Consider the following 288,358-nt stretch of genomic DNA (forward strand, 5'->3'; position numbering starts at 1 on the left):
GGGGTGTCATACAGGGGGTGTCATACAGGGGGGTGTCATACAAGGGGTGTCATACAGGGGGGTGTCATGCAGGGGGTGTCATGCAGGGGGTGTCATACAGGAGGTGTCATACAGGGGTTGTCATACAGGGGGTGTCATACAGGAGGAGTCATACAGGAGGTGTCATACAGGGGGTGTCATACGGGGGGGTGTCATACAGGGGGTGTCATACAGGGAGTGTCATACAGGGGATGTCATACGGGGGGGTGTCATACAGGAGGTGTCATACAGGGGGTGTCATACAGGGGGGTGTCATACAGGGGGGTGTCATGCACGAGGAGTCATACAGGAGGTGTCATACAGGGGGTGTCATACAGGGAGGTGTCATACAGGAGGTGTCATACAGGACATGTCATACAGGGGTGTCATACAGGGGATGTCATACAGGGGGTGTCGTACAGGTGGTGTCGTACAGGGGGAGTCATACAGGGAGGTGTCATACAGGGGGTGCCAAACAGGGGGTGTCATACAGGGGATGTCATACAGGGGATGTCATACAGGGGGTGTCATACAGGAGGTGTTATATAGGGGGTGTCATACAGGGGATGTCATACAGGAGGTGTTATATAGGAGGTGTCATACAGGGGGTGTCATACAGGAGATGTCATACAGGGATGTCATACAGGGGATGTCATACAGGGGGTGTCATACAGGAGGTGTCATACAGGGGATGTCATACAGGAGGTGTTATATAGGAGATGTCATACAGGTGGTGTCATACAGGGGGAGTCATACAGGGGGGTGTCATACACCTCCTGCTACATTTGCATTATTGCATGGATCGCAATTGTAAAGCTGCCTGCGTGCAATTTTGCTTTTACGATCCTAGCTGAATCAGGAGCACAGGTGAGGATCGCTCTTCTCATGTGAATGTACAATCTAGAGTATTTATTCACATGATTAAAGTGTGACGCGGGATTTCCAGTATTACTCATTGGTTGATATGGTGGATCAATGAAGTGCCACAAGACATATGCGAGGCAGCAATGCTTGCCACTGTTCCACCCATCATTAATGGAATGTATGGCAGAGAGAGGGGGATATGCAGGGGAGAAAGGGAGGGGTGGCCTATTATCATGTTATATATTAACTGCTGCACCTACCAGATACTGCTGCCTGCTATTTCTATTGCACAGCCTTTAAAAAATGATCACTAAATAACTATACAGTATTTCATCTCAATCATGGCAGGAAATCCCTCTGTATCGGTTATTGTATCCTGTCCTCTCACCATGGGCCCCATTTATTAATGATTGCATCCGGATATGTCAGTATGTCAGTACCGTCTATGATCGTAGCGCAGTGACACTTTCCCTGCGATGTACTCGGAGAGCTGCTGGTCATCTTCACATGGCGTTAACTGCAAGGGGCAAATATTGGGAATGTATCGCATTCCGCATATTGGTAAATCTGGCCGCAGTGCTATGGGGGCAGTGGCTGCCAGCGGGAATGGAGGGATCACAGCAGGTATCGGTACCTGCTGTGATCCCTCCTTAATACAACCGGGGGATACTTAATATTTGAGGTAAACCCCCGAAAATGGGTGTTTTCGGGATTATACCTCAAATATACTTTGATAAATGGGCCCCCATGTGTTTCCTTGATTGCTGACCTGTTGTTATGTGAGGAGGGTGTTAGGGGTGGGGGGGAATGAGTGTGGACCCCTGGTTGTAGCCATACTTATGTGGTACCCCAGATACTAGGAGTACCACTTATAGTAGTCTGCCCTTGTATAGATGTTAAAACATATTAGAATTGTATATACTGTAAGTAAGGTACTATGGCTGTTATAATATGTCCTTGTTTATATTGTTCTTTATTTACTATGTTGGGGCTCTGGACTCCACAAGGGTAACCCAGAGCCAATAGGGAAAGAGAGGAGTGAATAAAGCAGTGGGGAGACAGCAGCAGGTCACATGACAGAACCGGCTGGAGACAGCAGCTGGTGGCTGAGGTGGACAGTTAGGGCAGATACAGGGGGTCCTGAGGAGGCTGACAGATGGAGAGAGGTCTGCCTTAACAGGACCCGGGACGCGCGGCAAGTGCGCAGTTGTCCCTGACAGAACGGAGCGGGAGGTAGCCCCTGTCGCGCTGCTTATTACCTGAGGTGATCGGAGAGCTGTCCCGACGGCGAGGGTGCTGCTGCTGTTGATCCGGAGCCATTTCAGCAGCCGGAGGAAGCGTCAAGCAAGAGAAGGAGGAAGAAGTCATCAGGAGGGGGCGCGGCTGCGGCGGAGTCCCGGAGGCCGGTGCTGCAGCAAAGGAGAGGCTGGTCCAAGCAGCTGGGGGACAAGCGTTGACTCTGCAGAAAGAAAGAAGAGACGGAGCTGAGTAACGGGTGAGCTGGTGAGAGAGGCTGCATGGCACACATCGTACCCACAGTAGTCAGCACAGCTAGCGGCAGACAGTGAGATTAAGCTGCGCCAGTGACTTTACCATAGCTTTCCTAAAAGACCAGCCTAGTAGCCAGCCTGCAGAACAGTATGCCCTCCCACTCCCCTGTTACAGTAAATACAGCTAGCGGCAGGCAGTGAGACCTCATCATAGGTTTCCCAGAAACCAGCCCCATACCAAGCCTACATAGCAGTTATGTCCTATCACTGCCACGTCCCTGTAGATACCTGTCAGCCTAGGAAAGGCTAAGGATACAGCTGAGGGGAAAAGATAGTTCATGGGACTATTATTTCACCGTTCTCAGGGACAATACAGTAATACAGCCGTTTAAAGAGAGCCCTGTAATTACAATTGTTGTAAGCCCACAAGCCAGCTGCCCGCAGGAACATTTAACTAGGGCTGTCTGCAGCAACAAACTGTTACAAAGTAGCTGCGACTGCCAGCCTGCCCTACACAGCCAGAAAAAGATACTACATAGACTGTAACAGTTGCAAAGTAGCCGAGATTGCAAGGCAGCACCGTAGTGTGAGTCAGTGGAGTCCAGGGGAAAAGAGACAGTCAGCACGCAGAAAGAATAAAGTCTACCCGTAGGAGCTAATCGGTGTTAAAAAACCACTAATAGGGTAATTTGCATCCTCATTGACTTCTGGAAGTGTAACAGAACATTGCTTCTTCAACTAGAGTTATATAGATGTTAGTCGCAATACTGGGCAGGATTACTAAGGAGAGACGGATCTCACAGCAGCAAGTTCCCTTTAACTAATCTAAGTCACTGTAAGAGAAGCAACAGTATAAAGGACAACTTCAGTCAATGATAGCATAAAAGTGAACTAGCACCCGGGCAACATTGTGTACACCAACGGGATTTATGTGTAAACGAGCTCATGAACTTGTAGTTTTCTGGCCAGAAAAGTGTAGAAAATAGGCTAATTTACTGTCTAAATTAACTGTGTAAGGTAATGCTTATTGTTATCGCTGTATATTTAGGGTCGTTTAAGTAAATCTGCTCTAGGAAAAGTACTGTGTGTAGTAATGTTTGGAATCAGCAGGAGGAGAGGATTCGTGGCCGCTAACCAGGAGGCTGTGTTCCAGCACAATAAAATTCAAACTGTTGGTTATTTTTATTGTGTATTGCAAATAAGAAGAGTTATTCTGATTGTAATTGACCCATTAAAGTGTAGACATTGTAATTCACTTGCTTCTACGCTAATAATATATTTACCTCTTGACCTCTCTGTAATCACTTGAGAAAGTACATAGGAACCCCATTCCTCACCTGTACCCAGATAGGGGGGTATCACATTTGTAAGTGACTATTACGCTGCCTCTTCAGTTTCCATAGATGTGATACTGCTGTCAGCCTTGTACTAATACTGCCATTTGTGCCTCTGTATTCAGCCTTTTCTTTTTCCCACATGGATGTTATACTTCTACAAGCTGCAGATCCTGCCAGACGCAGTGCGCACAAGATGGCTGCCTCGGATGGTGCGGTCATGGGTAGGATGAGCAACGTGTGGATCTATTCATGCAGCGAATATCACACCACACGTGTTTCAGTGACCTGTATTTGTTCCTAGTATGGAATCTCACACACTGTAACCTTTGTAGTGCGCCTAAGATGGCCGCCTCACCTGGTACACCCATGGGTGGGATGAGAAATATATATGGATCTGCTGGCTATGTAACGTCTCTGCTCTTAGATTTAGTACACTGTAACTTTCCCATTTTGTGTTATCTCTCCTAAGTGTTACCTCTCCCACCCAGGGTAACCTATGTAGTGCACCCAATATGGCTGCCTCGCCTGGTACCCTTCATGAGTGGGATATATAACCCATGGAAGTTATTACCCAAAATGCCTCCGCTAACCCTGCATTATGTCCAATGAAACCACTATATTGACTGTTTTTGGTTGGGTATCTTCTTTCTGTTTTACTAAACCCCTGTTCTTAGTTTCTGATGCTGTAAAGCGACTTTGAGTCCTGATGGAGAAAAACGCTTTATAAATAAAAGTATTATCATTTTTGTTATTATATTTCAATAATGTAAATAATAATCAATGTAACATTAATATTATATATATTATCGATAGATAGGTATATAATATACTATCCAGGGTCAAGGTGTCATGGCGCCCTAGGCAAAATTTTAGGCTTACCACCCCTCTTCCCTCAAATTCCCTGACAAGTGACTTTAAGAAAAAAAAAAAAATGACCTGTTCCTGGCCGGAGAGGCTGCAGTCTAGATACATGGATGTCTGATGCCAAACGCCGTCCATGCGGCCTAGGTGAAGGTAGGGTGGGGAGACTACATGTTAGGACAAAGTGGTAGTAAGAAGACACTTAGCACATCACTGGGTCACACAGGCAGAGGGCACTGGAAGCACCAGACAGGGCATTGTATTCCTACCTGACTCATCTTGGTAGTGTTTCCTAATATCTATCTATCAATCACAGGTATTGCAAAGGTGTAGTCAATGTGATACTTCCACTCTTACCAAATCAGGATGATGCTTTTTGGTTCTTCTTGGTATAGCAGAGAGGTGAGGAGGATCATACAGGCCTAGAAAGTTATCACAAGAGTTTAATTTTGTTTTTCGAACAAATCTAATGAAAGCTAAATGACATAAATACAAGGTTACCTTAATCACGTTCAATAATAATACACAGTTAGCACAAAAAAATATTTTATTTTTCTGGAACTTGATGGTGAGGAACTCTCATCCAATGGAGTTAAATTCTGGGATCAATGATACCGACTTACTTATTATCACCTGTGTCAGCATGGAATATTTTCACGGAACAGTAAATAAAGCAGCAATATACAGTATACTCTAAATCACATTAAGGGGCATATTCAATATGGGAGCGAAAAGTCAGTGCTGGACTTTTCGCTCCACATCGGAGCTTTTCTGGGGATAAAGTATCCCTGCGCGCGCCCGCTTTATCCTTGTATTCAATATGGGGCTGGCGAAAATGTGAGCCTGCGGAAAGGTATCGGGAATAATAGGGGAATTTTCGGGAATTCATCCTGGGACCCCCCTAATGATGTCCATACATGGAAGATCACTGTCGGTACTCCCATTTTTCCCTGCTGAAGGTAATTAGGGTTTTTAAATAGCCGCGACAGGTGTTTTTTTGCAGCTATGAAGAAGTGGTGAAGAATAGCACTTAGGTTTTTTTTTTTAAATAGCTATTCCTATCAAATTTGGGGTACATGAAAATGGGGTAAGCATATTTTTAAGTCCCTAAAGTTGATTTAAAAAATTCTGCAAAAATGCACCTGCCGCTTGTCCCTGCAATGAAGAAAACACCTGCCGCATACATGGGGACCCGAACTGAATTAATTTAGATAGTTTGACACTTTGCTCCCCTAATTTTTTTTTTAACCCCAAAAATTAAACTAAATTTTTTTGGAGTGTCCCGATTGTTTGAAAAACTTTTTTCGACGCAGTTTTTTTTTAAATGACACTCCCAGGGGTGCAGGCTATTTTTTGAAAGTCTGCACCCCTAAACCCCAATTCTGCACTTTTTTTCGCCATGTTAAACATGGTGAAAACTTATCCCCGTTTTTTTACAAAGACTTTTCACACCGGCGAAAAGTCTTTGTAATTGAATATGGGGACAAGTGAAAGTGGCGATTCCGACTTTTCTCAGCCTAATTGAATACGGCCCTAAATGTTAAACCATCAGAGCAAGGTTAACACAATTACAACAAATCACAAAACAGTACCTTCAATTTATGTCCCTAAATAGGGTTCCCTTCTACTAAGCTATATCTTATGTTGCTTGCATGCAAATTATTGTCAGACATGAGGTCCAGCACTTTCTTGGTGGTGCACTTGTAGAAATAGCCTTTATATTGCAATGTCACCAACAAAGATAATAAAAAGCACTGGTCCAAGTACAGATCCCTGAGGTGCTCTGCTGGTAACCTTTCGCTCCCAAAACTGCACTCCATTTACTACAACTCACTGGCTTAACTACGGTAGGTGCAGGGAGTGCGGCTGCTATGGGGCCTGGGCTGCCTCCGGGGCCTGGCCCTCCCCATGCATCCATGGTGCCAGGGCAGCTATGGTCGCATCCTCCTTCAGCAGCAGTGTGCTGGACTCTCCCCACTGACTTATACTGGGAGGAGGCATGGCCGTGATCCGGAGATGTCCCAGCAGGCTCAGCATGGGTCCTCCCAGCATCAGTGAGGAGAGATGGAGCTGAGTGGGAGAGGAGATGAGCCCGCCCTGCGCAGTATCCTGCTGAAGGAGGATGCAACCATCAAGCAGAGGTAAGTTGCGGAGGGGGGGGAGAGTCTGTGGGGGAGGGGGTGTGGAGAGGGGGGCAATTGTCTTGGGGGGACCTGTGAAAATGTTGCTATGGGGTCAATCTATGTCTAGTTACACCCTGCTCAATGTAAACTCTCTATTTCCTATCCTGCAACTAAGTTCTTATCCATTCAACCATCTTAGAACCCAATCCCACACTTTCTTAATCAGCCTGTGATGTGGGACCATGTGAAAAGCCTGATTAAAGTGTAGGTAAGCTACATCTATGGCCCCCCATGATCTAGTACTTCAGTCACACAGTCATAAAAGTCAATAAGATTTGTTTGACATGATCTCCCCCTGGTAAACCAATGCTGTCTGGAATCCTACAAATTGTTTTATTTGAGATGTTCCACAACTCTGTCTTTTAATAGTGTTTCCATTACTTTCCCTATTACTGATGTCAGGTGACTGGTCGGTAGTCACTGGCCTCTTCCTGGCTTCCAGTGCAGTGGGATTACATTAGCTCTTTTCCAGTCCTCTGGAATTACTCCTGATACTAGAAACTGGTTGAATAATTCTGTTAATGGTGTTACCAGGACCTCTTTAAGCTCTTTTAGTATCCTTGGATGTATCCCATCTGGCCCCATTGATTTATCCACTTTCAGTTTCGAGAGTTCTCTTAGAGCCTTCGCCTCTGTACATATACTTGCATCTACCTCATGTATATCCTTGTATCTACCTCATGTATATCCTTGTATCTACCTCATGTATATCCTTGTATCTACCTCATGTATATCCTTGTATCTACCACATGTATATCCTTGTATCTACCTCATGTATATTCTTGTATCTACCTCATGTATATTCTTGTATCTACCTTATGTATATCTTGTATCTACCTCATGTATATCCTTGTATCCACCTCATGTATATTCTGGTATCTACCTCATGTATATCCTTGTATCTACCTCATGTATATTCTTGTATCTACCTCATGTATATCCTTGTATCTACCTCATGTATATTCTTGTATCTACCTCATGTATATTCTTGTATCTACCTCATGTATATCCTTGTATCTACCTCATGTATATCCTTGTATCTACCTCATGTATATTCTTGTATCTACCTCATGTATATTCTTTGTATCTACCTCATGTATATCCTTGTGTTTATTCTTGTATCTACCTCATGTATATTCTTGTATCTACCTCATATATATCCTTGTATCTACCTCATGTATATCCTTGTATCTACCTCATGTATATTCTTGTATCTACCTCATGTATATCCTTGTATCTACCTCATGTATATTCTTGTATCTACCTCATGTATATCCTTGTGTATATTCTTGTATCTACCTCATGTATATCCTTGTGTCTACCTCATGTATATCTTTGTATCTACCTCATGTATATCCTTGTATCTACCTCATGTATATCCTTGTACCTACCTCATGTATATTCTTGTATCTACCTCATATATATCCTTGTATCTACCTCATGTATATCCTTGTATCTACCTCATGTATATTCTTGTATCTACCTCATGTATATCCTTGTATCTACCTCATGTATATTCTTGTATCTACCTCATGTATATCCTTGTATCTACCTCATGTATATCCTTGTACCTACCTCATGTTTATCCTTGTATCTACCTCATGTATATCCTTGTATCTACCTCATGTATATTCTTGTATCTACCTCATGTATATCCCTGTATCTACCTCATGTATATCCTTGTATCTACCTCATGTATATCCTTGTATCTACCTCATGTATATCCTTGTGTATATCCTTGTATCTACCTCATATATATTCTTGTATCTACCTCATGTATATTCTTGTATCTACCTCATGTATATCCTTGTATCTACCTCATGTATATCCTTGTATCTACCTCATATATATCCTTGTATCTACCTCATGTATATCCTTGTATCTACCTCATGTATATTCTTGTATCTACCTCATGTATATCCTTGTATCTACCTCATGTATATCCTTGTATCTACCTCATGTTTATCCCTGTATCTAACTCATGTTTATCCCTGTATCTAACTCATGTATATTCTTGTCTCTACCTCATGTATATCCTTGTATCTACCTCATGTATATTCTTGTATCTACCTCATGTATATTCTTCCAACTTAACTGTGGCCCCTTCCCCTCTCTTTCTGTAGTGAATACTGAGCAATATAATAATTTAGATGATATACTATGGCCTTGTCTCCCTCCACCAGGATGTAGTTAGTTTGCCGACGTACCTGGGACTAAACATAAGCACCTAAATCCCGACAGCCGCCATCCCAGACACAAGTATAGCAGGGTGGCTTAGGTGTTAGCCGCACAGAGAGGGAGGGTTAGGTTTAGGCACCATGGGGGGGTATGGTTAGGGTTAGACCCCGAAGGGGGTGAGGTTAGGGATTGGCTGCGGACAGGTGGTGTTAGGACTCTGTGCAGGTGGGTTGACTGACCTCACTGACACCAAGATGAGAGGGGCCCCATCCACATAACATTGTAATCCTCCATTCTGTATCAAATAACTTAAATATACCCTGATACCAAATTAGTACACAACCGCATAATGGTAATATACCCCCACCCCACACAATATTATCATATAACCCCCCCTCAAGTAAACATTAATAGACTCCCAGATAATATTAATATATACCCAATCCCCCAAATGACACTAAGAAGCCCCCAACCCCCACAGATACTTAACTTTCATTGCAGGAGGTTCTGTGGTCTCTTCTTCATATTCCCCGACTCACCCCACGGAGATGGCTGGGGAGGAATCGGCACAGGAGCATGAATGGGCGGAGCAGGGGGAGGAGCCTTAGGAGCGCTGGAAGAAGGGACTCACTGAGTGGCTGGCCCCAGGGGAGAGAACAGCCACCATGCAGCGAGGGAAAGGGGCGGGAACTGCTGCTGCTGACTGCGCTGCGATCCGTGGCCTTCACCAATGTTAAGTAGAATAAGGATACCTCTTATTGCTGTGCCAGCAGCCTCAGTGCTGCCCCCTCAGGTGCCAGCGTCCTAGGCAGCTGCCTAAAGCTACACAATGGTAGCACCAGCCCTGATACTATCATCAGTAATATATTACATAGAATTCAAATCAAATAGTTTGAGTAATATTTTAAATAATTGCAATAGACGAGCATTTAACGTATTACAGTTCTAGTGATCACTGTAACATACATCTTTAGCGTGCAGTGCTGTTCCCCAATAGAGGTCCATGATTAGTAAATAAATGGAAACCCAGCTGGGTCACTGAGCTGATTGGAGGGAGACCGACCAGCTTGCACCTGCCTGCCCCATACCTCCTATAGGGGAATAATATTGGGGTGAGAAGCATTGTCATGCACCAACACTTGTAACTGACACAATGTGTCTCTGATGTTATTATCATATGTAAAATGAATCACTTTGCTTTTCCTGTCTGTGCAGCACAATTGTACAGAGCGGTATGTACAAAGGGGGAGGCTGTGATAACCAGTCAGTTATTACACATCCTGTTCTCATTTCTCAGTGTGTTATCACCTTGATGCCCATACAGTATAATACAGGTTTTGTTCAGTGAAGTTATGATTATTTGGCTTTATGGTCAGTCTATCTTGAAGCTGAATGTGAGGTGTAATTTCCTGTCCTGTGAAGTCTGTAGCAACCACTGCCCCCGAGCTGCAGAATATCACATACTCCTATCTCTCCGGGCACCATGGAACGTGTCCTTCTACTGCTGGGGATCATCACAGGTACCGTACAGTGTGACAGTATATGATATAATGGGACACTGGGCTTCACATACAGGATACAGGAGAGTGACACTGTGACGTGCGTAGGATCAGTCTACCTCATATCCAGTAGCGGCTCCAGGCACAGGCAAACCGGTCCGTCGCCCGAAGCGCTACTGTGTCCGGAGGGCGCAGGAAATGCCCGCCTCCCTCCCAGTGCTATGGGCTATATTTAAGCTCAGCAGGGAGGGAGCGGAGGAGGGAAGGGGCGGCAACACAGGACGGCGATGGGCGCAGCACAGCCTAGCGCCCTGGCCCTGCTCATATTGTAAAAGCATTTCAGGGAGATTGTTAAAGCAGCACCTACTGTATGTGCGCGGCACTGAGGCGGCGTATCATAAAACTGGCTGACATCCAACTGTAAATGAGCCCCACAGCAGTGATACAGCATATTACACACTTATATAAGGCAGCTCCAGGGTCGGACTGGGGCAAGAGGGGCCTAGCAGGGGAATGCAGGAGCCTATGCTGAAGGGATGTGCCCAGTTACCACAGGGGCTTGGCTAATCATTAGCGAGTGCACGGTCTGCAGATAACATGGGTACTACAGGGCATGGTCTGGGCCCCTCTATAAATATACTGTATATCAGGGGTTCCCAACCACGGTCCTCAAGGCACACTAACAGTCCAGGTTTTAAGGCTAGCCAAACGTGAGTACAGGTGACTTAATTAGTATTCAGTTATTTTGATTTAACATCTGTGCTCAACCACGGCTATCACTAAAACCAGGACTGTTAGTATGCCTTGAGGACCGAGGTTGGGAAACACTGCTGTATATAGTATATACTGATAGCGTATGCAGTATAATCGACAAAATTGTGCGCTATAGTGATGCACCATATTCTTGGGAATGCAGAATAATGTATCATATGTACTATAATAAAGCACATGATGGTGATCCTGTCTAAATAGTAAAGGTTCATACACACGTAACGATTTTTTGAACGATTTAACTATAACGACGTCGTTATCGTTCAATCGTTGAAAAAATCGTTCAGTTTCTGAGTTATAACGATGGACGATTATCATTCATGCGCGTTCCCGTTTGCAGTTTGTAGTTCATTCTGACTGACCCACTGAACGATTTTCATTAAGGGAAGTTACAAAAATCGCTTGTAGTTCAAAAAATTATTCATTGCACTTTAAAAAATCTGACAGATAATCGTTAAAATCGTTCATAAAATCGTTGGTAACGAAATCGTTGTGTGTGTGTGTGTGTGTGTGTGTGTGTGCTACTTTATACATTTAGTTTACTTTGTTTACATATTCCAAACCAATTTAGTAATCAGAAGAAAAAAAGTGTGTGCTAATATAGGCACAAATACACAGGTAATCTCAGAAGGCCACAGGGTCTATAATCGGTGCACGATGAGGACATTTAAAAAGTAACTTTTTATAGGAGATTTAGGCAAAAGGAAAATGAGAAAACCGCAAAATAAAACAAAGAATAGGCGCGTGTGTAGAGGATGTAGGTGTGTATTACGGAATCGGTATGAAATACCGCCGGTCTACATTTAGACGCCCGGCATTTCATCCCTCGCCGGGATATGACAGTCGGGAAGCCGGCTGCTGGTATTAAGGTTGTAAACCGTGTATTACCTGTGTGGATTTATTGTTAATAAACTTAATGAGAAAATCCTGGAATTATTTAGTATTAGTTGCATTGATAATATATGTTTTTTATGTAGCTCTTTAGATAGTTGAAAACAGAGTCTGATTAAGGTCAACTAACAAAAAAAAAATTAAATTGTACCCAGGATAGTAACTACGCTGTAAGCAGCAGAACTTTTATTTTCCTTATACCCCTTTTACACCAGAGCAAAAACCTGGGTTTTTGCTGGGTCTACCCGGGTCGCAGCTCAGTGTAAAAGGGTCCCTGAAAAATAACCTGGGTCAAGTGACCCTGCAATCTAACCCAGGTAGCTACCAGGGTTGGACCCAGGATGGACCCAGGTAATGGTGCAGTGTAAACGGTGCAACCCGGGTTATCTGACCTGGATCATGCCTAAAATGAGTGGATTGGTGGTTGTGGAGCAGTCACCTCCCACTTTTTCTGACCTCACAGGTTTAGCAGGGCAGACCTGCGTTCAGTGTGAACAGGGCTGACCTGGGAGTAACCCAGATCAAAGGTGCAGTGTAAATGGGTCTGACCTGGGTCTGATCAGGGTTGGAACCATGTCCAAAAACCCAGGTCGGACCTGGGTTTTTGGTGGAAAAGAGGTATCAGTTAGAGCGATAGAACACACTGTCATGGCTATTATATGGCTATTATATTTATATTTATATAAGCAGTACTCGTATATTACATGGTAGTGGTTTGTTATTAATCACTACATAAAATAAAGAATATTATTATATCGCCCACTGACCAGAAATATGGTACATCGGAGGCCCTTTCTTATTATAGTTCACCATAATTATGATATATAATATAATTGTCCAATATATATATTTATAGTTGGTTCCAATCCAATGGTGTAGATCGCATAGGAAACCAAACAGAAATTCAGTATAATGTAGATAAAACTGATCAGCAATCTCTGCTTTAGGTAAAATATACAGTATATACTGTACACAAGTCTAATCTGCAGTTACATGTTCTTATTGCTTTTGTGTGATCATTATTAGCTGTTTAAACATTTTCCTTTCATACAGTACGTACCCGTGTTGTAGTATCAGAATGATACATATTGCTGTATATGGTAATGATTTCTAAATATTATTGAAGCCATTCACAGTAGTATCTTTATATTTCATATTAATAATAATACTAATAATCCCTCACAGGAGTAACCTGCTTTTGTGTATCAAAAACTAGGAGTTTCCATTCATTGCATTCTATTCATTTTATAAACACACACAGAGGCGACACTGCCGACACGCACACAGGCGACACTGCCGACACGCATTTCACTGACTAAGAGCTTTCCAGGGACGTACATATGAAAGCCAAATGGTGGTTGAACTTAATAAGACCCATTTTTCAAGTAACTAAAGAGGTACATTCAAAGCGTATATTATTAATTCAATAAATTCTAAATAATTAATATTATTATTTTTTTATTATTATTATTATTTCCATGTTCTATAACACCGAGACATTAGGGGGGTCTGGTGAAAATGTCATAGGTGGCTGTGCTTTGAACCAATTATGACACCATCACCATGTTGCACTCGCTGCCCAAGCTGCCTGGCATCGGGGAGATTGCTGCACTCTCTCCAGGGAGTCAGGGAGATCACCACTAATTCAGGGAGAGTCAGCAAGTACAGTGTGCATCACTCCAATACAATAAGTACTGGTCTCACCATCCACGGGCCTACTGCTGTACCCACCCTGACAACAGAGGGGATAATATAGTGCACACTTCTAAAATGAGTGCAGGTGTAAACTCAAAATTTGAGTAGATTTAAGAACACCTTGTTCATACCCCCCAAACATCCCACCCTTTGGACACATGAGGCCACGCCCTCTTGTTGCAATGCCATGCCCCTTCTTTCTAGATGCGCGCCTATGGCATGTGCAGAGAGTTCCTCGTCCCGTCTCTCATGTGTCAGGCGGTTGCCTTGTTTACACTAACGGGGTAATTCTTCTCTCCAATCAGGGCTCAACACAGACTTATCTAACTCTTGATGCTCATCCGGTCAATAGAGGCTCAACAGCCAGGACGATAATGAATGGGTGGGCAAGCCATGCCACCACCTAAAGAGCATAGCCTAGGGGACAGTACTGTTGCTGTCCTGTGGTACCTGTATTCGGCATGCAGGGTGCCTGGAATAACACCCTACATCCTCAGGACACTACAGGTGCTCAAGTTATCCCTGGTACTGGCAGCAAGCCACTGCAGTACCAACAAGAGCGTCCTTGGCAGGAGCCAGCTGGCAACTTTCAGCCTGCTGAGCAAACACAAGCAAGTGGCCCTGGCTTTTCTACCAACAGACTGCAATGTGGGGTTTATCTGGAATGGGTATGTAATGCTGGCTGTCGGGATGCCTCCTGTCAGAATCTAGAATGTTGGTATCCCGACAGGGGCCAGGTAAGTATATTTACCCTTCCCCTTCTACCCCTAACCCTCCCCACCCCGCACCCTAACCCTCCCCATTAGTGCCTAAACCTAACCCTCCCCCCTTCATGCTTAAACCTAACCCTCCCCCCTTCATGCCTAAATCTAACCCTCCCCCCTTAGTGCCTAACCCTAACCCCCCCCAGTGGTGCCTAAACCTAACCTTCCCCCGTAGGAGTGCCTAACCCTAACCTCACCCCCAAAACCTAACCCTCTCCCGCTACGCTCTCTAAACCAACACCCACCCACGCGCGGCTAACGCTAAAGGCGACCCGGACTTACCTCGTTCGGGCTGGCGTCCTTCGGCGTTCCGGCATCGGGGTTAAGATAGGCATAGGTATTTTGACGCCTATCTTAAGTCCCTTGTCAGGATTCCCCTGTCGTTATTGAGATCGGCGGCATCTCATAACTATGTCCCATTTATCTAACATGGGTGCGGTTTAAATAGCAATAACGCAATATAAAAAAATTGTTATAAACAAATACATAACTTACCAGCCCCTGCTGACAAGCAAGAATTAGAGCATTACATTAATTTCTATACAATACAGAATGCTTTGTAGTGATTAATATACAATACAGGGACCATTCTAGTGACTGATATACAATACAGGAAGCATCCCAGTGATTGTCACACATAGGGCTCTATTTATTAATATTATTTTTACTAAAATAAAGTGAAAAGGGGTGTTTTGTGTTTTCACACCCTTTTCACATTATTTTAGTTTCACCTATAGTTATTACAGGGCAATTGGAGTAAAATTCGTAAAATTCTACTCCAACCCCTAAGTATCACTTATATTTAGTAAAACAGATCGCATTTCCCATAACTGTAATGGGAAATGTGATCCGACCATAGTTACTAAAAATAAATGTGAAAAAAATATCGGGGAAAGCCCTGTGATAATAACGCCACCTGGAGGTCGCGTTATCCAGGGTCTCCCCTGGTTACCGGCCTCCTGCCCTGCTCTAACGGGATGAGCAGAGCCGGGAGTCGGTCCCAGTAATCAGCTGTGTGGTCTAAACAGACCGCAAGCTGATTACTGTAAGAAAAAGAAAAAAAAAATTGTAAAAAAAAAAAATTACTTACCTGACTCCAGGGACCGGTGGTCATGCCTCCAGTGATGACTCCCTTCTGGTCAGCTGGTCTCCCATAGTGCACTGCTGCCTGGTCTTCAGGTGATCGGGCCACAGTGCAGTATGGGAGATCACCTGACCGGAGGAATGGAGAACATCACCGGAGGCCTGGAGCATGCAGTTAAGTGTAAGTAAGGGAGGGGGGGTTGCGGGGGGGAGGGGCTTAGCACCAGGGTGGGGCTTAGCGCCGGTGGGGGGGTAGCATGCGCGGGCACTTAATCACGGTATTTTTTGCGAAAATACCGTGATAAGGCTCCGGAGGGGATTCGCAGGGGCAGAGCTTTATCACAAGCTCTGTCTCTGTAAGGGATTTGTAGTAAATCCCTGTGATATTGCCTGAATTCGCAATGCGAATTCACTCGGTAATATCACACTACAATCTGCATTACAAATGCGGATTGTAGTAAATAGAGCCATAAGCATCACAGTAAAATAGAACAAGTAGTGGGATACATTTAACAAGCCATGCCATTGGTGTGGGTTATTGGCAGTGTTAACCATTGCTGGAGCTCTAGATACACCTGTCCTCCTATGCCATCACCATCTAAGGATGGGGAAAGTAGAGGCAATACACAGGAAAAATATATAAAATAAAGCATTTTATCCTTTGCAATTTTTATTCAATAATAATTTGTTTCCTTTATTATTTTTATTTTACTTTTCTCTTTATGATAATAATTTTTTTTTTTTTACCAAAACTGCAACAGCCCAAATTCAGGCTTCCAGTACAGTGCGCATGGGTGGCCCTGAGATACTGGTTCACATGTGTGCACATTCTCCCTGCACTGTGGCTGAGGGTTTTGCTATAAGACCAGGGGATGTGGCTGCTAGAACACGGCGGGTGCTTTGCACATTTCTGTCTTGGTTAGAGCATTATATTAGGGGAAGAGTATTGAGAGATTTTAGAGTAATAATTTGTTCTCTACAGAATACCACCCCTCTCCCCTCTCCTTCCCTCCCTTTTCTCCTAACGGCAATTAATTCCACCAACCACCCTGACCCCCCTCCACCAGGGGCACTGAGAGGGGGAGGGAGCAGGTGCAGGAGCCTGGCAGGGGCTGGGACCAACGCCGCCCCCCCCCTTCCTCTTACCCATCAGCAGCCCAGCTCATGCTGCTTAGATTTGTGCCGGGCTGAGTGGCTCACAGCGAGCCCCTCCCCAGTGCTCAGCGGTGCTTCAAATAGGGTTTTAATTCTTTCTAAAGGGGTATGACCATGCCTCCCATGATTAGGCCACACCCTGATAGTAATGGGGCCCGGGTCTGCTCTCTACAGCCCTGCCTTCCACCAGCCACCAGTTCTCATGAAAGTCTGTTCTCATGATTGAACTATAAAACAACCTCCTGATTTTGAGACACGCAAAGCATTACCTGGGAGGAGTGACGGACAGCAGGACTTGGCATGTCCTTCACTAAAAGTGCATGTTTTCCAGATCTGCTAGTTGGTGCACAAGTACACAGTGCATCCGGAATGTATTCACAACGCTTCACTTTTTCCACATTTTGTTATGTTACAGCCTTATTCCAAAATGGAATAAATTCATTTTTGTTCTCAAAATTCTACACACAATACCCCATAATGACGAGTAAAAAGTTTATTTGAGATTTTTGCAAATTTAATTAAATAAAAAAGAAATCACATGTACATAAGTATTCACAGCCTTTGCCATGAAGCTCAAAATTGAGCTCAGGTGCATCCTGTTTCCACTGATCATCCTTGATATGTTCCTAAATCTTAAGTGGAGTCCACCTGTGGTAAATTCAGTTGATTGGACATGATTTTGAAAGGCATACACCTGTCTATATTAGGTCCCACACTTGACAGAGCATGTCAGAGCACAAACCAAGCATGAAGTTCAAGGGGTTTGTCTGTAGACCTTCGAGACAGGATTGTCTTGAGGCACAAATCTGGGGAAGGGTACAGAAATATATCTGCTGCTTTGAAGGTCCCAATGAGCACAGTGGCCTCCATCATCCGTAAATGGAAGAAATTCGGAACCACCAGGACTCTTCCTAGAGTTGGCCGGCCATCTAAACTAAGCGATCGGGGGAGAAGGGCCCTAGTCAGGGAGGTGACCAAGAACCTGATGGTCACTCTGTCAGAGCTACAGCATTCCTCTGTGGAGAGAGGAGTACCTTCCAGAAGGATAACCATCTCTGCAGCAATCCACCAATCAGGCCTGTATGGTAGAGTGGCCAGACGGAAGCCACTCCTTAGTAAAAAGCACATGGTAGCTCGCCTGGAGTTTGCCAAAATGCACCTGAAGAACTCTCAGACCACGAGAAACAAACTTCTCTGGTCTCATGAGACAAGGAGTGAACTCTTTGCCGTGAATGTCAGGCGTTTTGTTTGGAGGAAACCAGGCACCGCTCATCACCAGGCCAATACCATCCATACAGTGAAGCATAGTGGTGGCAGCATCATGCTGTGGGGATGTTTTTCAGCAGCAGGAACTGGGAGACTAGTCAGGATAGAGGGAAAGATGAATGCAGCAATGTACAGAAACATCCTGGATGAAAACCTGCTCCAGAGCGCTCTTCACCTCAGACTGATGCAACAGTTTATCTTTCAGCAGGACAAGGACTCAAAGCACATAGCCAAGATATCAATGGAGTGGCTTCAGGATAACTCTGTGAATGTCCTTTAGTGGCCCAGCCAGAGCCCAGACTTGAATCAGATTGAACATCTCTGGAGAGCTCTGAAAATGGCTGTGCACCAACGCTTCTTGAGAGTTGCTGCAAAGAGGAATGGGCGAAACTGGCCAAAGATAGGTGTGCCAAGCTTGTGGCATCATATTCAAAAAGACTTGAGGCTGTAATTGCTGCCAAAGGTGCATCAACAAAGTATTGAGCAAAGGCTGTGAATACTTATGTACATGTGATTTCTTAGTTTTTTTCCTTTATTAAATTCGCAATAATCTCCAAAAAACTTTTTACATGTTACATGGGGTATTGTGTGTAGAATTTTGAGGACAAAACTGGTGCTGTGGCTATTTGTTTTTATTTTTTGACTGGTGGTGTGGCTAACACGCACACACAAGAAAATGTTTTTTTATTTTTTTTCTAGTGGTGTGGCTAACACGCATACATAAAAAAATATTTTTATTTTCACACTGTTGGTGTGTCTAACACACACACAAAATTGTTTTTATTTTTACACTGGTGGTGTGGCTAACACACACACACAAATTGTTCTTATTTTTTCACTGGTGGTGTGGCAAACACGCACACACAAAAAAATTGTTTTTATTTTCACACTGGTGGTGTGGCAGACTAACACGCACACACAAAAAAAATATTTTTATTTTTACACTGGTGGTGTCGCTAACATGCACACACAAAAAATTTTTACTTTCACAATGGTGGTGTGGTAAGCTAACACACACACACACACAAAAAAAATTGTTTTTATTTTCACACTGGTGGTGTGGCAGGATAACACGCACACACAAAGAAAAAAAAATATTTTCACACTGGTGGTGTGGCTGACATGCACACACAAAAAATTGTTTTTATTTTCACACTGGTGGTGTGGCAGGATAACATGCACGCACAAAGAAAAAAATATATTTTTACACTGGTGGTGTGGCTAACATGCACACACTAAAAATAGTTTTTATTTTCACACTGGTGGTGTGGCAAGCTAACACGCACACACAAAAAATAGTTTTTATTTTCACACTGGTGGTGTGGCAGGCTAACACGCACACACAAAAATAGTTTTGATATTTTGACACTGGTGGTGTGGCTAACACGCACACAAAAAAAATTGTTTTTATTTTTTGACTGGTGGTGTGACTAACACACACACACAAATTGTTTTTATTTTTACACTGGTGATGCGGCTAACACGCACACACAAATTGTTTTTATTTTTTCACTGGTGGTGTGGCTAACACGCACACACAAATTGTTTTTATTTTTTCACTGGTGGTGTGGCTAACACACACACACACATTTTTTTTTTATTTTCACACTTGTGGTGTGGCAGGCTAACATGCACCCACAACATTTTTATTTTTATTTTTACACTGGTGGTGTGGCTAACATGCACACACAAAAAAAAATGTTTTTATTTTCACACTGGTGGTGTGGCAGGCTAACACGCACATGCAAAAATAGTTTTTATAGTTTGACACTGGTAGTGTGGCTAACACGCACACACAAAAAATTGTTTTTATTTTTTGACTGGTGGTGTGGTTAACACACACACAAATAATTGTTTTTATTTTCACACTGGTGGTGTGGCTAACACGCACCCCCAAAAAATGTTTTTATTTTTAGACTGGTGGTGTGGCTAACACGCACACACAAATTGTTTTTATTTTTTGACTGGTGGTGCGACTATCACGCACACACAAATATTTAATTTTTATTTTTACGCTGGTGGTGTGGCTAACATGCACACACAAATTGTTTTTATCTTTTCACTAGTGGTGTGGCTAACTCGCACACACTCAAAAAATAGTTTTTATTTTCACATGCACACACAAAAAAATTGTTTTTATTTTCGCACTGGTGGTGTGGCAGGTTAACACGTACACACAAAAATAGTTTTCATTTTTTGACTGGTGGTGTGGCTAACACGCACACACAAAATATTTTTATTTTTTCACTATTGGTGTGGCTAACACGCACACACAAAATGTTTTTATGTTTTCACTATTGGTGTGGCTTACACGCACACACAAAAATTGTTTTTATTTTCACACTGGTGGTATGGCAGGCTAACACGCACATACAAAAAAATTGTTTTTGTTTTCACACTGGTTGTGTGGCAGGCTAACACGCACACACAAAATGTTTTTATGTTTTCACTATTGGTGTGGCTTACACGCACACACAAAAAAATAGTTTTTATTTTCACAATGGTGATGTATTTATTTATTTATTAACAGTTTCTTATATAGCGCAGCAAATTCCGTCGCGCTTTACAAATTTAATCAACATTAACATTATACTGGGTTGTAAAAGACATACATACATACACATACATTGCACAGAATGCAGCTTGAGAATTTCAATGGAATAAACCTCAAACAATATCATACAGATATAATAGGCACAGGAATGGAAGACATATTGTCTTATCTCAGTGAGAAGTAGGAGTTTGTGTATAACTGGGATATCTACTGTATTTCCACAGGTGCCTTCACAGTTACCATTGTTCAACATCCTCCATCCCTTGTCCTGATGGTTGGTCAAACCGCTTACATGTCCTGTAAGATGAAAGATCCTGAGAATGTACAGATTAAGTATTTCTACTGGCGTGTGACTAGAGACCAAGAATCCATCTTGTTGATGAACAGTTCAAGAGTCAAAGCCACATTGAACTCCCTCAACATCTCCTCGGTTACCCCCAGGGACTCTGGGCTTTACCTCTGCCAATTATTAAACTCAAACTTAGATGCCTACCATGGAGGAGGGACGAATCTTCTAGTCACAGGTGAGAGTCTGCCCAAGAACATTACTGGCACTATGGGAAGGATAATGATGTATTCCGGACCACGTATAGATTAGCTGGATCACCGAACACATTCAGCATTCATGTCACGATGTACGGTTATTTTACATGTATGTCCTGTTACATGTACAGTATTTGATGTAACTATTTTATATTGTAAATTTGACCCAACTGGTCCATTGTTTTAAATAGGGATCTCATAATCTTTCTAGGAGACGATACTGTCCATGATCCGCAAACATACAAAATAGATTGTCTCATAAAATCTGAAATATATATATTCAAGCAAGTCTGCTAGTGTGATGGGTTAGGGCCGGACTTTGCAAGTAGAATATCTGTGAGGTAGGCAATCACCGTGCTTGTGAATAATGTAGAGATGTACCCTGTGAGGCAATATCATATCCAATGTCATGGACTCTTTGATGGATGCACTATGCAGACTTCAGAACTCTGGTGGCTTTATATAGTAAAAAGAAAAAAGGAAGCCCAGTGCGGATATGTAAATTTAATGCTATTAATATCAATTAAACTGTCAGACCCAGCAGCAAAGAGGGAAAAATGAGCTTGTGGTTGCACATAAAATAACCTTATAAACGGGTATAACACAAATTTAGAAAAAGACCTGCGCTTGATAATATATAATGGGCTCTATTTATTAACATTATTTTTACTAAAATAAAGTGATAAAGGCTGTTTTGTGTTTTCACACCCATTTCACATTATTTTAGTTTCACCTGTAGTTATTACAGGGCAATTGGAGTAGAATTAGTAAAATTCTACTCCAACCCCCAGTATCACTTATTTTTAGTAAAGCAGATCGCATTTCCCATAATTGTAATGGGAAATGTGATCCGACCATAGTTACTAAAAATAAATTGTAAAAAAATACCGGGGGAAGCCCTGTGATAATAACGCCACCTGGAGGTGGCGTTATCCAGGGTCTCCCCCGGTTACCGGGCTCCCACTCTGCTCTAACGGGGAGAGCAGAGCCAGGAGCCGGTACCAGTAATCAGCTGTGTGGTCTAAGCAGACCGCAAGCTGATTACTGTAAAAAAAAGAAAAAAAAATTAAACATTTTTTTTTACTTACCTTAATCCAGGGACCGGTGATCGGGCCTCCGATGATGGCTCCTCTCTGGTCAGCTGGTCTCCCATAGTACACTGGGGCCCGGTCATCAGGTGATCGGGTCCCAGTGCAGTATGGGAGATCACCTGATCGGGGAGCCCGGAGAAAATCACCGGAGGCCAGGAGGATGCAGGTAAGTGTAATGAAGGGAGGGGGGGTCACGGGGGTCCGCGATCACGGGGGCGGGGCTTAGCGCCAGGGGGCGGGGCTTAGCGTCAGTGGGGGGGTAGTTGCGGTGGTCGGTCGGCGCATGTGCGGGCTCTTAGTCGCGGTATTTTTTCCAAAAATACCGCTACTAGAGTGCGGATGGGATCCGCAGGGACAGAGCTTTATCGCAAGCTCTGTCCCTGCAAGGGATGTATAGTAAATCCCTGTGATATTGCCTGAATTTGCAATGCAAATTCACTCGGTAATATCACACTACAATCCGCATTCAATATGCGGATTGTAGTAAATAGAGCCCAAAGAGAGAAGAGCGACATGAAATGATTCATACACTTCACAAATTGGCTATAAACAGTTTTAATAACGAATAAAATAAATTATAGTGCATTGACCGTTCAAATAAAATCACAATAACAACCTATAATACATACACAAATATATAGAGAGAGCAACATTGCAAATGTTATATTAATAAAAACATTTATCTTAAATAGCAGCACTTTATTTAAATAGGATTGGTTAAAGGAGGTGGATCATAAACCATCCAAAAAGATTTTTCAAAGTCCAAAGGAGGGGGAGACACAACCTCCTTAGGAGAGATATTGGGCCAAATGTAATGTAGTCAGTTTTGGTAACAGTACATACTTGCACTTTCTTGCACTTTTAAAAAGTGCGAGTTTGTACTGCAACTCGCAAGTGTAATAGCCTGAGAACTTTTCAGCTCGAGGAAACTTCATATGCAAGTTTAGGACTATGTAAACTGACTCCTTTTACTGCGAGTAACATTAAAAGGTGCGAGTTTTAGAGAAGCCATCACAGATCAGCGAGATCCGTGACGGCTTCTGTCTGTATTTTTAATAAAAAAGACATGCAGCCCCCTCCCAAAGCGTAACCAGCCCTGGGCTTTCTAAAGCCTGTCCTGGTTCAAAAAATACAGGGGACAAATGCGTAGGGGTCCTCTGTATATTAAAAACCAGCACAGGGCTTTCCTGAGCCGGTCCTGGTTTTGGAAAATCAGGGGACAAAACGAGTAGGGGATCCCCTGAAAATTCCAAAACCAACACTCTTTCACCGGTTTCCCCGGCCTAAGCATTACCTCTGACCACTAGTCAGCCAAGGTCAGGGATCCCTGGGGAGTTGGGGACCCCCCCAATAAAGGGTCCCCCACTCCAGGGCACCCCAGGCCTTGACTGATAGCCGGGGGCTATCCCCGGCACCCCAGGGCGGTGTGTGCTGGGTTGATAGTGTAATTGTGTATAGTGTAAATTAAAGGGTTCAATATTGTATTTAGTTGTGGAACTACACGTACCAGCAAGCCTCCCACGCATGCTGGTATTTGTAGAACCACAAATACCAGCATGTGGGGCATTACGGGCCTGCTGGCACTTGTAGTTCCACAACTAAAGAAATAGGTAAAAAAACACAAACACACACCATGATAGTAAAACTTTTTACTCACCTAGGATCCAAAGTAATCCATAGGGGTACCTGGAAAAAAAGCCATACTCACCTCTCCTATGCGTAGATCTTGTCCAAGTAGGCATCCAAAGGGTTAAAATAACAAACCTGAAAAACCCGTACCATGCCGGACTGAGTAAAGGTATGTGTGTGTACACATACTTTTACTCCGCGTAAATGACCAGGGCACACGTGTGCCCCGTCATTGAAGGAGCCGCCAGCCATTCAGCGGGTATCTCCATTGGAGCAGCTCGCTGATTGGCTGAATGCGGTCAGCCTGTCTTCCCCATAGACTTCAATGGGGAGAATTCTCCATTGAAGTCTATGATGGGAACCGCTACATCGTAACCACAAGGTTAATTGAGATTAACCTTGTGGTTACATCATTGATACAATATCGCTATCAGTCTAGGCCTGAGGTACCCTGGAGAAGGAGACAGCTTTATGGGGGGGTCCCCAACTCCCCAGGAATCCCCGGCCTGGGCTGACTAGCGGTCAGGGGTAATGCTTTGGCTGGGGAAACCGGTGAAACGTTTTCCCTGGCTGTGGCATTACCCCCCCTCTAGAAAGAGTCCGGTACTGGTTATGGAATTAACAAGGGACCTCTACTCATTTTGTCCCCCTGTAGTGTGAAAGTCCAAAACTAGCTATCCAAGGCGTGCCATGTAATTTGCGCCATGCGTCTCGCACCATATAATGCCAAAACACTTGCTGAATAAGGACACATCTGTGCTTTTGCCACCTTGTGAATCCAGTGGAATAGGAACATGATGGAAACCAAAGATTAACCTACTGTGGTTGTAGAAGGTGCAGCTAATATGGTGCCCATGGCTGGCGGCGAGCCTGTAGCCACTGCACCCCCTTCAACTATGGTATTTTCATCTTTTAAGAAGTGCCATATGAAACATCGACCCCTAATATCCTGCTAAGCAATCCGGCTAGACAAAGAGGCCAGGAAATCTCCTTCAGCCCATGGAGATCCCGGCCTCTTTCTTCTCCCCCAATGGCAGTGACACAACTACTGTACTTGTCGGAAACTGGAGGCTGTCGTCTACTCCTCCCGCCCCCAAACGGCAGGAGACTGTCAATCACTGACATTATGTTGTCCGAATGCCCAGTACAGGTCGGGTGCCTGCGCAGATTCCCGACCATCAGGAATCTCTGTTCGACAGTACACGATGAATCAGGCTCTGTGTGTGTCTCTGCATCAGGCCTAGTGTCTCTCGGGCACCTCTATGAGGCATACTGATTATTGCAGCATTAATGGCTTGTTTCTTTCATAGCCACCCCTGTAATGACCCTGAGAGTGAACAAGAAGAATCTCCTGATCTGTCAGGCTAAGAGGTTTCACCCACAGGAGCTGGAACTTTCCTGGAATATCCCAACAGAGGGCCACAAGGCTTCACAGAACCTGACTGAGAACGAGGACGGTACCTACACCATGAGGTCCATCCTGGAGGTCACAGAGGAGATGCTGGGCCAGGATGTTACTTGTCATCTCCGGCACATCACACGCAATATGACCCTGTCCCATGGTGAGTGATGTCTCATGGTGAGTGATGTCTCATGGTGAGTGATGGGAATGGGCAGAGACATAAGTGACGGGTCATGTACTCCTGGTATAGAAAGCACCAGGTGACTACAGGGTTTATAGCTGTACTTATAATGGAGGAAGGTAAGTTCCACAATGCACAGAGTGAGAGCCAGGCACCATCACCAGCTATAACATTAATAATACAGGGGACATCATATATGTGATGTAGCCTTTCCACCAGAACAGTGTACATCTATTATATCAGGTTTTTTAACATACAAACAACAAACAAAAATTAACTTATCACGTCTAAACTGTGAACGGGCGATGCTTTTAGTAGCAATACTCCTCATGTTACAAGCATTGCCCTTTAAGAGGGCTGAAATGTGCCATAAAGCCTTAGGGCTCTGTTTAGTTATCATAAAAAACTGCGAACAATTATTAGGGAAAGTAATGCTTATAAACTGATGTTGCCCCTCAGGGGTGGCTGGAGTAACCAACCACACCATCCTACCTGATGACAGAGATCAATAAGCCTGGCAACACCTACCTGATGGCAGAGATCAGTAAGCCTGGCACCACCTACCTGATGACAGAGATCAATAAGCCTGGCAACACTTACCTGATGGCAGAGATCAGTAAGCCTGGCACCACCTACTGTGCCTGATGTCAGAGATCAGTAAGCCTGGCACCACCTACCTGATGACAGAGATCAGTAAGCCTGGCACCATCTACCTGATGACAGAGATCAGTAAGCCTGGCACCACCTACCTGATGACAGAGATCAGTAAGCCTGGCACCACCTACCTGATGGCAGAGATTAGTAAGCCTGGCACCACCTACCTGATGGCAGAGATCAGTAAGCCTGGCACCACCTACCTGATGGCAGAGATCAGTAAGCCTGGCACCACCTACCTGATGACAGACATTAGTGTGCCTGAGGGGTCCTTGTTTTGCTGATTTGTCCTCTGTATGCAGACATCACAGCTCTCCCAGACTCCTCACTCACAGACACAACACTGACACAGCACTACTATGCAGCTGCGGGAACACATGCAGCCAATAGTGCACCCCTGTACATACAATAATAACAACCAGCATCGGGAGAGGAAGAGGACGGTTACCTATGTGCTGCCGGGAGTTGCAGTTTGGTGTAGGCTTAGGAGGTTATCACTACAATGCACTGTGCTTCACAAGAATAGCGAGCAGTTCATACGCTGTTCGATGTACTCGATTAATCTAATAAATAGCGGACAGGATGTATGGTGCGAGCAGCAAGGGGGTGTATTTTTCAAAATTTCGACCGCAAGTTTTGCTCGCTCGTTCAGACTTAGAGGCGTGAACAGACCGCAAAGTGCGAGCCAGCCCTTTTTTTAAAACGAACGACCGCATATAGCGAGCGGCTCTGAATGAGGTACACAGTGTGTCTGTACAGAGAGGATACAAACGGCCGTACAGAAGAAGACACAGTAGAACTGGAAGAATGCTAACGTTTAGGGCAAGATAGGGTAAGTTACCTGTGTCTGTATACGGACAAGCAGGCACTACTTACCCGCTACTTACCCGCTGAAATATCTTTAAACATTAAGGATCTGGGGGTTTTCATTACACAGTTGCTTTTTACTGTTATTTTTTACATTGTTGCTGTTATATATTACTACTCTTTTGCTGCTTTAGAGACTTTTTTTTTAAATATATTCTGTTTTTATTGAAATTTGGCAGAAACAAAAAGAAACATTTTTTCACAAATGGATCAATATAATATTGAATCTGTTAGAGTGTATACACATACAGTGTACAGTACATATCTGATATAAATTTAATAGAAAGCAAACTAAACAGTGCAATGAACAGAAAGAAGAAAGAGAGAAAGAAAAATAAAAAGGGGGGAGAGGAGAAAGTGGGAGAACGGAAGTTAGAGTGAGAAGGGATCTTTCCAAAGTAAGAATAATAATGAGCCCTGTCTACAGGTCGCAGATTAGGTGGTATGTTGTGATAATGCCATATACAGTCAGTAGAAGACTTATTCTAACCTGAGAAACCAAATATTAGTGAAGTCTGAAGATTTGTCTAATGCAGAGCTTAAAATATCTTCCATAGCCATAAAGTAATCGATCCTATGGAACCAATCTCTACGAGAAGGGGATTTATCAGAATTCCATAGAATTGGAATCATGGACTGCGCCGCGCTACTTAGGTGGCGAAGTAAAGATTTTTTGTATTCGGGGACCGGATTTGGGGAATGATTTAGTAGCCAAAAGCAGGGTCTGTAGGCACAGGGCAGCCGATAATAAGTTGAGAAATAGAAATCACCTCAGAGCAAAAAAACGATAGTCGAAAACAATCCCATCAAATGTGTTTCAAAGACCCTAAGGCCGAGGAGCTTCTCCAGCAAGTATTAGGGATAGCAGGAAACATAGCATGGAGTAGGGAGGGGGGGTCTGTACCATCGCATTAGAATCTTATATTGTGTTTAATAAGAATAGTGAGACCTAATTCCAGGGTTGCCTACCCTCCCGATTCGGGTGGGAGCCTCCCGATAAACGGATGCAGCTCACACCCCCCCGGAAAGGCAGGCAAGCCTCCCGCCTGCCGCCGGTCCCCCGAACCCCCCTCCCCATTACCTGATAAACCCCCGCAGCGGGGGGGGGCTCTGACGCAATTCGCGTCATTTTGGCCCCGCCCCCTGCTTTGCAATGCCTTTTTTCCTGCATTGTGTAGCGGGGGCGGGGCTAAAATGATGCAATCGCGTGGCCCCGCCCCTAGCACGCCCGCAAACCGACCTCAGCTCATTTGGACCGCCCCCTTTTGCCGGCCAAGCCCCCTGTTCTGCCGATCTGGCTGCTCCCTCCCGGAAGGAGCAGCCAGATTGTCGGCAAGTATGCCTAATTCCTTTTCCCATGGCTTAGTCCAGGGAGGAAGGGGGGGCGCCTGTTCTGATAATAGTATTTGGTAAAGAACAGATATCATGTGGGAGACGGGGTGGGGGGGACACAGAGTTTCTCATAAGAAGTCATTTCCCTTTTATTGTACCACTATCATACATTTACACAGATATATTACTACACATTGCATTTATAGGAGTATCCCTCCTTTCTAGGATTCTGATTATTATTTTTATACCACAGTTCCTTGTAAATATATTGGCATTTAGCGCTTTCTTTTATGCATCGATCATGTTAGTTATGAGGAGACCCCAGATTTTGGATCCCCAGTCAGTCTGCTCACCTCTTGATGCCAGTGTAAAAAAACCCACAGGGATGTCACTGGGCTCGGAGGGTCTGTCTGTGGCAAGGGTCACTCATGCTCCCTCATACAGCGTATCTCTGCTCCCTCATACAGCGTATCTCTGCTCCCCTATACAGCGTATCTCTGCTCCCTCATACAGCGTATCTCTGCTCCCCTATACAGCGTATCTCTGCTCCCCTATACAGCGTATCTGTGCTCCCCTATACAGCGTATCTCTGCTCCCTCATACTGCGTATCTCTGCTCCCTCATACAGCGTATCTCTGCTCCTTCATACAGCGTATCTCAGCTCCCTTATAGAGCGTATCTCTGCTCCCTCATACACCGTATTTCTGCTATCTCTGCTCCCTCATACAGCGTATCTCTACTCCCTTATAGAGCGTATCTCTGCTCCCCTATACAGCGTATCTCTGCTCCCTCATACAGCGTATCTCTGCTCCCCTATACAGCGTATCTCTTCTCCTTCATACAGCGTATCTCTGCTCCCTCATACAGCGTATCTCTGCTCCCTCATACAGCGTATCTCTGCTCCCTCATACAGCGTATCTCTGCTCCCTCATACAGCCTGTCTCTGCTCCCTCATACAGCGTATCTCTGCTCCTTCATACAGCGTATCTGTGCTCCCTCATACAGCGTATCTCTGCTCCCTCATACAGCGTATCTCTGCTCCCTCATACAGCGTATCTCTGCTCCCTCATACAGCGTATCTCTGCTCCCTCATACAGCCTGTCTCTGCTCCCTCATACAGCGTATCTCTGCTCCTTCATACAGCGTATCTCAGCTCCCTTATAGAGCGTATCTCTGCTCCCTCATACACCGTATTTCTGCTATCTCTGCTCCCTCATACAGCGTATCTCTACTCCCTTATAGAGCGTATCTCTGCTCCCCTATACAGCGTATCTCTGCTCCCTCATACAGCGTATCTCTGCTCCCCTATACAGCGTATCTCTTCTCCTTCATACAGCGTATCTCTGCTCCCTCATACAGCGTATCTCTGCTCCCTCATACAGCGTATCTCTGCTCCCTCATACAGCGTATCTCTGCTCCCTCATACAGCCTGTCTCTGCTCCCTCATACAGCGTATCTCTGCTCCTTCATACAGCGTATCTGTGCTCCCTCATACAGCGTATCTCTGCTCCCTCATACAGCGTATCTCTGCTCCCTCATACAGCGTATCTCTGCTCCCTCATACAGCGTATCTCTGCTCCCTCATACAGCCTGTCTCTGCTCCCTCATACAGAGTATCTCTGCTCCCTCATACAGCGTATCTCTGCTCCCTCATACAGCGTATCTCTGCTCCCTCATACAGAGTATCTCTGCTCCCTGATACAGCGTTTCTCTGCTCCCTCATACAGCGTATCTGTGCTCCCTCATACAGCGTATCTCTGCTCCCTCATACAGAGTATCTCTGCTCCCTCATACAGCGTATCTCTGCTCCCCTATACAGCGTATCTCTGCTCCCTCATACAGCGTATCTCTGCTCCCTCATACAGCGTATCTCTGCTCCCTCATACAGCGTATCTCTGCTCCCTCATACAGCGTATCTCTGCTCCCCTATACAGCGTATCTCTGCTCCCTCATACAGCGTATCTCTGCTCCCTGATACAGCGTATCTCTGCTCCCTCATACCGCGTGTCTCTGCTCTCTCATACAGCGTATCTCTGCTCCCTCATACACCGTATCTCTGCTCCCTCATACAGCGTATCTCTGCTCCCTCATACAGAGTATCTCTGCTCCCTCATACAGCGTATCTCTGCTCCCTCATACAGCGTATCTCTGCTCCCTCATACAGAGTATCTCTGCTCCCTGATACAGCGTTTCTCTGCTCCCTCATACAGCGTATCTGTGCTCCCTCATACAGCGTATCTCTGCTCCCTCATACAGAGTATCTCTGCTCCCTCATACAGCGTATCTCTGCTCCCTCATACAGCGTATCTCTGCTCCCCTATACAGCGTATCTCTGCTCCCTCATACAGCGTATCTCTGCTCCCTCATACAGCGTATCTCTGCTCCCTCATACAGCGTATCTCTGCTCCCTCATACAGCGTATCTCTGCTCCCTCATACAGCGTATCTCTGCTCCCCTATACAGCGTGTCTCTGCTCTCTCATACAGCGTATCTCTGCTCCCTCATACACCGTATCTCTGCTCCCTCATACAGCGTATCTCTGCTCCCTCATACAGAGTATCTCTGCTCCCTCATACAGCGTATCTCTGCTCCCTCATACAGCGTATCTCTGCTCCCTCATACAGAGTATCTCTGCTCCCTGATACAGCGTTTCTCTGCTCCCTCATACAGCGTATCTGTGCTCCCTCATACAGCGTATCTCTGCTCCCTCATACAGAGTATCTCTGCTCCCTCATACAGCGTATCTCTGCTCCCTCATACAGCGTATCTCTGCTCCCCTATACAGCGTATCTCTGCTCCCTCATACAGCGTATCTCTGCTCCCTGATACAGCGTATCTCTGCTCCCTCATACCGCGTGTCTCTGCTCTCTCATACAGCGTATCTCTGCTCCCTCATACACCGTATCTCTGCTCCCTCATACAGCGTATCTCTGCTCCCTCATACAGAGTATCTCTGCTCCCTCATACAGCGTATCTCTGCTCCCTCATACAGCGTATCTCTGCTCCCTCATACAGAGTATCTCTGCTCCCTGATACAGCGTTTTTCTGCTCCCTCATACAGCGTATCTGTGCTCCCTCATACAGCGTATCTCTGCTCCCTCATACAGAGTATCTCTGCTCCCTCATACAGCGTATCTCTGCTCCCTCATACAGCGTATCTCTGCTCCCCTATACAGCGTATCTCTGCTCCCTCATACAGCGTATCTCTGCTCCCTCATACAGCGTATCTCTGCTCCCTCATACAGCGTATCTCTGCTCCCTCATACAGCGTATCTCTGCTCCCTCATACAGCGTATCTCTGCTCCCCTATACAGCGTATCTCTGCTCCCTCATACAGCGTATCTCTGCTCCCTCATACAGCGTATCTCTGCTCCCTCATACAGCGTATCTCTGCTCCCTCATACAGCGTATCTCTGCTCCCTCATACAGCGTATCTCTGCTCCCTCATACAGCCTGTCTCTGCTCCCTCATACAGCGTATCTCTGCTCCCTCATACAGCGTATCTCTGCTCCCTCATACAGCGTATCTCTGCTCCCTGATACAGCGTATCTCTGCTCCCTCATACCGCGTGTCTCTGCTCTCTCATACAGCGTATCTCTGCTCCCTCATACACCGTATCTCTGCTCCCTCATACAGCGTATCTCTGCTCCCTCATACAGAGTATCTCTGCTCCCTCATACAGCGTATCTCTGCTCCCTCATACAGCGTATCTCTGCTCCCTCATACAGAGTATCTCTGCTCCCTGATACAGCGTTTCTCTGCTCCCTCATACAGCGTATCTGTGCTCCCTCATACAGCGTATCTCTGCTCCCTCATACAGAGTATCTCTGCTCCCTCATACAGCGTATCTCTGCTCCCTCATACAGCGTATCTCTGCTCCCCTATACAGCGTATCTCTGCTCCCTCATACAGCGTATCTCTGCTCCCTCATACAGCGTATCTCTGCTCCCTCATACAGCGTATCTCTGCTCCCTCATACAGCGTATCTCTGCTCCCTCATACAGCGTATCTCTGCTCCCCTATACAGCGTATCTCTGCTCCCTCATACAGCGTATCTCTGCTCCCTCATACAGCCTGTCTCTGCTCCCTCATACAGCGTATCTCTGCTCCCTCATACAGCGTATCTCTGCTCCCTCATACAGCGTATCTCTGCTCCCTGATACAGCGTATCTCTGCTCCCTCATACCGCGTGTCTCTGCTCTCTCATACAGCGTATCTCTGCTCCCTCATACACCGTATCTCTGCTCCCTCATACAGCGTATCTCTGCTCCCTCATACAGAGTATCTCTGCTCCCTCATACAGCGTATCTCTGCTCCCTCATACAGCGTATCTCTGCTCCCTCATACAGAGTATCTCTGCTCCCTGATACAGCGTTTCTCTGCTCCCTCATACAGCGTATCTGTGCTCCCTCATACAGCGTATCTCTGCTCCCTCATACAGAGTATCTCTGCTCCCTCATACAGCGTATCTCTGCTCCCCTATACAGCGTATCTGTGCTCCCTCATACAGCTTATCTCTGCTCCCCTATACAGCGTATCTCTGCTCCTTCATACAGCGTATCTCTGCTCCCTCATACAGCGTATCTCTGCTCCCTCATACAGCGTATCTCTGCTCCCCTATACAGCGTATCTGTGCTCCCTCATACAGCGTATCTGTGCTCCCTCATACAGCGTATCTCTGCTCCCTCATACAGCGTATCTCTGCTCCCTCATACAGCGTATCTGTGCTCCCTCATACAGCGTATCTCTGCTCCTTCATACAGCGTATCTCTGCTCCCTCATACAGCGTATCTCTGCTCCCTCATACAGCGTATCTCTGCTCCCTGATACAGCGTATCTCTGCTCCCTCATACAGCGTATCTCTGCTCCCTGATACAGCGTATCTCTGCTCCCTCATACAGCGTGTCTCTGCTCCCTCATACAGCGTATCTCTGCTCCCTCATACAGCGTATCTCTGCTCCCTCATACAGTGTATCTCTGCTCCCTCATACAGCGTATCTCTGCTCCCTCATACAGCGTATCTCTGCTCCCTCATACAGCGTATCTCTGCTCCCCTATACAGCGTATCTGTGCTCCCTCATACAGCGTATCTGTGCTCCCTCATACAGCGTATCTCTGCTCCCTCATACAGCGTGTCTCTGCTCCCCTATACAGCGTATCTCTGCTCCTTCATACAGCGTATCTCTGCTCCCTCATACAGTGTATCTCTGCTCCCTCATACAGCGTATCTCTGCTCCCTCATACAGCGTATCTCTGCTCCCTCATACAGCGTATCTCTGCTCCCTCATACAGCGTATCTCTGCTCCCCTATACAGCGTATCTGTGCTCCCTCATACAGCGTATCTGTGCTCCCTCATACAGCGTATCTCTGCTCCCTCATACAGCGTATCTCTGCTCCCCTATACAGCGTATCTCTGCTCCTTCATACAGCGTATCTCTGCTCCCTCATACAGCGTATCTCTGCTCCCTCATACAGCGTATCTCTGCTCCCTCATACAGCGTATCTCTGCTCCCTCATACAGAGTATCTCTGCTCCCTCATACAGCGTATCTCTGCTCCCCTATACAGCGTATCTGTGCTCCCTCATACAGCTTATCTCTGCTCCCCTATACAGCGTATCTCTGCTCCTTCATACAGCGTATCTCTGCTCCCTCATACAGCGTATCTCTGCTCCCTCATACAGCGTATCTCTGCTCCCTCATACAGCGTATCTCTGCTCCCTCATACAGCGTATCTCTGCTCCCCTATACAGCGTATCTGTGCTCCCTCATACAGCGTATCTGTGCTCCCTCATACAGCGTATCTCTGCTCCCTCATACAGCGTATCTCTGCTCCCTCATACAGCGTATCTCTGCTCCCTCATACAGCCTGTCTCTGCTCCCTCATACAGCGTATCTCTGCTCCCTCATACAGCGTATCTCTGCTCCCTCATACAGCGTATCTCTGCTCCCTGATACAGCGTATCTCTGCTCCCTCATACCGCGTGTCTCTGCTCTCTCATACAGCGTATCTCTGCTCCCTCATACACCGTATCTCTGCTCCCTCATACAGCGTATCTCTGCTCCCTCATACAGCGTATCTCTGCTCCCTCATACAGCGTATCTCTGCTCCCTCATACAGCGTATCTCTGCTCCCCTATACAGCGTATCTCTGCTCCCTCATACAGCGTATCTCTGCTCCCTCATACAGCGTATCTCTGCTCCCTCATACAGCGTATCTCTGCTCCCTCATACAGCGTATCTCTGCTCCCTCATACAGCGTATCTCTGCTCCCCTATACAGCGTATCTCTGCTCCCTCATACAGCGTATCTCTGCTCCCTCATACAGCGTATCTCTGCTCCCTCATACAGCGTATCTCTGCTCCCTCATACAGCGTATCTCTGCTCCCTCATACAGCGTATCTCTGCTCCCTCATACAGCCTGTCTCTGCTCCCTCATACAGCGTATCTCTGCTCCCTCATACAGCGTATCTCTGCTCCCTCATACAGCGTATCTCTGCTCCCTGATACAGCGTATCTCTGCTCCCTCATACCGCGTGTCTCTGCTCTCTCATACAGCGTATCTCTGCTCCCTCATACACCGTATCTCTGCTCCCTCATACAGCGTATCTCTGCTCCCTCATACAGAGTATCTCTGCTCCCTCATACAGCGTATCTCTGCTCCCTCATACAGCGTATCTCTGCTCCCTCATACAGAGTATCTCTGCTCCCTGACACAGCGTTTCTCTGCTCCCTCATACAGCGTATCTGTGCTCCCTCATACAGCGTATCTCTGCTCCCTCATACAGAGTATCTCTGCTCCCTCATACAGCGTATCTCTGCTCCCTCATACAGCGTATCTCTGCTCCCCTATACAGCGTATCTCTGCTCCCTCATACAGCGTATCTCTGCTCCCTCATACAGCGTATCTCTGCTCCCTCATACAGCGTATCTCTGCTCCCTCATACAGCGTATCTCTGCTCCCTCATACAGCGTATCTCTGCTCCCCTATACAGCGTATCTCTGCTCCCTCATACAGCGTATCTCTGCTCCCTCATACAGCCTGTCTCTGCTCCCTCATACAGCGTATCTCTGCTCCCTCATACAGCGTATCTCTGCTCCCTCATACAGCGTATCTCTGCTCCCTGATACAGCGTATCTCTGCTCCCTCATACCGCGTGTCTCTGCTCTCTCATACAGCGTATCTCTGCTCCCTCATACACCGTATCTCTGCTCCCTCATACAGCGTATCTCTGCTCCCTCATACAGAGTATCTCTGCTCCCTCATACAGCGTATCTCTGCTCCCTCATACAGCGTATCTCTGCTCCCTCATACAGAGTATCTCTGCTCCCTGATACAGCGTTTCTCTGCTCCCTCATACAGCGTATCTGTGCTCCCTCATACAGCGTATCTCTGCTCCCTCATACAGAGTATCTCTGCTCCCTCATACAGCGTATCTCTGCTCCCCTATACAGCGTATCTGTGCTCCCTCATACAGCTTATCTCTGCTCCCCTATACAGCGTATCTCTGCTCCTTCATACAGCGTATCTCTGCTCCCTCATACAGCGTATCTCTGCTCCCTCATACAGCGTATCTCTGCTCCCCTATACAGCGTATCTGTGCTCCCTCATACAGCGTATCTGTGCTCCCTCATACAGCGTATCTCTGCTCCCTCATACAGCGTATCTCTGCTCCCTCATACAGCGTATCTGTGCTCCCTCATACAGCGTATCTCTGCTCCTTCATACAGCGTATCTCTGCTCCCTCATACAGCGTATCTCTGCTCCCTCATACAGCGTATCTCTGCTCCCTGATACAGCGTATCTCTGCTCCCTCATACAGCGTATCTCTGCTCCCTGATACAGCGTATCTCTGCTCCCTCATACAGCGTGTCTCTGCTCCCTCATACAGCGTATCTCTGCTCCCTCATACAGCGTATCTCTGCTCCCTCATACAGTGTATCTCTGCTCCCTCATACAGCGTATCTCTGCTCCCTCATACAGCGTATCTCTGCTCCCTCATACAGCGTATCTCTGCTCCCCTATACAGCGTATCTGTGCTCCCTCATACAGCGTATCTGTGCTCCCTCATACAGCGTATCTCTGCTCCCTCATACAGCGTGTCTCTGCTCCCCTATACAGCGTATCTCTGCTCCTTCATACAGCGTATCTCTGCTCCCTCATACAGTGTATCTCTGCTCCCTCATACAGCGTATCTCTGCTCCCTCATACAGCGTATCTCTGCTCCCTCATACAGCGTATCTCTGCTCCCTCATACAGCGTATCTCTGCTCCCCTATACAGCGTATCTGTGCTCCCTCATACAGCGTATCTGTGCTCCCTCATACAGCGTATCTCTGCTCCCTCATACAGCGTATCTCTGCTCCCCTATACAGCGTATCTCTGCTCCTTCATACAGCGTATCTCTGCTCCCTCATACAGCGTATCTCTGCTCCCTCATACAGCGTATCTCTGCTCCCTCATACAGCGTATCTCTGCTCCCTCATACAGAGTATCTCTGCTCCCTCATACAGCGTATCTCTGCTCCCCTATACAGCGTATCTGTGCTCCCTCATACAGCTTATCTCTGCTCCCCTATACAGCGTATCTCTGCTCCTTCATACAGCGTATCTCTGCTCCCTCATACAGCGTATCTCTGCTCCCTCATACAGCGTATCTCTGCTCCCTCATACAGCGTATCTCTGCTCCCTCATACAGCGTATCTCTGCTCCCCTATACAGCGTATCTGTGCTCCCTCATACAGCGTATCTGTGCTCCCTCATACAGCGTATCTCTGCTCCCTCATACAGCGTATCTCTGCTCCCTCATACAGCGTATCTGTGCTCCCTCATACAGCGTATCTCTGCTCCTTCATACAGCGTATCTCTGCTCCCTCATACAGCGTATCTCTGCTCCCTCATACAGCGTATCTCTGCTCCCTGATACAGCGTATCTCTGCTCCCTCATACAGCGTATCTCTGCTCCCTGATACAGCGTATCTCTGCTCCCTCATACAGCGTGTCTCTGCTCCCTCATACAGCGTATCTCTGCTCCCTCATACAGCGTATCTCTGCTCCCTCATACAGTGTATCTCTGCTCCCTCATACAGCGTATCTCTGCTCCCTCATACAGCGTATCTCTGCTCCCTCATACAGCGTATCTCTGCTCCCCTATACAGCGTATCTGTGCTCCCTCATACAGCGTATCTGTGCTCCCTCATACAGCGTATCTCTGCTCCCTCATACAGCGTGTCTCTGCTCCCCTATACAGCGTATCTCTGCTCCTTCATACAGCGTATCTCTGCTCCCTCATACAGTGTATCTCTGCTCCCTCATACAGCGTATCTCTGCTCCCTCATACAGCGTATCTCTGCTCCCTCATACAGCGTATCTCTGCTCCCTCATACAGCGTATCTCTGCTCCCCTATACAGCGTATCTGTGCTCCCTCATACAGCGTATCTGTGCTCCCTCATACAGCGTATCTCTGCTCCCTCATACAGCGTATCTCTGCTCCCCTATACAGCGTATCTCTGCTCCTTCATACAGCGTATCTCTGCTCCCTCATACAGCGTATCTCTGCTCCCTCATACAGCGTATCTCTGCTCCCTGATACAGCGTATCTCTGCTCCCTCATACAGCGTATCTCTGCTCCCTCATACAGCGTATCTCTGCTCCCCTATACAGCGTATCTCTGCTCCCTCATACAGCGTATCTCTGCTCCCTGATACAGCGTATCTCTGCTCCCTCATACAGCGTATCTCTGCTCCCTCATACAGCGTATCTCTGCTCCCTCATACAGCGTATCTCTGCTCCCTCATACAGCGTATCTCTGCTCCCCTATACAGCGTATCTCTGCTCCCTCATACAGCGTATCTCTGCTCCCTGATACAGCGTATCTCTGCTCCCTCATACAGCGTATCTCTGCTCCCCTATACAGCGTATCTCTGCTCCCTCATACAGCGTATCTCTGCTCCCTGATACAGCGTATCTCTGCTCCCTCATACAGCGTATCTCTGCTCCCTCATACAGCGTATCTCTGCTCCCTCATACAGCGTATCTCTGCTCCCCTATACAGCGTATCTCTGCTCCCTCATACAGCGTATCTCTGCTCCCTGATACAGCGTATCTCTGCTCCCTCATACAGCGTATCTCTGCTCCCTCATACAGCGTATCTCTGCTCCCTCATACAGCGTATCTCTGCTCCCTCATACAGCGTATCTCTGCTCCCCTATACAGCGTATCTCTGCTCCCTCATACAGCGTATCTCTGCTCCCTGATACAGCGTATCTCTGCTCCCTCATACAGCGTATCTCTGCTCCCTCATACAGCGTATCTCTGCTCCCTCATACAGCGTATCTCTGCTCCCCTATACAGCGTATCTGTGCTCCCTCATACAGCGTATCTCTGCTCCCTCATACAGCGTATCTCTGCTCCCTCATACAGCGTATCTCTGCTCCCTCATACAGCGTATCTCTGCTCCGTCATACAGCGTATCTCTGCTCCCTCATACAGAGTATCTCTGCTCCCTCATACAGCGTATCTCTGCTCCCTCATACAGCGTATCTCTGCTCCCTCATACAGCGTATCTCTGCTCCCTCATACAGCGTATCTCTGCTCCCTCATACAGCGTATCTCTGCTCCCTCATACAGCGTATCTCTGCTCCCTCATACAGCTTATCTCTGCCTCCTCATACAGCGTATCTCTGCTCCCTCATACAGCGTATCTCTGCTCCCCTATACAGCGTATCTCTAGTCCCTCATACAGCGTATCTCTGCTCCCTTATACAGCGTATCTCTGCTCCCCTATACAGCGTATCTCTGCTCCCTCATACAGCGTATCTCTGCTCCCTCATACAGCGTATCTCTGCTCCCTCATACAGCGTATCTGTGCTCCCTCATACAGCGTATCTCTGCTCCCTCATACAGCGTATCTCTGCTCCCCTGTACAGCGTATCTCTGCTCCCTCATACAGTGTATCTCTGCTCCCTCATACAGCGTATCTCTGCTCCCTCATACAGCGTATCTCTGCTCCCTCATACAGCGTATCTCTGCTCCCTCATACAGCGTATCTCTGCTCCCTCATACAGCGTATCTCTGCTCCCTCATACAGCGTATCTCTGCTCCCTCATACAGCGTATCTCTGCTCCCTCATACAGCGTATCTCTGCTCCCCTATACAGCGTATCTGTGCTCCCTCATACAGCGTATCTGTGCTCCCTCATACAGCGTATCTCTGCTCCCTCATACAGCGTATCTCTGCTCCCTCATACAGCGTATCTCTGCTCCCTCATACAGCGTATCTCTGCTCCGTCATACAGCGTATCTCTGCTCCCTCATACAGAGTATCTCTGCTCCCTCATACAGCGTATCTCTGCTCCCTCATACAGCGTATCTCTGCTCCCTCATACAGCGTATCTCTGCTCCCTCATACAGCGTATCTCTGCTCCCTCATACAGCGTATCTCTGCTCCCTCATACAGCGTATCTCTGCTCCCTCATACAGCTTATCTCTGCCTCCTCATACAGCGTATCTCTGCTCCCTCATACAGCGTATCTCTGCTCCCCTATACAGCGTATCTCTAGTCCCTCATACAGCGTATCTCTGCTCCCTTATACAGCGTATCTCTGCTCCCCTATACAGCGTATCTCTGCTCCCTCATACAGCGTATCTCTGCTCCCTCATACAGCGTATCTGTGCTCCCTCATACAGCGTATCTCTGCTCCCTCATACAGCGTATCTCTGCTCCCCTGTACAGCGTATCTCTGCTCCCTCATACAGTGTATCTCTGCTCCCTCATACAGCGTATCTCTGCTCCCTCATACAGCGTATCTCTGCTCCCTCATACAGCGTATCTCTGCTCCCTCATACAGCGTATCTCTGCTCCCTCATACAGCGTATCTCTGCTCCCTCATACAGCGTATCTCTGCTCCCTGATACAGCGTATCTCTGCTCCCTCATACAGCGTATCTCTGCTCCCTCATACAGCGTATCTCTGCTCCCTCATACAGCGTATCTCTGCTCCCCTATACAGCGTATCTGTGCTCCCTCATACAGCGTATCTGTGCTCCCTCATACAGCGTATCTCTGCTCCCTCATACAGCGTATCTCTGCTCCCTCATACAGCGTATCTCTGCTCCGTCATACAGCGTATCTCTGCTCCCTCATACAGAGTATCTCTGCTCCCTCATACAGCGTATCTCTGCTCCCTCATACAGCGTATCTCTGCTCCCTCATACAGCGTATCTCTGCTCCCTCATACAGCGTATCTCTGCTCCCTCATACAGCGTATCTCTGCTCCCTCATACAGCGTATCTCTGCTCCCTCATACAGCTTATCTCTGCCTCCTCATACAGCGTATCTCTGCTCCCTCATACAGCGTATCTCTGCTCCCCTATACAGCGTATCTCTAGTCCCTCATACAGCGTATCTCTGCTCCCTTATACAGCGTATCTCTGCTCCCCTATACAGCGTATCTCTGCTCCCTCATACAGCGTATCTCTGCTCCCTCATACAGCGTATCTCTGCTCCCTCATACAGCGTATCTGTGCTCCCTCATACAGCGTATCTCTGCTCCCTCATACAGCGTATCTCTGCTCCCCTGTACAGCGTATCTCTGCTCCCTCATACAGTGTATCTCTGCTCCCTCATACAGCGTATCTCTGCTCCCTCATACAGCGTATCTCTGCTCCCTCATACAGCGTATCTCTGCTCCCTCATACAGCGTATCTCTGCTCCCTCATACAGCGTATCTCTGCTCCCTCATACAGCGTATCTCTGCTCGCTCATACAGCGTGTCTGTGCTCCCTCATACAGCGTATCTCTGCTCCCTCATACACCGTATCTCTGCTCCCTCATACAGCATATCTCTGCTCCCTCAAACAGCGTATCTCTGCTCCCTCATACAGCGTATCTCTGCTCCCTCATACAGCGTATCTCTGCTCCCTCATACAGCGTATCTCTGCTCCGTCATACAGCGTATCTCTGCTCCCTCATACAGCGTATCTCTGCTCCCTCATACAGCGTATCTCTGCTCTCTCATACAGCGTATCTCTGCTCCCTCATACAGCGTATCTCTGCTCCCTTATACCTCATACAGCGTATCTCTGCTCCCTTATACCTCATACAGCGTATCTCTGCTCCCTGATACAGCGTATCTCTGCTCCCTGATACAGCGTATCTCTGCTCCCTCATACAGCGTATCTCTGCTCCCTCATACAGCGTATCTCTGCTCCCTCATACAGCGTATCTCTGCTCCCTCATACAGCGTATCTCTGCTTCCTTATACCTCATACAGCGTATCTCTGCTCCCTTATACCTCATACAGCGTATCTCTGCTCCCTTATACCTCATACAGCGTATCTCTGCTCCCTTATACCTCATACAGCGTATCTCTGCTCCCTTATACCTCATACAGCGTATCTCTGCTCCCTTATACAGCATATCTCTGCTCTCTCATGCAGCGTATCTCTGCTCCCTCATACGGCGTATCTCTGCTCCCTTATACCTCATACAGCGTATCTCTGCTCCCTCATACAGCATATCTCTGCTCCCTCATACAGCGTATCTCTGCTGCCTCATACAGTGTATCTCTGCTCCCTCATACAGCATATCTCTGCTCTCTCATACAGCGTATCTCTGCTCTCTCATACAGCGTATCTCTGCTCCCTCATACAGCGTATCTCTGCTCCCTCATACAGCGTATCTCTGCTCCCTCATACAGCGTATCTCAGATCCCTCATACAGCGTATCTCTGCTCCCTTATACAGCGTATCTCTGCTCTCTCATACAGCGTATCTCTGCTCTCTCATACAGCGTATCTCTGCTCCCTTATACCTCATACAGCGTATCTCTGCTCCCTTATACCTCATACAGCGTATCTCTGCTCCCTCATACAGCGTATCTCTGCTCTCTTAAACAGCGTATCTCTGCTCCCTCACACAGCGTATCTCTGCTCCCTCATACAGCGTATCTCTGCTCCCTCATACAGTGTATCTCTGCTCCCTCATACATCGTATCTCTGCTCCCTCATACAGCGTATCTCTGCTCCCTCATACAGCGTATCTCTGCTCCCTCATACAGCGTATCTCTGCTCCCTCATACACCGTGTCTCTGCTCCCTCATACGGCGTATCTGTGCTCCCTCATACGGCGTATCTCTGCTCCCTCATACGGCGTATCTCTGCTCCCTTATACGGCCTATCTCTGCTCCCTCATACGGCGTATCTCTGCTCCCTGATACGGCGTGTCTCTGCTCCCTCATACGGCGTATCTCTGCTCCCTTATACCTCATACAGCGTATCTCTGCTCCCTCATACAGCGTATGTCTGCTCCCTCATACAGCGTATCTCTGCTCCCTCATACAGCGTATCTCTGCTCCCTCATACAGCGTATCTCTGCTCCCTCACACAGCTTTTCTCTGCTCCCTGATACAGCGTATCTCTGCTCCATGATACAGCGTATCTCTGCTAACTCACACAGCGTATCTCTGCTCCCTCACACAGCGTATCTCTGCTCCCTCACACAGCGTGTCTCTGCTCCCTCACACAGCGTGTCTTTGCTCCCTCATACAGCGTATCTCTGCTCCCTCATACAGCGTATCTCTGCTCCCTCACACAGCTTATCTCTGCTCCCTGATACAGCGTATCTCTGCTCCATGATACAGCGTATCTCTGCTAACTCACACAGCGTATCTCTGCTCCCTCACACAGCGTGTCTCTGCTCCCTCACACAGCGTGTCTCTGCTCCTTCATACAGCGTATCTCTGCTCCCTCACACAGCGTATCTCTGCTCCCTCACACAGCGTATCTCTGCTCCCTCACACAGCGTATCTCTGCTCCCTGATACAGCGTATCTCTGCTCCATGATACAGCGTGTCTCTGCTCCCTCATACGGCGTATCTGTGCTCCCTCATACGGAGTATCTCTGCTCCCTCTTACGGCGTATCTCTGCTCCCTCAAACGGCGTATCTCTGCACCCCTATACGGCGTATCTCTGCTCCCTCAGACGGCGTATCTCTAATCCCCTATACAGCGTATCTCTTCTCCCCTATACAGCGTATCTCTGCTCCCCTATACAGCGTATCTGTGCTCCCCTATACAGCGTATCTCTGCTCCTCTATACAGCGTATCTCTGCTCCCTCATACAGCGTGTCTCTGCTCCCCTATACAGCGTATCTGTGCTCCCCTATACAGCGTATCTCTGCTCCTCTATACAGCGTATCTCTAGTCCCTCATACAGCGTATCTCTGCTCCCTTATACAGCGTATCTCTGCTCCCTCATAGAGCGTATCTCTGCTCCCTCATACAGCGTATCTCTGCTCCCTCATACAGCGTATCTCTGCTCCCTCATACAGCGTATCTCTGCTCTCTCATACAGCGTATCTCTGCTCCCTTATACAACGTATCTCTGCTCCCCTATACAGCGTGTCTCTGCTCCCCTATACAGCGTATCTCTGCTCACCTATACAGCGTATCTCTGCTCCCCTATACAGCGTTTCTCTGCTCCTCTATACAGCGTATCTCTGCTCCCCTATACAGCGTGTCTCTGCTCCCCTATACAGCGTGTCTCTGCTCCCCTATACAGCGTGTCTCTGCTCCCTTATACAGCGTGTCTCTGCTCCCCTATACAGCTTATCTCTGCTCCCCTATACAGCGTATCTGTGCTCCCCTATACAGCTTATCTCTGCTCCCCTATACAGCGTATCTCTGCTCCCCTATACAGCGTATCTCTGCTCCCTCATACAGCGTATCTCTGCTCCCTCATACAGCGTATCTCTGCTCCCTCATACAGCGTGTCTCTGCTCCCCTATACAGCGTATCTCTGCTCCTCTATACAGCGTATCTCTAGTCCCTCATACAGCGTATCTCTGCTCCCTTATACAGCGTATCTCTGCTCCCTCATAGAGCGTATCTCTGCTCCCTCATACAGCGTATCTCTGCTCCCTCATACAGCGTATCTCTGCTCCCTCATACAGCGTATCTCTGCTCTCTCATACAGCGTATCTCTGCTCCCTTATACAACGTATCTCTGCTCCCCTATACAGCGTGTCTCTGCTCCCCTATACAGCGTATCTCTGCTCACCTATACAGCGTATCTCTGCTCCCCTATACAGCGTTTCTCTGCTCCTCTATACAGCTTATCTCTGCTCCCCTATACAGCGTGTCTCTGCTCCCCTATACAGCGTGTCTCTGCTCCCCTATACAGCGTGTCTCTGCTCCCTTATACAGCGTGTCTCTGCTCCCTTATACAGCTTATCTCTGCTCCCCTATACAGCGTATCTGTGCTCCCCTATACAGCTTATCTCTGCTCCCCTATACAGCGTATCTCTGCTCCCCTATACAGCGTATCTCTGCTCCCTCATACAGCGTATCTCTGCTCCCTCATACAGCGTATCTCTGCTCCCTCATACAGCGTGTCTCTGCTCCCCTATACAGCGTATCTCTGCTCCCTCATACAGAGTATCTCTGCTCCCTCATACAGCGTATCTCTGCTCCCTCATACAGCGTATCTCTGCTCCCTCATAGAGCGTATCTCTGCTCCCTCATACAGCGTATTTCTGCTATCTCTGCTCCCATATACAGGGTATGTCTGCACCCTCATACAGCGTGTCTCTGCTCCCTCATACAGCGTGTCTCTGCTCCCTCATACAGCGTGTCTCTGCTCCCTCATACAGCGTGTCTCTGCTCCCTCATACAGCGTGTCTGTGCTCCCTCATACAGCGTGTCTCTGCTTCCTCATACAGCATATCTCTGCTCCCTTATACAGCGTGTCTCTGCTATCTCTGCTCCCTTATACAGCGTATCTCTGCTCTGTCATACAGCGTATCTCTGCTCCCTCATACAGCGTGTCTGTGCTCCCTCATACAGCGTATCTGTGCTCCCTTATACAGCGTGTCTCTGCTCCCTTATACAGCGTGTCTCTGCTCCCTTATACAGCGTGTCTCTGCTCCCTTATACAGCGTGTCTGTGCTCCCCTATACAGCGTGTCTGTGCTACCCTATACAGCGTGTCTGTGCTCCCCTATACAGCGTATCTCTGCTCCCCTATACAGCGTATCTCTGCTCACCTATACAGCGTATCTGTGCTCCCCTATACAGCGTATCTGTGCTCCCCTATACAGCGTATCTCTGCTCCTCTATACAGCGTATCTCTGCTCCCTCATACAGCCTGTCTCTGCTCCCTCATACAGCGTGTCTCTGCTCCCCTATACAGCGTATCTCTGCTCCCTCATACAGCGTATCTCTGCTCCCTCATACAGCGTATCTGTGCTCTCTCATACAGCGAATCTCTGCTCCCTCATACAGCGTATCACTGCTCCCTCATACAGCGTATCTCTGCTCCCTTATACAGCGTGTCTCTGCTCACTTATACAGCGTGTCTCTGCTTCCTTATACAGCGTGTCTGTGCTCCCCTATACAGCGTGTCTGTGCTCCCCTATACAGCGTGTCTGTGCTCCCCTATACAGCGTGTCTGTGCTCCCTCATACGGTGTATCTGTGCTCCCTCATATGGCGTATCTCTGCTCCCTCATACGGCGTATCTCTGCTCCCTCATACGGCGTATCTCTGCTCCCTCATACAGCGTATCTCTGCTCCCCTATACTATCTGTGCTCCCTCACACAGCGTATCTCTGCTCCCTCATACAGCGTATCTCTGCTCCCTCATACAGCGTATCTCTGCTCCCTCATACAGCGTATCTCTGCTCCCTCATACAGCGTATCTGTGCTCTCTCATACAGCGTATCTCTGCTCCCTCATACAGCGTATCTGTGCTCCCTCATACAGCGTATCTGTGCTCCCTCATACAGCGTATCTCTGCTCCCTCATACAGCGTATCTGTGCTCCCTCATACAGCGTATCTGTGCTCCCTCATACAGCGTGTCTCTGCTTCCTCATACAGCGTGTCTCTGCTATCTCTGCTCCCTTATACAGCGTATCTCTGCTCTGTCATACAGCGTATCTCTGCTCCCTCATACAGCGTGTCTCTGCTCCCTCATACAGCGTGTCTCTGCTCCCTCATACAGCGTGTCTGTGCTCCCTCATACAGCGTATCTCTGCTCCCTCATACAGCGTATCTCTGCTCCCTCATACAGCGTATCTGTGCTCCCTCATACAGCGAATCTCTGCTCCCTCATACAGCGTATCTCTGCTCCCTCATACAGCGTATCTCTGCTCCCTCATACAGCGTATCTCTGCTCCCTCATACAGCGTATCTCTGCTCCCCTATACAGCGTATCTGTGCTCCCTCATACAGCGTATCTGTGCTCCCTCATACAGCGTATCTCTGCTCCCTCATACAGCGTATCTCTGCTCCCTCATACAGCGTATCTCTGCTCCCTCATACAGCGTATCTCTGCTCCCTGATACAGCGTATCTCTGCTCCCTGATACAGCGTATCTCTGCTCCCTCATACAGCGTATCTCTGCTCCCTCATACAGCGTATCTCTGCTCCCTCATACAGCGTATCTCTGCTCCCCTATACAGCGTATCTGTGCTCCCTCATACAGCGTATCTGTGCTCCTTCATACAGCGTATCTCTGCTCCCTCATACAGCGTATCTCTGCTCCCTCATACAGCGTATCTCTGCTCCCTCATACAGCGTATCTCTGCTCCGTCATACAGCGTATCTCTGCTCCCTCATACAGAGTATCTCTGCTCCCTCATACAGCGTATCTCTGCTCCCTCATACAGCGTATCTCTGCTCCCTCATACAGCGTATCTCTGCTCCCTCATACAGCGTATCTCTGCTCCCTCATACAGCGTATCTCTGCTCCCTTATACAGCGTATCTCTGCTCCCTCATACAGCTTATCTCTGCCTCCTCATACAGCGTATCTCCGCTCCCTCATACAGCGTATCTCTGCTCCCCTATACAGCGTATCTCTAGTCCCTCATACAGCGTATCTCTGCTCCCTTATACAGCGTATCTCTGCTCCCCTATACAGCGTATCTCTGCTCCCTCATACAGCGTATCTCTGCTCCCTCATACAGCGTATCTCTGCTCCCTCATACAGCGTATCTGTGCTCCCTCATACAGCGTATCTCTGCTCCCTCATACAGCGTATCTCTGCTCCCCTGTACAGCGTATCTCTGCTCCCTCATACAGTGTATCTCTGCTCCCTCATACAGCGTATCTCTGCTCCCTCATACAGCGTATCTCTGCTCCCTCATACAGCGTATCTCTGCTCCCTCATACAGCGTATCTCTGCTCCCTCATACAGCGTATCTCTGCTCCCTCATACAGCGTATCTCTGCTCGCTCATACAGCGTGTCTGTGCTCCCTCATACAGCGTATCTCTGCTCCCTCATACACCGTATCTCTGCTCCCTCATACAGCATATCTCTGCTCCCTCAAACAGCGTATCTCTGCTCCCTCATACAGCGTATCTCTGCTCCCTCATACAGCGTATCTCTGCTCCCTCATACAGCGTATCTCTGCTCCGTCATACAGCGTATCTCTGCTCCCTCATACAGTGTATCTCTGCTCCCTCATACAGCGTATCTCTGCTCTCTCATACAGCGTATCTCTGCTCCCTCATACAGCGTATCTCTGCTCCCTTATACCTCATACAGCGTATCTCTGCTCCCTTATACCTCATACAGCGTATCTCTGCTCCCTGATACAGCGTATCTCTGCTCCCTGATACAGCGTATCTCTGCTCCCTCATACAGCGTATCTCTGCTCCCTCATACAGCGTATCTCTGCTCCCTCATACAGCGTATCTCTGCTTCCTTATACCTCATACAGCGTATCTCTGCTCCCTTATACCTCATACAGCGTATCTCTGCTCCCTTATACCTCATACAGCGTATCTCTGCTCCCTTATACCTCATACAGCGTATCTCTGCTCCCTTATACCTCATACAGCGTATCTCTGCTCCCTTATACAGCATATCTCTGCTCTCTCATGCAGCGTATCTCTGCTCCCTCATACGGCGTATCTCTGCTCCCTTATACCTCATACAGCGTATCTCTGCTCCCTCATACAGCATATCTCTGCTCCCTCATACAGCGTATCTCTGCTGCCTCATACAGCATATCTCTGCTCTCTCATACAGCGTATCTCTGCTCTCTCATACAGCGTATCTCTGCTCCCTCATACAGCGTATCTCTGCTCCCTCATACAGCGTATCTCTGCTCCCTCATACAGCGTATCTCAGATCCCTCATACAGCGTATCTCTGCTCCTTATACAGCGTATCTCTGCTCTCTCATACAGCGTATCTCTGCTCTCTCATACAGCGTATCTCTGCTCCCTTATACCTCATACAGCGTATCTCTGCTCCCTTATACCTCATACAGCGTATCTCTGCTCCCTCATACAGCGTATCTCTGCTCTCTTAAACAGCGTATCTCTGCTCCCTCACACAGCGTATCTCTGCTCCCTCATACAGCGTATCTCTGCTCCCTCATACAGTGTATCTCTGCTCCCTCATACATCGTATCTCTGCTCCCTCATACAGCGTATCTCTGCTCCCTCATACAGCGTATCTCTGCTCCCTCATACAGCGTATCTCTGCTCCCTCATACACCGTGTCTCTGCTCCCTCATACGGCGTATCTGTGCTCCCTCATACGGCGTATCTCTGCTCCCTCATACGGCGTATCTCTGCTCCCTTATACGGCCTATCTCTGCTCCCTCATACGGCGTATCTCTGCTCCCTGATACGGCGTGTCTCTGCTCCCTCATACGGCGTATCTCTGCTCCCTTATACCTCATACAGCGTATCTCTGCTCCCTCATACAGCGTATGTCTGCTCCCTCATACAGCGTATCTCTGCTCCCTCATACAGCGTATCTCTGCTCCCTCATACAGCGTATCTCTGCTCCCTCACACAGCTTTTCTCTGCTCCCTGATACAGCGTATCTCTGCTCCATGATACAGCGTATCTCTGCTAACTCACACAGCGTATCTCTGCTCCCTCACACAGCGTATCTCTGCTCCCTCACACAGCGTGTCTCTGCTCCCTCACACAGCGTGTCTTTGCTCCCTCATACAGCGTATCTCTGCTCCCTCATACAGCGTATCTCTGCTCCCTCACACAGCTTATCTCTGCTCCCTGATACAGCGTATCTCTGCTCCATGATACAGCGTATCTCTGCTAACTCACACAGCGTATCTCTGCTCCCTCACACAGCGTGTCTCTGCTCCCTCACACAGCGTGTCTCTGCTCCCTCATACAGCGTATCTCTGCTCCCTCACACAGCGTATCTCTGCTCCCTCACACAGCGTATCTCTGCTCCCTCACACAGCGTATCTCTGCTCCCTGATACAGCGTATCTCTGCTCCATGATACAGCGTGTCTCTGCTCCCTCATACGGCGTATCTGTGCTCCCTCATACGGAGTATCTCTGCTCCCTCTTACGGCGTATCTCTGCTCCCTCAAACGGCGTATCTCTGCACCCCTATACGGCGTATCTCTGCTCCCTCAGACGGCGTATCTCTAATCCCCTATACAGCGTATCTCTTCTCCCCTATACAGCGTATCTCTGCTCCCCTATACAGCGTATCTGTGCTCCCCTATACAGCGTATCTCTGCTCCTCTATACAGCGTATCTCTGCTCCCTCATACAGCGTGTCTCTGCTCCCCTATACAGCGTATCTGTGCTCCCCTATACAGCGTATCTCTGCTCCTCTATACAGCGTATCTCTAGTCCCTCATACAGCGTATCTCTGCTCCCTTATACAGCGTATCTCTGCTCCCTCATAGAGCGTATCTCTGCTCCCTCATACAGCGTATCTCTGCTCCCTCATACAGCGTATCTCTGCTCCCTCATACAGCGTATCTCTGCTCTCTCATACAGCGTATCTCTGCTCCCTTATACAACGTATCTCTGCTCCCCTATACAGCGTGTCTCTGCTCCCCTATACAGCGTATCTCTGCTCCCCTATACAGCGTATCTCTGCTCCCCTATACAGCGTTTCTCTGCTCCTCTATACAGCGTATCTCTGCTCCCCTATACAGCGTGTCTCTGCTCCCCTATACAGCGTGTCTCTGCTCCCCTATACAGCGTGTCTCTGCTCCCTTATACAGCGTGTCTCTGCTCCCCTATACAGCTTATCTCTGCTCCCCTATACAGCGTATCTGTGCTCCCCTATACAGCTTATCTCTGCTCCCCTATACAGCGTATCTCTGCTCCCCTATACAGCGTATCTCTGCTCCCTCATACAGCGTATCTCTGCTCCCTCATACAGCGTATCTCTGCTCCCTCATACAGCGTGTCTCTGCTCCCCTATACAGCGTATCTCTGCTCCTCTATACAGCGTATCTCTAGTCCCTCATACAGCGTATCTCTGCTCCCTTATACAGCGTATCTCTGCTCCCTCATAGAGCGTATCTCTGCTCCCTCATACAGCGTATCTCTGCTCCCTCATACAGCGTATCTCTGCTCCCTCATACAGCGTATCTCTGCTCTCTCATACAGCGTATCTCTGCTCCCTTATACAACGTATCTCTGCTCCCCTATACAGCGTGTCTCTGCTCCCCTATACAGCGTATCTCTGCTCACCTATACAGCGTATCTCTGCTCCCCTATACAGCGTTTCTCTGCTCCTCTATACAGCGTATCTCTGCTCCCCTATACAGCGTGTCTCTGCTCCCCTATACAGCGTGTCTCTGCTCCCCTATACAGCGTGTCTCTGCTCCCTTATACAGCGTGTCTCTGCTCCCCTATACAGCTTATCTCTGCTCCCCTATACAGCGTATCTGTGCTCCCCTATACAGCTTATCTCTGCTCCCCTATACAGCGTATCTCTGCTCCCCTATACAGCGTATCTCTGCTCCCTCATACAGCGTATCTCTGCTCCCTCATACAGCGTATCTCTGCTCCCTCATACAGCGTGTCTCTGCTCCCCTATACAGCGTATCTCTGCTCCCTCATACAGCGTATCTCTGCTCCCTCATACAGCGTATCTCTGCTCCCTCATACAGCGTATCTCTGCTCCCTCATAGAGCGTATCTCTGCTCCCTCATACAGCGTATTTCTGCTATCTCTGCTCCCATATACAGGGTATGTCTGCACCCTCATACAGCGTGTCTCTGCTCCCTCATACAGCGTGTCTCTGCTCCCTCATACAGCGTGTCTCTGCTCCCTCATACAGCGTGTCTCTGCTCCCTCATACAGCGTGTCTGTGCTCCCTCATACAGCGTGTCTCTGCTTCCTCATACAGCATATCTCTGCTCCCTTATACAGCGTGTCTCTGCTATCTCTGCTCCCTTATACAGCGTATCTCTGCTCTGTCATACAGCGTATCTCTGCTCCCTCATACAGCGTGTCTGTGCTCCCTCATACAGCGTATCTGTGCTCCCTTATACAGCGTGTCTCTGCTCCCTTATACAGCGTGTCTCTGCTCCCTTATACAGCGTGTCTCTGCTCCCTTATACAGCGTGTCTGTGCTCCCCTATACAGCGTGTCTGTGCTACCCTATACAGCGTGTCTGTGCTCCCCTATACAGCGTATCTCTGCTCCCCTATACAGCGTATCTCTGCTCACCTATACAGCGTATCTCTGCTCCCCTATACAGCGTATCTGTGCTCCCCTATACAGCGTATCTCTGCTCCTCTATACAGCGTATCTCTGCTCCCTCATACAGCCTGTCTCTGCTCCCTCATACAGCGTGTCTCTGCTCCCCTATACAGCGTATCTCTGCTCCCTCATACAGCGTATCTCTGCTCCCTCATACAGCGTATCTGTGCTCTCTCATACAGCGAATCTCTGCTCCCTCATACAGCGTATCACTGCTCCCTCATACAGCGTATCTCTGCTCCCTTATACAGCGTGTCTCTGCTCACTTATACAGCGTGTCTCTGCTTCCTTATACAGCGTGTCTGTGCTCCCCTATACAGCGTGTCTGTGCTCCCCTATACAGCGTGTCTGTGCTCCCCTATACAGCGTGTCTGTGCTCCCTCATACGGTGTATCTGTGCTCCCTCATATGGCGTATCTCTGCTCCCTCATACGGCGTATCTCTGCTCCCTCATACGGCGTATCTCTGCTCCCTCATACAGCGTATCTCTGCTCCCCTATACTATCTGTGCTCCCTCACACAGCGTATCTCTGCTCCCTCATACAGCGTATCTCTGCTCCCTCATACAGCGTATCTCTGCTCCCTCATACAGCGTATCTCTGCTCCCTCATACAGCGTATCTGTGCTCTCTCATACAGCGTATCTCTGCTCCCTCATACAGCGTATCTGTGCTCCCTCATACAGCGTATCTGTGCTCCCTCATACAGCGTATCTCTGCTCCCTCATACAGCGTATCTGTGCTCCCTCATACAGCGTATCTGTGCTCCCTCATACAGCGTGTCTCTGCTTCCTCATACAGCGTGTCTCTGCTATCTCTGCTCCCTTATACAGCGTATCTCTGCTCTGTCATACAGCGTATCTCTGCTCCCTCATACAGCGTGTCTCTGCTCCCTCATACAGCGTGTCTCTGCTCCCTCATACAGCGTGTCTGTGCTCCCTCATACAGCGTATCTCTGCTCCCTCATACAGCGTATCTCTGCTCCCTCATACAGCGTATCTGTGCTCCCTCATACAGCGAATCTCTGCTCCCTCATACAGCGTATCTCTGCTCCCTCATACAGCGTATCTCTGCTCCCTCATACAGCGTATCTCTGCTCCCTCATACAGCGTATCTCTGCTCCCCTATACAGCGTATCTGTGCTCCCTCATACAGCGTATCTGTGCTCCCTCATACAGCGTATCTCTGCTCCCTCATACAGCGTATCTCTGCTCCCTCATACAGCGTATCTCTGCTCCCTCATACAGCGTATCTCTGCTCCCTCATACAGAGTATCTCTGCTCCCTCATACAGCGTATCTCTGCTCCCTTATACAGCGTATCTCTGCTCCCTCATACAGCGTATCTCTGCTCCCTCATACAGCGTATCTCTGCTCCCTCATACAGCGTATCTCTGCTCCCTCATACAGCGTATCTCTGCTCCCTCATACAGCGTATCTCTGCTCCCTCATACAGCTTATCTCTGCCTCCTCATACAGCGTATCTCTGCTCCCTCATACAGCGTATCTCTGCTCCCCTATACAGCGTATCTCTAGTCCCTCATACAGCGTATCTCTGCTCCCTTATACAGCGTATCTCTGCTCCCCTATACAGCGTATCTCTGCTCCCTCATACAGCGTATCTCTGCTCCCTCATACAGCGTATCTCTGCTCCCTCATACAGCGTATCTGTGCTCCCTCATACAGCGTATCTCTGCTCCCTCATACAGCGTATCTCTGCTCCCCTGTACAGCGTATCTCTGCTCCCTCATACAGTGTATCTCTGCTCCCTCATACAGCGTATCTCTGCTCCCTCATACAGCGTATCTCTGCTCCCTCATACAGCGTATCTCTGCTCCCTCATACAGCGTATCTCTGCTCCCTCATACAGCGTATCTCTGCTCCCTCATACAGCGTATCTCTGCTCCCTCATACAGCGTATCTCTGCTCCCTCATACAGCGTATCTCTGCTCCCTCATACAGCGTATCTCTGCTCCCCTATACAGCGTATCTCTGCTCCCTCATACAGCGTATCTGTGCTCCCTCATACAGCGTATCTCTGCTCCCTCATACAGCGTATCTCTGCTCCCTCATACAGCGTATCTCTGCTCCCTCATACAGCGTATCTCTGCTCCGTCATACAGCGTATCTCTGCTCCCTCATACAGAGTATCTCTGCTCCCTCATACAGCGTATCTCTGCTCCCTTATACAGCGTATCTCTGCTCCCTCATACAGCGTATCTCTGCTCCCTCATACAGCGTATCTCTGCTCCCTCATACAGCGTATCTCTGCTCCCTCATACAGCGTATCTCTGCTCCCTCATACAGCTTATCTCTGCTCCCTCATACAGCGTATCTCTGCTCCCCTATACAGCGTATCTCTAGTCCCTCATACAGCGTATCTCTGCTCCCTTATACAGCGTATCTCTGCTCCCCTATACAGCGTATCTCTGCTCCCTCATACAGCGTATCTCTGCTCCCTCATACAGCGTATCTCTGCTCCCTCATACAGCGTATCTGTGCTCCCTCATACAGCGTATCTCTGCTCCCTCATACAGCGTATCTCTGCTCCCCTGTACAGCGTATCTCTGCTCCCTCATACAGTGTATCTCTGCTCCCTCATACAGCGTATCTCTGCTCCCTCATACAGCGTATCTCTGCTCCCTCATACAGCGTATCTCTGCTCCCTCATACAGCGTATCTCTGCTCCCTCATACAGCGTATCTCTGCTCCCTCATACAGCGTATCTCTGCTCGCTCATACAGCGTGTCTGTGCTCCCTCATACAGCGTATCTCTGCTCCCTCATACACCGTATCTCTGCTCCCTCATACAGCATATCTCTGCTCCCTCAAACAGCGTATCTCTGCTCCCTCATACAGCGTATCTCTGCTCCCTCATACAGCGTATCTCTGCTCCCTCATACAGCGTATCTCTGCTCCGTCATACAGCGTATCTCTGCTCCCTCATACAGTGTATCTCTGCTCCCTCATACAGCGTATCTCTGCTCTCTCATACAGCGTATCTCTGCTCCCTCATACAGCGTATCTCTGCTCCCTTATACCTCATACAGCGTATCTCTGCTCCCTTATACCTCATACAGCGTATCTCTGCTCCCTGATACAGCGTATCTCTGCTCCCTGATACAGCGTATCTCTGCTCCCTCATACAGCGTATCTCTGCTCCCTCATACAGCGTATCTCTGCTCCCTCATACAGCGTATCTCTGCTTCCTTATACCTCATACAGCGTATCTCTGCTCCCTTATACCTCATACAGCGTATCTCTGCTCCCTTATACCTCATACAGCGTATCTCTGCTCCCTTATACCTCATACAGCGTATCTCTGCTCCCTTATACCTCATACAGCGTATCTCTGCTCCCTTATACAGCATATCTCTGCTCTCTCATGCAGCGTATCTCTGCTCCCTCATACGGCGTATCTCTGCTCCCTTATACCTCATACAGCGTATCTCTGCTCCCTCATACAGCATATCTCTGCTCCCTCATACAGCGTATCTCTGCTGCCTCATACAGTGTATCTCTGCTCCCTCATACAGCATATCTCTGCTCTCTCATACAGCGTATCTCTGCTCTCTCATACAGCGTATCTCTGCTCCCTCATACAGCGTATCTCTGCTCCCTCATACAGCGTATCTCTGCTCCCTCATACAGCGTATCTCAGATCCCTCATACAGCGTATCTCTGCTCCCTTATACAGCGTATCTCTGCTCTCTCATACAGCGTATCTCTGCTCTCTCATACAGCGTATCTCTGCTCCCTTATACCTCATACAGCGTATCTCTGCTCCCTTATACCTCATACAGCGTATCTCTGCTCCCTCATACAGCGTATCTCTGCTCTCTTAAACAGCGTATCTCTGCTCCCTCACACAGCGTATCTCTGCTCCCTCATACAGCGTATCTCTGCTCCCTCATACAGTGTATCTCTGCTCCCTCATACATCGTATCTCTGCTCCCTCATACAGCGTATCTCTGCTCCCTCATACAGCGTATCTCTGCTCCCTCATACAGCGTATCTCTGCTCCCTCATACACCGTGTCTCTGCTCCCTCATACGGCGTATCTGTGCTCCCTCATACGGCGTATCTCTGCTCCCTCATACGGCGTATCTCTGCTCCCTTATACGGCCTATCTCTGCTCCCTCATACGGCGTATCTCTGCTCCCTGATACGGCGTGTCTCTGCTCCCTCATACGGCGTATCTCTGCTCCCTTATACCTCATACAGCGTATCTCTGCTCCCTCATACAGCGTATGTCTGCTCCCTCATACAGCGTATCTCTGCTCCCTCATACAGCGTATCTCTGCTCCCTCATACAGCGTATCTCTGCTCCCTCACACAGCTTTTCTCTGCTCCCTGATACAGCGTATCTCTGCTCCATGATACAGCGTATCTCTGCTAACTCACACAGCGTATCTCTGCTCCCTCACACAGCGTATCTCTGCTCCCTCACACAGCGTGTCTCTGCTCCCTCACACAGCGTGTCTTTGCTCCCTCATACAGCGTATCTCTGCTCCCTCATACAGCGTATCTCTGCTCCCTCACACAGCTTATCTCTGCTCCCTGATACAGCGTATCTCTGCTCCATGATACAGCGTATCTCTGCTAACTCACACAGCGTATCTCTGCTCCCTCACACAGCGTGTCTCTGCTCCCTCACACAGCGTGTCTCTGCTCCCTCATACAGCGTATCTCTGCTCCCTCACACAGCGTATCTCTGCTCCCTCACACAGCGTATCTCTGCTCCCTCACACAGCGTATCTCTGCTCCCTGATACAGCGTATCTCTGCTCCATGATACAGCGTGTCTCTGCTCCCTCATACGGCGTATCTGTGCTCCCTCATACGGAGTATCTCTGCTCCCTCTTACGGCGTATCTCTGCTCCCTCAAACGGCGTATCTCTGCACCCCTATACGGCGTATCTCTGCTCCCTCAGACGGCGTATCTCTAATCCCCTATACAGCGTATCTCTTCTCCCCTATACAGCGTATCTCTGCTCCCCTATACAGCGTATCTGTGCTCCCCTATACAGCGTATCTCTGCTCCTCTATACAGCGTATCTCTGCTCCCTCATACAGCGTGTCTCTGCTCCCCTATACAGCGTATCTGTGCTCCCCTATACAGCGTATCTCTGCTCCTCTATACAGCGTATCTCTAGTCCCTCATACAGCGTATCTCTGCTCCCTTATACAGCGTATCTCTGCTCCCTCATAGAGCGTATCTCTGCTCCCTCATACAGCGTATCTCTGCTCCCTCATACAGCGTATCTCTGCTCCCTCATACAGCGTATCTCTGCTCTCTCATACAGCGTATCTCTGCTCCCTTATACAACGTATCTCTGCTCCCCTATACAGCGTGTCTCTGCTCCCCTATACAGCGTATCTCTGCTCACCTATACAGCGTATCTCTGCTCCCCTATACAGCGTTTCTCTGCTCCTCTATACAGCGTATCTCTGCTCCCCTATACAGCGTGTCTCTGCTCCCCTATACAGCGTGTCTCTGCTCCCCTATACAGCGTGTCTCTGCTCCCTTATACAGCGTGTCTCTGCTCCCCTATACAGCTTATCTCTGCTCCCCTATACAGCGTATCTGTGCTCCCCTATACAGCTTATCTCTGCTCCCCTATACAGCGTATCTCTGCTCCCCTATACAGCGTATCTCTGCTCCCTCATACAGCGTATCTCTGCTCCCTCATACAGCGTATCTCTGCTCCCTCATACAGCGTGTCTCTGCTCCCCTATACAGCGTATCTCTGCTCCTCTATACAGCGTATCTCTAGTCCCTCATACAGCGTATCTCTGCTCCCTTATACAGCGTATCTCTGCTCCCTCATAGAGCGTATCTCTGCTCCCTCATACAGCGTATCTCTGCTCCCTCATACAGCGTATCTCTGCTCCCTCATACAGCGTATCTCTGCTCTCTCATACAGCGTATCTCTGCTCCCTTATACAACGTATCTCTGCTCCCCTATACAGCGTGTCTCTGCTCCCCTATACAGCGTATCTCTGCTCACCTATACAGCGTATCTCTGCTCCCCTATACAGCGTTTCTCTGCTCCTCTATACAGCGTATCTCTGCTCCCCTATACAGCGTGTCTCTGCTCCCCTATACAGCGTGTCTCTGCTCCCCTATACAGCGTGTCTCTGCTCCCTTATACAGCGTGTCTCTGCTCCCCTATACAGCTTATCTCTGCTCCCCTATACAGCGTATCTGTGCTCCCCTATACAGCTTATCTCTGCTCCCCTATACAGCGTATCTCTGCTCCCCTATACAGCGTATCTCTGCTCCCTCATACAGCGTATCTCTGCTCCCTCATACAGCGTATCTCTGCTCCCTCATACAGCGTGTCTCTGCTCCCCTATACAGCGTATCTCTGCTCCCTCATACAGAGTATCTCTGCTCCCTCATACAGCGTATCTCTGCTCCCTCATAGAGCGTATCTCTGCTCCCTCATACAGCGTATTTCTGCTATCTCTGCTCCCATATACAGGGTATGTCTGCACCCTCATACAGCGTGTCTCTGCTCCCTCATACAGCGTGTCTCTGCTCCCTCATACAGCGTGTCTCTGCTCCCTCATACAGCGTGTCTGTGCTCCCTCATACAGCGTGTCTGTGCTCCCTCATACAGCGTGTCTCTGCTTCCTCATACAGCATATCTCTGCTCCCCTATACAGCGTATCTCTGCTCCCTCATACAGCGTATCTCTGCTCCCTCATACAGCGTATCTCTGCTCCCTCATACAGCGTGTCTCTGCTCCCCTATACAGCGTATCTCTGCTCCCTCATACAGAGTATCTCTGCTCCCTCATACAGCGTATCTCTGCTCCCTCATAGAGCGTATCTCTGCTCCCTCATACAGCGTATTTCTGCTATCTCTGCTCCCATATACAGGGTATGTCTGCACCCTCATACAGCGTGTCTCTGCTCCCTCATACAGCGTGTCTCTGCTCCCTCATACAGCGTGTCTCTGCTCCCTCATACAGCGTGTCTCTGCTCCCTCATACAGCGTGTCTGTGCTCCCTCATACAGCGTGTCTCTGCTTCCTCATACAGCATATCTCTGCTCCCTTATACAGCGTGTCTCTGCTATCTCTGCTCCCTTATACAGCGTATCTCTGCTCTGTCATACAGCGTATCTCTGCTCCCTCATACAGCGTGTCTGTGCTCCCTCATACAGCGTATCTGTGCTCCCTTATACAGCGTGTCTCTGCTCCCTTATACAGCGTGTCTCTGCTCCCTTATACAGCGTGTCTCTGCTCCCTTATACAGCGTGTCTGTGCTCCCCTATACAGCGTGTCTGTGCTACTCTATACAGCGTGTCTGTGCTCCCCTATACAGCGTATCTCTGCTCCCCTATACAGCGTATCTCTGCTCACCTATACAGCGTATCTCTGCTCCCCTATACAGCGTATCTGTGCTCCCCTATACAGCGTATCTCTGCTCCTCTATACAGCGTATCTCTGCTCCCTCATACAGCCTATCTCTGCTCCCTCATACAGCGTGTCTCTGCTCCCCTATACAGCGTATCTCTGCTCCCTCATACAGCGTATCTCTGCTCCCTCATACAGCGTATCTGTGCTCTCTCATACAGCGAATCTCTGCTCCCTCATACAGCGTATCACTGCTCCCTCATACAGCGTATCTCTGCTCCCTTATACAGCGTGTCTCTGCTCACTTATACAGCGTGTCTCTGCTTCCTTATACAGCGTGTCTGTGCTCCCCTATACAGCGTGTCTGTGCTCCCCTATACAGCGTGTCTGTGCTCCCCTATACAGCGTGTCTGTGCTCCCTCATACGGTGTATCTGTGCTCCCTCATATGGCGTATCTCTGCTCCCTCATACGGCGTATCTCTGCTCCCTCATACGGCGTATCTCTGCTCCCTCATACAGCGTATCTCTGCTCCCCTATACTATCTGTGCTCCCTCACACAGCGTATCTCTGCTCCCTCATACAGCGTATCTCTGCTCCCTCATACAGCGTATCTCTGCTCCCTCATACAGCGTATCTCTGCTCCCTCATACAGCGTATCTGTGCTCTCTCATACAGCGTATCTCTGCTCCCTCATACAGCGTATCTGTGCTCCCTCATACAGCGTATCTGTGCTCCCTCATACAGCGTATCTCTGCTCCCTCATACAGCGTATCTGTGCTCCCTCATACAGCGTATCTGTGCTCCCTCATACAGCGTGTCTCTGCTTCCTCATACAGCGTGTCTCTGCTATCTCTGCTCCCTTATACAGCGTATCTCTGCTCTGTCATACAGCGTATCTCTGCTCCCTCATACAGCGTGTCTCTGCTCCCTCATACAGCGTGTCTCTGCTCCCTCATACAGCGTGTCTGTGCTCCCTCATACAGCGTATCTCTGCTCCCTCATACAGCGTATCTCTGCTCCCTCATACAGCGTATCTGTGCTCCCTCATACAGCGAATCTCTGCTCCCTCATACAGCGTATCTCTGCTCCCAGATACAGCGTATCTCTGCTCCCTCATACAGCGTGTCTCTGCTCCCTTATACAGCGTGTCTCTGCTCCCTTATACAGCGTGTCTCTGCTTCCTTATACAGCGTGTCTGTGCTCCCCTATACAGCGTGTCTGTGCTCCCATATACAGCGTGTCTGTGCTCCCCTATACAGCGTGTCTCTGCTCCCCTATACAGCGTATCTCTGCTCCTCTATACAGCGTATCTCTGCTCCCCTATACAGCGTATCTGTGCTCCCCTATACAGCGTATCTCTGCTCCTCTATACAGCGTATCTCTGCTCCCTCATACAGCGTGTCTCTGCTCCCCTATACAGCGTATCTCTGCTCCCTCATACAGCGTATCTCTGCTCCCTCATACAGCGTATCTCTGCTCCCTCATACAGCATGTCTCTGCTCCCTCATACAGCGTGTCTCTGCTCCCTTATACAGCGTGTCTCTGCTCCCTTATACAGCGTGTCTGTGCTCCCCTATACAGCGTGTCTGTGCTCCCCTATACAGCGTGTCTGTGCTCCCCTATACAGCGTGTCTGTGCTCCCCTATACAGCGTATCTGTGCTCCCCTATACAGCGTATCTGTGCTCCCCTATACAGCGTATCTCTGCTCCTCTATACAGCGTGTCTCTGCTCCGCTATACAGCGTGTCTCTGCTCCCTCATACAGAGTGTCTCTGCTCCCTCATACAGGGTGTCTCTGCTCCCTTATACAGGGTATGTCTGCACCCTCATACCGCGTGTCTCTGCTCCCTCATACCGGGTGTCTCTGCTCCCTCATACAGCGTGTCTCTGCTCCCCTATACAGCGTGTCTCTGTTCCCTCATACAGCGTGTCTGTGCTCCCTCATACCGCGTGTCTCTGCTCCCTCATACAGCGTGTCTCTGCTCCCTCATACAGCGTCTCTGCTCCCTCATACAGCGTGTCTCTGCTCCCTCATACAGCGTGTCTCTGCTCCCTCATACAGCGTGTCTCTGCTCCCTCATACAGCGTGTCTCTGCTCCATTATACAGCGTGTCTCTGCTCCCCTATACAGCATGTCTCTGCTCCCCTATACAGCGTGTCTCTGCTCCCCTATACAGCGTATCTGTGCTCCCCTATACAGCGTATCTCTGCTCCCCTATACAGCGTATCTCTGCTCCCCTATACAGCGTATCTCTGCTCCCCTATACAGCTTATCTCTGCTCCCCTATACAGCGTATCTGTGCTCCCCTATACAGCGTATCTGTGCTCCCCTATACAGCGTATCTCTGCTCCTCTATACAGCGTATCTCTGCTCCCTCATACAGCGTATCTCTGCTCCCTCATACAGCGTATCTCTGCTCCCTCATAGAGCGTATCTCTGCTCCCTCATAGAGCGTATCTCTGCTCCCTCATACAGCGTATCTCTGCTCCCTCATACAGCGTATCTCTGCTCTCTCTTACAGCGTATCTCTGCTCCCTTATACAGCGTATCTCTGCTCCCTTATACAGCGTGTCTCTGCTCCCTTATACAGCGTATCTCTGCTCCCCTATACAGCGTGTCTGTGCTCCCCTATACAGCGTATCTCTGCTCCCCTATACAGCGTATCTCTGCTCCCCTATACAGCGTTTCTCTGCTCCTCTATACAGCGTATCTCTGCTCCCCTATACAGCGTGTCTCTGCTCCCGTATACAGCGTGTCTCTGCTCCCCTATACAGCGTGTCTCTGCTCCCTTATACAGCGTGTCTCTGCTCCCCTATACAGCGTATCTCTGCTCCCCTATACAGCGTATCTGTGCTCCCCTATACAGCTTATCTCTGCTCCCCTATACAGCGTATCTGTGCTCCCCTATACAGCGTATCTCTGCTCCTCTATACAGCGTATCTCTGCTCCCTCATACAGCGTATCTCTGCTCCCTCATACAGCATGTCTCTGCTCCCCTATACAGCGTATCTCTGCTCCCTCATACAGAGTATCTCTGCTCCCTCATACAGCGTATCTCTGCTCCCTCATAGAGCGTATCTCTGCTCCCTCATACAGCGTATCTCTGCTATCTCTGCTCCCATATACAGGGTATGTCTGCACCCTCATACAGCGTGTCTCTGCTCCCTCATACAGCGTGTCTCTGCTCCCTCATACAGCGTGTCTCTGCTCCCCTATACAGCGTATCTCTGCTCCCTCATACAGCGTGTCTGTTCTCCCTCATACAGCGTATCTCTGCTCCCTTATACAGCGTGTCTGTGCTCCCTTATACAGCGTATCTGTGCTCCCTCATACAGCGTGTCTGTGCTCCCCTATACAGCGTATCTCTGCTCCCTCATACAGCGTATCTCTGCTCCCTCATACAGCGTGTCTCTGCTCCCCTATACAGCGTATCTCTGCTCCCTCATACAGAGTATCTCTGCTCCCTCATACAGCGTATCTCTGCTCCCTCATAGAGCGTATCTCTGCTCCCTCATACAGCGTATCTCTGCTATCTCTGCTCCCATATACAGGGTATGTCTGCACCCTCATACAGCGTGTCTCTGCTCCCTCATACAGCGTGTCTCTGCTCCCACATACAGCTTGTCTCTGCTCCCCTATACAGCGTATCTCTGCTCCCTCATACAGCGTATCTCTGCTCTCTCATACAGCGTATCTCTGCTCCCTCATACAGCGTGTCTCTGCTCCCTCATACAGCGTATCTCTGCTCCCTCATACAGCCTGTCTCTGCTCCCTCATACAGCGTGTCTCTGCTCCCTCATACAGCGTGTCTGTGCTCCCTTATACAGCGTGTCTCTGCTCCTTCATACAGCGTGTCTCTGCTCCCTCATACAGCGTGTCTCTGCTCCCTCATACAGCGTGTCTCTGCTCCCTCATACAGCGTGTCTCTGCTCCCTCATACAGCGTGTCTGTGCTCCCTCATACAGCGTGTCTGTGCTCCCTCATACAGCGTGTCTCTGCTCCCTCATACGGCGTGTCTGTGCTCCTTCATACGGCGTATCTCTGCTCCCTCATACGGTGTATCTCTGCTCCCTCATACGGCGTATCTCTGCTCCCCTATACGGCGTATCTTTGCTCCCTCAGACGGCGTATCTCTGCTCCTCTATACGGCGTATCTCAGCTCCCTCAGACGGCGTATCTCTGCTCCCCTATACCGAGTATCTCTGCTCCCTTATACGGCGTATCTCTGCTCCCCTATACTATCTGTGCTCCATCACACAGTGTATCTCTGCTCCCTCATACAGCGTATCTGTGCTCCCTCATACAGCGTATCTCTGCTCCCTCATACAGCGTATCTCTGCTCCCTCATACAGCGTATCTCTGCTCCCTCATACAGCGTATCTCTGCTGCCTCATACAGCGTATGTCTGCTCCCTCATACAGCGTATCTCTGCTCCCTCATACAGCGTATCTCTGCTCCCTTATACAGCGTGTCTGTGCTCCCTCATACAGCGTGTCTGTGCTCCCTCATACAACGTGTCTCTGCTCCCTCATACGGTGTATCTGTGCTCCCTCATACGGCGTATCTCTGCTCCCTCATACGGCGTATCTCTGCTCCCCTATACGGCGTATCTCTGCTCCCTCATACGGCGTATCTCTGCTCCCTCATACAGCGTATCTCTGCTCCCCTATACTATCTGTTCTCCCTCACACAGCGTATCTCTGCTCCCTCATACAGCGTATCTCTGCTCCCTCATACAGCGTATCTCTGCTCCCTCATACAGCGTATCTGTGCTCCCTCATACAGCGTATCTGTGCTCTCTCATACAGCGTATCTCTGCTCCCTCATACAGCGTATCTCTGCTCCCTCATACAGCGTATCTGTGCTCCCTCATACAGCGTATCTCTGCTCCCTCATACAGCGTATCTGTGCTCCCTCATACAGCGTATCTGTGCTCCCTCATACAGCGTGTCTGTGCTCCCTCATACAGCGTACCTCTGCTTCCTCATACAGAGTGTCTCTGCTCCCTCATACAGCGTGTCTCTGCTCCCTCATACAGCGTGTCTCTGCTCCCTCATACAGCGTATCTCTGCTCCCTCATACAGCGTATCTCTGCTCCCTCATACAGCGTATCTCTGCTCCCTCATACAGCGAATCTCTGCTCCCAGATACAGCGTATCTCTGCTCCCTCATACAGCGTGTCTCTGCTCCCTTATACAGCGTATCTCTGCTCCCTCATACAGCGTGTCTCTGCTCCCTCATACAGCGTGTCTGTGCTCCCTCATACAGCGTGTCTGTGCTCCCTCATACAACGTGTCTCTGCTCCCTCATACGGCGTATCTGTGCTCCCTCATACGGCGTATCTCTGCTCCCTCATACGGCGTATCTCTGCTCCCCTATACGGCGTATCTCTGCTCCCTCATACGGCGTATCTCTGCTCCCTCATACGGCGTATCTCTGCTCTCCTATACTATCTGTGCTCCCTCACACAGCGTATCTCTGCTCCCTCATACAGCGTATCTCTGCTCCCTCATACAGCGTATCTGTGCTCCCTCATACAGCGTATCTGTGCTCTCTCATACAGCGTATCTCTGCTCCCTCATACAGCGTATCTCTGCTCCCTCATACAGCGTATCTGTGCTCCCTCATACAGCGTATCTGTGCTCCCTCATACAGCGTATCTCTGCTCCCTCATACAGCGTATCTGTGCTCCCTCATACAGCGTATCTGTGCTCCCTCATACAGCGTGTCTGTGCTCCCTCATACAGCGTACCTCTGCTTCCTCATACAGAGTGTCTCTTCTCCCTCATACAGCGTGTCTCTGCTCCCTCATACAGCGTGTCTCTGCTCCCTCATACAGCGTATCTCTGCTCCCTCATACAGCGTATCTCTGCTCCCTCATACAGCGAATCTCTGCTCCCAGATACAGCGTATCTGTGCTCCCTCATACAGCGTGTCTCTGCTCCCTCATACAGCGTATCTCTGCTCCCTCATACAGCGTGTCTCTGCTCCCTCATACAGCGTATCTCTGCTCCCTCATACAGCGTATCTCTGCTCCCTCATACAGCGTATCTCTGCTCCCTCATACAGCGAATCTCTGCTCCCAGATACAGCGTATCTCTGCTCCCTCATACAGCGTGTCTCTGCTCCCTTATACAGCGTGTCTCTGCTCCCTTATACAGCGTGTCTCTGCTTCCTTATACAGCGTGTCTGTGCTCCCCTATACAGCGTGTCTGTGCTCCCCTATACAGCGTGTCTGTGTTCCCCTATACAGCGTATCTCTGCTCCCCTATACAGCGTATCTCTGCTCCTCTATACAGCGTATCTCAGCTCCCCTATACAGCGTATCTGTGCTCCCCTATACAGCGTATCTCTGCTCCGCTATACAGCGTATCTCTGCTCCCTCATACAGCGTGTCTCTGCTCCCCTATACAGCGTGTCTCTGCTCCCTCATACAGCGTATCTCTGCTCCCTCATACAGCGTTTCTGTGCTCTCTCATACAGCGTATCTCTGCTCCCTCATACAGCGTATCTCTGCTCCCTCATACAGCGTATCTGTGCTCCCTCATACAGCGTATCTGTGCTCCCTCATACAGCGAATCTCTGCTCCCTCATACAGCGAATCTCTGCTCCCTCATACAGCGTGTCTCTGCTCCCTTATACAGCGTGTCTCTGCTCCCTTATACAGCGTGTCTCTGCTTCCTTATACAGCGTGTCTGTGCTCCCCTATACAGCGTGTCTGTGCTCCCCTATACAGCGTGTCTCTGCTCCCCTATACAGCGTGTCTCTGCTCCCCTATACAGCGTGTCTCTGCTCCCCTATACAGCATATCTGTGCTCCCCTATACAGCGTATCTCTGCTCCTCTATACAGCGTATCTCTGCTCCCTCATACAGCGTGTTTCTGCTCCCCTATACAGCGTGTCTCTGCTCCCTCATACAGAGTATCTCTGCTCCCTCATACAGCGTATCTCTGCTCCCTCATACAGGGTATGTCTGCACCCTCATACAGCGTGTCTCTACTCCCTCATACAGCGTGTCTCTGCTCCCCTATACAGCGTGTCTCTGCTCCCTCATACAGCGTGTCTGTGCTCCCTCATACCGCGTATCTCTGCTCCCTCATACACCGTATCTCTGCTCCCTCATACAGCGTGTCTCTGCTCCCTCATACAGCGTGTCTCTGCTCCCTCATACAGCGTGTCTCTGCTCCCTCATACAGCTTGTCTCTGCTCCCTTATACAGCGTGTCTCTGCTCCCCTATACAGCGTGTCTGTGCTCCCCTATACAGCGTATCTGTGCTCCCCTATACAGCGTATCTCTGCTCCCCTATACAGCGTATCTCTGCTCCCCTATACAGCGTATCTCTGCTCCCCTATACAGCGTATCTCTGCTCCTCTATACAGCGTATCTCTGCTCCCTCATACAGCGTATCTCTGCTCCCTCATACAGCGTATCTCTGCTCCCTCATACAGCGTATCTCTGCTCCCTCATACAGCGTATCTCTGCTCTCTCATACAGCGTATCTCTGCTCCCTTATACAGCGTATCTCTGCTCCCTTATACAGCGTGTCTCTGCTCCCTTATACAGCGTGTCTCTGCTCCCCTATACAGCGTGTCTGTGCTCCCCTATACAGCGTATCTCTGCTCACCTATACAGCGTATCTCTGCTCCCCTATACAGCGTTTCTCTGCTCCTCTATACAGCGTATCTCTGCTCCCCTATACAGCGTGTCTCTGCTCCCCTATACAGCGTGTCTCTGCTCCCCTATACAGCCTGTCTCTGCTCCCCTATACAGCGTGTCTCTGCTCCCCTATACAGCGTGTCTCTGCTCCCCTAGACAGCGTATCTGTGCTCCCCTATACAGCTTATCTCTGCTCCCCTATACAGCGTATCTGTGCTCCCCTATACAGCGTATCTCTGCTCCTCTATACAGCGTATCTCTGCTCCCTCATACAGCGTATCTCTGCTCCCTCATACAGCGTGTCTCTACTCCCCTATACAGCGTATCTCTGCTCCCTCATACAGAGTATCTCTGCTCCCTCATACAGCGTATCTCTGCTCCCTCATAGAGCGTATCTCTGCTCCCTCATACAGCGTATCTCTGCTCCCTCATACTGCGTATCTCTGCTCCCTCATACAGCGTGTCTCTGCTCCCTCATACAGCGTGTCTCTGCTCCCTCATACAGCGTGTCTCTGCTCCCCTATACAGCATATCTCTGCTCCCTCATACAGCGTGTCTGTGCTCCCTCATACAGCGTATCTCTGCTCCCTCATACAGCGTATCTCTGCTCCCTCATACAGCGTATCTCTGCTCCCTCATACAGCGTATCTCTGCTCCCTCATACTGCGTATCTCTGCTCCCTCATACAGCGTGTCTGTGCTCCCTCATACAGCGTGTCTCTGCTCCCTCATACAGCGTGTCGGTGCTCCCTTATACAGCGTGTCTGTGCTCTCTTATACAGCGTGTCTCTGCTTCTTCATACAGCGTGTCTCTGCTCCCTCATACAGCGTGTCTCTGCTCCCTCTTACAGCGTGTCTCTGCTCCCTCATACAGCGTGTCTCTGCTCCCTCATACAGCGTGTCTCTGCTCCCTCATACAGCGTGTCTCTGCTCCCTCATACAGCGTGTCTGTGCTTCCTCAAACGGCGTGTCTGTGCTCCCTCAAACGGCGTGTCTGTGCTCCCTCATACGGCGTATCTCTGCTTCCTCATACGGCGTATCTCTGCTCCCTCATACGGTGTATCTCTGCTCCCCTATACGGTGTATCTTTGCTCCCTCAGACGGCGTATCTCTGCTCCTCTATACTGAGTATCTCTGCTCCCTCATACGGCGTATCTCTGCTTCCCTATACGGCGTATCTCTGCTCCCTCAGACGGCGTATCTCTGCTCCCCTATACCGAGTATCTCTGCTCCCTTATACGGCGTATCTCTGCTCCCCTATACTATCTGTGCTCCCTCACACAGCGTATCTCTGCTCCCTCATACAGCGTATCTGTGCTCCCTCATACAGCGTATCTCTGCTCCCTCATACAGCGTATCTCTGCTCCCTCATACAGCGTATCTCTGCTGCCTCATACAGCGTATGTCTGCTCCCTCATACAGCGTATCTCTGCTCCCTCATACAGCGTATCTCTGCTCCCTTATACAGCGTGTCTGTGCTCCCTCATACAGCGTGTCTGTGCTCCCTCATACAACGTGTCTCTGCTCCCTCATACGGCGTATCTGTGCTCCCTCATACGGCGTATCTCTGCTCCCTCATACGGCGTATCTCTGCTCCCCTATACGGCGTAACTCTGCTCCCTCATACGGCGTATCTCTGCTCCCTCATACGGCGTAACTCTGCTCCCCTATACTATCTGTGCTCCCTCACACAGCGTATCTCTGCTCCCTCATACAGCGTATCTCTGCTCCCTCATACAGCGTATCTCTGCTCCCTCATACAGCGTATCTCTGCTCCCTCATACAGCGTATCTCTGCTCCCTCATACAGAGTATTTCTGCTCCCTCATACAGCGTATCTGTGCTCCCTCATACAGCGTATCTGTGCTCCCTCATACAGCGTATCTCTGCTCCCTCATACAGCGTATCTGTGCTCCCTCATACAGCGTATCTGTGCTCCCTCATACAGCGTGTTTCTGCTCCCTCATACAGCGTACCTCTGCTTCCTCATACAGAGTGTCTCTGCTCCCTCATACAGCGTGTCTCTGCTATCTCTGCTCCCTTATACAGCGTATCTCTGCTCCCTCATACAGCGTGTCTCTGCTCCCTCTTACAGCATGTCTCTGCTCCCTCATACAGCGTGTCTGTGCTCCCTCATACAGCGTGTCTCTGCTCCCTCATACAGCGTGTCTCTGCTCCCTCATACAGCGTGTCTCTGCTCCCTCATACAGCGTATCTCTGCTCCCTCATACAGCGTATCTCTGCTCCCTCATACAGCGTATCTCTGCTCCCTCATACAGCGTATCTGTGCTCCCTCATACAGCGAATCTGTGCTCCCTCATACAGCGAATCTCTGCTCCCACATACAGCGTATCTCTGCTCCCTCATACAGCGTATCTCTGCTCCCTCATACAGCGTGTCTCTGCTCCCTTATACAGCGTATCTCTGCTCCCTCATACAGCGTATCTCTGCTCCCTCATACAGCGTGTCTCTGCTCCCTTATACAGCGTGTCTCTGCTTCCTTATACAGCGTGTCTGTGCTCCCCTATACAGCGTGTCTGTGCTCCCCTATACAGCGTGTCTGTGCTCCCCTATACAGCGTGTCTCTGCTCCCCTATACAGCGTATCTCTGCTCCTCTATACAGCGTATCTCTGCTCCCCTATAAAGCGTATCTGTGCTCCCCTATACAGCGTATCTCTGCTCCTCTATACAGCGTATCTCTGCTCCCTCATACAGCCTGTCTCTGATCCCTCATACAGCGTATCTCTGCTCCCTCATACAGCGTATCTCTGCTCCCTCATACAGCGTATCTCTGGTCCCTCATACAGCGTATCTCTGCTCCCTCATACAGCGTGTCTCTGCTCCCTCATACAGCGTGTCTCTGCTCCCTTATACAGCGTGTCTCTGCTCCCTTATACAGCGTGTCTCTGCTTCCTTATACAGCGTGTCTGTGCTCCCCTATACAGCGTGTCTGTGCTCCCTTATACAGCGTATCTCTGCTCCCTCATACACCGTATCTCTGCTCCCTCATACAGCGTATCTCTGCTGCCTCATACAGCGTATGTCTGCTCCCTCATACTGCGTATCTGTGCTCCCTCATACCGCGTATCTCTGCTCCCTCATACCGCGTATCTCTGCTCCCTCATACCGCGTATCTCTGCTCCCTCATACAGCGTATCTGTGGTGCTCCCTCATACAGCGTGTCTCTGCTCCCTCATACAGCGTATCTCTGCTCCCTCATACAGCGTATCTGTGGTGCTCCCTCATACAGCGTGTCTCTGCTCCCTCATACAGCGTGTCTCTGCTCCCTCATACAGCGTGTCTCTGCTCCCTCATACAGCGTGTCTCTGCTCCCTTATACAGCGTGTCTATGCTCTCTCATACAGCTTGTCTCTGCTCCCTCTAACAGCGTGTCTCTGCTCCCTCATACAGCGTGTCTCTGCTCCCTCATACAGCGTGTCTCTGCTCCCTCATACAGCGTGTCTCTGCTCCCTTATACAGCGTATCTCTGCTCCATCATGCAGCGTATCTCTGCTCCCTCATACAGCGTATCTCTGGTCCCTCATACAGCGTATCTCTGGTCCCTCATACAGCGTATCTCTGCACCCTCATACAGCGTATCTCTGCTCCCTCATACAGCGTATCTGTGCTCCCTCATACCGCGTATCTCTGCTCCCTCATACCGCGTGTCTCTGCTCCCTCATACAGCGTATCTGTGGTGCTCCCTCATACAGCGTGTCTCTACTCCCTCATACAGAGTGTCTCTGCTCCCTCATACAGCGTGTCTCTGCTCCCTCATACAGCGTGTCTCTGCTCCCTTATACAGCGTGTCTCTGCTCTCTCATACAGCGTGTCTCTGCTCCCCTATACAGCGTATCTCTGCTCCCCTATACAGCGTATCTCTGCTCCCCTATACAGCGTATCTCTGCTCACTTATACAGCTTATCTCTGCTACCCTATACAGCGTATCTGTGCTCCCCTACACAGCGTATCTCTGCTCCTCTATACAGCGTATGTGCTCCCTCATACAGCGTGTCTCTGCTCCCTCATACAGCGTGTCTCTGCTCCCTTATACAGCGTGTCTCTGCTCTCTCATACAGCGTGTCTCTGCTCCCTCATACAGCGTGTCTCTGCTCCCTCATACAGCGCAATCTGCTCCCCTATACAGCGTGTCTCTGCTCCCCTATACAGCGTATCTCTGCTCCCTCATACAGCGTGTCTGTGCTCCCTCATACCGCGTATCTCTGCTCCCTCATACAGCGTATCTCTGCTCCCTCATACAGCGTGTCTCTGCTCCCTCATACAGCGTGTCTCTGCTCCCTCATACAGCGTGTCTCTGCTCCCTCATACAGCATGTCTCTGCTCCCTCATACAGCGTGTCTCTGCTCCCTCATACAGCGTGTCTCTGCTCCCCTATACAGCGTGTCTCTGCTCCCCTATACAGCGTGTCTCTGCTCCCCTATACAGCATGTCTGTGCTCCCCTATACAGCGTATCTGTGCTCCCCTATACAGCGTATCTCTGCTCCCCTATACAGCGTATCTCTGCTCCCCTATACAGCTTATCTGTGCTCCCCTATACAGCGTATCTGTGCTCCCCTATACAGCGTATCTCTGCTCCTCTATACAGCGTATCTCTGCTCCCTCATACAGCGTATCTCTGCTACCTCATACAGCGTATCTCTGCTCCCTCATAGAGCGTATCTCTGCTCCCTCATACAGCGTATCTCTGCTCCCTCATACAGCGTATCTCTGCTCCCTCATACAGCGTATCTCTGCTCTCTCATACAGCGTATCTCTGCTCCCTTATACAGCGTATCTCTGCTCCCTTATACAGCGTGTCTCTGCTCCCTTATACAGCGTGTCTCTGCTCCCCTATACAGCGTGTCTGTGCTCCCCTATACAGCGTATCTCTGCTCACCTATACAGCGTATCTCTGCTCCCCTATTCAGCGTTTCTCTGCTCCCCTATACAGCGTATCTCTGCTCCCCTATACAGCGTGTCTCTGCTCCCCTATACAGCGTGTCTCTGCTCCCCTATACAGCGTGTCTCTGCTCCCTTATACAGCGTGTCTCTGCTCCCCTATACAGCTTATCTGTGCTCCCCTATACAGCGTATCTGTGCTCCCCTATACAGCGTATCTCTGCTCCCCTATACAGCGTATCTGTGCTCCCCTATACAGCGTATCTCTGCTCCTCTATATAGCGTATCTCTGCTCCCTCATATAGCGTATCTCTGCTCCCTCATACAGCGTGTCTCTGCTCCCCTATACAGCATATCTCTGCTCCCTCATACAGAGTATCTCTGCTCCCTCATACAGCGTATCTCTGCTCCCTCATACAGCGTATCTCTGCTCCCTCATACAGCGTATCTCTGCTATCTCTGCTCCCATATACAGGGTATGTCTGCACCCTCATACAGCGTGTCTTTGCTCCCTCATACAGCGTATCTCTGCTCCCTCATACAGCGTATCTCTGCTCCCTCATACAGCATGTCTCTGCTCCCTCATACAGCGTGTCTGTGCTCCCTCATACAGCGTATCTCTGCTCCCTCATACAGCGTGTCTGTTCTCCCTCATACAGCGTGTCTCTGCTCCCTCATACAGCGTGTCTCTGCTCCCTCATACAGCGTGTCTCTGCTCCCTCATACAGCGTATCTCTGCTCCCCTATACAGCTTATCTCTGCTCCCTCATACTGCGTATCTCTGCTCCCTCATACAGCGTTTCTGTGCTCCCCTATACAGCGTATCTCTGCTCCCTCATACAGCGTATCTCTGCTCCCTCATACAGCGTATCTCTGCTCCCTCATACAGCGTATCTGTGCTCCCTCATACAGCGAATCTCTGCTCCCTCATACAAAGTGTCTCTGATCCCTCATACAGCGTGTCTCTGCTGCCTCATACAGCGTATCTCTGCTCTCTCATACAGCATATCTCTGCTCCCTCATACAGCGTATCTCTGCTCCCTCATACAGCGTATCTCTGCTCCCTCATACAGCGTATCTCTGCTCCCTCATACCGCGTGTCTCTGCTCTCTCATACAGCATGTCTCTGCTCCCTCATACAGCGTTTCTCTGCTCCCTCATACCGCGTGTCTCTGCTCCCTCATACAGCGTGTCTCTGCTCTCTCATACAGCGTATCTCTGCTCCCTCATACAGCGTGTCTCTGCTCCCTCATACAGCGTGTCTCTGCTGCCTCATACAGCGTGTCTCTGCTCCCTCATACAGCGTGTCTCTGCTCCCTCATACAGCGTGTCTCTGCTCCCTCATACAGCGTGTCTGTTCTCCCTCATACAGCGTATCTCTGCTCCCTCATACAGCGTGTCTCTGCTTCTCTGCTCCCTCATACAGCGTATCTCTGCTCCCTCATACAGCGTATCTGTGCTCCCTCATACAGCGTATCTGAGCTCCCTCACACAGCGTGTCTCTTCTCCCTCATACAGCGTGTCTCTGCTCCCTTATACAGCGTGTCTCTGCTGCCTTATACAGCGTGTCTCTGCTCCCCTATACAGCGTATCTGTGCTCCCCTATACAGCGTATCTCTGCTCCCCTATACAGCGTATCTCTGCTCCCCTATACAGCGTATCTCTGCTCCTCTATACAGCGTATCTCTGCTCCCCTATACAGCGTATCTCTGCTCCCCTATATAGCTTATCTCTGCTCCCCTATACAGCGTATCTGTGCTCCCCTATACAGCGTATCTCTGCTACTCTATACTGCGTATCTCTGCTCCCTCATACAGAGTATCTCTGCTCCTTCATACAGCGTATCTCAGCTCCCTTATAGAGCGTATCTCTGCTCCCTCATACAGCGTATCTGTGCTCCCTCATACAGTGTATCTCTGCTCCCTCATACAGGGTATCTCTGCTCCCTCATACAGCGTATCTCTGCTCCCTCATACAGCGTATCTCTACTCCCTTATAGAGCATATCTCTGCTCCCTCATACACCGTATCTCTGCTATCTCTGCTCCCTCATACAGCGTATCTCTACTCCCTTATAGAGCGTATCTCTGCTCCCTCATACACCGTATCTCTGCTATCTCTGCTCCCTCATACAGCGTATCTCTGCTATCTCTGCTCCCTCATACAGAGTATCTCTACTCCCTTATAGAGCGTGTCTCTGCTCCCTCATACACCGTATCTCTGCTATCTCTGCTCCCTCATACAGCGTATCTCTACTCCCTCATAGAGCGTATCTCTGCTCCCTCATACACCGTATCTCTGCTCCCTCATACAGCGTGTCTGTGCTCCCTCATACAGCGTGTCTGTGCTCCCTCATACAGCGTATCTCTGCTCCCTCATACACCGTATCTCTGCTCCCTCATACAGCGTATCTATGCTGCCTCATACAGCGTATGTCTGCTCCCTCATACAGCGTATCTGTGCTCCCTCATACCGCGTATCTCTGCTCCCTCATACCGCGTGTCTCTGCTCCCTCATACAGCGTATCTGTGGTGCTCCCTCATACAGCGTGTCTCTGCTCCCTCATACAGCGTGTCTCTGCTCCCTCATACAGCGTGTCTGTGCTCCCTCATACCGCGTATCTCTGCTCCCTCATACAGCGTATCTCTGCTCCCTCATACAGCGTGTCTCTGCTCCCTCATACAGCGTGTCTCTGCTCCCTCATACAGCGTGTCTCTGCTCCCTCATACAGCGTGTCTCTGCTCCCTCATACAGCGTGTCTCTGCTCCCTCATACAGCGTGTCTCTGCTCCCCTATACAGCGTGTCTCTGCTCCCCTATACAGCGTGTCTCTGCTCCCCTATATAGCGTGTCTGTGCTCCCCTATACAGCGTATCTGTGCTCCCCTATACAGCGTATCTCTGCTCCCCTATACAGCGTATCTCTGCTCCCCTATACAGCTTATCTCTGCTCCCCTATACAGCGTATCTGTGCTCCCCTATACAGCGTATCTCTGCTCCTCTATACAGCGTATCTCTGCTCCCTCATACAGCGTATCTCTGCTGCCTCATACAGCGTATCTCTGCTCCCTCATAGAGCGTATCTCTGCTCCCTCATACAGCGTATCTCTGCTCCCTCATACAGCGTATCTCTGCTCCCTCATACAGCGTATCTCTGCTCTCTCATACAGCGTATCTCTGCTCCCTTATACAGCGTATCTCTGCTCCCTTATACAGCGTGTCTCTGCTCCCTTATACAGCGTGTCTCTGCTCCCCTATACAGCGTGTCTGTGCTCCCCTATACAGCGTATCTCTGCTCACCTATACAGCGTATCTCTGCTCCCCTATTCAGCGTTTCTCTGCTCCCCTATACAGCGTATCTCTGCTCCCCTATACAGCGTGTCTCTGCTCCCTTATACAGCGTGTCTCTGCTCCCCTATACAGCTTATCTGTGCTCCCCTATACAGCGTATCTGTGCTCCCCTATACAGCTTATCTCTGCTCCCCTATACAGCGTATCTGTGCTCCCCTATACAGCGTATCTCTGCTCCTCTATATAGCGTATCTCTGCTCCCTCATACAGCGTATCTCTGCTCCCTCATACAGCGTGTCTCTGCTCCCCTATACAGCATATCTCTGCTCCCTCATACAGAGTATCTCTGCTCCCTCATACAGCGTATCTCTGCTCCCTCATACAGCGTATCTGTGCTCCCTCATACAGCGTATCTCTGCTATCTCTGCTCCCATATACAGGGTATGTCTGCACCCTCATACAGCGTGTCTTTGCTCCCTCATACAGCGTGTCTCTGCTCCCTCATACAGCGTGTCTCTGCTCCCCTATACAGCGTATCTCTGCTCCCTCATACAGCGTGTCTGTGCTCCCTCATACAGCGTATCTCTGCTCCCTCATACAGCGTGTCTGTTCTCCCTCATACAGCGTATCTCTGCTCCCTCATACAGCGTGTCTCTGCTCCCTCATACAGCGTATCTCTGCTCCCTCATACTGCCTATCTCTGCTCCCTCATACAGCGTTTCTGTGCTCCCCTATACAGCGTATCTCTGCTCCCTCATACAGCGTATCTCTGCTCCCTCATACAGCGTATCTCTGCTCCCTCATACAGCGTATCTGTGCTCCCTCATACAGCGTATCTCTGCTCCCTCATACAAAGTGTCTCTGCTCCCTCATACAGCGTGTCTCTGCTGCCTCATACAGCGTATCTCTGCTCTCTCATACAGCGTATCTCTGCTCTCTCATACAGCGTATCTCTGCTCCCTCATACAGCGTATCTCTGCTCCCTCATACAGCGTATCTCTGCTCCCTCATACAGCGTATCTCTGCTCCCTCATACCGCGTGTCTCTGCTCTCTCATACAGCGTGTCTCTGCTCTCTCATACAGCGTGTCTCTGCTCCCTCATACAGCGTTTCTCTGCTCCCTCATACCGCGTGTCTCTGCTCCCTCATACAGCGTGTCTCTGCTCTCTCATACAGCGTGTCTCTGCTCCCTCATACAGCGTGTCTCTGCTCCCTCATACAGCGTGTCTCTGCTGCCTCATACAGCGTGTCTCTGCTCCCTCATACAGCGTGTCTCTGCTCCCTCATACAGCGTGTCTCTGCTCCCTCATACAGCGTATCTCTGCTCCCTCATACAGCGTGTCTCTGCTTCTCTGCTCCCTCATACAGCGTATCTCTGCTCCCTCATACAGCGTGTCTCTGCTTCTCTGCTCCCTCATACAGCGTATCTCTGCTCCCTCATACAGCGTATCTCTGCTCCCTCATACAGCATATCTGTGCTCCCTCATACAGCGTATCTGAGCTCCCTCACACAGCGTGTCTCTTCTCCCTCATACAGCGTGTCTCTGCTCCCTTATACAGCGTGTCTCTGCTGCCTTATACAGTGTGTCTCTGCTCCCCTATACAGCGTATCTGTGCTCCCCTATACAGCGTATCTCTGCTCCCCTATACAGCGTATCTCTGCTCCCCTATACAGCGTATCTCTGCTCCTCTATACAGCGTATCTCTGCTCCCCTATACAGCGTATCTCTGCTCCCCTATATAGCTTATCTCTGCTCCCCTATACAGCGTATCTGTGCTCCCCTATACAGCGTATCTCTGCTACTCTATACTGCGTATCTCTGCTCCCTCATACAGAGTATCTCTGCTCCTTCATACAGCGTATCTCAGCTCCCTTATAGAGCGTATCTCTGCTCCCTCATACACCGTATCTCTGCTATCTCTGCTCCCTCATACAGCGTATCTCTACTCCCTTATAGAGCGTATCTCTGCTCCCTCATACACCGTATCTCTGCTATCTCTGCTCCCTCATACAGCGTATCTCTGCTATCTCTGCTCCGTCATACAGGGTATCTCTGCTCCCTCATACAGAGTATCTCTACTCCCTTATAGAGCGTGTCTCTGCTCCCTCATACACCGTATCTCTGCTATCTCTGCTCCCTCATACAGCGTATCTCTACTCCCTCATAGAGCGTATCTCTGCTCCCTCATACACCGTATCTCTGCTCCCTCATACAGCGTGTCTGTGCTCCCTCATACAGCGTGTCTGTGCTCCCTCATACAGCGTATCTCTGCTCCCTCATACACCGTATCTCTGCTCCCTCATACAGCGTATCTATGCTGCCTCATACAGCGTATGTCTGCTCCCTCATACAGCGTATCTGTGCTCCCTCATACCGCATATCTCTGCTCCCTCATACCGCGTGTCTCTGCTCCCTCATACAGCGTATCTGTGGTGCTCCCTCATACAGCGTGTCTCTGCTCCCTCATACAGCGTGTCTCTGCTCCCTCATACAGCGTGTCTCTGCTCCCTTATACAGCGTGTCTCTGCTCTCTCATACCGCGTATCTCTGCTCCCTCATACAGCGTGTCTCTGCTCCCTCATACAGCGTGTCTCTGCTCCCTCATACAGCGTGTCTCTGCTCCCTCATACAGCGTATCTCTGCTCCCTCATACAGAGTATCTCTGCTCTCTCGTACAGCGTGTCTCTGCTCCCTCATACAGCGTGTCTCTGCTCCCTTATACAGCGTATCTCTGCTCCATCATGCAGCGTATCTCTGCTCCCTCATACAGCGTATATCTGGTCCCTCATACAGCGTATCTCTGGTCCCTCATACAGCGTATCTCTGCTCCCTCATACAGCGTATCTCTGCTCCCTCATACAGCGTATCTGTGCTCCCTCATACCGCGTATCTCTGCTCCCTCATACAGCGTATCTGTGGTGCTCCCTCATACAGCGTGTCTCTGCTCCCTCATACAGCATGTCTCTGCTCCCTCATACAGCTTGTCTCTGCTCCCTTATACAGCGTGTCTCTGCTCTCTCATACAGCGTGTCTCTGCTCTCTCATACAGCGTGTCTCTGCTCCCTCATACAGCGTGTCTCTGCTCCCTCATACAGCGTATCACTGCTCCCTCATACAGCGTATCTCTGCTTCCTCATACAGCGTGTCTGTGCTACCTCATACAGCGTACCTCTGCTCCCCTATACAGCTTATCTCTGCTCCCCTATACAGCGTATCTGTGCTCCCCTATACAGCGTATCTCTGCTCCTCTATACAGCGTATCTGCTCTCTCATACAGCGTGTCTCTGCTCCCTCATACAGCGTGTCTCTGCTCCCCCATACAGCGTATCTCTGCTCCCTCATACAGCGTATCTCTGCTCCTCTATACAGCGTATCTGCTCCCTCATACAGCGTATCTCTGCTCCCTTAAAGAGCGTATCTCTGCTCCCTCATACAGCGTATCTCTGCTCCCTTATAGAGCATATCTCTGCTCCCTCATACAGCGTATCTGTGCTATCTCTGCTCCCTCATACAGCGTATCTGTGCTCCCTCATACAGCGTATCTCTGCTCCCTCATACAGCGTATCTCTGCTCCCATATACACCGTATCTGTGCTCCCTTATACAGCGTATCTGTGCTCCATTATACAACGTTTCTCTGCTCCCTCATACAGCGTATCTCTGCTCCCTCATACAGCGTATCTCTGCTCCCTCATACAGCGTATCTCTGCTCCATTATACAGCGTGTCTCTGCTCCCTTATACAGCGTGTCTCTGCTCCCCTATACAGCGTATCTGTGCTCCCCTATACAGCATATCTGTGCTCCCCTATACAGCGTATCTCTGCTCCCCTATACAGCGTATCTCTGCTCCCCAATACAGTGTATCTGTGCTCCCCTATACAGCTTATCTCTGCTCCTCTATACAGCGTATCTCTGCTCCCCTATACAGCGTATCTCTGCTCCCTTATACAGCGTATCTCTGCTACCCTATACAGCGTATCTGTGCTCCCCTATACAGCGTATCTCTGCTCCTCTATACAGCGTATCTGCTCCCTCATACAGCGTGTCTCTGCTCCCTCATACAGCGTGTCTCTGCTCCCCTATACAGCGTATCTCTGCTCCCTCATACAGCGTATCTCTGCTCCCTCATACAGCGTATCTCTGCTCCCTCATACAGCGTGTCTCTGCTATCTCTGCTCCCTCATACAGCGTATCTCTGCTCCCTCATACAGCGTATCTCTGCTCCCTCATACACCGTATCTCTGCTCCCTCATACAGCGTGTCTCTGCTCCCTCATACAGAGTGTCTCTGCTCCCTCATACAGCGTGTCTGTGCTCCCACATACAGCGTATCTCTGCTCCCTCATACAGCGTATCTCTGCTCCGTCATACAGCGTGTCTCTGCTATCTCTGCTCCCTCATACAGCGTATCTCTGCTCCCTCATACAGCGTATCTCTGCTCCCTCATACAGCGTATCTCTGCTCCCTCATACAGGGTACCTCTGCTCCCTCATACAGCGTGTCTCTGCTCCCTCATACAGAGTGTCTCTTCTCCCTCATACAGCGTGTCTGTGCTCCCACATACAGCGTATCTCTGCTCCCTCATACAGCGTGTCTCTGCTCCCTCATACAGCGTGTCTCTGCTCCCCTATACAGCATATCTCTGCTCCCTCATACAGCGTATCTCTGCTCCTCTATACAGCGTATCTGCTCCCTCATACAGCGTATCTCTGCTCCCTTATAGAGCGTATCTCTGCTCCCTCATACAGCGTATCTGTGCTCCCCTATACAGCGTATCTCTGCTCCCCTATACAGCGTATCTCTGCTCCCCTATACAGCGTATCTCTGCTCACCTATACAGCGTATCTCTGCTCCTCTATACAGCGTATCTCTGCTCCCCTATACAGCGTATCTCTGCTCCCCTATATAGCTTATCTCTGCTCCCCTATACAGCGTATCTGTGCTCCCCTATACAGCGTATCTCTGCTACTCTATACAGCGTATCTCTACTCCCTCATACAGCGTATCTCTGCTCCTTCATACAGCGTATCTCAGCTCCCTTATACAGCGTATCTCTGCTCCCTCATACAGCGTATCTCTGCTCCCTCATACAGCGTATCTCTGCTCCCACATACAGGGTATCTCTGCTCCCTCATACAGCGTATCTCTGCTCCCTCATACAGCGTATCTCTACTCCCTTATAGAGCGTATCTCTGCTCCCTCATACAGCGTATCTCTGCTATCTCTGCTCCCTCATACAGGGTATCTCTGCTCCCTAATACAGAGTGTCACTGCTCCCTCATACACCGTATCTCTGCTCCCTCATACAGCGTGTCTGTGCTCCCTCATACAGCGTGTCTGTGATCCCTCATACAGCGTATCTCTGCTCCCTCTTACACCGTATCTCTGCTCCCTCATACAGCGTGTCTATGCTCCCTCATACAGCGTATCTCTGCTCCATCATGCAGCGTATCTCTGCTCCCTCATACAGCGTATATCTGGTCCCTCATACAGCGTATCTCTGGTCCCTCATACAGCGTATCTCTGCTCCCTCATACAGCGTATCTCTGCACCCTCATACCGCGTATCTGTGCTCCCTCATACCGCGTATCTCTGCTCCCTCATACCGCGTGTCTCTGCTCCCTCATACAGCGTGTCTCTGCTCCCTCATACAGCGTGTCTCTGCTCCCTCATACAGCGTATCTGTGCTCCCTCATACAGCGTATCTCTGCTCCCTCATACCGCGTGTCTCTGCTCCCTCATACAGCGTATCTCTGCTTCCTCATACAGCGTATCTCTGCTTCCTCATACAGCGTATCTCTGCTCCCTCATACCGCGTGTCTCTGCTCCCTCATACAGCGTATCTGTGGGGCTCCCCTATACAGCGTATCTCTGCTCCCTCATACAGCGTGTCTCTGCTCCCTCATACAGCGTGTCTCTGCTCCCTCATACAGCGTGTCTCTGCTCCCTCATACAGCGTGTCTCTGCTCCCTTATACAGTGTGTCTCTGCTCTCTCATACAGCGTGTCTCTGCTCCCTCATACAGCGTGTCTCTGCTCCCTCATACAGCGTGTCTCTGCTCCCTTATACAGCGTGTCTCTGCTCTCTCATACAGCGTGTCTCTGCTCTCTCATACAGCGTGTCTCTGCTCCCTCATACAGCGTGTCTCTGCTCCCTCATACAGCGTGTCTCTGCTCCCTTATACAGCGTGTCTGTGCTCCCTCATACAGCGTGTCTCTGCTTCCTCAAACAGCGTGTCTGTGCTCCCTCATACAGCGTACCTCTGCTCCCTCATACAGCGTATCTCTGCTCCCTTATACAGAGTGTCTCTGCTCCCTCATACAGCGTATCACTGCTCCCTCATACAGCGTATCTCTGCTTCCTCATACAGCGTGTCTCTGCTTCCTCATACAGCTTATCTCTGCTCCCCTATACAGCGTATCTGTGCTCCCCTATACAGCATATCTCTGCTCCTCTATACAGCGTATCTGCTCCCTCATAAAGCGTGTCTCTGCTCCCTCATACAGCGTGTCTCTGCTCCCCTATACAGCGTATCTCTGCTCCCTCATACAGCGTATCTCTGCTCCTCTATACAGCGTATCTGCTCCCTCATACAGCGTATCTCTGCTCCCTTAAAGAGCGTATCTCTGCTCCCTCATACAGCGTATCTGTGCTATCTCTGCTCCCTCATACAGCGTATCTCTGCTCCCTTATAGAGCATATCTCTGCTCCCTCATACAGCGTATCTGTGCTATCTCTGCTCCCTCATACAGCGTATCTGTGCTCCCTCATACAGCGTATCTCTGCTCCCTCATACAGCGTATCTCTGCTCCCATATACACCGTATCTGTGCTCCCTTATACAGCGTATCTGTGCTCCATTATACAACGTTTCTCTGCTCCCTCATACAGCGTATCTCTGCTCCCTCATACAGCGTATCTCTGCTCCCTCATACAGCGTATCTCTGCTCCATTATACAGCGTGTCTCTGCTCCCTTATACAGCGTGTCTCTGCTCCCTTATACAGCTTATCTCTGCTCCCCTATACAGCGTATCTGTGCTCCCCTATACAGCGTATCTCTGCTCCTCTATACAGCGTATCTGCTCCCTCATACATCGTGTATCTGCTCCCTCATACAGCGTATCTCTGCTCCCTCATACAGCGTATCTCTGCTCCCTTATAGAGCGTATCTCTGCTCCCTCATACAGCGTATCTCTGCTCCCTTATAGAGCGTATCTCTGCTCCCTCATACAGCGTGTCTCTGCTATCTCTGCTCCCTCATACAGCGTATCTCTGCTCCCTCATACAGCGTATCTCTGCTCCCTCATACACCGTATCTCTGCTCCCTCATACAGGGTACCCCTGCTCCCTCATACAGCGTATCTCTGCTCCCTCATACAGCGTGTCTCTGCTCCCTCATACAGCGTGTCTGTGCTCCCACATACAGCGTATCTCAGCTCCCTCATACAGCGTATCTCTGCTCCGTAATACAGCGTGTCTCTGCTATCTCTGCTCCCTCATACAGCGTATCTCTGCTCCCTCATACAGCGTATCTCAGCTCCCTCATACAGAGTGTCTCTGCTCCCTCATACAGCGTGTCTGTGCTCCCACATACAGCGTATCTCTGCTCCCTCATACAGCGTGTCTCTGCTCCCTCATACAGCGTGTCTCTGCTCCCCTATACAGCGTATCTCTGCTCCCTCATACAGCGTGTCTCTGCTCCCTCATACAGCGTATCTCTGCTCCCTCATACAGCGTGTCTCTGCTCCCCTATACAGCGTATCTCTGCTCCCTCATACAGCGTGTCTCTGCTCCCTCATACAGCGTGTCTCTGCTCCCCTATACAGCGTATCTCTGCTCCCTCATACAGCGTATCTCTGCTCCCTTATACAGCGTATCTCTGCTCCCTCATACAGCGTTTCTCTGCTCCCTCATACAGCGTATCTCTGCTCCCTCATACAGCGTGCCTCTGCTGCCTCATACATCATGTCTGTGCTCCCTCATACAGCGTGTCTGTGCTCCCTCATACAGCGTATCTCTGCTCGCTTATACAGCGTATCTCTGCTCCCTCATACAGCGTATCTCTGCTCCTTCATACAGCTTATCTCTGCTCCCTCATACAGCGTATCTCTGCTCCCTCATACAGCGTATCTCTGCTCCCTCATACAGCGTATCTCTGCTCCCTCATACAGCGTATCTCTGCTCCCTCATACAGCGTATCTCTGCTCCCTCATACAGCGTTTCTCTGCTCCCTCATACAGCGTATCTCTGCTCCCTCATACAGCGTATCTCTGCTCCCTCATACAGCGTATCTCTGCTCCCTCATACAGCGTGTCTCTGCTGCCTCATACATCGTGTCTGTGCTCCCTCATACAGCGTGTCTGTGCTCCCTCATACAGCGTATCTTTGCTCGCTTATACAGCATATCTCTGCTCCCTCATACAGCATATCTCTGCTCCCTCATACAGCGTATCTCTGCTCCCTTATACAGCGTATCTCTGCTCCCTCATACAGCGTATCTCTGCTATCTCTTCTCCCTCATACAGCGTATCTCTGCTCGCTCATACAGCGTATCTCTGCTCCCTCATATGGCGTATCTCTGCTCCCTCATACGGCGTATCTCTGCTCCCTCATACGGCGTATCTCTGCTCCCTCATACGGCGAATCTCTGCTCCTTCATACGGCGTTTCTCTGCTCCCTCATACGGCGTATCTCTGCTCCCTCATACGGCGTATCTCTGCTCCCTCATACGGCGTATCTCTGCTCCCTCATACGGCGTATCTCTGCTCCCTCATACGGCGTATCTCTGCTCCCTCATACGGCGTATCTCTGTTCCTCATACGGCATGTCTGTGCTCCCTCATACGGCGTATCTCTGCTCCCTCATACGGGGTATCTCTGCGTATCTCTGCTCCCTCATACAGCGTGTCTCTGCTCCCTCATACAGCGTGTCTGTGCTCCCTCATACAGCGTATCTCTGCTCCCTCATACAGCGTATCTCTGCTCCCTCATTCAGCGTATCTCTGCTCCCTCATACAGCGTATCTCTGCTCCCTCATACAGCCTGTCTCTGCTCCCTCATACAGCGTATCTCTGCTCCCTCATACAGCGTATCTCTGCTCCCTCATACAGCGTATCTCTGCTCCCTCATACAGCGTATCTCTGCTCCCTCATACAGCGTGTCTCTGCTGCCTCATACATTGTGTCTGTGCTCCCTCATACAGCATGTCTGTGCTCCCTCATACAGCGTATCTCTGCTCGCTTATACAGCGTATCTCTGCTCCCTTATACAGCGTATCTCTGCTCCCTCATACAGCGTATCTCTGCTCCCTCATACAGCGTATCTTTGCTCGCTTATACAGCATATCTCTGCTCCCTCATACAGCATATCTCTGCTCCCTCATACAGCGTATCTCTGCTCCCTTATACAGCGTATCTCTGCTCCCTCATACAGCGTATCTCTGCTATCTCTTCTCCCTCATACAGCGTATCTCTGCTCGCTCATACAGCGTATCTCTGCTCCCTCATACGGCGTATCTCTGCTCCCTCATACGGCGTATCTCTGCTCCCTCATACGGCGTATCTCTGCTCCCTCATACGGCGAATCTCTGCTCCTTCATACGGCGTTTCTCTGCTCCCTCATACGGCGTATCTCTGCTCCCTCATACGGCGTATCTCTGCTCCCTCATACGGCGTATCTCTGCTCCCTCATACGGCGTATCTCTGCTCCCTCATACGGCGTATCTCTGTTCCTCATACGGCATGTCTGTGCTCCCTCATACGGCGTATCTCTGCTCCCTCATACGGGGTATCTCTGCGTATCTCTGCTCCCTCATACAGCGTGTCTCTGCTCCCTCATACAGCGTGTCTGTGCTCCCTCATACAGCGTATCTCTGCTCCCTCATACAGCGTATCTCTGCTCCCTCATTCAGCGTATCTCTGCTCCCTCATACAGCGTATCTCTGCTCCCTCATACAGCCTGTCTCTGCTCCCTCATACAGCGTATCTCTGCTCCCTCATACAGCGTATCTCTGCTCCCTCATACAGCGTATCTCTGCTCGCTCACACAGCGTTTCTCTGCTCCCTCATACAGCGTATCTCTGCTCCCTCACACAGCGTATCTCTGCTCCCTCACACAGCGTTTCTCTGCTCCCTCATACAGCGTATCTCTGCTCCCTCATACAGCGTATCTCTGCTCCCTCATACAGCGTATCTCTGCTCCCTCATACAGCGTATCTCTGCTCCCTCATACAGCGTATTTCAGCTCCCTCATACAGCGTATCTCTGCTCCCTCATACAGCGTATTTCTGCTCCCTCATACAGCGTATCTCTGCTGCCTCATACAGCGGATCTCTGCTCCCTCATACAGCGTATCTCTGCTCCCTCATACAGCGTATCTCTGCGTATCTGTGCTCCCTCATACAGCGTATCTCTGCTCCCTCATACAGCGTATCACTGCTCCCTCATACAGCGTATCTGTGCTCCCTCATACAGCGTATCTCTGCTCCCTCATACAGCGTGTCTCTGCTCCCTCATACAACGTATCTGTGCTCCTTCATACAGCGTATCTCTGCTCCCTCATACAGTGTGTCTCTGCTCCCTCATACAGCGTATCTCTGCTCCCTCATACAGCGTATCTCTGCTCCCTCATACAGCGTATCTCTGCTCCCTCATACAGCGTATCTCTGCTCCCTCATACAGCGTATCTGTGCTCCCTCATACAGCGTACCTCTGCTCCCTCATACAGCGTATCTCTGCTCCCTCATACAGCGTATCTCTGCTCCCTCATACAGCGTATCTCTGCTCCCTCATACAGCATATCTCTGCTCCCTCATACAGCGTATCTCTGCTCCCTCATACAGCGTGTCTCTGCTCCCTCATACAGCGTATCTCTGCTCCCTCATACAGCATATCTCTGCTCCCTCATACAGCGTTTCTCTGCTCCCTCATACAGCGTGTCTCTGCTCCCTCATACAGCGTATCTCTGCTCCCTCATACAGCGTATCTCTGCTCCCTTATACAGCGTATCTCTGCTCCCTCATACAGCGTATCTCTGCTATCTCTGCTCCCTCATACAGCGTATCTCTGCTCGCTTATACAGCATATCTCTGCTCCCTCATACAGCGTATCTCTGCTCCCTCATACAGCGTATCTCTGCTCCCTTATACAGCGTATCTCTGCTCCCTCATACAGCGTATCTCTGCTATCTCTTCTCCCTCATACAGCGTATCTCTGCTCGCTCATACAGCGTATCTCTGCTCCCTCATACGGCGTATCTCTGCTCCCTCATACGGCGTATCTCTGCTCCCTCATACGGCGTATCTCTGCTCCCTCATACGGCGTATCTCTGCTCCCTCATACGGCGTTTCTCTGCTCCCTCATACGGCGTATCTCTGCTCCCTCATACGGCGTGTCTGTACTCCCTCATATGGCGTGTCTCTGCTCCCTCATACGGCTTATCTCTGCTCCCTCATACGGCGTATCTCTGCTCCCTCATACGGCGAATCTCTGTTCCTCATACGGTATGTCTGTGCTCCCTCATACGGCGTATCTCTGCGTATCTCTGCTCCCTCATACAGCGTGTCTCTGCTCCCTCATACAGCGTGTCTGTGCTCCCTCATACAGTGTATCTCTGCTCCCTCATACAGCGTATCTCTGCTCCCTCATTCAGCGTATCTCTGCTCCCTCATACAGCGTATCTCTGCTCCCTCATACAGCCTGTCTCTGCTCCCTCATACAGCGTATCTCTGCTCCCTCATACAGCGTATCTCTGCTCCCTCATACAGCGTATCTCTGCTCCCTCATACAGCGTATCTCTGCTCCCTCATACAGCGTATCTCTGCTCCCTCACACAGCGTTTCTCTGCTCCCTCATACAGCGTATCTCTGCTCCCTCATACAGCGTATCTCTGCTCCCTCATACAGCGTATCTCTGCTCCCTCATACAGCGTATCTCTGCTCCCTCATACAGCGTATCTCTTCTCCCTCATACAGCGTATCTCTGCTCCCTCATACAGCGTATCTCTGCTCCCTCATACAGCGTATCTCTGCTCCCTCATACAGCGTATCTCTGCTCCCTCATACAGCGTATCTCTGCTCCCTCATACAGCGTATCTGTGCTCCCTCATACAGCGTATCTCTGCTGCCTCATACAGCGGATCTCTGCTCCCTCATACAGCGTATCTCTGCGTATCTGTGCTCCCTCATACAGCGTATCTCTGCGTATCACTGCTCCCTCATACAGCGTATCTGTGCTCCCTCATACAGCGTATCTCTGCTCCCTCATACAGCGTGTCTCTGCTCCCTCATACAATGTATCTGTGCTCCCTCATACAGCGTATCTCTGCTCCCTCATACAGCGTATCTCTGCTCCCTCATACAGCGTATCTCTGCTCCCTCATACACCGTGTCTGTGCTCCCTCATACAATGTATCAGTGCTCCCTCATACAGCGTATCTGTGCTCCCTCATACAGCGTATCTCTGCTCCCTCATACAGCGTATCTCTGCTCCCTCATACAGCGTATCTCTGCTCCCTCATACAGCGTATCTCTGCTCCCTCATACAGCGTATCTGTGCTCCCTCATACAGCGTATCTCTGCTGCCTCATACAGCGGATCTCTGCTCCCTCATACAGCGTATCTCTGCGTATCTGTGCTCCCTCATACAGCGTATCTCTGCGTATCACTGCTCCCTCATACAGCGTATCTGTGCTCCCTCATACAGCGTATCTCTGCTCCCTCATACAGCGTGTCTCTGCTCCCTCATACAATGTATCTGTGCTCCCTCATACAGCGTATCTCTGCTCCCTCATACAGCGTATCTCTGCTCCCTCATACAGCGTATCTCTGCTCCCTCATACACCGTGTCTCTGCTCCCTCATACAATGTATCAGTGCTCCCTCATACAGCGTATCTGTGCTCCCTCATACAGCGTATCTCTGCTCCCTCATACAGCGTATCTCTGCTCCCTCATACACCGTGTCTCTGCTCCCTCATACAACGTATCTGTGCTCCCTCATACAGCGTATCAGTGCTCCCTTTTACAGCGTATCTCTGCTCCCTCATACAGCGTATCAGTGCTCCCTTATACAGCGTATCTCTGCTCCCTCATACAATGTATCTGTGCTCCCTTATACAGCGTATCTGTGCTCCCTCATTCAGCGTATCTCTGCTCCCTCATACAGCGTATCTCTGCTCCCTCATACAGCCTGTCTCTGCTCCCTCATACAGCGTATCTCTGCTCCCTCATACAGCGTATCTCTGCTCCCTCATACAGCGTATCTCTGCTCCCTCATACAGCGTATCTCTGCTCCCTCATACAGCGTATCTCTGCTCCCTCACACAGCGTTTCTCTGCTCCCTCATACAGCGTATCTCTGCTCCCTCATACAGCGTATCTCTGCTCCCTCATACAGCGTATCTCTGCTCCCTCATACAGCGTATCTCTGCTCCCTCATACAGCGTATCTCTTCTCCCTCATACAGCGTATCTCTGCTCCCTCATACAGCGTATCTCTGCTCCCTCATACAGCGTATCTCTGCTCCCTCATACAGCGTATCTCTGCTCCCTCATACAGCGTATCTCTGCTCCCTCATACAGCGTATCTCTGCTCCCTCATACAGCGTATCTCTGCTCCCTCATACAGCGTATCTGTGCTCCCTCATACAGCGTATCTCTGCTGCCTCATACAGCGGATCTCTGCTCCCTCATACAGCGTATCTCTGCGTATCTGTGCTCCCTCATACAGCGTATCTCTGCGTATCACTGCTCCCTCATACAGCGTATCTGTGCTCCCTCATACAGCGTATCTCTGCTCCCTCATACAGCGTATCTCTAGTCCCTCATACAGCGTATCTCTGCTCCCTCATACAATGTATCTGTGCTCCCTCATACAGCGTATCTCTGCTCCCTCATACAGCGTATCTCTGCTCCCTCATACAGCGTATCTCTGCTCCCTCATACACCGTGTCTCTGCTCCCTCATACAATGTATCAGTGCTCCCTCATACAGCGTATCTGTGCTCCCTCATACAGCGTATCTCTGCTCCCTCATACAGCGTATCTCTGCTCCCTCATACAGCGTATCTCTGCTCCCTCATACAGCGTATCTCTGCTCCCTCATACAGCGTATCTGTGCTCCCTCATACAGCGTATCTCTGCTGCCTCATACAGCGGATCTCTGCTCCCTCATACAGCGTATCTCTGCGTATCTGTGCTCCCTCATACAGCGTATCTCTGCGTATCACTGCTCCCTCATACAGCGTATCTGTGCTCCCTCATACAGCGTATCTGTGCTCCCTCATACAGCGTATCTCTGCTCCCTCATACACCGTGTCTCTGCTCCCTCATACAATGTATCAGTGCTCCCTCATACAGCGTATCTGTGCTCCCTCATAAAGCGTATCTCTGCTCCCTCATACAGCGTATCTCTGCTCCCTCATACACCGTGTCTCTGCTCCCTCATACAACGTATCTGTGCTCCCTCATACAGCGTATCAGTGCTCCCTTATACAGCGTATCTCTGCTCCCTCATACAGCGTATCAGTGCTCCCTTATACAGCGTATCTGTGCTCCCTCATACAGCGTATCAGTGCTCCCTTATACAGCGTATCTCTGCTCCCTCATACAATGTATCTGTGCTCCCTTATACAGCGTATCTGTGCTCCCTCATACAGCGTATCTCTGCTCCCTCATACAGCGTATCTCTGCTCCCTCATACAGCGTGTCTGTGCTCCCTTATACAGCGTGTCTGTGCTCCCTTATACAGCGTGTCTGTGCTCCCTTATACAGCGTGTCTCTGCTCCCTCATACAGCGTGTCTCTGCTCCCTCATACAGCGTGTCTGTGCTCCCTCATACAGCGTATCTGTGCTCCCTCATACAGCGTATCTCTGCTGCCTCATACAGCGGATCTCTGCTCCCTCATACAGCGTATCTCTGCGTATCTGTGCTCCCTCATACAGCGTATCTCTGCGTATCACTGCTCCCTCATACAGCGTATCTGTGCTCCCTCATACAGCGTATCTGTGCTCCCTCATACAGCGTATCTCTGCTCCCTCATACACCGTGTCTCTGCTCCCTCATACAATGTATCAGTGCTCCCTCATACAGCGTATCTGTGCTCCCTCATACAGCGTATCTCTGCTCCCTCATACAGCGTATCTCTGCTCCCTCATACACCGTGTCTCTGCTCCCTCATACAACGTATCTGTGCTCCCTCATACAGCGTATCAGTGCTCCCTTATACAGCGTATCTCTGCTCCCTCATACAGCGTATCAGTGCTCCCTTATACAGCGTATCTGTGCTCCCTCATACAGCGTATCAGTGCTCCCTTATACAGCGTATCTCTGCTCCCTCATACAATGTATCTGTGCTCCCTTATACAGCGTATCTGTGCTCCCTCATACAGCGTATCTCTGCTCCCTCATATAGCGTATCTCTGCTCCCTCATACAGCGTGTCTGTGCTCCCTTATACAGCGTGTCTGTGCTCCCTTATACAGCGTGTCTGTGCTCCCTTATACAGCGTATCTGTGCTCCCTTATACAGCGTGTCTCTGCTCCCTCATACAGCGTATCTCTGCTCCCTCATACAGCGTGTCTCTGCTCCCTCATACAGCGTGTCTGTGCTCCCTTATACAGCGTGTCTGTGCTCCCTCATACGGCGTATCTCTGCTCCCTCATACTGCGTATCTCTGCTCCCTCATACAGCGTATCTCTGCTCCCTCATACAGCGAATCTCTGCTCCCAGATACAGCGTATCTCTGCTCCCTCATACAGCGTGTCTCTGCTCCCTCATACAGCGTATCTCTGCTCCCTCATACAGCGTGTCTCTGCTCCCTCATACAGCGTATCTCTGCTCCCTCATACAGCGTATCTCTGCTCCCTCATACAGCGTATCTCTGCTCCCTCATACAGCGAATCTCTGCTCCCAGATACAGCGTATCTCTGCTCCCTCATACAGCGTGTCTCTGCTCCCTTATACAGCGTGTCTCTGCTCCCTTATACAGCGTGTCTCTGCTTCCTTATACAGCGTGTCTGTGCTCCCCTATACAGCGTGTCTGTGCTCCCCTATACAGCGTGTCTGTGTTCCCCTATACAGCGTATCTCTGCTCCCCTATACAGCGTATCTCTGCTCCTCTATACAGCGTATCTCAGCTCCCCTATACAGCGTATCTGTGCTCCCCTATACAGCGTATCTCTGCTCCGCTATACAGCGTGTCTCTGCTCCCTCATACAGAGTATCTCTGCTCCCTCATACAGCGTATCTCTGCTCCCTCATACAGGGTATGTCTGCACCCTCATACAGCGTGTCTCTACTCCCTCATACAGCGTGTCTCTGCTCCCCTATACAGCGTGTCTCTGCTCCCTCATACAGCGTGTCTGTGCTCCCTCATACCGCGTATCTCTGCTCCCTCATACAGCGTATCTCTGCTCCCTCATACAGCGTGTCTCTGCTCCCTCATACAGCGTGTCTCTGCTCCCTCATACAGCGTGTCTCTGCTCCCTCATACAGCGTGTCTCTGCTCCCTTATACAGCGTGTCTCTGCTCCCCTATACAGCGTGTCTGTGCTCCCCTATACAGCGTATCTGTGCTCCCCTATACAGCGTATCTCTGCTCCCCTATACAGCGTATCTCTGCTCCCCTATACAGCGTATCTGTGCTCCCCTATACAGCGTATCTCTGCTCCTCTATACAGCGTATCTCTGCTCCCTCATACAGCGTATCTCTGCTCCCTCATACAGCGTATCTCTGCTCCCTCATACAGCGTATCTCTGCTCCCTCAAACAGCGTATCTCTGCTCTCTCATACAGCGTATCTCTGCTCCCTTATACAGCGTATCTCTGCTCCCTTATACAGCGTGTCTCTGCTCCCTTATACAGCGTGTCTCTGCTCCCCTATACAGCGTGTCTGTGCTCCCCTATACAGCGTATCTCTGCTCACCTATACAGCGTATCTCTGCTCCCCTATACAGCGTTTCTCTGCTCCTCTATACAGCGTATCTCTGCTCCCCTATACAGCGTGTCTCTGCTCCCCTATACAGCGTGTCTCTGCTCCCCTATACAGCGTGTCTCTGCTCCCTTATACAGCGTGTCTCTGCTCCCCTATACAGCGTGTCTCTGCTCCCCTATACAGCGTATCTGTGCTCCCCTATACAGCTTATCTCTGCTCCCCTATACAGCGTATCTGTGCTCCCCTATACAGCGTATCTCTGCTCCTCTATACAGCGTATCTCTGCTCCCTCATACAGCGTATCTCTGCTCCCTCATACAGCGTGTCTCTACTCCCCTATACAGCGTATCTCTGCTCCCTCATACAGAGTATCTCTGCTCCCTCATACAGCGTATCTCTGCTCCCTCATAGAGCGTATCTCTGCTCCCTCATACAGCGTATCTCTGCTCCCTCATACTGCGTATCTCTGCTCCCTCATACAGCGTGTCTCTGCTCCCTCATACAGCGTGTCTCTGCTCCCTCATACAGCGTGTCTCTGCTCCCCTATACAGCATATCTCTGCTCCCTCATACAGCGTGTCTGTGCTCCCTCATACAGCGTATCTCTGCTCCCTCATACAGCGTATCTCTGCTCCCTCATACAGCGTATCTCTGCTCCCTCATACAGCGTATCTCTGCTCCCTCATACTGCGTATCTCTGCTCCCTCATACAGCGTGTCTGTGCTCCCTCATACAGCGTGTCTCTGCTCCCTCATACAGCGTGTCGGTGCTCCCTTATACAGCGTGTCTGTGCTCTCTTATACAGCGTGTCTCTGCTCCTTCATACAGCGTGTCTCTGCTCCCTCATACAGCGTGTCTCTGCTCCCTCATACAGCGTGTCTCTGCTCCCTCTTACAGCGTGTCTCTGCTCCCTCATACAGCGTGTCTCTGCTCCCTCTTACAGCGTGTCTGTGCTTCCTCAAACGGCGTGTCTGTGCTCCCTCAAACGGCGTGTCTGTGCTCCCTCATACGGCGTATCTCTGCTTCCTCATACGGCGTATCTCTGCTCCCTCATACGGCGTATCTCTGCTCCCCTATACGGTGTATCTTTGCTCCCTCAGACGGCGTATCTCTGCTCCTCTATACTGAGTATCTCTGCTCCCTCATACGGCGTATCTCTGCTTCCCTATACGGCGTATCTCTGCTCCCTCAGACGGCGTATCTCTGCTCCCCTATACCGAGTATCTCTGCTCCCTTATACGGCGTATCTCTGCTCCCCTATACTATCTGTGCTCCCTCACACAGCGTATCTCTGCTCCCTCATACAGCGTATCTGTGCTCCCTCATACAGCGTATCTCTGCTCCCTCATACAGCGTATCTCTGCTCCCTCATACAGCGTATCTCTGCTGCCTCATACAGCGTATGTCTGCTCCCTCATACAGCGTATCTCTGCTCCCTCATACAGCGTATCTCTGCTCCCTTATACAGCGTGTCTGTGCTCCCTCATACAGCGTGTCTGTGCTCCCTCATACAACGTGTCTCTGCTCCCTCATACGGCGTATCTGTGCTCCCTCATACGGCGTATCTCTGCTCCCTCATACGGCGTATCTCTGCTCCCCTATACGGCGTATCTCTGCTCCCTCATACGGCGTATCTCTGCTCCCTCATACGGCGTAACAATGCTCCCCTATACTATCTGTGCTCCCTCACACAGCGTATCTCTGCTCCCTCATACAGCGTATCTCTGCTCCCTCATACAGCGTATCTCTGCTCCCTCATACAGCGTATCTCTGCTCCCTCATACAGCGTATCTCTGCTCCCTCATACAGAGTATTTCTGCTCCCTCATACAGCGTATCTGTGCTCCCTCATACAGCGTATCTGTGCTCCCTCATACAGCGTATCTCTGCTCCCTCATACAGCGTATCTGTGCTCCCTCATACAGCGTATCTGTGCTCCCTCATACAGCGTGTTTCTGCTCCCTCATACAGCGTACCTCTGCTTCCTCATACAGAGTGTCTCTGCTCCCTCATACAGCGTGTCTCTGCTATCTCTGCTCCCTTATACAGCGTATCTCTGCTCCCTCATACAGCGTGTCTCTGCTCCCTCTTACAGCATGTCTCTGCTCCCTCATACAGCGTGTCTGTGCTCCCTCATACAGCGTGTCTCTGCTCCCTCATACAGCGTGTCTCTGCTCCCTCATACAGCGTGTCTCTGCTCCCTCATACAGCGTATCTCTGCTCCCTCATACAGCGTATCTCTGCTCCCTCATACAGCGTATCTCTGCTCCCTCATACAGCGTATCTGTGCTCCCTCATACAGCGAATCTGTGCTCCCTCATACAGCGAATCTCTGCTCCCACATACAGCGTATCTCTGCTCCCTCATACAGCGTATCTCTGCTCCCTCATACAGCGTGTCTCTGCTCCCTCATACAGCGTATCTCTGCTCCCTCATACAGCGTATCTCTGCTCCCTCATACAGCGTGTCTCTGCTCCCTTATACAGCGTGTCTCTGCTTCCTTATACAGCGTGTCTGTGCTCCCCTATACAGCGTGTCTGTGCTCCCCTATACAGCGTGTCTGTGCTCCCCTATACAGCGTGTCTCTGCTCCCCTATACAGCGTATCTCTGCTCCTCTATACAGCGTATCTCTGCTCCCCTATAAAGCGTATCTGTGCTCCCCTATACAGCGTATCTCTGCTCCTCTATACAGCGTATCTCTGCTCCCTCATACAGCCTGTCTCTGATCCCTCATACAGCGTATCTCTGCTCCCTCATACAGCGTATCTCTGGTCCCTCATACAGCGTATCTCTGCTCCCTCATACAGCGTATCTCTGCTCCCTCATACAGCGTGTCTCTGCTCCCCTATACAGCATATCTCTGCTCCCTCATACAGAGTATCTCTGCTCCCTCATACAGCGTATCTCTGCTCCCTCATACAGCGTATCTCTGCTCCCTCATACAGCGTATCTCTGCTATCTCTGCTCCCATATACAGGGTATGTCTGCACCCTCATACAGCGTGTCTTTGCTCCCTCATACAGCGTATCTCTGCTCCCTCATACAGCGTATCTCTGCTCCCTCATACAGCATGTCTCTGCTCCCTCATACAGTGTGTCTCTGCTCCCCTATACAGCGTGTCTGTGCTCCCTCATACAGCGTATCTCTGCTCCCTCATACAGCGTGTCTGTTCTCCCTCATACAGCGTATCTCTGCTCCCTCATACAGCGTGTCTCTGCTCCCTCATACAGCGTGTCTCTGCTCCCTCATACAGCGTATCTCTGCTCCCCTATACAGCTTATCTCTGCTCCCTCATACTGCGTATCTCTGCTCCCTCATACAGCGTTTCTGTGCTCCCCTATACAGCGTATCTCTGCTCCCTCATACAGCGTATCTCTGCTCCCTCATACAGCGTATCTCTGCTCCCTCATACAGCGTATCTGTGCTCCCTCATACAGCGTATCTCTGCTCCCCTATACAGCGTATCTGTGCTCCCCTATACAGCGTATCTCTGCTCCTCTATATAGCGTATCTCTGCTCCCTCATATAGCGTATCTCTGCTCCCTCATACAGCGTGTCTCTGCTCCCCTATACAGCATATCTCTGCTCCCTCATACAGAGTATCTCTGCTCCCTCATACAGCGTATCTCTGCTCCCTCATACAGCGTATCTCTGCTCCCTCATACAGCGTATCTCTGCTATCTCTGCTCCCATATACAGGGTATGTCTGCACCCTCATACAGCGTGTCTTTGCTCCCTCATACAGCGTATCTCTGCTCCCTCATACAGCGTATCTCTGCTCCCTCATACAGCATGTCTCTGCTCCCTCATACAGCGTATCTCTGCTCCCTCATACAGCGTGTCTGTGCTCCCTCATACAGCGTATCTCTGCTCCCTCATACAGCGTGTCTGTTCTCCCTCATACAGCGTATCTCTGCTCCCTCATACAGCGTGTCTCTGCTCCCTCATACAGCGTGTCTCTGCTCCCTCATACAGCGTATCTCTGCTCCCCTATACAGCTTATCTCTGCTCCCTCATACTGCGTATCTCTGCTCCCTCATACAGCGTTTCTGTGCTCCCCTATACAGCGTATCTCTGCTCCCTCATACAGCGTATCTCTGCTCCCTCATACAGCGTATCTGTGCTCCCTCATACAGCGAATCTCTGCTCCCTCATACAAAGTGTCTCTGCTCCCTCATACAGCGTGCCTCTGCTGCCTCATACAGCGTATCTCTGCTCTCTCATACAGCATATCTCTGCTCCCTCATACAGCGTATCTCTGCTCCCTCATACAGCGTATCTCTGCTGCCTCATACAGCGTATCTCTGCTCTCTCATACAGCATATCTCTGCTCCCTCATACAGCGTATCTCTGCTCCCTCATACAGCGTATCTCTGCTCCCTCATACAGCGTATCTCTGCTCCCTCATACCGCGTGTCTCTGCTCTCTCATACAGCATGTCTCTGCTCCCTCATACAGCGTTTCTCTGCTCCCTCATACAGCGTGTCTCTGCTCTCTCATACAGCGTATCTCTGCTCCCTCATACAGCGTGTCTCTGCTCCCTCATACAGCGTGTCTCTGCTCCCTCATACAGCGTGTCTCTGCTGCCTCATACAGCGTGTCTCTGCTCCCTCATACAGCGTGTCTCTGCTCCCTCATACAGCGTGTCTCTGCTCCCTCATACAGCGTATCTCTGCTCCCTCATACAGCATATCTGTGCTCCCTCATACAGCGTATCTGAGCTCCCTCACACAGCGTGTCTCTTCTCCCTCATACAGCGTGTCTCTGCTTCCTCATACAGCGTGTCTCTGCTTCTCTGCTCCCTCATACAGCGTGTCTCTGCTCTCTCATACAGCATGTCTCTGCTCCCTCATACAGCGTTTCTCTGCTCCCTCATACAGCGTGTCTCTGCTCTCTCATACAGCGTATCTCTGCTCCCTCATACAGCGTGTCTCTGCTCCCTCATACAGCGTGTCTCTGCTCCCTCATACAGCGTGTCTCTGCTGCCTCATACAGCGTGTCTCTGCTCCCTCATACAGCGTATCTCTGCTCCCTCATACAGCGTATCTCTGCTCCCTCATACAGCATATCTGTGCTCCCTCATACAGCGTATCTGAGCTCCCTCACACAGCGTGTCTCTTCTCCCTCATACAGCGTGTCTCTGCTCCCTTATACAGCGTGTCTCTGCTGCCTTATACAGCGTGTCTCTGCTCCCCTATACAGCGTATCTGTGCTCCCCTATACAGCGTATCTCTGCTCCCCTATACAGCGTATCTCTGCTCCCCTATACAGCGTATCTCTGCTCCTCTATACAGCGTATCTCTGCTCCCCTATACAGCGTATCTCTGCTCCCCTATATAGCTTATCTCTGCTCCCCTATACAGCGTATCTGTGCTCCCCTATACAGCGTATCTCTGCTACTCTATACTGCGTATCTCTGCTCCCTCATACAGAGTATCTCTGCTCCTTCATACAGCGTATCTCAGCTCCCTTATAGAGCGTATCTCTGCTCCCTCATACAGCGTATCTGTGCTCCCTCATACAGTGTATCTCTGCTCCCTCATACAGGGTATCTCTGCTCCCTCATACAGCGTATCTCTGCTCCCTCATACAGCGTATCTCTACTCCCTTATAGAGCATATCTCTGCTCCCTCATACACCGTATCTCTGCTATCTCTGCTCCCTCATACAGCGTATCTCTACTCCCTTATAGAGCGTATCTCTGCTCCCTCATACACCGAATCTCTGCTATCTCTGCTCCCTCATACAGCGTATCTCTGCTATCTCTGCTCCCTCATACAGAGTATCTCTACTTCCTTATAGAGCGTGTCTCTGCTCCCTCATACACCGTATCTCTGCTATCTCTGCTCCCTCATACAGCGTATCTCTACTCCCTCATAGAGCGTATCTCTGCTCCCTCATACACCGTATCTCTGCTCCCTCATACAGCGTGTCTGTGCTCCCTCATACAGCGTGTCTGTGCTCCCTCATACAGCGTATCTCTGCTCCCTCATACACCGTATCTCTGCTCCCTCATACAGCGTATCTATGCTGCCTCATACAGCGTATGTCTGCTCCCTCATACAGCGTATCTGTGCTCCCTCATACCGCGTATCTCTGCTCCCTCATACCGCGTGTCTCTGCTCCCTCATACAGCGTATCTGTGGTGCTCCCTCATACAGCGTGTCTCTGCTCCCTCATACAGCGTGTCTCTGCTCCCTCATACAGCGTGTCTGTGCTCCCTCATACCGCGTATCTCTGCTCCCTCATACAGCGTATCTCTGCTCCCTCATACAGCGTGTCTCTGCTCCCTCATACAGCGTGTCTCTGCTCCCTCATACAGCGTGTCTCTGCTCCCTCATACAGCGTGTCTCTGCTCCCTCATACAGCGTGTCTCTGCTCCCTCATACAGCGTGTCTCTGCTCCCTCATACAGCGTGTCTCTGCTCCCCTATACAGCGTGTCTCTGCTCCCCTATACAGCGTGTCTCTGCTCCCCTATACAGCGTGTCTGTGCTCCCCTATACAGCGTATCTGTGCTCCCCTATACAGCGTATCTCTGCTCCCCTATAAAGCGTATCTCTGCTCCCCTATACAGCTTATCTCTGCTCCCCTATACAGCGTATCTGTGCTCCCCTATACAGCGTATCTCTGCTCCTCTATACAGCGTATCTCTGCTCCCTCATACAGCGTATCTCTGCTGCCTCATACAGCGTATCTCTGCTCCCTCATAGAGCGTATCTCTGCTCCCTCATACAGCGTATCTCTGCTCCCTCATACAGCGTATCTCTGCTCCCTCATACAGCGTATCTCTGCTCTCTCATACAGCGTATCTCTGCTCCCTTATACAGCGTATCTCTGCTCCCTTATACAGCGTGTCTCTGCTCCCTTATACAGCGTGTCTCTGCTCCCCTATACAGCGTGTCTGTGCTCCCTTATACAGCGTATCTCTGCTCACCTATACAGCGTATCTCTGCTCCCCTATTCAGCGTTTCTCTGCTCCCCTATACAGCGTATCTCTGCTCCCCTATACAGCGTGTCTCTGCTCCCTTATACAGCGTGTCTCTGCTCCCCTATACAGCTTATCTGTGCTCCCCTATACAGCGTATCTGTGCTCCCCTATACAGCTTATCTCTGCTCCCCTATACAGCGTATCTGTGCTCCCCTATACAGCGTATCTCTGCTCCTCTATATAGCGTATCTCTGCTCCCTCATATAGCGTATCTCTGCTCCCTCATACAGCGTGTCTCTGCTCCCCTATACAGCATATCTCTGCTCCCTCATACAGAGTATCTCTGCTCCCTCATACAGCGTATCTCTGCTCCCTCATACAGCGTATCTGTGCTCCCTCATACAGCGTATCTCTGCTATCTCTGCTCCCATATACAGGGTATGTCTGCACCCTCATACAGCGTGTCTTTGCTCCCTCATACAGCGTGTCTCTGCTCACTCATACAGCGTGTCTCTGCTCCCCTATACAGCGTATCTCTGCTCCCTCATACAGCGTGTCTGTGCTCCCTCATACAGCGTATCTCTGCTCCCTCATACAGCGTGTCTGTTCTCCCTCATACAGCGTATCTCTGCTCCCTCATACAGCGTGTCTCTGCTCCCTCATACAGCGTATCTCTGCTCCCTCATACTGCCTATCTCTGCTCCCTCATACAGCGTTTCTGTGCTCCCCTATACAGCGTATCTCTGCTCCCTCATACAGCGTATCTCTGCTCCCTCATACAGCGTATCTCTGCTCCCTCATACAGCGTATCTGTGCTCCCTCATACAGCGTATCTCTGCTCCCTCATACAAAGTGTCTCTGCTCCCTCATACAGCGTGTCTCTGCTGCCTCATACAGCGTATCTCTGCTCTCTCATACAGCGTATCTCTGCTCTCTCATACAGCGTATCTCTGCTCCCTCATACAGCGTATCTCTGCTCCCTCATACAGCGTATCTCTGCTCCCTCATACAGCGTATCTCTGCTCCCTCATACCGCGTGTCTCTGCTCTCTCATACAGCGTGTCTCTGCTCTCTCATACAGCGTGTCTCTGCTCCCTCATACAGCGTTTCTCTGCTCCCTCATACCGCGTGTCTCTGCTCCCTCATACAGCGTGTCTCTGCTCTCTCATACAGCGTGTCTCTGCTCCCTCATACAGCGTGTCTCTGCTCCCTCATACAGCGTGTCTCTGCTGCCTCATACAGCGTGTCTCTGCTCCCTCATACAGCGTGTCTCTGCTCCCTCATACAGCGTGTCTCTGCTCCCCTATACAGCGTATCTCTGCTCCCTCATACAGCGTATCTGTGCTCCCTCATACAGCGAATCTCTGCTCCCTCATACAAAGTGTCTCTGCTCCCTCATACAGCGTGTCTCTGCTGCCTCATACAGCGTATCTCTGCTCTCTCATACAGCATATCTCTGCTCCCTCATACAGCGTATCTCTGCTCCCTCATACAGCGTATCTCTGCTCCCTCATACAGCGTATCTCTGCTCCCTCATACCGCGTGTCTCTGCTCCCTCATACAGCGTTTCTCTGCTCCCTCATACAGCGTGTCTCTGCTCTCTCATACAGCGTATCTCTGCTCCCTCATACAGCGTGTCTCTGCTCCCTCATACAGCGTGTCTCTGCTCCCTCATACAGCGTGTCTCTGCTGCCTCATACAGCGTGTCTCTGCTCCCTCATACAGCGTGTCTCTGCTCCCTCATACAGCGTGTCTCTGCTCCCTCATACAGCGTATCTCTGCTCCCTCATACAGCATATCTGTGCTCCCTCATACAGCGTATCTGAGCTCCCTCACACAGCGTGTCTCTTCTCCCTCATACAGCGTGTCTCTGCTTCCTCATACAGCGTGTCTCTGCTTCTCTGCTCCCTCATACAGCGTATCTCTGCTCCCTCATACAGCGTATCTCTGCTCCCTCATACAGCATATCTGTGCTCCCTCATACAGCGTATCTGAGCTCCCTCACACAGCGTGTCTCTTCTCCCTCATACAGCGTGTCTCTGCTCCCTTATACAGCGTGTCTCTGCTGCCTTATACAGCGTGTCTCTGCTCCCCTATACAGCGTATCTGTGCTCCCCTATACAGCGTATCTCTGCTCCCCTATACAGCGTATCTCTGCTCCCCTATACAGCGTATCTCTGCTCCTCTATACAGCGTATCTCTGCTCCCCTATACAGCGTATCTCTGCTCCCCTATATAGCTTATCTCTGCTCCCCTATACAGCGTATCTGTGCTCCCCTATACAGCGTATCTCTGCTACTCTATACTGCGTATCTCTGCTCCCTCATACAGAGTATCTCTGCTCCTTCATACAGCGTATCTCAGCTCCCTTATAGAGCGTATCTCTGCTCCCTCATACAGCGTATCTGTGCTCCCTCATACAGTGTATCTCTGCTCCCTCATACAGGGTATCTCTGCTCCCTCATACAGCGTATCTCTGCTCCCTCATACAGCGTATCTCTACTCCCTTATAGAGCATATCTCTGCTCCCTCATACACCGTATCTCTGCTATCTCTGCTCCCTCATACAGCGTATCTCTACTCCCTTATAGAGCGTATCTCTGCTCCCTCATACACCGTATCTCTGCTATCTCTGCTCCCTCATACAGCGTATCTCTGCTATCTCTGCTCCCTCATACAGAGTATCTCTACTCCCTTATAGAGCGTGTCTCTGCTCCCTCATACACCGTATCTCTGCTATCTCTGCTCCCTCATACAGCGTATCTCTACTCCCTCATAGAGCGTATCTCTGCTCCCTCATACACCGTATCTCTGCTCCCTCATACAGCGTGTCTGTGCTCCCTCATACAGCGTGTCTGTGCTCCCTCATACAGCGTATCTCTGCTCCCTCATACACCGTATCTCTGCTCCCTCATACAGCGTATCTATGCTGCCTCATACAGCGTATGTCTGCTCCCTCATACAGCGTATCTGTGCTCCCTCATACCGCGTATCTCTGCTCCCTCATACCGCGTGTCTCTGCTCCCTCATACAGCGTATCTGTGGTGCTCCCTCATACAGCGTGTCTCTGCTCCCTCATACAGCGTGTCTCTGCTCCCTCATACAGCGTGTCTGTGCTCCCTCATACCGCGTATCTCTGCTCCCTCATACAGCGTATCTCTGCTCCCTCATACAGCGTGTCTCTGCTCCCTCATACAGCGTGTCTCTGCTCCCTCATACAGCGTGTCTCTGCTCCCTCATACAGCGTGTCTCTGCTCCCTCATACAGCGTGTCTCTGCTCCCTCATACAGCGTGTCTCTGCTCCCTCATACAGCGTGTCTCTGCTCCCCTGTACAGCGTGTCTCTGCTCCCCTATACAGCGTGTCTCTGCTCCCCTATACAGCGTGTCTGTGCTCCCCTATACAGCGTATCTGTGCTCCCCTATACAGCGTATCTCTGCTCCCCTATAAAGCGTATCTCTGCTCCCCTATACAGCTTATCTCTGCTCCCCTATACAGCGTATCTGTGCTCCCCTATACAGCGTATCTCTGCTCCTCTATACAGCGTATCTCTGCTCCCTCATACAGCGTATCTCTGCTGCCTCATACAGCGTATCTCTGCTCCCTCATAGAGCGTATCTCTGCTCCCTCATACAGCGTATCTCTGCTCCCTCATACAGCGTATCTCTGCTCCCTCATACAGCGTATCTCTGCTCTCTCATACAGCGTATCTCTGCTCCCTTATACAGCGTATCTCTGCTCCCTTATACAGCGTGTCTCTGCTCCCTTATACAGCGTGTCTCTGCTCCCCTATACAGCGTGTCTGTGCTCCCTTATACAGCGTATCTCTGCTCACCTATACAGCGTATCTCTGCTCCCCTATTCAGCGTTTCTCTGCTCCCCTATACAGCGTATCTCTGCTCCCCTATACAGCGTGTCTCTGCTCCCTTATACAGCGTGTCTCTGCTCCCCTATACAGCTTATCTGTGCTCCCCTATACAGCGTATCTGTGCTCCCCTATACAGCTTATCTCTGCTCCCCTATACAGCGTATCTGTGCTCCCCTATACAGCGTATCTCTGCTCCTCTATATAGCGTATCTCTGCTCCCTCATATAGCGTATCTCTGCTCCCTCATACAGCGTGTCTCTGCTCCCCTATACAGCATATCTCTGCTCCCTCATACAGAGTATCTCTGCTCCCTCATACAGCGTATCTCTGCTCCCTCATACAGCGTATCTGTGCTCCCTCATACAGCGTATCTCTGCTATCTCTGCTCCCATATACAGGGTATGTCTGCACCCTCATACAGCGTGTCTTTGCTCCCTCATACAGCGTGTCTCTGCTCACTCATACAGCGTGTCTCTGCTCCCCTATACAGCGTATCTCTGCTCCCTCATACAGCGTGTCTGTGCTCCCTCATACAGCGTATCTCTGCTCCCTCATACAGCGTGTCTGTTCTCCCTCATACAGCGTATCTCTGCTCCCTCATACAGCGTGTCTCTGCTCCCTCATACAGCGTATCTCTGCTCCCTCATACTGCCTATCTCTGCTCCCTCATACAGCGTTTCTGTGCTCCCCTATACAGCGTATCTCTGCTCCCTCATACAGCGTATCTCTGCTCCCTCATACAGCGTATCTCTGCTCCCTCATACAGCGTATCTCTGCTGCCTCATACAGCGTATCTCTGCTCTCTCATACAGCGTGTCTCTGCTCCCTCATACAGCGTATCTCTGCTCCCTCATACTGCCTATCTCTGCTCCCTCATACAGCGTTTCTGTGCTCCCCTATACAGCGTATCTCTGCTCCCTCATACAGCGTATCTCTGCTCCCTCATACAAAGTGTCTCTGCTCCCTCATACAGCGTGTCTCTGCTGCCTCATACAGCGTATCTCTGCTCTCTCATACAGCGTATCTCTGCTCTCTCATACAGCGTATCTCTGCTCCCTCATACAGCGTATCTCTGCTCCCTCATACAGCGTATCTCTGCTCCCTCATACAGCGTATCTCTGCTCCCTCATACCGCGTGTCTCTGCTCTCTCATACAGCGTGTCTCTGCTCTCTCATACAGCGTGTCTCTGCTCCCTCATACAGCGTTTCTCTGCTCCCTCATACCGCGTGTCTCTGCTCCCTCATACAGCGTGTCTCTGCTCTCTCATACAGCGTGTCTCTGCTCCCTCATACAGCGTGTCTCTGCTCCCTCATACAGCGTGTCTCTGCTGCCTCATAAAGCGTGTCTCTGCTCCCTCATACAGCGTGTCTCTGCTCCCTCATACAGCGTGTCTCTGCTCCCTCATACAGGGTATCTCTGCTCCCTCATACAGCGTGTCTCTGCTTCTCTGCTCCCTCATACAGCGTATCTCTGCTCCCTCATACAGCGTGTCTCTGCTTCTCTGCTCCCTCATACAGCGTATCTCTGCTCCCTCATACAGCGTATCTCTGCTCCCTCATACAGCATATCTGTGCTCCCTCATACAGCGTATCTGAGCTCCCTCACACAGCGTGTCTCTTCTCCCTCATACAGCGTGTCTCTGCTCCCTTATACAGCGTGTCTCTGCTGCCTTATACAGTGTGTCTCTGCTCCCCTATACAGCGTATCTGTGCTCCCCTATACAGCGTATCTCTGCTCCCCTATACAGCGTATCTCTGCTCCCCTATACAGCGTATCTCTGCTCCTCTATACAGCGTATCTCTGCTCCCCTATACAGCGTATCTCTGCTCCCCTATATAGCTTATCTCTGCTCCCCTATACAGCGTATCTGTGCTCCCCTATACAGCGTATCTCTGCTACTCTATACTGCGTATCTCTGCTCCCTCATACAGAGTATCTCTGCTCCTTCATACAGCGTATCTCAGCTCCCTTATAGAGCGTATCTCTGCTCCCTCATACACCGTATTTCTGCTATCTCTGCTCCCTCATACAGCGTATCTCTACTCCCTTATAGAGCGTATCTCTGCTCCCTCATACACCGTATCTCTGCTATCTCTGCTCCCTCATACAGCGTATCTCTGCTATCTCTGCTCCGTCATACAGGGTATCTCTGCTCCCTCATACAGAGTATCTCTACTCCCTTATAGAGCGTGTCTCTGCTCCCTCATACACCGTATCTCTGCTATCTCTGCTCCCTCATACACCGTATCTCTGCTCCCTCATACAGCGTGTCTGTGCTCCCTCATACAGCGTATCTCTGCTCCCTCATACACCGTATCTCTGCTCCCTCATACAGCGTATCTATGCTGCCTCATACAGCGTATCTCTGCTCCATCATGCAGCGTGTCTGTGCTCCCTCATACAGCGTATGTCTGCTCCCTCATACAGCGTATCTGTGCTCCCTCATACCGCGTATCTCTGCTCCCTCATACCGCGTGTCTCTGCTCCCTCATACAGCGTATCTGTGGTGCTCCCTCATACAGCGTGTCTCTGCTCCCTCATACAGCGTGTCTCTGCTCCCTCATACAGCGTGTCTCTGCTCCCTCATACAGCGTGTCTCTGCTCCCTTATACAGCGTGTCTCTGCTCTCTCATACCGCGTATCTCTGCTCCCTCATACAGCGTGTCTCTGCTCCCTCATACAGCGTGTCTCTGCTCCCTCATACAGCGTGTCTCTGCTCCCTCATACAGCGTATCTCTGCTCCCTCATACAGAGTATCTCTGCTCTCTCGTACAGCGTGTCTCTGCTCCCTCATACAGCGTGTCTCTGCTCCCTTATACAGCGTATCTCTGCTCCATCATGCAGCGTATCTCTGCTCCCTCATACAGCGTATATCTGGTCCCTCATACAGCGTATCTCTGGTCCCTCATACAGCGTATCTCTGCTCCCTCATACAGCGTATCTCTGCTCCCTCATACAGCGTATCTGTGCTCCCTCATACCGCGTATCTCTGCTCCCTCATACCGCGTGTCTCTGCTCCCTCATACAGCGTATCTGTGGTGCTCCCTCATACAGCGTGTCTCTGCTCCCTCATACAGCGTGTCTCTGCTCCCTCATACAGCTTGTCTCTGCTCCCTTATACAGCGTGTCTCTGCTCTCTCATACAGCGTGTCTCTGCTCCCTCATACGGCGTGTCTCTGCTCCCTCATACGGCGTGTCTCTGCTCCCTCATACGGCGTGTCTCTGCTCCCTCATACAGCGTGTCTCTGCTCCCTCATACAGCGTGTCTCTGCTCCCTTATACAGCGTGTCTCTGCTCTCTCATACAGCGTGTCTCTGCTCTCTCATACAGCGTGTCTCTGCTCCCTCATACAGCGTGTCTCTGCTCCCTCATACAGCGTGTCTCTGCTCCCGGCTCATACAGCGTGTCTCTGCTCCCTCATACAGCGTATCTGTGCTCCCTCATACAGCGTATCTCTGCTTCCTCATACAGCGTGTCTGTGCTCCCTCATACAGCGTACCTCTGCTCCCTCATACAGCGTGTCTCTGCTCCCTCATACAGCGTATCACTGCTCCCTCATACAGCGTATCTCTGCTTCCTCATACAGCGTGTCTGTGCTACCTCATACAGCGTACCTCTGCTCCCCTATACAGCTTATCTCTGCTCCCCTATACAGCGTATCTGTGCTCCCCTATACAGCGTATCTCTGCTCCTCTATACAGCGTATCTGCTCTCTCATACAGCGTGTCTCTGCTCCCTCATACAGCGTGTCTCTGCTCCCCCATACAGCGTATCTCTGCTCCCTCATACAGCGTATCTCTGCTCCTCTATACAGCGTATCTGCTCCCTCATACAGCGTATCTCTGCTCCCTTAAAGAGCGTATCTCTGCTCCCTCATACAGCGTATCTCTGCTCCCTTATAGAGCATATCTCTGCTCCCTCATACAGCGTATCTGTGCTATCTCTGCTCCCTCATACAGCGTATCTGTGCTCCCTCATACAGCGTATCTCTGCTCCCTCATACAGCGTATCTCTGCTCCCATATACACCGTATCTGTGCTCCCTTATACAGCGTATCTGTGCTCCATTATACAACGTTTCTCTGCTCCCTCATACAGCGTATCTCTGCTCCCTCATACAGCGTATCTCTGCTCCATTATACAGCGTGTCTCTGCTCCCTTATACAGCGTGTCTCTGCTCCCCTATACAGCGTATCTGTGCTCCCCTATACAGCATATCTGTGCTCCCCTATACAGCGTATCTCTGCTCCCCTATACAGCGTATCTCTGCTCCCCAATACAGTGTATCTGTGCTCCCCTATACAGCTTATCTCTGCTCCTCTATACAGCGTATCTCTGCTCCCCTATACAGCGTATCTCTGCTCCCTTATACAGCGTATCTCTGCTACCCTATACAGCGTATCTGTGCTCCCCTATACAGCGTATCTCTGCTCCTCTATACAGCGTATCTGCTCCCTCATACAGCGTGTCTCTGCTCCCTCATACAGCGTGTCTCTGCTCCCCTATACAGCGTATCTCTGCTCCCTCATACAGCGTATCTCTGCTCCCTCATACAGCGTATCTCTGCTCCCTCATACACCGTATCTCTGCTCCCTCATACAGCGTGTCTCTGCTCCCTCATACAGAGTGTCTCTGCTCCCTCATACAGCGTGTCTGTGCTCCCACATACAGCGTATCTCTGCTCCCTCATACAGCGTATCTCTGCTCCGTCATACAGCGTGTCTCTGCTATCTCTGCTCCCTCATACAGCGTATCTCTGCTCCCTCATACAGCGTATCTCTGCTCCCTCATACAGCGTATCTCTGCTCCCTCATACAGGGTACCTCTGCTCCCTCATACAGCGTGTCTCTGCTCCCTCATACAGAGTGTCTCTTCTCCCTCATACAGCGTGTCTGTGCTCCCACATACAGCGTATCTCTGCTCCCTCATACAGCGTGTCTCTGCTCCCTCATACAGCGTGTCTCTGCTCCCCTATACAGCATATCTCTGCTCCCTCATACAGCGTATCTGCTCCCTCATACAGCGTATCTCTGCTCCCTTATAGAGCGTATCTCTGCTCCCTCATACAGCGTATCTGTGCTCCCCTATACAGCGTATCTCTGCTCCCCTATACAGCGTATCTCTGCTCCCCTATACAGCGTACCTCTGCTCCCCTATACAGCGTATCTCTGCTCACCTATACAGCGTATCTCTGCTCCTCTATACAGCGTATCTCTGCTCCCCTATACAGCGTATCTCTGCTCCCCTATATAGCTTATCTCTGCTCCCCTATACAGCGTATCTGTGCTCCCCTATACAGCGTATCTCTGCTACTCTATACAGCGTATCTCTACTCCCTCATACAGCGTATCTCTGCTCCTTCATACAGCGTATCTCAGCTCCCTTATACAGCGTATCTCTGCTCCCTCATACAGCGTATCTCTGCTCCCTCATACAGCGTATCTCTGCTCCCACATACAGGGTATCTCTGCTCCCTCATACAGCGTATCTCTGCTCCCTCATACAGCGTATCTCTACTCCCTTATAGAGCGTATCTCTGCTCCCTCATACAGCGTATCTCTGCTATCTCTGCTCCCTCATACAGGGTATCTCTGCTCCCTCATACAGAGTGTCACTGCTCCCTCATACACCGTATCTCTGCTCCCTCTTACACCGTATCTCTGCTCCCTCATACAGCGTGTCTGTGCTCCCTCATACAGCGTATCTCTGCTCCATCATGCAGCGTATCTCTGCTCCCTCATACAGCGTATATCTGGTCCCTCATACAGCGTATCTCTGGTCCCTCATACAGCGTATCTCTGCTCCCTCATACAGCGTATCTCTGCTCCCCTATACAGCGTATCTCTGCTCACCTATACAGCGTATCTCTGCTCCTCTATACAGCGTATCTCTGCTCCCCTATATAGCTTATCTCTGCTCCCCTATACAGCGTATCTGTGCTCCCCTATACAGCGTATCTCTGCTACTCTATACAGCGTATCTCTACTCCCTCATACAGCGTATCTCAGCTCCCTTATACAGCGTATCTCTGCTCCCTCATACAGCGTATCTCTGCTCCCTCATACAGCGTATCTCTGCTCCCACATACAGGGTATCTCTGCTCCCTCATACAGCGTATCTCTGCTCCCTCATACAGCGTATCTCTACTCCCTTATAGAGCGTATCTCTGCTCCCTCATACAGCGTATCTCTGCTATCTCTGCTCCCTCATACAGCGTGTCTGTGCTCCCTCATACAGCGTGTCTGTGCTCCCTCATACAGCGTATCTCTGCTCCCTCTTACACCGTATCTCTGCTCCCTCATACAGCGTGTCTGTGCTCCCTCATACAGCGTATCTCTGCTCCATCATGCAGCGTATCTCTGCTCCCTCATACAGCGTATATCTGGTCCCTCATACAGCGTATCTCTGGTCCCTCATACAGCGTATCTCTGGTCCCTCATACAGCGTATCTCTGCACCCTCATACCGCGTATCTGTGCTCCCTCATACCGCGTATCTCTGCTCCCTCATACCGCGTGTCTCTGCTCCCTCATACAGCGTGTCTCTGCTCCCTCATACAGCGTGTCTCTGCTCCCTCATACAGCGTATCTGTGCTCCCTCATACAGCGTATCTCTGCTTCCTCATACAGCGTATCTCTGCTCCCTCATACCGCGTGTCTCTGCTCCCTCATACAGCGTATCTGTGGGTTTCCCCTATACAGCGTGTCTCTGCTCCCTCATACAGCGTGTCTCTGCTCCCTCATACAGCGTGTCTCTGCTCCCTTATACAGTGTGTCTCTGCTCTCTCATACAGCGTGTCTCTGCTCCCTCATACAGCGTGTCTCTGCTCCCTCATACAGCGTGTCTCTGCTCCCTTATACAGCGTGTCTCTGCTCTCTCATACAGCGTGTCTCTGCTCTCTCATACAGCGTGTCTCTGCTCCCTCATACAGCGTGTCTCTGCTCCCTCATACAGCGTGTCTCTGCTCCCTTATACAGCGTGTCTGTGCTCCCTCATACAGCGTGTCTCTGCTTCCTCAAACAGCGTGTCTGTGCTCCCTCATACAGCGTACCTCTGCTCCCTCATACAGCGTATCTCTGCTCCCTTATACAGAGTGTCTCTGCTCCCTCATACAGCGTATCACTGCTCCCTCATACAGCGTATCTCTGCTTCCTCATACAGCGTGTCTCTGCTTCCTCATACAGCTTATCTCTGCTCCCCTATACAGCGTATCTGTGCTCCCCTATACAGCATATCTCTGCTCCTCTATACAGCGTATCTGCTCCCTCATAAAGCGTGTCTCTGCTCCCTCATACAGCGTGTCTCTGCTCCCCTATACAGCGTGTCTCTGCTGCCTCATACAGCGTATCTCTGCTCCTCTATACAGCGTATCTGCTCCCTCATACAGCGTATCTGTGCTATCTCTGCTCCCTCATACAGCGTATCTCTGCTCCCTCATACAGCGTATCTCTGCTCCCTCATACAGCGTATCTCTGCTCCCATATACACCGTATCTGTGCTCCCTTATACAGCGTATCTGTGCTCCATTATACAACGTTTCTCTGCTCCCTCATACAGCGTATCTCTGCTCCCTCATACAGCGTATCTCTGCTCCCTCATACAGCGTATCTCTGCTCCATTATACAGCGTGTCTCTGCTCCCTTATACAGCGTGTCTCTGCTCCCTTATACAGCTTATCTCTGCTCCCCTATACAGCGTATCTGTGCTCCCCTATACAGCGTATCTCTGCTCCTCTATACAGCGTATCTGCTCCCTCATACATCGTGTCTCTGCTCCCTCATACAGCGTATCTCTGCTCCCTCATACAGCGTATCTCTGCTCCCTTATAGAGCGTATCTCTGCTCCCTCATACAGCGTATCTCTGCTCCCTTATAGAGCGTATCTCTGCTCCCTCATACAGCGTGTCTCTGCTATCTCTGCTCCCTCATACAGCGTATCTCTGCTCCCTCATACAGCGTATCTCTGCTCCCTCATACACCGTATCTCTGCTCCCTCATACAGGGTACCCCTGCTCCCTCATACAGCGTATCTCTGCTCCCTCATACAGCGTGTCTCTGCTCCCTCATACAGCGTGTCTGTGCTCCCACATACAGCGTATCTCAGCTCCCTCATACAGCGTATCTCTGCTCCGTAATACAGCGTGTCTCTGCTATCTCTGCTCCCTCATACAGCGTATCTCTGCTCCCTCATACAGCGTATCTCAGCTCCCTCATACAGAGTGTCTCTGCTCCCTCATACAGCGTGTCTGTGCTCCCACATACAGCGTATCTCTGCTCCCTCATACAGCGTGTCTCTGCTCCCTCATACAGCGTATCTCAGCTCCCTCATACAGCGTGTCTCTGCTCCCCTATACAGCGTATCTCTGCTCCCTCATACAGCGTGTCTCTGCTCCCCTATACAGCGTATCTCTGCTCCCTCATACAGCGTGTCTCTGCTCCCTCATACAGCGTGTCTCTGCTCCCCTATACAGCGTATCTCTGCTCCCTCATACAGCGTATCTCTGCTCCCTTATACAGCGTATCTCTGCTCCCTCATACAGCGTTTCTCTGCTCCCTCATACAGCGTATCTCTGCTCCCTCATACAGCGTGCCTCTGCTGCCTCATACATTGTGTCTGTGCTCCCTCATACAGCGTGTCTGTGCTCCCTCATACAGCGTATCTCTGCTCGCATATACAGCGTATCTCTGCTCCCTCATACAGCGTATCTCTGCTCCCTCATACAGCGTGTCTGTGCTCCCTCATACAGCGTATCTCTGCTCCCTCATACAGCTTATCTCTGCTCCCTCATACAGCGTATCTCTGCTCCCTCATACAGCGTATCTCTGCTCCCTCATACAGCGTATCTCTGCTCCCTCATACAGCGTATCTCTGCTCCCTCATACAGCGTATCTCTGCTCCCTCATACAGCGTTTCTCTGCTCCCTCATACAGCGTATCTCTGCTCCCTCATACAGCGTGTCTCTGCTGCCTCATACATCGTGTCTGTGCTCCCTCATACAGCGTATCTCTGCTCCCTCATACAGCGTATCTCTGCTCCCTCATACAGCGTGTCTCTGCTGCCTCATACATCGTGTCTGTGCTCCCTCATACAGCGTGTCTGTGCTCCCTCATACAGCGTATCTCTGCTCGCTTATACAGCGTATCTCTGCTCCCTTATACAGCGTATCTCTGCTCCCTCATACAGCGTATCTCTGCTATCTCTGCTCCCTCATACAGCGTATCTTTGCTCGCTTATACAGCATATCTCTGCTCCCTCATACAGCATATCTCTGCTCCCTCATACAGCGTATCTCTGCTCCCTTATACAGCGTATCTCTGCTCCCTCATACAGCGTATCTCTGCTATCTCTTCTCCCTCATACAGCGTATCTCTGCTCGCTCATACAGCGTATCTCTGCTCCCTCATATGGCGTATCTCTGCTCCCTCATACGGCGTATCTCTGCTCCCTCATACGGCGTATCTCTGCTCCCTCATACGGCGTATCTCTGCTCCTTCATACGGCGTTTCTCTGCTCCCTCATACGGCGTATCTCTGCTCCCTCATACGGCGTATCTCTGCTCCCTCATACGGCGTATCTCTGCTCCCTCATATGGCGTATCTCTGCTCCCTCATACGGCGTATCTCTGTTCCTCATACGGCATGTCTGTGCTCCCTCATACGGCGTATCTCTGCTCCCTCATACGGGGTATCTCTGCGTATCTCTGCTCCCTCATACAGCGTGTCTCTGCTCCCTCATACAGCGTGTCTGTGCTCCCTCATACAGCGTATCTCTGCTCCCTCATACAGCGTATCTCTGCTCCCTCATTCAGCGTATCTCTGCTCCCTCATACAGCGTATCTCTGCTCCCTCATACAGCCTGTCTCTGCTCCCTCATACAGCGTATCTCTGCTCCCTCATACAGCGTATCTCTGCTCCCTCATACAGCGTATCTCTGCTCCCTCATACAGCGTATCTCTGCTCCCTCATACAGCGTGTCTCTGCTGCCTCATACATCGTGTCTGTGCTCCCTCATACAGCGTGTCTGTGCTCCCTCATACAGCGTATCTCTGCTCGCTTATACAGCGTATCTCTGCTCCCTTATACAGCGTATCTCTGCTCCCTCATACAGCGTATCTCTGCTATCTCTGCTCCCTCATACAGCGTATCTTTGCTCGCTTATACAGCATATCTCTGCTCCCTCATACAGCATATCTCTGCTCCCTCATACAGCGTATCTCTGCTCCCTTATACAGCGTATCTCTGCTCCCTCATACAGCGTATCTCTGCTATCTCTTCTCCCTCATACAGCGTATCTCTGCTCGCTCATACAGCGTATCTCTGCTCCCTCATACGGCGTATCTCTGCTCCCTCATACGGCGTATCTCTGCTCCCTCATACGGCGTATCTCTGCTCCCTCATACGGCGAATCTCTGCTCCTTCATACGGCGTTTCTCTGCTCCCTCATACGGCGTATCTCTGCTCCCTCATACGGCGTATCTCTGCTCCCTCATACGGCGTATCTCTGCTCCCTCATACGGCGTATCTCTGCTCCCTCATACGGCGTATCTCTGCTCCCTCATACGGCGTATCTCTGTTCCTCATACGGCATGTCTGTGCTCCCTCATACGGCGTATCTCTGCTCCCTCATACGGGGTATCTCTGCGTATCTCTGCTCCCTCATACAGCGTGTCTCTGCTCCCTCATACAGCGTGTCTGTGCTCCCTCATACAGCGTATCTCTGCTCCCTCATACAGCGTATCTCTGCTCCCTCATTCAGCGTATCTCTGCTCCCTCATACAGCGTATCTCTGCTCCCTCATACAGCCTGTCTCTGCTCCCTCATACAGCGTATCTCTGCTCCCTCATACAGCGTATCTCTGCTCCCTCATACAGCGTATCTCTGCTCGCTCACACAGCGTTTCTCTGCTCCCTCATACAGCGTATCTCTGCTCCCTCACACAGCGTATCTCTGCTCCCTCACACAGCGTTTCTCTGCTCCCTCATACAGCGTATCTCTGCTCCCTCATACAGCGTATCTCTGCTCCCTCATACAGCGTATCTCTGCTCCCTCATACAGCGTATCTCTGCTCCCCTATACAGCTTATCTCTGCTCCCCTATACAGCGTATCTCTGCTCCCCTATACAGCGTATTTCTGCTCCCTCATACAGCGTATCTCTGCTGCCTCATACAGCGGATCTCTGCTCCCTCATCCAGCGTATCTCTGCTCCCTCATACAGCGTACCTCTGCTCCCTCATACAGCGTATCTCTGCGTATCTGTGCTCCCTCATACAGCGTATCTCTGCTCCCTCATACAGCGTATCACTGCTCCCTCATACAGCGTATCTGTGCTCCCTCATACAGCATGTCTCTGCTCCCTCATACAACGTATCTGTGCTCCTTCATACAGCGTATCTCTGCTCCCTCATACAGTGTGTCTCTGCTCCCTCATACAGCGTATCTCTGCTCCCTCATACAGCGTATCTCTGCTCCCTCATACAGCGTATCTCTGCTCCCTCATACAGCGTATCTCTGCTCCCTCATACAGCGTATCTGTGCTCCCTCATACAGCGTACCTCTGCTCCCTCATACAGCGTATCTCTGCTCCCTCATACAGCGTAACTCTGCTCCCTCATACAGCGTATCTCTGCTCCCTCATACAGCGTATCTCTGCTCCCTCATACAGCGTATCTCTGCTCCCTCATACAGCGTGTCTCTGCTCCCTCATACAGCGTATCTCTGCTCCCTCATACAGCATATCTCTGCTCCCTCATACAGCGTTTCTCTGCTCCCTCATACAGCGTGTCTCTGCTCCCTCATACAGCGTATCTCTGCTCCCTCATACAGCGTATCTCTGCTCCCTTATACAGCGTATCTCTGCTCCCTCATACAGCGTATCTCTGCTATCTCTGCTCCCTCATACAGCGTATCTCTGCTCGCTTATACAGCATATCTCTGCTCCCTCATACAGCGTATCTCTGCTCCCTCATACAGCGTATCTCTGCTCCCTTATACAGCGTATCTCTGCTCCCTCATACAGCGTATCTCTGCTATCTCTTCTCCCTCATACAGCGTATCTCTGCTCGCTCATACAGCGTATCTCTGCTCCCTCATACGGCGTATCTCTGCTCCCTCATACGGCGTATCTCTGCTCCCTCATACGGCGTATCTCTGCTCCCTCATACGGCGTATCTCTGCTCCCTCATACGGCGTTTCTCTGCTCCCTCATACGGCGTATCTCTGCTCCCTCATACGGCGTGTCTGTACTCCCTCATATGGCGTGTCTCTGCTCCCTCATACGGCTTATCTCTGCTCCCTCATACGGCGTATCTCTGCTCCCTCATACGGCGAATCTCTGTTCCTCATACGGTATGTCTGTGCTCCCTCATACGGCGTATCTCTGCGTATCTCTGCTCCCTCATACAGCGTGTCTCTGCTCCCTCATACAGCGTGTCTGTGCTCCCTCATACAGTGTATCTCTGCTCCCTCATACAGCGTATCTCTGCTCCCTCATTCAGCGTATCTCTGCTCCCTCATACAGCGTATCTCTGCTCCCTCATACAGCGTATCTCTGCTCCCTCATACAGCGTATCTCTGCTCCCTCATACAGCGTATCTCTGCTCCCTCACACAGCGTATCTCTGCTCCCTCACACAGCGTATCTCTGCTCCCTCACACAGCGTTTCTCTGCTCCCTCATACAGCGTATCTCTGCTCCCTCATACAGCGTATCTCTGCTCCCTCATACAGCGTATCTCTGCTCCCTCATACAGCGTATCTCTGCTCCCTCATACAGCGTATCTCTTCTCCCTCATACATCGTATCTCTGCTCCCTCATACAGCGTATCTCTGCTCCCTCATACAGCGTATCTCTGCTCCCTCATACAGCGTATCTCTGCTCCCTCATACAGCGTATCTCTGCTCCCTCATACAGCGTATCTGTGCTCCCTCATACAGCGTATCTCTGCTGCCTCATACAGCGGATCTCTGCTCCCTCATACAGCGTATCTCTGCGTATCTGTGCTCCCTCATACAGCGTATCTCTGCGTATCACTGCTCCCTCATACAGCGTATCTGTGCTCCCTCATACAGCGTATCTCTGCTCCCTCATACAGCGTGTCTCTGCTCCCTCATACAATGTATCTGTGCTCCCTCATACAGCGTATCTCTGCTCCCTCATACAGCGTATCTCTGCTCCCTCATACAGCGTATCTCTGCTCCCTCATACACCGTGTCTCTGCTCCCTCATACAATGTATCAGTGCTCCCTCATACAGCGTATCTGTGCTCCCTCATACAGCGTATCTCTGCTCCCTCATACAGCGTATCTCTGCTCCCTCATACAGCGTATCTCTGCTCCCTCATACAGCGTATCTCTGCTCCCTCATACAGCGTATCTGTGCTCCCTCATACAGCGTATCTCTGCTGCCTCATACAGCGGATCTCTGCTCCCTCATACAGCGTATCTCTGCGTATCTGTGCTCCCTCATACAGCGTATCTCTGCGTATCACTGCTCCCTCATACAGCGTATCTGTGCTCCCTCATACAGCGTATCTCTGCTCCCTCATACAGCGTGTCTCTGCTCCCTCATACAATGTATCTGTGCTCCCTCATACAGCGTATCTCTGCTCCCTCATACAGCGTATCTCTGCTCCCTCATACAGCGTATCTCTGCTCCCTCATACACCGTGTCTCTGCTCCCTCATACAATGTATCAGTGCTCCCTCATACAGCGTATCTGTGCTCCCTCATACAGCGTATCTCTGCTCCCTCATACAGCGTATCTCTGCTCCCTCATACACCGTGTCTCTGCTCCCTCATACAACGTATCTGTGCTCCCTCATACAGCGTATCAGTGCTCCCTTATACAGCGTATCTCTGCTCCCTCATACAGCGTATCAGTGCTCCCTTATACAGCGTATCTCTGCTCCCTCATACAATGTATCTGTGCTCCCTTATACAGCGTATCTGTGCTCCCTCATTCAGCGTATCTCTGCTCCCTCATACAGCGTATCTCTGCTCCCTCATACAGCCTGTCTCTGCTCCCTCATACAGCGTATCTCTGCTCCCTCATACAGCGTATCTCTGCTCCCTCATACAGCGTATCTCTGCTCCCTCATACAGCGTATCTCTGCTCCCTCATACAGCGTATCTCTGCTCCCTCACACAGCGTTTCTCTGCTCCCTCATACAGCGTATCTCTGCTCCCTCATACAGCGTATCTCTGCTCCCTCATACAGCGTATCTCTGCTCCCTCATACAGCGTATCTCTGCTCCCTCATACAGCGTATCTCTTCTCCCTCATACAGCGTATCTCTGCTCCCTCATACAGCGTATCTCTGCTCCCTCATACAGCGTATCTCTGCTCCCTCATACAGCGTATCTCTGCTCCCTCATACAGCGTATCTCTGCTCCCTCATACAGCGTATCTGTGCTCCCTCATACAGCGTATCTCTGCTGCCTCATACAGCGGATCTCTGCTCCCTCATACAGCGTATCTCTGCGTATCTGTGCTCCCTCATACAGCGTATCTCTGCGTATCACTGCTCCCTCATACAGCGTATCTGTGCTCCCTCATACAGCGTATCTCTGCTCCCTCATACAGCGTATCTCTAGTCCCTCATACAGCGTATCTCTGCTCCCTCATACAATGTATCTGTGCTCCCTCATACAGCGTATCTCTGCTCCCTCATACAGCGTATCTCTGCTCCCTCATACAGCGTATCTCTGCTCCCTCATACACCGTGTCTCTGCTCCCTCATACAATGTATCAGTGCTCCCTCATACAGCGTATCTGTGCTCCCTCATACAGCGTATCTCTGCTCCCTCATACAGCGTATCTCTGCTCCCTCATACAGCGTATCTCTGCTCCCTCATACAGCGTATCTCTGCTCCCTCATACAGCGTATCTGTGCTCCCTCATACAGCGTATCTCTGCTGCCTCATACAGCGGATCTCTGCTCCCTCATACAGCGTATCTCTGCGTATCTGTGCTCCCTCATACAGCGTATCTCTGCGTATCACTGCTCCCTCATACAGCGTATCTGTGCTCCCTCATACAGCGTATCTGTGCTCCCTCATACAGCGTATCTCTGCTCCCTCATACACCGTGTCTCTGCTCCCTCAAACAATGTATCAGTGCTCCCTCATACAGCGTATCTGTGCTCCCTCATACAGCGTATCTCTGCTCCCTCATACAGCGTATCTCTGCTCCCTCATACACCGTGTCTCTGCTCCCTCATACAACGTATCTGTGCTCCCTCATACAGCGTATCAGTGCTCCCTTATACAGCGTATCTCTGCTCCCTCATACAGCGTATCAGTGCTCCCTTATACAGCGTATCTGTGCTCCCTCATACAGCGTATCAGTGCTCCCTTATACAGCGTATCTCTGCTCCCTCATACAATGTATCTGTGCTCCCTTATACAGCGTATCTGTGCTCCCTCATACAGCGTATCTCTGCTGCCTCATACAGCGTATCTCTGCTCCCTCATACAGCGTGTCTGTGCTCCCTTATACAGCGTGTCTGTGCTCCCTTATACAGCGTGTCTGTGCTCCCTTATACAGCGTGTCTCTGCTCCCTCATACAGCGTGTCTCTGCTCCCTCATACAGCGTGTCTGTGCTCCCTCATACAGCGTATCTGTGCTCCCTCATACAGCGTATCTCTGCTGCCTCATACAGCGGATCTCTGCTCCCTCATACAGCGTATCTCTGCGTATCTGTGCTCCCTCATACAGCGTATCTCTGCGTATCACTGCTCCCTCATACAGCGTATCTGTGCTCCCTCATACAGCGTATCTGTGCTCCCTCATACAGCGTATCTCTGCTCCCTCATACACCGTGTCTCTGCTCCCTCATACAATGTATCAGTGCTCCCTCATACAGCGTATCTGTGCTCCCTCATACAGCGTATCTCTGCTCCCTCATACAGCGTATCTCTGCTCCCTCATACACCGTGTCTCTGCTCCCTCATACAACGTATCTGTGCTCCCTCATACAGCGTATCAGTGCTCCCTTATACAGCGTATCTCTGCTCCCTCATACAGCGTATCAGTGCTCCCTTATACAGCGTATCTGTGCTCCCTCATACAGCGTATCAGTGCTCCCTTATACAGCGTATCTCTGCTCCCTCATACAATGTATCTGTGCTCCCTCATACAGCGTATCTGTGCTCCCTCATACAGCGTATCTCTGCTCCCTCATACAGCGTATCTCTGCTCCCTCATACAGCGTATCTCTGCTCCCTCATACAGCATGTCTGTGCTCCCTTATACAGCGTGTCTGTGCTCCCTTATACAGCGTGTCTGTGCTCCCTTATACAGCGTATCTCTGCTCCCTCATACAGCGTGTCTGTGCTCCCTCATACAGCGTATCTCTGCTCCCTCATACAGCGTGTCTGTGCTCCCTTATACAGCGTGTCTCTGCTCCCTTATACAGCGTGTCTGTGCTCCCTTATACAGCGTGTCTCTGCTCCCTCATACAGCGTGTCTCTGCTCCCTCATACAGCGTGTCTGTGCTCCCTCATACAGCGTATCTGTGCTCCCTCATACAGCGTATCTCTGCTGCCTCATACAGCGGATCTCTGCTCCCTCATACAGCGTATCTCTGCGTATCTGTGCTCCCTCATACAGCGTATCTCTGCGTATCACTGCTCCCTCATACAGCGTATCTGTGCTCCCTCATACAGCGTATCTGTGCTCCCTCATACAGCGTATCTCTGCTCCCTCATACACCGTGTCTCTGCTCCCTCATACAATGTATCAGTGCTCCCTCATACAGCGTATCTGTGCTCCCTCATACAGCGTATCTCTGCTCCCTCATACAGCGTATCTCTGCTCCCTCATACACCGTGTCTCTGCTCCCTCATACAACGTATCTGTGCTCCCTCATACAGCGTATCAGTGCTCCCTTATACAGCGTATCTCTGCTCCCTCATACAGCGTATCAGTGCTCCCTTATACAGCGTATCTGTGCTCCCTCATACAGCGTATCTCTGCTCCCTCATACACCGTGTCTCTGCTCCCTCATACAACGTATCTGTGCTCCCTCATACAGCGTATCAGTGCTCCCTTATACAGCGTATCTCTGCTCCCTCATACAGCGTATCAGTGCTCCCTTATACAGCGTATCTGTGCTCCCTCATACAGCGTATCAGTGCTCCCTTATACAGCGTATCTCTGCTCCCTCATACAATGTATCTGTGCTCCCTCATACAGCGTATCTCTGCTCCCTTATACAGCGTATCTGTGCTCCCTTATACAGCGTATCTCTGCTCCTTCATACACCGTGTCTCTGCTCCCTCATACAATGTATCTGTGCTCCCTCATACAGCGTATCTGTGCTCCCTCATACAGCGTATCTCTGCTCCCTCATACAGCGTATCTCTGCTCCCTCATACAGCGTATCTCTGCTCCCTCATACAGCGTATCTCTGCTCCCTTATACAGCGTATCTCTGCTCCCTCATACAACGTATCTCTGCTCCCTCATACAACGTATCTGTGCTCCCTCATACAGCGTATCTGTGCTCCCTCATACAGCGTATCTCTGCTCCCTCATACAGCGTATCTCTGCTCCCTCATACAGCGTATCTCTGCTCCCTCATACAGCGTATCTCTGCTCCCTCATACAGCGTATCTCTGCTCCCTCATACAACGTATCTGTGCTCCCTCATACAGCGTATCTGTGCTCCCTCATACAGCGTATCTGTGCTCCCTCATACAGCGTATCTGTGCTCCCTCATACAGCGTATCTGTGCTCCCTCATACAGCGTATCTCTGCTCCCTCATACAGCGTATCTGTGCTCCCTCATACAGCGTATCTGTGCTCCCTCATACAGCGTATCTGTGCTCCCTCATACAGCGTGTCTCTGCTCCCTCATACAGCGTATCTGTGCTCCCTCATACAGCGTATCTCTGCTCCCTCATACAGCGTATCTCTGCTCCCTCATACAGCGTATCTCTGCTCCCTCATACAGCGTATCTCTGCTCCCTTATACAGCGTATCTCTGCTCCCTCATACAGCGTATCTGTGCTCCCTTATACAGCGTATCTGTGCTCCCTTATACAGCGTATCTGTGCTCCCTCATACAGCGTATCTGTGCTCCCTCATACAGCGTATCTGTGCTCCCTCATACGGCGTGTCTGTGCTCCCCTATACAGCGTATCTGTGCTCCCTCATACAGCGTATCTGTGCTCCCTCATACAGCGTATCTGTGCTCCCTCATACGGCGTGTCTGTGCTCCCCTATACAGCGTATCTGTGCTCCCTCATACAGCGTATCTCTGCTCCCTTATACCTCATACAGCGTATCTGTGCTCCCTCATACAGCGTATCTGTGCTCCCTCATACAGCGTATCTGTGCTCCCTCATACAGCGTATCTGTGCTCCCTCATACAGCGTATCTGTGCTCCCTCATACAGCGTATCTCTGCTCGCTTATACAGCGTATCTCTGCTCCCTCATACAGCGTATCTCTGCTCCCTCATACAGCTTATCTCTGCTCCCTCATACAGCGTATCTCTGCTCCCTCATACAGCGTATCTCTGCTCCCTCATACAGCGTATCTCTGCTCCCTCATACAGCGTATCTCTGCTCCCTCATACAGCGTATCTCTGCTCCCTCATACAGCGTTTCTCTGCTCCCTCATACAGCGTATCTCTGCTCCCTCATACAGCGTGTCTCTGCTGCCTCATACATCGTGTCTGTGCTCCCTCATACAGCGTATCTCTGCTCCCTCATACAGCGTATCTCTGCTCCCTCATACAGCGTGTCTCTGCTGCCTCATACATCGTGTCTGTGCTCCCTCATACAGCGTGTCTGTGCTCCCTCATACAGCGTATCTCTGCTCGCTTATACAGCGTATCTCTGCTCCCTTATACAGCGTATCTCTGCTCCCTCATACAGCGTATCTCTGCTATCTCTGCTCCCTCATACAGCGTATCTTTGCTCGCTTATACAGCATATCTCTGCTCCCTCATACAGCATATCTCTGCTCCCTCATACAGCGTATCTCTGCTCCCTTATACAGCGTATCTCTGCTCCCTCATACAGCGTATCTCTGCTATCTCTTCTCCCTCATACAGCGTATCTCTGCTCGCTCATACAGCGTATCTCTGCTCCCTCATATGGCGTATCTCTGCTCCCTCATACGGCGTATCTCTGCTCCCTCATACGGCGTATCTCTGCTCCCTCATACGGCGTATCTCTGCTCCTTCATACGGCGTTTCTCTGCTCCCTCATACGGCGTATCTCTGCTCCCTCATACGGCGTATCTCTGCTCCCTCATACGGCGTATCTCTGCTCCCTCATACGGCGTATCTCTGCTCCCTCATACGGCGTATCTCTGCTCCCTCATACGGCGTATCTCTGTTCCTCATACGGCATGTCTGTGCTCCCTCATACGGCGTATCTCTGCTCCCTCATACGGGGTATCTCTGCGTATCTCTGCTCCCTCATACAGCGTGTCTCTGCTCCCTCATACAGCGTGTCTGTGCTCCCTCATACAGCGTATCTCTGCTCCCTCATACAGCGTATCTCTGCTCCCTCATTCAGCGTATCTCTGCTCCCTCATACAGCGTATCTCTGCTCCCTCATACAGCCTGTCTCTGCTCCCTCATACAGCGTATCTCTGCTCCCTCATACAGCGTATCTCTGCTCCCTCATACAGCGTATCTCTGCTCCCTCATACAGCGTATCTCTGCTCCCTCATACAGCGTGTCTCTGCTGCCTCATACATCGTGTCTGTGCTCCCTCATACAGCGTGTCTGTGCTCCCTCATACAGCGTATCTCTGCTCGCTTATACAGCGTATCTCTGCTCCCTTATACAGCGTATCTCTGCTCCCTCATACAGCGTATCTCTGCTATCTCTGCTCCCTCATACAGCGTATCTTTGCTCGCTTATACAGCATATCTCTGCTCCCTCATACAGCATATCTCTGCTCCCTCATACAGCGTATCTCTGCTCCCTTATACAGCGTATCTCTTCTCCCTCATACAGCGTATCTCTGCTATCTCTTCTCCCTCATACAGCGTATCTCTGCTCGCTCATACAGCGTATCTCTGCTCCCTCATACGGCGTATCTCTGCTCCCTCATACGGCGTATCTCTGCTCCCTCATACGGCGTATCTCTGCTCCCTCATACGGCGAATCTCTGCTCCTTCATACGGCGTTTCTCTGCTCCCTCATACGGCGTATCTCTGCTCCCTCATACGGCGTATCTCTGCTCCCTCATACGGCGTATCTCTGCTCCCTCATACGGCGTATCTCTGCTCCCTCATACGGCGTATCTCTGCTCCCTCATACGGCGTATCTCTGTTCCTCATACGGCATGTCTGTGCTCCCTCATACGGCGTATCTCTGCTCCCTCATACGGGGTATCTCTGCGTATCTCTGCTCCCTCATACAGCGTGTCTCTGCTCCCTCATACAGCGTGTCTGTGCTCCCTCATACAGCGTATCTCTGCTCCCTCATACAGCGTATCTCTGCTCCCTCATTCAGCGTATCTCTGCTCCCTCATACAGCGTATCTCTGCTCCCTCATACAGCCTGTCTCTGCTCCCTCATACAGCGTATCTCTGCTCCCTCATACAGCGTATCTCTGCTCCCTCATACAGCGTATCTCTGCTCGCTCACACAGCGTTTCTCTGCTCCCTCATACAGCGTATCTCTGCTCCCTCACACAGCGTATCTCTGCTCCCTCACACAGCGTTTCTCTGCTCCCTCATACAGCGTATCTCTGCTCCCTCATACAGCGTATCTCTGCTCCCTCATACAGCGTATCTCTGCTCCCTCATACAGCGTATCTCTGCTCCCCTATACAGCTTATCTCTGCTCCCCTATACAGCGTATCTCTGCTCCCCTATACAGCGTATTTCTGCTCCCTCATACAGCGTATCTCTGCTGCCTCATACAGCGGATCTCTGCTCCCTCATCCAGCGTATCTCTGCTCCCTCATACAGCGTACCTCTGCTCCCTCATACAGCGTATCTCTGCGTATCTGTGCTCCCTCATACAGCGTATCTCTGCTCCCTCATACAGCGTATCACTGCTCCCTCATACAGCGTATCTGTGCTCCCTCATACAGCATGTCTCTGCTCCCTCATACAACGTATCTGTGCTCCTTCATACAGCGTATCTCTGCTCCCTCATACAGTGTGTCTCTGCTCCCTCATACAGCGTATCTCTGCTCCCTCATACAGCGTATCTCTGCTCCCTTATACAGCGTATCTCTGCTCCCTCATACAGCGTATCTCTGCTATCTCTGCTCCCTCATACAGCGTATCTCTGCTCGCTTATACAGCATATCTCTGCTCCCTCATACAGCGTATCTCTGCTCCCTCATACAGCGTATCTCTGCTCCCTTATACAGCGTATCTCTGCTCCCTCATACAGCGTATCTCTGCTATCTCTTCTCCCTCATACAGCGTATCTCTGCTCGCTCATACAGCGTATCTCTGCTCCCTCATACGGCGTATCTCTGCTCCCTCATACGGCGTATCTCTGCTCCCTCATACGGCGTATCTCTGCTCCCTCATACGGCGTATCTCTGCTCCCTCATACGGCGTTTCTCTGCTCCCTCATACGGCGTATCTCTGCTCCCTCATACGGCGTGTCTGTACTCCCTCATATGGCGTGTCTCTGCTCCCTCATACGGCTTATCTCTGCTCCCTCATACGGCGTATCTCTGCTCCCTCATACGGCGAATCTCTGTTCCTCATACGGTATGTCTGTGCTCCCTCATACGGCGTATCTCTGCGTATCTCTGCTCCCTCATACAGCGTGTCTCTGCTCCCTCATACAGCGTGTCTGTGCTCCCTCATACAGTGTATCTCTGCTCCCTCATACAGCGTATCTCTGCTCCCTCATTCAGCGTATCTCTGCTCCCTCATACAGCGTATCTCTGCTCCCTCATACAGCGTATCTCTGCTCCCTCATACAGCGTATCTCTGCTCCCTCATACAGCGTATCTCTGCTCCCTCATACAGCGTATCTCTGCTCCCTCATACAGCGTATCTCTGCTCCCTCACACAGCGTTTCTCTGCTCCCTCATACAGCGTATCTCTGCTCCCTCATACAGCGTATCTCTGCTCCCTCATACAGCGTATCTCTGCTCCCTCATACAGCGTATCTCTGCTCCCTCATACAGCGTATCTCTTCTCCCTCATACAGCGTATCTCTGCTCCCTCATACAGCGTATCTCTGCTCCCTCATACAGCGTATCTCTGCTCCCTCATACAGCGTATCTCTGCTCCCTCATACAGCGTATCTCTGCTCCCTCATACAGCGTATCTGTGCTCCCTCATACAGCGTATCTCTGCTGCCTCATACAGCGGATCTCTGCTCCCTCATACAGCGTAACTCTGCGTATCTGTGCTCCCTCATACAGCGTATCTCTGCGTATCACTGCTCCCTCATACAGCGTATCTGTGCTCCCTCATACAGCGTATCTCTGCTCCCTCATACAGCGTGTCTCTGCTCCCTCATACAATGTATCTGTGCTCCCTCATACAGCGTATCTCTGCTCCCTCATACAGCGTATCTCTGCTCCCTCATACAGCGTATCTCTGCTCCCTCATACACCGTGTCTCTGCTCCCTCATACAATGTATCAGTGCTCCCTCATACAGCGTATCTGTGCTCCCTCATACAGCGTATCTCTGCTCCCTCATACAGCGTATCTCTGCTCCCTCATACAGCGTATCTCTGCTCCCTCATACAGCGTATCTCTGCTCCCTCATACAGCGTATCTGTGCTCCCTCATACAGCGTATCTCTGCTGCCTCATACAGCGGATCTCTGCTCCCTCATACAGCGTATCTCTGCGTATCTGTGCTCCCTCATACAGCGTATCTCTGCGTATCACTGCTCCCTCATACAGCGTATCTGTGCTCCCTCATACAGCGTATCTCTGCTCCCTCATACAGCGTGTCTCTGCTCCCTCATACAATGTATCTGTGCTCCCTCATACAGCGTATCTCTGCTCCCTCATACAGCGTATCTCTGCTCCCTCATACAGCGTATCTCTGCTCCCTCATACACCGTGTCTCTGCTCCCTCATACAATGTATCAGTGCTCCCTCATACAGCGTATCTGTGCTCCCTCATACAGCGTATCTCTGCTCCCTCATACAGCGTATCTCTGCTCCCTCATACACCGTGTCTCTGCTCCCTCATACAACGTATCTGTGCTCCCTCATACAGCGTATCAGTGCTCCCTTATACAGCGTATCTCTGCTCCCTCATACAGCGTATCAGTGCTCCCTTATACAGCGTATCTCTGCTCCCTCATACAATGTATCTGTGCTCCCTTATACAGCGTATCTGTGCTCCCTCATTCAGTGTATCTCTGCTCCCTCATACAGCGTATCTCTGCTCCCTCATACAGCCTGTCTCTGCTCCCTCATACAGCGTATCTCTGCTCCCTCATACAGCGTATCTCTGCTCCCTCATACAGCGTATCTCTGCTCCCTCATACAGCGTATCTCTGCTCCCTCATACAGCGTATCTCTGCTCCCTCACACAGCGTTTCTCTGCTCCCTCATACAGCGTATCTCTGCTCCCTCATACAGCGTATCTCTGCTCCCTCATACAGCGTATCTCTGCTCCCTCATACAGCGTATCTCTTCTCCCTCATACAGCGTATCTCTGCTCCCTCATACAGCGTATCTCTGCTCCCTCATACAGCGTATCTCTGCTCCCTCATACAGCGTATCTCTGCTCCCTCATACAGCGTATCTCTGCTCCCTCATACAGCGTATCTGTGCTCCCTCATACAGCGTATCTCTGCTGCCTCATACAGCGGATCTCTGCTCCCTCATACAGCGTATCTCTGCGTATCTGTGCTCCCTCATACAGCGTATCTCTGCGTATCACTGCTCCCTCATACAGCGTATCTGTGCTCCCTCATACAGCGTATCTCTGCTCCCTCATACAGCGTATCTCTAGTCCCTCATACAGCGTATCTCTGCTCCCTCATACAATGTATCTGTGCTCCCTCATACAGCGTATCTCTGCTCCCTCATACAGCGTATCTCTGCTCCCTCATACAGCGTATCTCTGCTCCCTCATACACCGTGTCTCTGCTCCCTCATACAATGTATCAGTGCTCCCTCATACAGCGTATCTGTGCTCCCTCATACAGCGTATCTCTGCTCCCTCATACAGCGTATCTCTGCTCCCTCATACAGCGTATCTCTGCTCCCTCATACAGCGTATCTCTGCTCCCTCATACAGCGTATCTGTGCTCCCTCATACAGCGTATCTCTGCTGCCTCATACAGCGGATCTCTGCTCCCTCATACAGCGTATCTCTGCGTATCTGTGCTCCCTCATACAGCGTATCTCTGCGTATCACTGCTCCCTCATACAGCGTATCTGTGCTCCCTCATACAGCGTATCTGTGCTCCCTCATACAGCGTATCTCTGCTCCCTCATACACCGTGTCTCTGCTCCCTCATACAGCGTATCTCTGCTCCCTCATACACCGTGTCTCTGCTCCCTCATACAACGTATCTGTGCTCCCTCATACAGCGTATCAGTGCTCCCTTATACAGCGTATCTCTGCTCCCTCATACAGCGTATCAGTGCTCCCTTATACAGCGTATCTGTGCTCCCTCATACAGCGTATCAGTGCTCCCTTATACAGCGTATCTCTGCTCCCTCATACAATGTATCTGTGCTCCCTTATACAGCGTATCTGTGCTCCCTCATACAGCGTATCTCTGCTCCCTCATACAGCGTATCTCTGCTCCCTCATACAGCGTGTCTGTGCTCCCTTATACAGCGTGTCTGTGCTCCCTTATACAGCGTGTCTGTGCTCCCTTATACAGCGTGTCTCTGCTCCCTCATACAGCGTGTCTCTGCTCCCTCATACAGCGTGTCTGTGCTCCCTCATACAGCGTATCTGTGCTCCCTCATACAGCGTATCTCTGCTGCCTCATACAGCGGATCTCTGCTCCCTCATACAGCGTATCTCTGCGTATCTGTGCTCCCTCATACAGCGTATCTCTGCGTATCACTGCTCCCTCATACAGCGTATCTGTGCTCCCTCATACAGCGTATCTGTGCTCCCTCATACAGCGTATCTCTGCTCCCTCATACACCGTGTCTCTGCTCCCTCATACAATGTATCAGTGCTCCCTCATACAGCGTATCTGTGCTCCCTCATACAGCGTATCTCTGCTCCCTCATACAGCGTATCTCTGCTCCCTCATACACCGTGTCTCTGCTCCCTCATACAACGTATCTGTGCTCCCTCATACAGCGTATCAGTGCTCCCTTATACAGCGTATCTCTGCTCCCTCATACAGCGTATCAGTGCTCCCTTATACAGCGTATCTGTGCTCCCTCATACAGCGTATCAGTGCTCCCTTATACAGCGTATCTCTGCTCCCTCATACAATGTATCTGTGCTCCCTCATACAGCGTATCTCTGCTCCCTCATACAGCGTATCTCTGCTCCCTCATACAGCGTATCTCTGCTCCCTCATACAGCGTATCTCTGCTCCCTCATACAGCGTGTCTGTGCTCCCTTATACAGCGTGTCTGTGCTCCCTTATACAGCGTGTCTGTGCTCCCTTATACAGCGTATCTCTGCTCCCTCATACAGCGTGTCTGTGCTCCCTCATACAGCGTATCTCTGCTCCCTCATACAGCGTGTCTGTGCTCCCTTATACAGCGTGTCTCTGCTCCCTTATACAGCGTGTCTGTGCTCCCTTATACAGCGTGTCTCTGCTCCCTCATACAGCGTGTCTCTGCTCCCTCATACAGCGTGTCTGTGCTCCCTCATACAGCGTATCTGTGCTCCCTCATACAGCGTATCTCTGCTGCCTCATACAGCGGATCTCTGCTCCCTCATACAGCGTATCTCTGCGTATCTGTGCTCCCTCATACAGCGTATCTCTGCGTATCACTGCTCCCTCATACAGCGTATCTGTGCTCCCTCATACAGCGTATCTGTGCTCCCTCATACAGCGTATCTCTGCTCCCTCATACACCGTGTCTCTGCTCCCTCATACAATGTATCAGTGCTCCCTCATACAGCGTATCTGTGCTCCCTCATACAGCGTATCTCTGCTCCCTCATACAGCGTATCTCTGCTCCCTCATACACCGTGTCTCTGCTCCCTCATACAACGTATCTGTGCTCCCTCATACAGCGTATCAGTGCTCCCTTATACAGCGTATCTCTGCTCCCTCATACAGCGTATCAGTGCTCCCTTATACAGCGTATCTGTGCTCCCTCATACAGCGTATCTCTGCTCCCTCATACAGCGTATCTCTGCTCCCTCATACACCGTGTCTCTGCTCCCTCATACAACGTATCTGTGCTCCCTCATACAGCGTATCAGTGCTCCCTTATACAGCGTATCTCTGCTCCCTCATACAGCGTATCAGTGCTCCCTTATACAGCGTATCTGTGCTCCCTCATACAGCGTATCAGTGCTCCCTTATACAGCGTATCTCTGCTCCCTCATACAATGTATCTGTGCTCCCTCATACAGCGTATCTCTGCTCCCTTATACAGCGTATCTGTGCTCCCTTATACAGCGTATCTCTGCTCCCTCATACACCGTGTCTCTGCTCCCTCATACAATGTATCTGTGCTCCCTCATACAGCGTATCTGTGCTCCCTCATACAGCGTATCTCTGCTCCCTCATACAGCGTATCTCTGCTCCCTCATACAGCGTATCTCTGCTCCCTCATACAGCGTATCTCTGCTCCCTCATACAGCGTATCTCTGCTCCCTCATACAACGTATCTCTGCTCCCTCATACAACGTATCTGTGCTCCCTCATACAGCGTATCTCTGCTCCCTCATACAGCGTATCTCTGCTCCCTCATACAGCGTATCTCTGCTCCCTCATACAGCGTATCTCTGCTCCCTCATACAGCGTATCTCTGCTCCCTCATACAGCGTATCTCTGCTCCCTCATACAGCGTATCTCTGCTCCCTCATACAGCGTATCTCTGCTCCCTCATACAGCGTATCTGTGCTCCCTCATACAGCGTATCTGTGCTCCCTCATACAGCGTATCTCTGCTCCCTCATACAGCGTATCTCTGCTCCCTCATACAGCGTATCTCTGCTCCCTCATACAACGTATCTGTGCTCCCTCATACAGCGTATCTGTGCTCCCTCATACAGCGTATCTGTGCTCCCTCATACAGCGTATCTGTGCTCCCTCATACAGCGTATCTGTGCTCCCTCATACAGCGTATCTGTGCTCCCTCATACAGCGTATCTCTGCTCCCTCATACAGCGTATCTCTGCTCCCTCATACAGCGTATCTCTGCTCCCTCATACAGCGTATCTCTGCTCCCTTATACAGCGTATCTCTGCTCCCTCATACAACGTATCTGTGCTCCCTCATACAGCGTATCTGTGCTCCCTCATACAGCGTATCTGTGCTCCCTCATACAGCGTATCTGTGCTCCCTCATACAGCGTATCTGTGCTCCCTCATACAGCGTATCTCTGCTCCCTCATACAGCGTATCTCTGCTCCCTCATACAGCGTATCTCTGCTCCCTCATACAGCGTATCTCTGCTCCCTCATACAGCGTATCTCTGCTCCCTCATACAGCGTATCTGTGCTCCCTCATACAGCGTGTCTCTGCTCCCTCATACAGCGTATCTGTGCTCCCTCATACAGCGTATCTCTGCTCCCTCATACAGCGTATCTCTGCTCCCTCATACAGCGTATCTCTGCTCTCTCATACAGCGTATCTCTGCTCCCTCATACAGCGTATCTCTGCTCCCTCATACAGCGTATCTGTGCTCCCTTATACAGCGTATCTGTGCTCCCTTATACAGCGTATCTGTGCTCCCTCATACAGCGTATCTGTGCTCCCTCATACGGCGTGTCTGTGCTCCCCTATACAGCGTATCTGTGCTCCCTCATACAGCGTATCTGTGCTCCCTCATACAGCGTATCTGTGCTCCCTCATACGGCGTGTCTGTGCTCCCCTATACGGCGTATCTGTGCTCCCTCATACAGCGTATCTCTGCTCCCTTATACCTCATACAGCGTATCTCTGCTCCCTCATACAGCGTATCTGTGCTCCCTCATACAGCGTATCTGTGCTCCCTCATACAGCGTATCTGTGCTCCCTCATACAGCGTATCTGTGCTCCCTCATACAGCGTATCTCTGCTCCCTCATACAGCGTATCTCTGCTCCCTCATACAGCGTATCTCTGCTCCCTCATACAGCGTATCTGTGCTCCCTCATACAGCGTATCTGTGCTCCCTCATACAGCGTATCTGTGCTCCCTCATACAGCGTGTCTCTGCTCCCTCATACAGCGTATCTGTGCTCCCTCATACAGCGTATCTCTGCTCCCTCATACAGCGTATCTCTGCTCCCTCATACAGCGTATCTCTGCTCCCTTATACAGCGTATCTCTGCTCCCTTATACAGCGTATCTGTGCTCCCTTATACAGCGTATCTGTGCTCCCTTATACAGCATATCTGTGCTCCCTCATACAGCGTATCTGTGCTCCCTCATACAGCGTATCTGTGCTCCCTCATACGGCGTGTCTGTGCTCCCCTATACAGCGTATCTGTGCTCCCTCATACAGCGTATCTGTGCTCCCTCATACAGCGTATCTGTGCTCCCTCATACGGCGTGTCTGTGCTCCCCTATACAGCGTATCTGTGCTCCCTCATACAGCGTATCTGTGCTCCCTCATACAGCGTATCTCTGCTCCCTTATACCTCATACAGCGTATCTGTGCTCCCTTATACAGCGTATCTGTGCTCCCTTATACAGCGTATCTGTGCTCCCTCATACAGCCTATCAGTGCTCCCTCATACAGCGTATCTCTGCTCCCTTATACCTCATACAGCGTATCTGTGCTCCCTTATACAGCGTATCTGTGCTCCCTCATACAGCGTATCTCTGCTCCCTCATACAGCGTATCTGTGCTCCCTCATACAGCGTATCTCTGCTCCCTCATACAGCGTATCTGTGCTCCCTCATACAGCGTATCTGTGCTCCCTCATACAGCGTATCTGTGCTCCCTCATACAGCGTGTCTCTGCTCCCTCATACAGCGTATCTGTGCTCCCTCATACAGCGTATCTCTGCTCCCTCATACAGCGTATCTCTGCTCCCTCATACAGCGTATCTCTGCTCCCTTATACAGCGTATCTCTGCTCCCTCATACAGCGTATCTGTGCTCCCTTATACAGCGTATCTGTGCTCCCTTATACAGCGTATCTGTGCTCCCTCATACAGCGTATCTGTGCTCCCTCATACAGCGTATCTGTGCTCCCTCATACGGCGTGTCTGTGCTCCCCTATACAGCGTGTCTGTGCTCCCTCATACAGCGTATCTGTGCTCCCTCATACAGCGTATCTGTGCTCCCTCATACGGCGTGTCTGTGCTCCCCTATACAGCGTATCTGTGCTCCCTCATACAGCGTATCTGTGCTCCCTCATACAGCGTATCTCTGCTCCCTTATACCTCATACAGCGTATCTGTGCTCCCTTATACAGCGTATCTGTGCTCCCTTATACAGCGTATCTGTGCTCCCTCATACAGCCTATCAGTGCTCCCTCATACAGCGTATCTCTGCTCCCTTATACCTCATACAGCGTATCTGTGCTCCCTTATACAGCGTATCTGTGCTCCCTCATACAGCGTATCTCTGCTCCCTCATACAGCGTATCTCTGCTCCCTCATACAGCGTATCTCTGCTCCCTTATACAGCGTATCTCTGCTCCCTCATACAACGTATCTGTGCTCCCTCATACAGCGTATCTGTGCTCCCTCATACAGCGTATCTGTGCTCCCTCATACAGCGTATCTGTGCTCCCTCATACAGCGTATCTGTGCTCCCTCATACAGCGTATCTCTGCTCCCTCATACAGCGTATCTCTGCTCCCTCATACAGCGTATCTGTGCTCCCTCATACAGCGTATCTGTGCTCCCTCATACAGCGTATCTGTGCTCCCTCATACAGCGTGTCTCTGCTCCCTCATACAGCGTATCTGTGCTCCCTCATACAGCGTATCTCTGCTCCCTCATACAGCGTATCTCTGCTCCCTCATACAGCGTATCTCTGCTCCCTCATACAGCGTATCTCTGCTCCCTTATACAGCGTATCTCTGCTCCCTCATACAGCGTATCTGTGCTCCCTTATACAGCGTATCTGTGCTCCCTTATACAGCGTATCTGTGCTCCCTCATACAGCGTATCTGTGCTCCCTCATACAGCGTATCTGTGCTCCCTCATACGGCGTGTCTGTGCTCCCCTATACAGCGTATCTGTGCTCCCTCATACAGCGTATCTGTGCTCCCTCATAAAGCGTATCTGTGCTCCCTCATACGGCGTGTCTGTGCTCCCCTATACAGCGTATCTGTGCTCCCTCATACAGCGTATCTCTGCTCCCTTATACCTCATACAGCGTATCTCTGCTCCCTCATACAGCGTATCTGTGCTCCCTCATACAGCGTATCTGTGCTCCCTCATACAGCGTATCTGTGCTCCCTCATACAGCGTATCTGTGCTCCCTCATACAGCGTATCTCTGCTCCCTCATACAGCATATCTCTGCTCCCTCATACAGCGTATCTCTGCTCCCTCATACAGCGTATCTGTGCTCCCTCATACAGCGTATCTGTGCTCCCTCATACAGCGTATCTGTGCTCCCTCATACAGCGTGTCTCTGCTCCCTCATACAGCGTATCTGTGCTCCCTCATACAGCGTATCTCTGCTCCCTCATACAGCGTATCTCTGCTCCCTCATACAGCGTATCTCTGCTCCCTCATACAGCGTATCTCTGCTCCCTTATACAGCGTATCTCTGCTCCCTCATACAGCGTATCTGTGCTCCCTTATACAGCGTATCTGTGCTCCCTTATACAGCGTATCTGTGCTCCCTCATACAGCGTATCTGTGCTCCCTCATACAGCGTATCTGTGCTCCCTCATACGGCGTGTCTGTGCTCCCCTATACAGCGTATCTGTGCTCCCTCATACAGCGTATCTGTGCTCCCTCATACAGCGTATCTGTGCTCCCTCATACGGCGTGTCTGTGCTCCCCTATACAGCGTATCTGTGCTCCCTCATACAGCGTATCTCTGCTCCCTCATACAGCGTATCTCTGCTCCCTTATACCTCATACAGCGTATCTGTGCTCCCTTATACAGCGTATCTGTGCTCCCTTATACAGCGTATCTGTGCTCCCTCATACAGCCTATCAGTGCTCCCTCATACAGCGTATCTCTGCTCCCTTATACCTCATACAGCGTATCTGTGCTCCCTTATACAGCGTATCTGTGCTCCCTTATACAGCGTATCTGTGCTCCCTCATACAGCGTATCTCTGCTCCCTTATACCTCATACAGCGTATCTGTGCTCCCTTATACAGCGTATCTGTGCTCCCTTATACAGCGTATCTGTGCTCCCTCATACAGCGTATCTGTGCTCCCTCATACAGCGTATCTCTGCTCCCTTATACCTCATACAGCGTATCTGTGCTACCTCATACAGCGTATCTGTGCTCCCTTATACAGCGTATCTGTGCTCCCTCATACAGCGTATCTCTGCTCCCTTATACCTCATACAGCGTATCTGTGCTCCCTTATACAGCGTATCTGTGCTCCCTTATACAGCGTATCTGTGCTCCCTCATACAGCGTATCTCTGCTCCCTTATACCTCATACAGCGTATCTGTGCTCCCTTATACAGCGTATCTGTGCTCCCTTATACAGCGTATCTGTGCTCCCTTATACAGCGTATCTGTGCTCCCTCATACAGCGTATCTGTGCTCCCTCATACAGCGTATCTGTGCTCCCTCATACGGCGTGTCTGTGCTCCCCTATACAGCGTATCTGTGCTCCCTCATACAGCGTATCTGTGCTCCCTCATACAGCGTATCTGTGCTCCCTCATACGGCGTGTCTGTGCTCCCCTATACAGCGTATCTGTGCTCCCTCATACAGCGTATCTCTGCTCCCTTATACCTCATACAGCGTATCTCTGCTCCCTCATACAGCGTATCTGTGCTCCCTCATACAGCGTATCTGTGCTCCCTCATACAGCGTATCTGTGCTCCCTCATACAGCGTATCTCTGCTCCCTCATACAGCGTATCTCTGCTCCCTCATACAGCGTATCTCTGCTCCCTCATACAGCGTATCTGTGCTCCCTCATACAGCGTATCTGTGCTCCCTCATACAGCGTATCTGTGCTCCCTCATACAGCGTGTCTCTGCTCCCTCATACAGCGTATCTGTGCTCCCTCATACAGCGTATCTCTGCTCCCTCATACAGCGTATCTCTGCTCCCTCATACAGCGTATCTCTGCTCCCTCATACAGCGTATCTCTGCTCCCTTATACAGCGTATCTCTGCTCCCTCATACAGCGTATCTGTGCTCCCTTATACAGCGTATCTGTGCTCCCTTATACAGCGTATCTGTGCTCCCTCATACAGCGTATCTGTGCTCCCTCATACAGCGTATCTGTGCTCCCTCATACGGCGTGTCTGTGCTCCCCTATACGGCGTATCTGTGCTCCCTCATACAGCGTATCTGTGCTCCCTCATACAGCGTATCTGTGCTCCCTCATACGGCGTGTCTGTGCTCCCCTATACAGCGTATCTGTGCTCCCTCATACAGCGTATCTGTGCTCCCTCATACAGCGTATCTCTGCTCCCTTATACCTCATACAGCGTATCTGTGCTCCCTTATACAGCGTATCTGTGCTCCCTTATACAGCGTATCTGTGCTCCCTCATACAGCCTATCAGTGCTCCCTCATACAGCGTATCTCTGCTCCCTTATACCTCATACAGCGTATCTGTGCTCCCTTATACAGCGTATCTGTGCTCCCTTATACAGCGTATCTGTGCTCCCTCATACAGCGTATCTCTGCTCCCTTATACCTCATACAGCGTATCTGTGCTCCCTTATACAGCGTATCTGTGCTCCCTTATACAGCGTATCTGTGCTCCCTCATACAGCGTATCTGTGCTCCCTCATACAGCGTATCTCTGCTCCCTTATACCTCATACAGCGTATCTGTGCTCCCTTATACAGCGTATCTGTGCTCCCTTATACAGCGTATCTGTGCTCCCTCATACAGCCTATCAGTGCTCCCTCATACAGCGTATCTCTGCTCCCTTATACCTCATACAGCGTATCTGTGCTCCCTTATACAGCGTATCTGTGCTCCCTTATACAGCGTATCTGTGCTCCCTCATACAGCGTATCTCTGCTCCCTTATACCTCATACAGCGTATCTGTGCTCCCTTATACAGCGTATCTGTGCTCCCTTATACAGCGTATCTGTGCTCCCTCATACAGCGTATCTCTGCTCCCTTATACCTCATACAGCGTATCTGTGCTCCCTTATACAGCGTATCTGTGCTCCCTTATACAGCGTATCTGTGCTCCCTCATACAGCGCATCTCTGCTCCCTTATACCTCATACAGCGTATCTGTGCTCCCTTATACAGCGTATCTGTGCTCCCTTATACAGCGTATCTGTGCTCCCTCATACAGCGTATCTCTGCTCCCTTATACCTCATACAGCGTATCTGTGCTCCCTTATACAGCGTATCTGTGCTCCCTTATACAGCGTATCTGTGCTCCCTCATACAGCGTATCTCTGCTCCCTTATACCTCATACAGCGTATCTGTGCTCCCTTATACAGCGTATCTGTGCTCCCTTATACAGCGTATCTCTGCTCCCTCATACAGCGTATCTGTGCTCCCTCATACAGCGTATCTCTGCTCCCTTATACCTCATACAGCGTATCTGTGCTCCCTTATACAGCGTATCTGTGCTCCCTTATACAGCGTATCTGTGCTCCCTCATACAGCCTATCAGTGCTCCCTCATACAGCGTATCTCTGCTCCCTTATACCTCATACAGCGTATCTGTGCTCCCTTATACAGCGTATCTGTGCTCCCTTATACAGCGTATCTGTGCTCCCTCATACAGCGTATCTCTGCTCCCTTATACCTCATACAGCGTATCTGTGCTCCCTTATACAGCGTATCTGTGCTCCCTTATACAGCGTATCTGTGCTCCCTCATACAGCGTATCTCTGCTCCCTTATACCTCATACAGCGTATCTGTGCTCCCTTATACAGCGTATCTGTGCTCCCTTATACAGCGTATCTGTGCTCCCTCATACAGCGTATCTCTGCTCCCTTATACCTCATACAGCGTATCTGTGCTCCCTTATACAGCGTATCTGTGCTCCCTTATACAGCGTATCTGTGCTCCCTCATACAGCGTATCTCTGCTCCCTTATACCTCATACAGCGTATCTGTGCTCCCTTATACAGCGTATCTGTGCTCCCTTATACAGCGTATCTGTGCTCCCTTATACAGCGTATCTGTGCTCCCTTATACAGCGTATCTGTGCTCCCTCATACAGCGTATCTCTGCTCCCTTATACCTCATACAGCGTATCTGTGCTCCCTTATACAGCGTATCTGTGCTCCCTCATACAGCCTATCAGTGCTCCCTCATACAGCGTATCTCTGCTCCCTTATACCTCATACAGCGTATCTGTGCTCCCTTATACAGCGTATCTGTGCTCCCTTATACAGCGTATCTGTGCTCCCTCATACAGCGTATCTCTGCTCCCTTATACCTCATACAGCGTATCTGTGCTCCCTTATACAGCGTATCTGTGCTCCCTTATACAGCGTATCTGTGCTCCCTTATACAGCGTATCTGTGCTCCCTTATACAGCGTATCTGTGCTCCCTCATACAGCGTATCTCTGCTCCCTTATACCTCATACAGCGTATCTGTGCTCCCTTATACAGCGTATCTGTGCTCCCTTATACAGCGTATCTGTGCTCCCTTATACAGCGTATCTGTGCTCCCTCATACAGCGTATCTCTGCTCCCTTATACCTCATACAGCGTATCTGTGCTCCCTTATACAGCGTATCTGTGCTCCCTCATACAGCGTATCTCTGCTCCCTTATACCTCATACAGCGTATCTGTGCTCCCTTATACAGCGTATCTGTGCTCCCTTATACAGCGTATCTGTGCTCCCTTATACAGCGTATCTGTGCTCCCTCATACAGCGTATCTCTGCTCCCTTATACCTCATACAGCGTATCTGTGCTCCCTTATACAGCGTATCTGTGCTCCCTCATACAGCGTATCTCTGCTCCCTTATACCTCATACAGCGTATCTCTGCTCCCTTATACCTCATACAGCGTATCTGTGCTCCCTCATACAGCGTATCTGTGCTCCCTTATACAGCGTATCTCTGCTCCCTCATACAGCATATCAGTGCTCCCTCCCTGCCTCTAGTTGCAGAGCTGGGAGACAGATGGATCAGCCTTGGGCTGATTTCTGTGTCCACTAGGACACATATATCTCTTTGGCCAACTATTGGTAAGCCAGAGCCAGCCTGATGTGCCCAGTAAAATATATGTATGTATATAAGAAGAACAGTAGTCCGAGCCCCTGCCATCTGGCAACTGGCAGCAGGTGCACAGAGACCCGACTGCTGCCCGGGATGGGAAAGTTAGTGTGGGAAGTCCAGGGTTAGGAAGGTAGGAGCCAGCTTACCTGTAGCATTGTTCTACCTCTGTCTCATGGGGCCACACTCCTACCTGACACTGCCCCCTACATCCTGGGCACCAGGCCCTGGACTGATCAGCAGTGCCCGGCATGCAGTAAGAGTGTGGCTGGTCTCTGAGGGAGGGGCCATCATGGGCAGTTTGTGACTGAATACTAATAAACCAGTGTCAGCCTTAATCTGTGCGCTGGCAAGAACAGACGGCCCAATGAGCCATCGGCCTACCGGTAATATTCCAGTTGAAGCTTATGGCCAGTCCACCCCTGGTTCTGGGCCTGCACAGGTGTAAGTGAGTGTTTGTATTTACAGAGCTTTATTTGAAACTACTCCAATAAATTATTAACAATTATAGTATTTTACTTATTCAACCTTCTGTCAGATAAAACTAAATCTTTGCCAGATTGTACGGTCTGCATTTCACGGTGCTCGTTCTGTCATGTTATAGTGATCATGGTTCTGGATTTGGCCACAGACCACAGGTACATCCTGTATCAGCAGCTGTTTCCTGTCCGGGTGCTTCTGGTCGTTATATTGATATTGAGCTTTGTGTCCTGCACAGTGTATCATCGCCTACAGGTACGTTACAGTAATATCACAGTGTATGTGTGTGTGTGTATGTGTGTGTGTGTGAGTTAGGGGGGGTGAGCTTGTATCCTGCACAGTGTATCACTGCCTACAGGTACGTTACAGTACTATATCACTGTGTATGTGAGTGCGTATGAGTGTGTATGTGTGTATGTGAGGGGGGTGAGCTTTGAGTCCTGCACAGGTTCAGGTATATTACAGTAATAATAATATCACAGTGTGTACATGAGTGTATATCTGTGAGTGTGTATGTGTGAGTGTATATCTGTGATTGTGTATTTGTGAGTGTGTATGTGTGAGTGTGTATGTGTGAGTGTATATCTGTGAGTGTGTATGTGTGAGTGTGTATGCAGGGCCGCCATCAGGGGGGGACTGCCGGGTATAGAGTCCCAGGCCTGGATGGAGGGGGGCCCGGCAGCAGATCGCGAAACAGCAGCCAGGCATTGAAACAGCACGAGCATGATGGCATTTCAATTCTCGCAGTTGGTGTCAGCCGCAGGCCAATCACAGCTCACTCCTGACTGGCTGTCGGTACGCGAGCTACGATTGGTCCGCACCAGGCGCCACCGAATTCTAAATGCTGCTGCTGTCTCTCCAAGCCTGTGCGCTGGCTGCCGGTCCGTGATCTGCTGCTTGGCCTCCCTTTCTCTCCGGACTTGTGGTACTTGCACAGAGGAGGACATAGAGAGGGCTCCTTACTGCAGAGAGCAGTGGTGTGTCTGTACAGGGGCCAGGGGATCCCACTGAGAGGCAGCATCTAAGGGGGCTTAAACACCAGCATCAGACCCTACACCCACCTCACCCCCAAACACCAAAACTCTCACCTCCCCATATGGGGGACAGAATGCACAGTGCATTTCATGTCCATCACTGAACTCCGGGCCTGATTCAGAGCCACTCGTAAGCGGCCGCTCGTTCGCTCCGAGCGATGTTCACACAACTGCGCATGCGTATAGGTTGTAAAATACGCATGCGCGAACCAGTCATTGTGGTCGGAAATCGTGTGCTCGCAAAATAGCGAATGCCTGCTAATTGAGTGACAGAATGAGGCGTTTGTGGGTGGTAACAGGGGAAGGTGCTTGAAAACAGGGAGTGGAGATCCAAACGCAGGCGTGCCAAACGGTCAAAACGGGCATTTTAAGGGTGTGTATAATTAACAAAGCAGCGTCATCGGCCACGTCACTTGGTTGTCTTTTAGCCAGAACTGCTCGCATGATTGCGGTAGGAAAATCCAACCACAAGCACTGCGAGCAGTTCATACGCCTTTAGATGTACTCGATTAATCTAATAAATAGCGGAGATGACGTAGGATGCGAGCGGCCAGGGGCGTATTTTCCAAAATAGTGAGCGCATGTTTCGGACGCTCGCTCAGACATAGAGGCGTCAACAGACCGCAAAGAGTGAGCACTCAATTTAAATAGCCGGCCCCTTTTTCAGAACGAGCGAGCGCAAATAGCGTCCAGCTCTGAATCAGGCCCTCCTTCCCCAGAAGCAGCTGCAGCAGGTTCCGGCTCTATCTCATAAAATAACCGAGGTTTGCATAGAACAGAGGGCATATAAAACTCTTGACAGGGATGGATGGGGTTAATAATGTGAAAGGAGGGGTAATTTAGGAATTGACAGTTGCTAAATTACAGGGATAGGTTATTTGTCATTAAGGGGGGAGTGGTTACTGGGCTTATGGGTAATATCTGTAGGTTAGTCAGCCTCTTTGATTCTGATCTGCAAGCAGGGAAGTCACATTCACAGCTGTTAGATATTACATATTATCTTTCTTTTTATTCTCTAGTTACTTATCTTTCTTTTTTCTTTGATTCTGATCTGCAGGCTGCATGGTCACACTCGGGTTGTAGTTCTACATTTCTAGATACTCTTTTCTTTCTTACTCTGTCCCTAACCTCTCTCTCTTTCTTCTTTCTGTATTCTAACTTCACTTATTTCTCTCTGTGTGATCAGGAATAAATAGCTCCATGAGCAAGGTCTTTGCCTAACATGCAATAGGGCACAGGTTCATGTACAGGTCAGGACAGTAACATGTAATAGGGCACAGGTTCATCTACAGGTCAGGACAGTAACATGTAATAGGGCACAGGTTCATCTACAGGTCAGGACAGTAACATGTAATAGGGCACAGGTTCATCTACAGGTCAGGACAGTAACATGTAATAGGGCACAGGTTCATGTACAGGTCAGGACAGTAACATGTAATAGGGCACAGGTTCATGTACAGGTCAGGACAGTAACATGTAATAGGGCACAGGTTCATCTACAGGTCAGGACAGTAACATGTAATAGGGCACAGGTTCATGTACAGGTCAGGACAGTAACATGTAATAGGGCACAGGTTCATGTACAGGTCAGGACAGTAACATGTAATAGGGCACAGGTTCATGTACAGGTCAGGACAGTAACATGTAATAGGGCACCGGTTCATGTACAGGTCAGGACAGTAACATGTAATAGGGCACAGGTTCATGTACAGGTCAGGACAGTAACATGTAATAGGGCACAGGTTCATGTACAGGTCAGGACAGTAACATGTAATAGGGCACAGGTTCATGTACAGGTCAGGACAGTAACATGTAATAGGGCACAGGTTCATGTACAGGTCAGGACAGTAACATGTAATAGGGCACAGGTTCATGTACAGGTCAGGACAGTAACATGTAATAGGGCACCGGTTCATGTACAGGTCAGGACAGTAATATGTAATAGGGCACAGGTTCATGTACAGGTCAGGACAGTAACATGCAATAGGGCACAGGTTCATGTACAGGTCTGGACAGTAACGTAATAGGGCACAGGTTCATGTACAGGTCAGGACAGTAACATGTAATAGGGCACAGGTTCATGTACAGGTCAGGACAGTAACATGTAATAGGGCACAGGTTCATGTACAGGTCAGGACAGTAACATGTAATAGGGCACAGGTTCATGTACAGGTCAGGACAGTAACATGTAATAGGGCACCGGTTCATGTATAGGTCAGGACAGTAACATGTAATAGGGCACAGGTTCATGTACAGGTCAGGACAGTAACATGTAATAGGGCACAGGTTCATGTACAGGTCAGGACAGTAACATGTAATAGGGCACAGGTTCATGTACAGGTCAGGACAGTAACATGTAATAGGGCACAGGTTCATGTACAGGTCAGGACAGTAACATGTAATAGGGCACAGGTTCATGTACAGGTCAGGACAGTAACATGTAATAGGGCAACGGTTCATGTACAGGTCAGGACAGTAACATGTAATAGGGCAACGGTTCATGTACAGGTCAGGACAGTAACGTAATAGGGCACAGGTTCATGTACAGGTCAGGACAGTAACATGTAATAGGGCACAGGTTCATGTACAGGTCAGGACAGTAATATGTAATAGGGCACAGGTTCATGTACAGGTCAGGACAGTAACATGCAATAGGGCACAGGTTCATGTACAGGTCTGGACAGTAACGTAATAGGGCACAGGTTCATGTACAGGTCAGGACAGTAACATGTAATAGGGCACAGGTTCATGTACAGGTCAGGACAGTAACATGTAATAGGGCACAGGTTCATGTACAGGTCAGGACAGTAACATGTAATAGGGCACAGGTTCATGTACAGGTCAGGACAGTAACATGTAATAGGGCACCGGTTCATGTACAGGTCAGGACAGTAACATGTAATAGGGCACCGGTTCATGTACAGGTCAGGACAGTAACATGTAATAGGGCACCGGTTCATGTACAGGTCAGGACAGTAACATGTAATAGGGCACAGGTTCATGTACAGGTCAGGACAGTAACATGTAATAGGGCACAGGTTCATGTACAGGTCAGGACAGTAACATGTAATAGGGCACAGGTTCATGTACAGGTCAGGACAGTAACATGTAATAGGGCACAGGTTCATGTACAGGTCAGGACAGTAACATGTAATAGGGCACCGGTTCATGTACAGGTCAGGACAGTAACATGTAATAGGGCACCGGTTCATGTACAGGTCAGGACAGTAACATGTAATAGGGCACCGGTTCATGTACAGGTCAGGACAGTAACATGTAATAGGGCACAGGTTCATGTACAGGTCAGGACAGTAACATGTAATAGGGCACAGGTTCATGTACAGGTCAGGACAGTAACATGTAATAGGGCACAGGTTCATGTACAGGTCAGGACAGTAACATGTAATAGGGCACAGGTTCATGTACAGGTCAGGACAGTAACATGTAATAGGGCACAGGTTCATGTACAGGTCAGGACAGTAACATGTAATAGGGCACAGGTTCATGTACAGGTCAGGACAGTAACATGTAATAGGGCACAGGTTCATGTACAGGTCAGGACAGTAACATGTAATAGGGCACAGGTTCATGTACAGGTCAGGACAGTAACATGTAATAGGGCACCGGTTCATGTACAGGTCAGGACAGTAACATGTAATAGGGCACAGGTTCATGTACAGGTCAGGACAGTAACATGTAATAGGGCACCGGTTCATGTACAGGTCAGGACAGTAACATGTAATAGGGCACCGGTTCATGTACAGGTCAGGACAGTAACATGTAATAGGGCACCGGTTCATGTACAGGTCAGGACAGTAACATGTAATAGGGCACAGGTTCATGTACAGGTCAGGACAGTAACATGTAATAGGGCACAGGTTCATGTACAGGTCTGGACAGTAACGTAATAGGGCACAGGTTCATGTACAGGTCAGGACAGTAACATGTAATAGGGCACAGGTTCATGTACAGGTCAGGACAGTAACATGTAATAGGGCACAGGTTCATGTACAGGTCAGGACAGTAACATGTAATAGGGCACAGGTTCATGTACAGGTCAGGACAGTAACATGTAATAGGGCACAGGTTCATGTACAGGTCAGGACAGTAACATGTAATAGGGCACAGGTTCATGTACAGGTCAGGACAGTAACATGTAATAGGGCACCGGTTCATGTACAGGTCAGGACAGTAACATGTAATAGGGCACAGGTTCATGTACAGGTCAGGACAGTAACATGTAATAGGGCACAGGTTCATGTACAGGTCAGGACAGTAACATGTAATAGGGCACAGGTTCATGTACAGGTCAGGACAGTAACATGTAATAGGGCACAGGTTCATGTACAGGTCAGGACAGTAACATGTAATAGGGCACAGGTTCATGTACAGGTCAGGACAGTAACATGTAATAGGGCACAGGTTCATGTACAGGTCAGGACAGTAACATGTAATAGGGCACAGGTTCATGTACAGGTCAGGACAGTAACATGTAATAGGGCACAGGTTCATGTACAGGTCAGGACAGTAACATGTAATAGGGCACAGGTTCATGTACAGGTCAGGACAGTAACATGTAATAGGGCACAGGTTCATGTACAGGTCAGGACAGTAACATGTAATAGGGCACAGGTTCATGTACAGGTCAGGACAGTAACATGTAATAGGGCACAGGTTCATGTACAGGTCAGGACAGTAACGTAATAGGGCACAGGTTCATGTACAGGTCAGGACAGTAACATGTAATAGGGCACAGGTTCATGTACAGGTCAGGACAGTAACATGTAATAGGGCACAGGTTCATGTACAGGTCAGTACAGTAACATGTAATAGGGCACAGGTTCATGTACAGGTCAGGACAGTAACATGTAATAGGGCACAGGTTCATGTACAGGTCAGGACAGTAACATGTAATAGGGCACAGGTTCATGTACAGGTCAGGACAGTAACATGTAATAGGGCACAGGTTCATGTACAGGTCAGGACAGTAACATGTAATAGGGCACCGGTTCATGTACAGGTCAGGACAGTAACATGTAATAGGGCACAGGTTCATGTACAGGTCAGGACAGTAACATGTAATAGGGCACAGGTTCATGTACAGGTCAGGACAGTAACATGTAATAGGGCACAGGTTCATGTACAGGTCAGGACAGTAACGTAATAGGGCACAGGTTCATGTACAGGTCAGGACAGTAACATGTAATAGGGCACAGGTTCATGTACAGGTCAGGACAGTAACGTAATAGGGCACAGGTTCATGTACAGGTCAGGACAGAAACGTAATAGGGCACAGGTTCATGTACAGGTCAGGACAGTAACATGTAATAGGGCACAGGTTCATGTACAGGTCAGGACAGTAACATGTAATAGGGCACAGGTTCATGTACAGGTCAGGACAGTAACATGTAATAGGGCACCGGTTCATGTACAGGTCAGGACAGTAACATGTAATAGGGCACAGGTTCATGTACAGGTCAATACAGTAACATGTAATAGGGCACAGGTTCATGTACAGGTCAGGACAGTAACATGTAATAGGGCACAGGTTCATGTACAGGTCAGGACAGTAACATGTAATAGGGCACAGGTTCATGTACAGGTCAGGACAGTAACATGTAATAGGGCACCGGTTCATGTACAGGTCAGGACAGTACCATGTAATAGGGCACAGGTTCATGTACAGGTCAGGACAGTAACATGTAATAGGGCACAGGTTCATGTACAGGTCAGGACAGTAACATGTAATAGGGCACCGGTTCATGTACAGGTCAGGACAGTAACATGTAATAGGGCACAGGTTCATGTACAGGTCAGGACAGTAACATGTAATAGGGCACAGGTTCATGTACAGGTCAGGACAGTAACATGTAATAGGGCACAGGTTCATGTACAGGTCTGGACAGTAACGTAATAGGGCACAGGTTCATGTACAGGTCAGGACAGTAACATGTAATAGGGCACAGGTTCATGTACAGGTCAGGACAGTAACGTAATAGGGCACAGGTTCATGTACAGGTCAGGACAGAAACGTAATAGGGCACAGGTTCATGTACAGGTCAGGACAGTAACATGTAATAGGGCACAGGTTCATGTACAGGTCAGGACAGTAACATGTAATAGGGCACAGGTTCATGTACAGGTCAGGACAGTAACATGTAATAGGGCACCGGTTCATGTACAGGTCAGGACAGTAACATGTAATAGGGCACAGGTTCATGTACAGGTCAATACAGTAACATGTAATAGGGCACAGGTTCATGTACAGGTCAGGACAGTAACATGTAATAGGGCACAGGTTCATGTACAGGTCAGGACAGTAACATGTAATAGGGCACAGGTTCATGTACAGGTCAGGACAGTAACATGTAATAGGGCACCGGTTCATGTACAGGTCAGGACAGTACCATGTAATAGGGCACAGGTTCATGTACAGGTCAGGACAGTAACATGTAATAGGGCACAGGTTCATGTACAGGTCAGGACAGTAACATGTAATAGGGCACCGGTTCATGTACAGGTCAGGACAGTAACATGTAATAGGGCACAGGTTCATGTACAGGTCAGGACAGTAACATGTAATAGGGCACAGGTTCATGTACAGGTCAGGACAGTAACATGTAATAGGGCACAGGTTCATGTACAGGTCTGGACAGTAACGTAATAGGGCACAGGTTCATGTACAGGTCAGGACAGTAACATGTAATAGGGCACAGGTTCATGTACAGGTCAGGACAGTAACATGTAATAGGGCACAGGTTCATGTACAGGTCAGGACAGTAACATGTAATAGGGCACAGGTTCATGTACAGGTCAGGACAGTAACATGTAATAGGGCACAGGTTCATGTACAGGTCAGGACAGTAACATGTAATAGGGCACAGGTTCATGTACAGGTCAGGACAGTAACATGTAATAGGGCACCGGTTCATGTACAGGTCAGGACAGTAACATGTAATAGGGCACCGGTTCATGTACAGGTCAGGACAGTAACATGTAATAGGGCACCGGTTCATGTACAGGTCAGGACAGTAACATGTAATAGGGCACCGGTTCATGTACAGGTCAGGACAGTAACGTAATAGGGCACAGGTTCATGTACAGGTCAGGACAGTAACATGTAATAGGGCACAGGTTCATGTACAGGTCAGGACAGTAACATGTAATAGGGCACAGGTTCATGTACAGGTCAGGACAGTAACATGCAATAGGGCACAGGTTCATCTACAGGTCAGGACAGTAACATGTAATAGGGCACAGGTTCATGTACAGGTCAGGACAGTAACATGTAATAGGGCACCGGTTCATGTACAGGTCAGGACAGTAACGTAATAGGGCACCGGTTCATGTACAGGTCAGGACAGTAACATGTAATAGGGCACAGGTTCATGTACAGGTCAGGACAGTAACATGTAATAGGGCACAGGTTCATGTACAGGTCAGGACAGTAACATGTAATAGGGCACAGGTTCATGTACAGGTCAGGACAGTAACATGTAATAGGGCACAGGTTCATGTACAGGTCAGGACAGTAACATGTAATAGGGCACCGGTTCATGTACAGGTCAGGACAGTAACATGTAATAGGGCACCGGTTCATGTACAGGTCAGGACAGTAACATGTAATAGGGCACAGGTTCATGTACAGGTCAGGACAGTAACATGTAATAGGGCACAGGTTCATGTACAGGTCAGGACAGTAACATGTAATAGGGCACAGGTTCATGTACAGGTCAGGACAGTAACATGTAATAGGGCACATGTTCATGTACAGGTCTGGACAGTAAAGTAATAGGGCACAGGTTCATGTACAGGTCAGGACAGTAACATGTAATAGGGCACAGGTTCATGTACAGGTCAGGACAGTAACATGTAATAGGGCACAGGTTCATGTACAGGTCAGGACAGTAACATGTAATAGGGCACAGGTTCATGTACAGGTCAGGACAGTAACATGTAATAGGGCACAGGTTCATGTACAGGTCAGGACAGTAACATGTAATAGGGCACCGGTTCATGTACAGGTCTGGACAGTAACGTAATAGGGCACCGGTTCATGTACAGGTCAGGACAGTAACATGTAATAGGGCACAGGTTCATGTACAGGTCAGGACAGTAACATGTAATAGGGCACAGGTTCATGTACAGGTCAGGACAGTAACATGTAATAGGGCACAGGTTCATGTACAGGTCAGGACAGTAACATGTAATAGGGCACAGGTTCATGTACAGGTCAGGACAGTAACATGTAATAGGGCACATGTTCATGTACAGGTCTGGACAGTAAAGTAATAGGGCACAGGTTCATGTACAGGTCTGGACAGTAAAGTAATAGGGCACAGGTTCATGTACAGGTCAGGACAGTAACATGTAATAGGGCACAGGTTCATGTACAGGTCAGGACAGTAACATGTAATAGGGCACAGGTTCATGTACAGGTCAGGACAGTAACATGTAATAGGGCACAGGTTCATGTACAGGTCAGGACAGTAACATGTAATAGGGCACCGGTTCATGTACAGGTCAGGACAGTAAAACATGTAATAGGGCACAGGTTCATGTACAGGTCAGAGACAGTAACATGTAATAGGGCACAGGTTCATGTACAGGTCAGGACAGTAACATGTAATAGGGCACAGGTTCATGTACAGGTCAGGACAGTAACATGTAATAGGGCACAGGTATGTCAGGTCAGGACAGTAACATGTAATAGGGCACCGGTTCATGTACAGGTCAGGACAGTAACATGTAATAGGGCAAAGGTTCATGTACAGGTCAGGACAGTAACATGTAATAGGGCACAGGTTCATGTACAGGTCAGGACAGTAACATATAATAGGGCACCGGTTCATGTACAGGTCAGGACAGTAACATGTAATAGGGCACAGGTTCATGTACAGGTCAGGACAGTAACATGTAATAGGGCACAGGTTCATGTACAGGTCAGGACAGTAACATGTAATAGGGCACATGTTCATGTACAGGTCTGGACAGTAAAGTAATAGGGCACAGGTTCATGTACAGGTCAGGACAGTAACATGTAATAGGGCACAGGTTCATGTACAGGTCAGGACAGTAACATGTAATAGGGCACAGGTTCATGTACAGGTCAGGACAGTAACATGTAATAGGGCACAGGTTCATGTACAGGTCAGGACAGTAACATGTAATAGGGCACAGGTTCATGTACAGGTCAGGACAGTAACATGTAATAGGGCACCGGTTCATGTACAGGTCAGGACAGTAACATGTAATAGGGCACCGGTTCATGTACAGGTCAGGACAGTAACATGTAATAGGGCACCGGTTCATGTACAGGTCAGGACAGTAACATGTAATAGGGCACAGGTTCATGTACAGGTCAGGACAGTAACATGTAATAGGGCACAGGTTCATGTACAGGTCAGGACAGTAACATGTAATAGGGCACAGGTTCATGTACAGGTCAGGACAGTAACATGTAATAGGGCACAGGTTCATGTACAGGTCAGGACAGTAACATGTAATAGGGTTCATGTACAGGTCAGGACAGTAACATGTAATAGGGCACAGGTTCATGTACAGGTCAGGACAGTAACATGTAATAGGGCACAGGTTCATGTACAGGTCAGGACAGTAACATGTAATAGGGCACAGGTTCATGTACAGGTCGGACAGTAACATGTAATAGGGCACAGGTTCATGTACAGGTCAGGACAGTAACATGTAATAGGGCACAGGTTCATGTACAGGTCAGGACAGTAACATGTAATAGGGCACAGGTTCATGTACAGGTCAGGACAGTAACATGTAATAGGGCACAGGTTCATGTACAGGTCAGGACAGTAACAGTAATAGGGCACAGGTTCATGTACAGGTCAGGACAGTAACATGTAATAGGGCACAGGTTCATGTACAGGTCAGGACAGTAACATGTAATAGGGCACAGGTTCATGTACAGGTCAGGACAGTAACATGTAATAGGGCACAGGTTCATGTACAGGTCAGGACAGTAACATGTAATAGGGCACAGGTTCATGTACAGGTCAGGACAGTAACATGTAATAGGGCACAGGTTCATGTACAGGTCAGGACAGTAACATGTAATAGGGCACAGGTTCATGTACAGGTCAGGACAGTAACATGTAATAGGGCACAGGTTCATGTACAGGTCAGGACAGTAACATGTAATAGGGCACAGGTTCATGTACAGGTCAGGACAGTAACATGTAATAGGGCACAGGTTCATGTACAGGTCAGGACAGTAACATGTAATAGGGCACAGGTTCATGTACAGGTCAGGACAGTAACATGTAATAGAGCACAGGTTCATGTACAGGTCAGGACAGTAACATGTAATAGGGCACAGGTTCATGTACAGGTCAGGACAGTAACATGTAATAGGGCACAGGTTCATGTACAGGTCAGGACAGTAACATGTAATAGGGCACAGGTTCATGTACAGGTCAGGACAGTAACATGTAATAGGGCACAGGTTCATGTACAGGTCAGGACAGTAACATGTAATAGGGCACAGGTTCATGTACAGGTCAGGACAGTAACATATAATAGGGCACAGGTTCATGTACAGGTCAGGACAGTAACATGTAATAGGGCACAGGTTCATGTACAGGTCAGGACAGTAACATGTAATAGGGCACAGGTTCATGTACAGGTCAGGACAGTAACATGTAATAGGGCACAGGTTCATGTACAGGTCAGGACAGTAACATGTAATAGGGCACAGGTTCATGTACAGGTCAGGACAGTAACATGTAATAGGGCACAGGTTCATGTACAGGTCTGGACAGTAACGTAATAGGGCACAGGTTCATGTACAGGTCAGGACAGTAACATGTAATAGGGCACAGGTTCATGTACAGGTCAGGACAGTAACATGTAATAGGGCACAGGTTCATGTACAGGTCAGGACAGTAACATGTAATAGGGCACCGGTTCATGTACAGGTCAGGACAGTAACATGTAATAGGGCACCGGTTCATGTACAGGTCAGGACAGTAACATGTAATAGGGCACCGGTTCATGTACAGGTCAGGACAGTAACGTAATAGGGCACAGGTTCATGTACAGGTCAGGACAGTAACATGTAATAGGGCACAGGTTCATGTACAGGTCAGGACAGTAATATGTAATAGGGCACAGGTTCATGTACAGGTCAGGACAGTAACATGCAATAGGGCACAGGTTCATGTACAGGTCTGGACAGTAACGTAATAGGGCACAGGTTCATGTACAGGTCAGGACAGTAACATGTAATAGGGCACAGGTTCATGTACAGGTCAGGACAGTAACATGTAATAGGGCACAGGTTCATGTACAGGTCAGGACAGTAACATGTAATAGGGCACAGGTTCATGTACAGGTCAGGACAGTAACATGTAATAGGGCACCGGTTCATGTACAGGTCAGGACAGTAACATGTAATAGGGCACAGGTTCATGTACAGGTCAGGACAGTAACATGTAATAGGGCACCGGTTCATGTACAGGTCAGGACAGTAACATGTAATAGGGCACAGGTTCATGTACAGGTCAGGACAGTAACATGTAATAGGGCACAGGTTCATGTACAGGTCAGGACAGTAACATGTAATAGGGCACCGGTTCATGTACAGGTCAGGACAGTAACATGTAATAGGGCACCGGTTCATGTACAGGTCAGGACAGTAACATGTAATAGGGCACCGGTTCATGTACAGGTCAGGACAGTAACATGTAATAGGGCACCGGTTCATGTACAGGTCAGGACAGTAACATGTAATAGGGCACAGGTTCATGTACAGTCAGGACAGTAACATGTAATAGGGGCACCGGTTCATGTACAGGTCAGGACAGTAACATGTAATAGGGCACAGGTTCATGTACAGGTCAGGACAGTAACATGTAATAGGGCACAGGTTCATGTACAGGTCAGGACAGTAACATGTAATAGGGCACAGGTCATGTACAGGTCAGGACAGTAACATGTAATAGGGCACAGGTTCATGTACAGGTCAGGACAGTAACATGTAATAGGGCACCGGTTCATGTACAGGTCAGGACAGTAACATGTAATAGGGCACAGGTTCATGTACAGGTCAGGACAGTAACATGTAATAGGGCACCGGTTCATGTACAGGTCAGGACAGTAACATGTAATAGGGCACCGGTTCATGTACAGGTCAGGACAGTAACATGTAATAGGGCACCGGTTCATGTACAGGTCAGGACAGTAACATGTAATAGGGCACAGGTTCATGTACAGGTCAGGACAGTACATGTAATAGGGCACCGGTTCATGTACAGGTCTGGACAGTAACGTAATAGGGCACAGGTTCATGTACAGGTCAGGACAGTAACATGTAATAGGGCACAGGTTCATGTACAGGTCAGGACAGTAACATGTAATAGGGCACAGGTTCATGTACAGGTCAGGACAGTAACATGTAATAGGGCACAGGTTCATGTACAGGTCAGGACAGTAACATGTAATAGGGCACCGGTTCATGTACAGGTCAGGACAGTAACATGTAATAGGGCACCGGTTCATGTACAGGTCAGGACAGTAACATGTAATAGGGCACAGGTTCATGTACAGGTCAGGACAGTAACATGTAATAGGGCACAGGTTCATGTACAGGTCAGGACAGTAACATGTAATAGGGCACAGGTTCATGTACAGGTCAGGACAGTAACATGTAATAGGGCACAGGTTCATGTACAGGTCAGGACAGTAACATGTAATAGGGCACAGGTTCATGTACAGGTCAGGACAGTAACATGTAATAGGGCACAGGTTCATGTACAGGTCAGGACAGTAACATGTAATAGGGCACAGGTTCATGTACAGGTCAGGGACAGTAACATAATAGGGCACAGGTTCATGTACAGGTCTGGACAGTAACATGTAATAGGGCACAGGTTCATGTACAGGTCAGGACAGTAACATGTAATAGGGCACAGGTTCATGTACAGGTCAGGACAGTAACATGTAATAGGGCACAGGTTCATGTACAGGTCAGGACAGTAACGTAATAGGGCACAGGTTCATGTACAGGTCAGGACAGTAACATGTAATAGGGCACAGGTTCATGTACAGGTCAGGACAGTAACATGTAATAGGGCACAGGTTCATGTACAGGTCAGGACAGTAACATGTAATAGGGCACAGGTTCATGTACAGGTCAGGACAGTAACATGTAATAGGGCACAGGTTCATGTACAGGTCAGGACAGTAACATGTAATAGGGCACAGGTTCATGTACAGGTCAGGACAGTAACATGTAATAGGGCACAGGTTCATGTACAGGTCAGGACAGTAACATGTAATAGGGCACAGGTTCATGTACAGGTCAGGACAGTAACATGTAATAGGGCACAGGTTCATGTACAGGTCAGGACAGTAACATGTAATAGGGCACAGGTTCATGTACAGGTCAGGACAGTAACATGTAATAGGGCACAGGTTCATGTACAGGTCAGGACAGTAACATGTAATAGGGCACAGGTTCATGTACAGGTCAGGACAGTAACATGTAATAGGGCACAGGTTCATGTACAGGTCAGGACAGTAACGTAATAGGGCACAGGTTCATGTACAGGTCAGGACAGTAACATGTAATAGGGCACAGGTTCATGTACAGGTCAGGACAGTAACATGTAATAGGGCACAGGTTCATGTACAGGTCAGGACAGTAACATGTAATAGGGCACAGGTTCATGTACAGGTCAGGACAGTAACATGTAATAGGGCACAGGTTCATGTACAGGTCAGGACAGTAACATGTAATAGGGCACAGGTTCATGTACAGGTCAGGACAGTAACATGTAATAGGGCACAGGTTCATGTACAGGTCAGGACAGTAACATGTAATAGGGCACAGGTTCATGTACAGGTCAGGACAGTAACATGTAATAGGGCACAGGTTCATGTACAGGTCAGGACAGTAACATGTAATAGGGCACAGGTTCATGTACAGGTCAGGACAGTAACATGTAATAGGGCACAGGTTCATGTACAGGTCAGGACAGTAACATGTAATAGGGCACAGGTTCATGTACAGGTCAGGACAGTAACATGTAATAGGGCACAGGTTCATGTACAGGTCAGGACAGTAACATGTAATAGGGCACAGGTTCATGTACAGGTCAGGACAGTAACATGTAATAGGGCACAGGTTCATGTACAGGTCAGGACAGTAACATGTAATAGGGCACAGGTTCATGTACAGGTCAGGACAGTAACGTAATAGGGCACAGGTTCATGTACAGGTCAGGACAGAAATGTAATAGGGCACAGGTTCATGTACAGGTCAGGACAGTAACATGTAATAGGGCACAGGTTCATGTACAGGTCAGGACAGTAACATGTAATAGGGCACAGGTTCATGTACAGGTCAGGACAGTAACATGTAATAGGGCACAGGTTCATGTACAGGTCAGGACAGTAACATGTAATAGGGCACAGGTTCATGTACAGGTCAGGACAGTAACATGTAATAGGGCACAGGTTCATGTACAGGTCAGGACAGTAACATGTAATAGGGCACAGGTTCATGTACAGGTCAGGACAGTAACATGTAATAGGGCACAGGTTCATGTACAGGTCAGGACAGTAACATGTAATAGGGCACAGGTTCATGTACAGGTCAGGACAGTAACATGTAATAGGGCACAGGTTCATGTACAGGTCAGGACAGTAACGTAATAGGGCACAGGTTCATGTACAGGTCAGGACAGTAACATGTAATAGGGCACAGGTTCATGTACAGGTCAGGACAGTAACATGTAATAGGGCACAGGTTCATGTACAGGTCAGGACAGTAACATGTAATAGGGCACAGGTTCATGTACAGGTCAGGACAGTAACATGTAATAGGGCACAGGTTCATGTACAGGTCAGGACAGTAACATGTAATAGGGCACAGGTTCATGTACAGGTCAGGACAGTAACATGTAATAGGGCACAGGTTCATGTACAGGTCAGGACAGTAACATGTAATAGGGCACAGGTTCATGTACAGGTCAGGACAGTAACATGTAATAGGGCACAGGGTCATGTACAGGTCAGGACAGTAACATGTAATAGGGCACAGGTTCATGTACAGGTCAGGACAGTAACATGTAATAGGGCACAGGGTCATGTACAGGTCAGGACAGTAACATGCAATAGGGCACAGGTTCATGTACAGGTCAGGACAGTAACATGCAATAGGGCACAGGTTCATGTACAGGTCAGGACAGTAACATGCAATAGGGCACAGGTTCATGTACAGGTCAGGACAGTAACATGCAATAGGGCACAGGTTCATGTACAGGTCAGGACAGTAACATGTAATAGGGCACAGGTTCATGTACAGGTCAGGACAGTAACGTAATAGGGCACAGGTTCATGTACAGGTCAGGACAGTAACATGTAATAGGGCACAGGTTCATGTACAGGTCAGGACAGTAACATGTAATAGGGCACAGGTTCATGTACAGGTCAGGACAGTAACATGTAATAGGGCACAGGTTCATGTACAGGTCAGGACAGTAACATGTAATAGGGCACAGGTTCATGTACAGGTCAGGACAGTAACATGTAATAGGGCACAGGTTCATGTACAGGTCAGGACAGTAACATGTAATAGGGCACCGGTTCATGTACAGGTCAGGACAGTAACATGTAATAGGGCACAGGTTCATGTACAGGTCAGGACAGTAACGTAATAGGGCACAGGTTCATGTACAGGTCAGGACAGTAACATGTAATAGGGCACAGGTTCATGTACAGGTCAGGACAGTAACATGTAATAGGGCACAGGTTCATGTACAAGTCAGGACAGTAACATGTAATAGGGCACAGGTTCATGTACATGTCAGGACAGTAACATGTAATAGGGCACAGGGTCATGTATAGGTCAGGACAGTAACATGTAATAGGGCACAGGTTCATGTACAGGTCAGGACAGTAACATGCAATAGGGCACAGGTTCATGTACAGGTCAGGACAGTAACATGCAATAGGGCACAGGTTCATGTACAGGTCAGGACAGTAACATGTAATAGGGCACAGGGTCATGTACAGGTCAGGACAGTAACGTGCAATAGGGCACAGGTTCATGTACAGGTCAGGACAGTAACATGTAATAGGGCACAGGTTCATGTACAGGCAGGACAGTGACATGTAATAGGGCACAGGGTCATGTACAGGTCAGGACAGTAACATGTAATAGGGCCCAGCGTCATGTACAGGTCAGGACAGTAACATGTATTAGGGCAATGGTTCATGTACAGGTCAGGACAGTAACATGTAATAGGGCACAGGTTCATGTACAGGTCAGGACAGTAACATGTAATAGGGCACAGGTTCATGTACAGGTCAGGACAGTAACATGCGATAGGGCACAGGTTCATGTACAGGTCAGTACAGTAACATGTGATAGGGCACAGGTTCATGTACATGTCAGGACAGTAACATGTAATAGGGCACAGGTTCATGTATAGGTCAGGACCGTAACATGTAATAGGGCACAGGTTCATGTACAGGTCAGGACAGTAACATGTAATAGGGCACAGGTTCATGTATAGGTCAGGACAGTAACATGTAATAGGGCACAGGGTCATGTACAGGTCAGGACAGTAACATGTAATAGGGCACAGGTTCATGTATTGGTCAGGACAGTAACATGTAATAGGGCACAGGGTAATGTACAGGTCAGGACAGTTACATGTAATAGGGCACAGGTTCATGTACAGGTCAGGACAGTAACATGTAATAGGGCACCGGTTCATGTATAGGTCAGGACAGTAACATGTAATAGGGCACAGGTTCATGTACAGGTCAGGACAGTAACATGTATTATGGGACAGGTTCATGTATAGGTCAGGACAGGATTCTCCCTTCCTCCCTCATGGCTCCTCCTGTCTCTCATCTTCCTCTATGAGTCTTCCTATGTCTTATGCTAACTTCACTTATTTCTCTCTGTGCTACATGTGCAAACTCTTTGCTAATCAGCTCCCCTTCCCATAGCTGTGTTACATGCTGATCAGCTCTCCTTCCCATAGCTGTGTTACATGCTAATCAGCTCCCCTTCCCATAGCTGTGTTACCTGCTGATCAGCTCCCCTTCCCATAGCTGTGTTACCTGCTGATCAGCTCCCCTTCCCATAGCTGTGTTACCTGCTGATCAGCTCCCCTTCCCATAGCTGTGTTACATGCTGATCAGCTCCCCTTCCCATAGCTGTGTTACATGCTAATCAGCTCCCCTTCCCATAGCTGTGTTACATGCTAATCAGCTCCCCTTCCCATAGCTGTGTTACCTGCTGATAAGCTCCCCTTCCCATAGCTGTGTTACCTGCTGATCAGCTCCCCTTCCCATAGCTGTGTTACCTGCTGATCAGCTCCCCTTCCCATAGCTGTGTTACATGCTGATCAGCTCCCCTTCCCGTAGCTGTGTTACCTGCTGATCAGCTCCCCTTCCCGTAGCTGTGTTACCTGCTGATCAGCTCCCCTTCCCGTAGCTGTGTTACCTGCTGATCAGCTCCCCTTCCCGTAGCTGTGTTACCTGCTGATCAGCTCCCCTTCCCGTAGCTGTGTTACCTGCTGATCAGCTCCCCTTCCCGTAGCTGTGTTACCTGCTGATCAGCTCCCCTTCCCGTAGCTGTGTTACCTGCTGATCAGCTCCCCTTCCCGTAGCTGTGTTACATGCTGATCAGCTCCCCTTCCCGTAGCTGTGTTACCTGCTGATCAGCTCCCCTTCCCGTAGCTGTGTTACCTGCTGATCAGCTCCCCTTCCCGTAGCTGTGTTACCTGCTGATCAGCTCCCCTTCCCATAGCTGTGTTACATGCTGATCAGCTCCCCTTCCCATAGCTGTGTTACCTGCTGATCAGCTCCCCTTCCCATAGCTGTGTTACCTGCTGATCAGCTCCCCTTCCCATAGCTGTGTTACCTGCTGATCAGCTCCCCTTCCCATAGCTGTGTTACATGCTGATCAGCTCCCCTTCCCATAGCTGTGTTACATGCTGATCAGCTCCCCTTCCCATAGCTGTGTTAAAAGGCTAAAGATGATAAAATAGTGGTTATTATATATTAGCAGCCAGCAGAATTGCTGTCTCCTCTCTCTGTGGTTTCAGGGGCTCCTGGATTGTTTGACATCTTCCTCTCCTCCCTATATCTCACTGTAATATTCTGGTGGTGTAGTGTACATTACACGGCTTTATTATATAGAGTGATTGGGGTTTGAATCACTGTATGGGATTCTGGGAATATTCATCTCCGCCTGTCTGTCTAATGTAGCGAGATTTGGGGTGGTGTCTGCCTTGCCCTTCCCCCACACCCCTTACTTATGGCCCTTTCTGTCACTTATGGGCGGCCGCGCCTGTCCCCCCGGTGATCGGGTGGGGCGTGTGCGGTTTCTCCTATGTCCCCTCGGCGTCCGCCGTGTGCACGCCGCTGCTATCGGCACGGGTGCCAGCTGCAGACTCCGGCGGTGCCCTTTCCCTTTCCCCCGGCTGTGTCCTGCTATTTAGCATAGGTGAGCGCTGTCTATACGCCTCATGGCAATTGGTAATTACTGTGTATTTATTAGTACATCCTTTATGGTATTAATTAGGTATATGGTTACGCCTGTAGTAAGTTATGGATCAGTAAGCCAACAATATAATAAATTAAAAATAACGGTAGGGAGGCGGTGGTCTTCATATCTGGTTGCAGTCTAAGAGCCGTTCACCAGCGCTCATGTCAGCCGCAGTTCCTGGGTTGGACTGTTAGGAATCTGTAATTACAGTGCTGGGATATTTCCTCGCTGCTCTGTCAGGAGTCGGCGGTCTTATACTCGCTTGTTGTGAGGGCTCATTTCATACATAACCCACGACTACAAGGACGTGGCGTATCTCGTTTCTCGGCCATGTGCCATTTCCCTCAGAAGCTTACCAGCCCACCTCCGCACATCCTTTATTTGGTCTACTCACAGTCGGCTGGTCATTGTCAACAAACCAGTTTTAATTAATCTAGTCATAAAAATTGTTTTATTAATCAATAATATTGTTACAGCACTTATTTCATAAATGAATGCAGTGATTATATACATGTTAAATGCGTTGTAGCACACGTTATCATAAGCCAGCATGTCAGATACCGCGGTGCGTTTGGCCCTTTGTTTTGCGGTTCTTCTGCACGGTTCATTATTAGATTTATTGCGTTCTAGATTTTTGTCATATGACACATTTAATACAGCAAACATTTATGTGATAGTCATGCACATTGTTGATATTGTTGAAAATTATAAGTCAATGCGCACAATAAGATATATTGATTTAATATTAAAACAAGCAAATTAATTATTTCAATCTGAATAAGACCAGATAGTCCATCAATCTCATTTATTACAAATACCATTCCTGTTTAGTCATACCCATAGATAAGAAAATAAGGCCCTCATTCAGAGCCGTACGCTCTGAGCAGAGCGCACGCTCAGAATGAGGGCCGCCCTCCATAATTATGGAGCGTCCTCCTGGACGCTCGTATAGCTGTGGGTCACCACCCACAGCCTATACGAGCGTGCAGTTTGATGGCCGCGATGGTCTTGACCATCGCGACCATCGCCACTGCGAGCCGGAGCCTGCAGTTGAGGTTTTCAACCGCAAGGCCCGGAGTGATTTTGGCTCTATCAGAGCCAAAATCACTCCCACTGACATCACTAGTGATGTCAGTGGGGCCGGCTTCTGACGATAGGCGTTCCTTTCAACATCGACAGCACGCCCCCTTTGATCAGACACAACGAGCGAAGGAAAGTCCTTCGCTCGTCGCGTCTGGCGCATGCGCACGACGGAGCTCCCGCCGTCGTACGCATGCGCAGTGCACAACATCGACCCACTTGCGAGCGGACAGCCGCTCGCGAGTGGATCTGAATCAGGCCCTAAGTGCGGCAGAGAAACGTGGATAGGAAAGATATGTATAATGGAGTATTCATAAGTTAATCTATCACAAATGTGTTCTTGCATAATGTTACTAATATCACACTAATATATAGGACATTCTATGTCCTAAATGTACTAATTTATATTACATGGGTTTCCATGAGTTTAATAGAGTTGGGGAATGTCTTGGGACCCTATGACCACATGGGGACCTGAAGCGTCTCCACTCCCTCTTTCACCGCGTGCCCAAGGTGGAGTCAGTTTGTGAATGGTATCACGGGCTCATAGCAAAAATCAAGTATTGGTCACCTATCACCTCCTCCTCTGTTATTCTTCACTTGTTTACTCACTTTCTCTGTTATAAGTTTTTGTCATAAGCGTAAATGCATAGGAACTCCACATTTCGGGGCGTCATTTTTCTTTCGTCCATATGATTTCCGCTTATGCTTTCTGTAGCTGAATTGTATTGATCCCCGTACAGTAATTTATGCTCTTCACCTGTAGCCGGTGCTCGTGCATACTGGACCACTTAGTGAATGGGTTTTTTTTCTTTTGTCTATATAATTTTTCCCTGGTACTTTCGGTAGTTGTATTGTATTTATTCCGTTTGGTTTATTCTGGCCCTTTCCCTATAGCCGGCGCTCACGGTTTGGTTTTTTCCTTACCCATGAATGGGTGTTTTTTACATACTGGTTTAATTTGAGGGCTGTGTCTAATACATTATGAGGTTATACATAAGGTATGTTCATGCGATAGCTGCTGGCATGATTGCAGGTATCCCCTCTGTGGTCCAGTTCCTACTCAAGTGTGGGTTCTGGCCTTTGGGAATATTTGTTTTATATTTTACATTTTGGTGTGAAAAATTTTTATATTCCAAATATTGTGTATAGGAGTTAGACGAGCTACACAGTTTTGCATTGCAGTCTCATACCTATTCCAATCGAGACCTAATCAGATATATATTTACCTTACATACAGGTACAGGTTTGACACGAGTCCACCCCCACATGCAATGCTCTTCAAATTACAAAATATCTCATACGCACCCCCCCTTTTATTTTACAAATATATGTTCATAGAAGTTAGCGAGCTCCACAACATACATTGCATTCTCAACCCCATTCATATATACCTAATCATAGTTATATATTGCTTATATAGGGAAACAGGTTTGAGCCGAGTCCACCACCCCCACATACTACGCTCTTCAAGACACACCGTGTTTTATACACAGCCCTCTGTAATTTCGGAACATGCCTACGGCTTGGGTTTCCCCGGGTGGCTTGATGATGTGCGGTCAGTGTTTATGTGGGTTTGCCAATATCGGGGAATACTACATTCCTCGATTCAGGAGCCATCGCTGCGCTGCTTGTGTCAGTGGAGGTGCTCTGAGGCACCTGCTGTTATAACAGTCGGGGGGCTCTATTTACAACAAGGGTTGGCATTGTTTGCTCCCCCAGCATCCGCCATGTCGGTGTGCTGGGTCCACTCATACAGCAGTTAGGTTTGATTGGTATCCTGTTTTCTCTTTACACTGCTACGCCTGCGCATACGGTGCATTGCCTGAATGCAAGGGACCCTGGAGTTCGATACTGCTCCTGTTTTTCTTTTATTTCAGACATCGATGTGGCCGGATCCCCTCCTACCACCACCCCTGGGATTGATTTGTCGCTTCTGTTGTCAGGGATGGAGTCGTCAGCACAGATGATACCCCGTACAATCCTCAAGCCACCATGGAGAGTTTTCGCATGTCGGTCCTTGGCTCCTCAGTCCCTTGATTGCCTACCAGAGTTTGTGGCAGCAGTGAGAGACTTTCTGGCAGTCTCAGCTCGGCAGGGGATACAGGCTCTATGATGATGGAAGTCCTATGCCTATATTCATGTGGACTAATGATGTGTAATGTTTGTTTGTGGACTTGAGTGCTCCGGCCAACCTGCCACCTTTCCGGTGGGGGTCTCGAGAAATTTTGCCCTATTTTGTTGCCCTGCGTAGGACAAAGTTTGGCTAATACTAATAGTTAAACTGAATGGAAACTAATAAACAATAAGAATATGAGAATGACATTACTAACAAAATCAAAAGATCCAGCAGGTTTTTTGTAGGTTTTTACCTCGGGTCAAGTCCTCCTCCTCTCCCTTTCCCTCCCCCCTCCTCCTTTGGTGATGTTTACTATAGTTACATGTTCCTCATCTATTTGTTTGTGTGCACTATGGGTGATTACCTGGTTTCTAGGCCCGTCTAACTGGTTGGTCACTTTTATTTTTGGGCTGCACAGTCCAGTTTTTCATCGATTCCTCTATTTCGTGGGATGTTTTGTTGCCTGGTCTACAGATGGCAGCAGATTCCTTTTGGGTGCCATTGTGTGTTAGTGATCTGTGCCAGGCTTACTTTGCGCATGGTAAGTGGGATTGTGATTGGCAGGGACTAGGAAATGGTGGACAAATGGGTGGCCGGACACTTTTTGGAGTAGAGTGGGAATGCCCATCAACTACTCGGAGTCTAGGTTGCCCATTTTTTCGATGAGATGGGGTTAATTTCATGGAGGAGGGGAATTGTTTGTTCCTTGAGAAGCATTTTTCAGTGTTGGGTGTTTAGTGAGGTAGGTAGTATGGTGGCGGGCCTGGTTCCTTAATGGGAACCATGTGTGGCGGGGAAAGACCGGCAGTCTGTAAAGCATCCATATTGCTGCAGTAAGGGTGGTGCACACCCGTTCAATTCACGGGTTAGGCTGATTTCACCCTACTGGGGTCAGCAGTGCCTCTCATCTGGGAGGGCTAAAATCGTGCATCGGTATGAGTGTTGGATACCGTCTCACTTGCTAGAAAGGGAGAGTTGGCACTTACAAGTATTATATTGACATGGGTGTCTTACTTGCTTAGAAAGGGAGAGTTGGCCCTTGCAAGTAGCTCACTTACCATTGTGGGATAGTTGGCCCTGGTAAGTTGTGCACATCTTTTATTTTTTGCCTTAGTCAAGCTGGCGCAGGTGGTTTGCCGTTTTTTCCTCTGCCTCCATACTCATTATTGTAATAAATAAAGCTGACCTTTTATTTTTGAATGGCATTAACTTGGTCTGTGTCTTTATTTTGGAAATAGTGTGGTTTGAAGAACTTATGGTTACATCCATCATCTGACAATAGAGATTTATGTAATAAAACTTTATTTTCATGGTGTGTGTTTTTTTTTTTACACATTTCATTACAGGTGAACTACAGGTACTGTACCAGAGGCCCCTTAATGCCCCGCATGCTGGTATTTGTGGTTCTCCAAGTACCAGCATGCAGGGGAGGCTTGCTGGGATCTGCAGTTCTACTGTAAAGACAATGTTGTTAATTATATTTTTAACACTACACCTACATTATCTACCCACCACCCACTGCCCAGGGGTGGCGGGGATAGCCCTGGGCTATCAGCCTAGGCCAGGGGTGCCCTGGAGAGTGGGATAACTTTATTGAAGGGGCCCCAACTCCCCAGGTATCCCTGGCCTGGGCTGACTAGTGGTCAGGGTTGATGCTGCAGCTAGGGGGCCTGGTGAATGGGCACTCCTGGCTGTGGCATCAGCCCCCTGCTAGAAAGGGTCCAGTGCTGGTTTTAGTTATAGGGGTACCCCTATGCAAATTTTTGACCCCTATAATTAAAACCAGGACTGGCCCTGCAGCCTGGTGCTGGTACCTAATTTACAGTGGGACCCTGCTCATTTTGTTCCCCATAATTTTAGGTACCAGGACAGGCTGGCAAGTCTGGGGCTGGTTTGTCTTTTGGGGGGGGACCTCACGTAATTTTTTTAAAAATAATTAACTCTACTTAAACAAGTTAAAAAAAAAAAAACATACACAAATCACAATGATATGTGTATGTTTCAGCCAAACTCGGAGCTCAGGAGGTGTTTAAATCTTCTATTTCACAGTGAGTTTGCTACAATCTCACACGAGATTGGAAACTTGAATCTTAGTAAATTTGTGAGTTGCATCTTTTTAATCTAAAGTTCTTCTTACTTTGGCCGATGGTAAGTTTTTTCGAGTTTGCAATCTCACATGAGTTTTAACAGTGAAAAAAGAGAACTCACTTCAAACTCACTCAAGTTTGTCTTTAGTAAATTTGCGAGGTGAAAAAAATTGCTAAACTCACGTGAGCATACAAACTCATACAAACTCGACCCTTAGTAAATTTACCCCCTAGTGTCTGGTTATAGGTTATCAAGCATAATACTTGACCTGAAACCAGAATCATCTAGCCAGTGGGCAGAGCCAAAAGCAGTGAAAAGTCTGCATTGGCCTCTCCACACCTATAACATAAATACCTTCTAGGTCCATCTGATGTCAACAGGTAAAAACTAATACATGGTTACATACCAACTGGGAAATGGATATAAATACTTGATGTGGGGTATCTTGTGCTGTGCAGCCATGAGACACCCGTGCCACTGCTGCCAAAATGCATTACAAACAGGATTGGTTTAAGGGCCACATGGGCCTGGAACTGAAAATGTTCAAAGGCCTATAGTGAGTAGGAATGAGCTGTGACCAGTGGTGCGTGGGTGTGACCAGTGCTGTGTGGGTGTGACCAGTGCTGTGTGGGTGTGACCAGTGCTGTGTGGGTGTGACCAGAGCCACGTTAGTGTGTACACCCCCTACACTATCAGCCTCAATGTCCCCCTAAATATATATATATAAATAGAAAAACTACATATAAGATGCAACAGATCTCTTTTTATAGCATAGCAGCAATTACATTGCATAGGTACATTGATATTAGTTGCTGTAAGTTGTTTTAAACTTGTACTATGCTTTATAAATTAAAGGTGAGAGGCTCTGAATTTGTTGTGGACCCGGGGTGGTGATAGGAGCAGACAAAGAAGCAGACTTAAATGAAAAAGTGGAGTTTTTAATAAGTGACTTAGAAGACATGGGAATGGCAAATAAAAAGTCCAGGTATAGCACTAAAGTGCACTTGATAACTGTAGTGGGGTTTAATGGGAAATGTCCAGATAGTGACAGGCAGGAACAGTCCAGTAAACAAATATGGTGAGCTGAAAACAGAATACAGGAATGATGAACTGTACCTGAATGCAGGTATGATGAGCTGTAACAGAATGCAGGTGTGATGAGCTGTAACTGAATGCAGGTGTGATGAGCTGTAACAGAATGCATGTATGATGAGCTGTAACAGAATGCAGGTATGATGAGCTGTAACAGAATGCAGGTGTGATGAGCTGTAACTGAATGCAGGTGTGATGAGCTGTAACAGAATGCATGTATGGTGAGCTGTAACTGAATGCAGGTATGATGAGCTGTAACAGAATGCAGGTATGGTGATCTGTAACTGAATGCAGGTATGGTGAGCTGTAACTGAATGCAGGTATGATGATGTGTAACTGAATGCAGGTATGATGATGTGTAACTGAATGCAGGTATGATGAGCTGTAACTGAATGCAGGTATGATGAGGTGTAACAGAATGCATGTATGGTGAGCTGTACCTGAATGCATGTATGATGAATTGTAACTGAATGCAGGTATGATGAGCTGTAACTGAGTGCAGGTATGGTGAGTTGTAACTGAGTGCAGTTATGATGAGCTGTAACTGAATGCAGGTATGATGAGCTGTAACAGAATACAGGTATGATGAGGTGTAACAGAATGCATGTATGGTGAGCTGTAACAGAATACAGGTGTGATGAGGTGTAACTGAATGCAGGTATGATGGACTGTAACTGAATGCATGTATGATGAGCTGTAACTGAATGCAGGTATGATGAGCTGTAACAGAATACAGGTATGATGAGCTGTAACAGAATACAGGTATGATGAGCTGTAACAGAATACAGGTATGATGAGGTGTAACAGAATGCATGTATGGTGAGCTGTAACAGAATACAGGTGTGATGAGGTGTAACTGAATGCAGGTATGATGAGCTGTAACTGAATGCAGGTATGATGAGCTGTAACAGAATACAGGTATGATGAGCTGTAACAGAATGCAGGTATGATGAGCTGTACCTGAATGCAGGTATGATGAGCTGTAACTGAATGCAGGTATGATGAACTGTAACTGAATGCAGGTATGATGAGCTGTAACTGAATGCAGGTATGATGAGCTGTAACAGAATACAGGTATGATGAGCTGTAACAGAATACAGGTATGATGAGGTGTAACAGAATGCATGTATGGTGAGCTGTAACAGAATACAGGTGTGATGAGGTATAACTGAATGCAGGTGTGATGAGCTGTAACTGAATGCATGTATGATGAACTGTAACTGAATGCAGGTATGATGAGGTGTAACAGAATGCATGTATGGTGAGCTGTACCTGAATGCATGTATGATGAACTGTAACTGAATGCAGGTATGATGAGCTGTAACTGAATGCAGGTATGATGAGCTGTAACAGAATACAGGTATGATGAGCTGTAACAGAATACAGGTATGATGAGGTGTAACAGAATGCATGTATGGTGAGCTGTAACAGAATACAGGTGTGATGAGGTGTAACTGAATGCTGGTATGATGAGCTGTAACTGAATGCAGGTATGATGAGCTGTAACAGAATACAGGTATGATGAGCTGTAACAGAATGCAGGTATGATGAGGTGTAACAGAATGCAGGTATGATGAACTGTAACTGAATGCAGGAATGATGAGCTGTAACTGAATGCAGGTATGGTGAGCTGTAACTGAATGCAGGTATGGTGAGCTGTAACTGAATGCATGTATGGTGAGCTGTACCTGAATGCAGGTATGGTGAGCTGTAACAGAGTGCAGATATGATGAGCTGTAACTGAATGCAGGTATGGTGAGCTGTAACTGAATGCAGGTATGGTGAGCTGTAACAGAATGCAGGTATGGTGAGCTGTAACTGAATGCAGGTATGGTGAGCTGTAACAGAATGCAGGTATGGTGAGCTGTAACTGAATGCAGGTATGGTGAGCTGTAACTGAATGCATGTATGGTGAGCTGTAACTGAATGCAGGTATGGTGAGCTGTAACTGAATGCAGGTATGATGAGCTGTAACTGAATGCAGGTATGGTGAGCTGTAACTGAATGCAGGTATGGTGAGCTGTAACTGAATGCATGTATGGTGAGCTGTAACTGAATGCAGGTATGATGAGCTGTAACAGAATGCAGATATGATGAGCTGTAACTGAATGCAGGTATGATGAGCTGTAATAGAATGCAGGTATGATGAGCTGTACCAAATGCAGGCTTAGGTAATGAAGTCCAGCTGGGAGTGAAGGGAGGCAAGGTGCAGGGAACAGCAGGTTCAGGTACTCAGGCAGGTGAAAGGTATGTGGAGGGTGCAGGGTAAATCCAGCAGGTTGGAGCAGGCAAGGTTCAGGTTAATAATGTAACAGGTAGGCAGGTAAGGCACAGGTACTCTCTCTCAGCCGCAGCTGAGTTATACATTGCACTGGCAAAGGAAGGAAGGCTCTGGACCTTCCTAAATACTCAGTGCCGCGCTGTGACTGGCTGGAATGAGCACATGACCTACCCAGATTGGACAGCCGGAATCACATGGCCGCAGGCAAGATGGTGGCGCCCATGCCAATGGAACGGAAACACCACCAGACCACACCAGGCCTAGTGACAATGTGCCCGCTCAGAACCACGCGCAGCCAATGCCCCTCACCAAACACCAGCACCGCTGCCAGAGACCCCCCGCCATAACGACCTCACAGGTAATACCCAGTGACTACCATGCTGAGAAACCCTGGCCGTGACAGTACCCCCCCTTATGGGTGGCCTCAGGACACTCACCAGGCTTCTCCGGATGGGCAGCATGGAACCTCTTGATGCGTTCAGGAGCATGGACATCTCGGGCATCGGTCCATCAACGTTTCTCTGGGCCGTAGCCCCCTCCAGTCCAGTAGGTACTGCAAATGTCCTCTGCGGAGATGGGAATCCAAGACCTGGGAGACCTCAAACTCTATGCCCCTTTCAGTCTGGACACGGGGAGAAGCAGGCAGGACTCTGTAAAATTTGTTTAGCACCAGGGGTTTCAACAGGGAGACATGAAAGGAATTGGGAATTTTCAGATAAGGGGTAACTGAAGGCGATAAGCCACGGGGTTAATGACTTCTATGATGGAGAAGGGCCTGATGAAGCGTGGAGCAAATTTCATGGATGGTACTCTAAGTCGCAGGTTCCGGGTGGACAACCAGACCTGGTCTCTAACTTGCATACGTGGTATTTTCCTACGCTTCTTATCAGCTTGAAATTTGTAATGGGAGGGTTCCTTCTCCAGGTCAGTACGAACTTCAGACCAGATTGAAGCAAATTTCCATACAGTGTCTTCTACAGCTGGGACATCAAAGACGGGCAGGCTTTGAAATTCAGGAACCCGAGGATGAAGGTCGTAGACCACTTGGAATGGTGTTTGGTTCGTAGAAGAGTGGTAGGAGGTGTTATGAGCAAATTCAGCCCATGGCAGCAATACTTACCAATTGTCTTGGGAAGATGTCATAAAAATCCTCAGGAAGGTTTCAAGGTCTTGATTAACCCTCTCAGTGGAACCGTTGCTTTGTGGATGATAAGCCGTAGAAAAATTTAGCTTTACTTGCAATGCAGAACATAAGGCTCTCCAAAATTTTGCTGTGAACTGAACACCACGGTCAGAGACAATCTCAGCAGGAAGACCATGGAGACGGAAAATATGTTGAATGAACAAGTGAGCCAAGTCAGGGGCAGAAAGCAATTTCTTTAGTGGTATGTAATGGACCATTTATATAATCGGTCTACTATGACCCAGATGGTAGTGAACCCTTGAGAATTCGGCAGATCCGTGACAAAGTCCATGGAGAGATGCATCCAGGGACGTTATGGAATAGGTAGTGGTAACAACTCACCAGCCGGTGCCTGACGTGAAGATTTATACTGGGCACACAAAGAACATGAAGAAATAAATTCCGACATGTCTGCTTTCATGGATGGCCACCAATAGCCTCTCTTTAAAAATTCCAAAGTCTTCCGAGTACCTGAGTGACCTGCAAAGCGAGAGGAATGAGCCCAGGTCAGGAGCTGCTTCCTTAACTCCGGGGCCACAAAGGACTTCCCTGTAGGGGGCTGTAACTGTAAGGTGGCAAAGACTCTTGACTCCAAAACAGGGGTATTTTGTTGATTCTCTGATTGTCATCACAACGGAAAGATCTGGACAGGGCATCTGCCTTTTGATTAAGGGCTCCAGACCGGAAGGTCAGGGTGAACTGGAACCGAGCAAATAATATCGCCCATCGTGCCAAACAAGGACTCACACACTGAAGATTCTTGAGGAAGAGAAGATTTCTATGGTCCGTGAAGACAGTGAAGGGAAACTTGGCCCCTTCTAGCAGGTATCTCCATCCTTTTAATGCTAACTTTACTGCTAAAAGTTCTTGTTCACCAATGGCATCATTTCTCTCGGCAGGAGAAAACTTATTGGAGAAGGACCCACAAGGATGAACTCGATTATCGTCAAAATGCTGGGAAAGAACTACACCCACAGCCTCTGAAGACGCATTCACTTCAACTAGAAATGGACTATCCAGATCTGGTTGTCGTAAGACTGGAGCTAAAATAAATTCCTGTTTTAAAAGTTGGAAGGCAGTCTCACCCTCAGGTGGCCATAGGGCAGGTTGGTGTCTTTTCGGGTCAACGCGGTAATGGGAGCCAATAAAGATGAAAATCCTTTAATAAAACATCTATAGTAGTTGGTGAACCCAAGCAATCTCTGGATGGCTTTCAAAGTTTGAGGACGGGACCAATCCAAAATTGCCTGCACCTTCTTGGGGTCCATTTCTAGACTGGAGCCAGAGATGATGTAACCAAGGAATGGCACACTGGGAACCCCAAAGACACATTTCTCCAGTTTGCAGTAAAGGTGGTTCTTTTACAGATGGGACAATACATCATTCACATGTTCATGATGTTTTGTTACAGAAGACGAAAAAAAATCAATATATCATCCAGGTAAACTACAACCGAGACGTACAACAGGTCCCAGAAAATCTCATTAACAAAGCCCTGAAACACGGCAGGGGCATTGCACAACCCAAAGGGCATCATAAGGTATTCAAAGTGTCCATCTCTAGTATTAAAGCTGGTCTTCCATTCATCGCCAGCACGAATGCGGATGAGATTATAAGCCCCTCTCAGATCCAGCTTTGAGAATATGATGGACCCTTTAACTCTGTCAAACAATTCTGTGATCAGGGGAAGAGGATATTGATTCTTAATCGTTAAGCCCCGGTAATCTATACAAGGTCTTAGGCCTCCGTCTTTCTTCCAACAAAAAAGAAGCTGGCTCCAGCGGGAGAGGTGGAAGGATGAATAAATCCCTTCGCTAGGTTGTCCTGGATGTACTCTGACATGGCTTGAGTCTCAGGCATGGATAGAGGATAGGTGCGACCACAAGGTGGCATCTTGTCAGGTAGCAGCTTGATAGGACAGTCCCATTCTCTGTGGGGAGGTAAGATGTTTGCCTTGTTGTTCGGAAAAAACATCAGAGAACATCTGGTACTCCTTGGGAATATCTGGAGATGTTAATGAAGCTGTCTTTCTTACAGGTCATATTTTGGGAAGACAGGATTTCTGACAGTCAGTTCCCCATGAAAGAATCTGCATTGAACACCAGTCTATCCTGGGATTATGTTGGCGTAACCAGGGTAGTCCAAAGATGATTTCTTGAGAAGCCTCTGATATCACTAAGAACTTTAAGGACTCGGAGTGGAGTGCCCCAACATGAACTAATACTGGTTGAGTTTCCTTCGTGACCACTCCTTTAGCTAGAGGACATCCATCTACAGAAGTCAGGGAAATTGCTTGCTTGAGAGATGAACAAGAAATCTGTAGTTTATCAACTAGGCTGGAAGTCATGAAGTTTCTGGCTGCTCCAGAGTCTAATAGAGCAGAGACGAAGACAGGGTTGGGTTTGAGATCCAAAGCTAAGGAAATCTTGAAATCTTTAGTATTTGGGGATGGGCAAATAATTCCTAACTTGATGTCCCCAAGGTCAGTTAGGAATGGGCGTCTCCCAACTTGCGGGAGCAGGAGGCCACCAGGTGACCCGAATCTCCGCAGAACAGACAGAGGTTTTTTTGCATCCTTCTCTGATGTTCCTCTTTGGAGAGATGGGATTGGTTCACCTGCATGGTCTCCTCATCTATAGGAGGACGGGATGGACGGGTAGGCAAGGGAGATGTAAATGACCTTTGCCAGTCAGTTCTGTGCTTTTCAGCCTGACGTTCTCTGAAGCGTTGGTCAATTTTGTTAGAGAGTGAGATCATATCATTTAAATTGGTAGGAAGCTCACGGGTAATCAGATCATCTTTTAATCGGTTGGACAGACCATGCCAAAAGGCTGAGGTGAGGGCCTACTCATTCCACTTAAGCTCTGATGCCAAGATTTTAAACTGTACGGCATATTGGCTGACAGGACGGGTTCCTTGTCTCAGGGTCATAATGCTAGACGAGGCTGACACTGTGCGTCCAGGTTCATCAAAAATCCTCCTGAATGAAGATACAAAATCTGTATAGTTATCCAGCAGTGAGTCTGAATGCTCCCAGAGTAGGGAGGCCCAATCCAGAGCCGAGCCAGTTAGCATGGAAACGATGTATGCCACTTTGGTTCTAGCGGTAGGGAAGTTATCAGGCTGTAACGTAAAGTGTATATCACACTGATTTAAAAAACCACGACAGAGCTTAGGATTGTCATCAAATTTGCTTGGCATGGGTAGATGTAGATGAGGGGATACAATGGTCCCTGTATTACCAGGCACAGGAGGAGGTGAAGTTTCTGATACCCCAGGGGTGATTAACGAGGTTTGCAGATTATCTTGGCATTTAGATATCTCCTGTAGGAACTGGGCCATTTGATGTTGCATATCCTCCAGGTTTTCTAAACAACCAGCAATACAGCAAAATAAATCCACTCCAAACTCCTGTTCCGTGGCCATATCCATGGGGCCAGTGCAAACTGTGAGGTTCTGAATTTGTTGTGAACCCGGGGTGGAGATAGGAGCAGACACAGAAGCAGACTTAAATGAAAAAGTGGAGTTTTTAATAAGTGACTTAGAAGATATGGGAATGGCAAACAAAAAGTCCAGGTATAGCACTAAAGTTCACTTGATAATTGTAGTGGGGTTTAATGGGAAATGTCCAGATAGTGACAGGCAGGAACAGTCCAGTAAACAAATATGGTGAGCTGTAACTGAATGCAGCAATGATGAGCTGTAACTGAATACAGGCTGAGGTAATGAAGTCCAGCTGGGAGTGAAGGGAGGCAAGGTGCAGGGAACAGCAGGTTCAGGTTCTCAGGCAGGTGAAAGGTATGTGGAAGATGCAGGGTAAATCCAGAAGGTTGGAGAAGGCAAGGTTCAGGCTAGTAGCATAACAGGCAGGCAGGTAAGGCACAGGTACTCTCTCTCAGCCGCAGCTGAGAAACATGTTGCACTGGCAAAGGAAGGAAGGCTCTGGACCTTCCTAAATACTCAGTGCCGCGCTGTGACTGGCTGGAATGAGCACATGACCTACCCAGATTGGACAGCCGGAATCACATGGCCGCAGGCAAGATGGCGGCGCCCATGCCAACGGAATGGAAACACCGCCAGACCTCACCAGGCCTAGTGACAATGTGCCCACACAGAACCACGCACAGCCAATGCCCCTCGCCAAACACCAGCACCACTGCCAGACACCCCCTGCCATAACAACCTTACAGGTAATACCCGGTGACTACCATGCCGAGAAACCCTGGCCGTGACAAAAGGGAGTTGGAGTGGCATACTGACCTCACTATGCACAGATTTGATTAGTACCTTTTGCTGTGGGTGGAGGGTTGTTTGTAAGGGGGTCGGGGTAAATCTGGATGCAGTCTTATATATTCAGTTCAGAGTGGGCTGCTAGGCCAGAAAGCTTCTGAAGTGTTTAGTTCTAAAGTGTATTGAGCATTTAAAATTAATATCAGTGTTAAACTGAAGGAAAACCTACTGCAAGCCAACACTTACACAGATGGACTACACTCAGGCAACACAGTGAGTCAACAAAAATAACTCCAGCAGTCTGCATAACCTGCACACTCTACACTGATCTCCCTGGTATGGACACTGCATAACAGGCACACTCTACACTGATCACCCTGGTATGGACACTGCATAACCTGCACACTCTACACTGATCACCCTGGTATGGACACTGCATAACCTGCACACTCTACACTGATCTTCCTGGTATGTACACTGCATAACCTGCACACTCTACACTGATCACCCTGGTGTGGACACTGCATAACCTGCACACTCTACACTGATCTCCCTGGTCTGGACACTGCATAACCTGCACACACTATACTGATCTCCCTGGTCTGGACACTGCATAACCTGCACACTCTACACTCATCACCCTGGTATGGACACTGCATAACCTGCACACTCTACACTGATCACTCTGGTATGGACATTGCATAACCTGCACACTCTACACTGATCACCCAGCTATGGACACTGCATAACCTGCACACTCTACACTGATCACCCTGGTATGGACACTGCATAACCTGCACACTCTACGCTGATCACCCTGGTATGGACACTGCATAACCTGCACACTCTACACTCATCACTCTGGTATGGACACTGCATAACCTGCACACTCTACGCTGATCACCATGGTTTGGACACTGCTAAACTTTTCACCTCAGCAGCAGCTACTGTACTTGCATTTGAAATGTAAGTTTCTGAGAAACATCTTAATGCACTTCCCAGACAATTTAATTTGCTTTTTATACACTGTTTGTGTAAGTTTAATATTTACTACTCTTCATTTGACTGACTTTTATTCCACCAACACTATTTACCCATTTTTTTCCATTACTTCACCAATGTATTATGCTGTCTAATTGTCTGCCCCCCCTCTAAATACCTGCATCCTCTGCTGTGCTTTCCTGCCTTCCTCCTATTTGCTCACTTGCCATCCTTCGCTCTCGCCTACCTACCTCCACCCTGACTCAGCTGTCTTGCCTCCTCGCCCCTGCCCCATACCAACCATCTCCACTGGCTCACACCTCCCCTTTAGATCTAGCCCACCTCCCCTCACCTTCAACCCAGCCAATCTCATCCACATACCCCCCATCCCCTGCCTCCCATTCTACTGTGCCCTCTGGAATACCAGATCCATCTCCAATAAACTGCCCGCTATCCATGACCTCTTTATTTCCCACTCTCTAAATCTTTTCACCATCACCGAAACCTGGCTCTCCCAGCTGCCCTCTCCTATGGAGGCCTCACCTTCACCCACTCTGTCAGACCTGACAACCACCAAGGAGGTGGAGTGGGCCTCCTCTTATCCCCAAACTGCTCCTTTCGCAATATCCCACCTGAGCCCTCCCTTTCTTTCTCCACCTTTGAGGTCCACTCTATCCATCTCTTCTACTCCATTCATCTCAATGTTGCAGTCATCTACTGTCCCCCAGGCTCCCCCACCCAATTCCTCGACAACTTTTCTGCCTGGCATCCCCACATCCTCTCTGCTTACCTCCCCTCTATAATCCTTGGTGACTTTAACATCCGTATTGACATTACGAATCCTGCATACACCAATCTTCTTACCCTCTCCTCCTACCTTGGTCTTTCTCAATGGACCTCCACCACTACCCACTGTCTTGGCCACTCCCTTGACCTTTTCTTCACTTATCTGTGTGCTTGCCCCTCTCCAACCACCATCTACTCTCCTTCATTCTCTCAACTCCTCCCCTCACCCAAAGCCACCATCACCAGGCACAATGTTGGGACTCTTGACCCTGCTGTCCTGTCTTCCTCAGTTGACACTCTCCTCTCTCCCCTATCAACCACGGCCTGCCCCAACCACATCTCCCTCACTTTTGCAGTTGACTCTGTTGCTCCAATCTTCTCTGACCCCCTCCGTCAGTCCAAACTCCAACCCTGGGACTCCAAACTGACCCAGTTTCTCCAAAAATGCTCACTCACCGGCGAGCGCCACTGGAGGAAATCTCCCCTTCTCCCTCCCCATCCTCCCCGCTCACCTCAGCATACTGACAGGCTCTTCTAGTGGCAGATTTTCTATACTACACACCGGCTCCCTGGAGGTGAGCGCTCAGGTACTTTTCATACTACACTTTCTTTAGCGCACTGAGTGGCTTTATTTAACAGAGACAAGTTTGTGACCGTGCAATACCTTTAGGGCAACAGAGCTCCACTTGTCCTGTACTAGCCATAGTGCAGCTACACTCATACTCTTTCTTCCTATCACTGCATATGCGATCTGGGTTTCCCACCACTCACCACTACCTTTGGTATATGACTGGCAGCAGCACAGATCGCAAACCTATGCTGTGTTATTTCATTACGATAACTATTGTCTCTATGAGTACTCTCATTGGGGTGCGCCTATTAGAGGTTCCTGCAATGTTTACACCAGGACCTTCTTTTTAACGCAGTCCAACAGCAGATACTCATTGTACTTATTCCCTACCCTGGGAGTACCTTTATAGTACGCTCACATGCCATTCAATGGTTATACAATGGCATGCAGCAGCTGCTATTTTGTAAACTCCACATAAAGGAGTAGCTTTACTTTTTCCTATAACCTTACTGTCTACAAGTACCTGGGTGGCATCACAGGCGACCTACGTGTGATCTGCCTCTCATTACAACCTGTGATTTACTTATATTCATTTTGATATTTGCAGGGTCAGCTATTATTTCATCTGACCCCCTTATCATTGTATTTCTCTGATTACTGTTCAGTGTTATTGTGCTGTGATATCTCACGTAACCTATATTGAATATTGTATGGTTATTATCACATTCTTTTCTAGAAGATTTCCTTGTATGCTTCTGCCGTAATTCTGATTAGCCATTGTGCTATGACGACATTATGAGGTCATTGAACTAGTAAATGTTTTATATAGGTCTCAATATTGTATGAGACAGAGAATTATAGACCTATTTGTAATATTTCACTTAGCTTCACATAATTGTGATAAGTATTGTATTATATGTTGTCTTATGTTCTATGTATGTTCGTGTTCTGCTTGTGATAATTTATAGCTGTTATTCCAACAGTAATGCCAATAAGTAACAGGCTCAGACTTGTTTTTGGTATTTTAAAATATATCTAATAAAAGTTATTTTTTATATATTATTCTTATTATAACCTTTACATTTGAGTGCCCCCAACAAGAGAGATTTCTTCTTCTTCCCCATACTACGTTTATCTCTTCCTGGATGTCTGAGTGCTCTATGAAGCTCAACATGGACAAAACCGAACTCATCAACTTTCCCCTAAAACCAATCTCGCTATCACTGTTGACAACACCATCATCTACCCTGTGTGATGTTCTGGGTTGTTTGTGGACCCGGGGTGGTAGCAGGAGCAATCACAGAAGCAGATTTGAAAATAAAACTAGGATCTTTAATAAGTGCTCGAGTAGACATATAATGTGGCAGTAAATAAAAGTCCAGGAATATATAAATGTGCACAAGAGTTCTGTGGTGGGAGCAAAAGGGTTAATGTCCAAGTAGAAACAATTAGAGCTGTCCAGGTGTGCAGGTAGTGAAACTGAAAATAATCAAGCTAGGTTTGCAGGTAGTGAACTGAAGCGCAGGATGTCAGCTGGCTCAGGCACTCAGGTATGGGCAAGGGTGATGGAGGAAGCGGGGTAGTCCAGTGGGAGCTAGGAGCTGACAGGCAGACTGGCAGACAGCGAATTCACAGGAACAGGAAAGCACAGAGAACTCCCTCTCAGCTAGGCTGAGATACACGTTGCACTGGCAAAGAAGGAAGGCACTGACCCTTCCTAAATACCCCATGCCGTGCTGTTACTGGCCGGAGGGAACATGTGACTCACCAGGATTGGCCAGCCGCATCACATGGCCAGAAGGCAAGATGGCGGCGCCCATGCCAAATGGAACGGAGACGCCGCCAGGCCTTACCAGCGCAGAGTGACAACAGGCCCGCACAACAATGCGCGCAGTCAAAGCCCCCCGCCAGACACCAGCTCCGCCACCAGACAGCCCGTGCCACAATGACCTCACAGGTAACACTCGCCTAGCGCCATGCTGAAATACCCTGGCCGTGACAGTACCCCCCCCTTTTGGGGTGGCCTCAGGACACTCACCAGGCTTCTCCGGATGGGCAGAATGGAATATCCTGATGAGCGTGGGAGCGTGGACATCACGAGCATCGGTCCAGCAACGTTCCTCTGGACCGTACCCTTTCCAGTCCAGCAAATACTGTAGATGACCTCTGCGTAGACGAGAGTCCAAGATCTGGGTGACCTCAAACTCAACTCCTCTCTCCGTCTGGACTCGAGGAGAAACAGGTAGAGCACTATGGAATTTATTCAGGACCAGGGGCTTCAATAAGGAAATATGGAAGGAATTAGGGATTTTTAGGTATGGGGGTAACTGTAGACGATAGGCCACTGGATTAATGACTTCTGTTATGGAGAAGGGACCGATGAAGCGTGGTGCAAATTTCATAGAAGGAACCCTCAGACGAAGATTCCGGGTGGATAACCAGACCTGGCTTCCAACTTGCATGCGTGGAACTATTCTACGCTTCTTATCGGCCTGGGTCTTATAGCGAGAGAATGCCTTCAACAAATCAGACCGTACTTGAGTCCAGATGGCAGCAAAATTCCGCACCGTGTCCTCCACGGCCGGAACATTGAAAACAGGCAGGCTTCGAAATTCGGGAACACGAGAATGAAGGCCATATACAACCTGAAATGGCGTTTGGTTAGTTGATGAGTGGTAGGAAGCATTATGTGCAAACTCAGCCCACGGCAGCCCAATTGTCCTGGGAAGATGACATAAAAATTCTTAAGAAAGTCTCTAGATCTCGATTAACTCTCTCGGTGGAGCCGTTGCTTTGCGGATGGTAGGCCATGGAAAAGTTTAACTTCACTTGAAGAACAGAACACAAAGCCCTCCAGAATTTTGCAGTAAACTGCACACCACGGTCAGAGACAATTTCAGCAGGAAGGCCATGTAGACGAAATATGTGTTGGACAAACAACTGTGCCAGGTCAGGGGCAGAAGGTAACTTCTTCAACGGTATATAGTGGACCATCTTAGAAAATTGGTCTATTACAACCCAGATAGTGTTGAAACCTTGAGAGACTGGCAGGTCTGTGACGAAATCCATGGAGAGATGCGTCCATGGACGTGATGGAGTAGGTAATGGAAGCAATTCCCCAGCTGGAGCTTGTCGTGATGATTTATGCTGGGCACAGGAGGAGCAGGAAGAGATGAACTCCATTATATCTGCCTTCATAGAAGGCCACCAATAGTGTCTTTTCAGGAACTCCAAGGTCTTCCGAGTGCCTGAGTGCCCTGCGAAGCGAGAGGAATGTGCCCAAGTGAGAAGCTGCTTCCTTAATTTCGGGGCCACAAATGATTTTCCCGTAGGAGGCTGAACTTGTAATGAGGCAAAAACTCTTGATTCCAAGACAGGGGTATTGCTTTGATTTTCAGATTGATCATCAAAGAGAAGAGATCTCGATAGGGCATCAGCCTTTTGATTAAGTGCTCCAGACCGGAAGGTCGGGTGAACTGAAATCTTGCAAAGAATATTGCCCAGTGGGCCAAACGAGGACTCACACATTGGAGGTTTTTGGGAAATAGGAGATTTCTATGGTCCGTAAATACAGTAAATGGAAACTTGGCGCCTTCTAGCAAATATCTCCATTCCTTCAACGCCAACTTTACAGCTAGTAGTTCTTGCTCACCTATGGCATAGTTCCTTTCGGCAGGTGAGAATTTTTTAGAAAAGAACCCACATGGATGGACTCGGTTGTCCTCATAACGTTGAGACAAGACTGCTCCCACAGCTTCAGATGATGCGTCCACTTCCAACAAAAAAGGCCTGTCCAGATCTGGTTGTCAAAGAACTGGTGCTGAGATAAAGGCCTGTTTTAGAAGATGGAAGGCAGACTCTGCCTCAGGTGACCATTGGGCAGGATTAGCACCTTTGTGGGTCAAGGCTGTAATGGGAGCCAGCAGTGTAGAAAATCCCTTAATGAAGCGTCTATAATAATTGGCGAAGCCCAGCAATCTCTGGATGGCCTTCAGTGTCTGAGGTCGGGTCCAATCCAGAATTGCTTGTACCTTCTTGGGGTCCATTTCTAAACTGGAGCCAGATATTACATAGCCGAGAAAAGGTACACTGGGCACTCCAAAGACGCACTTCTCCAGTTTGCAGTAAAGGTGGTTTTCTCTCAAACGGGTCAGAACTTCTTTAATATGTTCTTGATGTTTATCCACAGAGTGTGAAAAAATCAGTATGTCATCCAGATAGACAACAACCGAAACTTATAACAGATCCCGGAAAATTTCATTAACAAAACTTTGAAAGACAGCAGGGGCGTTACACAATCCAAAAGGCATTACTAAATACTCGAAATGTCCATCTCTGGTATTAAAAGCGGTCTTCCATTCATCGCCAGCTCGGATACGAATGAGGTTGTAAGCCCCTCTTAGATCTAATTTAGAAAAAATGACAGAGCCCTTGACCCTATCAAACAACTCAGTAATCAGGGGAAGAGGGTATCGATTCTTTACAGTAATGTCATTAAGGCCTCGATAATCGATACATGGTCTTAGACCACCGTCCTTCTTGCCAACGAAGAAAAACCCAGCTCCGGCAGGTGAAGTAGAGGGGCGAATGAACCCCTTTGCCAGGTTGTCCCGGATGTACTCGGTCATGGCTTGAGTCTCAGGCAAGGACAGCGGATAGGTACGACCACGAGGTGATATCTTATCAGGTATCAATTCAATTGGACAGTCCCATTCCCTATGAGGGGGTAAGATATTTGCTTGTTGCTCAGAGAACACATCGGCGAACATCTGATATTCCTTGGGAATGGCAGAAGAAACTAATGGAACTGTCTTTCTCACAGGTCGAATTTTTGGAAGACAGGATTTCTGACAGTCCATACCCCATGACAGAATCTGCATAGAACTCCAATCAATCCTGGGATTATGTTGACGTAACCAGGGTAGACCAAGAACCACTTCTTGAGAGGCCTCTGATATCACCTGGAATTTTAAGGACTCAGAATGAAGTGCTCCAATTCGGACCAATACTGGTTGAGTCTCTTTGGTGACTATCCCGTTAGTTAGAGGACGTCCGTCTATAGAAGTCAGAGAGATGGCATGGTTGAGAGACAAACAAGGAATCTGAAATGTATCTATGAAACTAGACGTTATGAAATTTCCGGCTGCTCCCGAGTCAAGTAGAGCAGTAGCAAAGACAGGTTTGGGTTTAAGATCAAAGGCTAGGGTAATCGTGAAATCTTAAATTTTTGGAGACGGGTTCATAACTCCTAACTTGATGTCTCCAGGGTCAGTTAGGATTTGGCATTTCCCGGTTTACGGGGGCAGGAGATCAGCAGGTGACCGGACTCTCCGCAGTACAGACAGAGGTTCTTTTGCATTCTTCTCTGACGTTCTTCTTTGGAGCGGTGTGTATGATTCACCTGCATAGGCTCCTCTTCAGTAGGAGAAGGAATGGGTCGGGTAGAAATGGAGGGGGTAAATGACCTTTGCCGGTCAGTTCTGTTTTTTTCAGCCTGACGTTCCCTGAAGCGTAGGTCAACTTTGATACACAACGAAATCATGTCGTTCAGATTAGTAGGAAGCTCTCGAGTGACTAGATCATCCTTTAGTCGGTCTGACAACCCATGCCAGAAGGCCGAGGTGAGGGCTTCCTCATTCCATTTGAGCTCTGATGCTAAAATTTGAAATTGCACGGCATATTGACTGACAGGACGGACCCCTTGTCTCAGTGTCATGATATTTGATGATGCGGATACTGTACACCCAGGTTCATCGAAAATCCTCCTGAAGGATGACATTATCCAGCAGCGGATCTGAGCGCTCCCAGAGTGGGGAAGCCCATTCAAAGGCATGGCCGGATAACAGAGAGACTATATAAGCCACTTTAGTTCTTGCAGTTAGAAAGTTGTCAGGCTGCAGGTAAAATGTATGTCACACTGATTTAGGAATCCTCGGCAGAGTTTAGGATTGCCATCAAATTTATTTGGTAAAGGAAGACGTAAGCGGGGAGATGATCTGCCTCCTGTATTTCCAGACGCTGATGCGGATGTAGATGCTGGTACTTCAGGGGTAGAAAAGGAAGTTTGCAAACTATCCTGTCGCTTGGACATCTCTTGCAGAAATTTAGCCATCTGATGCTGCATGTTTTCCAGATTTTCTAAACGACCAGAAATGCACCTGAACAAATCCACTCCTGACTCCTGATCCGTGGCCGGCTCCATGGGGCCAGTGCAAAATCTGATGTTCTGGGTTGTTTATGGACCCGGGGTGGTAGCAGGAGCGTTCACAGAAGCAGATTTGAAAATAAAACTAGGATCTTTAATAAGTGCTTGAGTAGACATATAATGTTCCAGTAAATAAAAGTCCAGGAATATATAAATGTGCACAAGAGTTCTGTGGTGGGAGCAAAAGGGTTAATGTCCAAGTAGAAACAATTAGAGCTGTCCAGGTGTGCAGGTAGTGAAACTGAAAATAATCAAGCCAGGTTTGCAGGTAGTGAACTGAAGCGCAGGATGTCAGCAGGCTCAGGCACTCAGGTATGGGCAAGGGTGATGGAGGAAGCGGGGTAGTCCAGTGGGAGCTAGGAGCTGACAGGCAGACTGGCAGACAGCGAATTCACAGGAACAGGAAAGCACAGAGAACTCCCTCACAGCTAGGCTGAGATACACGTTGCACTGGCAAAGAAGGAAGGCACTGACCCTTCCTAAATACCCCATGCCGTGCTGTTACTGGCCAGAGGGAACATGTGACTCACCAGGATTGGCCAGCCGCATCACATGGCCAGAAGGCAAGATGGCGGCGCCCATGCCAAACGGAATCGAGACGCCGCCAGGCCTTACCAGCGCAGAGTGACAACAGGCCCGCACAACAACGCGCGCAGCCAAAGCCCCCCGCCAGACACCAGCTCCGCCACCAGACAGCCCGCGCCACAATGACCTCACAGGTAACACTCGCCTAGCGCCATGCTGAAATACCCTGGCCGTGACACCCTGTTGCCCAACTTTGCTGCTTGGGTGTCACCCTTGACTCCACCCTCTCCTTCACCCCCCACATTCAATCTTGGGCTCAATCCTGTTGGTTCCAGCTATGCAACATCGCTCACATTAGGTCTTTCCTCTCCCAGAATGCTACCAAACTGATTATTTGTTCACTAATCATTTATCGGCTTGATTACTGCAACCCTCCTTACTGGACTCCCATGTTGCCATCTTTCTCCCCTCCAATCTGCTCTCAATGCTGCAGCTAGACTTATCTTCCTCTCCTGCCATTCCACTTCTGCTGCTCCAAAACCTGCACTGGCTCCGGTTCCCCTATAGAATCCTCTTCAAACTCCTCACCTTCACATACAAGGCCCTCTCTAATTCTACAGCTCCCTACATCTCCAACCACATCTCCTTACATATTCTCTCCCACTCACTCTGGTCTGCCAATGACTGTTACCTCTCCTCCACCCTGGTTACTTCATCTCCTGCTCGTATCCAAGATTTTGCCCGTGCAGCCCCCCTCCACTGGAATGAGCTTCCTCACTCGATCAGGCTCTCTCCGACCTTGCAGAGCTTCAAACATGCACGGAAAACCCACCTGTTCACCAAAGCATACCCTTTCACCACATAACCATGTTACCAGGTCTCTCACCCCACCCTCCTGCCTCAGCCATCTCTACCTCGCCTACTTCCTGCACTCAGGTCCCCTCTACACACTCATGCCTCATGTCATCTGTCTGTCTCCCCTCTCCCCTAGATTGTAAGATCCTAGGAGCAGGGTCCTCCTCCCCACTGTCGCACAACCTTTTACTCTAGCACTTCTATGACAGCCTTCACCTTCAGAGCTGTATTGTGTATGGAGAATTGTGTTGCTAACTGTTACTTGTGCTCTGTTTATACTTTGGTCACTGTATTGTAATGTAATGTTCTGTGTATCCTTTACTGTATGTACGGCGATGCGGACCACTTGTGGCGCCCTATAAATAACATACAATAATAATAATAAATTTGTGAGGAACTGGAAATACAAGTTTAATACTTATGATTTATGGCCAACTGTCTGGCCAGCTAAGCAACTGGTCATCAGTATGCTGCCATGGTGATGGACCTATATTCATGTGGAGGCCTGGAGCTGTAGCTCCATCTGCCCCATTGTTAATCTGGCTCTGGTTACAAATAACACTATCTGGGGGAAGCAGCCACAGTCAGATTATTATATCTCTATAGTCTAAAGCCGCGTATCCCCTACGTGATATTAATGAGCGATTGCATGATTACGACATCGTAATCATGCAATCGCTCATTAATCGTGCTCAAATCATGTAAATTAATGTCAGAAACGATCAGTGATGCGCGCTCCCGCTGGTAATTTCTGACATCAATCATCGGCTGGATATGCCGGTCAATCTGCTGATAACGATAGACTGACCTTGCTCAGGGATGATGGAGGGTGCCTGCACTGAATGACTGATCGCTCAGTGTAGGCACTGCAGGGGATGGGGAACAGCTGTACGATTACAATGTCGTAATCATATGGTCTTCCCTGGGTCATGTAGTGGATACGAACCTTAAGAGAAACGACGGAGCAGAGACTTCCAGCTTCCTGTCAGGCGTCTGCCCAGTGTAACGATCTGGGGAAACCATTTCACTAACATAAAGGGCCTGATTGTGAGTTGCAGGTGCTGCCGGTGTTGGACGCAGTGGAGAGACTGGTTTCTACTGCGCATGCGCCCGGATACCATACGAGTCGCCGTTTAGACTGAGGTGCGCGGTCTCAGAAATACTGTGTAAAAGGGAAGTTACTGTCATATATGAGAGATGTACTTGGCAGAAGGCAATAGCTGATGGCCAGACTGGATTATCCGTATCTCCATCCGCCCAACTACTGGCATCCTATACACATTGGGGTAAGCGGGTCACCATGTAACATGCTACATGCAACATACTATGAGGTAGAGTTTTCTCATGTGACAGTGGGATTACCATACCCCCTGACTGTCTCCATAGCAGGGGCGGTGACTGATGATATCAGACCTGGGGCAAAATGCAGCAATGTGAGAAATGCACTCAAACCCCCAAAAATGCAGTTGTGCCTCGGAATACAATGCACTCCAGGGCTTGGATGTGGTGGGTAACGATCTTCTGATGGTGTTACCCTATAGAAGCCTATGGGCTTCTCTACACAGAGGCCCTGATTCAGAGCCGGACCCTCTGACAGAGCGCACGCTCTGAATCAGGGCCGGTCTTTTTTTTTTTCAGAACAGCCTCCTGGCCGCTCGCATAGCTGTGGGTGACCACCCACAGCTATAGCGAGCGGCCAGGAAGATGGTCGCGATGGTCAAGACGATCGCAACTATCAGGCTTGCAACAAGACCCTTGTGGTAGGGTCTCGTGGCTACATGCCCCAGAAAAATTTCGGCTCTAACAGAGCCGGAATCTCTCCACTGACATCACTTGTGATGTCAGTGGGGCCGGCCCCAAACGGTAGGCGTTCACATGGGAACGCCACCATTTGGGCAGCCATCCCCCTGGACCACCCACCAAAGGGGGCGTGCCGTCACTCAACATCGACAGCATGCCCCCTTTGGTGCGAGACCCGGAGCAACAGTTTGCCCGTCGCTATCCAGGTCTCGCGCATGCGCACGACGGAGCCGGCTCTGTCGTGTGCATGTGCTCTGGGCCACCATCGACCCGGTTGCAAGCGCACAGCGCTTGCGACCAGGTCTGAATCAGGCCCAGAGTGCAGTGAGAGGGATCCACTCCCACCACCCACGCAGCATGTGTGTCATGCATCCCACCCCTGGAGCTAGGGACAGATGTAGCTGTAAGAGGTGGTGCGGTGCAGTGCCTGTTGCCATGCAGGTGTACTTCTGTTCCTTACCTTGCGTCGCACCCTCTCACCTTCAGGCCGTGTGTTGAACAGATGGTCCTGGAACTCCCGAATAGAACACGGACACGATGACCTAGGGGGAAGGAGACGAGGTGAGTACCGTCATTCCTCACATTGACCGACATTCCCTACCGAACCGAGGGATAAATTCAGGTTTTAAGTGAAGATCATCATTGGCACTTTTGGCCTCAGATCCCGAATTTTCACCTATCGGTACTCACGCACCAGGTGAAGATCCGTCCTTGCACCGGGTTGCAAGGTTCACCATCCGCCCAGAAGGAAGGAAGGAGAGATAGATAGTGACAAACAAACAAGGAGAGACAGTACACACAGATATTTCTCACCGTGTCCACTCTTGCTCTTCGTCCGCTCACTCGCCTACAGGTCCCTGTAAGGAGATACACCACACAGCCGTGCAGGGCCTAAACCTATGTCACACAACTACACATACTAAGACAACATAGCCCTCAACCTACAGTGTGTGTAGTGAGACAGGGGGGGAACTTCGTGTAGCTCTTTTACTTCCCTCCCCGTAGTCCTCTCCGGTCTTCTGGCTTCTTCCGCGGCCGCTGGACCTGTTGCCATGACGCTCTCTTCGGGAGGTCTTCTCCCTCTCCGCCGCCGAACTCCCTTTTCCTGCTCAGCACCGTCTAATAGAAGATGGCGCGAGTGGGTGGGGCTATGATGCGGTGAGCCGCGATTTCCTCGTCGCGTCCGCCTCTTATTGGCTGCTGGCCCGTGAGCTGGGTTTGGCTAAGGTGAGTCCCGGATAAGGTGAGTCCTGATAAGGTGAGTCCTGGATAAGGTGAGTCCTGGGTAACGTGATTCCTGGGTAACGTGATTCCTGGGTAACGTGATTCCTGGGTAACGTGAGTCCCGGATAAGGGGAGTCCACTGTCTGCATAAAAACACAAATTATCATAAAACTCTACATCACACTGCAATAGCACTAATGCACATTATATAGCAGAGTTAAGTGACATTATTGTGTAGACCATACATGCCTACCCTCCTGGTTTTCGCGGGAGGCTCCTGATTTTTCAGATAACCCCCCCACACCCCCGGAAGGGTAGGCATTTCTCCCTCATTCTGCCCACTTCCTAGTGAAGTGGGCAGAATGGGGAGAATATTAGCGGGGATTGGCAGTTCTAAGCATTGTGGGCGGGGTCTTATGATGCGATTCTACGATAATCGCATCATTTAGCCCAGCACCTATTTTAAATATGCATTATCACAATGAATTCCCGCGAGCGGGCAGGGCTTAACTACATGATCTGACCAGCCCCTGCCCCCAACTCCGCCTACCTGCTTCACCTCCCCGGGCTTCTACCGGGGAGGAATATTAAATAGTTGGCAAGTATGGTGTAGACACACACACACACTATTACATAAAACCTTGAAGCACCTAAAAACTATACAAAGTAGTGTAATCAGTGATATACAGTACAAGAGGGAGCATCTGCATATGGATGGGCCAGGCTCACCACACACTCCTGACCACACTCCCTAGCACTAAGGCCCAGAGTCCCAGCTCCCAAACAGTGGGAATAGATCATGTGATCCCCAGCCAGCTCCAGGGACTCTCCATTTACCCTTCCTGGATTGTACAGTATGTAACATGGTCCCTTATATCTGACTATTACAGGAAGAGGTCACTCACTAAGGGCAGATGTACTAAGTTCTGAAAAGTGATACATTTAAGAGAGATAAACTACCAACCAATCAGCTCTTAACTGTCATTTTTTAAACACAGAATGACCTGAGGCATCTTTTGGACAGGGCACTAGAAGACAAAAAGGAATTAAAATTTTTGTTTACACTTCACCCCGTCACACCAGTTTATTGTCATTTACCCAAAATACACAAGTGAAGTGAGTGAAATAATCCCACAGTGTCTATGCACTTTGCTCACTGTTAGGAGTTAATTCACCTCCCTGAGTCCCTCACTGCTCCGAATGCAGAGTTCCCCCAGTCTGACATGTAATGTACAGCCAGACTATGGGGGAGATGTATTAATCCTTCTAAATCCCAATGCCGGAATGTCGAAGGCTGTCAGCCTGAACGAGGTAAGTCTGGGGTGCCCTTAGTATTAGCTGCGGTGGTGGGTTAGATCTTGGCACCATAGCGGAGCTAGGGTTAGGTTTTTTTGGGGGGTTAGGGTTAGGCACCCCTAAGGGGGAGGGTTAGGGTTAGGCACCACTAGGAAGGGTTAGGGTTAGGCACTAAGGGGGGAGGGTTAGGTTTAGGCATGAAGGGGGGGTTAGGGTGCAGAGTGGGGAGGGTTAGCATTAGGCTACCTAAAATGCACAAGACCCTCACTAATCCACCGGTCATCCAATTATTTCGGGTATAGGGTCGCTGACATCAAAATTATCTTCAAATGTTGATAATTATTTACAACCATGTGCTGCCTCCCTGAGATCCCACCTGAGAGATACCACTCACTTTCTTAATAAAATCAAATATATTCCTTGGAAAGAAGGTTATCAAAGATTAACCTTTGATATGACAGCGCTATATACCAACATCCCACATGATAAGGGTATTGAGGCAGTAGATTATTTTCTATCACAGCAAGTTGGAATCTAAGGAAGGCAGAAGAATTACTCACTCATTCTATATTATATGTTTTAGAACACAATCACTTTATTTTTGATCGATCTCACTATTTACAACGTACCGGGACAGCCATGGAAACCAGGTTTGTCCCGAGTTTTGCCAACCTATATATGGGTAGAGCAGAGGGGCTGCTCATTTTGGAGGCAATCTTTGGGGCACACATGGTCCTCTATGGCCGTTACATAGACGATTTATTTTTCATTTGGGATGGGGATGATCACTCTATATTGGATTTCGTTGCTCACTTAAACAATAATTCTTTTAATTTGACGTTCACTGGCACATTTCACAGGTCACATATCATCTCTCTGGATATCACACTGGAAATTGACGGAGGTGCTATTACCACTACTACTTATAATAAGGAGGAAGACACTAATACATTCATTGATTTCTCCAGTAACCATCAAATAAATTGGCTTTCTAGTATACTGCAGGGACAATTGCGCAGACTTTAACGCAATTGTTCCTTGGTACAGAAATTTGAAGAACAGGCCAAAGGACTCTGCAGAGCTTTTGAGGACAAGGAATATCCCAGGGAATTATTAACACAGGCCATGTCGAAAGTACAACAATTAGACAGGGAGACTCTTATAGAGATACTGGATGACTCTGCAGAGATCTCCCAGAGTACTAAGACTGCCATAGGGAATAGAGAAAGGAGAAAAAAGCATATAGATTCTTTGGTAGTGTTTGTTTCTAAATATAACAATTCTGCAATTAAGATCAAACAAATAATTAAGAATAATTATCCATTGTTGTTATTGGATCTATTATTAAAGGAAAGTTTGGAAAAAGAAAACAACTGTTATTTTTAGGAAAGCAAGAAATCGGCAGAGCCATTTGACACTGAGCATGTTTAGGTCAATATCTGAACAAGAAACTCTATGGTCAAGACCCTTCGTAGTTGGTAGTTTTCACTGTGGTCATACTACGGTAGATGTATAACATGCGGCTTCATGCAAAATAAAAATCCCTCCGTAAAATCCACAGTGACGATTGTTACACATCAACTGACCACATTTATAAACTGTGAGACGCATATGTGATCTGTTTACTACAATGTAGATGTGGATGACAATATGTGGGTCGCACCACCCGTTCACTTAAAAAGCGGTTATTAGGACACCGGAGAAATATGGAGAATAAAGTTGCAACACACTGTATATCTCAACAGAATCGGTATGTAAAGCCGGTGGCTGTTTAGCTGCCGGATCCAATACCGACAGTGGCGGATCGAAATCCTGACAGCAGGATTATCGTAACCCGTTTTTTTTTTTCATTAGTACATTGTCACTTTTATTAATTCTTTTTGCTGTGATATGTGACCATAAGAAATTATACTGATTGGGGATATTTCTATTGTAAATCTGCCCCAGAGAAGAGATGCAGAAATACACTCACTTAGTTTAATTTCCAGGAAATGGTTTGTACTTATGATAAATTCACTGACAGAGGCTTCACGGCCACCAATGAGAAAGTGAAATAGCAGCTCAGTGACTGGTTGCTGGGGAGGGAGAATGAAGGAACTGCAATAAAACAAACACTGCTTATAGAATATAGACACTGGATAGATAGACGTACGACGGCTGGTAAGCTCTCTCTGTTGTCTGTGGCTGTATCTTATATTGTTAAGCTGGATACACATCTAAAGATTATCTGTCCAACCAACCAACTAGCTGATTGGTTGGAATGAAAACCTGGTAACGTATGGGAGTAACTGATAATCATCAATTTGCTCCTAAATGCCGGAAAATGGACAAAAACTGTTGTTTGAACAAATTGTTTAGATCAAACATTTAACAAACTTGTCTGACGTCATTTTCATCTGTTTTCTGGCATTTAGGAGCAAATTGCTGATCATCAGTTACTCCCATACGTTACTAGATTTTCATCCCAATCAATCAATTAGTTGGACAAATAATCTTTAGATGTGTGGCCAGCTTTACAATGTGTCACTGGGTTGAATGTATAGAATAATGCATATGTATTGGAGCTGTACTAAGCTTTGGATAGTGATAAATTGGAAAGTGATAAACTACCAACCATTCAGCTCCTAATTGTCATGGTACCGGCTTTGTTTAAAAAATGAGTTAGGAGCTGATTGGTTGGTAGTTTATCTCTCTCCAATTTATCACTTTTCAGAACTTAGTACATCTGCCCTTAGTGAGTGGCCTCTTCCTGTAATAGTCAGATATAAGGGACCATGTTACATACTGTACAATCCAGGAAGGGTAAATGGAGAGTCCCTGGTGCTGGCTGGGGATCATGATCCGTTCCCACAGTTTGGGAGCTGGGCCTCTGGGCCTTAGTGCTAGGGAGTGTGGTCAGGAGTGTGGTCAGGAGTGTGGTCAGGAGTGTGGTCAGGAGTGTGGTCAGGAGTGTGTGGTGAGCCCGGCCCTGCCATATGCAGATGCTCCCTCTTGTACTGTATATCACCGATTACACTACTTTGTATAGTTTTCAGGTGCTTCAAGGTTTTATGTAATAGTGTGTTTTGTTTAAGTTTGTGCGGTGTACTGTGGAGTTTTTTTTTATGATCATTTTTTGTTTTTATGTAGACAGTGGACTCACATTATCCAGGACTCACATTATCCAGGACTGAGGTTCCCCAGCAGCCTGTGATTATCGGGCAGGATGACATCCACAAAGTCTATGGTGAGATTAAGTTACTGCTGAGTAACTTGGAACATGGGGAGTATGTATGGGGCAAATCACTAACGGGGGCCAGACTCTGTATGGGAGGAAGGATAAGAGTGACTGCAGGTGGAGGCTGGCTGGGGGTGAGAATAATACCCCTTTTACACCGGAGCTAAAAACCGGGTTTTTGAAGGGTTAACCCAGGCAGCCCCCTGGTGTAAAAGGGCAGATGGTTGGATCGCCGGGTCGAGTGACCCGGCAATCCAACCCAGGTAACTAGCAGGGTTTAACACGGGCGTAGCCCGTGAAACCCTGCTATGGGAACATCGCACTCCGGGTCACGATGACCTGGAGTGCGCTGCTAGCCGGCCGATTGGTCCGGCTTCAGTGGCGCTTGGAGATGACGTCATCTCCAAGCGTCCACTTTCACTCCGCAAAAGCCGGGTCTATGCAGACCCGACTGCGGTGTGAGCGGCGCTGACTCGGGAATATCCCGAGTCAGCTCCGGCAAAATTCCGGGTCTGATCCGGATAGGAACTTTGTTCCAACTCCGGGTCAGACCCGGAATTTAGGTGGAAAAGGGGTATAAGAGTGACTGGTGGAGGCTGGCTGGGGGTGAGGATGGCTGGGGGTGAGCATAAGAGTGACTGCAGGTGGAGGCTGGCAGGGAGTGAGGATAAGAGTGACTGCAGGTGGAGGATGGCTGGGGGTGAGGATAAGAGTGACTGCAGGTGGAGGCTGGCTGGGGGTGAGGATAAGAGTGACTGCAGGTGGAGGCTGGCTGGGGGTGAGGATAAGAGTGACTGCAGGTGGAGGCTGGCTGGGGGTGAGGATAAGAGTGACTGCAGGTGGAGGCTGGCTGGGGGTGAGGATAAGAGTGACTGCAGGTGGAGGCTGGCTGGGGGTAAGGATGAGAGTGACAGCAGGTGGAGGTTGGCTGGGGGTGAGAATAAGAGTGACTGCAGGTGGAGGCTGGCTGGGGGTGAGGATAAGAGTGACTGCAAGTGGAGGCTGGCTGGGGGTGAGGATAAGAGTGGCTGCAGGTGGAGGCTGGCTGGGGATGAGGATGGCTGGGAGTGAGGATAAGAGTGACTGCAAGTGGAGGCTGGCTGGGGATGAGGATGGCTGGGAGTGAGGATAACAGTGACTGCAGGAGGAGGCTGGCTGGGGGTGAGGATAAGAGTGACTGCAGGTGGAGGCTGGCTGGGGGTGAGGATAAGTGACTGCAGGTGGAGGCTGGCTGTGGGTGAGGCTGGCTGGGGGTGAGGATAAGAGTGACTGCAGGTGGAGGCTGGCTTGGGGTGAGGATGGCTGGGGGTGAGGATAAGAGTGACTGCAGGTGGAGGCTGGCTGGGGGTGAGGATGGCTGGGGGTGAGGATAAGAGTGACTGCAGGTGGAGGCTGGCTGGGGGTGAGGATAAGAGTGACTGCAGGTGGAGGCTGGCAGGGAGTGAGGATAAGAGTGACTGCAGGTGGAGGCTGGCTGGGGGTGAGGATAAGAGTGACTGCAGGTGGAGGCTGGCTGGGGGTGAGGATAAGAGTGACTGCAGGTGGAGGCTGGCTGGGGGTGAGGATAAGAGTGACTGCAGGTGGAGGCTGGCTGGGAGTGAGGATAAGAGTGACTGCAGGTGGAGGCTGGCTGGGGGTGAGGATAAGAATGACTGCGGGTGGAGGCTGGCTTGAGGTGAGGATAAGAGTGACTGCGGGTGGAGGCTGGCTGGGGGTGAGGATAAGAGTGACTGCAGGTGGAGGCTGGCTGGGGATGAGGATAAGAGTGACTGCAGGTGGAGGCTGGCTTGGGGTGAGGATAAGAGTGACTGCAGGTGGAGGCTGGCTGGGGATGAGGATAAGAGTGACTGCAGGTGGAGGCTGGCTGGGGATGAGGATAAGAGTGACTGCAGGTGGAGGCTGGCTGGGAGTGAGGATAAGAGTGACTGCGGGTGGAGGCTGGCTGTGGTTGAGGATAAGAGTGACTGCGGGTGGAGGCTGGCTGGAGGTGAGGATAAGAGTGACTGCAGGTGGAGGCTGGCTGGGGATGAGGATAAGAGTGACTGCAGGTGGAGGCTGGCTGGGGATGAGGATAAGAGTGACTGCAGGTGGAGGCTGGCTGGGGATGAGGATAAGAGTGACTGCAGGTGGAGGCTGGCTGGGAGTGAGGATAAGAGTGACTGCAGGTGGAGGCTGGCTGGGGGTGAGGATAAGAGTGACTGCGGCTGGAGGTTGGCTGGGGGTGAGGATAAGAGTGACTGCAGGTGGAGGCTGGCTGGGGGTGAGGATAAGAGTGACTGCAGGTGGAGGCTGGCTGGGGGTGAAGACGGAGGTGTGGCTCATACAATGTTATGCTATGAGGGATTTGTGAGTGACCCTGGATGGATATAGGATGACCCCTTCCCTTTGTAATGCTGAGGTTATTTGCTTGAAGCGGAGCCATGAGGCATTAAGGCGGCTCGGATGTATGAAAGTTAATAATATGTTAAAACCTAAGAAAGCTCCAATTTCCGGAGGTTTATCACAATACATACAGATCCTCATATGTATTGTAATGGGGATATCCACTCAGTGGCATAATTTCATCCCAGATGCCCGGAAGCAAGTTATAACCCCACTAATCATCTAACAAAATAGAAAAGGAAAAGCAGTATGAGGCTGATAGGTGCACTCAGGGGGTCTTAAAACATAACTTAATTTAGTTTAGTAATAAAGGCAGATTATTATTAAAAACGCATAGATTGCGATAAAGATAGAAATCTGAGAGTTAAAAACTTTTGTCCACTGTGTATGTTTTGATTATTTGTTTATTCACTGTATTTTATTCATTCCCTGTATATTCTTTATTCACTGTGTATTACAGCTAGATTCAAGAATTTAATATCCATTTTATCCTATTATTGGAATATTAAATAATTGGATATGTAGCTTGAATTGTTGTTATTTTAAATATTGAAATACAACTATAGTTTCTATACAGAGGTCTTTTTGTACTGTGTACCATTAACTCCCCTTTTTATACTGTGTATCATTTGTAATTAGAGCAGAGAATGTTGTTATATAATCAGTATTTATGTATCAATACATTAATAGTTATTTCTTAGTTTATATATAGTCTGCTCCTACTTTGTATCTGTACTTTCTTCCCACATAAGCAAACAAGTGGTCCTTTAGGCGGTTTGCTTTGCTCTCTGCATTATTCGTTAAACATTTAATGTGACTCAGAGAGTTGTGGTTTATCCCAGTCACACTTCACAGACAGTCTTCAGATACCCAAATGCTACAGTAGCCACTGATTACTTATGGTGCATACACACGATCAGATTTTTTCTTCAGATATGGACGATAACGATTTAAAAATTGTTCAGTCGTTCATATCTGAAGGAAAATCGTTCATATCTGACATGCCTGAACGATGGACGATCAACGATGCGCGTTCCCGTTTGTCAGATAACGATATCTGACATCTGATGGGTTTGCAGTCAGACTTGGACGATTCCATTCATTTTAATGCAGTCAAAAATCGTTCAATCGTTCAAATCGTTCAAATCGTTCAAAACTTTGGTAAAATCGTTCAAATCGTTCAATCGTTCAATCGTTCATCTGACAAATCTGACAAGTCTGACAAATCTGACCGTGTGTACGCTCCATTAATGAACGATTTTTATGAACTACAAACGATTTTTGCATATTCCCTTAATGAAAATCGTTCAGTTGACAAGTCTGACTGAACTACAAACTACAAACTACAAACGTGAACGCGCATGAACGATAATCGTTCATCATTTTACTCAGGAAGTGAACGATTTTTTCAAACGATTATCGTTAAACTATATCGTTTAACGATAATCGGTCAAAAAATCGTTGTGTGTGTATGCAGCTTCAAACTTCAAGGGAGTAATTGTAAATCGCAGATGACTGAGCCGCAGATGATTAGTTAACTTTGAACAGACGGCTCCTATATAATATCACTTTAACCTGCATCTGTCTGTGTCAGTAAATGACAAAACGCACTTTCTTCATTATGTTGTGTACTACCTATACATATTTTTAGGGGGTAGCATCCAATTAAAATTATATTTTAAAATTACAATCACTAATCGTTGATGAAAGTATTCTGTTTAATGTGTGCCCCAAAAAGCTGTTCTTTTGTCTTTGCTTTCTTGCAAAGAATAAGGAAAATAAGTTGAGATACTTAAATATTGGGAGCACTACCAAGCAAAAGCTGTACTGTACATGTTCCTTATAGCTATTATGTTGGGATTTATCTGATACTTAATTGTAAACTGATCTTGTGCGGACTCGGCTTTTGTATATGGAAGTTACAATTTATATGTTGAGCTACACTTATGGGCAGTCGGTGTTTCAGACAGCTGTCTTCCCGTGTACATCTTCTCTCATTCAGAGACCTGATCCTGCTATCTGTAATTAGTAGTTTGCTGATAATGATCATAAAACTGCTTATGTCTCGCTGATCTCCCCACCATATAGTTATACTCTGTACAGTGGAGTAACTTCATCCCAGGTGCCCGGAGGCAAGATAAATGTTGGTGCCCCCCCCCCCAAATTAAAACTGCCCCCCCCAGCCCAAGCTGCAGCCACCCCCCTTTGCAGTTCCTTTTATACAATGCCCCCAGTAGTGGTCCCCCTGTGCAGTGCCCTCAGTAGAAGTCCCCCTATGCAGTGCCCGCCTATGCAGTGCCCTCAGTAGAAGTCCGCCTATGCAGTGCCCACCTATGTAGTGCCCCCAGTAGTGGTCCCCCTATGTAGTGCCCCCAGTAGTAAGGCCCTTTTAGTGCTCCCAATAGTAAGGCCCTTTTAGTGCTCCCAATAGTAAGGCCCCCTGTAGTGCCCCATATGATGCCCCCAGTAGTAAGGCCCCTGTAATGCCCCCTGTAGTGCCCCCATATGATGCCGCCAGTAGTAAACTCCTTGTAGTAAGCCCCCTGTAATAAGCCCCCAGTATTAAACCCCCTGTAATGCCCCCAGTATTAAGCCCCCTGTAATGCCCCCAGTAGTAAGCCCCCTGTAATGCCCCCAGTAGTAAGCCCCCTGTAATGCCCCCAGTAGTAAGCCCCCTGTAATACCCCCAGTATTGAGCCCCCTGTAGTGCCCCAGTATTAAGCTCCCTGTAGTGCCCCCAGTAGTAAGCCCCTGTAATGCCCCCAGTAGTAAGCCCCCTGTAATACCCCCAGTATTGAGCCCCCTGTAGTGCCCCAGTATTAAACTCCCTGTAGTGCCCCCAGTATTAAGCCCCTTGCAGTGCTCCCAGTAGTATGCCCCCTGTAATGCACCCAGTATTGTGTCCCCCCACCCGGGCGCGTATACACACACATACAAAAAAAAACCCTTACCTTAAAGCCCGCTCCAGTGCCTGCTGCCTTCCATCCCCGGCGCCCGCTCCTCTCAGAACTCTGGGGGTGATGTCATGACGTCACTCCCACAGTACACTGTGGGACCCGGAGCTCAGGAGTGAGCTCCGGCTGCCGCTTGCGCCAGGGAGGGGAGGGGGAGAGAAGGAGCGGGCGCCCACTGGTAACACACTCAGCGGGCGCCCGGCAAATGGAGGGTGCAGGGGGTGCGACACTGGAGGTGGAGCGCCGATCAGCGGCGCTCCTTCTCCAAGCAGCTCCTCCTCAGCAGTGGCCGGCCCGGATGACAATGGAGCCAGGTGCCCCCTTCAGGGCTGGCGCCCGGCGGCAAATGACTCCATTGTCTCCGGGAGTTCCGCCACTGACTCTGTAGTGGAAGAACGGTTTATCCGTAGTGGTAGTGCGGTTTAAAACTACATACACAGATCAATACTTCACTTAGCTTGTGCATTTAGCCGCTTATAATTCCTCAAGCTTCCCCTCTATGGGGGGTATTCAATTTGGAGCAAAAAGTCCGTGCTGGACTTTTTGCTCCACATCGGAGATTTTCCAGGGATAAAGTATCGGGCGCGTGCCTGCTTTATCCCCATATTCAATTTAAAATGAGCGAAAACGGGACCGGGTGAAACCAGGATCTGCAAAAAAAACAAGAATTTTCCGGAAATGTGCCTGGGACCCCCCTAAAGATGTCTAGACATGGGGGATTACTATGGGTACTCCCAATTTTACCTGCTGAAAGAAGTCGGGGTTTCTAATAGCTGCGGCAGGTGCATATTTGCGGCTATGAAGAATAGCACTTAAAAATTTTTTTTTATAAAAATAACTATTACTATCAAATTTTGGGTATATGAAAAACATTTTTTTAAATCCCTAAAAGGATTTTTTTAAAATTCTGCAAAAATGCACCTGCCTCCCGTAATGAAGAAAACACCTGCCGCATACTTGGGGACCCATCTGAATTTAATTTGGCTATTTTAGAAGTGTGTTCCCTAATTATTATTTTTTGAAAACCCCAAAATTACAGTTAATTTTTTGGGGTGTCCTGATTTTTTTTTTAAACTCTTTTTGACATAGTTTATTTTTAAATGACATTCCCAGGGGTGCAGGCTATTTTTTTTAAGCCTGCACCCCTAAACCCCAATTCTGCACTTTTTTTCGCCACCTATTTCAGTGGTGAAAAGTTATCCCCTCTTTTTTCAAAGACTTTTCGAACCTGCGAAAAGTCTTTGAAATTGAATACGGGGATAATTGAAATAGGTGAAAATGACGCTGCCTAATTGAATACCCCCCTTAGTTGTACTCTACAAAGGGAGTGCAGCTTCCAACTATATACACGGACAAGAAGAAGAAAAGTATTCCTGCGTGGGGCACTCATGGATCGCAGTATAAATAAACAATAATGTTTACAGAAAATTTGGAATGTAATAAAATTAAAATATAACTTGTAATAATAGATCTTAAAATATTGCCAGCAAAATATAGCTACATAAAAACACAAAGTGAAACTGAAAATAAAAATAAAATATTTGCTGATGATCTCAAGACTCCAATGTTATCACTATTCTACCTCAAAAGTGTGTATATGATTCCAAATATGATATACAATTGTATATTACCACTATATATAATAAACCTCATAAAGGGTCCTCTATTCAGGCCGACTATTATAGATAAAAGGTGTGTAATATTGATATCATATATTGGTTTGTGTGTTAATGACCATGTTAAATATACTCGGTTGGCATAAACTGGGGATAAATTGATACAATATAGAGCAGTAGTAATATAATTTAATTATTTGCCCAACTCACTCAGCTTAACAAATTATACTCCTCTATGTCCTTTTGTCCCAGTCCAATGACTGGGCAATTTCTCCTTTATATAGAGGCTTCCCCTATATAAATATCAGGGGTTCATGGTGTTGATGTTCAAATCGCAACACTATATATGGTATCTGTTTTATATCATTGGTTATTCGCTCATTATAAAACTTCCAAATGTAATGTATTAATATCTTACTACATTGTCAGTATAATCATCAGGATAGGCCTAGTGGTCATATTGGTTTTTCTACATAGCGTATATAATTGTTTGCGATTTATAATACTGACATTTATGCTCTTAAATACACCGCTCACATCAGCACTTAATCCTGGCTCATACATTAATCATACTTTTGTGAAAAGCTCAATATACAGACATATTAGGAGGAGTTATATAGTATCTATTTAGTATCATTCATTAGCCACCCTTTACAATGTTGCCAAATATAGTGCAATCATGTTTCACAGCGCTATGAGTGTAAATGTCAGGATTAGCCTAATAGTAATCCTTCCAGCGTTCTTAGATGGCTATTATTACTGACACTGATAGAAGCAGCCTGTTGTATACTGCTTAGCCCAGAACTCAACCTAACGTCATTGGTACTAATGTACATATACTCATTTGAACATTAGAATATATTCAGTAAGAGTGAGATCAATCATGTACACAACAGCAGTGTGTGCCGCGTGCCACGCGTCCTCTGATGGGCGATTCACTTAATTGCTTAATCATAGAGTCAACCCGTTCACCAGGTTGACAGATCTCATATACCGATGATTAGCCAATTAAATGCCTTGTTAGTTGATTGGCACTTCTTACAGCCAATTAGCATAAAACCTTTTGATTGGCTCTTAAGAAAGTCAATCAGACTTGCCTGTCAGTTCCCTTAATGGCTAAATAGTCTACAGTGATAACGTCCTTAGTAAATAAACCATGTGGAATGATTCTTTGATATTAGTCAAGTAAAATAGTAATATCCTACTGAAGTTTCATCAATAGGGAATTTATATTATTATTAATAGTAGAAGGGATCTAGTAACCATAATACATTTTATCAATCGTCATACTATATATAAAATTCTATTTTTTCTAGCATGTATCATATCTTTGCTGCACATTAAATGGGTATATACCAATTACAATACCCCATGATTGTGTTGGATATTTCCCTAATCACCATGTTATAAGCCTAAAGTAACTATTGCAAAACACTATATTAAGCCATTCAATCTAGAGTGGTCCATATACTATATATCCTCATATATTATTAAATAACTACATATTTCATATATTTAATTAGTTTATAATATTAAATATTGTCGTGATGACCCTATACCTAATGTGTATAATAAAAATTAGTGATCATTATTCCCTATACCTACAATAGACTAATGTATATCGATTTATAGTAATAATCAATTATAATATTAATGTGAAGATATCCAGTGATGGGTGTATTGTGATCCACGTGAATAAGGAAAATGTGTGTTTATGTATAAACATATAAGTAAAATAATCCCGTGAGGAAATCCCGATTGGCAAGAAATGCGTCAGAGAACTAAACTAGTGGATTTTTTTCTTGATCACCACAACAAGTCCTGGTCCTGTGACACTTACCTCCACAAGGACGCACGCAGTGGACGGGTTAAAGTCTGCCATTTGGGTGACTGCACAGAGGAGGGCTAGACATAGCCTGACCCACAGACACCTCGATCTGCCAGCATGCTGCTGCGGGACATTGGAGGTAGCAGCTCAGCAGACCCCATCCAACAGTCGGTCCTTTGCGTCATCTGCCACAGCACTGTGTAGGAATTGCTCCTCGCTTGACATTATTATTATTATTATTATTATCCTTTATTTATATGGCGCCACAAGGGTTCTGCAGCGCCTTACATAGTACAGAAACATAGTACAGAAACATAGTACATAGACATAGTACAGAAACATAGTACATAAACATAGTACATAAACATAGTACATAAACATAGTACATAAACATAGTACATAGACATAGTACAGAAACATAGTACAGAAACATAGTACATAAACATAGTACATAGACATAGTACATAGACATAGTACATAAACATAGTACAGAAACATAGTACATAGACATAGTACATAGACATAGTACATAGACATAGTACAGAAACATAGTACAGAAACATAGTACATAGACATAGTACAGAAACATAGTACAGAAACATAGTACAGAAACATAGTACATAGACATAGTACAGAAACATAGTACATAGACATAGTACAGAAACATAGTACATAGACATAGTACAGAAACATAGTACAGAAACATAGTACAGAAACATAGTACATAAACATAGTACATAGACATAGTACATAAACATAGTACATAGACATAGTACATAGACATAGTACATAGACATAGTACATAAACATAGTACATAGACATAGTACATAAACATAGTACATAAACAGTTGAACAGAACAAGAAAACAGTGTCATACAGTTTAAGATACTACAAGACAAGTACATGGTATATAAACACGGCTGCAACAGAAGCAGGATGGCAAAAGTCACGGGTTAGGTGCTTTTGAGTATAGAGCAGATAGTATAAGTAAAGAAAGGATAAGCACAAGAGGATAGAGGGCCCTGCTCGTGAGAGCTGACATACGGAACATTGCAATCTGCAAGTCTATTGCCGCAAATTAGCGCAGACGGCAGCACAAAAAAATGCCATCCGGCGGCCGAGCAATAGTGCGTCACCAACCGCAAATGAGCACAGAAAAAGTGCATGCTCTTCTGCCACGAGACGAACAGGGCCTGCAGACTGCCACGTTGTCTCTATCATGAGGTATGAACCGCAGACCTGGTTATTTATTACCAGTTTCTTATATAGCGCAGCATATTCCGTTGCGCTTTACAATTGGAATGAGATAGATGGAGAATGAGGCGCGTTGGTGAGGACATATTGTATACATTACACTCACTGTGAGATATTTATTTCACTAAGGGGCCTATTCATTAAACCTAAAAATTCTCTGGAGATAATTAGCTTTAGAACTCTCATGGAGTTCTAGCTAATTATAGGTGGAATTCATCATTCCATCTCTCCATAAGTATCTATTCCGGTACCTGTCATTTTTGCGATGACAGCTTTTCGGGAAATAGATACTTTTCCTGCCTACAATACCTTATCGCGTCTGGAAACAGTGCTGCGCATGCTCTGTTACATCTGTAATACCAGCGCATGCGCAGCACTGCCTACAGATGCGTTAAGTTTGTGTACCCCCCTGACCCCCCTCTCTCCTCCGCTCACCTCCCCCCCCCCGACTTAACTGTCCGCGCAGCAGCCTCCGGCTCCGTCCTGCTGCGCTGTCATGTGGTTTCCCAGCAGACCACATGACAGATTAGAAAAAAAAAAAACCTTTATTTTTTTTGTCTAAACTTTCTTGTGCTCTGCTGGGGAGCACACATGACAGTCCAGCCTCCGGAGCCTGAGGACGGAGCAGAGCGCCGGAGGGGGGACCTGCACACGTGGATACAGGTAAGTTTAACCTGCTATTCGCCACCTCACAGTGGCGAATAGTAACTGCATCAAATTCCGAAAATTGATAATTTTCGGAATTTGATGAATACCATAATTTCCACATCCCCATACTAATGTACTAATGTACTAATACTAATGTATGGGGAGTGTGGAAATTAACGCAGGGGAACTTAGCAAGGAGATATCTGTGATATCTCCTGTGCTAAGTGGCTACATGAATACCAAAATAACGTTATTTAAGGAAAATGTCCTTAAAAACGTAATTTTAGTGTTGAATAGGCCCCTAAATCTGCACTGAAACTGATAGTGGAAAACTGTCATAAATTCCCCAATTTTATTTCTAAACAGTTGTCATCAGTGTTCGGCAGGAATCAGGTCGGGAATTACTGTTTACATTTGCTATATCATCTATCTGGATAAGATATTTTTTGAAAGTCACAATACTTCCGCTCGTGGAACTTTTAACAGATTTTAAGTTCCATGCTCACATGCATGGGATTATAACCATCTCTGCCCATACATTTAGCATCTGAGACCCCAGCTGCTACACAAGGTTAATGTGGTGATCTTAATACATATATTACTCATTGTTTTGTCACAGTGTTGTTATGTGTTTTTTAAACATTTTACATATGTATTTATAATTGTTACATTGGCCAAAGATGTTTGTTTTATATTATTAAATTTGTATATTCTGTCCACTGTAGTGATTTTTATGATTTATTTTTAATTCTTATTTCTGGTACAATTTTAATTTAGCTTTCTATATTCATTATTGATTCAGCTTTTAGGTGTTACACAGAGCTGTTGTTCATTGTTTTTTTGTGTTTCCTTTTGGTTTACTACCACAAACAGCTACGTGGAAACACTTATAAACATAATTAAGATTTTTTTTTTAGTGTTCCATTCTTCAGCGCCATTGGTTATAGATTTCTGCTTTGTTTTTCTAAGGAAGATTGTGGTGGATATCGGGGGTCATGTAGGCAGTGCAGTGTTTGGTATGGAGGAGCCAGGGGGATAGTACAAACAGCAGGGGGATAGTGTTTGGTAAGGAAGGGTCAGGGAAGTAGTGTAGATAGGTAGTGGTGAGTACGGAGGGGTCAGGGATGTAGTGCAAACAAATAGTGACGAGTACGGAGAGGTCAGGGAGGTAGTGCATAAAGGTAATAGTGTGTATGGAGGGGTCAGGGAGGTAGTGTAGATAGGTAGTGGTGAGTATGGAGGGGACAGGGAGGTAGTGCAGATAGGTAGTGGTGAGTATGGAGGGGTCAGGGAGGTAGAGCAGATAGGTAGTGGTGAGTATGGAGGAGTCAGGGAGGTAGTACAGATAGATAGTGGTGAGTATGGAGGGGTCAGGGAGGTAGTGCAGAGAGAGAGTGTTTGGTAAAGGGGTCAGGGACGTAGTGCAGATAGGTAGTAGAGAGTATGGAGGGGTCAGGGAGGTAGTACAGATAGGTAGTGGTGAGTATGGAGGAGTCAGGGAGGTAGTACAGATAGGTAGTGGTGAGTATGGAGGAGTCAGGGAGGTAGTGCAGATAGGTAGTGGTGAGTATGGAGGGGTCAGGGGGGGTAGTTCAGATAGGTAGTGGTGAGTATGGAGAGGTCAGGGAGGTAGTGCAGATAGGTAGTGGTGAGTATGGAGGAGTCAGGGAGGTAGTGCAGATAGGTAGTGGTGAGTATGGAGGGGGCAGGGAGGTAGTGTAGATAGGTAGTGGTGAGTATGGAGGGGTCAGGGAGGTAGAGCAGATAGGTAGTGGTGAGTATGGAGGAGACAGGGAGGTAGTACAGATAGGTAGTGGTGAGTATGGAGGGGTCAGGGAGGTAGTGCAGAGAGAGAGTGTTTGGTAAAGGGGTCAGGGACGTAGTGCAGATAGGTAGTAGAGAGTATGGAGGGGTCAGGGAGGTAGTGCAGATAGGTAGTGGTGAGTATGGAGGGGTCAGGGACGTAGTGCAGATAGGTAGTGGTGAGTATGGAGCGGTCAGGGAGGTAGTACAGATAGGTAGTGGTGAGTATGGAGGAGTCAGGGAGGTAGTGGAGATAGGTAGTGGTGAGTATGGAGGAGTCAGGGAGGTAGTGCAGATAGGTAGTGGTGAGTATGGAGGGGTCAGGGAGGTAGTGCAGATAGGTAGTGGTGAGTATGGAGGGGTCAGGGAGGTAGAGCAGATAGGTAGTGGTGAGTATGGAGGAGTCAGGGAGGTAGTACAGATAGGTAGTGGTGAGTATGGAGGGGTCAGGGAGGTAGAGCAGATAGGTAGTGGTGAGTATGGAGGAGTCAGGGAGGTAGTACAGATAGGTAGTGGTGAGTATGGAGGGGTCAGGGAGGTAGTGCAGAGAGAGAGTGTTTGGTAAAGGGGTCAGGGACGTAGTGCAGATAGGTAGTAGAGAGTATGGAGGGGTCAGGGAGGTAGTGCAGATAGGTAGTGGTGAGTATGGAGGGGTCAGGGACGTAGTGCAGATAGGTAGTGGTGAGTATGGAGGGGTCAGGGAGGTAGTGCAGATAGATAGTGGGGAGTATGGAGGTGTCAGGGAGGTAGTGCAGAGAGATAGTGTTTGGTAAAGGGGTCAGGGACATAGTGCAGATAGGTAGTGGTGAGTATGGAGGGGTCAGGGAGGTAGTGCAGATAGGTAGTAGAGAGTATGGAGGGGTCAGGGAGGTAGTGCAGAGAGAGAGTGTTTGGTAAAGGGGTCAGGGACGTAGTGCAGATAGGTAGTAGAGAGTACGGAGGGGTCAGGGAGGTAGTGCAGATAGGTAGTAGAGAGTATGGAGGGGTCAGGGAGGTAGTGCAGATAGGTAGTGGTGAGTATGGAGGGGTCAGGGACGTAGTGCAGATAGGTAGTGGTGAGTATGGAGGGGTCAGGGACGTAGTGCAGATAGGTAGTGGTGAGTATGGAGGGGTCAGGGAGGTAGTGCAGATAGGTAGTGGTGAGTATGGAGGGGTCAGGTATGTAGTGCAGATAGGTAGTGGTGAGTATGGAGGGATCAGGGAGGTAGTACAGATAGGTAGTGGTGAGTATGGAGGGGTCAGGGAGGTAGTACAGATAGGTAGTGGTGAGTATGGAGCGGTCAGGGAGGTAGTGCAGATAGCTAGTGGTGAGTATGGAGGAGTCAGGGAGGTAGTGCAGAGAGATTGTGTTTGGTAAGGAGGGGTCAGGGAGGTAGTGCAGTTAGGTAGTGGTGAGTATGGAGGGGTCAGGGAGGTAGTACAGATAGGTAGTGGTGAGTATGGAGGGGTCAGGGAGGTAGTACAGATAGGTAGTGGTGAGTATGGAGGAGTCAGGGAGGTAGTGCAGATAGGTAGTGGTGAGTATGGAGGGGTCAGGGGTAGTGCAGATAGGTAGTGGTGAGTATGGAGGGGTCAGGGAGGTAGTACAGATAGATAGTGGTGAGTATGGAGGGGTCAGGGAGGTAGTACAGATAGGTAGTGGTGAGTATGGAGGAGTCAGGGAGGTAGTGCAGATAGGTAGTGGTGAGTATGGAGGGGTCAGGGAGGTAGTGCAGATAGGTAGTGGTGAGTATGGAGGGGTCAGGGAGGTAGTGCAGAGAGATAGTGTTTGGTAAGGAGGGGTCAGGGACGTAGCACAGATAGGTAGTGGTGAATATGGAGGGGTCAGGTAGGTAGTACAGATAGGTAGTGTTTGGTAAGGAGGGGTCAGGGACGTAGCACAGATAGGTAGTGGTGAATATGGAGGGGTCAGGTAGGTAGTACATATAGGTAGTGTTTGGTAAGTAGGGGTCAGGGGGTAGTACAGATAGGTAGTGGTGAATATGGAGGGGTCAGGTAGGTAGTACAGATAGGTAGTGTTTGGTAAGTAGGGGTCAGGGGGTAGTACAGATAGGTAGTGGTGAATATGGAGGGGTCAGGTAGGTAGTGCAGAAAGATGGTGTTTGTCAAGAAGGGGTCAGGTGAGTACAGCAGAAAGGTAGTTGTGAACATGGAGGAGGCAGAAAGGTAGTGGTGTGCCACCCAGTAACTCTTGTAATTTACCCACAATTAATCAGCATTGCACCACTACACATGTACTAACATTATGCCACACTGAAGTGCCCCCCATATTATGCCACAGTGTATTGCATTTATTTTATACCAAACTGTAGTACCCCCCACATTATGCCACACTGTAGTACCCACACATCATACCACTGTAGTGCCCACACATTATACCACTGTAGCCCCCACATATTATGCCACCTTTAGTGTCCACACATTATGTCACACTGTAGTGCCCACAGAGTGTACTCACCAGAAGCCACAGCAACCTCAAGGCTGTGATGGGATCATCCAATCAGAGCTCAGCACATGCTCCTCTGACCCCTCTGCAGAGGTTACTGCGAATTATTACCCAGTAATGCACTGTGGTGCTGAGTCTGACTGCAGAACTGTGATCCAGTCCCCTGCGTGTAGCTGCCAGCCGGGTCAGTCTTGATGACTGCTCAGCAAGCAGCTGCACAGCACCTGCTACCCACGAATTGTGCCATAGGCCATGCTATCCCAGTTTAGAGGGCATGCATACAAGTCACTGGGACCCACCAGGGATTTCACCGAATCCCCGGCGGCCCAGTCCGAGCTTGCCATCAAGCAGCTGAGAGATCACACAAGTCCGTTGGTTTGGTGCAACTGGCGTCAGCCAGTTTTATTATGCATAAAAACAAAATAAATAGAAATAAACACCTTGCCGTCTGGCACTAACTAAACACAGAAGTGATCCTGGCTCACTTATAAAACATACAAGAAGTTCTACCAGGCATTTTAGCAGCATGTTTCTCTCACAGAGACACAATAGACTCCTATTGTGCATCTCCCAGTGATCAGTCTGACAGCCTATAAACACACACACACAGCTGTAAGCCCTAATTAGCCTTCTGTGAGGCCACCAGCCCAAAGACCCCAACTGGTCTAAATGGATAGAGCCCTCCCTCTCTCTCCATCCAGAGACCCCAGGAGCCCTTTCCAGCTTTGTCAAAGTTGTTAACAACAAACAACCAAACATTTTCCTGTTTTTTTTAAATAAAATACATAGGTTATGAATCTAGGGCAAATATATCTGCCATCCACCTAGGGCCGGTTCTCCCATTACGCATGGTATGCTTCTGCGTAGGGTGCCATATAGTGGAGGGTGCCTCAGCTGCGTACCATGCGGGCTGCGGGCAGACTGTGTCTCTGTGATACAGACTGCACCGCGTGTGTAGCGCTGACCGGACGGAGTTTGGTCAGCGCTACACAGCACAAACACAGCCGCTGGCTCCGGCAGATGTGTGTTTGCTTCAGCAGCTGATGAGAGTCTGACAGACTCATCGGCTGCTGCTCCCACTGCCAGGGCCGGACATCTTCCGGGCTCCCGCAGTGGGTAATGGGAGTGACATCATGATGTCTTTCCCATAATGCAAAGCGGCCCGGAGGACTGACTGAGGAGCTGATAGCGGCGGTGGGACCAGGAGCAGGAGCGGGGTTTCAGGTAAGTGTTTTTTTTTTAATTATGTCTCTACTGCGGGGGGATTACTACTGGGGGCACTACAAGGGGGACTACTACTGGGGGCACTACAAGGGGGGCTACTACTGGGGGCACTACAAGGGGGGGCTACTACTGGGGGCACTACAAGGGGGGCTACTACTGGGGGCACTACAAGGGGGGCTACTACTGGGGGCACTACAAGGGGGGGCTACTACTGGGGGCACTACAAGGGGGGATTACTACTGGGGGGGCTACTACTGGGAACACTACAAGGAGGGGCTACTACTGGGAGCACTACAAGGGGGGCTACTACTGGGGGCAATACAAGGGGGGCTACTACTGGGAGCACTACAAGGGGGGCTACTACTGGGGGCAATACAAGGGGGGCTACTACTGGGGGCAATACAAGGGGGGTCTACTACTGGGACCACTACAAGGGGGGGCTACTACTGGGGGCACTACAAGGGGGGCTACTACTGGGGCAATACAAGGGGGGCTACTACTGGGGGCAATACAAGGGGGGCTACTACTGGTGGCAATACAAGGGGGGTCTACTACTGGGGGCACTACAAGGGGGGGACTACTACTGGGGGCACTACAATGGGGGATTACTACTGAGGGAACTACAAGGGGGGATTACTACTGGGGGCACTACAAGGGGGGCTACTACAAGAGGGGGGACCACTACTGGGGGCACTATATAAAGGGCAATACTGGGGGTACTGCATAAGGGGGGAACTTCAACTGGGGCCACTGTTTAAAGGGCATGCATAAAGGTTACCACTATTGGGGGCACTGCATGGGGGGACTACTACTGGGGGCACTATATAAGGGGCTTACTACTGGGGGCACAAGGGGCACTGCACAGGGGGGACCACTACTGGGGGCACCGTAAAAGGGGCACTGTATAGGGGGGCACCAAAAAATATACTCGCTTACCAAAAAATTTGGACTAGGGCCGGCCTTGCATCCACCACTATGCCAGTGACCTTGTCCCACTACATTAACAGATGCTATTAATTCCTAAAATGCTGAAGATATAGAAGATACAGTAAGGTCACCAACATCTCTTCATGTAATATATATAATCGCTGTATGACCGGAATTGCCAAAATAAACAAATATAATTATCTAATAATAGATTATTTGTTAGTTCCGTCTTATTGATCTGATCATTGTGACGTTTGTGTTCCAGATGCTGATGTTTCTCTGCATAGGTCTCCAGACTGGACGGCTATACGGTAATATCTCCAACCTCTACCGAGCAGAGATTTATTCCTGTACTAGGTCTGCGCTGTGCGCTGTTACCCTGGACTTAGATATGATGTGTAATGGCGTTTATAAGGGTCCTCAGAGAGACTAAGGGGGCTATTTAATAACATTAGCTTTACTAAAATAATGTGAACTCAACGGTATTTACACCCTTTTCGCATTATATTAGTATCACATAAATTTATGAAAGTGCAATTGGAGTAGTTTTCATGAAAAGTTGCGGGTTGCGTATCCGGCAGAAGGCGTATGTGCAGATACATTCTCCCTGTATTTTTTCCGAAATATACAGAGGGAAGTGTGTGGACGGGATTCTCAGGGACAGAGATTTATCGCAAATTCTGTCCCTGCATGAATATGTTAGTACATCCATTTAATATTTCCTAAATTCGCAATGCCAATTTAGTCAAAAATATCGCATTACTACTGAATTTTAAATGCATTTGTAGTAAATAGGAGCCATGACCACATAAAATAGCTTTGAGGTTTCTATTTGCCCTGAGCACCCCCTATGGGCCAGCACACTTATTATAATCCCTGGCACCCTGGGGTGATATTATAATCCATGGCACCCTGGGGTGATAGTATTATCCCTGGCATTCCTGAGATGTTATTATAATCCCTGGGGTGATATTATAATCCCTGTCATTCCCGAAATGTTATTATAATCACTGGTGTCCCTGGGATGTTATTATAATTACTGCCATCACTGGGATATTATTATAATCCCTGGCATCCCTGGGATGTTATTATAATCCCTGGCATCCCTGGGATGTTATTATAATCCCTGGCGTTCCTGGTATGTTACTATAATCCCTGGCATGTTATTATAGTCCCTGGCATGCTTCCCATAATTATATACCCACATCCCAGGGTTCCCACACAGCAGACACCTCTCAGAGACATGTCTGGGGCACAGTCACATGGAGAAATGATCCCAAATGTGGGCTGTCCCTGAGAGATGGGGCCTAACAGGATGATTTCTGGTGTAATATTGGTCCCGTCTCTCCCCCACAGCTGATGAAGAGGTGACCACTCACCTCTATGGCACCGTCCAGCTCCCGTGCACCTTACCTTTTGTACAAGATGGTGTGACTGTGATCTGGGAGAAGATAGAGGAAGATGGTAGGAAATTGGTGGTTCACAAATTCAGTGAAGGTCGGGACAGTCTGGAGGAGCAGGATTCTCAGTACCGAGGTCGCACACAACTCTCCAAACAGTTTTCAAAGCGACGCCTGGACCTGACGCTGAGAGATGTCACCTTCTCTGATGAGGGCACTTACAGCTGCCGAGCCGCCGGGGAGAAGGGCCACGGAGACCTGAAGGTGACCTTGTCCATAGACCGTAAGTCCTCTTCCGTCCAGTGTCATTAGATGGGCTCTCTGTCTGTTATTTCCAGTTGTATCCTGATGCCTACTCCTGCCTCCGCCACGTGGTTAATGGCAGCCGTGGCACTGGGTTAACCCCCCAATATCACCGGTGTTAGGCGCCCATTGTAAATGGGATCGGTGCTTTAAATGTGTTTGATATGTTGCGGCTTGGACCAGCTCCAGTGGCCGCAGCAATGGTTTGTGTTAACCCCCGGTGCTCTGCATCAGGAGAGAGCCCCCAGCAGACCCACACTGCAGGGCTAGGTGCTGAATTCTGGGGACTGGGGGCCTAGCTGAATAGTTAGAGCGCACAGTGTACAAGTTATTAAATAAAGTGTATGTATAAAATATGTAAACTGTGTTTTAAAAAAGTGCCGCACTGAGCCAGGAAAAATCAGGTCCTGGGCTGCAGTGCTGGGGGGTGTAACAGCCTAGTGTTGAACATGAGGCACCAAATGTACGTATATATTGCAGAAACGTTTTTACTTATATCTTCAATGAAAGTGTTTTAAATGTATAATTTAAAGTAAAATGTATTTATCTTGATTTCTCTGGACGTCCATGGAATCAAGAGCTCTCTGTGGGCAGCTGGATTTCAAAGCCCCTTACAGAGAAAAACAAAATGCCTTCGCTTTCCGCCTCATGCCTGATAGTGGGGAGCCGGCCAATGCAGCCAGCTAATTATTTTCAGGGACCTTCTAAGAACTTCCCCTCTGTGTCCAGGAGACTGCTGGCTGGGGATATTGGGCCTGATTCAGAGCCGGACGCTCTGAATCAGGGCGTTTTTTTTTTTCGTGTGGTCTCCAGGCCGCTCGCATAGCTATGGGTGACCACCCACAGCTATTGTGAGCGGCCAGGTGATGGCCGCGATGGTCTCGACCATCACGACCATCGGGGCTTGCGATGAGACCCTTGTGGTAGGGTCTCGTTCCCGCAAGCCCCAGTGATCTTCTGACATCACTCTTGTTGTCAGTGGGGCCGCCCCCAAACGGCAGGCATTCCGTCGCCTCTGTTTGGCCAGCCACCCCCCCTGCCCGTCTCCAAAACTGGGCAAGCTGTCAATCAAAATTGACAGCTGCCCCACTTTGGTGCGAGACCCGTAGCGATGGAGCGCCCGTCGCTAGCCGTGTCTCACGCATGCGCACATTGGAGCCAGCTCCGGCGTGCGCATATGCAGTGGCCAAACATCGACCCGCTCGCGAGTGCATAGCGCTTGCGATCGGGTCTGAATCAGGCCCATTGTTTGCTTTGTCCTGGAGCCCGATTTGGGTAGGAGAGGTAGCCAAGTCCCCCTCAGCAGAGTACTGGAAGTACGTTTTGGAGGGAAGATTTTTCTCATCCTAAACATACCGGCACCTAGGCATTGACCAACACCCAGGGGGCTCAGGCACAAAAAAGTGACCATTTTCCACTGCCCATTAGGGACAATGTTAAAGGTGAGCATGCCTTGGGCACTTAATTTGATTGGTTAAACACCACAGGGCAAACTTATGGTGCATAAACACGGTCAGATTTTCCTTCAGACCTGTACAATAACGATTTTAAAAATCATTCAATCGCTCATATCTGAAGGAAAATCTGACATTTCTGACATGTTTGTCAGATGAACGATGAACGATGCGCGTTCCCGATGGTCAGATAATATAATCTGACATCTGATGTGTTTGCAGTCATATTTGGACGATTCCATTCATTTTAATGCAGTCAGAAATAATTAAATCGTTCAAATCATTCAAATCATTGGTAAAATCATTCAAATCGTTCATCTGACACATCTGACCTTATACAGTCAAAAACAAGGGAAATGGGGGAAGGGGGAGAATCGACGCACTGACCCTCAATAATGAAAATATTCTGATAAAGACATAGCCACTATTCCCTATTCAAATAGAAAAAGTCATATCGGGTAGTGTAGGTGCTCACTAGAGTAAAAACTGGATTTACAAAAAAGAAGAAAAGAAACTATGGCCCTGATTCAGACCCACTCGTGAGCGGCTGTCCGCTTGCAAGTGGGTCGATGTTCTGCACTGAGCATGCGCACGACGGAGGGAGCTCCGTCGTGCGCATGCGCCAGACGCGACGAGCGAAGGAAAGTCCTTCGCTCGTTGTGTCTGATCAAAGGGGGCGTGCTGTTGATGTTGATTGACAGCACGCCCCCTTTGGTGGGCGTGCCTCCCTGACGGGGGCGTTCCCACGGGAACGCCTCCCGTCAGAAGCCGGCCCACTGACATCACTAGTGATGTCAGTGGGAGTGATTTTGGCTCTGATAGAGCCAAAATCACTCCGGAGCTTGCGGTTGAAAACCTCAACTGCAGGCTCCGGCTCGCAGTTTCGATGGTCACGACCATCGCGGCCAACAAACTGCACGCTCGTATAGGCTGTGGGTGGTGACCCACAGCTATACGAGCGTCCAGGAGGACGCTCCATTTTTATGGAGGGCGGCCCTCATTCAGAGCGTGCGCTCTGCTCAGAGCGTACGGCTCTGAATGAGGGCCTATGTGAGCACTCTTATTGGAGAAATGATCTATGAAATACTTAAAACATAACCTTTAATGTAGTAAACTAATATTCTAATGACAAAGGACAAAAGACTAGACAATCAACATATAACATGAAGGTACCCAGAATAGTGGTAAAACAAGAGGTCTATAGATGTATGCTATTACAGTAAAGCATTCTATTTTATAGACGACCCCTTAAATCAACAAAGAATTCAATGGGTAACAAATTGGGAGCATAGTCACATGCTCTGAATAGTTGAGACTGTTGAGATTTCAGTAGTACCATTTAAGTATTATATGTTCATTATGCTGCTTTAAATGTTCGCCGTATGTTTTGATGAACTATTTAGAGCATGTGACTATGCTCCCAATTTGTTACCCATTGAATTATTTGTTGATTTAAGGGGTCGTCTATAAAATAGAATGCTTTACTGTAATAGCATACATCTATAGACCTCTTGTTTTACCACTATTCTGGGTACCTTCATGTTATATGTTGATTGTCTAGTCTTTTGTCCTTTGTCATTAGAATATTAGTTTACTACATTAAAGGTTATGTTTTAAGTATTTCATAGATCATTTCTCCAATAAGAGTGCTCACATAATAGAGTTTCTTTTCTTCTTTTTTGTACATCTGACCTTATGTATGCACCATTACCCTCTGTGGTAATGAGCATTGGGGTGACATAAAAGAAGGCCCGTGAGACTGTTTTGTTTGTATCTTTTTGAATATCAAGAAGAGTTGTACTGCTGTGAACATCTGTATGCTGACCCCCTAAGATAAGGGGAAGAGTGTTTTTGAAGACTATTTGAGCAATAAAAATCTGTGACAACAGAATTGCACCAAACACTATTTCGTTCTCTGGCTGTTCTGGATTGAGCCCAGTATCTCCAAGCTCAAGCCCTCTGCCAGCTACCGTGCAGAGCCTGGTCCATTGTGAGGGATCAGTGAGTATCAGCCGACATAAATCAGGAGGTATGGCCGCAGCTAGTCTATGCATACGCAGCAGAAGAAGTTCCAAGTGCCGATGGTAGGAGCCTGGAAGAAGTGGTACCAGGTGCCAGTGAAGGAACCTGGATGGAAATAAGTCTTCTAGACTGGTGGCAGACATTTCCCAACTTACTGCTACCCCAAGAAGGGTGACTGGAATTGGTTCTCTGCGTTTCTCAGCTTTGCTGATTCTGTACATGGTTAGATCATTCCGTCAGGGTGAACACAGCAGGAAATGTGAATATAAAGTAGTATGTATGTACTGCTGCATGTACCAGACAAGACAGTGGGCATGACCCTGAGTTGGGCACAGTGTTGGTGATGCCCGCAGTGGAGCAATGTTTATAGTCTCAACATGTGTGTAAGTTGCACTGTGCATGCTCCCGATGGTGGTCATACAGAGACACAGTAAAGATTCACACGCACAGTCGCAGAGGTGTATAGGAAGAATTTGGGGCATTCCTGAGCTGATTGCGATTACCGCGTCATTAAAGAAGTGTTGCTAAAGTGATTTAACCTCACCCCGGAAACTTACTGGCAGAAATTTAGAGACTAAAAGCTCTGTCCCTCTGACACCTAGGTTGGACTGTTAGCGCAGTGTCACGATCTGGAGTGTGGAAACACACTATTTGCCTTTGCAGTGCCTATCCTGGTTGGCACAGAGGAGATCTCGGCTCGGAAGCTGCATCCAGATGGCTGCTAGGCATAAGCATGGTACTCCGCATTTCTGTACTCCAAGCAGGCTTCTCACTCCTGTCAGCATGTAGGTCGCACGACGGCCTTTCCTCAGAAGACGGGACATGAGTTCAGTCATCCAGTCAGAGCATGGTCTGTGGATCTGCTGAATGTACTGGCCTATCATCCAGAGTCCAGCCTATATATTCCTTCCTTGGACTGATCTCCTTTGCCAGTACATCATCGCTTCCACTGAATTAACAGCTCCTGTGCTAAGCTATTCTGGATGCTGCAGTCCATCCCAACCGATTATCTTCAATCAACTCCACCATCGATTGTTGCAGCCCGGACTTGACAGTGGGAATTATCTCTCATTTGTTAGCAGCAGTCTGGATTTGCCATTGGGAATTATCTCTCTAAGTTCGACCATTGGAGTTTGGTTACCATCATTGGCAATTATCTCTCAATCAACATCGATTCCTATCAACATCAGTTCAAACCGAGCATCATTAATAAAGTGTTCATCAATTCCTATCAACATCGGTTACTACGAGCATCATTAATAAAGTCTTCATCAATTCCTATCAACATTGGTTCAAAGTACCGATCATCTCTAATAAATTTAATAAAGATTGACGGATTGAAAGTTGCGAACTGAAAGACCTCATTCTCCTAGAGCAGTTCCTCGCACTGTGTCCTGCTGAGGTGAAAGAATGGGTCATGGACCGTGACCCTAAATCATCGCAAGAAGCTGCCAGTCTGGCTGACAGTTGCATTGTGACCAGGGCTCTGGCAGCAAAGATATTGCTTGGGATGTTGGGCAGTCGACTTGGAAGGAGAGGCTTCCTGGAGGACCCCACACGTTTGCCCCTTCAATGAAAGCAGCTGTGGCTGTACCATTTGGGGGGGTGGCGGGTAAACCTGGTTCAGGCAATGCCTGCAGGTGTTTTAATTGCAACATGGTGGGGCACATCAATGCCAATTGTCCCTCCAAGAAGAAGTCAAGATATCGTCCTGTGGGAGGCCCAGCAGAAAAGTCTGTGCCAGCTCTCCTGTATTCTGGGGGACCCCAAGAGCAACAAAGGGACAATATGCAAGAAGTACAAGTCTACGACAAGGTAACCAGTGGCATGTGTGGCTCTGGAGTGGATGTGATCTTAATAAATCCAGATTTAGTATGTCCTGAGAACATTTTGCCTGGGAGAACAATGTCTGTGCAGGGAGTGGGCAGAGTACACTCTACGTTACCACTAGTCAGGGTTTATTTAGACTGGGGGGCAGGTCATGGAACCCGTGATGTTAGCGTATTTGCAGATCTTCCCCCACTCTCTTATTGAGTACAGATCTGGGTAGGATGCCTGCCATGTATGTAACTGACCAAAGTGTTGTCCCTGATGTGAAGCCACATGTTCATATTTAATCTCCACAGCTAACACCGATGCCTGTATGTAATGAAGGGTCAGTATGTGCTGTGGATGATGTCGTTGAAAACTCAGGGAATAACTCTTTTAAGCTGGACAGGACAGAGACACAAAGGTGTAATCATGCATTTTCTAGCATAAAATAGAGTAATGTACAGTAGACAATGATCTTACAACTGTAACTGAGTCAGGGCAAAATATAAATGTTTGAGCCACCCTGTAACCAAGGTCTTAGCAGTGACTACACAGCAGTGCTGTACTGAAGGAAGAGTGTACATTAACCCATTCACCACCCTCTATGGAGGCAGCAGCACTGAAAGAGGTGCAGTTGCAGGAGTGGAGGACAGCTCACTAGAAAGCAATCCCCCTTCTCTCCTGTGAGAGCTGAGGAGGGGGGACAGCCTCCCTGTCTTCTGCACCCCACTGAGCAACAGAATGTGTTTAAAGCATGTCAGAACACAGACCCAACTCTGGAGTCTGTAAGGGCTCGTGCTAACCAGATGTGTGCAGGAGGTGACCCAAATAGAATATTTGTGGGAAATGGGCTTTTTTACAGAGAAAAACATCAGTGAGCATTCAGATGTAATTACTGAGAAGCAACTGATGTTACCACAGTCTTACAGGGATGGCTTGTTGAAGGTGGCCCATGAGATTCCCCAGGCAAGAAATTTAGGTGTGTCCAGAACCAAGGTCCTTTTACTACACAATTTCTACTGGCATGGCATGATGACCAACATAGCTAACTACTGTCATTCATGCCATGCATGCCGGGTGGTTGGGAAATCCAGTGATGTGAAACGGGGTCCCTTAATGCCTTTGCCACTCATCTCAGAACCTTTTGAAAGGGTTGCTGTAGACTGTCATGATTGGTGTCTGCGAGTTACCTGTCTCAGGTGGTGATCGGGTTTCAACGGTGGCCGGCATGACTGGAACCACAGATAATGTAAATAGCTCTATTTACAAGACTTGGGTAGCAGTGAAAACGGCCTTTGATGATAAATGACAGGAACTGGAGGGACCGGACTGGGACCGGCAGGAAGACTTGTTGAATTGAACTGATGAACTGAGAACTTGACTCTGGACTGGATCAACGTGGACTGAACTGATGAGCTTGGAACTTGACTCTGGACTGGAATGTGACAATGGCTGAAGGGAAGTCAGGTAATGCTGAGACGAGGGCTAAACAGGGTAATCTGGAATTACTAGAACTCTGGTGCAGGCTGGATTGGATAATAGGAAATAACAGGTTTCAGGAAGGAATGGGTAGGTTTGGGGATTTGCAGGCTGGACAGGATAATTGGAAATAACAGGTTTCAGGAAGGATTGGGTAGGTTTGGGAATTTTAGGTTCAGGGAGGGGAGTAGGTAGGTAAAAGGGGCACGAGTTGATCCACAGCAGGAAGCAAGGCAGGGTGACATGATGCATGTTTACAGAGTGCCAGGGACCAACCAGGAGTAGGACTAACAGCAGAGCACAGGCCAGGTATGCTGTAACAGGACGTCTGGATGCCAGGTATTACTGTAGCAGGTTTTCGGGATGCACCAGGGGTTGCTGTCAGCAGGCTTACTGGATTGCCAGGTTTGGCTGTAACAGGTTTTCTGGAAGCATCAGGGGTTGCTGCCAGCAGATTTACTGGATTGCCAGGTAGAGCTGAAACAGGTTTTCTGGATAGCGCCAGGGATTGCTGTAGCAGGCTTCAGGGACAGACTTGAATGCCTGAACCATACACCACAGGAAGACGAGATGTTCAGGCCCAGAATGCTATCAGGAGAGGATATATATACCATGGGTCTGGCAGCAATTGGTGGATACGGACAGGTGGTCTGGTAGTAGCATTCTGAGTGGTGGAAGGCACAACATGCAGAGGGAGTATTCATCTCTGCAGCTCTGAGAATCAGAACCACACCTGTGATTCCAATCAGGGCTAGCAGTGCTCACAGACAGAAATACAAGTTGGAAGCTGCTCAATCACTTCAGTAACATCACTCAGGTGCATGTAAGGGAGGGGTTAGTCTATACAAGAAACAACAAAAAGTATTCCCCCAGCACTTAACTATATGTTAATAAGTGAAGGTGTAATTAAAAAGCTAAGTAAAAAATATATATATATACACAAAATATATTGGAAAGTGTAACACTTTATTTAGCACTTTTACACTTTCCAATATATTTTGTGTATATATATATTTTTTTTTCTTAGCTTTTTAATTACACCTTCACTTATTAACACATAGTTTTTCCTTTAATCCTATATTAACACTTTAGTCTCCCACTGGTGTTCTTCGCTGGGGTGGCTGGCTATCGCCGGCTTTTTGGGGGTTCTGCACCCCAGATTCTGACCAAGTGATAGGGACCTCCGGTATCAGAGACGCCGTGACGCGGCCCGGAGGCTTAGCCATATCTTTGCAAATATATGCAACTGAGATCTCTGAATTATCTACCACCATGTAGTTTTTCAAATCTTATTGCTGATTTCATTCTGAGTGCTGGGGGAATACTTTTTGTTGTTTCTCACAGACAGAGGAGAGGCCAGGTGCAATAATCAGAGCAAATCCTCCAGGCAAATTACACACACAGATCCATGGGGAAGTTGACAGGGGTAAGTCCCAAGGCAAAAAGGTGACAACTAGACAGGGTCGTGACAGTACCCCCCTCTTTATGGGTGGACTCCGGACACCAAAACAAAAACTTTCTTCAGACATCTTCCCAATTCTCAATTTCTTGGGATACTTGGAGTGGAAAGTCTACAAAGGAGATAGTTCAAGACCTTCGCCGATTCTTCTTTTTGCTGCGAGAACATTTTGTGCCAACCAACGGACCAGGAATCTTTGGTAACTCCTGTGGAAATATGTGGCTGGGAAGGACAGGATCAGAATTTTTGGAGGAACAGTAGTAGAAAGGGGACAAGGAGGTGTGTGCACAAGTCATGTTCTGGGTTACAGATTCAAAAGTGCTGCTCTCTTGGGATGCCTGGAATTCGGCACGCTGGCCCTTGAAAACTTGACCTTGTTCGGATTTCAGAGGAGTGGAGGACGAATTCTTGGTAGCACAAACAGAGTGCTTGGACAATATTTTGGAACTGGGAACTTCACTAGAAATTTTTTTTACATGGTTAGGACTAAATTCTTTGCTAACAGCTTCACTGAAAGTCTTTATATTTAGAAGCACTGGATCATTGGACTCGATGATAGAATTGGCCCAGTCTAACGCTTTGCCACTAAAGGAAAGAAGAAGGAACCTAGCGATGTTGGTAGGAGTGATACCACTAGTTGGATCTGCTTCCATAATGGCAGAGTATTGCTTAATTAAAGCATAGTACTGAGATAAGTCCCCATCAAAATAAATGCATGGTGGAGTAACCGACGAATCCTGTGTGTTCAAGGACTGAGGAGCACATTCAGGTGCCTGGCAGGAGGAAATTTGAGGATGCTCTGATTGATGAGGAGTCGAAATAACTGAAGCTGACCGATGTTCGGAATTCGGACAAATTGATGGAACTGGAAGGAGTCCTGGGGAGCTAGAGACAGTAGCATCAACAATCAAAGCTGAGAACAGGCTACAGAGATTATCATCTTCTGAAATGATATTTGCAGGAGACGCTGAACAGGAATCATGATCAGATTTTGTAGTACAAGACACTTTTCCCTGATAACAGGAACTTGAAACCCCCTCCTGAGGCATGAGACTTGAGAACCCCTCCTGGGGTGCGAGACTTGAGACCCCCTCCTGGGGCCAGAGACTTGAGACCCCCTCCTGGGGCGCGAGACTTGAGACCCTCTTCCGGTGGAGCGAGACTTGAGACCCCCTCCTGGGGCACGAGACTTGAGACCCCCTCCTGGGGCGCGAGACTTGAGACCCCCTCCTGGGGTACGAGACTTGAAATCCCCTTCTGGGGTACGAGACTAGGAACCCCCTCCTGGGGTACGAGACTTGAAACCACCTCCTGGGGTACGAGACTTGAGACCCCTCCTGGGGCTGCTGACTGGAGTCCCTTACTGGGACAAGCAGAATCCAGGCTGGGACCGGAACGGGCAGAATCCGGGCTGGGACCGGAACGGGCAGAATCCGGGCTGGGACCGGAACGGGCAGAATCCGGGCTGGGACTGGAATGGGCAGAATCCGGGCTGGGACCGGAATGGGCAGAATCCGGGCTGGAGCCGGAATGGGCAGAATCTGGGCTGGAGCTGGAACGGGCACTGAGACGTTGACACTTGGAACCACTGCTGGAGTTGCAAAGGAAACAGTCTTTAATGAAGTGGTCAGAACTCCCACAATAGAGGCAGAGCTGTAAATCTTTGCGCCGATGGCGTTCGGCCACAGAGAGCTTGGGGCGTGGGTAACTACGATGTCTGACATTACTTGGTTCAGAAGAATCCTTGTTTCTTAGGGATTCCAAGGCAGAGGTTTTAGTCGAGACAGAGGCAGCTCTAAGAAATTCAGGAATGATCTGAAAAATTTTGCTGAGTAGAGCCTGAAGCTGTTCCAGCAGTCGATGGAAGGTAGTTAGGGGTTCAGGTAAGGTTTGGGTAACATCTAACCGGTTATTCAGGATTTGCAAAAGCTGTAGCACTTGATGCTGTACAGCCTCCTGTGAATCCAAACGGGTGACCAGGTTACGGAAAGCATCTATTCCCTTAATAGGTGCTTGATCCGCCACCATCATTGGGCCTGAACATTCTGTCATGATTGGTGTCTGCGAGTTACCTGTATCAGGTGGTGATCGGGTTTCAACGGAGGCCGGCATGACTGGAATCACAGAGAATGTAAATAGCTCTATTTACAAGACTTGGGTAGCAGTGAAAACTGCCTTTGATGATAAATGACAGGAACTGGAGGGACCGGACTGTGACCGGCAGGAAGACTTGTTGAATTGAACTGATGAACTGAGAACTTGACTCTGGACTGGAACAACGTGGACTGAACTGATGAGCTTGGAACTTGAGTCTGGACTGGAGCAACGTGGACTGAACTGATGAGCTTGGAACTTGACTCTGGACTGGAACAACGTGGACTGAACTGATGAGCTTGGAACTTGACTCAGGACTGGAATATAACAATGGCTGAAGGGAAGTCAGGTAATGCTGAGACGTGGTTAAACAGGGTAATCTGGAATTACTATGACAAAGGCTAGAACTCAGGTGCAGGCTGGATTGGATAATAGGAAATAACAGGTTTCAGGAAGGAATGGGTAGGTTTGGGGATTTGCAGGCTGGACAGGATAATTGGAAATAACAGGTTTCAGGAAGGATTGGGTAGGTTTGGGAATTTGCAGGCTGGACAGGATAATTGGAAATAACAGGTTTCAGGAAGGAATGGGTAGGTTTGGGAATTTTAGGTTCAGGGAGGGAGTAGGTAGGTAAAAGGGGCATGAGTTGATCCACAGCAGGAAGCAAGGCAAGGTGACACGATGCAGGTTTACAGAGTGCCAGGGACCAACCAGGAGTAGGACTAACAGCAGAGCACAGGCCAGGTATGCTGTAACAGGACGTCTGGATGCCAGGTATTACTGTAGCAGGTTTTCAGGATGCACCAGGGGTTGCTGTCAGCAGGCTTACTGGATTGCCAGGTTTGGCTGTAACAGGTTTTCTGGAAGCACCGGGGGTTGCTGCCAGCAGATTTACTGGATTGCCAGGTAGAGCTGAAACAGGTTTTCTGGATAGCGCCAGGGATTGCTGTAGCAGGTTTCAGGGACAGACTTGAATGCATGAACCATACACCACGGGAAGACGAGATGTTCAGGCCCAGAATGCTATCAGGAGAGGATATATATACCATGGGTCTGGCAGCAATTGGTGGATATGGACAGGTGGTCTGGTAGTAGCATTCTGAGTGGTGGAAGGCACAACATGCAGAGGGAGTATTCATCTCTGCAGCTCTGAGAATCAGACCCACACCTGTGATTCCAATCAGGGCTAGCAGTGCTCACAGACAGAGGAGAGGCCAGGTGCAATAATCAGAGCAAATCCTCCAGTCAAATTACACACACAGATCCATGGGGAAGCTGACAGGGGTAAGTCCCAAGGCAAAAAGGTGACATCTAGACAGGGTCATGACATAGACATTGTGGGGCCCGTAGCTATTCCCAGTAGCTCTGTCATCCATTAAGGCAGATAAGGTTGCCATGTTTTCCAGGGTGTGGTTCCCAAAAGAGATGTAAATGGACCAAGGTACCCAGTTCATGTCGAACCTCATGCAGAGCCTCTGTATAAAGATACCTCACGACCCCATACCAACCCCAGACCAATGGTCTTCTGGAAAGACTCAATAGTACCCTGAAACAGATGTTGCAGACCTTTGTGGAGTCCCAGGGAAGAGACTGGGAGAGGTTCCTGATGCACCTCCTCTTTGCATACTGCGAGGTGCCACAGGAATCAACCAGATTCTCACCCTTTGAACTCCTATATGGGCGCTGCATGCATGGCCCTTTAGATTTGATCAGGGAAGAGTGGGAGGTTAAGCTGCTCACTCCTGAGCAGTCAGTGGTACACTGGGGATGGTGCAGGATAACCTTAAAGCTGCGCAGGTGAAACAAAAGAGGTGATACGATTGCCATGTGAGAGAGTACATACTGTAGGTAGTGCAAAAGGTTCTGCTTCTAAACCCAATGCAGCAGAACAAGTTGCAGGCTGCCTGGCAAGGCCCCTACTCCGTAATACAGTGCATCATTGATGTAAACTATGTAGTGTCTCAGGAGGCATGTCAGAAAAGAAAGAAAATATAATACATTAAGACAGGGAAGCGTGTGTTTCAGTTGTGTGTAGCTGCCTGAGAATGAACACAAATCTGACCCCTTGTTAGACCTGGCAGTTGCTGCCCAGGAAGGAGGGTCTCTGACAGATGCTTGCTGAGGTGGGAAGCTGTCTGCAGTACAGCTAGGTCAGCTAGCTGACACCCTACACCCGTATCAGGCACATTTTATGGGGAAGCCTGGCAAGACACATCTAGTGACGCATCATGTCAACACTGACACCCAAACCCCATTGTGACCGCCATCCTACCGCACCTCCTCAGAAGTGTTAGCATCCATGAAAAGCGAGATTGATGAGATGCTGCAGCTAGGGGTGATTCAGAGGTCCAACAGTTCTTGGGCGACCCCAGTAGTACTGATTCCCAAGAAATGTGGGGGTATACGATTCTGTTTAGATTACAGGAAGTTGAACAAGACCACAGTGTTTGATGCATACCCCATGCCTAGGATAAATTATTTGCTGTATCAGCTGGTCCAGGAGCGCTACATCACAATAATGGATCTCAGCCGAGGGTACTGGCAGATTCCATTGTCTCCCAAAGCCCGTGAGAGGTCCGCATTTATGACCTAATTTGGGTTTTTAGAGATCCTCATCATGCCCTTTGGAATGAAAAATGCCCCTGCATCCTTCCAGCACCTGGTCAATGACCTGTTGACAGGCCAGGAGGGACATGCGGTGGCGTATTTGGATGACATTGCTGTGTTCAGTCAGACCTGGGAGAAACACCTAAGACAACTTGATAGTGTATTGAGCAAAATCACTTGGGCAGGTCTGACTATCAAGCCAGAAAATACCAGCTTGGTATGAGTGAGGTGCAGTACCTGGGACATCATGTAGAGGGAGATATTCTGCACCCTTAACAGAGCAATGTAGAGGCTATAACAGCATGGCCTACCTCTCGGGACAAGAAATAGGTCAGGTAATTCTTGGGAACTGTGGGGTACTACCATAAATTTGTACTCAACTACGGTACCCTCGCCAAACCCCTAACCGACCTCACCCAAAAGAAGCGTCCAAATCTGGTCGCATTGACTGTGACCAGGCCTTCAGAGCACTGAAATCCTGTGCTGCAAGCCCCAGATTTTAAACACAGATTTATTATGCAGACAGATACCTGTAACTATGGTCTAGGAGCTGTCCTCAGTTAAGTAGATGGGCAATTAGTCCCCTGTGAGGTGGCATATGCAACTATTGAGAAGGAATGCTCAGCTATTGTGTGGGCATTGCAAAATCTGCAGCCGTATCTCTATGGGAGAGACTTCACTGTAATTACTGATCATAACCCACTATGCTGATTGAACAAAGTTGCCGGGGGTAATGGTAAATTGCTGAGATGGAGTCTCATTCTGCAGCAGTACACATTCACCATTCAACACAAAAAAGATGTGGAGCACAGGAATGCAGATGGACTCTCTCGGCAATGCGACGAGGTAGTTGCCATGGCACAGGGAAGTATGTGATGGATGATCACCATCTCCCTGCGACATTTTTAGGAGGGAGGTGTGACCATCACCATGAGTTATGGCAATTCATCAAAATCAGGTGTCATAACTGTATGCATTCTGTGTATCCTGGGTAAAGTGTGCTCACATTACTATGAGTAACAACTTGACCTTGAGTATAATGTGTATTATTATAAGTTCCCCTAAAATGTATAGTTCAGGAATGATTGGTCAATATGAATTGGTAGGTCAAATCTGTATCTGCATTGTATCAGTTACTCACTGGACCCAGGAGAGCCAGGTGGTCCTTTGAAGACAGGAGCTTCAAGGAAATAGTGTTTGCTTTTCACCATAAGTGGCCCTTGTTGTAGCCCTACACACAAACAGGCTGCTAGAGGGTCCTTATCATCATAGGGCCTGATTCAGACCCACTCGCGAGCGGCTGTCCGCTCGCAAGTGGGTCGATGTTATGGACTGAGCATGCGCACGACGGAGGGAGCTCCGTCGTGCGCATGCGCCAGACGCGATGAGCGAAGGAAAGTCCTTCGCTCGTTGTGTCTGATCAAAGGGGGCATGCTGTCGATGTTAATTGACAGCACGCCCCCTTTGGTAGGCGTGCGGGGGGCGTGCCTCCCTGACGGGGGGCGTTCCCACGGGAACGTCTCCCGTCAGAAGCCGGCCCACTGACATCACTAGTGATGTCACTGGGAGTGATTTTGGCTCTGATAGAGCCAAAATCACTCCGGAGCTTGCGGTTGAAAACCTCAACCGCAGGCTCCGGCTCGCAATTTCGATGGTCGCGATGGTCACGACCATCGCGGCCATCAAAATGCACGCTCGTATAGCCTGTGGGTGGTGACCCACAGCTATACGAGCGTCCAGGAGGACGCTCCATTTTCATGGAGGCCAGCCCTCATTCAGAGCGTGCGCTCTGCTCAGAGCGTACGGCTCTGAATGAGGGCCATAGTTTATTAGCTGTCCTACAATAAAATACCCTTTTAAGTCATAGAGATATATGACGCTTAGGTCCTAGTACATGTTCTGGTTTACATCTGCACAGCTCTGTGGAGAACAAAAGGCCAGTCCCTTTGAGCCCAGGGAGGGTGGGGGCTGCTGGGGGAGAGGGTAGTTGTGGAAATATAAGGATCAGCAAACCACACTACTCAGTGTTCACTCTACAAAAAAGTAACTTTGTTCTAGGAGTGCTCCTCATCTTCTGTCTCCTATGGTCTCCCTCCTCCTCAGAGTAAGATAATTTGGGGTTCTGACTTTTTATCCTTTTCTTTTATTTGAAATCAGTCTGTGCATTTATATCTGTATGTTTTGTTTATTTACCTGATTTTTCCTAGCAACTTAACCCTGGAGATATTTTCTCAATAAATCCTAAAAATGTATCAGTGTTATCTCTGTGCTCTATGAACTCACATCCTGGAGAGGCCCATGCTACATGTACGTAATAATTTGTGGACTATTAAGTAGGATTTAAGGGTGTGGTGATGGCAAGAGCACTATTCCAATACTCTTCGTGGTGGCAGCTCGAGTAAAACCAACGTCGCAACTGCCCACCTGTGTCAGGTGGACGTATCTGAGCGCAGGCTAGGGCGCGGTGCTGTGACACCTATCGGGCCCTATTTTCTGCATAAAAAGGGTTGGTGGAGAGAAGGCACTTAGAAACCTGGAACTTCTTGTCTGGAGGTTTCCATGGAGCCAATAGTTATTCATCGAGCTCCTGGGAAATGGGAAAATTAGTAGAAGACTTTTTTTGTTTTAGCAAAAAGGGACATTTGAGCCGGAGACTCCCCATTACCTTAACTGGACACCCTTTCCACACTTCTTGTACTTTATACAATTTAAAACAATGCAATAGTCCCTCATAGAGAGCCAGGTTTCCTTCAAGCCTAATGGACCACATCTTACAGCCCCATCAAAACTATTCAGCATGTTGGGAATGTTGGAATGATATTGCTGTGAGGTGGGGTCTGACTGCAAATATGAGATGTGCATGTGCAAATAGTGAAACTGTGTACCCCCCCCAGCTCTAGGGACATACAATGCTCATCCTAACCCCCACCCAGCCTCAGGAACAATGTGTTTGTTTTTTTCCTGTGGGGGCCAATGTATTTTATTCTTTTCTGTGGGGCCCAATGTATTTTATTATTTTCTGTGGGGCCGGTGGTGTTTGTACAGAGGGCCTGATTCAGACCTGCTCGCGAGCGCTGAGCGCTCGCAAGCGGGTCGATGTTGCCCAAATGCGCATGCGTACGACGGAGGCGGCTCCGTCGTGCGCATGCGTGAGACCCGAATAACGACGGCCAAGCCATCGTTATGGGTTTTGCACCAAACGGGGCGTGCTGTCGATGTTGATTGACAGCATGCCCCCTTTGGTGGGCGTGCCAGGGGTGTGGCTGCCCAGACGGAGGCGTTCCCATGGGAACGCCTACTGTCTGGGGCCGGCCCCACTGACATCACTAGTGATGTCAATTTGGAGTGCTTTTGGCTCTGATAGAGCCAAAAGCACTCCAGTGCTTGCGGAAGCGAGACCCTACCACAGGGTCTCGTCGCAAGCCCGATGGTCGCAATGGTCTTGACCATCGCGACCATCATTTTGGCCACTCGCTATAGCTGTGGGCGGTCACCCACAGCTATGCAAGTGGCCAGGAGGCCGCTCCAAAGGGTAGGAGGGACGGCCCAGATTCAGAGCGAGCGCTCTGTCAGAGCGTCCGGCTCTGAATCAGGGCCTGAGTTACAGCACTGACTCAGATGCACGCAACATGAAGTGTAGTAGAAATGTGTTGGGCATTCCAGGACGGTTACAGAAGGTTGGCTAATCAGACGCAGATGTAACGCAGTATGGGTGTGTTATTGGAGTGACAAGGGCATTTTGCTGACAGTGGTTACATATAGAGATGCTGAATCGCTCACATTGGAGGCCATACTCAGACGGATGATCTGCTCCTAGCATTGGGCTGGTGAAAGTTTAATTTGTGCGACCGATGGTGACATTTATAGATGCACATAGAATGATTGAAGCCTCTGTAGACACTAAGGACCTCATTCAGAGTCGGTCGTTGCGGCCGCACGGTCGTTCACAGCCGATATTCGCTAAACTGCGCATGCGTAAAGTTTGCAATGCGCGTGCGCAAACTAGCGGCTATGATCAGAAATTTCTCTCTCCTTGAACACAGCCAGGTTGGTAGTTTGAGTAACAGATTGAGGCGTTTGTGGGTGGTAACAGGGGGAGGTGCTTGAAAACGGGGGAGTGGAGATCCGAACGCAGGCGTGCCTAATTATGTGAACGGCGTTTTAAGGGAGTGCATAATTAACAAAATAGTGTCATAGCACACGTGACAGGGGAGGTTTTACACTGACATGATCATAGGCCCTGATTCAGACCCACTCGCGAGCGGCTGTCCGCTCGCAAGTGGGTCGATGTTCTGCACTGAGCATGCGCACGACGGAGGGAGATCCATCGTGCGCATGCGCCAGACGCGACGAGCGAAGGAAAGTCCTTCGCTTGTTGTGTCTGATCAAAGGGGGCATGCTGTCGATGTTGATAGACAGCACGCCCCCTTTGGTGGGCGTGCCGGGGGCGTGCCTCCCTGACGGGGGCATTCCCATGGGAACGCCTCCCGTCAGAAGCCGGCCCACTGACATCACTAGTGATGTCAGTGGGAGTGATTTTGGCTCTGATAGAGCCAAAATCACTCCGGAGCTTGCAGTTGAAAACCTCAACCGCAGGCTCCGGCTCGCAGTTTCGATGGTCGCGATGGTCACGACCATCGCGGCCATCAAACCGCACGCTCGTATAGGCTGTGGGTGGTGACCCACAGCTATACGAGCATCCAGGAGGACGCTCCATAGTTATGGAGGGCGGCCCTCATTCAGAGCGTGCGCTCTGCTCAGAGCGTACGGCTCTGAATGAGGGCCATAGTGCTTAAGAGAGGGTATGGTCAACCTTTAGCTCTACGACCAGTTCCGATGGTTTCCCATGCTCGTGATTAATCTTTATATAGCCGGAGATGACGTGTAATGCGTACGAGATGGGGGCGTTTTTTTAGCGAACCGACCGCATCCTCCCCTTGGTCGGCCAGCTAACGATCCGACCTTAGGGACGCAACATGTGTGTGCATCATTTGCATATCTGGCCCCATTTCCTGTACAACCGTGCGGCCGCAATGACCGACTCTGAATGAGGTCCTAAAAGTGGGCGTCTTAGTCCTTGCTAATTCTGATGCACCAATGTTTCACAAGGGAAGGGCCTACAGTGACATGAGCATAACGTTGCAAGCACAACTGCAGCACAAGCAAAAAATATTCAAACAGACTCCCAAGTTGCAAACAATACCTATGCTGCCACCTACAAAAGCAAGGGCCACCTAACCCTCATATATTAACCATATACAACAATTTCATAGGTAATGGCGCTCAGTAAAGTCCATACAAATATCAATTCTGAAAAAAAAAAGTGAAATACCTAAATGTCCGATAGTCAGTCCAATCTGAAGTATTCAATAGCCTGTCCTGACGTCCTGTGGTAGGTGGTCACATTCGTCGCATATTGTTGATGTGAAAACAACAGAAAAACCAATCATGGTATAATATGTCTGCAGTATATACAACTGCAGCATAAGATGCAAGGAAGGACGCAACTATGGGCCTGATTCAGAGCCGTTCGCTATTTGCGGTCGTTCGTTCTAAAACAAGGGGTGGCTATTCAAATGAACCGTTCACACTTTGCGGTCTGTTCACGCCTCTAAGTCTGAACGAGCGAGCAAAACTTGCGGTTGTAATTCTGATAAAAACGCCCCCTGGCCGCTCGCACCAAACGTCATGTCTGCTATTTATTAGATTAATCGAGTACATCGAACAGGGTATGAACTGCTCGCTATTCTTGTGGTTGGTTTTTTCAACCGCTATTTTGCGAGCAGTTCTGACTAAAAAAAAACCCAGTGACGTGGTCAATGACGCTGCTGTTTTAATTATGCACTCCCTTAAAACGCCCGTTTTGACATTTAAGCACGCCTGCATTCTAATTCCACACCCCCGTTTTCAAGCACCTTCCCCTGTTACCACCCACATACGCTTCCTTCTGTCACTCAAAATAGCAGGCATTCGCAATATAGCGAACAAACGATTTTTGGCCGCACTGACTGGTTCGCGCATGCGTATTACAATCCATACACATGCGCAGATGTGCGAACATCGGTCAGAACGAACGAGCGGCCGCTTACGAGCGGCTCTGAATGAGGGCCTATGTTCAACTCAGAATCAGGCCCTATGAGGGAACCCGCCTCCCTCATCAGATCCCGCCCCCATTAGGGCTGCTTCCATACCCTCTCCCCCACCACAGCGTCTAGCCCCAACTAGGGATGGCCATCGACCATCAATTATTCAAAATCATCGATTTTTTTGGGCGTTGTTGAATATTTTTACCATCGATAGCTAAGAGCCAATGGTTCTTAGCCATCGATGAATGAGTGGGACCTAATGTTTTTTTTTTGGACAGAATGTGGTGTTGCCCCGCCTCTATGGTGCTGCTAAGCCCTGCCCCTGTATTTTGATTGGCCCGTGGCCTGCCGTTCTGCTCCACAGCGGTGGCCATCAAAGGGGATCAAACTATCGATGGTTCACCATCAATGGCTTATGTGCCATTAATGTTAACCACCGATAGACCCATTGATTGTAGTAACCATTGATGGACACCCCACCAATAGCCATCCCTAGCCCCAGCCCCATTTGCATGCTGCGACGTAACGTCATGATGTCATGTCGCTCCTTACAAGCAAGGGGCCACTCATTACAAGCGTGGTGCAGCTGTGTCACAGTGACATGGTCTACTTAGCACCCTACTTAGCTGTGTACCATGCGTAATTATAGAACCAGCCCTGCCCGGATGCACATTTCAGGAAACAGGGGCTGATACTGTCTGCCTCCATCCTCTAGTAAAAGTAAAATATAAAATGAAGATAAAATATGGAGATGATGCCTAGGAAACCGGCTCTCTTGAGGCACATTTCTAAAACTGCGGATGGGAGGTTCATAGAGGGGGAGGAGCCAGTCACACTTGTTCATTTCTTAAAGTGCAGGCTCCTCTCAATACCTGTCTATACCCCACAGTCCTGACTGCAGTGCCCCCTGTGGATGAAGGAGAAATGTTCAGCATATGCACAATGGTATAACATTCATAACTGGACTGGACATACACTGTAGAAATGTGGTGTCATGTGATGGAATAAAGCATTGATCAGGGACGGACTCTGCAGCTGAGCAGCCCTGTCAGTCCCCCTGTCCGTGCCCGCAAAAGGGGCATGGCCTCACCTTAAAAGGGCATAACCATGTCTCATGGGGGCATGTCTCAAGTCACAGAGGCATGGCCTCCATCTTTCAATATCCTAGCCGAGCACAGTGCCGGGAGGTGGGCCTTCTTTGGTCAGGGTTTTACACTGGACTGGCCCATTTGGCTATCGGCCCTTCTGGCATTTGCCAGATGGGCAGTCCGGCCCAGGTTTTGATAATATATTGGGCTTAGACTACAGTGTTTAGGGAGTAACGTGGGCTGAAACAATGAAGCTCATGCCTAAGGTGCCGTCTATGGTGGGGCTCCGGATGTAGAATGGATGTGGCTTTACCTATATGTATTTAGGACCTTATTCAGCTATGGAGGGAATTGCAAAGCTGCTCACAAGCAGTGATTCCGTCTGAGCAGATATGGTAATGTGGCATCACGCCTCCTGCTGCATTACGTATCCGAGCTGCGATGTCCAACGCGGATAATCTGCGGAACATCGGCCAACTAAGATGACCCATGGTGTCATGCAGTTGGCCGCCGCAGATGAGAGGAAGAAGCCAGGAAATCTCTGTCAGCTGACGGAGATCTTGGCCTCTTCCCTCCTCCCCAACGGCAGCGACACGCCTCCATTTTGGGAAACTGAGGGCATCTCCGCCCCCTCCCCACCCACAAATGTCAGCAGACTGTCAATCACTGACAGTCTGCTGCCAGTCTGTGTGCGGGATCCGTTTTGCACATACACAGAACGGGTCATGCGCCTGCACAGATTCCCTGATCACCTAAACCTATATTTCTGGAAAAATAGCACTGCAGGACATATACTGCTCAATGTGGTCTGTACATGAGCTATATTGTATCCAGACATGGCAGAGGCCCATTATATATAAATACACTCTATGGCCAAAGTATTCGGATGCCTGACCATTACACCAACAAGGACTGTAATTACTTTGTATTCAAATACATACACTGTAATATGGAGTTGGTCCCCCTTTCAGAGCTATAACAGCTTCCACTCCTCTTGTAAGACAAGACTTTGGAGTTTCTGTGAGAATTGTGCCCATTCATTCTGTAGAGCATTTATGTGGTCAGGCACTGATGTTGGACGAGAAGGCCTGGCTCCCTATCTCAATGGGGTTGAGGTCAGGGCTCTGGGCCTGATTCAGACCTGCTTGTGAGCACTGTGCGCTCGCAAGCGGGTCGATGGTGGCCCAGTCCGCATGCGCACGATGGAGCCGGCTCCGGGTCTCGCATGCCGTCGCTCCGGGTCTCGCTACAAAGGGGGCGTACTATTGATGGTGAGTGACAGCACGCCCCCTCTGGTGGGCAGGCCGGGGGCATGTCTGCCCAGAAGGAGGCGTTCCCATGGGAACACCTACCATCTGGGGCCGGCCCCACTGACATCACTAGTGATGTCAGTGGGAGTGCTTTTGGCTCTGATAGAGCCAAAAGCACTCTTGGGCTTGCGGCAACGAGACCCTACTGCAAGATTCTCGTCGCAAGCCCGATGGTCGCGATGGTCTTGACCATCACGACCATCATCATGGACGCTCGCATAAGCTGTGGGTGGTAACCCACAGCTATGCGAGCGACCAAGAGGCCGCAATAATAAAAAAAAAAACGCCCTGATTCAGAGCGTCCGGCTCTGAATCAGGCCCTCTGTGCGGTCCAGTCAAGTTCTTCCACACCAAACTCATCAAACCATGGGCCTGATTCACTATGGACCAGCGGTTACGGAACTGCGATTACGCACGCAGTCCCACTGCGAAGGTATCCTCATGTCTGCTAATATCTGTGATCACAATGCAATCTCAATACAACATTAGGACGCCCACTTCCCCTTTCATCCTTAATACTTAGTAAGTCTGCGAAAGCTTAGATAACATTGAGTAACATCGGAGCCTCACGCACAATTGCACAAGGTCAGACCATACTCAGAAATTGCTGACTTCATCACTCGCAGTGGAAGGCTAAGCTGCTTATGGCATCGCAGTGGCTAATTTATGCACGCCCTTGTAACGGTGTTCAAATGCACTGACACACCTGCGTTTTGCTGACCACACCCCCTGTCACCACCCCCAAATGGTACTTCCTGTCACTCACTCTGCGATGGGTCTGCGTAGTCACTGCGATCACAGTCCCCATCACAGTGGCAAGTTTGCGCACTGCGATGCATATGCAGTATGCAACAATCGTCGGACTGCATGCGTAATCGCAGTTGTGATCTGTAATGAACCAGGTCCCAGGTCTTTCTAGTCCTTGCTTTGTGCACTGGGGCACAGTCATGCTGGAATAGAGAAGAGCCTTCCCCAACCTGTTGCCACAAAGTTGGAAGCCCAGAATTGTCCATAATGTCTTAGTATGCTGAAGCATTAAGATTGTCCCTCACTGGAGATAAGGGGCCTAGCCCAAACCCTGACACACAGCCCCCATACCATTATCCCCATACCATTATCCCTCCTCCACCAAACTTCACAGTATGCACAGTGCAGTCAGGCAGGTAACATTCTCCCAGCATCCGCCAAACCCAGCCTCGCCCATCTGACTGCCAAACAGAGAAGCGTGATTCATCACTCCACAGAACACGTTCCCACTGCTCCACAGTCCAGTGTCGGTGTGCTTTACACCACTCCTTCCGACACTTGGCATTGGGCTGGGTGATGTGAGGCTTGCATGCAGCTGCTCACCCATGGAAACCCATTACATTAAGATCCCACCGCACAGTTTTTATACCACGCTTCCTATCACAGCACCACGCTTCCTATCACAGTACCACGCTTCCTATCACAGTACCACGCTTCCTATCACAGTACCATGCTTCCTATCACAGCACCACGCATCCTATCACAGAACCACGCTTCCTATCACAGTACCATGCTTCCTATCACAGCACCACGCTTCCTATCACAGCACCACACATCCTATCACAGTACCAGGGATCATATCACAGCACCACACCTCCTATCACAGTACTACGCTTCCTATCACAGTACTACACTTCCTACCACAGCACCACGCTTCTGATCACAGTACCAGGGATTGTATCTCAGCACCACACCTCCTATCACAGTACTACGCTTCCTATCACAGTACTACACTTCCTACCACAGCACCACGCTTCCAATCACAGTACCAGGGATCGTATCACAGAACCATGCTTCCTATCACAGTACCACACTTCCTATCAGAGCACCATGCTTCCTATCACAGCACCACGCTTCCTATCATAGTACCACGCTTCCTATCACAGCACCACGCTTCCTATCATAGTACCATGCATCCTATCACAGTACCATGCTGTGATAGGATGTGTGGTATCACAGTACCACGCATTCTATCACAGTACCATGCTTCATATCACAGCACCATGCTTCCTATCACAGTACCATGCTTCCTATCACAGCACCACGCTTCCTATCATATTACCACGCATCCTATCACAGTACCACGCATCCTATCACAGCACCACGCTTCCTATCACAGCACCACGCTTCCTATCATAGTACCATGCATCCAATCACAGTACCATGCTGTGATAGGATGTGTGGTATCACAGTACCACGCATTCTATCACAGTACCACGCTTCCTATCACAGCACCATGCTTCCCATCACAGCACCATGCTTCCTTTCACAGTACCACTCTTCCTATCACAGTAGCATGCTTCCTATCACAGTACTATGCTTCCTATCACAGTACTACGCTTCCTATCACAGTACTACGCTTCCTATCACAGTACCATGCTTCCTATCACAGTACTACGCTTCCTATCACAGTAGCATGCTTCCTATCACAGCACCATGCTTCCTATCACAGTACCACTCTTCCTATCACAGTACTACGCTTCCTATCACAGTAGCATGCTTCCTATCACAGTATCACACTCCCTATCACAATACAACACATCCTATCACAGTACCATGCTTCCTTTCACAGTACAACACATCCTATCACAGCACCATGCTTCCTATCACAGTACCACGCATCCTAACACAGTACCACGCTTCCTATCACAGTACAACACATCCTAACACAGTACAACACTTCCAATCACAGCACCACACATCCAATCACTGCTCCATGCTTCCTATCACAGTACTACGCTTCCTATCACAGTACCATGCTTCCTATCACAGTACCACACTTCCTATTACAGCACCACACTTCCTATCATAGTACAAAACATCCTATCACAGTACCACGCTTCCTATCACAGTACCACACATCCTATCACAGTAACATACTTCCTATCACAGTAACATGCTTCCTATCACAGTACCAAACATCCTATCACAGTACAACACTTACAATCACAGCACCACACATCCAATCACTGCTCCATGCTTCCTATCACAGTACTACCCTCCCTATCACAGTACCATGCTTCCTATCACAGTACCACACTTCCTATTACAGCACCACACTTCCTATCACAGTACAAAACATCCTATCACAGTACCACGCTTCCTATCACAGTACCACACATCCTATCACAGCAACAAACTTCCTATCACAGTAACATGCTTCTTATCACAGTACCATGCATCCTATCACAGTAACATGCTTCCTATCGGAGTACCACGCTTCGTATCACAGTACCAGGGATCGAATCACAGCTCCACGCCTCCTATCACAGTACCACGCTTCCTATCACAGTACCACGCTTCCTATCACAGTACCATGCATCCTATCACAGTACCACGCTTCCTATCACAGTACCACACATCCTATCACAGTATCATGCTTCCTATCACAGTACCATACTTCCTATCACAGTACGACGGTTCCTATCACAACACCACACTTCCTATCACAGCACCACGCCTCCTTTCACAGCAACACACATCCTATCACAGTACCACGCATCCTATCACAGTACCACGCATCCTATCACAGCACCATGCATCCTATCACAGTACCACGCTTCCTATCATAGTACCATGCATCCCATCACAGTACCACGCTTCCTATAACAGTGCAACACATCCTATCACAGTATCACGCTTCCTATCATAGTACTACGCTTCCTATCACAGTAGCATGCTTCCTATCACAGCACCGCGCTTCCTATCACAGCAACACGCTTCCTATCATGGTACCATGCATCCCATCACAGTACCGTGTTTCCTATCACAGTGCAACACATCCTATCATAGCACCACGCTTCCTATCACAGTACCACACTTCCTATCACAGTACTATGCTTCCTATCACAGTAGCATGCTTTCGATCACAGTACAACACATCCTATCACAGTACCATGCATCCTATCACAGTACCACGGTTCCTATTACAGTCCAACACATCCTATCACATGACCACGCTTCCTACCACAGTAACATGGTTCCTATCACAGTCCCACACATCCTATCATAGAACAACACATCCTATCACTGCACCAAGCTTCCTATCACAGTACCATGCTTCCTATCACAGTAACATGCTTCCTATCACAGAACCATGCATCCTATCACAGAACCACGCACCCTATCACACTAAAATGCTTCCTATCACAGGAAAACACATCCTATCATAGAACAACACATCCAATCACAGTACCACACATCCTATCACTGCACCAAGCTTCCTATCACAGTACCAAGCTTCCTATCACAGTAGCATGCTTCCTATCACAGTAGCATGCTTCCTATCACAACACCGCACTTCCTATCACAGCAACACGCTTCCCATCATAGTACCATGCATCCTATCACAGTACCACGCTTCCTATCATAGTACCATGCATCCCATCACAGTACCACGCATCCTATCACAGTAGCATGCTTCCTATTACAGCACCATGCATCCTATCACAGTACCACGCTTCCTATCATAGTACCATGCATCCCATCACAGTACCACGCAACCTATCACAGTAGCAGGCTTCCTATCACAGTGCAACACATCCTATCACAGCACCCATCACATGCTTCCTATCACAGTAGCATGCTTCCTATCACAGTACCACGCTTCCTATCACAGTACCACGCTTCCTATCACAGTACCACGCTTCCTATCACAGTTCTACGCGTCCTATCACAGTACTACGCTTCCTATCACAGTACTACGCTTCCTATCACAGTACTACGCTTCCTATCACAGTACTACGCTTCCTATCACAGTAGCATGCTTCCTATCACAGTAGAACATATCCTATCACAGCACCATGCTTCCTATCACAGTACCACGCATCCTATCACAGTACCACGGTTCCCATTACAGTCCAACACATCCTATCACATGACCATGCTTCCTATCACAGTAACATGCTTCCAATCACAGTACCACACATCCTATCATAGAACAACACATCCAATCACAGCACCACACATCCTATCACTGCACCAAGCTTCCTATCACAGTACCACGCTTCCTATCACAGTACCACGCTTCCTATCACAGAACCACGCATCCTATCACAGTACCACGCATCCTATCACAGTACCACGCTTCCTATCACAGTACCACGCTTCCTATCACAGTACCATGCTTCCTATCACAGTAACATTCTTCCTGTCAGAGTACCATGCATTCTATCACAGTACCACGCTTGTTATCACAGTACCACGCATCCCATACAGTACCAGTGATCATGTCACAGCACCACGCCTCCTATCACAGTACAACGCTTCCTATCACAGTACCACACTTCCTATCACAGTACCACACTTCCTATCACAGTAGAATGTTTCCTATCACAGTACAACGGTTCCTATCACAGAACCATGGTTCCTATCACAGTACCACGCTTCCTATCACAGTACCACACATCCTATCACAGTACCACGCATCCTATCACAGTACAACGCATCCTATCACAGTACCACACATGCTATCACAGTACCACGCTTCCTATTAAATTACAACTCATCCAATCACAGCACCACACATCCTATCACAGCACCACACTTCCTATCACAGTACCACGCTTCCTTTTACAGTACCACGCTTCGTATCACGGTACAAAACATCCTATCACAGTACCACACTTTCGATCACAGCACCACACATCCTATCACAGTACCATGCATCCTATCACAGTAGCACACATCCTATCACAGTACCATGCACCCTGTCACAGTAACATGCTTACTATCATAGTACCACACTTCCTATCACAGCACCACGCTTCCTTTCACAGTACCACGCTTCCTATTACAGTACCATGCTTCTTATCACAGTACAAAACATCCTATCACAGTACCACACTTCCTATCACAGCACCACACATCCTATCATAGTACCATGCATCCTATCACAGTACCACACATTCTATCACAGTACCATGCATCCTATCTCAGTAACATGCTTACTATCATAGTACCACACTTCCTATCACAGAATCACACTTCCTATCACAATACAACACATCCTATCACAGCACCACGCTTCCTATCACAGCACCATGCTTCTGATCACAGCACCACACTTCCTATCACAGTACCATGGATTGTATCACAGTACCACGCTTCCTATCACAGAACCACGCTTCCTATCACAGCACCACGCTTCCTATCACAGTACAACACATCCTATCACAGCACCATGATTCCTGGCACAGCACCGTGCTTCCTATCACAGTACCATGCTTCCTATCACAGTACCAAGCTTCATATCACAGTACCATGCATCCTATCACAGTACCACGCTTCCTATCACAGTACCACGCATCCTATCACAGTACCACACATCCTATCACAGTACCATGCTTCCTATCACAGCACCATGCATCCTATCTCAGTGCCAGGCATCCAATCACAGTAACAGGGATTGTATCACAGCACCACACCTCCTATCACAGTATTACGGTTACTATCACAGTAGCATGCTTCCTATCACAGTACAACACATTCTATCACTGTACCACGCTTCCAATCACAGTACCATGTTTCCTATCACAGTACAACACATCCTATTACAGTACCACGCTAGCTATCACAGTACCATGCCTCCTATTACAGTACAACTCATCCAATCACAGCACCACACATCCTATCACAGCACCACACTTCCTATCACAGTACAAATCATCCTATCACAGTACCACGCTTCCTATCACAGTAAAACTCATACAATCACAGCACCACACATCCTATCACAGCACCAAGCTACCAATCACAGTACCACGCTTCCTATCACAGTACCATGCATCCTATCACAGTACCACATTTCCTAGTACAGCACCATGCTTCCTATCATAGTAACATGCTTCCTATCACAGTACCACACATCCTATCACAGAGCCACACATCCTTTCACAGTACTACGCTTCCTATCACAGTAGCATGCATCCTATCATAGTACCACACTTCCTATCATGGTACCACACTTCGTATCCCAGTATCACACTTCCTATCACAGTACCACGCATCCTATCACAGTACCACGCATCCTATCACAGTAACATGCTTCCTATCATAGCACCATGCTCCCTATCTCAGTACCATGCTCCCTATCACAGTACCACACTCCCTATCACAGTACCATGATCCCTATCACAGTATCACACTTCCTATCACTGCACCATGCTTCCTATCACAGCACCACGCTTCCTATCACAGCACCATGCTTCCTACCACAGAACCACACTTCCTATCACAGTATCACACTCCCTATCACAAATCAACACATCCTATCTAAGCACCATGCTTCTTTTCACAGCACCACGCATCCTTCCACAGTACCACGCATCCTATCACAGTACCATGCATCCTTTCACAGTACCTTGCTTCCTATCACAGTAGCATGTATCATATCACAGTACCATGCTTCCTATCACAGTACCATGCATCCTATCACAGTACTACGCTTCCTATCACAGCACCAGGCTTCCTATCACAGTACTACACTTCCTATGATAGTAGCATGCATCCTATCGCAGTACCACACTTCCTATCACAGCACCACGCTTCCTATCACAGTACCACGCTTTACATCACAGTACCACGCTTCCTATCACAGTACAAAGCATCCTATCACAGTATCACTCTTCCTTTCACAGTAACTTGCTTCCTATCACAGTACCATGCATCCTATCACAGTACCATGCTTCCTATTACAACACCACAATTCCTATCACAGAACAACACATCGTATCACAATAGCAGGCATCCTATCACAGTACCACACTTCCTATCACAGCACCACACTTCCTATCACAGTACCACGCATCCTATCACAGTACCACACATCCTATCACAGTACCATGCATCTTATCACAGTACCACGCTTCTTATTACAGCACCACACCTCCTATCACAGAACAATACATCCTATCACAGTACCACGCTTCCTATCACAGTACTACGCTTCCTATCACAGTAGCATGCATTCTATCACAGTACCACACTTCCTATCGCAGCACCACACTTCCTATCACAGTACCACACATCCTTTCACAGTACCACACATGCTTTCACAGTACCACGCATCCTATCACAGTACCACGCATCATATCACAGTAACATGCTTCCTGTCACAGCACCACGCTCCTATCACAGTACTACACTTCCTATCACAGTATCACGCTCCCTATCACAGCATCATGCTTCCTATCACAGCACCACGCTATCTATCACAGCACCATGCTCCCTATCACATTATCACGCTCGCTATCACAGTATTACACTCCCTATCACAATACAACACATCATATCACAGTACCACGCTTCCTATCACAGCACCACGCTTCCTATCACAGCACCACGCTTCCTATCACAGCACCATGCTTCTTATCACAGTACAACACATCCTATAACAGCAGCATGCTTCCTAGCACAGTACCATGCAACCTATCACAGTACCATGCATCCTATCGCAGTAGCACGCATCCTATCACAGTACCATGCATCCTATCACAGTACTTTGCTTCCTATCACAGTACCAGGCTTCCTATCACAGTACTACACTTTCTATCACAGTAGCATGCATCCTTTCACAGTACCATGCATCCTATCACAGTACTACGCTTCCTATCACAGTACCAGGCATCCTATCACAGTACTAGACTTCCTATCACAGTAGCACGCATCCTATCACAGTACTACGCTTCCTATCACTGTACCAGGCTTCCTATCACAGTACTACACTTCCTAACACAGTAACATGCATCCTATCACAGTACCACGCTTCTTATCACAGTAGCATGCATCCTATCACAGAACCACACATTCCATCACAGTACCACGCTTCCTATCACAGTACCACACTTCCTATCACAGTACCAGGGATCGCATCACACCACCATGCCTCCTATCATAGTACTACGCTTCCTATCACAGTAGCATGCTTCCTATCACAGCAGCACGCTTCCTGTCACAGTACCATGCATCTCATCACAGTACCTTGCTTCCTATCATAGTACCATGCATCCTATCACAGTAAAATGGATCCTATCACAGAACCAAGCCTCCTATCACAGTACTACGCTTCCTATCACAGTAGCATGCTTTCTATCACAGTACCACGCTTCCTATCACAGTACCACGGTTCCTATCACATGAAATACATCCAATCATAGTACCACGCTTCCTATCACAGTACAACACATCCTATCACAGTACAACTCATCCAATCACAGCACCACACATCCTATCACAGCACCACAAATCCTTTCACAGTACCTCACTTTCTATCACAGTACCACTGTCACGGCCAGGGTATTTCAGCATGGCGCTAGGCGAGTGTTACCTGTGAGGTCATTGTGGCGCGGGCTGTCTGGTGGCAGAGCTGGTGTCTGGCGGGGGGCTTTGGCTGTGCGCGTTGTTGTGCAGGCCTGTTGTCACTCTGCACTGGTAAGGCCTGGCGGCGTCTCGATTCCGTTTGGCATGGGCGCCACCATCTTGCCTTCTGGCCATGTGATGCGGCTGGCCAATCCTGGTGAGTCACATGTTCCCTCCGGCCAGTAACAGCACAGCATGGGGTATTTAGGAAGGGTCAGTGCCTTCCTTCTTTGCCAGTGCAACGTGAATCTCAGCCTAGCTGAGAGGGAGTTCTCTGTGCTTTCCTGTTCCTGTGAATCCGCTGTCTGCCAGTCTGCCTGTCAGCTCCTAGCTCCCACTGGACTTCCCCACTTCCTCCATCACCCTTGCCCATACCTGAGTGCCTGAGCCTGCTGACATCCTGCGCTTCAGTTCACTATCTGCAAACCTAGCTTGATTATTTTCAGTTTCACTACCTGCACACCTGGACTGCTCTAATTGTTTCTACCTGGACATTAACCCTTTTGCTCCCACCACAGAACTCTTGTGCACATTTATATTTTCCTGGACTTTTATTTACTGCCACATTATATATCTACTCGAGCACTTATTAAAAATCCTAGTTTTATTTACAAATCTGCTTCTATGATCGCTCCTGCTACCACCCTGGTTCCACAAATAACCGAGAACGTAACAACCACGCTTCCTATCACAGTATCATGCATCCTATTACAGCACCAAGCTTCCTATCACAGTAAAACACATCCTATCACAGTGCCACTCTTCCTATCACAGTAGCATGCATCCTATCACAGCACCACACTTCCTATCACAGTACCACGCATCCTATCCCAGTACCACACATCCTATCACAATACCACGCATCCTATCACAGTAACATTCTTCCTATCACAGCACCGGGCTTCCAATCACAGTACTACACATCCTATCACAGCACCACGCTTCCTATCACAGTACCACACATCCGATCACAGTACAATGCTCCCTATCACAGTATCACGATTCCTATCACAGCATCATGCTTCCTATCACAGCACCAAGCTTCCTATCACAGAACCACTCTTCCTATCACAGTACCACTCTTCCTATCAGAGTACCAGGGGCAGTATCACAGCACCACACCTCCTATCACAGTACTATGCTTCCTATCACAGTATCATGCTTCCTGTCACAGTACCATGCTTCCTATCACAGAACCATGCATCCTATCACAGTACCACGCTTCCTATTACAGCACCACGATTCCTATCACAGTACTATGGTTCCTATCACAGTACCACGCTTCTTATTACAGTACATCTCATCCAATCACCGCACCACACATCCTATCACAGCACCACACTTCCTATCACAGTACCACGCTTCCTATCAAAGTACAAATCTTCCTATCACAGTACCACACTTCCTATCAAAGTAGCATGCTTCCTATCACAGTACCATGCTTGCTATCAAAGTACCACACTTCCTATCACAGTACCACGCTTCCTATCATAGTACAACACATTCTATCACAGTACCACGCTTCCTATCACAGTACCACGTTTCCTATCACAGTACCACGTTTCCTATCACAGTACAACACATCCTATTACAGTACCATGCTAGCTATCACAGTACCATGCTTCCTATTACAGTACAACTCATCCAATCACAGCACCACACATCCTATCACAGCACCACTCTTACTATCACAGTACAACGCTTCCTATCACAGTACAAATCATCCTATCACAGTACCACGCTTCCTATCACAGTAAAACTCATTCAATCACAGCACCACACATCCTATCACAGCACCAAGCTTCCAATCACAGTACCACGCTTCCTATCACAGTACAAATCTTCCTATCACAGTACCACACTTCCTATCCCAGTAACATGCTTCCTATCACAGTATCATGCATTCTATCACAGTACCACGTTTCCCAGTACTGCACCATGCTTACTATCATAGTAACATGCTTCCTATCACAGTACCACACATCCTATCACAGAGCCACTCATCCATTCACAGTACTATGCTTCCTATCACAGTAGCATGCATCCTATCACAGTACCACACTTCCTATCATAGTACCACACTTCGTATCCCAGTATCACACTTCCTATCACAGTATCACGCACCCTATCACAGTACCACGCATCCTATCACAGTAACATGCTTCCTATCATAGCACCATGCTCCCTATCATAGCACCATGCTCCCTATCACAGTACCACGCTCCCTATCACAGTACCACACTCCCTATCACAGTACCATGATCCCTATCACAGCATCACACTTCCTATCACAGCACCAGGCTTCCTATCACAGTACTAGACTTCCTATCACAGTAGCACGCATCCTATCACAGTACCATGCATCCTATCACACTACTACACATCCTATCACAGTACCAGGCTTCCTATCACAGTACTAGACTTCCTATCACAGTAGCATGCATCCTATCACAGTACCATGCATCCTATCACAGTACTACGCTTCCTATCACAGTACCAGGCTTCCTATCACAGTACTACACTTCCTAACACAGTAACATGCATCCTATCACAGTACTATGCATCCTATCACAGTACTACGCTTCCAATCACAGTACCAGGCTTCCCATCACAGTACTACACTTCCTAACACAGTAACATGCATCCTATCACAGTACCATGCTTCCTATCACAGTAGCATACATCCTATCACAGAACCACACATTCCATCACAGTACCACGCTTCCTATCACAGTACCACACTTCCTATCACAGTACCAGGGATCGCATCACACCACCATGCCTTCTATCATAGTACTACGCTTCCTATCAGAGTAGCATGCTTCCTATCACAGCAGCACGCTTCCTGTCAAAGTACCATGCATCCCTTCACAGTACCATGCTTCCTATCATAGTACCATGCATCCTATCACAGTAACATGGATCCTATCACAGAACCAAGCCTCCTATCACAGTACTACACTCTCTATCACAGTAGCATGCTTTCTATCACAGTACCACGCTTCCTATCACAGTACCACGGTTCCTATCACATTAAATACATCCTATCACAGTACCATGCTTCCTATCACAGCACCACGCTTACTATCACAGCAACATGCTTCCTATCACAGCACCACGCTTCCTATAACAGTACCACGCTAGCTATCACAGCAGCATTTATCCTATCATTGCACCATTCTTCCTATCACAGCACCACGCTTCCTATAACAGTACCACGCTAGCTATCACAGCACCACGCTTCCTATCACAGCACTATGCTTCCTATCACAGTACCACGCATCCTACCACAGTACTACGCATCCTATCACAGTACCACGCATCCTATCACAGTACCACGCTTCCTATCACAGTACCACGCTTGCTATCACACTACCATGCATTCTATCACAGTACCATGCTTCCTAGCACAGTACCATGCATCCTATCATAGTACCACGCATCCTGTCACCGTACCACGCTTCCTATCACCGTAGCATGCATCCTATCACAGTAGCATGCTTCCTATCACAGTACCATGCATCCTATCACAGTACTACACTTTCTATCACATTACCATGCTTCCTATCACAGTAGCTCGCTTCATATCACAGTACTACACTTCCTATCACAGTATCATGCATTATATCATAGTACCATGTATCCTATCACAGTACCACATATCACAGTACCATGCTTCCTATCACAGTACTACGTTTCCTGTCACAGTATCATGCATCCTATCATAGTACCACACTTCGTATCCCAGTATCACACTTCCTATCACAGTATCACGCACCCTATCACAGTACCACGCATCCTATCACAGTAACATGCTTCCTATCATAGCACCAAGCTCCCTATCACAGTACCACGCTCCCTATCACAGTACCACACTCCCTATCACAGTACCATGATCCCTATCACAGTATCACACTTCCTATCACAGCACCATGCTTCCTATCACAGCACTACGCTTCCTATCACAGCACCATGCTTCTTACCACAGAACCACACTTCCTATCACAGTATCACACTCCCTATCACAACTTAACACATCCTATCAAAGCACCATGCTTCTTTTCACAGCACCACGCTTCTTATCACAGTACCACGCATCCTACCACAGTACCACGCATCCTATCACAGTACCATGCATCCTATCACAGTACCACGCATCCTATCACAGTACCATGCATCCTTTCACAGTACCATGCTTCCTAGCATAGTACCATGCTTCCTATCACAGTACTACACTTTCTATCACAGTACCAGGCTTCCTATCACAGTACTACACTTCCTATGATAGTAGCATGCATCCTATCGCAGTACCATACTTCATATCACAGCACCACGCTTCCTATCACAGTACCACGCTTTATATCACAGTACCATGCTTCCTATCATAGTACAAAACATCCTATCACAGTACCACTCTTCCTATCACAGTAACATGCTTCCTATCACAGTACCATGCATCCTCTCACAGTACCATGCTTCCTATCACAGCACAACGCTTCCTATCACAGTACTACGCAACCTATCACAGTACCACGCATCCTATCACAGTACTTCGCTTCCTATCACAGTAGCATGCATCCTATCACAGTACCATGCATCTTATCACAGTACCACTCTTCTTATTACAGCACCACACCTCCTATCACAGAACAATACATCCTATCACAGTACCACGCTTCCTATCACAGTACTACGCTTCCTATCACAGTACCACACTTCGTATCGCAGCACCACACTTACTATCACAGTACCACACATCCTTTCACAGTACCACGCATCCTATCACAGTATCACGCATCCTAACACAGTACCATGCATCCTATCACAGTAACACGCTTCCTGTCACAGCACCACGCTCCTATCACAGTACTACACTTCCTATCACAGTATCACGCTCCCTATCACAGTATCATGCTTCCTATCACAGTACCTCGCTTCCTATCACAGCACCATGCTCGCTAACACATTATCACGCTCGCTATCACAGTATTACACTCAATATCGCAATACAACAAATCCTATCACAGTACCACGCTTCCTATCACAGCACCACGCTTCCTATCACAGCACCACGCTTCTTATCACATTACAACACATCCTATCAAAGCAGCATGTAACCTATCACAGTACCATGCATCCAATCACACTACTACGCTTCCTATCACAGTACAAATCTTCCTATCACAGTACCACACTTCCTATCCCAGTAACATGCTTCCTATCACAGTATCATGCATTCTATCACAGTACCACGTTTCCCAGTACTGCACCATGCTTACTATCATAGTAACATGCTTCCTATCACAGTACCACGCATCCTATCACAGTACCATGCATCTTATCACAGTACCACTCTTCTTATTACAGCACCACACCTCCTATCACAGAACAATACATCCTATCACAGTACCACGCTTCCTATCACAGTACCACGCTTCCTATCACAGTACTACGCTTCCTATCACAGTACTACGCTTCCTATCACAGTACCACACTTCGTATCGCAGCACCACACTTACTATCACAGTACCACACATCCTTTCACAGTACCACGCATCCTATCACAGTATCACGCATCCTAACACAGTACCATGCATCCTATCACAGTAACACGCTTCCTGTCACAGCACCACGCTCCTATCACAGTACTACACTTCCTATCACAGTATCACGCTCCCTATCACAGTATCATGCTTCCTATCACAGTACCTCGCTTCCTATCACAGCACCATGCTCGCTAACACATTATCACGCTCGCTATCACAGTATTACACTCAATATCGCAATACAACAAATCCTATCACAGTACCACGCTTCCTATCACAGCACCACGCTTCCTATCACAGCACCACGCTTCTTATCACATTACAACACATCCTATCAAAGCAGCATGCAACCTATCACAGTACCATGCATCAAGTCACACTACTACGCTTCCTATCACAGTACAAATCTTCCTATCACAGTACCACACTTCCTATCCCAGTAACATGCTTCCTATCACAGTATCATGCATTCTATCACAGTACCACGTTTCCCAGTACTGCACCATGCTTACTATCATAGTAACATGCTTCCTATCACAGTACCACACATCCTATCACAGAGCCACTCATCCATTCACAGTACTACGCTTCCTATCACAGTAGCATGCATCCTATCACAGTACCACACTTCCTATCATAGTACCACACTTCGTATCCCAGTATCACACTTCCTATCACAGTATCACGCACCCTATCACAGTACCACGCATCCTATCACAGTAACATGCTTCCTATCATAGCACCATGCTCCCTATCACAGTACCACGCTCCCTATCACAGTACCACACTCCCTATCACAGTACCATGATCCCTATCACAGCATCACACTTCCTATCACAGCACCAGGCTTCCTATCACAGTACTAGACTTCCTATCACAGTAGCACGCATCCTATCACAGTACCATTCATCCTATCACACTACTACACATCCTATCACAGTACCAGGCTTCCTATCACAGTACTAGACTTCCTATCACAGTAGCATGCATCCTATCACAGTACCATGCATCCTATCACAGTACTACGCTTCCTATCACAGTACTACACTTCCTAACACAGTAACATGCATCCTATCACAGTACCATGCATCCTATCACAGTACTACGCTTCCCATCACAGTACCAGGCTTCCCATCACAGTACTACACTTCCTAACACAGTAACATGCATCCTATCACAGTACCATGCTTCCTATCACAGTAGCATACATCCTATCACAGAACCACACATTCCATCACAGTACCACGCTTCCTATCACAGTACCACACTTCCTATCACAGTACCAGGGATCGCATCACACCACCATGCCTTCTATCATAGTACTACGCTTCCTATCAGAGTAGCATGCTTCCTATCACAGCAGCACGCTTCCTGTCAAAGTATCATGCATCCCTTCACAGTACCATGCTTCCTATCATAGTACCATGCATCCTATCACAGTAACATGGATCCTATCACAGAACCAAGCCTCCTATCACAGTACTACACTCTCTATCACAGTAGCATGCTTTCTATCACAGTACCACGCTTCCTATCACAGTACCACGGTTCCTATCACATTAAATACATCCTATCACAGTACCATGCTTCCTATCACAGCACCACGCTTACTATCACAGCAACATGCTTCCTATCACAGCACCACGCTTCCTATAACAGTACCACGCTAGCTATCACAGCAGCATTTATCCTATCATTGCACCATTCTTCCTATCACAGCACCACGCTTCCTATAACAGTACCACGCTAGCTATCACAGCACCACGCTTCCTATCACAGCACTATGCTTCCTATCACAGTACCACGCATCCTACCACAGTACTTCGCATCCTATCACAGTACCACGCATCCTATCACAGTACCACGCTTCCTATCACAGTACCACGCTTGCTATCACACTACCACGCATTCTATCACAGTACCACGCTTCCTAGCACAGTACCATGCATCCTATCATAGTACCACGCATCCTGTCACCGTACCACGCTTCCAATCACCGTAGCATGCATCCTATCACAGTAGCATGCTTCCTATCACAGTACCATGCAGCCTATCACAGTACTACACTTTCTATTACAGTACCATGCTTCCTATCACAATACCTCGCTTCATATCACAGTACTACGCATCCTATCACAGTACCATGCATCCTATCACAGTACCACACTTCCTATCACAGTACCACGCTTGCTATCACACTACCACGCATTCTATCACAGTACCACGCTTCCTAGCACAGTACCATGCATCCTATCATAGTACCATGCATCCTGTCACCGTACCACGCTTCCTATCACCGTAGCATGCATCCTATCACAGTAGCATGCTTCCTATCACAGTACCATGCATCCTATCACAGTACTACACTTTCTATCACAGTACCATGCTTCCTATCACAGTACCTCGCTTCATATCACAGTACTACGCATCCTATCACAGTACCACGCATCCTATCACAGTACCACGCTTCCTATCACAGTACCACGCTTGCTATCACACTACCACGCATTCTATCACAGTACCACGCTTCCTAGCACAGTACCCTGCATCCTATCACAGTACTACGTTTCCTGTCACAGTATCATGCATCCTATCATAGTACCACACTTCGTATCCCAGTTTCACACTTCCTATCACAGTATCACGCACCCTATCACAGTACCACGCATCCTATCACAGTAACATGCTTCCTATCATAGCACCAAGCTCCCTATCACAGTACCACGCTCCCTATCACAGTACCACACTCCCTATCACAGTACCATGATCCCTATCACAGTATCACACTTCCTATCACAGCACCATGCTTCCTATCACAGCACCACGCTTCCTATCACAGCACCATGCTTCTTACCACAGAACCACACTTCCTATCACAGTATCACACTCCCTATCACAACTTAACACATCCTATCAAAGCACCATGCTTCTTTTCACAGCACCACGCTTCTTATCACAGTAGAACGCATCATACCACAGTACCACGCATCCTATCACAGTACCATGCATCCTTTCACAGTACCATGCTTCCTAGCATAGTACCATGCATCTTATCACAGTACCATGCATCCTATCACAGTTGCATGTATCCTATCACAGTACCACGCATCCTATCACAGTACCATGCATCCTTTCACAGTACCATGCTTCCTAGCATAGTACCATGCTTCCTATCACAGTTCCATGCATCCTATCACAGTACTATGCTTTCTATCTCAGTACCAGGCTTCCTATCACAGTACTACACTTCCTATGATAGTAGCATGCATCCTATCGCAGTACCATACTTCATATCACAGCACCACGCTTCCTATCACAGTACCACGCTTTATATCACAGTACCATGCTTCCTATCATAGTACAAAACATCCTATCACAGTACCACTCTTCCTATCACAGTAACATGCTTCCTCTCACAGTACCATGCATCCTCTCACAGTACCATGCTTCCTATCACAGCACCACGCTTCCTATCACAGTATTACGCATCCTATCACAGTACCACGCATCCTATCACAGCACCACACTTCCCATCACAGTACTACGCATCCTATCACAGTACCACGCATCCTATCACAGTACCATGCATCTTATCACAGTACCACTCTTCTTATTACAGCACCACACCTCCTATCACAGAACAATACATCCTATCACAGTATCACGCTTCCTATCACAGTACTACGCTTCCTATCACAGTACTACGCTTCCTATCACAGTACCACACTTTGTATCGAAGCACCACACTTACTATCACAGTACCACACATCCTTTCACAGTACCACGCATCCTATCACAGTATCACGCATCCTAATACAGTACCATGCATCCTATCACAGTCACACGCTTCCTGTCACAGCACCACGCTCCTATCACAGTACTACACTTCCTATCACAGTATCACGCTCCCTATCACAGTATCATGCTTCCTATCACAGTACCTCGCTTCCTATCACAGCACCATGCTCGCTAACACATTATCACGCTCGCTATCACAGTATTACACTCAATATCGCAATACAACAAATCCTATCACAGTACCACGCTTCCTATCACAGCACCACGCTTCCTATCACAGCACCACGCTTCTTATCACATTACAACACATCCTATCAAAGCAGCATGCAACCTATCACAGTACCATGCATCCAATCACACTACTACGCTTCCTATCACAGTACCTGGCTTCCTATCACAGTACTAGACTTCCTATCACAGTAGCACGCATCCTATCACAGTACCATGCATCCTATCACACTACTACACATCCTATCACAGAACCAGGCTTCCTATCACAGTACTAGACTTCCTATCACAGTAGCATGCATCCTATCACAGTACCATGCATCCTATCACAGTACTACGCTTCCTATCACAGTACCAGGCATCCTATCACAGTACTACACTTCCTAACACAGTAACATGCATCCTATCACAGTACCATGCATCCTATCACAGTACTACGCTTCCTATCACAGTACCAGGCTTCCTATCACAGTACTACACTTCCTGACACAGTAACATGCTTCCTATCACAGTAGCATACATCCTATCACAGAACCACACATTCCATCACAGTGCCACGCTTCCTATCACAGTACCACACTTCCTATCACAGTACCAGGGATCGCATCACACCACCATGCCTTCTATCATAGTACTACGCTTCCTATCAGAGTAGCATGCTTCCTATCACAGCAGCACGCTTCCTGTCAAAGTACCATGCATCCCTTCACAGTACCATGCTTCCTATCATAGTACCATGCATCCTATCACAGTAACATGGATCCTATCACAGAACCAAGCCTCCTATCACAGTACTACACTCTCTATCACAGTAGCATGCTTTCTATCACAGTACCACGCTTCCTATCACAGTACCACGGTTCCTATCACATTAAATACATCCTATCACAGTACCATGCTTCCTATCACAGCACCACACTTACTATCACAGCACCATGCTTCCTATCACAGCACCACGCTTCCTATAACAGTACCACGCTAGCTATCACAGCAGCATTTATCCTATCATTGCACCATTCTTCCTATCACAGCACCACGCTTCCTATAACAGTACCACGCTAGCTATCAAAGCACTATGCTTCCTATCACAGTACCACGCATCCTACCACAGTACTACGCATCCTATCACAGTACCACGCATCCTATCACAGTACCACGCTTCCTATCACAGTACCACGCTTGCTATCACACTACCACACATTCTATCACAGTACCACGCTTCCTAGCACAGTACCATGCATCCTATCATAGTACCATGCATCCTGTCACCGTACCACGCTTCCTATCACCGTAGCATGCATCCTATCACATTAGCATGCTTCCTATCACAGTACCTCGCTTCATATCACAGTACTACGCATCCTATCACAGTACCACGCATCCTATCACAGTACCACGCTTCCTATCACAGTACCACGCTTGCTATCACACTACCACGCATTCTATCACAGTACCACGCTTCCTAGCACAGTACCCTGCATCCTATCACAGTACCACGCATCCTATCACAGTACCATGCATCCTATCACAGTACTATGTTTCCTGTCACAGTATCATGCATCCTATCATAGTACCACACTTCGTATCCCAGTATCACACTTCCTATCACAGTATCACGCACCCTATCACAGTACCACGCATCCTATCACAGTAACATGCTTCCTATCATAGCACCAAGCTCCCTATCACAGTACCACGCTCCCTATCACAGTACCACACTCCCTATCACAGTACCATGATCCCTATCACAGTATCACACTTCCTATCACAGCACCATGCTTCCTATCACAGCACCACGCTTCCTATCACAGCACCATGCTTCTTACCACAGAACCACACTTCCTATCACAGTATCACAATCCCTATCACAACTTAACACATCCTATCAAAGCACCATGCTTCTTTTCACAGCACCACGCTTCTTATCACAGTACCACGCATCATACCACAGTACCACGCATCCTATCACAGTACCATGCATCCTTTCACAGTACCATGCTTCCTAGCATAGTACCATGCATCTTATCACAGTACCATGCATCCTATCACAGTTGCATGTATCCTATCACAGTACCACGCATCCTATCACAGTACCATGCATCCTTTCACAGTACCATGCTTCCTAGCATAGTACCATGCTTCCTATCACAGTTCCATGCATCCTATCACAGTACTACGCTTTCTATCACAGTACCAGGCTTCCTATCACAGTACTACACTTCCTATGATAGTAGCATGCATCCTATCGCAGTACCATACTTCATATCACAGCACCACGCTTCCTATCACAGTACCACGCTTTATATCACAGTACCATGCTTCCTATCATAGTACAAAACATCCTATCACAGTACCACTCTTCCTATCACAGTAACATGCTTCCTATCACAGTACCATGCATCCTCTCACAGTACCATGCTTCCTATCACAGCACCACGCTTCCTATCACAGTATTACGCATCCTATCACAGTACCACGCATCCTATCACAGCACCACACTTCCCATCACAGTACTGCGCATCCTATCACAGTACCACGCATCCTATCACAGTACCATGCATCTTATCACAGTACCACTCTTCTTATTACAGCACCACACCTCCTATCACAGAACAATACATCCTATCACAGTACCACGCTTCCTATCACAGTACTACGCTTCCTATCACAGTACTACGCTTCCTATCACAGTACCACACTTTGTATCGAAGCACCACACTTACTATCACAGTACCACACATCCTTTCACAGTACCACGCATCCTATCACAGTATCACGCATCCTAACACAGTACCATGCATCCTATCACAGTAACACGCTTCCTGTCACAGCACCACGCTCCTATCACAGTACTACACTTCCTATCACAGTATCACGCTCCCTATCACAGTATCATGCTTCCTATCACAGTACCTCGCTTCCTATCACAGCACCATGCTCGCTAACACATTATCACGCTCGCTATCACAGTATTACACTCAATATCGCAATACAACAAATCCTATCACAGTACCACGCTTCCTATCACAGCACCACGCTTCCTATCACAGCACCACGCTTCTTATCACATTACAACACATCCTATCAAAGCAGCATGCAACCTATCACAGTACCATGCATCCAATCACACTACTACGCTTCCTATCACAGTACCTGGCTTCCTATCACAGTACTAGACTTCCTATCACAGTAGCATGCATCCTATCACAGTACCATGCATCCTATCACACTACTACACATCCTATCACAGAACCAGGCTTCCTATCACAGTACTAGACTTCCTATCACAGTAGCATGCATCCTATCACAGTACCATGCATCCTATCACAGTACTACGCATCCTATCACAGTACCAGGCTTCCTATCACAGTACTACACTTCCTAACACAGTAACATGCATCCTATCACAGTACCATGCATTCTATCACAGTACTACGCTTCCTATCACAGTACCAGGCTTCCTATCACAGTACTACACTTCCTGACACAGTAACATGCATCCTATCACAGTACCATGCTTCCTATCACAGTAGCATACATCCTATCACAGAACCACACATTCCATCACAGTGCCACGCTTCCTATCACAGTACCACACTTCCTATCACAGTACCAGGGATCGCATCACACCACCATGCCTTCTATCATAGTACTACGCTTCCTATCAGAGTAGCATGCTTCCTATCACAGCAGCACGCTTCCTGTCAAAGTACCATGCATCCCTTCACAGTACCATGCTTCCTATCATAGTACCATGCATCCTATCACAGTAACATGGATCCTATCACAGAACCAAGCCTCCTATCACAGTACTACACTCTCTATCACAATAGCATGCTTTCTATCACAGTACCACGCTTCCTATCACAGTACCACGGTTCCTATCACATTAAATACATCCTATCACAGTACCATGCTTCCTATCACAGCACCACGCTTACTATCACAGCACCATGCTTCCTATCACAGCACCACGCTTCCTATAACAGTACCACGCTAGCTATCACAGCAGCATTTATCCTATCATTGCACCATTCTTCCTATCACAGCACCACGCTTCCTATAACAGTACCACGCTAGCTATCACAGCACCACGCTTCCTATCACAGCACTATGCTTCCTATCACAGTACCGCGCATCCTACCACAGTACTACGCATCCTATCACAGTACCACGCATCCTATCACAGTACCACGCTTCCTATCACAGTACCACGCTTGCTATCACACTACCACGCATTCTATCACAGTACCACGCTTCCTAGCACAGTACCATGCATCCTATCATAGTACCATGCATCCTGTCACCGTACCACGCTTCCTATCACCGTAGCATGCATCCTATCACATTAGCATGCTTCCTATCACAGTACCATGCATCCTATCACAGTACTACACTTTCTATCACAGTACCATGCTTCCTATCACAGTACCTCGCATCATATCACAGTACTACACTTCCTATCACAGTATCATGCATTTTATCATAGTACCATGTATCCTATCACAGTACCCTGCATCCTATCACAGTACCACACATCCTATCACAGTACCATGCATCCTATCACAGTACTACGTTTCCTGTCACAGTATCATGCATCCTATCATAGTACCACACTTCGTATCCCAGTATCACACTTCCTATCACAGTATCACGCACCCTATCACAGTACCACGCATCCTATCACAGTAACATGCTTCCTATCATAGCACCAAGCTCCCTATCACAGTACCACGCTCCCTATCACAGAACCACACTCCCTATCACAGTACCATGATCCCTATCACAGTATCACACTTCCTATCACAGCACCACGCTTCCTATCACAGCACCATGCTTCTTACCACAGAACCACACTTCCTATCACAGTATCACACTCCCTATCACAACTTAACACATCCTATCAAAGCACCACGCTTCTTTTCACAGCACCACGCTTCTTATCACAGTACCACGCATCCTACCACAGTACCACGCATCCTATCACAGTTCCATGCATCCTTTCACAGTACCATGCTTCCTAGCATAGTACCATGCATCTTATCACAGTACCATGCATCCTATCACAGTTGCATGTATCCTATCACAGTACCACGCATCCTATCACAGTACCATGCATCCTTTCACAGTACCATGCTTCCTAGCATAGTACCATGCTTCCTATCACAGTTCCATGCATCCTATCACAGTACTACGCTTTCTATCACAGTACCAGGCTTCCTATCACAGTACTACACTTCCTATGATAGTAGCATGCATCCTATCGCAGTACCATACTTCCTATCACAACACCACGCTTCCTATCACAGTACCACGCTTTATATCACAGTACCATGCTTCCTATCATAGTACAAAACATCCTATCACAGTACCACTCTTCCTATCACAGTAACATGCTTCCTATCACAGTACCATGCATCCTCTCACAGTACCATGCTTCCTATCACAGCACCACGCTTCCTATCACAGTACTACGCATCCTATCACAGTACCACGCATCCTATCACAGCACCACACTTCCCATCACAGTACTACGCATCCTATCACAGTACCACGCATCCTATCACAGTACCATGCATCTTATCACAGTACCACTCTTCTTATTACAGCACCACACCTCCTATCACAGAACAATACATCCTATCACAGTACCACGCTTCCTATCACAGTACTACGCTTCCTATCACAGTACTACGCTTCCTATCACAGTACCACACTTCGTATCACAGTACCACACTTCGTATCACAGCACCACACTTACTATCACAGTACCACACATCCTTTCACAGTACCACGCATCCTATCACAGTATCACGCATCCTAACACAGTACCATGCATCCTATCACAGTAACACGCTTCCTGTCACAGCACCACACTCCTATCACAGTACTACACTTCCTATCACAGTATCACGCTCCCTATCACAGTATCATGCTTCCTATCACAGTACCTCGCTTCCTATCACAGCACCATGCTCGCTAACACATTATCACGCTCGCTATCACAGTATTACACTCAATATCGCAATACAACAAATCCTATCACAGTACCACGCTTCCTATCACAGCACCACGCTTCCTATCACAGCACCACGCTTCTTATCACATTACAACACATCCTATCAAAGCAGCATGCAACCTATCACAGTACCATGCATCCAATCACACTACTACGCTTCCTATCACAGTACCTGGCTTCCTATCACAGTACTAGACTTCCTATCACAGTAGCACGCATCCTATCACAGTACCATGCATCCTATCACACTACTACACATCCTATCACAGTACCAGGCTTCCTATCACAGTACTAGACTTCCTATCACAGTAGCATGCATCCTATCACAGTACCATGCATCCTATCACAGTACTACGCTTCCTATCACAGTACCAGGCTTCCTATCACAGTACTACACTTCCTAACACAGTAACATGCATCCTATCACAGTACCATGCATCCTATCACAGTACTACGCTTCCTATCACAGTACCAGGCTTCCTATCACAGTAGCATACATCCTATCACAGAACCACACATTCCATCACAGTACCACGCTTCCTATCACAGTACTACACTTCCTATCACAGTACCAGGGTTCGCATCACACCACCATGCCTCCTATCATAGTACTACGCTTCCTATCAGAGTAGCATGCATCCTATCACAGCAGCACGCTTCCTGTCAAAGTACCATGCATCCCTTCATAGTACCATGCTTCCTATCATAGTACCATGCATCCTATCACAGTAACATGGATCCTATCACAGAACCAAGCATCCTATCACAGTACTACACTTCCTATCACAGTAGCATGCTTTCTATCACAGTACCACGCTTCCTATCACAGTACCACGGTTCCTATCACATTAAATACTTCCTATCACAGTACCATGCTTCCTATCACAGCACCACGCTTACTATCACAGCAACATGCTTCCTATCACAGCACCACGCTTCCTATAACAGTACCACGCTAGCTATCACAGCAGCATTTATCCTATCATTGCACGATTCTTCCTATCTTAGCACCACGCTTCCTATAACAGTACCACGCTAGCTATCACAGCACCACACTTCCTATCACAGCACTACGCTTCCTATCACAGTACCACGCATCCTACCACAGTACTACGCATCCTATCACAGTACCATGCATCCTATCACAGTACCACGCTTCCTATCACAGTACCACGCTTGCTATCACACTACCACGCATTCTATCACAGTACCACGCTTCCTAGCACAGTACCATGCATCCTATCATAGTACCACGCATCCTGTCACCGTACCACGCTTCCTGTCACCATAGCATGCATCCTATCACAGTAGCATGCTTCCTATCACAGTACCATGCATCCTATCACAGTACTACACTTTCTATCACAGTACCATGCTTCGTATCACAGTACCTCGCTTCCTATCACAGTACTAAACTTCCTATCACAGTATCATGCATCCTATCATAGTACCACGCATCCTATCATTGTACCACGCATCCTGTCACAGTACCACGCTTCCTATCACAGTAGCATGCATCCTATCACAGTAGCATGCTTCCTATCACAGTACCATGCTTCCTATCACAGTACCTCGCTTCCTATCACAGTACTACACTTCCTATCACAGTATCATGCATCCTATCATAGTACCCTGTATCCTATCACAGTACCCTGCATCCTATCACAGTACCACACATCCTATCACAGTACCATGCATCCTATCACAGTACTACATTTCCTGTCACAGTATCATGCATCCTATCAAAGTACCACACATCGTATCACAGTACATGCTTCCTATCACAGTACTACGCTTCCTGTCACAGTAGCATGCAACCTATCATAGTACCACACTTCCTATCACAGTACCACACATCCTATCACAGTAGCATGCTTCCTATCACAGTACCACTCTTCCTATCACTGTGCCATGCATCCTATCACAGTACCACACATCCTATCGCAGTACTATGTTTCCGATCACAGTACCTCACATCCTATCACTGTACAACTCATCCAATCACAGCACCACGCTTCCTATCACAGTACAAAACATCCTTTCACAGTACCACGCTTCCTATCACAGTACCATGCTTCCTATCACAGTACCATGCATCCTATTACAGTACCACACTTCCTATCACAGTACCATGCATAATATCACAATACCATGCTTCCAATTACAGCACCATGCTTCCTATCACAGTAACATGCTTCCGCTCACAGTACCACACATCCTATCACAGTACAAAACATCCTTTCACAGTACTACGCTTCCTATCACAGTACCATGCTTCCTATCACAGAACCACGCTTCCTATGACAGTACAACACATCCTATCACAGTCCCACTCTTCCTTTCACAGTAACATGCTTCCTATCACAGTACCATGCTTCCTATCACAGTTCCATGCATCCTATCACAGTACTATGCTTCCTATCACAGTAGCATGCATCCTATCACAGCACCACACTTCCTATCATAGTACCACGCATCCTATCACAATAACATTCTTCCTATCACAGCACCATGCTTCCTGTCACAGTACCTTGCTTCCAATCACAGCACCACACTTCCTATCACAGAACCACGTTTCCTGTCACAGTATCACACTCCCTATCACAATACAACACATCCTATTACAGCAGCATGCTTCCTATCACAGTACAACACATCCTATCACAGTTCCACGCTTCCTATCACAGCACCACGCTTACTATCACAGTACAACACTTCCTATCACAGCACCACACTTCCTATAACAGTACCACGCTAGCTATCACAGCACCACGCTCCCTAACACAGCACCACACATCCTACCACAGTACTACGCATCCTATCACAGTACCACGCATCCTACCACAGTACTATGCATTCTATCACAGTACCACACATCCTATCACACTACCGCGCATGCTATCACAGTACCACACTTCCTAGCACAGTACCATGCATCCTATCACAGTACCACGCATCCTATCATAGTACCACGCATCCTGTCACAGTACCACGCTTCCTATCACAGTAGCATGCATCCTATCACAGTAGCATGCTTTCTATCACAGTACCATGCATCCTATCACAGTACTACGCTTCCTATCACAGTACCACGCTTCCTATCAGAGAACCTCACTTCCTATCACAGTACTACACTTCCTATCACAGTATCATGCATCCTATCACAGTACCATGCTTCCTATCACAGTAACATGCATCCTATCACAGTACCATGCTTCCTATCACAGTACCATGCTTCCTATCACAGTACCACACATCCTATCACAGTACCAGGCATCCTATCACAGTACTACACATCCTATCAAAGCACCATGCTTCCTATCACAGTACTACGCTTCCTGTCACAGTAGCATGAATCCTATCATAGTACCATGCTTCCTATCACAGTACCACGCTTCCTATCACAGTAGCATGCTTCCTATCAAAGTACCACTCTTCCTATCACCGTGCCATGCATCCTATCACAGTACCACACATCCTATCGCAGTACCACGCTTCCTATCACAGTACTTTGTTTCCTATCACAGTACCATGCATCCTATCACAGTAGCATGCTTCCTATCACAGTACCACTCTTCCTATCACTGTACCATGCATCCTATCACAGTACCACACATCCTATCGCAGTACCACGCTTCCTATCACAGTACTATATTTCCTATCACAGTACCTCACATGCTATCACTGTACAACTCATCCAATCACAGCACCACGCTTCCTATCACAGTACAAAACATCCTTTCACAGTACCACGCTTCCTATCACAGTACCATGCTTCCTATCACAGTACCATGCATCCTATCACAGTACCACGCTTCCTATCACAATACCATGCTTCCTATCACAGTACCACACATCTTATCACAGTACAAAACATCCTTTCACAGTACTACGCTTCCTATCACAGTACCCTGCTTCCTATCACAGTACCATGCTTCCTATCACAGTACCACGCTTCCTATGACAGTACAACACATCCTATCACAGTCCCACTCTTCCTTTCACAGTAACATGCTTCCTATCACAGTACCATGCTTCCTATCACAGTACCATGCATCCTATCACAGTACTATGCTTCCTATCACAGAAGCATGCATCCTATCACAGCACCACACTTCCTATCATAGTACCACACATCCTATCACAATAACATTCTTCCTATCACAGCACCATGCTTCCTGTCACAGTACCTTGCTTCCAATCACAGCACCACACTTCCTATCACAGAACCACGCTTCCTGTCACAGTATCACACTCCCTATCACAATACAACACATCCTAATACAGCAGCATGCTTCCTATCACAGTACAACACATCCTATCACAGTTCCATGCTTCCTATCACAGTACCACACTTACTATCACAGTACCACACTTCCTATCACAGCACCACACTTCCTATAACAGTACCACGCTAGCTATCACAGCACAACGCTCCCTAACACAGCACCACACATCCTAACACAGTACTACGCATCCTATCACAGTACCACGCATCCTACCACAGTACCACACATCCTATCACACTACCACGCATGCTATCACAGTACCACACTTCCTAGCACAGTACCACGCATCCTATCACAGTACCACGCATCCTATCATAGTACCACGCATCCTGTCACAGTACCACGCTTCCTATCACAGTAGCATGCATCCTATCACAGTAGCATGCTTCCTATCACAGTACCATGCATCCTATCACAGTACTACGCTTCCTATCACAGTACCACGCTTCCTATCAGAGTACCTCACTTCATATCACAGTACTACACTTCCTATCACAGTATCATGCATCCTATCACAGTACCATGCTTCCTATCACAGTACCATGCTTCCTATCACAGAACCACACATCCTATCACAGTACCAGGCATCCTATCACAGTACCACACATCCTATCAAAGCACCATGCTTCCTATCACAGTACTACGCTTCCTGTCACAGTAGCATGCATCCTATCATAGTACCACGCTTCCTATCACAGTACCATGCTTCCTATCACAGTACCACTCTTCCTATCACCGTGCCATGCATCCTATCACAGTACCACACATCCTATCGCAGTACCACGCTTCCTATCACAGTACTATGTTTCCTATCACAGTACCACACATCCTATCACAGTACCACACATCCTATCACAGTACCACGCTTCCTATCACAGTACAAAACATCCTTTCACAGTACCATGCTTCCTATCACAGTACCATGCATCCTATCACAGTACCATGCTTCCAATTACAGCACCACACCTCCTATCACAGTACAACACATCCTATCACAGTACCACACATCCTATCACAGTACCACACATCCTATCACAGCACCACGCCTCCTATCACAGTACAAAACATACTTTCACAGTACCACTCTTCCTATCACAGTAACATGCTTTAGTCACAGTACCACGCTTCCAATCACAGTACCACGCATCCTATCACAGTACCATGCTTCCTATCACAGTACCACGCATCCTATCACAGTACTTCGCTTCCTATAACAGTAGTATGCATCCTATCACAGCACCACACTTCCTATCACAGCACCACGCCTCCTATCACAGTAACATTCTTCCTATCAGAGCACCATGCTTCCTGTCACAGTACTATGCTTCCTATCACAGTACTACACTACGTATCACAGTACCAGGCATCCTATGATAGTACTACACTATGTATCACAGTACCAGGCATCCTATAACAGTACCAGGCATCCTATCACAGTACCAGGCATCCTATCACAGTAGCATGCATCCTATCACAGTACCAGGCATCCTATCACAGTACCATGCTTCCTATCACAGTACCAGGCTTCCTATCACAGTACTACACTACGTATCACAGTACCAGGCATCCTATAACAGTACCAGGCATCCTATCACAGTAGCATGCATCCTATCACAGTACCAGGCATCCTATCACAGTACCATGCTTCCTATCACAGTACAACACATCCTATCACAGTACCATGCATCCTATCACAGTATCACACTTCCTATCACAGTACTACACTTCATATCACAGTACCAGGCATCCTATAACAGTACCACGCTTCCTATAACAGTACCACGCTTCCTACCACAGTACCACGCTTCCTATCACAGTACTACGCTTCCTATCACAGCACTACGCTTCCTATCATAGTACAACGCTTCCTATCACAGTACTACACTTCGTATCACAGTACCAGGCTTCCTATAACAGCACCACGCTTCCTATAACAGCACCACGCTTCCTATCACAGTACCACGCTTCCTATCACAGCACTATGCTTCCTATCACAGTACCACGCTTCCTATCACAGTACTTCGCTTCCTATCACAGCACCACGCTTCCTATCACACTACTACGCTTCCTATCACAGCACTATGCTTCCTATCACAGTATCACACTTGGCAACTCATTTTGTATCAAAAATGGAGACTGCATGACTAGATCCTTAATTGTATACAGCAACAGCTCTGAATAAAATACCTGAATTCATTAATTAACATGTGTGGCCAAATACTTTTGTCCATATAGTGTATGTCGGCATACTGCATGTATAATTTATAGTTATAGTGACTGGTAAAGAGTCACCAATTACAGTTATTATGTACAGGAATTTATACATATGGTCACTTGTATATTGTTTGCAGGATTAAATGCAGATGATCCAAACGTGTCATTGGTGCACATTGATGGGATCCGGCGTCTGAAGTGCACTACTATCGGTGTGTTCCGGAAGCCGCTGGTCAAATGGACAAATAGAGATCATGACGACCTGTCCAGCTACGCAGCAAATAACATTACCACACTCAGCGATGGGAGACAGATGGTGGAGTCTATACTCAACTATGACGTGGAAACAAGCGTACACTATTTCTGTCATATCACTGAGGGGAGGCTGCGGAGAATGGCCCGGGCTGTGATATCAGGTAACCGCCTCACACCAGCACAGATAGTCCCCAGTTATATATAATTGTGCGTACATTTTGTTTACATTCATCATGAAATGTCAATTTGATTTTAATGTTGACATATGTTCCTGATGGTTCTGCGCTGTAGTTGCCAGACTCCAGGGGTGTATCTAACCATTGGCCAGGATGGCACTTGCCAGGGGCACCTGCTGGAGGAGGGGTGCCACCCGAGAGTGCCACCCTCTGCCAGGGATAGAATCACTACACTCCATCCCACTATAACACTTTAATGTCACCCTAACGTGCAGCGCAGCATCCTAAAGTAAGAAGACTACATGTCACAGGGAGCAGCGCAGCGGTCAAAGCCACGTGTGTGGTGAGGAAGTGGTGGATTGGCTGCAGCAGTGCTCTGGGCTGGCAGCGGTATGGAGACTGCGCCGGCAGCGGTATGGAGATTGCTGCACCCTCATCTTCCTCTCTATCTACATAATATACTTTATCCATGTGACTTCCCCAACCTTGGTGTCTGGGGGAGCTCCCGGGTCTCAGTAACCTGTACATCACCCTCTCATCACTGCACGGCGGCTGCTGGCGCTGAGCGATCCCTGTGCTCCCTCCACACCATTGATGCCAGTTTCCCCTCCTGCGCGTTTCACGTTCTGTGTAAGTGTGTCACCTCCTGTGTGTGTCACCTCCTGTGTGTATCACCTCCTGTGTGTATCATCTCCTATGTGTGTCACCTTCTATGTGTATCATCTGTGTGTGTCACCTCCTATGTGTGTCACCTCCTGTGTGTATCATCTCCTGTGTGTATTATCTCCTGTGTGTGTCACCTCCTGTGTGTGTCACCTCCTGTGTGTATCATCTCCTGTGTGTGTCACCTCCTATGTGTGTGTCACCTCCTGTGTGTATCATCTCCTGTGTGTGTCACCTCCTATGTGTATCATCTCCTGTGTGTGTCACCTCCTGTGTGTATCATCTCCTGTGTGTATCATCTCCTGTGTGTGTCACCTCCTATGTGTGTCATCTCCTGTGTGTGTCACCTCCTGTGTGTGTCACCTCCTGTGTGTGTCATCTCCTGTGTGTATCATCTCCTGTGTGTGTCACCCCCTATGTGTGTGTCACCTCCTGTGTGGGTCACCTCCTGTGTGTATCATCTCCTGTGTGTATCATCTCCTGTGTGTATCACCTCCTGTGTGTGTCACCTCCTGTGTGTGTCATCTCCTGTGTGTATCATCTCCTGTGTGTGTCAGCTCCTATGTGTGTGTCACCTCCTGTGTGTGTCACCTCCTGTGTGTATCATCTCCTGTGTGTATCATCTCCTGTGTGTCAGCTCCTATGTGTGTGTCACCTCCTGTGTGTATCATCTCCTGTGTGTGTCACCTCCTATGTGTATCATCTCCTGTGTGTGTCACCTCCTGTGTGTATCATCTCCTCTGTGTGTCACCTCCGATGTGTATCATCACCTGTGTGTGTCACCTCCTGTGTGTATCATCTTCTGTGTGTGTCACCTCCTGTGTGTATCATCTCCTGTGTGTGTCATCTCCTGTGTGTATCATCTCATGTGTGTCACCTCCTATGTGTATCATCTCCTGTGTGTATCATCTCCTATGTGTATCATCTTCTGTGTGTGTCACCTCCTGTGTGTATCATCTCCTGTGAGTATCATCTCGTGTGTGTCACCTCCTATGTGTATCATCTCCTGTGTGTGTCACCTCCTGTGTGTGTCATCTCCTATGTGTATCATCTCCTGTGTGTGTCACCTCCTATATGTGTGTATCACCTCCTATGTGTATCATCTCCTATGTGTATCACCTCCTGTGTGTATCATCTCCTGTGTGTGTCGCCTCCTATATGTGTGTATCACCTCCTATGTGTATCATCTCCTGTCTGTATCATCTCCTGTGTGTGTGTGTCACCTCCTATGTGTATCATCTTCTGTGTATATCATCTCCTGTGTGTGTGTCACCTCCTATGTGTATCATCTCCTGTGTGTGTCACCTCCTATGTGTGTCACCTCCTATGTGTGTCACCTTCTATGTGTATCATCTCCTGTGTGTGTCATCTCCTATGTGTGTCATCTCCTGTGTGTGTCACCTCCTGTGTGTATCATCTCCTGTGTGTGTCACCTCCTGTGTGTGTCACTTCCTGTGTGTGTCATCTCCTGTGTGTATCATCTCCTGTGTGTGTCACCTCCTATGTGTATCATCTCCTGCGTGTGTCACCTCCCGTGTGTGTCATCTCCCGTGTGTGTCACCTCCCATGTGTAACATCTCCTGTGTGTATCATCTCCTGTGTGTATCATCTTCTGTGTGTGTCACCTCCTGTGTGTATCATCTCCTGTGTGTGTCACCTCCTGTGTGTTTCACCTCCTGTGTATGTGTGTGTCACCTTCTTTGTGTATCATCTCCTGTGTGTCACCTTCTATGTGTATCATCTCCTATGTGTATCATCTCCTGTGTGTCACCTCCTATGTGTGTCACCTTCTATGTGTATCATCTCCTGTGTGTGTCACCTCCTATATGTGTCATCTCCTGTGTGTATCATCTCCTGTGTGTATCATCTCCTATGTGTGTCACCTCCTATGTGTGTATCATCTCCGGTGTGTATCATCTCCTATGTGAATCATCTCCTGTGTGTCACCTTCTATGTGTATCATCTCCTGTGTGTGTCACCTCCTATGTGTGTCATCTCCTGTGTGTATCATCTCCTATGTGTGTCACCTCCTATGTGTGTATCTTCTCCTGTGTGTATCATCTCCTATGTGTATCATCTCCTGTGTGTGTCACCTCCTATGTGTGTCATCTCCTGTGTGTATCATCTCCTGTGTGTGTCACCTCCTATGTGTATCATCTCCTGTGTGTATCATCTCCTGTGTGTATCATCTCCTGTGTGTGTCACCTCCTATGTGTATCATCTTCTGTGTGTGTCACCTCCTATGTGTATCACCTCCTATGTGTACCATCTCCTGTGTGTGTCACCTCCTATGTGTATCACCTCCTATGTGTACCATCTCCTGTGTGTGTCACCTCCTATGTGTGTATCATCTCCTGCGTGTGTCACCTCCTGTGTGTGTCACCTCCTGTGTGTGTCACCTCCTGTGTGTATCATCTCCTGTGTGTATCATCTCCTGTGTGTGTCAACTACTGTGTGTATCATCTCCTGTGTGTGTCACCTCCTATATTTGTGTCACCTCTTGTGTGTCACCTCCTATGTGTATCATCTCCTGTGTGTGTCACCTCCTATATGTGTCATCTCCTGTGTGTATCATCTCCTGTGTGTATCATCTCCTATGTGTGTCACCTCCTATGTGTGTATCATCTCCGGTGTGTATCATCTCCTATGTGAATCATCTCCTGTGTGTCACCTTCTATGTGTATCATCTCCTGTGTGTGTCACCTCCTATGTGTGTCATCTCCTGTGTGTATCATCTCCTATGTGTGTCACCTCCTATGTGTGTATCTTCTCCTGTGTGTATCATCTCCTATGTGTATCATCTCCTGTGTGTGTCACCTCCTATGTGTGTCATCTCCTGTGTGTATCATCTCCTGTGTGTGTCACCTCCTATGTGTATCATCTCCTGTGTGTATCATCTCCTGTGTGTATCATCTCCTGTGTGTGTCACCTCCTATTTGTATCATCTTCTGTGTGTGTCACCTCCTATGTGTATCACCTCCTATGTGTACCATCTCCTGTGTGTGTCACCTCCTATGTGTATCACCTCCTATGTGTACCATCTCCTGTGTGTGTCACCTCCTATGTGTGTATCATCTCCTGCGTGTGTCACCTCCTGTGTGTGTCACCTCCTGTGTGTGTCACCTCCTGTGTGTATCATCTCCTGTGTGTATCATCTCCTGTGTGTGTCAACTCCTGTGTGTATCATCTCCTCTGTGTATCATCTCCTGTGTGTGTCACCTCCTGTGTGTGTCACCTCCTATGTGTATCATCTCCTGTGTGTGTCACCTCCTATGTGTGTGTCACCTCCTATGTGTATCATTTCCTGTGTATCATCTCCTGTGTGTCACCTCCTATGTGTATCATCTCCTGTGTGTATCATATCCTGTGTGTCACCTCCTGTGTGTATCATCTCCTGTGTGTGTCAACTCCTATGTGTATCATCTCCTCTGTGTGTCACCTCCTGTGTGTGTCACCTTCTCTGTGTATCATCTCCTGTGCGTGTCACCTCCTATGTGTATCATCTCCTGTGTGTATCATCTCCTGTGTGTGTCACCTCCTATGTGTATCATCTCCTGTGTGTGTCACCTCCTGTGTGTGTCACCTCCTATGTGTGTGTCACCTCCTATGTGTATCATCTCCTGTGTTTGTCACCTTCTCTGTGTATCATCTCCTGTGTGTATCATCTCCTGTGTGTGTCACCTCCTGTGTGTGTCACCTCCAATGTGTGTGTCACCTTCTCTGTGTATCATCTCCTGTGTGTCACCTCCTATGTATATCATATCCTGTGTGTATCACCTTCTATGTGTATCATCTCCTGTGTGTGTCATCTCCTGTGTGTGTGTGTCACCCCCTATGTGTATCATCTCCTGTGTATATCATCTCCTGTGTGTGTGTGTCACCTCCTATGTGTATCATCTCCTGTGTGTGTCACCTCATATGTGTGTCACCTCCTATGTGTGTCACCTTCTATGTGTATAATCTCCTGTGTGTGTCACCTCCTGTGTGTGTCACCTCCTGTGTGTGTCACCTCCTATGTGTATCATCTCCTGTGTGTATCATCTCCTGTGTGTGTCACCTCCTATGTGTATCATCTCCTGTGTGTGTCACCTCCTATGTGTATCATCTCCTGTGTGTGTCACCTCCTGTGTGTGTCACCTCCTGTGTGTGTCATCTCCTGTGTGTATCATCTCCTGTGTGTATCATCTTCTGTGTGTGTCACCTCCTGTGTGTATCATCTCCTGTGTGTATTATCTCCTGTGTGTGTCACCTCCTGTGTATGTGTGTGTCACCTTCTTTGTGTGTATCATCTCCTGTGTGTCACCTTCTATGTGTATCATCTCCTATGTGTATCATCTCCTGTGTGTGTCAGCTCCTATGTGTATCATCTCCTGTGTGTGTCAGCTCCTATGTGTATCATTTCCTGTGTATGTCAGCTCCTATGTGTATCATCTCCTGTGTGTATCATCTCCTATGTGTGTCACCTCCTATGTGTGTCACCTTCTATGTGTATCATCTCCTGTGTGTGTCACCTCCTATGTGTATCATCTCCTGTGTGTATCATCTCCTGTGTGTGTCACCTCCTATATGTGTGTCACCTCCTGTGTGTGTCACCTCCTATGTGTATCATCTCCTGTGTGTGTCACCTCCTATATGTGTCATCTCCTGTGTGTATCATCTCCTGTGTGTATCATCTCCTATGTGTGTCACCTCCTATGTGTGTATCATCTCCGGTGTGTATCATCTCCTATATGTATCATCTCCTGTGTGTGTCACCTCCTATGTGTGTCATCTCCTGTGTGTATCATCTCCTATGTGTGTCACCTCCTATGTGTCTATCTTCTCCTGTGTGTATCATCTCCTATGTGAATCATCTCCTGTGTGTGTCACCTCCTATGTGTGTCATCTCCTGTGTGTATCACCTTCTATGTGTATCATCTCCTGTGTGTGTCATCTCCTATGTGTATCATCTCCTGTGTGTATCATCTCCTGTGTGTGTCACCTCCTATGTGTATCATCTCCTGTGTGTATCATCTCCTGTGTGTATCATCTCCTGTGTGTGTCACCTCCTATGTGTATCATCTTCTGTGTGTGTCACCTCCTATGTGTGTCACCTCCTATGTGTATCATCTCCTGTGTGTGTCACCTCCTATGTGTGTATCATCTCCTGTGTGTATCATCTCCTGTGTGTGTCACCTCCTGTGTGTGTCACCTCCTGTGTGTGTCACCTCCTGTGTGTGTCATCTCCTGTGTGTATCATCTCCTGTGTGTATCATCTCCTGTGTGTGTCAACTCCTATGTGTATCATCTCCTCTGTGTATCATCTCCTGTGTGTGTCACCTCCTATGTGTATCATCTCCTGTGTGTGTCACCTCCTGTGTGTGTCACCTCCTATGTGTGTCATCTCCTGTGTGTGTCACCTTCTATGTGTGTGTCACCTCCTATGTGTATCATTTCCTGTGTGTATCATCTCCTGTGTGTCACCTCCTATGTGTATCATCTCCTGTGTGTGTCACCTCCTGTGTGTATCATCTCCTGTGTGTGTCAACTCCTGTGTATCATCTCCTCTGTGTGTCACCTCCTGTGTGTGTGTCACCTTCTCTGTGTATCATCTCCTGTGCGTGTCACCTCCTATGTGTATCATCTCCTGTGTTTGTCACCTTCTCTGTGTATCTTCTCCTGTGTGTGTCACCTCCTATGTGTGTGTCACCTCCTATGTGTATCATCTCCTGTGTTTGTCACCTTCTCTGTGTATCATCTCCTGTGTGTATCATCTCCTGTGTGTGTCACCTCCTGTGTGTGTCACCTCCAATGTGTGTGTCACCTTCTCTGTGTATCATCTCCTGTGTGTCACCTCCTATGTATATCATATCCTGTGTGTATCACCTTCTATGTGTATCATCTCCTGTGTGTGTCATCTCCTGTGTGTGTGTGTCACCTCCTATGTGTATCATCTCCTGTGTATATCATCTCCTGTGTGTGTGTGTCACCTCCTATGTGTATCATCTCCTGTGTGTGTCACCTCATATGTGTGTCACCTCCTATGTGTGTCACCTTCTATGTGTATCATCTCCTGTGTGTGTCACCTCCTGTGTGTGTCACCTCCTGTGTGTGTCACCTCCTATGTGTATCATCTCCTGTGTGTATCATCTCCTGTGTGTGTCACCTCCTATGTGTATCATCTCCTGTGTGTGTCACCTCCTATGTGTATCATCTCCTGTGTGTGTCACCTCCTGTGTGTGTCACCTCCTGTGTGTGTCATCTCCTGTGTGTATCATCTCCTGTGTGTATCATCTTCTGTGTGTGTCACCTCCTGTGTGTATCATCTCCTGTGTGTATTATCTCCTGTGTGTGTCACCTCCTGTGTATGTGTGTGTCACCTTCTTTGTGTGTATCATCTCCTGTGTGTCACCTTCTATGTGTATCATCTCCTATGTGTATCATCTCCTGTGTGTGTCAGCTCCTATGTGTATCATCTCCTGTGTGTGTCAGCTCCTATGTGTATCATTTCCTGTGTATGTCAGCTCCTATGTGTATCATCTCCTGTGTGTATCATCTCCTATGTGTGTCACCTCCTATGTGTGTCACCTTCTATGTGTATCATCTCCTGTGTGTGTCACCTCCTATGTGTATCATCTCCTGTGTGGATCATCTCCTGTGTGTGTCACCTCCTATATGTGTGTCACCTCCTGTGTGTGTCACCTCCTATGTGTATCATCTCCTGTGTGTGTCACCTCCTATATGTGTCATCTCCTGTGTGTATCATCTCCTGTGTGTATCATCTCCTATGTGTGTCACCTCCTATGTGTGTATCATCTCCGGTGTGTATCATCTCCTATGTGTATCATCTCCTGTGTGTGTCACCTCCTATGTGTGTCATCTCCTGTGTGTATCATCTCCTATGTGTGTCACCTCCTATGTGTCTATCTTCTCCTGTGTGTATCATCTCCTATGTGAATCATCTCCTGTGTGTGTCACCTCCTATGTGTGTCATCTCCTGTGTGTATCACCTTCTATGTGTATCATCTCCTGTGTGTGTCATCTCCTATGTGTATCATCTCCTGTGTGTATCATCTCCTGTGTGTGTCACCTCCTATGTGTATCATCTCCTGTGTGTATCATCTCCTGTGTGTATCATCTCCTGTGTGTCACCTCCTATGTGTATCATCTTCTGTGTGTGTCACCTCCTATGTGTGTCACCTCCTATGTGTATCATCTCCTGTGTGTGTCACCTCCTATGTGTGTATCATCTCCTGTGTGTATCATCTCCTGTGTGTGTCACCTCCTGTGTGTGTCACCTCCTGTGTGTGTCATCTCCTGTGTGTATCATCTCCTGTGTGTATCATCTCCTGTGTGTGTCAACTCCTATGTGTATCATCTCCTCTGTGTATCATCTCCTGTGTGTGTCACCTCCTATGTGTATCATCTCAAGTGTGTGTCACCTCCTATGTGTGTCACCTCCTATGTGTGTCATCTCCTGTGTGTGTCACCTCCTATGTGTGTGTCACCTCCTATGTGTATCATTTCCTGTGTGTATCATCTCCTGTGTGTCACCTCCTATGTGTATCATCTCCTGTGTGTGTCACCTCCTGTGTGTATCATCTCCTGTGTGTGTCAACTCCTATGTGTATCATCTCCTCTGTGTGTCACCTCCTGTGTGTGTGTCACCTTCTCTGTGTATCATCTCCTGTGCGTGTCACCTCCTATGTGTATCATCTCCTGTGTGTATCATCTCCTGTGTGTGTCACCTCCTATGTGTATCATCTCCTGTGTGTGTCACCTCCTATGTGTATCATCTCCTGTGTGTGTCACCTCCTATGTGTGTGTCACCTCCTATGTGTATCATCTCCTGTGTTTGTCACCTTCTCTGTGTATCATCTCCTGTGTGTATCATCTCCTGTGTGTGTCACCTCCTGTGTGTGTCACCTCCAATGTGTGTGTCACCTTCTCTGTGTATCATCTCCTGTGAGTCACCTCCTATGTATATCATATCCTGTGTGTATCACCTTCTATGTGTATCATCTCCTGTGTGTGTCATCTCCTATGTGTATCATCTCCTGTGTGTGTCACCTCCTGTGTGTGTCACCTCCTATGTGTATCATCTACTGTGTGTGTCACCTTCTGTGTGTGTCACCTCCTGTGTGTATCATCTCCTGTGTGTGTCACCTCCTGTGTGTATCATCTCCTGTGTGTCACCTCCTATGTGTGTGTCACATCCTATGTGTATCATCTCCTATGTGTGTCACCTCCTGTGTGTGTCACCTCCTATGTGTATCATCTCCTGTGTGTATCATCTCCTATGTGTATCATCTCCGGTGTGTGTCACCTCCTATGTGTATCATCTTCTGTGTGTGTCACCTCCTGTGTGTGTGTGTCACCTATGTGTATCACCTCCTGTGTGTGTCACCTCCTATGTGTATCATCTCCTGTGTGTGTGTCACTTCCTATGTGTATCATCTCCTGTGTGTGTGTCACCTCCTATGTGTATCATCTCCTGTGTGTGTCACCTCCTATGTGTGTGTGTCACCTCCTATGTGTATCATCTCCTGTGTGTGCCACCTCCTATGTGTATCATCTCCTGTGTGTGTCACCTCCTATGTGTATCATCTCCTGTGTGTGTCACCTCCTATGTGTGTGTCACCTCCTATGTTTATCATCTCCTGTGTGTATCATCTCCTGTGTGTGTCACCTCCTATATGTATCATCTCCTGTGTGTCACCTCCTATGTGTATCATCTCCTGTGTGTGTCACCTCCTATGTGTATCATCTCTTGTGTGTGTCACCTCCTATGTGTGTGTCACCTCCTATGTGTATCATCTCCTGTGTTTGTCACCTTCTCTGTGTATCATCTCCTGTGTGTATTATCTCCTGTGTGTGTCACCTCCTGTGTGTGTCACCTCCAATGTGTGTGTCACCTTCTCTGTGTATCATCTCCTGTGTGTGTCACCTCCTGTGTGTGTCATCTCCTGTGTGTGTCACCTCCCATGTGTATCATCTCCTGTGTGTATCATCTCCTGTGTGTATCATCTTCTGTGTGTCACCTCCGGTGTGTATCATCTCCTGTGTGTATTATCTCCTGTGTGTGTCACCTCCTGTGTGTGTCACCTCCTTTGTATGTGTGTGTCACCTTCTTTGTGTATCATCTCCTGTGTGTCACCTTCTATGTGTATCATCTCCTATGTGTATCATCTCCTGTGTGTGTCAGCTCCTATGTGTATCATCTCCTGTGTGTATCATCTTCTGTGTGTATCATCTCCTGTGTGTGTCACCTCCTATATGTGTGTCACCTCCTGTGTGTGTCACCTCCTATGTGTATCATCTCCTGTGTGTGTCACATCCTATATGTGTCATCTCCTGTGTGTATCATCTCCTGTGTGTATCATCTCCTATGTGTGTCACCTCCTATGTGTGTATCATCTCCGGTGTGTATCATCTCCTATGTGTATCATCTCCTGTGTGTGTCACCTCCTATGTGTGTCATCTCCTGTGTGTATCATCTCCTGTGTGTGTCACCTCCTATGTGTCTATCTTCTCCTGTGTGTATCATCTCCTGTGTGTATCATCTCCTGTGTGTGTCACCTCCTATGTGTGTCATCTCCTGTGTGTATCATCTCCTGTGTGTATCATCTCCTGTGTGTGTCACCTCCTATGTGTATCATCTCCTGTGTGTATCATCTCCTGTGTGTGTCACCTCCTGTGTGTATCATCTTCTGTGTGTGTCACCTCCTGTGTGTATCACCTCCTATGTGTATCATCTCCTGTGTGTGTCACCTCCTATGTGTGTATCATCTCCTGTGTGTGTCACCTCTTATGTGTATCATCTCCTGTGTGTGTCACCTCCTGTGTGTGTCACCTCCTGTGTGTGTCATCTCCTGTGTGTATCATCTCCTGTGTGTGTCACCTCCTATGTGTGTATCATCTCCTATGTGTATCATCTCCTGTGTGTGTCACCTCCTTTGTGTGTCACCTCCTGTGTGTATCATCTCCTGTGTGTATCATCTCCTGTGTGTGTCAACTCCTCTGTGTATCATCTCCTGTGTGTGTCAACTCCTGTGTGTGCCACCTCCTATGTGTATCATCTCCTGTGTGTGTCACCTCCAATGTGTGTCACCTCCTATGTGTGTCATCTCCTGTGTGTGTCACCTCCTATGTGTGTGTCACCTCCTATGTGTATCATTTCCTGTGTGTATCATCTCCTGTGTGTCACCTCCTATGTGTATCATCTCCTGTGTGTGTCACCTCCTGTGTGTATCATCTCCTGTGTGTGTCAACTCCTATGTGTATCATCTCCTCTGTGTGTCACCTCCTGTGTGTGTGTCACCTTCTCTGTGTATCATCTCCTGTGTGTGTCACCTCCTATGTGTATCATCTCCTGTGTGTATCATCTCCTGTGTGTGTCACCTCCTATGTGTATCATCTCCTGTGTGTCACCTCCTATGTATATCATATCCTGTGTGTATCACCTTCTATGTGTATCATCTCCTGTGTGTGTCACCTCCTATGTGTATCACCTCCTATGTGTATCATCTCCTGTGTGTGTTACCTCCTGTGTGTGTCACCTCCTATGTGTATCATCTCCTGTGTGTGTCACCTCCTGTGTGTGTCACCTCCTGTGTGTATCATCTCCTGTGTGTGTCACCTCCTGTGTGTTTCATCTCCTGTGTGTGTCACCTCCTATGTGTGTGTCACATCCTATGTGTATCATCTCCTGTGTGTATCATCTCCTGTGTGTGTCACATCCTATGTGTATCATCTCCTGTGTATCACCTCCTGTGTGTATCATCTCCCGTGTGTCATCTCCTATGTGTATCATCTCCTGTATGTGTCACCTCCTATGTGTGTCACCTCCTGTGTGTGTCACCTCCTGTGTGTGTCACCTCCTATGTGTATCATGTCCTGTGTGTATCATGTCCTGTGTGTGTCACCTCCTATGTGTGTCACCTCCTATGTGTGTCACCTCCTATGTGTATCATCTCCTGTGTGTGTTACCTCCTATGTGTATCATCTCCTGTGTGTATCATCTCCTATGTGTATCATCTCCGGTGTGTGTCACCTCCTGTGTGTGTGTGTCACCTATGTGTATCACCTCCTGTGTGTGTCACCTCCTATGTGTATCATCTCCTGTGTGTGTGTCACTTCCTATGTGTATCATCTCCTGTGTGTGTGTCACCTCCTATGTGTATCATCTCCTGTGTGTGTCACCTCCTATGTGTGTGTGCCACCTCCTTTGTGTATCATCTCCTGTGTGTGTCACCTCCTGTGTGTGTCCCCTCCTGTGTGTGTCACCTCCTATGTGTATCATCTCCTGTGTGTGTCACCTCCTATGTGTGTCATCTCCAGTGTGTGTCACCTCCTGTGTGTGTCACCTCCTGTGTGTATCATCTCCTGTGTGTGTCACCTCCTATGTGTGTGTCACATCCTATGTGTATCAACTCCTGTGTGTATCATCTCCTGTGTGTGTCACCTCCTATGTGTATCGTCTCTTATGTGTATCACCGCCTGTGTGTATCATCTCCTGTGTGTGTCACCTCCTATGTGTATCATCTCCTGTGTGTGTCACCTCCTATGTGTATCATCTTCTGTGTGTGTCACCTCCTATGTGTGTGTCACCTCCTATGTTTGTGTTTGTCACCTCCTATGTGTGTGTGTCACCTTCTATGTGTGTGTCACCTCCTATGTGTGTGTGTGTCACCTCTGTGTGCCACCTCATGTGTGTGTGTGTCATCTTCTCTGTGTATCATCTCCAGTGTGTGTCACCTCCTATGTGTGTGTCATCTTCTCTGTCTATCATCTCCTGTGTGTGTCACCTCCTATTTGTGTGTCACCTCCTATGTGTGTGTCACCTCCTATGTGTATCATCTCCTGTGTGTCACCTCCTATGTGTGTGTCACCTTCTCTGTGTATCATCTCCTATGTGTGTATGTTTCACCTCCTATGTGTGTGTGTGTCACCTCCTATGTGTGTGTGTGTCACCTCCTATGTGTATCATATCCTGTGTGTGTCACCTCCTATGTGTGTGTCACCTCTGTGTATCATCTCCTGTATGTGTCACCGAATATGTGTGTATCACCTTCTCTGTGTATCATCTCCTATTTGTGTGTGTGTCACCTCCTATGTGTGTGTGTCACCCTCTGTGTGTGTGTGTCACCTCTGTGTGCCACCTCCTGTGTGTGTCACCTCCTGTGTGTGTCACCTCCTGTGTGTGTGTGTCACCTTCTATGTGTGTGTCACCTTCTATGTGTGTGTCACCTCTGTGTGCCACCTCCTGTGTGTGTGTGTCACCTTCTCTGTGTGTCATCTCCTGTGTGTGTCACCTCCTGTGTGTGCCATCTATATGTGTGTGTGTCACCTCCTGTGTGTGTGTGTCACCTCTCTGTTCCACCTCCTGTGTGTGTCACCTCCTATGTGTGTGTGTCACCTTCTATGTGTGTGTCACCTCCTGTGTGTGTGTGTCACCTCCTTTGTGAGTGTGTTACCTCTGTGTGTCACCTCCTGTGTGTGTGTGTCACCTTCTCTGTGTGTCACCTTCTCTGTGTGTCACCTCCTGTGTCTGTGTGTCACCTATATGTGTGTGTCACCTCCTGTGGTGTCACCTTCTCTGTGTCACCTCCGATGTGTGTGTGTCACCTCCGATGTGTGTCACCTTCTGTGTGTGTCACTTTCAGTGTGTGTCATCCAGGGTTGTATCTACCCCTAGACCAGGATGCCACTCACCATGGGTGCTGGCACTAATCTCTATTTTGTCTTTTGTTTTTCCGAAAATATGGGTCCATGGGGGAAGGGGGGCGGCAGTCCCTTTCTTTGCCAGGGGCGCTTGGAACCCTAGATTCACCCCAGCCAGACACTCTGAACAATGTACATTTTGTTCCTTGGTAAGATTGGAGGGTACGTGCGCTCCTTGGTTGTGTGTGTATTGGTGTATCATCTCCTGTGTGTATCATCTCCTATGTGTATCATCTCCGGTGTGTGTCACCTCCTATGTGTATCATCTTCTGTGTGTGTCACCTCCTGTGTGTGTGTGTCACCTATGTGTATCATCTCCTGTGTGTGTCACCTCCTGTGTGTGTCACCTCCTATGTGTATCATCTCCTGTGTGTGTGTCACTTCCTATGTGTATCATCTCCTGTGTGTGTGTCACCTCCTATGTGTATCATCTCCTGTGTGTGTCACCTCCTATGTGTGTGTGTCACCTCCTATGTGTATCATCTCCTGTGTGTGCCACCTCCTATGTGTATCATCTCCTGTGTGTGTCACCTCCTGTGTGTGTCCCCTCCTGTGTGTGTCACCTCCTATGTGTATCATCTCCTGTGTGTGTCACCTCCTATGTGTGTCATCTCCTGTGTGTGTCACCTCCTGTGTGTGTCACCTCCTGTGTGTATCATCTCCTGTGTGTGTCACCTCCTATGTGTGTGTCACATCCTATGTGTATCATCTCCTGTGTGTATCATCTCCTGTGTGTGTCACCTCCTATGTGTATCATCTCCTATGTGTATCACCTCCTGTGTGTATCATCTCCTGTGTGTGTCACCTCCTATGTGTATCATCTCATGTGTGTGTCACCTCTTTTGTGTATCATCTTCTGTGTGTGTCACCTCCTATGTGTGTGTCACCTCCTATGTTTGTGTTTGTCACCTCCTATGTGTGTGTGTCACCTTCTATGAGTGTGTGTCACCTCCTATGTGTGTGTGTGTCACCTCTGTGTGCCACCTCATGTGTGTGTGTGTCACCTTCTCTGTGTGTGTGTCACCTCCTATGTGTGTGTCACCTTCTCTGTGTATCATCTCCTGTGTGTCACCTCCTATGTGTGTCATCTTCTCTGTGTATCATCTCCTGTGTGTGTCCCCTCCTATGTGTGTGTCACCTCCTATGTGTATCATCTCCTGTGTGTCACCTCCTATGTGTGTGTCACCTTCTCTGTGTATCATCTCCTATGTGTGTGTGTTTCACCTCCTATGTGTGTGTGTGTCACCTCCTATGTGTGTGTGTGTGTCACCTCCTATGTGTATCATCTCCTGGGTGTGTCACCTCCTTTGTGTGTGTCACCTCTGTGTATCATCTCCTGTGTGTGTCACCTCTTATGTGTGTATCACCTTCTCTGTGTATCATCTCCTATTTGTGTATGTGTCACTTCCTATGTGTGTGTGTCACCTTCTGTGTGTGTGTGTCACCTCTGTGTGCCACCTCCTGTGTGTGTCACCTCCTGTGTGTGTCACCTCCTGTGTGTGTGTGTCACCTTCTATGTGTGTGTCACCTCCTATGTGTGTGTCACCTCTGTGTGCCACCTCCTGTATGTGTGTGTCACCTTCCCTGTGTGTCATCTCTTGTGTGTGTGTGTCACCTCCTGTGTTTGCCATCTATATGTGTGTGTGTCACCTCCTGTGTGTGTGTGTCACCTCTCTGTGCCACCTCCTGTGTGTGTCACCTCCTATGTGTGTGTGTCACCTTCTATGTGTGTGTCACCTCCTGTGTGTGTGTGTCACCTCCTTTGTGAGTGTGTTACCTCTGTGTGTCAACTCCTGTGTGTGTGTGTCACCTTCTCTGTGTGTCACCTCCTGTGTCTGTGTGTCACCTCCTGTGTGTGTCACCTATATGTGTGTGTCACCTCCTGTGGTGTCACCTTCTCTGTGTCACCTCCGATGTGTGTGTGTCACCTCCGATGTGTGTCACCTTCTGTGTGTGTGTCACTTTCAGTGTGTGTCATCCAGGGTTGTATCTACCCCTAGACCAGGATGCCACTCACCATGGGTGCTGGCACTAATCTCTATTTTGTCTTTTGTTTTTCCGAAAAAATGGGTCCGTGGGGGAAGGGGGGCGGCAGTCCCTTTCTTTGCCAGGGGCGCTTGGAACCCTAGATTCACCCCTGCCAGACACTCTGAACAATGTACATTTTGTTCCTTGGTAAGATTGGAGGGTACGTGCGCTCCTTGGTTGTGTGTGTATTGGTGGGGAGAGGGAGGAGGGAAAATATGCTGGGAGGTTGAGGGGAGCAGATGGCTGTGTGTTGTGGTGGATGTGTTGTGGTAGAACAGAAATACTGGAGGCTGGATGGGTGGTGGAAGAAAAAAATATGTTTTGTGTGTATCTGTGTGTGCACATAGGGGGTGGGATTTGCTCAGTAGGAGGCACAGTGCTCCTGGAGGATAAATGTCTCTTAGATGGTTCGTGGCAGCACACACTGCCCAGTTGTTTGGTGATTTTTGGTGACAGGGCGTATCCACATTGTGGGGAGTAGGGTCAACCGTTTCAGGGGGCTCCTTGACATGCGGTCCTGACTACTGCATGCTTCCCTGCTGGACCTATGGTTGACAGACTTCTGAACTGGGATGCCCTGTTGGAGGTGATTAGGGGTGCTCCCACTTTGCGGCATCCCACACTGGTGAGGAGAATGGGTGCTGACCTACCGGTAGGTGCCCAGGTCCGTTGGTGTGGGATCAGATCTTCTCAAAGTCCAGTATGATGCCACGGTGGGGGATGTGCACTGTTTCAGTGGCTCACGTCCGTGGATGCAGTGCAGGTGAAACCTGTGCTGTGTGCGGTGGTGTGATGAGCACGTGCAGCGCTGTCGTTTGGCAGAGGCTGGGGCTGGTGTGAGTGGGGACCAGCGTCCGGTTAAGCACCGCTGCTGCCGTTCAGGTGCCTGGATTGGGGCGGATGTAGATACAGGTGGGTTCAAGATGGGTAAGTGTCTGGGGGTCTCTAATGCGTTTCGGCACAGGTGCCTTCATCAAGGAGGTGTGAGATGTTCAATGCTTCTGAGGTTCTTATGTAGCGCACTTCCCGGGGTAGGGGTGTGATCAGGTGACTCAAGGGGCCAATGGTGCGTTTGAGAGATAATGCAGTGCAGGTGTGTGCAGGGATTTGCAGAATGGTGATGCGGTGCAGGTGTGTGCAAGGACTAGCTGGAGTGATAACTGTAATCAGATTAGGCCAATGGTGTGTTTGAATGGTAATGCGGTACAGGTGTGTGCAGGGACTTGCTGAATGGTGAATGGTAATGCGGTGTAGGTGTGTGCAGGGACTTGCTGAATGGTGAATGGTGATGAGGTGCAGGTGTGTGCAGGGACTTGCTGCATGGTGAATGGCAATGCGGTGGAGGTGTGTGCAGGGACTTGCTGAATGGTAATGAGGTGCAGGTGTGTGCAGGGGCTGATTGCGTGGTGATTACTAATGTACAGGTTGGGGTTGGGTGTGTCTTGTGTGTGTGATTGGGATGGGTTATGGTTGTGTGTTGTGAAGTATGATGGTTTTTGGTGTATGGTGTCATCCTATGGAGTTGCAGTGGAACAATAACTTCAGTCGTATGTTGGGGTGGTGGTTGGTTTGGGTGTGCATTATTTGGAGATGATTGACTGGATATCATTGTCTATGTTGAGACCGCGGGGTGTGAAAGTGTCCTGAGTGAATATCCATTTTAATTCTTCTTTATTGAGTCTTTTGGTTATGTCACCCCCCTCTCCAGTTGTGAGTGATGGTCTTGATACCTAGGAATTCAATGTCCTTGGGGTTACTTTGGTGTTTCTCTAGGAAATGTAGGGGAATGTTGTGGTTTTCTGATTTGTTTCTGATGCTTCTGAGGTGCTCTGCTAATCTTGTCTTAAGTGGCCTCACGGTTCTGCCTATGTACTGTAGGTTGCATGTGCATCTTAAAAGGTAAACTACATGGCTGGTGTTGCATGAAATCTGTTCCTGTATCTTGTATGTGTTACCTGTTTTGGCGGAGGTGAAACATTATGTTCCTTGTTTGGAGTGTCTGGCGACTCCAGCGGTGTCTTCTGGGTTTGGTGGTCAGCTGACAGTGAGCACCGGCTGATACTACCCACTTCCTGCTGTGATTAACGCTAACTCCTAACTCTGCCTCTAGTGCCTAATACTAACTTTCCCTCAGGAGTCTAACCCTCACCCTACCCCTGATGTTTAACTCTCCTCCCCTAACCCTTTCCTCTCATAGCCTAACCCTCTCCCTAGTACCTAGCCCTCCCTTCCCACAGCCTAACCCTCCCCTTCCTCTAATGCCTTACAATAACCCTCCCCTCCTGCAGCCTAGCTCTAAGCCTCCCCTAGTGCCTAACACTCCCCTCCACCTAGTGCCTTACCCTAACAAAAAACCTCTAGTAGACTAACCCTAACCTTCCCTCCCACCACCTAGCTTTAACCCTCCCATAGCCTAACCCTCAAGGCCATAACTAGGGTAATGCAACCTGTGCTATGGCACTGGGCAACGCAGGGCAGGGGGCGCTGTTTGGACCTGTCAATTTTCCTGTTTATTTTCCTTCTCACTTGTAGCTTAGTCTTCTTTTATCCCCAGCATCTCCTGGCTGCCACAGGAGTACCACTATCTCTTACTTGGCCCTTCCCCATAAGGCCATGGCCCTTTTTCAGGTGCACTGCCTTATTAATGTTCCTATTTAAAAAATGGGGGGCAATGCTCTCTCTGACACAGGGCAGCAAAAAGTCTAGTTACGGCACTGCTAACCCTAACCCTCTTCCTGGTGCCTAACCATAACCCTCCCCTCTCCTTGCCTAGCCCTAGCACTCCTGTAGCCTAATCCTAATCCTCTCTTTAGTGCCTAACCCTAACCTTTCCTCCCTCAGCCAAACCCTAAACCATCCCTGGTGTAGCCTAACCCTAAACCTACCCTCCTGCCACCTAGCCCTAACCATCCCATAGCCTAAACCTTAACCTCTCCCTAGAGCCTAACAGTAACCTTTCCCTCCTGTAGCCTAGCCCTAACCCTCCCCTCCTGCTGCATAGCACTAACCATCCCATAGCCTAAACCTAAAGCACTCCTTAGTACCTAACAGTAACCCTTCCCTCTAGTAGCCTAGTCCTAACCCTCCCCTAGTGCCTAAACCTAACCTTCCCCTCCTGCAGCCTAGCCCTAACCCTCCTCCAGGTGCCTAACCCTAACCCTCCCCTCCTGCAGCTTAGCCCTATCTCTCTCCCTAGTGCCTAACCCTTCCCTCACCACCTGCAAACTTGCTCTAACCCTCCCCTAGTGCCTAACCCTAACCCTTCAATAGCCTAACCCTAACTCTCTCCCTTGTGACTAACCTTAACACTCCCCTTCTGCTGTTTATCCCTAACCCTTCCCTCCTGCAGCATAACCCTAACACTCCCCCCATAGCCTATCCCTAACCCACCCTTCCCGCAGCCTAACCCTAACCCTTCTCCTAGTGCACAACCATAACCCCCATCTAATAGCCTAACCCTCCCCCCCACATAGCCTAACTCTAACCCTCCCCTCCTGCAGCCTAGTCCTAATCATCACATAACTAATCCTCTCAATAGTGCCTAACCCTAACCCTCCCCTCATGCAACCTAACCCCAACCCACAACTCACGCAGCCTAAACCTAACCCCCCCTCTGGCAGCTTAACCTTAACCATCTTCTCTAGCAGACTAAACCTAAACCTCCCCTCCCGCAACAGAATCTTATCCCTCCCCTTCTGCTGACTAATCCTAACACTCACTTCTCGCATACTAATCCTAACCCTCCCCTCCCACAGCTAAAATTTAACCCTCCCCTCCCACAGCCTAACCATAACCATCCCCTCCCAAGGCCTAACCACAACCCACCCCTCCCACAGCTTAACCTTAATTTCACCTCCTGTAGACTAACCCTAACCTCCTCTCCCACAGCCTAAATTTCCCCTCCTGTAGCCTAACCCTGCCTAAACCTAACCTTACCCTCCCACAGCCTAACCCTAACACTCATCTAACGCAGACTAACTCTAATCGATCCCTATTGCAGCCAAACCCTAACCCGCATCTACGGGAGCCTAACCCTCCTCTCCCTCAGCCTAACTCTAACCCTCCCCTCCCAACAGCCTAATCCTAACCCTCTCCTACCGCCTCCTAACCCTCCCCTCATGCAACCTAACCCTAACCTTCTATTCCTGCAGCCTAACCCTAACCTAACCTCCAGCAGCCTAACCCTCCTCTTCCGCAGCCTAATAGCAGCCTAAACCTAACCCTCCCATCCCACAGCCTAACCCTAACCCACACCTCTTGCAGCCTAAACTCAGCCCACCACTCTCTGCAGTCTAACTGTAACCCTCCCTTTCCGCAGCCTAACCCTAACCCTGCCCTCCTGTGCCTAACCCGAACCTCCCCTCCTGCAGCCTAACCCTCCCCTTCCACAGCCTAACCCTCCCCTTCCGCAGTCTAAAAGCAGCCTAATCCTAATCTTCAACTCCTGCAGCCTAACCCTAAACCACGCCTCCTGCAGCCTACACCTAACCCTCTCCTCCCGCAGCCAAACCCTAGCCTCCCTTACCGCAGCCTAACCCTCTCCTCCCACAGTCTAATCCTAACACACCCCTACCACAGCCTAATCCTCCCCTCTCGCATACTAACTCTACCCTCCCCTCCTTCAGCATAACTCTAATCCTCCCCTACCACAGCCTAACTCTAACCCTCCCCACCCGCAGCCTAATGCTAATTCTCACTTTCCACTGCCTAATTCTTTCCATCCCCTCCCACAGCCTAACCTTAACCCTCCCCTCCCATAGTAAAACACTAACCCACCTCTACCGCACCCTAACCCTCTCCTCTAGTAGCCTAACCTTAGCCTACCCTCCTGCCGGCTAACCCTAATCCTCTCCTCCCACAGCCTAATCCTAACACACCCCTACCAGAGCCTAACCCTAACCTCCCAACCTGCAAACTAACCTTAACCCTCCTCTCTCGCAGCCTAAACCTAACCCTTTCCTCCCACAGCCAAACCCTAACCCTCTCTGCCCGCAGCCTAATCCTAACATACCCCTTCCGCAGACTAACCCTAACCTCCCTTCCTGCAGCCTAACTCTAATCCTCCCCTTCCATAGACTGACCCTAACTATCCCCTCCCACAGCCTAACCCTAACTCTCCCCTCCCGCAGCCTAACCCTTACCTCCCCTCCTGCAGTCAACTCTAATCCTCCCCTCTTGTAGCCTAACTTAATTTCCTGCAATTTAACCCAAACCCATCCCTTATGCAGCCTAACCCTAACCCTTACCTCTCATAGCCTAACCCTAACCCTCCCCTTCTGCACCCTAACCCTAACATCCCCTCCTGTAGCCTAACCCTAACCCACCCCTCTTGCAGCCTAACCCTAACCTCACCTCCAGTAGACTAACCCTAACCTCCCATCCCGCAGCCTAACTTTTCCCTCTTGCAGCCTAACCCTTACCTCCCTTCCCTCAGCCTACCCCCAACCCACCCCTTCAGTAGCCTAACCCTCCCCTCTTGCAGCCTAACCCTCCTGTAGCCTAACCCTAACCATCCCCTCCCGCATACTAACTCTAACCCTCCCTTCCTGTAGCCTAACCCTAACCTACCCCCCCGCAGGCCAACCATCCCCTTCTGCAGCCTAACCCTAACCCACCCCTACTGCAGCCTATCCCCAGCCCACCCCTCTCTGCAGCCTAACCATAAACCTGCCCTTCTGCAGCCAACCCCTAATTCTACCCTCCTGCAGCCTCACCCTAGCCTCCCCTCCTACAGCCTAACCCTCCCCTTCAACTGCCTAAAAGCAGCCTAATCCTATCCCTCCCCTCCCACAGCCTAACCCTAACCTTCTCCTCCCGCAGCATAACCCTAACTCTCCCCTCCTGCATCCTAACCCTAACCCATACGTCTTGCAGCCTTACCCCAGCCCACCCCTCTTTGCAGCCTAACCGTAACCCTCCCCTCCCACAGCCTAACCCTGACCCACACTTCCTACAGCCTAACATGAGCCCACCCCTCTCTGCAGCCTAATCCTAACCCTCCCCTCCTGCAGCCTAACCCTAAACCACCCCTCTCACAGCCTAAACCTAACTCTCTTACCCGCAGCCTAACCCTAATCTCCCTAATCGTCCTGCAGCCTAACACTAACCTCCCCTCCCGCAGACTAACCTTTACCCTCTCCTCACCCTTTTGCCTAAATCTAGCCATCCTTTCCCCTGCAGCCTAATACTATCTGTAGCCATGCTGCAAAAGTAGACATCATAACTATTGACATTGTGATGTCTACATTATTATTGTCCTCATTGTAAATGTTGATATGATGTATATAATGGTTTAGGTGGGCAGAGACCTGAAATACTTTGTGGTTGCTGAGGAGAATTATGTTAGAATCAGAGGGTTATATTTACTGAAGTGCAGGTTTTTAGAAGTGGAGATGTTGGCCATAGCAACCTATTCATAACATTTATCTAGCACTATTTAGAAGATAATAGCTAGAATCTGGTTGCTGTGAGCAACATCTCAACTTCTAAAAACCCGCACTTTAGTAACTATTCCTCAGAGACTTGCGGACATTAGGACATCGCCCTATTACTGGTCATTTATCACTTCTAGCACAATGTTCTGTGGTGGGAATTGTATCACATGTAACTGTGTAATTTGTGTGTTTGCATTGCAGATGGGCAACACGCGTATTCTTTTGATGAGCTGTGATGTCATGGCGGTGGGCACAATGGTAAGATGAGAATAATATAATGTAGATATATTACTTTCTATATCTCCATGTTATTTTGGCATCAGTGCTTGTTCTCTGCACTTTATTACAGTACCTGATAATATTAATGAACGTTACCGTGGTGTTTGGGTGACCTAGATATTTATCATGCATAATCCATTCATTCCACAGCACAGTGCCACCCAGTGGCCAAATCATTGTGAAACGTGTCAGTGGCCGTGCAGGGCTAGCGGGATGTTTCCAGGGATCACTGTCTCTATATAATCTGTATTTATATTTGTAGTGTCAGAACAGAGCAAATGTTCACTGACAACATCTGTCTTATGACCAGTAAATGCTTTAAACCTTCTATCGGATGAGGTGTTGTCATGTGTGCAAACCACTTATCATACTAACATAAAATAAAGACACTGAGACGTGGATTTGGCAGATAACTTGATGGCGATTTATTGGAGCAATAATAATTATTATTTATTTAAGGATGTATGGTGGCAAAGAAAGGACGGCCAGAAATCAGCCAGATCTGCTATGCCCACACACAAACAACAAAAGGCATAGCAGGCGTAGATCGCCCAGAGTGCATACACATAACCATGTAACTCATATCATCAACAAAAGGTAACGCTCACCCCCATCTTGACTTCCCACCCGTTTAGGTGGTGATACTGCCCCCCGTTAGGTTGGTACAGCCAACTACCAGTCAACGAAGGGAGCGCCCTTAAATCATAATTGCACCCGGACTGGCGACCTGCCGTTCTTTCCCGCCACCCAAAACCAAACCCACAACATACCAAAATTTATAGGGGAGGGAGGGTGGGGAATCTGGAACAAAGAGGCTTTGGCCCACACTTTTATCCCACTATATAATGTTCCTGTTACAAACCCGCCCCTGCTTGCCATAGGCTAACTCCCACAAGTAATTTGCATACATGCCTGCCCCCATCCTAGAGGTTTAAAACACCTCTTTTCTTATGCAATCTTTCGGTTTCTCTAAACCTTCTATCGGATGAGGTGTTGTCATGTGTGCAAACCACTTATCATACTAACATAAAATAAAGACACTGAGACGTGGATTTGGCAGATAACTTGATGGCGATTTATTGGAGCAATAATAATTATTATTTATTTAAGGATGTATGGTGGCAAAGAAAGGACGGCCAGAAATCAGCCAGATCTGCTATGCCCACACACAAACAACAAAAGGCATAGCAGGCGTAGATCGCCCAGAGTGCATACACATAACCATGTAACTCATATCATCAACAAAAGGTAACGCTCACCCCCATCTTGACTTCCCACCCGTTTAGGTGGTGATACTGCCCCCCGTTAGGTTGGTACAGCCAACTACCAGTCAACGAAGGGAGCGCCCTTAAATCATAATTGCACCCGGACTGGCGACCTGCCGTTCTTTCCCGCCACAGCAAGGTTCTGCTTATAGAACCGCTGCACCGCCACCATACCAAGTACTACCCCAATAACGCCAACTCCTCAAAAATATCCCCAATAAACAATGACAAACCCTCCTCTGTTAAATGAACTCCATCAGGTCTATACATATAACTAAATCGAAATTGAATGTTCTTATGGTAAATGAAACGGCCATAATTGGCCATCACAAATTTGGCAACTGCGAAATTAAGTTTCTTCCTAGCTTCGTCATTAGCAGGAAAACTCCTAACCCCACGCCAGACCTGTCGAGGTACAATGCAAGACCAAATTAATTTACACAAGGGCCAGGCCGATAGCACCCTCACCAAATCGTTGACAATATCAACTCGTAATTCTACAGTGGACATCTGCCCTAAGTCGTTGCCTCCTAAATAAGCCACCAAAATACGTGGCCTACCAAAAAGCCTTGCATACTCTAACAGTTTAGGACAAAAGGAATGCCATCTCATACCTCTGGAACCTATCCAACGGACCCTAGCTGAATATTCAAAAATTGGAGCTTGATCTGAACTCAAACCTAGCAGCCCAGAAAATATATGAGTGGCCTATAACCCAAATGTCCTGCGTGTCAAAAAGCAATCCAAAAGGTGGAGGAAAGCAGTAAATAAAAAATTAGTAATTGTCATAAAACAATAAAATTTTATGGTGTATTAGTGGGATCTGATAGAACATAAGTGAGTATCTGCCAAAAAGAAAAATTTTCTATTGGTCGCCGACTTTACTATTTGAAGTGGCTGAGACAAACAGAAGACACAAAGGGGAAGAATGGGTGGGGGGGAATTGGGAAAAAACAGGTGAACTCGGCAAGAGGTAAAATAAAAACCTGCTGAGGGATGGACTATGGCCTAATTAAATGATTGAGAATAGCCGAATTGAATCCGTCAGTTCAGGTAAAAATTGTAAAATCCCTCAAGACTCCCATTGCCAGCAATGGCGAGTAGCTAATCCCGAGTAGGACGGACAGGGGTAACAGACAAGACAGGACAGTACATGAGACAAGACAAAAACCAGGCAAGCATAAACTATAAACGTAACCGGAACAGACTGTGAAATGACTTTAAAACAAAGGGCCTTCACGCCTAGGTCGAATGTAACCTTTATAACTATCCGATTTCCAACGTCCTAGGGCCTTAATTTCTGATGCCAAGAAACCCGCAGCTGCCGCCGAAGTTGCGGCTCCGATCAGAAACGAGTGTGTACCAAAATCTTGAGGCGGGAGGCCTAAAACTGATACACACCTCTTCAAAAACCAACCAAACTGGTATTTGGTAAGCGGAGTCCTGTCCATATGCATGAGTCATGAACCAGGAACATCCAGCCGCAATAACTCATACCGCATAGCTAGTGCCACGGGGCAGATCTGTTCGTACCTAGATGGACCCAACGAGATCCACCCACCCCTACCAGTCTGGTCGGTCTTTGACCGCCGAATCCTACAGAGAACAGACCTCTCACTGACCAGGATATCCGAGAGGAGCATGGCGGCATCAACCCATTTGGATGATGCCACCAGCTCCGATACCCTCAAGGTGCCGTGAAAAGCCTCTGAAAACACTACTTGAATCAGGACCGCCTCATACGCAGTAAGAGCCACTCCGAGAACCGCCCCTAATACTGCCGGAAGCAGATGAGCATCCTCAGGTCTCCTACGGTCAGCTACTGGCCGGGAGACCCGTGCCCAACCCTTTAAAGCCTTCACAATCAGAAAACTTTTAGTAAAGTCAGGTTGGCCCTTCAATTTACAATAAAATGCAATGCCCCCCAAAGAGCGCGCAACAGAAGCCCTGGATCTGCCAGCCAAATGGAGACTCCAAATAAAAGAAAGCATCGAACGATGCTGACTCTTACCTGCCTGTTTGCTGCTACGGGAATAATCTTCCCATTCATTCCATGCCTGCCGATATGCTCGCAACGTGGAGGGGGCTAAAGACTGTTCTGCTAAGCCCTCCATGCCGGCTTGATCACCTGCCAAACATAAGAGGGGCAAAGCACAACGTCAGCACCAGGGGCCACAGATCGGGACCTAGCCCACTGGAAACGTGATAACGCATCGTCTATCTCATTCTCCACCCCAGGAACGTGTCTTGCCTTAAACATGATGTTACAGCGCAAACATGTGAGCACAGCTGCGCTAGCAAGCGCAAAACCAGCAGGGAAGCCGCATGTTGCTGATTGTATCGCATGGACCACGCCCAGGTTGTCACACCTGATAATGATGCTGCGATTGCGTAACCATTCCCCCCAGATTTCCAAGGAAACCATTATGGGAAAGAGTTTGAGAAGGAGTAAGTCCTTAGTCAAACCCTTTCCCACCCATTCTTCCAGCCAACGGCCAACGCACCAGGAGCCATCAAGGTAACATCCGAACCCTGTGGTGCCTGCTGCGTCGGTGAACAGCTGCAGCTGCAAATTGTCAGCGGCTGGAGACATCCACAACCGAACGCCATTAAAATCCCGAAGAAACGAGACCCAGACAGAGAGGTCCTGCTTAAACTCTGAGGATAAACGTAGCAAATGTCTCGGTTAGTGACACCAGCCGTGGCCCTTTCCAATTTACGTGAAAAAGCTCTGCCCATTGGAATTACTTTACAGGCCCAGGAGGGATTGCGCCTGCCGCAGGGTAATTCTACTGGAAGCCGTGCATTTCGCTATGGCATTACGCAACTTGACAGGCTTATCGAGAGGAATGCGACAAGAACCCGCCGAGGTACAGATCTCGATACCCAGGAATGACAAGGGGAAGGGCCCTCCGTTTTGTCCGCAGCAACGGGAACTCCAAATGAAAAAACAGCGCTCGTAAAGAAAACAAAAGATAACTGCATCTGCCTGAACCGGAAGGGCCGACACACAGAAAGTCATCGAGATAGTGGGCTATTCCATGACTACCGCAAAAATTAAATAAATAAATTCCGCGCACCAGTGTAGGAAGGTGCTAAAATGCTCGAAAAACGCACAGGACACAGAACACCCCATAGGCAAGCATTTGTCTATGCCATATCCGTTGTCCAAGCTAAAAACCCATAAACTGGAATGACTC

General features: G+C 48.5%; 2 protein-coding genes across 2 annotated transcripts in view; both read left to right on the top strand.

Annotated features, from left to right (window-relative positions):
* The first annotated feature begins 17,942 nt into the window (after nucleotides 1–17,942).
* Nucleotides 17,943–169,043, top strand: LOC148506415 (tyrosine-protein phosphatase non-receptor type substrate 1-like). Its single transcript, XM_088446803.1, has 5 exons — nucleotides 17,943–18,023; nucleotides 20,794–21,133; nucleotides 25,183–25,434; nucleotides 138,728–138,831; nucleotides 168,891–169,043. The coding sequence occupies exons 1-5, from the start codon at nucleotides 17,943–17,945 to the stop codon at nucleotides 169,041–169,043; spliced, it is 930 nt and encodes a 309-aa protein (XP_088302929.1).
* A 20,600-nt stretch (nucleotides 169,044–189,643) lies between these two features.
* The window catches only part of LOC148506416 (V-set domain containing T-cell activation inhibitor 1-like), a 123,377-nt gene continuing 24,662 nt past the window's right edge, over nucleotides 189,644–288,358 (top strand). Inside the window, exons 1-5 of the mRNA XM_088446788.1 lie at nucleotides 189,644–189,690; nucleotides 207,030–207,075; nucleotides 208,121–208,447; nucleotides 261,494–261,772; nucleotides 283,816–283,872. Coding sequence (XP_088302914.1) covers nucleotides 189,670–189,690; nucleotides 207,030–207,075; nucleotides 208,121–208,447; nucleotides 261,494–261,772; nucleotides 283,816–283,850 — 708 coding nt within the window. The 5' untranslated portion in view covers nucleotides 189,644–189,669 and the 3' untranslated portion in view covers nucleotides 283,851–283,872. The remainder of the gene's footprint in view (nucleotides 189,691–207,029; nucleotides 207,076–208,120; nucleotides 208,448–261,493; nucleotides 261,773–283,815; nucleotides 283,873–288,358) is intronic.

This window comes from Taudactylus pleione, unplaced genomic scaffold (genome assembly GCF_031769625.1).
Source record: "Taudactylus pleione unplaced genomic scaffold, aTauple2 ptg000405l, whole genome shotgun sequence".
NCBI lineage: Eukaryota > Metazoa > Chordata > Amphibia > Anura > Myobatrachidae > Taudactylus > Taudactylus pleione.

Coding starts and splice junctions, on each gene's coding strand:
- LOC148506415 (XM_088446803.1), top strand. CDS start 17,943: ATGCACCTGAAGAACTCTCAGACCACGAGAAACAAACTTCTCTGGTCT. Junction 18,024..20,793: donor GTGAACTCTTTGCCGTGAAT/GTCAGGCGTTTT, acceptor AGTGAGAAGTAG/GAGTTTGTGTATAACTGGGA. Junction 138,832..168,890: donor CAGTGTATCATCGCCTACAG/GTACGTTACAGT, acceptor TTCTCTCGGCAG/GAGAAAACTTATTGGAGAAG.